The sequence below is a fragment of the Engystomops pustulosus genome, chromosome 3 (assembly GCF_040894005.1).
Source record: "Engystomops pustulosus chromosome 3, aEngPut4.maternal, whole genome shotgun sequence".
In the NCBI taxonomy this organism is placed as follows: domain Eukaryota; kingdom Metazoa; phylum Chordata; class Amphibia; order Anura; family Leptodactylidae; genus Engystomops; species Engystomops pustulosus.
In genome coordinates this window covers 100,355,767-100,644,124 of record NC_092413.1, presented here as the reverse complement: position 1 = coordinate 100,644,124, position 288,358 = coordinate 100,355,767, and the positions used below count along the sequence as shown (strand labels likewise).

General features: G+C 41.8%; 6 protein-coding genes across 10 annotated transcripts in view; 4 read left to right on the top strand and 2 right to left on the bottom strand.

Annotated features, from left to right (window-relative positions):
* NKAIN2 (sodium/potassium transporting ATPase interacting 2) overlaps positions 1-27,276 on the top strand; it is a 535,491-nt gene extending 508,215 nt beyond the window's left edge. The window contains exons 6-9 of one of the 3 annotated variants that reach the window (XR_011854158.1): positions 9,995-10,076; positions 13,076-13,118; positions 20,298-21,870; positions 22,129-27,276. Coding sequence is in view for 2 of the 3 variants with exons in the window: in XM_072141621.1 (XP_071997722.1) it covers positions 9,995-10,076; positions 13,076-13,094 (101 nt within the window). In the remaining variant the exon portion in view is untranslated. Of the gene's footprint in view, positions 1-9,994; positions 10,077-13,075; positions 13,119-20,297; positions 21,905-22,128 lie in introns of those variants that run through there. The other 2 variants (XM_072141621.1, XM_072141622.1) reach the window with 2 other exon arrangements.
* Positions 27,277-67,224: 39,948 nt separating this feature from the next.
* On the top strand, positions 67,225-121,831 carry RNF217 (ring finger protein 217). Of its 2 annotated transcripts, none has more exons than XM_072141618.1 (6): positions 67,225-68,016; positions 105,049-105,282; positions 106,940-107,104; positions 111,799-112,000; positions 112,544-112,615; positions 115,727-121,831. In XM_072141618.1, exons 1-6 carry the CDS (start codon positions 67,519-67,521, stop codon positions 115,798-115,800), a joined length of 1,245 nt encoding a protein of 414 aa, XP_071997719.1. In that variant the 5' UTR covers positions 67,225-67,518; the 3' UTR covers positions 115,801-121,831. The 2 variants fall into 2 exon arrangements, with proteins under 2 accessions (XP_071997719.1, XP_071997721.1); XM_072141620.1 differs by lacking the exon at positions 115,727-121,831 and adding an exon at positions 114,407-115,688.
* A 6,688-nt stretch (positions 121,832-128,519) lies between these two features.
* LOC140121691 (uncharacterized) lies at positions 128,520-175,676 on the top strand. The gene is made up of 10 exons (XM_072141617.1): positions 128,520-128,673; positions 128,881-128,978; positions 130,747-130,825; positions 134,576-134,690; positions 144,900-145,084; positions 148,622-148,776; positions 149,045-149,207; positions 153,683-153,841; positions 156,857-157,024; positions 175,284-175,676. Exons 2-10 carry the CDS (start codon positions 128,890-128,892, stop codon positions 175,479-175,481), a joined length of 1,311 nt encoding a protein of 436 aa, XP_071997718.1. The 5' UTR covers positions 128,520-128,673; positions 128,881-128,889; the 3' UTR covers positions 175,482-175,676.
* A 7,278-nt stretch (positions 175,677-182,954) lies between these two features.
* On the top strand, positions 182,955-268,935 carry TPD52L1 (TPD52 like 1). 2 transcript variants are annotated; one of them, XM_072141615.1, is made up of 8 exons: positions 182,955-183,107; positions 220,137-220,252; positions 230,662-230,810; positions 255,306-255,407; positions 256,454-256,468; positions 258,331-258,369; positions 259,736-259,796; positions 262,934-268,935. In XM_072141615.1, exons 1-8 carry the CDS (start codon positions 183,086-183,088, stop codon positions 263,060-263,062), a joined length of 633 nt encoding a protein of 210 aa, XP_071997716.1. In that variant the 5' UTR covers positions 182,955-183,085; the 3' UTR covers positions 263,063-268,935. The 2 variants fall into 2 exon arrangements, with proteins under 2 accessions (XP_071997716.1, XP_071997717.1); XM_072141616.1 differs by lacking the exons at positions 256,454-256,468; positions 258,331-258,369.
* Positions 268,936-271,395: 2,460 nt separating this feature from the next.
* The window catches only part of HDDC2 (HD domain containing 2), a 22,523-nt gene continuing 5,560 nt past the window's right edge, over positions 271,396-288,358 (bottom strand). Inside the window, exons 3-6 of the mRNA XM_072141614.1 lie at positions 286,533-286,635; positions 284,659-284,727; positions 271,794-271,932; positions 271,396-271,542 (exon numbers count right to left, since the gene is read on the bottom strand). Coding sequence (XP_071997715.1) covers positions 271,445-271,542; positions 271,794-271,932; positions 284,659-284,727; positions 286,533-286,635 — 409 coding nt within the window. The 3' untranslated portion in view covers positions 271,396-271,444. The remainder of the gene's footprint in view (positions 271,543-271,793; positions 271,933-284,658; positions 284,728-286,532; positions 286,636-288,358) is intronic.
* LOC140121688 (uncharacterized) lies at positions 271,940-284,716 on the bottom strand. Its single transcript, XM_072141613.1, has 4 exons — positions 284,655-284,716; positions 273,572-279,522; positions 273,189-273,284; positions 271,940-273,110 (listed from the first exon to the last, which is right to left on the bottom strand). Exons 2-4 carry the CDS (start codon positions 275,683-275,685, stop codon positions 273,059-273,061), a joined length of 2,262 nt encoding a protein of 753 aa, XP_071997714.1. The 5' UTR covers positions 275,686-279,522; positions 284,655-284,716; the 3' UTR covers positions 271,940-273,058.

The window sequence follows — 288,358 nt, the reverse complement described above, 5'->3', positions numbered from 1 at the left end:
TTTTAATTTCATTAAAATCCTCACTGTAAGTGGTAAAAGTAAGACTAGAACAAAAAATTGGACTCTGAACACAAAAAAGAAATAATGTCTGAACAATTTGTTTTTGCCCTGATTTATTTGCCCTACGGAATGCTATGTATAACATGCTTAGCATTACATGACTCTTAATGGGAAATGGTGTCAGATGATGTGGGTTTTCAATATGTGCTGAAAAAAATCCTCTCTCCTCTGATTAAATTGAGATCTAAAATATTTTCTCCAAATCTACATGAGATGTAAATGTAAGGTTTAGTAGTATGAAATCCGAAATGCCACATTGACAACCCCGCCAAACAAAGAGGAGGTTGTCAATGTAACAGCCATACCATCTAATAGAATTAAAGAAAGGATTGTCTCAAGTTAAAAGAAATTGTTCCTTCCACCAATACATATAAATTTTAGCCAGTAATGGGGAAAAACATGCCCCCATACTTGCTCCCTGAGTTTTTATATAGAAACTTCCATCAAAGGAGAAAAAGTTGTGATATAATCAAAAACACTCTAACTTCTGTAGAATAACTACTATAGGTATCTAAAAAATGATCAAGAGCTATACTGGAGTGCATGCTTACTATATCTGAGATGTCCAGGAATATTCTTAACTAAAGGTTGAAGTAGATTGTCAACCCATTGTCCCAATCTTTCATTTAAAGAGGCAATTCCTGCGACTATAGGATGCATTTGTGGAGAGAACTGCTCCTTATGTATTTTAGGTAAGGACTACAAAATTGGTACAAGTACGAGTTTAGTTCAATAAGTACTCGTGTTAGAAATGAAGACACCTTTTTTTCAAAAATGTTTTTTTTTTATTTTTAAACATAGTCCCCTTTTAGAAAGATAAACTTCTCCCAACATTCCTGCCATTTTTTTAACCCATCCCAAAAATTGGATTAGTCGAACTCTCCAAAATATGCCTCAGCGATAACTTTTTTCCTGCAAGCCATTTCTTAATGTTAGGGACAAAACACGTCTTACTCAAATGGCTGCCAAATCCAAACTAACCTATCAATCAGTCTGCAAAATGTTTTGCCATAGTTTTTGCCATTGTTTGAACGCCCTCTGTGGTCAAACACGGGGACTTATTGAACCGCCCTTGTATTCCTTCGTTTAACATCTAAAAGACCCAAACTAACATCCTCCAAACGGATTTCCAAATCTTCTTCAATAAACTTTGTAGTAGGATCACCTTTTAATGTTAAATAGATAGTGTCATCCTGTAACTGAAGGAGATATTAATTTATAAACCCAAATCCAAAATTACAATAGAACCTTCCTTGTCAGTGGAACGAATCACCAAATATTCATTATTTTTCAAAATAGAAATGGTGTGCTCCGAAGCAGTGAGATTAGAAAATTGTTGTATATTGGAAATCAATTTTTCTAACTGTACCATAACACTCCACTCGCTCTTGGAAAAGATCGTGCAAAGGATAAAAATAAGGATTTTTCATACTGTAAATGGGAACAGGTAATGGGGAATCAGAAGCTTCAACAAATGTACAGGCAGTTCCCGGGTTATGTACAAGATAGGTTCTGTAGATTTGTTCTTAAGTATGTGAGTCAGACCTGTATATTTTATCATTTTAACTACAGACAAAATTTTTTGGCAATTCTGTGACAATTGAAGCTAGGGGTCATCTATAAGTCAGCTGTTTTTAAGTTGGGGACCGCCTGTTGTTATGTTAAGATGTTACTTATTATATTGGTCCAAAAACGATAAGCAAACACTCTGGTCCTTTATACTGTCACTGTTTTCATTGAGGGTAGATTAACCATCATGAGTTGTTGAACTGGTATTGGATATACGAACATCAATAGAGATGGTCGAATTCACTTGAATGAAGTGGAATTCACTCCGAATTTCAGGGAAAATTCGATTCGTCACAAATCCGAAGTTTACAGTGATTCGGGGAACCGCGATACCGCGGTTTAAAACACTAACGAAAATAAGCTCCGGCATCAGCTCACCCTGAGCTGGTGCCCGGTATTTCCATCAGAAACCTGCCATTACAAGTGGTAGGTTTCCTTTAAGGTTCACTCATCACTTTGGAGGAGAATACATAGATTATTTGGATGTCACATTAACGGGCAACTAGGAGAAGATCCTAGTGTCACCTTTTCGTAAATCGGTAGCAGGGAATACAATTTTATTAGCCACGTCATGTCATCCCTGACATGTCATGGATAATATTCCCTTTGGAGAGCTGGTTCGTCTGCGCAGGAATAGCTCCACGTACTGTAAACTGTAATACTACCCATGTAGTGTATTTAATAGATTGTACGACATGTAAAAAACAATATGTACAATAAACTCTCTAAAAACATGGATAAAAAAACATCTTTCAGACATATAGACAAATAGGAAAATGTTAATTGACCTTAACCTAGAGAAAGTTTGTGAAGAGTTTATAGCTTTGAGTAGTTCTCCTCTGAAATCATGAGTTAATCCGTTTCCCTTTGTCTGAGATTTACCTGTATAATATGTGAAACTGAGTATATGAAAATAACTTATCAAGAATGTTGATATCCTTTGTTCTTACCTGTTTGGGATAATATTTTATCTTTCATAAGCTTTTATACAATGATATTAAGCCGCACTCATAAAGGGTCAGTCTTGTCACATGTTCATGACGTCACACTTAGGGAGCACGGTCTTTAAATAGATTCATGATCTTACATGAAAGTAGACCGATTAAACTTGCATAAACAAAACAAGTAGGTTGTTTTCCAGAGATGCCGTGTCATGTATATCTATGTACTTTGCCATGAAAAATGCTTTTATTGGAACGCAATCAATAGAGACTCTATTGGATAACACTCTCCTGAAGTGCTGGTTATCTTTCTAAAGTTTGTGATGCTTTTAGTTTATTCATTAAAATATGCCACTGACACATAGTAACGAATCTGCAGAAACCAAACAGCTTCAAAGACCTGAGGCTGTCATGGCAACTGATCAACGCTCCCGATGACGTCACGGGGAGCGGGGATCAAAACGAAAATGGCGGCACCCACGCACCGCTGTCTTGTAATTGCTGCCTGGATATGCAGTATGCAGCAAACCCCCCGTCAGCATCTCATTAACCACCTTTTAAGGGACAGCTACCAGTATGATAGATTGTAAAAAGCTAAGAGAAGAGCAGGTCCTGCTAAAGGGTGCACACACCAGGATGTCAGTGTGCTTGATTTACAATCCATGACCCGGGTGGTAGATTAACTTTCAATGCCCCCAGCATTTGCAATATGCAGAAAACCCCACGTCACCACCCTATTAACAGCTCTTTGCTGTACTATTGCCACCAAGGTTTAAATTGAAATCTGTCAAATATCATAGTGGCTGTATTTTAAACGCAGTGAGAGGAAGAATATATGGTTTTCAAATCACTTCTCCTACCATTATAAGAATTACTGAATCTAAACACCCAAAGTACCTTTACCCTCATCCTCGTGTTAATTAAGATGAACCAGGCATGGATCCCACGCGACTTGGTTGTGCCAGCGCCTGAGTGAGTGGTTAAAAACTCACTGTAATTAAAATTAAAATCCATCATAAACGACATTAGCTGTATTTAAAATTAAAATGTATGAAATACTGCATTAGCTGGATTCAAAATTGAATATTTTAAACACAGTGAGAGGAAAGTATTTGGTTTTCCCATTGGTCCTTCTACTTTTATAAGAATAACTGGATATGAACACCCAAGGCACCTTAAACCCTTATGCCACTTTGTTTTTTTGTTCAATTTTTGCTCCCCATGTTGAAATATCTATAACTTTTAACATTTTTCTGTGTACAGAGCTGAATGAGGGCTTATTTTCAGCGTAACAAATTGTACTTCTCAGTGATGTTGTTTATTATTCCATGCTATGTACTGGGAAGCAGCAAAAAATTGGCAAAATTGAGGAAATTGGCAAAATAACGCTTTTGCGTCACTTTCTTCTGGGTTCAGTTTTTATGACTTTCACTTTGCAATCCAAATGATATGTACACCTTATTCCTTGGTTCGGTATGATCACAGTTAGAACACATTTATGTAGGTTTTAATGTGTTTTAATACATTTTCAAATAATTAAATTATGTGTATGAAAAAAAAATTTGTTTTGCCATCTTCTGATGCTAATAACATTTTCACACTTTGGTGTGCAGAGTGAGATGTCATTTTGTGCGAGATAAGCTGACGTTTTCAGTGCTACCATTTTGATGAATGTGCAGCCTTTAAATCACTTTTTATAAAAAAAATTTATGTGATGTTGAACGGTGTCTGGGTGCACCACCGGGAATAACCATTTTAAGATTTTGACATGTTTGTGATTTTTAATGTTTATTTAGTTTTATATCAGTTCTAGGGAAAGGGGGATTATTTGAATTTTTAGGATTTTTATTTTTTTTACTTTTTTTTTTTAGACCCTCTAGGGTACTTTAACCCTAGATGGTCTGATCAGGCCTACTATATACTAAAATACTACTGTATTGCAGTTTATGGGGGGTTTTTTTACACAGAATTCATTACAATGTGCCACTGGCTATATACTAAGGGGCCGGCACTGGCTATATAATAAGGGGCATGTACTGGCTATATACTAAGAGGGCAGGCTGCTACACAGATTTTTCCCTAGTGCTGGCAGTCTCAAACAACCGATTTTTGACTCACAGGTCTGTAATTTCCAGGACGACTTTTTGACCCTTTTTTAAAATATTGGCACCACTTTTGCTATGTGCCAGTGCTGCGGAACAGAACCTGTCCTTAATGAATCTTCAAATATTAGATATAATGGTATATCACAATACATAATTCATTCAGTACCTAGTGATGTATGCTATCTGGGCCTGGTGTTGAGGCAGCGCAGTACCTCTTTCTGGGCTAACCAGCTGATGTTTAATGGCGGATTTACATTATTCGTCATCATGTCATTTCCCATGGAACTTTCCTGGGTAGAAGTTCCCTTCTACTATAACCTCCAAGTTATTCCTCAGAGGGCCCATGCTCTCTCTGTTTTCATTTTTTTTACTATTTATATATTTGTAAAATAATTTGGGATTATTTTTACTTTCAATGGCAATTTTTTTTTCAGTTACTATTTTTGTTGCCTGTTTTTACATGATTTTTTTATTCTTTGGAATCCTGTAATGCCTCATCATTACCTTTTTGTTTTAGTGACTTAAATGCCATATCTTTATCCTTTATTGCCCGCCTTACAGTACTACACATTGTCGTTTTTTGCGTTTATTTTTGAGAACATTGGGGCACATTTACTATGAAGAGGGCAAACTGCACTAAATGCAGTTTACCTGTGTATAGTGCAGGGTGCACTATAATCCAGATTCAGGATTTCTAGCATGCGTTCTAGAGAACAAAGGTTCTTTACTGTAAGAGCAGTGAGACTTTGGAACTCTCTGCCACAAGAGGTTGTTATGGCGGATTCTATGTACATGTTCAAGAGAGGCCTGGATGACTTTGTAGAGAGAGAAAATATAACGGGTTATAGGGAAAAAACATTTATTTAATTCTTAAAGGTTGGACTTGATGGACTTGCGTCTTTTTCCAGCCTTATATACTATGATACTATGAATCCGGTACCTCCTGCACTGCCCCGACAGAGTCCGACACTTTTTTTCTGCTGTATCTTTAACATGGGGTGTATGACACAATTCTGTCTAACTTTGCATAATAAATCTGATCACCGGAATGCCTGCTAATTTGTGTTGCATGAAGACTAGTGCAGCTGCGCCACAAAAGGGTTGTGTGTAACACAAATGTGGTGCAGACACTTCTTAAATATCTGTGCAAGCTGTTTGCATCAAAAGAACATGCAAGATCTGACATAAAAAGGTCTTCCCTTAGCTGTTGAAAATTTGCCCTATTAAAGTCCAGAGTTCCTGTTGTCCGTGTTCTGAAAGTCATAGTAAAGAATAATTTAAAGTAAATTCTGTTGTGGTCACTGTTAATTAGGTGATCCTCAACCTTCAATTTTGATACCCTGTAAGGTCTATTGGTCAAGATAAGGTCCTGGAGTGCTCCCCCTCTTGTTGTTTCTTGTACCAGTTGTGACCTTTTTTTGGTAAAAAAAAGCGTAAGAAGCTTAAAGAGGGACCATACAGCAGTATGTCAGTGTGCTTGATTTACATTCCTTGTTCCTGGTAGTAAAGGTCTTTTAATTAATAATTTCCCCACTATACAAACACCACACCCAAGAGTGATCATTATTATTAGTCAGATATTAGCTCTACTCTATTAATTGTTTTCTTAGCCTAGTAAAATCTAGCCAGAATAATGAATGTGTGATATAAAGAATATTTTATTGGAGATTTATCAAAAATGTCTGAGAGCAAAAATGGTTCTAGTTGCTCATCGCAACCCATTAGAGCTCATAATAGTTTATAAAATGAAAACTGACCTCTGCTTGGCTGCCATGAACAACTATAACATGTTTGATTTTAGACACTTTTGATAAACAGTCTATTGTGTCTGCCATGTTATGGAGCAAACAGAAAAATTGAGTAATGCAGGGGGCTGCATGATCTCATATGGTATTTTTGGTATATTTGTGGGGGTTGTAGAAAGGGATGTAGGTAGAGGCTCATGGGCTAGTACATATAGTACGAGAAGCTTATACACAAAGTTTTCAGCACATCTCTACATTGCACCTTTAAAACTACCACTTTCAATTATGGTGTAGTGTCCCACACAGGCACCTAAATAATATATAGAGTTGACTATACTGGGCCCCTGGTGTATATCACAAGTATATCATACCACTGTTGCTTAGTCATTGTAGCTAAATTATACTCACAATCATAGCCATATGAACAGTTTGGGAAATATTCAATGATGAAGACAAAGGCAAACCAATTCTAAGGTAGTACCTCAAATCTCTGAAACCAAAAAACTAGGAAAACCAGAGAAAAGACACCAATAGGACTACAGTTAATATAACAACAATCCCCTGGCACAGGATGTTTGCAGCGTTAAATTGTTTAAATTGAATCTGCCAAAGAAAGAGTATGTTACAGCAAAGAATGATGAAAGTAATTGATTAAGTGCACAATATTATAATAGAACCAACTTGTTAACAGAATGGCAGACCAGAATTTAAAGTAAAGTCTTGTAACAAACCACCAGGGTCAAAAGGTATCCTGTAAGATGAGGAGCGATGCCACAAAAGTGCAGTTATGGCAGAAGAGTCTTATTATGGACCATGGCCAGAACCTTTTTTATTAAAGATACCGTATATGCCGGCGTATAAGACGACTGGGCGTATAAGACGACCCCCAACTTCTGCCCTAAAAATATAGAATTTGGTATATACTCACTGTATAAGACTACCCCTCTCCCAAATGAAAAAAAGTCTGCTTAAAACTTTGCAAAACAAACAAGAGAGCAAGTGCCTGGTGATCATAACTGTAAGCTGCGATATTAATGAAGATCCGACATGCTTCTGTAAGTGCCACCTGTGACCCCCAGCTCTGTGACGCCGACCGCTGTGACAGGGCGGCTGCATTAGCATACAGCGCGCCGCCCCGTCACCGCGTACTAAGCCTCTTCTAATGACTGTGAGAGGCGGACTGCCGCGCATGCGCGGCGGTCCCAGGAAGCGGCTCTCTGCGCGCTGACGGGGAAAAAAAACACCTCACACAGTGCGGCCCCCGTATATCCGGCGTATAAGACGACCCCCCACTGTAGCCATTATTTTAAGGGGTTAAAAAGTAGTCTTATACGCCAGTATATACAGTATGTATTTTAATGTGTTTGTTGTGTGGCTATGAATTGATAACAATGATTTATAGGTGACTTCATTTAATTGGTTGTTTTTGTTGTTGATACAGTACAAGTACACCAAGTACAGTTGGTGATGGTATCACTCATTCTCTTTCTCTTTGACTCTAAGACCGGTTTCACCTTAGTCTGTGATCAGTCTGTGATCATGGACGTGAGAAGTGCCGAGTCAAATGCACAGTTCTTGTTTCCCAGATATGCAGGAGAGCCAACACTGTACTGTTGGCTCTGCTGCATTTTGTGGAAACAAGAACTTTGTGTATCATATGATCCGTGGAAAGGCACTTCTCACATGCATGATCACGGACTGATCATGGACTAATCTGTATGTTTCTATCCCAGAGTATATGAAATAACATTTTATCATTCCTACACTATGTAATTAGGTAAATGCTAGGGGCAAGTTCCAGTGATAATTTTGACAAGGCAAAGCGTATGAATTAATGATAAATGCTATATTGAATAGTAGTTTGTGGTAGTTCACACTGTAAACAAAGCCCTGGGTAATATAAATTATTTCCTCCAATGGGAAATAAACGCTTGATAGTCTAAAGTCTTTGGAAGGTTGGAAGCTTATTCTAGATCTCAAAAGAAAATTCATTTGAGCTGGCCTAGCGATATTACAGAATAATATTATGTGTTAAGAATTATTTGCAGTTGGTTGGCATATGTATCTGAAAATGAAGATAATTTGTAAATCTCAATGGAATATAAGGTTTATTTCAATAGGATGCAATTAGTTTCGTATCTGTCAATTCAGTAATGATAATTAATTTTAAGGTTAATTTCCTTTGATGCTTAAATCTTATTTAAAACATTTAGAAAAAGACATAAAATTAGGATGTTACAACCATGAGACATCGGGTGCTTTTGAGACTCTCTCTGTGTCTATTATCACGAGAAAATTAGGTCGGACATAATGTGGGAATTTTTGTTCATTATTCAATGTAATGGATGGAAGTCAGGAAAAAAATCAGCTGGAATTGGTGAGGTTGACGGCACAAGATTTGCATTTGCTTTGTTCACAGGATTAATTGCAAATGTATCCAACAAAAGAACTGGATTTATACATGAACAAGCTTGACATGGAAAGAAAATTGGATATGGATTGCTGCTTTCGCAACTAATGAAGTTTAATGTTAAAAGAATTCCCCACAGGCTGTGTTGTATTATAACCCACAAAAATAATGAAAGGAGGCATACGATCCGGCACTCCTATACTATGGTTAACTATGGCTGCAAGGGATTTTTGGGACGACTCTTGCAATAAATTGGACAAACAAACAGGGTACAGAGAGCAAGAGAAATACATTACACCCTAAGCGTGGCTATTTCCTTTATGTTTCTCACTTCTCTTTAACTAGAAGGATCCAAAAACAGAGAGCCTATTCAGATGAACAGTAGTGAGGTTTATGATATAATACTGCAATTACGGTATTCTTTCCAGAAGATGTAAAGTGTGAACAGCCCATTCAGGTGATGGTTTTGCAGATCATATGCTTCAAAGTTGATTTTCTGGATGATGCCACCACACAGGGCCATGAAAGAAACATCTAGAAGCTGCTCCACTGTTTGACAACATAGCGGCTTATTAGACCAATTTCTAATGACAGGTTTCCTTTAAAGGAAATATACCATAAGAATCACGGATGCTAAACCCCTAACACTTACATGTTCATCCAATGGAGTCAAGTGCTGTGTTTTTATATCCAGTTACACCTGCAATTTGTAGCACAAAGCATTTTAGAAAATATGTAAAAGGTGCTCATATTTTTTTTTCTATAATGCTGTTTTCTACGAATTATGGGTATTCTTGGATATTAAAAAAAACAGCACAGGAGAATCTGCTTCATTCACTCTACCGTAAGTGATTATTATAGTAGATTTCCTTTTATGTACAGTGACTCAGTGATTATCTCATAATGTACTTAACACATTCACTTTTATGCCTTTTATTAGCATTGCAGGCACTACATTGGATTGTTACTGTGATTTATCATTCTTGTAGTGTTTCCCCCATTTTTCAGCATGAATCATTCCTGTTCATTTCGGTAATTAGTATCTCGGCTGATTATTACCAGCCTGTCATATCTCCCTGGAAGTTCCGTAGTGATTGATGGAAGCATTCTACTGGAGGTCATATTGATAATGACGTTTTTTTCTTTTTTGTCATTTTATTGCAGTTGATTTTATAGGTGGCTTTGACTCTTATGGCTACCAGGGACCTCAGAAGACATCTCACTTACAGCTGCAGCCCATGTATATGTAAGTATTTCATTTCCACACATGCTGTGAGTGGCAGTTATTAAAAGGCTATTTCTGCAGAAGGATAAAAAATACAAATTAAACACATTCACATTTCCTCTGTACTGACCCCAGGCTACACTTTTCGATATTAAGCCAGATATTACTCTCCTCACTTTTCAGAGTAATGATTTTTGGAAATGGGATCGGCTTAAAATTAACTGCAGCCCCAATCTGTAATGGTTTCTTGTCTTAAATGTGGAAAATGATATATGACCACAGTTATTTTAACTTTCATCCTCAGATGGATATCAATATTTTTTACTGTATTACAGATGTTGCTTGTGTCACCAAACTATTATATAGAATGGCCTAGTATCAAGGAGCTTCATGTTCTCCACACATTAAGTGGACAGGAACATTGGGATATTGTAGAAAGACATTATATTATCAATCTTTTATACCCTTAGATAGTAGAAAAGTGAAAAATGACTTTTCTGAAAAGATCTTACAGTTTTGTAAAATCTTTTCAGTTCTATTTCTTATATAAATGCTCTTTTCATACAACAGAGCTCCTATGGTATTTTAAGTGGAGAACTGTACCTGTTATAGGAGCAGGTCACACACTTATTACAAGGCCATAATGGGAGAAGGTCTGGCCAGAGGATGGATCTTATACATAAGGGGCAATGAGACTTAATGAAACACCTGAATTAATTGACTACTTGCTGGGGCCCAATACTTTTGTCTTTATAGTGTATCTAATACTTCACAAACCAACTGACCATTCTTTCGTGTATGCAAGTCTTTGTCATTCCTACAGCTTTTGGCTATGACAATAGTGTTAAAATTGTTTTAGTTAATTGATTGTTTAATAGATTGTTTCACTTAATTGATTATGCCCATGACTCTTGATGCAAAACAGGGAAGAAGCTGTACCCTTTGGGCTTAAAAATGCCAAGATTATGACTTAAGTAAAATAATTAACCATCCCTATTTACAGATTGTCCATTTGGGAAACAAGAGCCCATTTTCCTCTATGCTTGTAATATAACTTTACCTCCCTTTACTTCACCTTTTACATTGGGCATATGAGGGCTCTTCGTTGTTCATTGACTCCCGGTGCGTTGGATCAGAATTTGATGGCAGAGCCAATCTTGGGCCACAGCTCTCTAGTGTAGTTTTATATCTCTCATGATTGTGGAGGCGAGGGATTGGCTCAGTTGTCACATGCACAGTGTATGGGACATTATTACGTCCAGAACTTGAGTAAACCTTTCAAATTTAAAGCTCATATGTTAGAAGCTAAGTTTAGAAGTTTGCTACACTTAAGTGGGACAACTTAAGATTCTTTGACATAAAATGTTATAATGAGAGGATTTATACTCACAGTCAGCAATATATTTGGCCCAGTTTCTAATTGTTTAAAGCTTTAACGATAGTACTGTCCCAACCACATCTGCATGCTGCTACAGCATGAGTTTCAGGCTGTAGCAGGCACTCATCAGTGGTCAGGACAGCCCATTTAAGCCCATTTAAGAGCTTTGATTTCATCCCAAAGGTATTTTAAGTAGTTGAGGTGATGAATCTGTATGTGGCAGTCAAGTGGGTGTTTAAATGTAATATACTATCAAAATCATGAATTATGCAATTACTCATAGGACCAGGCACTGTGACTGTGTTTATCTTCCTATATTTGTTATCCATGACCTCCTTCCTCGCAAACTCAAGTTACAAAATTATGCTAATTAGCCTTAGGGGCTACAATAGCTCTTCTGTAATCAGTATAATACTATGATTAGCATATTAATAAAAGTTTATTTTAGATGCAGTGTGATGGGGCTACCTACATACTACAGTGGGAGGCGGCATTGTGCTGGGTTACCTTTCAACTGAGGTGGTTGGCTGCAGTGTGCTGAGGCTACATATACACTGGAGGGGTTGGCTGCTGTGTGCTGGGGCTACCTATATACTGGGGGGAGGCTACAATGTGCTTGGGCTATCTATGTACTGGAGGGCTGCAGTGTGCTGGCTCCCTATATACTTGGGGGGCTACACTGTGCTGGCTCCTTATATAGTGAGGGGGGCTGTAGTGTGCTGGCTCCCTATATAATGGAAGGAGCTGCATTATACTGGCTCCCTATATACTGAAGGGGACGGCAGTGTGCTGGCTCCCTAAATACTAAGTGAGCTGTATTGTGCTGGCTCACTATATACTGCGGGGAGCTGCCATGTGCTGGATGCCTATAAACTGGGGTGGCTGCATTGTGCTTGGGCTACCTATAAACTTTGAGGGCTTGGCTGCAGTGTGCTGCGGCTACCTATATACTATGGGGTGGCTTGTGCTTGGGCTACCTTTAAATCCAGGGGAGGCTGCAGGGGGCACACTGTACATGTTAGAGGAGAAATGTCTAAGCTAACATAGTGGGATAGTGTGGCATATTCTACAATCCATATATAAATGCATGTCTAATATTTTTAATTAGAGAGGGGCTGTTTATGCTAAAAATTGGGGTGAATTATATACATTTTCATAACCTTGTGGGGGCAGATTTTTTGAGATTCACCCTGTACAACAACAAACTACCTAGAATTTTCCTAGCCATGGATACCATATAAAAGAAGATTACAACAGTCATGGTGACTGGATCCAATTTTAAGTGTTCCTGGGTTATCATGCTTGATTTTGATAGTAGGTTTCCTGCTGGTTTTGGATTACAAATATTAATACAAATAACAAATCAGATAGCTGTGAACACAACCTTACATTTCAATAATCTTTTTTTCAATTTGACTATGATGCTGTCCACACAGGGTTTAGTCTATGAAATATGGCCAACATGTCACATTGCATTTAGATGTGAATATGAAAAATAAAACACTTGTACCACAAAGACAGAAAGGGAGAACTGGGAGATTTCAGTCAATTATTATTTCATGTATCAAAGTATATATATAGTAAATTTATATGTGTGTATATTTTTACATTATGTATTGCCTTCTGTGTATCTTGTATTCAGGAACCATATAGATTATTGATGTATAAAAGGAGTATATAATCAGGTAAGCTATACTATATGTAACAACATGTATTTTTTTCTCATTTTAAATATTTTTATTTTTTTAAGTACTCTGCAAACACTAGATCAACACTGAAAACAAAATTTGCCATACTGTAATTTATAAGAGCTGAGGTTTAGGGTCCTTGCACACAAACTCTAAAAATGGTACTTGTTTTTAGAGTGTGTTATTCACAGTCCTCCATGGAAAATTCACCAGGACTGCCATACCTACAGCATTCTGCAGTACGAAGAATGATCTGAAAAACACCACAAAGACCCCTAAATATAAAGTGCTGCAGATGTTGATTTTAAAATTCATCCACTACTTTAAAAGGAAAAGGGTATTTAAAGGGGTATTCCCACAAAGACAGGTTTCTTAAATATACTCAGGATAACAAAATAGCACATTCTCCAATTCATTGTTATTAACAAAAATACAGCATTTCACAGATATAATTCCAATCTGTCTCTATCAGTCCTGATGTATACAATATTGATAGATCCGACCCTGGATCTTCTGAGTTTAGGGTTGGCATCCATATTGCTCTTCTGTCTGACACTGCGCGGAGCTGAGCTCCTCTCTGTTCTCTGCCTCTAGCCCCCACCCTTGCATTCCAAGACGAGCTCACACACACACTCACTTCCTGGCAGCAGCTTGTGAGGAGAGTAAAGCTACAGACAGATAAGATCTTTATCCTGTGGAGGCACAGCAGATCTGACAGTATGTGTTATAGGTGAGATATAGCAAAGTTGTGTATGTTATGGCTACGATAGTAGTCATGTGTTATATGCATCTCATGGATCTCATCATCCCTCATCATTGATCTGTCTCATCTCTTTTTCTATGTGTCAGATACTAATAGAATGTTCAGAAGCTAAATTAAAGTGTATATAAACCTGGACTCTCATAATTTAACTGCATCAGCATACAGCACATAGGGATTATAATGTGTCTGCTTACAGAGCGCACGCTCTTGAATTTTACACTTTTTATCAGAAGAGTAAAACAGCAATACAATTGTAAAGTAAGGGGTTAAAATCCCCTAGTGTAAACATCACTAGGGGATTACAATTTGAGAATTTTCTTAGGGGGCAAACACCTTTAAAGAACACCAAATATAAAAGGGTTAAAGCTATTTGGCTATCAAGCCCACATTACTAAGAATAGTAAGTACAGGCAGTCCCCGGGTTACGTACAAGATTGGAAATTTAAAATTGTTTGTTGTAATGGGACCAAGGATTATCAATAAAGCTTCATTACAGACACCTTACAGCTGACATTGCAGTCTGGGACTAAAGTACAGCATCCATAGAATCACAACAAAGGTCACATTGGTCAGGGGTTCCATCTTTAACTGGGGGTCGTCTGTAATTCGGGTGTCCTTAAGTGTCTGGACATGATATAGTCTATCTCAGGTCACTGTTTATTTGTTAATTGTTACTATGTTCTTCGTTATTGTCCCTCATTCTGTACATGGCATCAGAAAATTTAGCTTAAAACACAGCAATCTGCTTTAGTTGAAATGCATACAGAAATATGTAAGCACATGCTCAATCCAATAAAAATATTTTAAAATGTGGGAGAGTGGAGATGTACCTAATTTATTAAAAAATATGATAGTTCAACAATAACAAAAGTTATACATCTATACATTCGTATAAAGCTCACAATAAAAATAGAAAAAGCCACAGCACTCAGTGGGCGGTGACAGCGCTTCTTTTATTAACCAAACACAGAGATGTTTTTCGAAGTGTGGGAGGCAGGATATTAGGTAATTTACCAATATACATCTATTCAAAATTCCCACCACTTTCTTGATATGTAAAGTAAAGCCCCCTGGTTTAGAAATTTCTTTTACCACATTAACCAAACCAAACAGATTTTACTGTTCCAGGACTTTATGACAGTATTCATGAATTCTATTGCTGATAGAGCGATTTCTCATGGATAGATGTAGATAACATAATCCTGTGTTCACATGACCCTCTATCTGCATCCATTTTATGGTCAGAAATATCTGGTGGATGAAGTAGAAGAAAGGAGGCTTCACTTTACATATCAATAAAGCAGAGAACTATTAACCCCCTTAGTGTCCCACTATTAGCACTCTGCATCGAAGCTGAGCCGGGATCGGGAATCACGGGGTGTCAGTGGTAATCTACCGCTGACATCCTCGTGTAATACCTGCGGTCAGAGTGATCTCCGATTGCGGGTGTTAACACTTTAAATGCCTTGTTCAGTGCAACTGTGACATTAAAATAGCCGTAGGGAGATTCCCTGCTCGATCAGCACACTGTAGTGTATTTTGGGGGTGCCGATCGTTGCTATAGCAACCCCGGAGTCTGATCTAAGACCCTTAGGGCTGTCCATAGTAAATGCCTGTAAGTTGCCATCAGCCTATGCATCAGCATAAGTATAGTATGGTATCAATCAAACGATTGCTTGCTCGTCAAACAATCAAACGATTGCTTGCTCATGCCCCATAGTGAGACAAGTAAAGAAGTAAAAAAAAGTGAAAAAATAGTTTTTTTTTTAAAATAAACTAATAAATGAATCAAAAAGCCACCAAAGCCCTGCTATACATTTAACCTACTGCATTACAAATTATGGTTCAAATTTTCATCACAGGTTTAAGAAGAAAATATCTAGCATGTCCTGAAGAAAATCCACAATGTGTTTTTTTCTGCTGTAGTTTCAGTCCTGTGTGTCATCAGACAAGACTGCGGTGATGAATCTTTTAAATCCAAAGTTTGGCTCAAAAGCATTTTTCTTGTTTAAAAGAAAAAGGACATCTACCACCAGGATGAAGGATTGTAAATCAAGCCCCTGATGTGTGCCCCATCTGGCAGGATCTGTTCCTCTTTTAGCTTCTTATATCCTTGCTTTTAAGGAAAAAGGCTTTAAAAATCATGCAAATGAGCCTGAGGGCTCCAGGCTCCATAGGTGTTAAAGGAACCAGGAGCCCCTCGGGCTCATTTGCATAATTTTTCAGCCTTTTATTTCTTAAAAATTGAGGCATAAGAAGCTAAGAGACAAGCAGATCCTGCCTGGGGAGGCACACACTAGTATGTCAGTGTGACTGGTTTACAGTCCTTGATGATGATTGTAGATGTCTTTAACAATTATTATTGTTATTAACATTTTTGATGAATGAAAAAGGATGTTGAAACACTGTGGCCGACTGTTATATCTTGTTCAGTAAGAAATTATATATAACCTTATAAAAACTTATTATCTTTGGAGCTTTTATATGTATTTATTCTGTGTATTCTCTGTATCATGCCTGTGCATAGATATCATTATAGAAGAACTAAAAGTCTGATAAAGACACTAAAAACAAACAAGGAATATTTTATGTTAAAAGGGGCACTATTATAAAAGCTGTAAAACACCAGAAGAAATAGTATCATAGTATATGAAGAAAAGCTGGAAAAAGGCTGGATCCAAGGCCTGACAAAAAATACTCACCTCCTACTCATTTGTCTTCTGATTTGTGTGCAACTCTCAATGTTCTCCTAATGTACATGGAACCACCATGCACTTACTGATGGAAGAGTTCATTGGTTTCTTATGCTGCCACTTTCTGGAATATAGTAAAGGTCACCAATGAGAGTTGCAACCACTTGATGGAACACAGTGCTGGAATCGACACATAATATTTTTCTTATCTACCTATTCTAATGTCCATACATTGATGAGTGATGCATACTCTGATCTGTTTATGTCACGTATAGGGGCATTTCATCATTTTGGCACAGGGGGGCGCTGGAACAGTGGGATGTAAATTTGTGGTGCAAGAGATTGGTGACTTGGCGCGTGGACTAAAAGGTTTAGAGCTCCTTAGACTTGCTTTGAGCTGCTCGAACTTTGCGCCACAAAATGAGTCTGAAAAAAAAAGCAAAAGAAAACTGTTGGACTTACCAGCGGCACCAAAATTTTCTCACAAAAAAGGAACAAGACCAAAGGGTTGGAAAATACCAATATTGTGGAGCTGACATTTCATAAATTGAGGCCCAGAAAGGGTAACAGAAAACACAGACAGTTTTCAATTGGAAATGCGATAATAAATTACCCCCATAGTGTTTTTGTAGAAATTTCTTTATACACCAATATTGTATTTCAAATACTCTTAAGAATTGTCAGCTTTTAGCAAATAAATGTTATCTTTTATATAATGAAATGTTTTACAATTTTCAATTCCTCATAGTTTTCAAGATATCTGCTTGGTGTCATTGAATAGGAAGCTTTGCTGTTTTCTTGCAGTGTATAAAAATCTTTCCATGGTCATGTGACGTCACACAGGTGCATGGCTTGTAACAAGAAAGAGCTCAGTTTCTGTGCTTTGACTTCAACAAGCCGTGCACTGGTGTGAAACCACATGACTGTATTTTCAGGTTTCCTTGAATTATTTTGTTTCCTAATGCAACAATTATCAGCTACACTTTCTTAGAATTGTTTGGTTATTCCCTGAAAATCTGCAACATATAAAACCCAACTTTAATTTTATCCTCCCTTTACATTTCGTTTTCCACTTTTATTTATCTCCCCAAACTTACACATAAATCTATCTGTAATCCTCCTCCTCCTGTCACCAGCCTCCACCTTCCTTCTAGCCTCCTCCTGTCCCGCAGCAGCCTCCTCCTGTCCTGCAGCAGCCTCCTCCTTTCCCGTAGCCTCCTCCTGTTCTCCAGCAGCCTCCTCCTGTCTTCCTCCTGTAGCCACCAGCCCCCCTGCCTTCCTTCTGTAGCCTCCAGCCCCCCTGTTCTCCTCCTGTAGCCTCCAGCCCCCCCCTGTCTTACTCCTGTAGCCTCCAGCCACCCCTGTCTACCTCCTGTAGCCTCCAGCCCCCCTGACCTCCTCCAGTAGCCTCCAGCCCCCCTGTCCTCCCCTCCTGTAGCCTCCAGCCCCCTTGTCCTCCTCCTGTAGCCTCCAGCCCCCCGTCCTCCTCCTGTGCCCAAACCCCCCTGTCCTCCTCATGTGCCCCAGCCCCCCCTGTCCTCCTCCTGTAGCCTCCAACCCCCATGTCTTCCTCTTGCAGCCTCCAGCCCCCCTGTCTTCCTCGTGTAGCCTCCAGCCCCCCCCCTGTCTTCCTCCTGTAGCCTCCAGCCCCCCTGTCCACCTCCTGTGCCCCAACCCCCCCTGTCCTCCTCCTGTGCCCCAGCCCCCCTGTCCTCCTCCTGTAGCTTCCAGCCCCCCCCCCCCGTCTTCCTCCTGTAGCCACCAGCCCCCCTGTCTTCCTCCTGTATCCTCCAGCCCCCCCCCTGTCCTCCTCCTGTGCCCCAACCCCACCTGTCCTGCTCCTGGGCCCCAGCCCCCCTGTGCTCTATCCTCCTCCTGGCTCCTCTCCCTGTGGCCCCCCTGCCCCCTCAGGTTTTTACCTGCACTCATTCCATCTTCTCCCGGGCTGGAGTCTGAATGACTTGCAGAGGGGGCGTGGCCAGCTGGGGGCAGAGCTGCATCCTCACATGATTGGTGCAGACATCATGTGAGGAGGTAGCAGGGGCTCGTCCCGCCTCCTCCCGGCCCATATGCCTCGGCTGCTCTGCAGCTCTAAACTACAGGGTCTGGAGGAGGCGGGACAAAGCGGGGAAAGTGGGCGGGGCCTGGGACATCCTCTCCCCCGCCCGTTGCAGCGTGACAGAGCCCAAAAAACTTGACTGTCAGGCTGAAAACATTACGGTTGGGAGGTATGCATACCTGTTTGACAATTATTTATAAATCACTGGCACAGACGCTTTTTAACCCCTTCCCGACGCGCGCCGTACTAACCCCTTCCCGACGCGCGGCCGAGCCCTCTCCATAGCCGGTAAGTCTTTGCTGCATATTGCAGCAAAGGCTTACCGGTAACACCCGCGGTAACATCGCGGGTGTTTTCTCCGCGATCGCCGCCGCATGGGCGTCGCCATCTTGTTGTGGATCGCTGACGTCACGGGGAGCGGCGATCCGTCGCCATGGTAACCTCGGGTGTTCCGAACACCCGAGGCTACTTCGTTTTAACCCATGCATTACAATGTGCTAATTGCACATTATAATGCATGGGGAGTAAAATCCACATATGCTGCCATACTGTAGTATGGCAGTATATGATAGGATCGATCAGACTACCTAGGGTTAGAGTACCCTAGGGAGTCTGAAAAATAGTAAAAGTAAAAATAAAAAAAAGTAAAAAAATAAAAAATTATAATAAAAAAACCTAAAAATTCAAATCACCCCCCTTTCCCTAGAACTGATATAAAAATAAATAAACAGTAAAAATCATAAACACATTACATATCGCCGCGTCCGAAAATGCCCGATCTATCAAAATATGATAATGTTTTTTCACTATGTTTAACCCCGTAACGGAAAATAGCGTCCAAAGTCGAAAATGGCATTTTTTTGCCATTTTGAAAAATATAAAAAAATTAATAAAAAGTGATCAAAAGGTCGCACAGTCCCAAAAATTATAGTAATGAAAACGACATCAAAATTCGCAAAAAATGACACTATCCACAGCTCCGTACACCAAAGTATGAAAAAGTTATTGGCCCCAGAAGATGGCAAAATAAAAAAAAAATATTTTGTACAGGAGGTTTTAATTTTTTTAAATGTATGAAAACATTATAAAACCTATACAAATTTGGTATCCACGTGATCGTACCGACCCAAAGAATAAAGTAGACCTGTCATTTGGGACGCAGAGTGAAAGCTGTAAAATCCAAGCCCACAAGAAAACGTCACAAATGAGGTTTTTCACCATTTTCACTGCATTTGGAATTTTTTTCCCGCTTCCCAGTACACGCCAAAGAATATTAAATACCGTCACTATGAAGTGCAATTTGTTACGCAGAAAATAAGCCATAACACAGCTCTTTATGTGGAAAAATAAAAAAGTTATAGATTTTTGAAGTTGGTGAGTGAAAAATGGAAGTGAAAAAACTAAAAAAGGCCAAGTCGTTAAGGGGTTAAAGCCCCCAGTGTTTTCCTGGCCTTACAGAGAAATACAACACATTGGAAAGGTTTTTTGTTTTTTAAGAAAGCTTTCCTGGAATTGTAATTTCCTGTATGTATTTGCTCAAATAATAGCAATGTCAGGAGATTTTAGGTTGCTATTTATTATATACTCTATATTGAATACATATGTTGATAAGCAAAAACTGATGATTTTAGATGGTAACAACTGTTTCTGTTCTTTCCTAGGTCAAAATAACAAAGCACTGACCTGAAGTGTTCAGGAGCTCACCTATATGTTGCTCCATGAAGTCATTCCCTTGGATTGTAAAAAGAGGGCAGAAAGCATATGTGTTTATGGTTCCTATTCCCCAGATGAATTACCAAAATGAGCCTTGTTCTTGAAGTGCACAAGCGGATATATTTTGCCAGGCAGATCCCAAGAAGACAGAACACCCTGTTATGGCTGGTGCTTTGGTGCCCTCTTCTGGAACTCTCTTGGCTTCTCCTTCTTTTTGCACTCTTAGCTCTAGCTAGGCCACTTTTCTGTTCCAGTATGAGATTTGCACAGGCAGTTACTCTGTGAGAGAGAGGCCTAAATGTTGTAATCTAAGTGAACATCAAGTGATCAAAATAAAAAGTGCCATATAGCCCCCACCCTGAGTTTGAGGCAGTGGAACACATTTGTTTGCTTTGCAGGTGGACACAAGGGAACAGTATGTGCCTGTACTTTGCCTTAACCCAGCCACAATGTGATTATTAGAGAAGGACCCTCCATGCGAGATCTTGTCAAGGCTTGCTGACTTCCATCATCTCCAGTTACTTCTCTGTTCTGGGCATCTGACCACCTGAATGGACATCACACTTGATGTGATCTTTTTACCATCCTCCACACTGACCACAACTTTTTGATAGCCCTGGAAAAACAAGAAAAGAGTTGCCTTTGAGGTTATTTAAATAAAAATTTCCCATAGAACAGAACATATCTGTCACACAATTTGCACAGGTGCTTAGTCACTATAGTAATTTATGAAGTGGGTATAAAGTGCAATGATACATATATATGTATATATCTATAAGGCAATATAAATCCCAGTTACCATATTTGCATACTGCAATACGACCGTTCATAACCAGCTTCATAATACAAAGGATAATGAACGCTATAAAGCCATCAATCCTGTGATTTTGGAGCATTGTGATTGCCCTTAATGCATGATAGCCTAGCTCCCAAAGTCATATTTCATGGCAATTCTGAAGAATTCAAGCATTGCTGTGCAATGTTCCCCATAGTCTTTCAAATCAAAAGGATTCCAACGTATGGGATTTTAGTATTATTCCACATGAGTAGAAAGCATCGGAAAAAAAGCTGCTCTTTCGTCATTGTTTTTATCTTTGCCACTGTTGGTGTTTTCTATGTGACTCGTCTTTTACAAAATAAACATCTACAGATTTCTATAGAGGAAGACCAATTAAACATTTAGAATGAATATTTTATACCTAAGTTAAATGTAAAATATGGTATATAGAGTGCTTTTCCATAAGAATGCTTTTTTGTGAAAACTTGGAACTTTTTTGTGATGTCTGGGAAATTGGTTAGTGTATTAGAATACTTATTTTATTCGTAAATGTGTGACTATAAAAGAAAAGAGCTTTCAGGACATAACTATTCCATTGTAAAGTTTGTTATAGGATCTCTTTAACAATTTAACTCCATATAATCTGCAACACATAAGTGTGAATGGTGATGCTAAAGTCTTAATAAAAGGTTATTAATAAAAGGTAATAAATGTATTTGCTAGGTAAAACCCTTTTCCTCAGGGTGCGTTCACACGTTGCAGTTAAAACTGCATCGCAATCAGCTTTGAGGTGGTTTTAGGTGCAGTTTTGTCAATTGAACAGGTGAAAGACATGAACTGAACGAGTGAATGACATTTGTGGAGCAGGTTTACCCTTCAAAATCAAATTCACCCATTCAGTTCATGTCTTTCACCTGTTCAATTGACAAAACTGCACCTAAAACCACCTCAAAGCTGATTGCGATGCAGTTTTAACTGCGACGTGTGACCGCACCCTCAAGTCAAACAATCACCAGTAATTAAGGTCATTTATTCATCCTATAGGGATTTGCAATGTTCAATTACAAAAGAAGTTTGAGGGTGTGTTCACACGTTGCAGTTAAAACTGCATCGCAATTAGTTTTGGGGTGGTTTAGGTGGTATTACTTATTTTAACAAGTGAAAGACATCAAATCAACAGGTGAATGACATTTGTGGAACAGCTTTCAAAATCAAATTCACCCATTCAGTTCATGTCTTTCACCTGTGACATTGACAAAACTGCACCTAAAGCCACCTCAAAACTAATTGCGATGCAGTTTTAACTGCAACGTGTGAACGCACCCTGAGGGCAATGCTGAAATCATTAGCACCTGGGCATATGACTTGATGCGGTTCCCAAAGCACATGGCTGTAACCTTAGAAAAGTTGATAGCACCTTTTAAAGGCTCCCATAGCTGTGATTCGCCATTTTATGTTACTGTCTGACGGAGGCAGACACAGTTTATTCACAATATACTGCAATATGTGACTAATTTGTCATGCTTTGTGCAGCGCTGCATAATCTGCAGGCGCTATATAAATAAACAATTATTATTAATATGTGAGGTTTATGTGAAAAAAAATATGTCAAAATGAAATATTCAAATCACCCCTTTTTGCCAGAAAAACAAACAAACAGAAGAAATAATAAGCATGTTAGGCATCTAAAAATTGTAATAAAAAGTGATTTAAAAGTCATACAGTTCTCCAAATGGTATAATTGAAAACAACATCATATCCCGCACATAATGACACCTTACAGTCTGTATACAAAAGTATGAAAAAGTTACTAGTCTCAGAATATGGATGCACAACAACATTTTCAAAGGCATTAATATATAAAAAAAAACATATAAATTTGGTATATCTGTGAGTCAAAGAATAAAGGAGAGATGTCATCTGGACTGCACAAAATATTAAATGGTGCCACTAGAAGGCAGAATATGCCCTGTAGATAAATAGCTCTGTGCAAAAAAATATCAGAAACATATGACTGGAACGAGGAGAATGTGAAAACACCAAAAAGCTGTAGTTCTATAGCTATGGCAAATACAGGGGCTTTTCCCAAAAAAATTATTATACATTGTATGAAACAGTGGGCAAAAAATCTGGTGGATTCTTTCCCTTCATTGTGGAGTTATATACTTACTGGTGATAATTTGATTGAAGGAGAAGTTTCAGGCTAACTTCCTAGGCTTTTTATAAAGTTTAAATTTGGTTTAAAAAAAATATTATTTTACATTGTTGAACATTACTTTTTGTCATCAGATCACAGCTGTTTAAAGAAAGCCTGTCATGAGGAATAAAGTCCATGACCGCCACCATCCCATTATCCAGGACAGAGTCGCGTTTCCAATAATGTCCTTATATTTCCTCAAAGATTCAGCATTATGCAGAAAAAGAACATTGAAAACAGTATTCAGCTGTAAGGGTACCTGCACACGGTCAGGATTTGATCAGTATTTTGCATCAGTATTTATAGGCCAGGAATAGTCCAAAACATGTAATGGATACAAATCATTCAGCTATACCTCACAGGCAAGCTCACAAGCCTCACATCAACTATGAGGTAGCTTATGATAAAATACCTGTGGGACAATATTTGAGACCGATGGGGACATCATGAATCTTTTTCCCCCCTACTTCCCTCCCTCAACTCCTTACAAGTCATTTGAATACAGTGATGAAATATACTATTCTGCATAATGCTAAATCAGACAGAAAAAAAGACACGATTGTGACCAAATAATGGCAGTCCGTGGACCGAAATTTTCATGACAGGCTCCCTGTAAGGGTATCCAAAATTTCCGGTTGGGTTCTACATACAACAGAACTAAGAGGTCTTCCATTGTTCTGGTCTGGGGAGACCAGCTTCAGGATGGCTACCTGCCAAATATACTTAATACACATAGCTAAGCCTAAAGTGTATCTATAAACCATAAAAAACAGCATATGTTACTCTTGTTTTAGCTATACTTCTTTAAAAGAATTTTGGAAAAAAACATTCAGTTTAGTGGAACCTTTTTTGTGATGTTTAACATGTCTATATGTCTTGGATAAAAGACCTGTTTTAGCCACAAAGTTGTGCGCAAAAACTACATTATATCCTTTAAATGTAGATCCAACTTTAGCAAACATTGAGATCAGATTAAGCAAAGCTGTGCTTATGTATATGTTCAAAATGTCTTTTCTGCTTCGACTAATTATCAAATGCTGATTATGAGAAAACCTCCATTCATTGCCCAAGATTCTCGGGGCAGACAGTAGTGTATTATGTGTTGAAGAGCCAAGCTCCTCAAGACATTTGGTTACAATAGATTCCATGCAACAAAAACACTTTTTGTGGTGTTACTAGTTGACGTTAAAGGAATTGTCCAGGATTCAATATTTTTCAATTATCAGCAGAGGATGTTATAAAATAACAGGAAATCTACCATCAAAATCCATCATAATAAACCAGGGACATTTGCTCATATATCCAGACACTGTGACTGTGGTAATCTTCTTATATTTCTTATCCATGGCCTCCTTCCTGCTAAAATAAGCTTTTTATAATTATGCTAAAAGGCCATTCCCAGAGCCCCTCAGTGCTGCACCTTCAGAGGCTGTTACAATGAGCAGCACTTCCTGCTACTGTTAGTTTACACATGTTGAGGGAAGAGCGAGAGAGTAGGTAGTTGGGTTAGACATGTTCTGCTCCTTGTAACTGCCTGTGAATCTGCAGCATTGAGGGACTCAGCATGGTAAACCATAGATCCGTGCATTGTGATTTTATTTGTTATCCATGATATTCCTTCTAAAATCAACTTTAGAAATTATGCTTTTAAGCCTGAGGGCTGTCCTAGCCCTCTGTGATCTGTCTTTAAACTATTACACTGTCTTGTCCTCCCCCTACTCCCTCAGCACTGAGAATACATCAGGAAATGCTCACTGTTGAAGTGTTGATGGAGCAGGGGGAAGTGTGAGACAGTGTAACAGTTTGTAAAGCTAGATCACATAGCAGCTTGATTTAAGATTAAAGGCAGCCATGGATTACAAATATAAAAAGATTACCATAGTTACAGTGCCTGGATCTTTGAGTAAGTGTCCCAGGTTTCTCATGCTTTATTTTATGGTAGATTTCCTTTAAAGGGAACCTATCATTAGGGAGGTAATTTTTACCTGAAGAAAAGTTCCAATAGCTTATGGTGTGTTCATTTTAAAAATGCCTTTTTAAGCAATATGAATAAATTACAGCACCTGGCTCACTATCAGCATTATGTGGTGAGTCCTGGAAAAAGGGGACAGCAGGTTGATTTGTCTTCTCATCTATCCCTTCTTCTCACTTAGGAAACAGGGGACAGGCTACAGGATGGTGAAGGGAGAGCTGTGAGTGAGGAGGAACAAAGGAGAAATTGAGGAGAAGATGATTTGTGCCATTTGAAGTGGCCCCTCCCCCCACCCCCCGGGCTGACAAACACTGCTGTCGGGGAGCCAAGTAGTATAATCTTAAAAAGCCCTGGATTTATTCATATGGCTGACAAAGGCATTTTTTAACTAGGCTATTGGACAGGTAAAAATTACATCCTTGATGACAGGTCCCCTTTTAAGACTTCTACTTTCCCATGTCCTCCATATTAGTCCATCAGGGCACCTCCCATCACCACCGCCAATGCAACCGAATGTCAACGGCAAGTGATTGCTCTAATCTATCTCCGACCTCAGTGGTGTTTGGCTGTGACAAGAATTAGGCTATTGTAGATGTGACAGGAGGCTCTGCACAGGACCAGAGGGCAGGTCACGGGAAAGCATGCTTTTTGTGACCTATTTTTAACAGCTTACACTCATAGAAAATAAAATATTGAATCTTGAAAAACCTTATCATTATTGTGTAACAACTGTAGGCCACTAAATATCATCCAATTAGCTTATTTCCTTTAGAATAGGAACAATAGATGTACCTCAATGGTTCAAATCAATCAGTAGTGGTACAAAACATCTTCCTGCAACCCAGGCCAACACATAAACTTATAATTTCAATTGCAGCAGCCCCTTGACACCTTCTAGTTAACAGAAAGACTAAAATAAAATAAGGTCACGGATACATAATAAAGGAAGAAAGAACTAATGGCTGCCAAAAAGCTTTACTTTTGTATATTTTATAGTATAAAATGTATTTTGATTCCTTATGCGTTTTTCTTGCTATAAAATGTATAATTTACTGACTGAAAATATTTTTTCCATTGGTCAGAATGAAAATGGAAATAGAAAGGAAATTAATTATGGAGCACCATTATCCATTATCACAGGAGGCATACCAACCTTTTAATCTACTTCCCAAACATTGTTTGATTTTTTTTCTATATTGTTTTTAAGCATAAAGACCTAGGGGGGAATTTATTATGACTGGGCATATTGCGTGCTCCCCTCCCCCCTGAAAACACACACTGGCCCACACTTATATATGTGCAACTATCTGTTTGCACTTGTATTTATAAAAGTGCCAGTATTGTGTTGTGGTTGCACAATACAGAATAAATGGGCACCTAAAAGGGGGTGTTAGTGCTTAAGTGGACTTTGTGCCACATTTATTACTGACGTGTCCCACAATTCTGTAACATGAACAAAGTGCACCAAAAAATAATGGTGCACACTTTCACAGCAGTGCAGGGTGCACTGAAGTGGCAAATTGCATATTGTACAAACTGCACTAGTTTTGATAAATGTGGAACATAGTGTTGAATATAAAGCTCTTGGTACAGCGTGTGCACAATGCACCTGAATAAAGTCCATGTGCAGGCTTTGGTAATGTTGTAGGTCGAGAAGTCTATGCTCCAGGAATTGTGACTTTTCCATGGCTTGTGTGTAAGAAAATCATGGTACATGCATGATAAATTCCCCCTTTATGTGTGGAGTTTCCAAACAGCTACATGACACATGTTCACCTCAGTAAAATACACTTCTGCAATTATGTTCATCAAGAATCATGAAGACCACTTATCATGCAAGTAGTTTTCATGGTGCTTCTTGGGAACAGCAGATATATTGACTTATTTTATAAAACAACCATGCCAATCATTTGTAGTTCTTACTTAATAAAATTTTGTTATTGTTTCTATTCTATTTCTTTTCAAACACCCTTGAAGAAGTTATTTTGCCTTTTTTTGCATAACAGCTTGGTTGTATGACTTTAAAGGCAACCTGTCACCAGAGACCTCATTTTCAGTAAAGACAGGTTGTAGAAGCACATTACAGCTAGATTACAAATATGTCTTTCTTCCTTCTCTAAGCATTTGCATTACAACATAATTGCGTGTTGTAACTTACCTTGAACCCTGACAGAATCCTATGTGTAGTTCCAGGGGTTGGCTTCAGTTTGAATGCATTCCAAAAAAAACAACATGTGACTTGTGTGTGCTGCTTACTCACTCCTCAGCTCTCAGCCCCCACCTCAGCTCCTGTACAACTCCTCAATCCTGCTCCTTCACAGAGCTCACAGCATGGTGAGCTGACATCAGAAGCGGAGGGAGGATTTGTACAGGAGCACAAAGGTGGGGACTGAGAGCTGAGGAGTGAGCAGCACACACAAGTCAAGTGTTGTTTTTTGAAATGCAGCCCAACTAAAGCCAACCCCTGGGATTTAACAGATTATTCTGTCAGGATGCAAGGTAAGTTATATCACACATATAATGCAAATGCATATAAAAGGCAGAAAGGCATATTTGCAATGTAACTGTAATGGGTCTCTACAACCTATCTTTAGTGAAAATGAGGTCACTGGTGACAGGTTCCCTTTAAACAGAACTACTGGTCTCCCAGTTTTTGGTATGATTAAAATATAAAAATAGGAAAATATTAAAATAGCATGCAAATAGTAGTGTCTTCTATAAATGTTTGATGTGGGACTCCAGTCTTTTAGAAAAAAAATCCACATTACCCCTAAAATAGATATTAATGCTTTATTACTTCCAGTGTACCAGTATAATTGTGTAATGTAGGCAGCCAGCCACCATTAGAAACAAAAGAAAAAGTAAATCCAGGTATGGACAGGCCCATCAGAGTACCCTTTTGTGGACCTAATCACCGCTAACACAATGATAGGCCCCAGAAGACAAACCATTGTAACCCCAACCCCCCCCCCCCACACACACACACACACACTGTGTTTTGATGGCAGGTGGTGTGGGTCCGAGTCTGTAGTGATGTCTGTAGTGTCGCTACATTTTGCTCCAAATTGCAGGAAGAAGAAGTTTATTATTCTGCCTTCTCTACTCACAGAATAGCTTTGAAGTAGTGCTATGCAATAGCTACAGGAGCTGGTAATGCTTGCCGGGTCGGAAACTGTTAAAGGGGTTTTCCCATTAAATAAATAACATTGAATTAGAGAATGTGTTATTTTGTTATCCTGAGAATATTTAAGAATCTTGTCTTCGGGGGACTACCCCTTTAATCAGAGCTGATTGGTATTATCAGACCCAGTACAACTCTGATCAGACATCTGACATCTTGAAACAAAAATTATTTAACGTGTCACGAGAAAAACATTGCAAAATTTTTTTAGGAAGCACACAAAAGTGAAGATATGGCCCTTAAACCACTACATCTGAAATTCTCTAAACATAAAGGTCATTGAAGCCAGGGGTGCATCTGCCAATAGGTGGGGTGAATTCCCCACCTCGGGTGGCAGCCAATGGCTGCCAAGTCTGTAAATGTAATTTATAGGCAGAGTGGTGCAGCACATCACACCTGTGCGCACCACTCTTCAGGTCACAGGCCGTGATGCGTGTTGACACTACTGCTAGCAGGAGAGGAGATGCGGGGGCCTGAAGGTGAGTGCAAGGTTTATTATTTTGTTTCAGGTGTCAAGGCTGGTATATAGTGGAGACTGTGTATTTAGGGGGCTGTGTATATAGGGAAGGCTGTGTATACAGTGAGACTGTTTATATAGGAGAGGCTGTGTATAGGCTATGTATACAGGGGATGCTGTGTAAAAAGTGGGCTGTGTATACAGGGGTGAGCTGTGTATACAGGGGGAGGCTGTGTACTACTGGGGTGGCTACATTGGGGCACCATATATATATTGTGGATGCTGTATATACTATTATTTATTCGGGTCACTATATGAAGAATAATTTAAGGGGGGAATAGTGTGTTAAGTCATGTTGGGAGCATAATATATATTAGGAGCATGCTCCATTATGCTGTAAGTGGTATTTTTGGGCACCCAGTGTGGAGTTGTGCTTCATAGAGATGAAGACGTTTGACTATGAATTCAGCATAGAAAATCCATGGCCGGGAGAAATCATAAAGAAGTCCTCTTCCTGATGGAGCAGATCATCTAAGGTATTAGATTACTAAATGTCCCTAATGTCTGTGTCACTAACCGACTACTAGTGTGCAAGGTAGCAGCATTGAGTGTGGGGCAAAATTTTCAAGTTTCGTCCCAGCCAGCAAAAAAGCTAGAATTGGCCCTTGTTGAAGCACACTGTTGCAGTTGACTTCAATTCCTGCTCTGATTTATTGCATGCCCGCTCAGCTCCAATGGAGAAGTCATTATGGGGTTAAATGTTACTGGGATGTATTTCCTAGATGTTGGAGCTACAGTAGCTATTATTACAGTGTTGTGGCTGATACTGCATATTATGCCAGGGTTTTCCCAATGAAAAGTCTGCACCAAAATGCTTGAATGGGCCCTTACACTATTTTAAACAAATTAAATATATTCCCCTTACATCTGCATTACACTGGATTTTATACAGAAGGGACTTAATAAATTTACATGTCACCATTACATCACTTCTTATGAAAGTGTCAGTGCTAAATAGAAAATCACCAGGTCCTGACACTACTTTAGCTCTATTCCAGGTAGCATACAACTTTATTATCTGCTAACACTGGGAGGCTTCTGTTACAAAGCCAGCACTAATAGACTTGCTGTCATTTAAGAAATGTCTTTTGGTTTTGTTGGCTCAGCAGGAAATTGATGGAAGTGAGAAAGCTGTTTCTTGCCAATAGTTTTTCACATGCTTCGGAAACCTGAAATATATATTGAGCTTACAAAATGCTTTTAGTCTTTATTTTTGTTTTTATATTTAACCCTATTAAGGAGCATGCATGTGGTTACCATGGCTTCCATAGCTAGGATTGATTTGTAACACATTTGCTTTAACAAAAATGTAAAACTATCAAAACTCAGCAATACTAATATTCACAAACACAAAACATAGCTTTAGAAATATTACTTGATTTAAAGAAATATGACAGGGCTCTCTTTACAGCTAAAGTAGAACTTGTGGTCGAGAGATTCTTCAACAGGGTGTCTATGTCTAAGGCCGAATGGGCCACAAACAGGGGAACATTTGTAGGCCATTTTGGCTGAGTGGGAGAGCAATGCTTATCACTACCATCTCAGCTGGAGCTAAGAGGTCTCGCAGAAAATCAGGGCTGCAGAGGACCTACTCTCGGCCATCCAGCTAAGTCACGGTGCAGCAAGACATGGCGTGGTCACCAAAATGTGATAGCTGCATAATAGAAGTTAATGGCAGCAGTGAGTCAGCTGTTGTTTTGGCGGCTAGCTCAGAGCCGCCATTTACGGTCATGTGCATGTGGCCTAACAGTGAGAATATCGAGACACTGCAGCAACATTTTACTGATACCCTATCACCAAATATTTGTTATGATTAGCGGTAAATACAGTATGAATATGACTGGAATTTTTTAGACAGTCATGTGATCACCACTTGATTTGGCTGTAGTCGGTTGGTTGCAGTGCAGCCAGCATGGCTAGTGTTGTGGGGATGTGCAGGGATGACAGTTACACTTCATTACTATGGTAACAGAGCAAGAAAACCTGTTAAATCATCACTGAGAGCAGAGCATAAGAGGGAGGAGGAGTTCCTAAGAACTAAAGGATCATGGAACCTGTAGTTTCCAGTGGCGGCCATCTTAGTGATAACTCCACCTACTTTAGAGAGGCCATAAATTTTGTAAATCATAAAATCAAACTATTTAAGCTCATTTTTTGACGAATGACATTGAGTATTGTTGTACTCATTTATTTATATCATCATGGGATTTTGTGTCAGACGTTCATATTCCCGGAATACCCCTTTAAGACACTTGTCCCAATCCGACAAACTAGGAGAAGTGTTGTAAAAGTGGCTTCATGGGATAGGGGAGTGCACCAAAATGATTCTTACGCATCATATTTTAGGTGCAGTTTTGTGGCACCAACAACTAGCTAATAAGAGGTGAAAATTTAGACTAGACATGTTTAGCGCAACAATCCCCTCCGACAGCTTCCGCCTGCCCAAAACTAATTGAAACCAATGCTATATCAGGTGGGGGACAGGGGAGGGATGGGCGTGCCAGGCAGGTGGAAGTTGTTGGAGCAGATCGTGCCTGCCTCTGTAAATGAACAGGGGCAAGGAGCAGTGGGCGGTGACGTGGAACAGAGCACTGGAGGAGCTAAGCATAAGTTTTTGGGGTTTTTTCTACAGCATCCCCTCAGGCCGCCTATAAATTTTTATAAACTCTCAGACAATCCCTTTAGTTATAAAATGTGTTTTGTTCTAGACTGCTAGTAAAGCAGTCAAGACCAAAATGATTTTTTTATCTAAAGGTGTTATATGGCTACCTTCAAAGTCCATTTTATTCTAATATGAAATATGGATCTGTCATTGAAATTAATCTACCCTAAATACATACCTCAATAAAATCGACATGTAAAAAGCATTTCCGTAATCCCTAAATGGTTCCCCTCCATGGCTGCAATGTTAAATATCTTTTTTAAAAGGCACTTGATATGAGTCATATCCACGGAAATCAGAGTCCTGCAAAGTCAGCTTTTCCCCTTCCCTTCCTTGCCTCCCTCTGCCTGATAGACAGGTGCTTACTGCTGGCTGGGCTTTTGCTCATTTCAGATGTCCACTAAGATACACCAGTGGGTGGGGCTTAAATCTTAAACTGGGAAATAAGGATTCTGTAATGTTCAACTCTGCACATTTTCAGCGGCCGTGGCAGCACCAAAAGGGGGTCAGAGGGCGGTGTTAACCCTTTGGGTGATGCAGTGCTTCCTGATCTAAGTGACACATGGACCTGTTTCTGAGTAGAAAAATACATTCCTTAGGCTATAAACCATCTAATTACAGTAAGGGCTAGTTTACATTGTAGATATTGGGTCAGTTTTAAGGTGGACTGGTTTGTTAGTGCTTTGACTTGTCATTTGTTATCATACTCCGATGCTGGTGTGCCAGCATATGATAGCCCCACCGGCACTCAAAATATAGCAAGAGGCTTAATTCCTACCTATACGGTGAACACCAAAAACAAAAAAGTCAAAAGTCTATTACAGAACTGAAGTTTTTTTACAACCCCCCTACAAAAAAAGTTAATAAATATTCAGCAATAGGACACCCCAAAAAAGTATAGCTGAAAAATACATCTAATCCCAAAAAAATAAGCACTCACAAGGCAACATTAACGGAAAAACAAGTATTTTATAGCTCACAAAAGTGCATCCATGAACTAAGTAAACTGACACAATTGAACCATAGAATAGTAGAAACACAGCAACTCACCCCAACCGTCAATGAACCACTAGGAACTTCACTTGATGCATGGCAGCAATCCCAAGCCAGAAAAACGTCCACACACAATAAATAACAACTAGCTTATAAACGGGTCACAAACCTTCGAATATATAAAACCTCTTTATTGAATATAAAAATCAATATTGAACAATAGCGCAAAACGACCAAGGCCTTTCAACTCTAGTGAGTCTTAGTCATGGTCATTCTAAATTTCCGTCTATTTTGTTTTAATTATTATGAAGATCTCAAAGGGTTAACAATCTTCCTAAAAAAAAATTCTGAAATACTCTTGAAAATGTGGACATTGATGTTCAATTTGTTAGCTGCATGACATCAAAATAAAATATCCAGACATTTTAAAAACTATGACAACATAAAAAGACATATCGGAAATGTTATTTAGTAACTTAATTGGGTGGTACTATTATTCTGTCTGGAAAAAAAAGAAAATTTGTTATTTTGAAAATGTGTAATTTATTTTTATATAAATAAACACAAAACTTATCAGCCAAAATTTACCACCAACATGAAGTAAAAAAAAAAATCTTAAAATCACTTTGGTTAAAGTGTTCAAAAATTATAACCATATAAAGAGTATCAGATTACAAAATATGGGACTGAGCCTTAAAGCGTAACTATAAAGTTACTTGACAAAAAATAGTTATTGGCAACAATTCTATCTATACCTATATTATCCTTATTGCTTCTTCCTATCCTGAGATAAGCCCTATCTGTAAAATCAACAGCTTCTTCTGAAGTGGGCGGGGCATCATCTAAGGGCACTGAGGTTAGAGAACTGAGGGTACAATTAGCCCAGCCAATCAGGATACAGAATCAATGTTCCTGCTTGTACAGAGATCTAGTACAGAGCAAGACAGGGTAGACACAGAGCTGACAGCACAAAGGACCAAAGGACAAGATCTTTGCATCGTCATATACAGCATATATACATGTAGTATACAGCCAACCAGCCCCCATGTAGTATACAGCCAGCCCCATGTAGTATACAGCCAGCCCCACGTAGCATACAGCCAGCCCCCATGTAGCATACAGCCTGCCCCCATGTAGCATACAGCCAGCCCCACGTAGCATACAGCCAGCCCCCATGTAGCATATAGCCTGCCCCCACGTAGCATACAGCCTGCCCCCATGTAGCATACAGCCTGCCCCAATGTAGTATGCAGCCTGCCCCCAGTACTATACAGCCTGCCCCCAGTACTATACAGCCTGCCCCCAGTAGTATACAGCCTGCCCCCACTAGTATACAGCCTGCCCCCTTGCAGTATACAGCCTGCCCCCATCAGTATACAGCCTGCCCCCATGTAGCATACAGCCTGCCCCCATCAGTATACAGCCTGCCCCATGTAGCATACAGATAAAAAAATAAACTTAATACTCACCCTCCGGTGTCCCCGTTGTTCCTCCCGGCTCCCGGCGGCTTCCGATCCACATTGCAGCTCCCGGCGGCTTCTTCACTCTTCTATCTTCTCTGGCCAGGAGATCGCGCCGCCCATCGCACACTGTTATCAGTGTGACTTCATCAGCGGCGACAGTGCTGCATTACAGTGTGAGATGGCTGGGATATCGCATGGACGCGACTATGCCGGCTAGAGAAGATACAAGACAGAAGAGGAGACACGGGAGCCGCAGGGAGCCGAGACAGGGATCGGGAGCCGCGACGAACATCGCGGACACCAGAGGTTTTTTTTTTTTTTTTAGCATTGACTCGTGTATAAGCCGAGGCAAGGTTTTTCAGCACATTTTTTGTGCTGAAAAACTTGGCTTATACACGAGTATATATATACGGTATATATCCACAGAAGACCAGCTCTTTGAGAGGACCCCTCCCTAAAAGACAGTTTCTTTTATTAAATGTCTGATTTTATATTTTTCGCCATTATACTCTGGAAGCTGCCCCCTATTGGCAGTACACCCCTTTCCTGTGCAAAATGTTGGCACTGTTTATGTACTGTGCTGTGTGTAGGATCTGATTCATTAAAATTGAAGGGGAGCCTGAGCTCAGACTTTATTTGTGCATTCAAACTTCCACTTTTACATGCTGCCAGCAATAATAAGGAATGATATGGAGAGGTGTGGCATATTCTGATGCTTACTTGAAGAGCTGAGACAAGTAGCTTCTTTGTCATTGTTTATTTTATGCAAATTTTCTTTTTTTTTTTTTCTTCAGCGGGCTGCCAACTTGCTATAAAAATACAGCTTGTACAGATAATACAGCTTTGTTATTATTATTTCAATCACCAGGTTCTAAAATAAACAGAACCAAAACACCTTACAGCTGACCATTGCAGTCTGGGACTATAGTATATGTCATGAGTGACCCCGCAATCCATGTCTCCACTATGTGACGTACCTACCTCATCCCCGGATTCAGACTCACCTGTCCACGAGCCTGCTTCCCGCTGCGTCCGGCCGTGCGTCCCCGGTCTCTAGGGCATGCGTGTGCCGTCTCTTCTTGACTTAAAAGGCCAACGTCCTCCTAATTGGCGCTGGCATTTCTGGCTCGGATATATAATCCGACAGCTCCCAGCATCGCCTGCCGGATCTTCAAGTAATTATATCTGAAGTGAAAGCCCTCCTGTGTTTCTGAGTGTTCCAGCATTTCCAGGATTCCTCTGTGTGTCTATACTCCAGTATTCCTCCGTGTTCCTGAGTTTCCTGTGTTTCTGGTATTCCCATGGCATTCCTGTATCCCTGTGGTGTTCCTGTATCCCTGTGGCGTTCCTGTATGCCAGTGGCTGTCCTGTATCCCAGTGGTCATCCTGAGTCCTGCCATCCTGCCGAGGTCCTGCGGAGGTCCTGCCGTCCTGCCGAGGTCCTGCCGTTCCACTGAGGTCCTGCCGTTCCACTGAGGTCCTGCCGTTCCGCTGAGGTCCTGCTATTCCACTGAGGTCCTTCTATCCTGCCGAGGTCCTGCCATCCTGCCGAAGTCCTGCTATCCTGAGGATCCTGCCACCCTGAGGTCTGTTCCTGTGTCCAGCACTGTTGGTCCGTCCGTGTGGTTCCTGTGCCATCCTGTGGTTCCTGCTTCCCTACCTTCGCTGCCACTGTGGGCCTAGTTGCACCCGTGGAATGACCTGGTGGCACCACGCTGAAGCAAGACCATTCTGCTTTGCAGCGGGCTCTGGCGAAGACCAGGGGCCACTAAGACTCCAGTCCCGGGTTGTGGCTGGTACCATCAATCCCCGCAGTGGTCCAGAGGGTCCACAGACTCTTCCCATAGAGACTTGTTCTAACAAGTGTGACAGAAACGCATTCAGAGAGCCTCACCAGAGGTCACAGTGGGCAGAGAGGTCCATCTTTAACTAGGGGTCGCCTGTAAGTCGGGTCTCCTTAAGTAGGGGACCACTAGTATATTCTTACTTGTAACTCAGGGCAAAAGAGAAACGTGGCAGAAGAGGTTCGATATGTGCAAATAAATATGTTCTTTGGCGAAGGGCCTGTAACCCAGCCAATACTTCTGCTGTATGTAGATCAGTCTAATCTAGTTTTCATTTGGATTAGTTGGGGGTAGGGTGTAGCAGCAGAAACATTTGCCCTAGTTGCATGGTACTTTACTTTAACATAGCTCAGGAAAGTTAGATTCTTTTCTGGGAGCTAAAAATAAATTGCTTATACATTGAAGGGATTGGCCACTTTAACTCATGTTTTTTGTAATGTGTGTGTAAGTGTGTGGGGGGGGGGCATGATATCAGTTAATTTACCAATATACATCTATTAAAAATTCTGCAACACTTTCTATATATGTAAAGTGAAGCCTCAGGTTTTTTACCTCAACAGCCAGATATTCCAGTCTAAGGAGTTTTTTTCAGTTTTTTTGCAGTTCCCAGACATTTTTAATAAGATACAACTGCACCAATGTCAATGCTTTAGAAGTAACATTAAACTTAATAATAGTAATAATATTTTATTCACCGCAAACAGAAAATTAATATTACACATAAAACTCCAGAATTAATATAACAATAAATTAAACAAGAACAAATACTGAGAAGACACATCACTCATATATCATTTTAAATTCATAAAAATATTTATCTACTGAAACAATGTTTCATTTTATGGAAATTAGCCTTCCTTTCCTTGGTGGCAGCCATCTGGAACTTCAGTGGCCACGTTACTCTGATTAGTAGACCCCTCTTGCAAGCTCTGTTTAAAAAGGAAGCCACAACCCTACAACTTTAAAAAAAATTAGCACAAATAAGTGGTGCAGTCATCTTATAGTTGTTTCCTTTTGTTAGACATTTTCATAACACAACTGTATTGACATCAATGCTTTACAATTTGTATTACACTTGGATTGTCTTAAAATGCTCCAATAGTGAAGTGAAAAAAAAGAGGAAAATGGCTTGATATGTGTATTAAAATGTGCTATTTTAAGGACAGAATCCAGTGTAATTATAAAATCAGATTGGAAATGAGTATTTAAAAGTCTATGGGAACCTGTCATTAGGTGAAAATTTATGATCCTGATGACAGGTTCCCTTTAAAGTAGAAACAAAAATTGTAATGCCACATATATGGTAAATGGTGTTGAATTGGGTACTATAGAACAAAAGAAAGACTTGGGTATTCTAGTTATGAGCAAACTGACTTGCAGTACTCAATGTCAGGCTGTGGCTGCAAAAACAAATAAAATATCAGTGTATGTAAAAAGAGAGATATAAACCCATGATACCCATTTAGAAACCCCGGACCATTAGTATGGGATCCAGTTTTGGGCTCTACATGCCAAAAAGATATAGGTGGACTGGAAAGGGTTCAAAGATGATTGACCAGTTATTAAGTCAGTTGGAAGTTCTACCAATTCTGGAAAAAAGAGTTGATCTGATTTAGGCTGCATTCACACTACCGCAAGGGGGATGTATATACAGCCGACGTATATACGGCTGATATACGTCCCCTATAGACGGCAATGGGCGCGCGGCGCCCTACGTGAGCGGTACGGTGCCGCACGTGTGTATCGCTCCGTACCCCGTGAAATAATAGGACATGTCCTATCTTTTCAGGGCATACGGCGCTGTGCGCCATGTATCCCTATGGAGAGGGGTGGAGGTGAGCAGCGCTCTACCTCTCCTCCTCTCCCCGCGCGCTGCCGTGTGCCCGTTGTGCTACAGTACAGAAGGAACTGGTCGTGTGAATCCAGTCCTAGGTGTACACATATATGTGTTTTCAGTAAAAAGATCTACAGTAGGGTAGGGGTATACATCCCGCAGCCCGTGGCTTGTAAGTAACCCGCATAGTGTCGGGTTGCGGCCCACACCTGCTTTCTGGCTTAGACCAATAAGTGCGGCCATCAGTGATGGAACCAATCATTGGTGCATGGGGCCGAATAGCGGTGAGCACATAACAAGTGCTCATGGCTCCAGACTTCTTCAGCTGCTCTAAATCAGCAGGCAGAGGGAGGGCAAAGTGCACTATTGATGATAGATTTCCTTTACAAAATATAATTTGTCCTGTAAAAAGAAACCTTCTGCTGTTATTTTCATTATTCCCTAATATTAGGCTAGTAGGAAAACAAAAAAGACATTGGGCAGACACTATCAGGTTAAAATTATCATCTACATGCATTGGTTGTTGATAGGAGGTTATTCTTAGAAGGATGGTTGTGTATAACATGTTGCTTCAACATAACCTATGTTTTATATCTTTAATCATTTTAATAATCTTTTTCACACTTTTTTTCACATACTCAGGATTGGGGATCTCAACTTACCATCTTCTATCTGTTATACTTATATCTGTTATACTTGTATGGCTAGCCAACAACTGAGCAGTTTTCTGTTATAGAAGAGGCCACAGAAAGTTACAAAAACAGGTTCCAGGATATGTAGTCCATATTCTTACGTGAAAAGCTGTTTATTTGTTTTAAATCTCTATTCATTGGTTTTTTAACTTGTGTACAGCGAATATAAAAATACATAAAAGGTCGTTTTAAATCAACTGAAAGTCCTCAGTACGGGTTACATACCCAAGCACCGTAGGACTTCATATGCGCAAAAAGGAACAGAAAGCTGTTTAAATCCTGGATTCCTAGAGAAAAGACTGCACGCACTTGTAATCCACAGATGTCCAATGCTTCTTCCCCCTGGCATCAGGGAACTGATGGGATGACTTTATATACATTACAACACTGGATGATCACACTTTAGCCGACTTTAATGTAATGTGTCTGGCTAGCTTTAGATAGCAGATGATCACATCGAAAGCTCAGCAGCCATAAGCGTGGCTATATGCAATGTTTTCAAATGCTATTGTGTAAAACATGAAAAAGTTTATGTTTAGGTCTTTACAACACCCATGATTAAACTGCTGTAATAACTATGTATTATGTATACAGCGGGTACAGGAAGTATTCAGACCAGTTTAAATTTTTCACTCCTTGTTACATTGCAGCCAATTGGTAAAATGAACTGTACATTAGATGTTTTTTGCAAGAAAAACTGAAATATTACATGGTCATAAGTATTCACACCCTTTGCTCAGGTCCAGAGCACTCTGGAAGAGGTTTTCATCCATTATATCTCTGTACTTGTCCGCATTCATCATTCCTTCAATTGCAACCAGTCGTCTTGTCCTGCAGCTGAAAAACACCCCCATAGGATGATGCTGCCACCAACATATGCCACTATTGAGATTGTATTTGGCAGGTGATGAGCAGTCCCTGGTTTTCTCCACACATACCTCTTAGAATTAATACCAAAAAGTTCAATCTTATCTTATTTTTTAGTCTGGGAGTCCTTCATGTGTATGCGACTTTCTTATGTCTTGCACTGAGGTGAGGCTTCTGTCAGGCACATTCTGCCATAAAACCCCGACTGGTGGGGGCTGCAGTGATAGTTGACTTTGTGGAACTTTCTCCCATCTTCCTACTGCATCAATGGAGCTCAGCCACAGTGATCTTGGGGTTCTACATCACCTCTCTCACTAAAGCTCTTGTCCCACAATTGCTTAGCTTGGCTTGACGGTCAGGTTGAGGAAAAGTTGTGGTTGGCCCAAACTTCTTCCATTTAAGGATTATCAAGGCTAGTGTGGTCTTAGGAACCTTAAGTGTGGCACAATTTCTTTTGTAACCTCTGATGATTCTCTTGTGCTCTGACGTGCAGTGTAAGCTGTGAGTTGTGTGCCTTTCCTAATCAAACAAACCAAAATTGGAACCAAGAAAGTGTATTATAATAAGTAGCTGGCTATATGCTATAACAATAATAGATGGCCTTTCAAAAAGACAAAGATGCAACTAGGTGCATCATGGTGGATCTAGCAATGTATGTGGCCAGCACGGTGAAGCAGAGCAGCAGTCGTAATCTCAGGGAGCATCATGTGATCCCAGGGAAGCGAATGATGCCGTGTCGCACAGACGCACACAGGCGACAGAACATGCACACTGTACCTGAAGAATAACAGACGCCATCTTAAAAGTGGACAACCGTAAAAAAGCTAACAACATTCCAATAAATGACAGTCTTATTTAACTAAACTCTAAACAAGAGTGTATATTGCATGGGAATATATACTCACCGGCCACTTTATTAGGTACACCATGCTAGTAACGGGTTGGACCCCCTTTTGCCTTCAGAACTGCCTCAATTCTTCGTGGCATAGATTCAACAAGGTGCTGGAAGCATTCCTCAGATATTGACATGATGGCATCACACAGTTGCCGCAGATTTGTCGGCTGCACATCCATGATGCGAATCTCCCGTTCCACCACATCCCAAAGATGCTCTATTGGATTGAGATCTGGTGACTGTGGAGGCCATTTGAGTACAGTGAACTCATTGTCATGTTCAAGAAACCAGTCTGAGATGATTCCAGCTTTATGACATGGCGCATTATCCTGCTGAAAGTAGCCATCAGATGTTGGGTACATTGTGGTCATAAAGGGATGGACATGGTCAGCAACAATACTCAGGTAGGCTGTGGCGTTGCAATGATGCTCAATTGGTACCAAGGGGCCCAAAGAGTGCCAAGAAAATATTCCCCACACCATGACACCACCACCACCAGCCTGAACCGTTGATACAAGGCAGGATGGATCCATGCTTTCATGTTGTTGACGCCAAATTCTGACCCTACCATCCGAATGTCGCAGCAGAAATCGAGACTCATCAGACCAGGCAACGTTTTTCCAATCTTCTACTGTCCAATTTCGATGAGCTTGTGCAAATTGTAGCCTCAGTTTCCTGTTCTTAGCTGAAAGGAGTGGCACCCGGTGTGGTCTTCTGCTGCTGTAGTCCATCTGCCTCAAAGTTCGACGTACTGTGCGTTCAGAGATGCTCTTCTGCCTTGGTTGTAACGGGTGGCGTTTTGAGTCACTGTTGCCTTTCTATCAGCTCGAACCAGTCTGCCCATTCTCCTCTGACCTCTGGCATCAACAAGGCATTTCCGCCCACAGAACTGCCGCTCACTGGATGTTTTTTCTTTTTCGGACCATTCTCTGTAAACCCTAGAGATGGTTGTGCGTGAAAATCCCAGTAGATCAGCAGTTTCTGAAATACTCAGACCAGCCCTTCTGGCACCAACAGCCATGCCACGTTCAAAGGCACTCAAATCACCTTTCTTCCCCATACTGATGCTCGGTTTGAACTGCAGGAGATTGTCTTGACCATGTCTACATGCTTAAATGCACTGAGTTGCCGCCATGTGATTGGCTGATTAGAAATTAAGTGTTAACGAGCAGTTGGACAGGTGTACCTAATAAAGTGGCCGGTGAGTGTATGTTGAATGAAAAAGACGGGTGGCCACCCTGATTATGAAAAGAGCTTGATGAGTGAAAGGTGTCTCAAATATAGAACACTTGAAAAGAGACATAAGAAATTTGGACATAAAAAATAATAATATATGATGTACCAAATCAAGTGAGTTGGTGCACAATGAAGAAACATTAGAAATATGTATATAAAAAAAAAGTATACCATATCCGGAATTTGAGAATACTTAAATAAAACACATCACAATGTATAAAAAAATATTGGGGAACATTTACTTACCCGTCCACTAAAGTTCACCGAAAGTGCATTGTCCATCTATAATGCTCTCTGCCGTGCTCAGTCCGAATCAGTCAGATCGTTAGAATTTGTTAGGCTAAGATCATAATAATAATATTAATTCTTTATTTATATAGCGCACACAGATTATGCAGCGCTACACAAAGCATGTCAAATTGGTCCATAAATTATGGTCACCAAAATCAAATATCAAAGGCCATGATATCCGTATAAGACCAGATACAATAGCTGTGGGCAAAAGTCCTTAAAGCGGTATTCCCATCTGGGCATTCACATTTAATTCATCTGCCATATGTAAACATTTCTTCAATTTAGTCCTATTAAAAAGACAATGGGGGTCATTTACTAAGGGCCCGATTCGCATTTTCCCGACGTGTTACCCGAATATTTCCGATTTGAGCCGATATCCCCTGTATTGCCCCGGGATTTTGGCGCACGCGATCGGATTGTGGCGCATCGGCGCTGGCATGCACGCAACGGAAATCGGGGGGCGTGGCCGAGCAAAAACCAGACGGATTCGGAAAAACCGCCGCATTTAAAAAAAGAAATGTGTCGCTTGGGACGCGCTCACCTTCACTTGGCCCGGTGAACTCCAGCGCGTTCAGATGCTTTTCAGATGCAGCAGCGCCACCTGGTGGACGGCGGAGGAACTACCTTGATGAATCCCGGGCGGACCCGAATCCAGCGCAGAGAACGCGCCGCTGGATCGCGAATGGATCGGATAAGTAAATCTGCCCCAATTTCTCATAAATTCAGTCATTTTGTCCCGTAGAAATAAGATAGCTTCCTGGGATACGACCACTGTGCACTGTGGCAGCGGTGGCCAGACATGTGCTATTGAGTCCTGCCTAACCACCTGCATTCAGCGTTCATTACTACAGGAAATCTGTGGGTACGCAGAGAATCCTGGACCTTTCATATACAAAAACTTTCTGTTTCCTTGTGCAATCCCTCCAGCAGAGGTGGTCATATCCAAGGACACAGCCTTGTTTCTAAGCGACCATATAACTACAATTATGAGAATTTATCTTCACACAGGAAAATTTATTTTGATAACATATAATTGAAGATATGTGTATATATGGCAGATTAATGGAATTGAATGGAAATACTACTTTAAAGCCTCTCTCAGTCACTAAAGAAAGCGGTCACCAAATAATTGTAAGCAGGTCCCATGGCATATGATTTAAAATTCTAGATTATGACAAAAAAATGATATTTCAGTTTTTCTTGTTTAATAAATTAGTAAAAATATCTACATTCCTATTTTTCTGTTAAGATGGGGTGCAGATTGTACGTTAATGAACAAAAAAAGTTTTTTGATCTTACCAATTGGCTGCAGTGAAACAAAGAGTGAAAAATTTAAAGATGTCTGAATACTTTCCATGTATTTCTATGTATGTGATAGTGTCATGCTTTCATGGTTAAAGTCAGGCTCCAACAATTCTTATGTGCAATATTGTATGGGATTTAATGCATAGTGCATAGTACAACAGTGCCCTCTCCTGGCCAGATATTGGAAGCGCTCGCATTCAAATGAAAAATACATTTGAATGCGGATATTGAAAGTTACAAAACCATTACAAACCATTAGAAAATGAACTTGGCTTACTTCCTTTTTCCCTTTATATCAAATTTGTACAATCTCTTTTTTTTGTAAGGCTAGGAGAAAAACTTAAGGTAAGTGATTAGCAAAAAAAGTTTTATGATTACATAAATTTGTTTCCTGCATTTTCCAAAATAGAAGATATGCTCCCCTTTCCTTCTGTGCTGGAAGACAATCACATCCCTGCACACTCAATATTTTAAGAAATTATTTATGAGCTGGGATTGGAATCCCAAATTCCTGGTGCTTAAACAGCAAGGTAGTGCTGTCAAGAAGTGAAGTGTTTACAGCTGTAACACTAGATGCACATAAACATTCTTATTCTCAGCTGTTAAAGACATATGTTAACTATATTTTATTTCAGATTTAGAGCCAAACCTTGTTCCTTGCTACATAGGGGAGTCTACCAACTCTTAAAGGGAACCTGTAAGAAGAAATTGACCTACTAAACCATTACCAACATGTTGTCAAGCAGCTCAACACCTTCCAGATCATGTTTCTTTCATGGTACAGTGTGGAGGCATCATCCAGAAAATCATCTTTGAAGTGAGATGTAAATTGGTTGCATAAAGTCATGAAGGTGGAGACTTAAACACAGAAGTCAAGCTCTCCCTGCCTCAGAAAGCCCCCCTTCATTGTAAATGATGGTCCTGCACCCGGAGACATCACTAACCAGATCTCCAGAAGTCCAGTAAGTGATGCCAATCAAAGAGGAGAAGGCGTTTAGAGAAATGGAGAGATTAAATCAGTGATGAACCCTCTGCCTCCTTGACTTTATGTGACCAATTTACATTTCAATTCAAAGTAATCAACAAGATGTAAAGCTTGTAGACAACATACTGGTAGTGGTTTATTAGTACAATTTCTGATGCCAGGTTCCCTTTAAATCATCCCACTAAAAAACAGCATTGTGTAGGGCAGTCTATAAGCTTTCTCACCATGGAAGATTACTACAGGCTGTATTCATTATTACCACGGAACAGAGGCATTGTCGCAGGCAAGCAATTATTACTTAAGTGCCTTGTACCTGGTTAAATATGCATATGGGATTCCAAACAAAAACTGTATGCTGTTTTCTTAAGAGAAAATGAAATCACTCTTATCTACCAAGCAAAGAAGATAACATACAATCAAAAGATATATTGCATGTCAAGCTTTATTTTCCCTGTGGTGGCACTGCTGGTTCCTGCACAGATTACAGCTAAACACTGTTGTTCCTAGCAGTGGGACACCCTGTCATCAGCTGATTGTCAGGGGGCACATCAAAGAAAAAGAAATAATCCAAAGTACAAACATAACAGGTGTATCCATAAGTCAGAAAATCAGATTGCACATATTATATACAAAAATAATATGGTCAAGTGAGTTTGAGTCCTTTGGACTTGGCCTGTTAAATACCTATCTTTGAAACTAGGCTACAATGTTTTCCAGCATTTCAGGTTTTTAATGCTATGAGCTCAATGTGATTTACTTACTGTGGATGTTGTCTTTGTGACAACTTTTTAACTCCACACCATATGCTAACTGTACGTTGTGGTGTACAGTATATTTGTGTAGGTTGCCATACAGTATAATGTGGTGCTTGCACAGGCTCAGGGACTTCCCCTTTAATCTGGCACAAACTACTATAATTGCTTTTCTCCTTTAAAGCCTTTCTGTCAATCTTTCAGTCTCCAATATTTTTCTCCGTTTAATTCAGGCTCCAACTGTTGGGCCCTGACACCTGCATTATAGCATGGCCCTCTGTCCACATACGAGACCCCTGCCAGTAATAGTAATACCATTCACAGCATCCAAAAGCAGCTTTCCATGTACTATCACTCTGATTGAAACAGTGAATGACGTTTTTAACCCCTTCCCACTGATACCCTTTGTTGCTTTTGCATTTTAATTTTTTTCTACCCTCATTTAAAAATCCCAAATTCCATGTACAGAGCTGTGTGTGGGCATGAGTTTTCTGCATAACAAATTGCACTTCTTAGTGACGGTATTTAATATTCCATGACGTATACTGGGAAGCAGGAAAACATTTCCATATGCAGTGAAATTTACAAAAAAAATGCATTTCCATCATTTTTTTGCGGACTCTGCTTTTACATTTTTTACTGTTCGCTCACATCTCTTTATTCTTTGGGTTGGTACGATCATGGGGATATCATTTATGTAGGGTTCATTATGTTTTAATAGATTTAAAAGAATTTTGTATGAACAAAAATATTATGACACTAATAACTTTTTCATACTACAGTGTACAGAGCTATGAAAAGTGTATTAATCACTTTTTATTGAAAAAAAATGTATCTGTTGCAAAATGGCAAAAAAGTGACATTTCTGACAATTGGGCACTATTATTAGCTATAGGGTTTACCGCTGGAAATAATCTACCCTCATTTAAAAATCCCAACGTTTTTAAAATTCCATGTACAGAGCTGTGTGTGGGCATGAGTTTTCTGCATAACAAATTGCACTTCCTAGTGACGGTATTTAATATTCCATGACTTATACTGGGAAGCAGGAAAACATTTCCATATGCAGTGAAATTTACAAAAAAATGCATTTCCATGATTTTCTTGCGGACTCTGCTTTTACATTTTTTACTGTTCAAATCTCTTTATTCTTTGGGTTGGTACGAAAAGTGTATTAATCACTTTTTATTTTAAAAAAATGTATCTGTTGCAAAATGGTGAAAAAGGGACATTTCTGACACTTGGGCGCTATTTTTAGCTCCAGGGTTTACCGCTGGAAATAATCAATTTTAGGCTACATTCACACACATGTATGGGGGACGTATATACGGCCGACGTATATACGGCCGATATACGTCCCCCATACACTTCTATGGGCTCACGGCCCTGTACGGGAGCGGTACAGTGCAGCACACGTGCGGCACTGTACCGCTCCGTAGCCCGGGAAAAGATAGGACATGTCCTATCTTTTCCCGTGATACGGCGCCGTGCGCTGTATCTTCCTATGGAGAGGGGCGGGGGTGAGCAGCGCTCATCCCCTGCTTCTCTCCGCAGCGCCGATGTATGCCCGCCGTACTACAGTACGGCGGGCATACATCGTGTGAATGTAGCCTTGTACCTAACATGTTTATGTTTTTTTTTCATTTATATTAATCAGTTCTAGGGAAGGGGTTTTTTCTTTTTTTTTCCCCAGTTTTTAGCCCTAGTGGCCTTTAATTATCTACCACCTTCCCTATGCAAATTGTACCACAATATATAATTAGTAGCGCAGTATTATTTATTTAGGTGGTATGGTATATGTTGTAATATACCAAATTGTGGCAATGTGCTTTTAGATATATGCAGGGGACACAGCTGGTTAAGTTATGCAGTATTTTTAATATATGTGAGAGCAGAGTGGGGTCAGTTGTGATGTGGGGGCTAAATATATTGAAGTACAGTGTAGGACGTATCGGTTTTCCAGGTGACACTTATTAAAGTTCTAGTGTGAGACAACTCTCAACATGTGTAGTGTCAGTGAGACAAGTCTGCCTTGCATATGTGAAACAGCAACCTCAGAGTGTGGGATGTTTATTGTCATCAGTTATTATTAATATTGTCAACATTTTCTTATTGGTAACAACGGTGCTGAGCATTGGCACTTACAACCCTAACCAAAGCCAAGCCACTAGCAAAGAAATACCAGGGATAAACAATCCCCAACATGTCCTGATAAACATCATCACTGCAGCCACTGCTTACAAACCAAGAGCCACTGGAACCACTGGAAAAGAGGGAAGGAGAAAGGGATTACTCTACAATCATTCCCATGCCTAGAAATTCACGCTGACTACAGCAATATAGGTACTATTTCTAAGTAGTCATAGAATGAGCCTCCATAATTAACATCACTGGTGAGCCCCAGGCACCACAATTACATTATTATGTGAGGTGAGTGAAAAAAAGAAATTCAGTTTAAAGGAAATAATAATAATTCCTTTATTTGTAGCGCACACAGATTACGCAGGGCTGCACAGAGCTCGCCAAATCGTTCCCTGTCCCCAAAGGGGCTCACAATCTATTCAACCTACCAGTATGTTTTGGAGTGTGGGAGGAAACCGGAGGAAACTCGCACAAACACAGAGAGAACATACAAACTCTTTGCAGATGTTGACCCTGGGATTTGAACCAGTGCTGCAAGGCTGTAATGCTAATGCTAAGCCATCTGCCATAAAAGTCAAGCATGCTTAACCTGGAACGCTTACTCATGGATTCAAGCTCTCTGAATGTGGTAATCTTCTTATATTTGTCAGTCATTACCTCCTTTTTTTACTAACATTTTTTAATTTTGCTAATGAGTCACAAGTGCTCTGGCCATGTTACAGAAGCCCTATGTGCTCTAATTCACAGGCTGTTGTAACACTGCAGAAGCTTGTCTTAGTCTCAACCTACCCCCTGCACTTCTGTAATCTTGGCAGTAGTGAGCAGTAAGCAAACTTTGGGGGAAGTGCTGCTACAGAAAGTAATATTATCATTAGCATTATTATTTTTATCATGCCTGAATTTGATGGTAGATTTCCTTTAAAGAGAACTTGCCATTCAAATTTACCCACCCAAAATAAATACTACATTAAAAACTCTAAGCAAACACAACGAGGGATAGAAAGTCAGCTCACACTGATCACGTGGACTATAGCAACTGTGCAAATCATGAGCAGGGAACACCTCCAGATTGAGAGTACTGAGACACATAGGGAAACACACGAATCCAGCTTCCAAATGATTTCACGATGCAGCAGAGATGAAGGAAAAATGCATGGCTTTATACCATTATGTAAAGAAAACACAGTGCCAGGGAAGACAACGTGCAACCTAGTCAACCCGTTTCAGTTACATCATGTTGTCTTCCATGGCACTGTGTTTTTTTTTACTTGATGGACTAAAGCCTTGCTTTTTTTACTTCATCTCTGCTGCATAGTGAAAACATTTGGAAGCTGGATTTGTGTATCCCTACATTAAAACTTTTCATCAAAAAGCATTGCCCTTATCCCTAAATGGTTTCTTTGTTAATGTTAAAAGAGGCTGTAAAATGTTTGCATACTTATATCAACTCACCTGAGGTTATACCAATCACAGTGTCACGTGTGCCGGGGAGGACAAGCGGGAAGAGTCTCTGAGGGCAGAGTCTGTGGACACACTGGACCACCGCGGGGGTTGGTATGGAACACGCGGTGGCGGCCAAGGCAATGGATCCAGGAAACAGTCACAACTTGAGATGACAGCAAGAACGCAGAGGAGCACTGGAAATGCTGGTACAGAGTGAGGACACTGCTGGGCTGGGACCTTGTAAGGCATGGCAGAAACACAAGAAGGCAGAAGGTCATCGCTGGGCTGGAATCCACAGGACGGCACAGCAGGAGCACAGTTATACAGGAACGGACCACAGGATACGGACCACAGGATATGGACCACAGGACACGGACCACAGGATAAGGACCTCAGGATATGGACCACAGGATACGGACCACAGGATACGGACCACAGGACATGGACAACAGGAATGCGTCTGTAAACGCACAGAAACACGGAGGTGTCTGGGAACGCTCAGGAAACAGGACCACGGAAAACACAAAGGAACAGGACCTTGGGATACACACAGGAGGCTTTCACTTCAGTGGGTAGACTTGAAGATCCGGCCAGGAGTGAAGGAAACCCCAGGGTATGTATGGGAACCCCGTAAGTGAGCAGCACCAATGGGAAGGATACTGGCCCTTTAAGTTCAGGGAAGTGAGCGCGAGCGCGCCTTAGGAGTGGGAGCGCGCGGCCTGGAGGCAGGAGGCATGCGGCCTGCACATCGGGATCCGGAGCACAGACAGGATCCTGGAAAGGTGAGTGAGTGCAGGGGGATGGGGACCGGCAGGCAGCGAAGCACGGGTGTACCCGCGATCCGTGACATGGATCGCGGGAGCACCCGTGACACACAGTAAATGTTCTGCCCTTGATAGAAGAGCTAATCCACTGTTGCTTATTTATTATTCATGTTTTTCAACATTGTAGCATTATGGTAGATCCATTTTTAATTAAAATGTTTGCAAAATAACTTTGCAAATGTATATTTATAACTAGAGAAAAGGCCATGTGATGTCTCCCGTCATCTACCTCCTCCACTTATGCTATTTCTGATGAATTATCATAAGATTGCATATTCTTTACTTCTATGCAACAGCTGTTAATGTTTGCTTGCAACAGCTCATTTTCCGCTTGTCATTCAGAAGGCAAAACTCTGGTGGGTTCCTATGACTTTGGGAGTGTGACACATTCTTGTGACCAAAGCAATATCAGAAGATAACATAAGATTCTGTGAGTCATGCCCCAGTAGACTTGAGGAAATGTCCCTACTTAGTTATATTTTTTAGTTAGTAAGTTTGAAAAGACTATTTGTCCATCAAGTTCACCCAAATTCAACCAAGTTTTATAATATAAAAGCAAACAAATATACTCATCTTTGACATCCAAAGCTGGTATATGATATGCTGTTATGTGAACTCTGGAACTGGCCAATGTTCTCTCTAGAGCGGAAGAGAAAGACTTTTAAAAACCTTTAGCACTGAATATGTAGCATTTGCACAGAGCCTTGTGTACACAATTCTTATAGGAAATATATCAGCAGTTATACACTGGAGTGGTTGAATTGTACTAGTGCTGGAAGACAGCTTTTTTGGTGTCCGAGGCAGATAAGCAAATTGCATCACCACACTAGCCAGAATATCAAGTCAGAAGAGAAGATGTCTCTGGTCCCTCCCGTCTTTTCCTTGCCACCTGTTAAAGCAGCAGCTGATTCAGAGAACCGGAAAGTAGAAGGTAGACAATACGGTCCCTACTCTGCCATAGACATGGAAAGCACAGGACGTCAGCGACCTGGTGCAGCCAGCACAGTGACTTCACACACTGCACTGCATCTCCAGGACACTGACATCCAGAAAGAGGACAATGTTGGCACGCTTTGTGGAAGCAGGGAAGGGAAAGAAACGGACTGTATATAGTAATCACTGGGGGGGGGGGGGGCTGTAGAAAGTAATTACCTGGGGTGCTGTATACAATAATCACTGGGGGCTGTATATAGTAATTACCTGGTGGGGGGCGCTGTATATAGTAATTGCCTGGGAGGGGTCTGTATAAAGTACTCAATGGGGGACTGTATATAGTAATCAGTGAGGGATTGTATATAGTAATTATAGTAATTGCCTTGGGTGCAGTATACAGTGGTTGTGTATTAATAGCTGTATGTATTAATTACTAGAGGTTGTATATTTGTCATACCACAACATTTATCAAAGTAAAATGGTGGCACTGGAGAGCAGGAACATACCTAAAATGTAACTTTCTACTGTAAATATGCTGTGATTTGTCAGTCAGATTTGACTGACTACTAACAGCGCTCAATTGGTAGGCTTACATGGGCAGGAGGTTCTCTTGCTTATGTCAACCAACATTCATCATGATATCACCATGTCAGCCAACATGGTGATTTTAGAGGTGACCATTTTAACAATAATAACACCACATTTGTCATGTAGACATGTTGAGAGCATTTCCTGATTTTGATGAGTTCAAATTAAATATTTTATTAACTTAAAAACTAAATCAAACGGACCAACTTTTTTTTTTATAATAACTAGGAAGATTGACAACAAATCAGTGTTTGAGACACTTCTGGAGCTCTAATGAGCACTGGGATGTATATTTGTAAAAAGACTACAGCGCTTGTGTGAATCATGCAGTTCTTACAGGGTGCTGGGTGCTGTCACAAACCCCACCCTACCCAATGACTTTATATTTACCGTATAAACTTGTGTATAAGCCGAGTTTTTCAGCACAAAAAATGTGCTGAAAAACGTCCCCTCGGCTAATACATGAGTCACAAGTTAAAACACACTTAAAAAATACTTAAAAAATAATAAACTTATATACTCACCCTCCGGTGGCCCCGATCTGCAGCGCTGCTCCCCCGATGTCCGCGCGGGTCCTCTTCTGGCTTCCGCGCCCGTCTTCTGTCTTCTATACATCGCGCTGGGCGCCGCCATCGCTCTCTCCTTGGCGCGCGCCCAGCGCGATGTACAGAAGTCGGGCGCGGTAGCCAGAAGAGGATCCGCGCGGACAACGGGGGAGCAGCGCTGCAGATCGGGGCCACCGGAAGGTGAGTATATAAGTTTATTATTTTTTTTAATGCTGGGCTGTATACTACTGGGGGCAGGCTGGGCAGTGTTGTATTCTACTAGGGGCAGGCTGGGCAGTGCTGTGTACTACTGGGGGCAGGCTGGGCAGTGTTGTATATTACTGGGGCAGGCTGGGCAGTGCTGTATACTACTGGGGGCAGGCTGGGCAGTACTGTATACTACTGGAGGCAAGCTGGGCAGTGTTATATACTACTGGGGGCAGGCTGGGCAGTGATGTATACTATTGGGGGCAGGCTGGGCTGTGCTGTATATTACTGGGGACAGGCTGCATACTACTGGGGGCAAGCTGGGCAGTGCTGTATACTACTGGGGGCAGGCTGGGTAGTGCTGTATACTACTGGGGGCAGGCTGGGCAGTGTTGTATACTACTGGGGGCAGGCTGGGCAGTGCTGTATACTACTGGGGGCAGGCTGGGCAGTGCTGTATACTATTGGGGGCAAACTGGGCTGGGCTGTATACTACTGGGGCAGGCTGGGCTGTGCTGTGTACTACTGGGGGCAGGCTGTATACTACTGGGGCAGGCTGTATACTACAAGGGGCAAGCTGGGGTGGCTGTATACAACTGGGGGCAGGCTGGGATGTCTGTATCCTACTGGGGGCAGGCTGGGATGGCTGTATACTACTGGGGGCAGGCTGTATACTATAGGGGGCTGGCTCGCTATATACTGGGGCGGGGGTCTGTGACCAATCCATTTCCCACCCTTGGCTTATACTCGAGTCAATAGGTTTTCCCAGTTTTTGGTGGTAAAATTAGGGGTCTCGGCTTATACTCGGGTCAGCTTATACTCGAGTATATATGGTACCTATTGTAAGGATTAACCCCATAATGGTAAATTTACTGATTAGGTGTACAGATTCATATGACTAGAGAATATGTCCAGTGTCATGCTTTAACCGGTTCACGACTGAATACACGGCGGGCAGCGGGTCCCGGTGGATGGAGAGGGCTCACGAGCTGAGCCCTCTCCATTGCTGGTAAGTCTTTGCTGCACGTTGCACCCATCGCACATTGTAATGAATGAGGAGGAAATTCCCCATATACTGCCATACTGTAGTATGGCAGTATATGATAGGATAGTACAGACAACCTAAGGTTAAAGTACCCTATGGAGTCTGAAAAACAGTAAAAATAAAAATAAAAAAAAGTTAAAAAAAGATATATAATAAAAAAAAATAAAAATCCCCCCTCTTTCCCTAGAACTGATATAAATATAAATAAACAGTAAAAATCATAAACACATTAGGTATCGCCGCATCTGAAAATGCCTGATCTATCGAAATATAATAACGTTTTTTCACTGCATTTAACCCCGTAACGTAAAATAGATCTTAAAGTCAAAAATGGAACTTTTTTGCCATTTTGTAAAATATTTAAAAACTCTATAAAAAGTGATCAAAAGGCTGTATAGTACTTAACATGGTACCATTGAAAACATTATCAAATGTTGCAAAGAATGACATTACCCACAGCTTCGTACAACAAAGTATAAAAAAATTATTAGTGCCAGAAGATGGCAAAATCAAAAAAAATTTTGTACAGGAGGTTTTAATTTTTGTAAATGTATGAAAACATTATAAATCCTATACAAATTTGGTATCCCCGTGATCATACTGACCCAAAGAATAAAGTAGACATGTAATTTGGGGCGCACAGTGAAATCTGTAAAATCCAAGCCCACAAGAACACGGCACCAAAGCCTTTTTTTTCCAATATCACTGCATTTGGATTTTTTTTCTTGCTTCCCAGTACATGGCATGGAATATTAAATACCACCATTTTGAAATGAAAATAAGCCATAACACAGCTCTGTACATGGAAAAATAAAAAAGTTATAGATTTTTGAAGGTAGGGAGTGAAAAATGAAAACGTAAAAACGAAAAAGGGCTGTGGCGTTAAGGGGTTTATAGCTACCACCCACTGAGCCAGAGTTCCTCTTTGTAGTGTTAGATAACAATCTACCTAGCTCCATTAGGCTCATTGGGATGAGGAGGAAGTGGGGGATTTGAGTAATATAAGACCTCCCTCCCCCTGCCATATTTATCACAACCTGAGCTGGATCACTCATTCAGAGCAGCTGGGGTGTGGTGCAGCAATTGATTATTCTGCCTGGCACGGAGAACAGTGATTACATCATCCTCTGGTACAGTGCATAACTGATGTCAGAGGAAAGGCGCCAAGCCACAGAAGCGACACAGCTTCATTATCATAATTTTATAATTGTTTTTTCATCGAAACCACTCACCTCAGGGATTAAACAAGATATGATTCTGCTTCAGTGTACAGCCTTCTTAAGTGTGATCAATGTTTGATTCATAATGCATCAAACTGCAGATTTTCTTTAATGAACAAAATTGTTTTCAGCTAAACACATAAGCCCGCTACTGATGCATTTCAAACACAATTCAAGGTAAAAATTGAGGGTGCATCCACACATTCAGTTTTTCAGATGCAGTTTTTGAAGCCAAAAGCAGGTGTGGATCATAATGGGAGAGACAAATAATTGAAAAGTTCTACTCCTCCTCCTCCTCCTTTTACTCCATTCCTGGTTTGGGCATCAAAAACTGCATCTGAAAACCTGAACGTTTAACTGCACTGAGGATGTGTTCACCATTTTGGCTGAATTGTGTTTTGAGATGCAACTCTATAAGAATGGTGAGGGTTTGGCCCGATCGCATATGCATTTCCACTGAAACACTGTGAGCTCCAGGTGTTTTGATTGTTTATATGCCAAACATTTGTTGCTTATTAACAAAACGCAATTCAGACAACCAGGAAGCAAAACACAACACAAATGACTGGGTATGCATGCAAATCAATCTGGCCCTACCCTTCCCTAAAAAATAAAACTTAACAAGAAAGGTACCTATGCCATGATAGAATAAGGCAGTGCCAGGTATTTCATTGCATAACACAAAACAAGTAATGTGCTATAATTACAGAAGCTATATGGATACCAGCTATGTTATAATGTCAGCTCCCTAAAAAGAATGTGTTATAATGTAGCAGCATTTAAAGGAAATCTATATTCAAAATGAAGCATGATAAATCGGGGACACTTACTCATAGATCCAGGCACTATGACTGTCGTAAACTTCTAATATCCGTTAGCCATCGCCTCCTTCCTTCTAAAATCAACTTTTAAAAGTATGCTGAGGAGCAGTCCATGCACATGCACATTCACAGGCTGTTCCAGTGTGCAAGGAGCACTTCCCACCACCCACTGTGTGCTCAAACATCCTCTACTGCAGTGAGATTCCATCAAAGAGAGAGAGGGGGAAAGTGCTTCGGTAGGTGAGACAGTGTAACAGCCTGTGATACTGCAGAATGGAGGGGCTCTGTTGTCCTTAAAGGGGTATTCTCTTGTGGGCATTCACATTCAGTTTCATTAATCTGCCTTAGATAAACATTTCTTCAATTGGATGTTATTAAAAAAAATTTTCCTATGTGAAGATAATTTCTCATAAACATAGCCATGTTGTCCCTTAGAAATGAGATAGCTTCCTCGGATACGACCACCTCACACTCTGGTAGCGGTGGCCAGACATGTGCTATTGAGTCCTGCCGGACCATTAGGATTCAGCAATCATTACCACAGGACGGCTGTGGGACCTGCTGTAACTCCCGGACATTTCATATACAAAAACTTTTTGTTCCTTTGTGCAATCCCTCCAGCAGACGTGGCCGTATCCGGGGAAGCTATCTCGTTTCTAAGGGACCTTATCACTACATTTATGGGAAATTATCTTCACACAGGAACATTTTTTTAATAACATCTAATTGACTAAATGTTTATATATGGCAGATTAATGAATCTGGATGTAAATGCCCAGACGAGAATACCCCTTTAAGGACGCAGCCATTTTATAGCTTAAGGCTCAGCCCCATTTTTTGTATTCTGACTTGCGTCGCTTTATATGGTTATAACTTTTGAACACTTTTACTTATCAAAGCTATGAGATTGTTTTTTCCTCACATGTTGTACTTTATTTTAGTGGTAAATTTTGGCTGATAAGTTTTGCATTGATTTACAAAAAGAGAAAAAATGATGAATTTTTTTGAAAAATTTGCCATTTTCGATATTCAAATTAATCATTGCATTTTCAGGCAGATAGATTTACCAGCTAAATCAGTTGCTGAATAACATTTCCCATATGTCTACTTTACATTTTCATAATTTTTGGAATGTCTGGATGATTTATTTTGATGTCAAACAGCTTACAAATCAAATTTATCGATTTTCTGTTTTTTTCAGAATTGACTATTGGGATAAATACTGTTTTGAATGAAGTTTTACACATTTAACATTAAAACCCCCTATATAATGAACGTATTTTCATATCTGCACCCCTCAAAATATCAGAAACAGCTTTTAGGAAGATTGTTAACCCCTTGAGATCTTAATAGTAATTGAATCAAAATGAAATTTAGAATGGTCAAATTGTGTCAGTTATACGTTCATTTGACCCTAAAATTTACACACTTCCAAAAGACAAAAAGAGAAAACACATCTTACAATTTGTTCGGCAATTCCTCACGAGTACAGAGACCCCCCACATGTGGCCGTTACTTGTTGTATGGGCGCACAGTGAGACGCAGAAGGGAAGGAGGGACCTGCATTTTGGGGTTGGTATCCCCTATTGCTGATACTATAGGAACTCTTTTTGAGGGCAGGAGTAGAAAAGCATCAATACTGTACTGGATTTTTTTTTAGTATTCACCGTATAGCCTAAAAATCATGTTATCTTTATTCTATGGCTCAATACGATTATGGGGATACCATACATGAATATTTTTTTCTTACGTTTTACTAAATTTGTCAGATAAAACCCTAATGTGGGAAAAGTGGCATCACATTTTAAATTTTTTGGCTATGGAGCTGGTTGATGGCTTGTTTTTTTTGTGGGACATGTTGTACTTTGCAACAGCATCATCCTGGAGTACATATGTTTTTTTGGGATAGTATAGTTATAGGTAAAAATCATAATTTTTGGCAGGTTTTTAACAGTTTTTTTTAATGGCATTCATCATGTGGGTTCCATAATTATTTACTATTATTTGACGGGTTGTTACGGACGCGGTGATAATATATATGTGTGGTTTGTGTAATGATTTAGACTTTTTATTGGGTTATATGTCTCTTTATATGTTTTGGGGCTTATGGGCATTTTTATTGATTTATTAGTTTATTTTTTATTGAATAACATTTTTTTAACTTATTACTATTTCCACCATGGGACAGGAACAGGCAATCATCTGATTGCTTGTTCATGATAATACTCTGCAATAATCATGTATTGCAGGGTATAAGCAGTGCCAGCCTATGCACATGCAGGGCTGGTTCTAGACAAAGTGGGGCCCTGGACAAAACTGAATTTCGGGCCCCAAAATAAAACTATTTTATGACAAGTCACAGTCAGTAAGAGGCTCCCTTTAGTATGGTAAAACAAAATGTAATATGGGAGAATTTTATAGGAGATAGATGTTAGGGAGAATGAAGGGCAGCACGGTGGCTCAGTGGTTAGCAGTGCAGTCCAGCCTTGCAGCGCTGGTCAATATCTGCAAAGAGTTTGTATGTTCTCTGGGTATTTTTGTGGGTTTCCTCCGGGTTCTCCGGTTTCCTAGCACACCAAAAACTTACTGGAATGTTGATTAGGTTGTGAGCCCCATGGGGACAGGGACTGATTTGGCAAGTTCTGTGCAGCACTGCGTAATCTGTGTGCGCTATATAAATAAAGGTATTATTAATTATAATTATTATGATAGAAGATAAATATTAAAGATGATAGAGATTTCTAGATGCAGAACTATACATTAGATTATATATATACAGTAGATTGATATAGATAGATATATAGAGATAAATACAGTAGAAGAGAAATAGAAGATTGATTGAAAAATAGATAAAATGGTCAGATATATGAGATAGATGAATAGACAGATAGATATATAGACAGGATATAGATGATAAGCATCTTCATCCAAGCGGCATTAACCCTTTAACTGCCAGGCATTTCTGGATATTTTGTCGCGTTATTGGCCAGAGCAATTTTTAGAATTTTGATGTTTACAAATCAAATCGAAATTACAGCAAAAATTATTAAAGTAAACCCAAATATTTACCATCATATCTCTTTAATGTAATAGATGGACATGTGTAGAGTTCACAAATGCTTCATATTGACATGTTCACATAAATAAATCATCATAATCAATAAAACTAAAATAACTAAATATCTGCTTTTCAGCTAAAAATTTTAAGACAGTCACAACCTGCAAAATATATTAAGAAAACAGATTAAAAAGTAAAGGCACCCGTAAAACCTATATAATTTTGAAAGCAGACAACCAGGCGATGCATTTAGCAATTAAAATTTGACCATCCTCATGTAACTTTGTGACAAACACAAATTATTAAACCAAAAGTGCATTGAAAATGCCTTGATAACGTATGTTTTTACATAAAATTCACAAAGTGGAGGTTTACGCACAAATAGGGATTTAAAAATAATAATACAAAGTGAGCAGGGCACAACATCAAGAATTTACACTCCCAAAAATGCTAAAACTAAAACCATTACATATTTGGTTGCTATCCACACAAAATAAAAAGCTCCTATTTGGTCAAAGTCAATTTTTTCCAGAAATCACCATGTAAACAAGAATAACTTTTAAATTCATACACACTACCACCTTCATGCAACTTTGCAGCAAACAGCAATAAAATGCAACAATTACATGAAAATTCATAATTTCATCTACACTATGTACAAATCCAAATGCTTATATAAAGAAAACATACTTTCCTAAACAGCAAGATGTGAGGAGATCATACATACCCACATGTGTATATTCACCAAAATATGCAGCAAAGGGAACGGTAAATCCAGAGGGGACACCAAACTATTTTTGCAGAAAATTGCACTGATCTTCATACAGATTTATCATTGTACTCTCACCTCACACTATAGTAAACCAAATAAATAATTATATATTCATAAACCGAGCTAATGAGATAATAAAGTCACTTTTAGATGTGAGCCGTTGTATTAGCCGCACAATAACAGAACCCTTCATGCTTCATAAGAATTTGAGTGAAAACGTCATAACATAGGTGTAAATAATGGAGGATGGTGTGAAATAAAAACTTTATTCCTGAACATGTGTGTCTTTGGTGTTACATATAACTTAATGGATATGTTCTGGGTCGCGGTGTTAATATGTAGCGACATAAGGCGAAGAGGATCATCGTATCAGTCAATTTTAGCAAAAAAAAAACCACCACAAAATAAAAGGCAATAAGAGAGAAAGTGTGTTCTTAGATAGTTCTGGATAGGGAAGGGTTAAAAACATGAATATTAGTTGATATTATTCCTTCTCAAAATGTAGTAACATGTAAAGTGAATATTTCCATTATCTGTGAGGTGCAGCAGCTCCTGTGTGCAGCCAATTCTTCCTGTAGCCTGATGGCTAATAATCTGATGGGGGGCTATATCTCTGGCTCTGTGAAACAGAACAAAATCTGTGTTTCTAAGTGTCAGGAAAATGGAGATATTAACTGTTATATATAAAAATCACACCTGAAATTCTCACTTTAAAGGGTAGGTGGATGTATGGGACGTGAGGATAGCCCTTTTTTGAAATAATCCTCACATCCTCGCTATCTATTTAAACCTTTAATATCCTAATAAGTAAATTTTCTCAAGCGATTACTGGGGCATGGAGTAGCCGGACATGAGGCTACACATCGCCGCTACTCCCCAGTAGCCTCTTTTCTCCTCCTACCCTGACATCTTCGGCACGCAGCTCCTCGTAACTCTGCGCCCTTGTCCGAGAAGCCGGAGTTCTGCGCATGTGCAGTAGCTCCGGCTTCAGAGCAGTGGCCGAGCAGCCGCACTCACAACCCAATCAACTAATAACACCTTCAGATAGCGCTCCCGGGTCACTAGCGCCAGCACTGGGCATACCCGGGCAAGTGCTGGGGCCCAGAGCTGCTGGTGGGCCCACATAAGGCTGTTTATGGGAGTGAGGGGGACTGTATCTAATGAATTCATAGGGGGTTAGGGGAGTTATGATGAACTAGGGAATATTTTCAGGAACAGGAGACTGCTGTAGTTAGTGAATTTTTAATGCTACCATGTGAGTTCACTGCAAAGCGGCCTACTGAGGCTCTGTTGCCCAGGGGTCTACTGAAACCTGGAGCCAACCCTGTGGGTGCGCGTGTTCACATGTTGCACTTTGGTTGCGTTTTTATTGCATTTAAAACGCATTACAACAGCTGAGGGGTGGTGATTTGCCTTATTATATTACTATTTACATTTGCTAACACACGGTTAACACACGTGTTAACAAAACACACATGTTAACACATTGTTAACATCACATTTACAGTGTGTTTTGTAAACACAAATGTTAACAGTAATGTAATAAGGCAAATCACCTCTCCTCAGCTGTTGTAATACGTTTTAACCAGTTCGCGCCCGCCCAACGTGTATTCACGGCGGAGGTCGGATCGCGCTGCATGGAGAGGGCTCACGGGCTGAGCCCTCTCCATAGCCGGTAAGTCTTTGCTGCATATTGCAGATAAGGCTTACCGGTAACACCCGCGATCGGTGCTAGCACCGATCGCGGGTGTTTTCACAGCGATGGCTGCCGGCAAAGCTGCCGGCAGCCTCAAAAAGATAGCGCCGCCATCTTACCTGGGATCGCCGCTCCCCGTGACGTCATCGGGGGGCGGCGATCCGTCTCCATGGTAGCCTCGGGTCTTCCTAAGACCCGAGGCTATTTCCTTTTAACCCCTTCATTACAATGTGCTGATAGCACATTGTAATGAATGAGGAGGAAAATCCCCATATACTGCCATACTGTAGTATGGCAGTATATGATAGGATCGATCAGACAACCTAGGGTTAAAGTACCCTAGGGAGTCTGAAAAATAGTAAAAATAAAAATTAAAAAAAGTAAAAAAAAAAAATTATAATAAAAAACCCTAAAATTTCAAATCACCCCCCTTTCCCTAGAACTGACATAAATATAAATAAACAGTAAAAATCATAAACACATTAGGTATTGACACGTCCAAAAATGCCCGATCTATCAAAATATAATAACGGTTTTTCAATGCGTTTAACCCCGTAACGGAAAATAGAGCCCAAAGTCGAAAATGCCACTTTGCCATTTTGAAAAATATAAAAAAATCTATGAAAAGTGATCAAAAGGTCGTACAGTCTTAAAAATGATATCATTGAAAATATTATCAAATTTTGCAAAAAATGACATCACCCACAGCTCAGTACATCAAAGTATAAAAAAGTTATTAGCACCAGAAGTTGGCAAAATAAAAAAAATTATTTTTGTACAGGAGGTTTTAATTTTTGCAAATGTATGAAAACATTATAAAACCTATACAAATTTGGTATCCACTTAATCGTACCGACCCAAAGAATAAAGTAGACATGTCATTTGGGGCGCTCAGTGAAAGATGTAATATCCAAGCCCACAAGAAAATGGCGCAAATGCGTTTTTTCACCATTTTCACTGCATTTGGAATTTTTTTCCCGCTTCCGGGTACATGGCATGGAATATTCAATACCATCACTATGAAGTGCAATTTGTTACGCAGAAAACAAGCCATTACACAGCTCTTTACCTGTAAAAATAAAAAATTTATAGATTTTTGAAGGTGGGGAGTGAAAAATGGACATGAAAAAACAGGAAAGGGCCCGGTCCTTAACCAGTTAAAACGCAATGCCCTGAGGGCGCCTTCCCATGTGGTGTTTTACTCACATTTTTAAATGCATCCAAAACGAAAGTGGTAGGGGTTTTGGACAAAACACACATGCGTTTGTAATGAAACGCAAGTGGGAGTGGGGTCTGCCTGAAACGCATGCGTTTCGTGGAAAGGGGCCCTGAGAGTTGTCTCGTACAGTAGAAGCTGTGCCAGGGTGGTGCCATGTGCCGTTTTTGTTGCTTTTTTAACCTCATCGAAAATGCAAGGGAATATGCCAGACCTCCTCCCACTTGCACACACATTAGTTTAATTTTTGAAAATATATTAAAACACAATGAAACCTATATAGATTTTGTATCACCGCGATCCTACCGAACCAAAGAATAAAGCAGAGGTGTTATTTGAAGCGCAGAGTGAGAGTTGTAAAAACTGAGCTCACAAGAACGTGATGCACATGCCCTTTTTTTTTAATTTTTCCACATTTGGATTTTTTTCCATGAAATAATAAATAACATCACGGGAAAGTAAAATTTGTTATGCACAAAATAAAAATGAAAAAATTATGGATTTTTGAAGGTGGAGAGGGAAATGAGTGGAAAAACCCTGCGTCCTTAAGGGGTTAAAGGTGCACCACAAAAAAGTTGATGAACTCTGTTGGGTCAGTGCGGGGAAGCAACAGATTCTTGATTTCAATTCCCAGGTCAACATCTGCAAAGAGTTTGTATGTTCTCTCCGTGTTTGTGTGGTTTTCCTCCAGGTCCTCCAGTTTCCTCACACACTCCAAAAACATATTGGTATGTTGCTTAGATTGTGAGCCCTATGGGAACAGGGATCGATTTGGCAAGTACTGTGCAGCAATGCGTAATCCGTGTGCACTATATAAATAAAGGAATTATTTAATATTATTAGCGGAGCGGACGGGAGTGGGCCGGCGCGGGGCATTACTGTCCCTGCGCACTCGCTGCTGCCGGCGACTTTTCATACGTGAAAAGTCACCGGCTGCGTTTTTTTCTATGTCTGGCGTAGGATAAACGCTGCGCTGCTGGCAGTCCGATACATCAAGAGGCAAAAGCCTCTTGATGTATCGGGCTGCGAATTTGCAGCGGCGGGGCTATCATACGCTGGCGCACGAGTGCCAGCGTGTGATAAATATCCCCCTTAGTGCAGTTTCCGACATTCTTAGTAAATGTGCGCCAATAATTTTTAAAACGTTTTTAATGGCATTCTCATGGCACATGTACAATGTCAATGTGCACTATGCTGCTCTTCCACCAGCATGCAGGGACTCCTTGCATCCTTTCATTACTTTGTTGCATTGAGTCCAGTCCCTTTCACTGTAATAAACTGAACATAACTGAAGACACATAAGTTACTATCTGTTTTTAACATTTATTATGACAAATCTTCAATCCATATCTCATGTCTATCAATCTATTTCTTCTATCTATCTCTTCTATCTCTCTCTCTATCTAACAAGAGTGTATGCTAGCACCCGAAGATCCTGCCACACTATCTATCTAAAAAAACCTGATATAATAACTAATGGAAAAAAAAGATACTTTTTCAATCTGTCTCCCATTGACTTCAATGTAAATAACATCTGTCATGCTTTTTTTTTATGAACAAAAATGCATCCATAATGGATAACATAAGATTTACATTGATACATTAAACTTCCATTCTTTACGTTTTTTAACTGAGGTAAGGAACTGAGGTTTGAACAAAAGTGTGAACTTAGCTTTTTAGTTTTGCAGGATGTCTGAACAGGTATATTAACCTCTTTCTGTCTAAGCCATTTTAGACCTTTAGGCCTGATTTTTAACATTTGCCCTGTGTCATTATAGGAGGTTATAACTTAGTGACGCTTTAACTTAACCAGGCGATTTTGAGACTGTTTTATCGTCACACATTGTACAGGCAGTCCCCGGGTTACGTACAAGATAGGGACTGTAGGTTTGTTCTTAAGTTGAATTTGTATGTAAGTCGGAACTGCATATTTTCTCATTGTAATCCCAGCCAGAACTTTTTTGGTCTCTGTGACAATTGGATTTAAAAAATGTTGGGTTGTGGTAAGAATCAATATTAACACTAAAGCTTCATTGCAGACACATTTGATAACTGTTACAGCTGATTATTGTAGCCTAGGACTAAAGTACAATAAATTACCAATATCCAGAGGTCCGTTTGTAACTAGGGGTCGTATGTAAGTCGAGTGTCCTTAAGTAGGGGACCGCCTGTACTTCAAAGTAATAGAAAAATTTTGATGATATCTTTTGTGTTTAGTTATGAAAAAAATTGAAATTATTCAATTATTATTATTATTCATTTTCATAGCACCCAAGTAACTTTATAACTAACATTTCCAGAATGTCTGCTTTATATCGGCACAGGGTTTTATGCATCCTCTCTCTTTTCTAGGTTGTTAGGAGGTTCAGAATTTTGGGTGCAATTTTTCTCATTTTTATGAAAATCGCCAAAACCCTTATGTAGAGGCACCTTCTCAGCTTTAACTAACTTTCAGAGGCCTAAACAGCAGTAAAAGCCCATAAATGATGCCATTTTACAAACTATGCCCCTCAATGTGTAAAAAATCTACTTTAAGAAGTATGTTAACCCTTTAGATGCTTCAAAGGGGTTAAAACAAAATGGAGGTGTAATTTACAAGCGGCAAAAATTAAACCGTTACAAAGTATTAAATGACAAAAAACTCCACAAAGTTTGATACCCAATTTCTCCCGAGTATGAGGATGCCCCATATGTGGTGGTGACTGCTGTATGGGCGCACGGCCGGCATAGAAGGGAAGCTGCGCCATTCAGAACAGATCTGCAATGTCACATTTTACAGCCTATAAATTGTTTATTTTTATTCATTTGGACATATGGGAGATTTTTTTTTGTGGATGAGATCCACTTTTCAGGCACATAATTTACGGGGGGGGGGGCTCAATAGCTAATAATCAGATTTTATTAACTCTTTCTTGGTGGTGGTTAAAAAAATCATTAATTCTTCGGCTGGCTTTACCCATACCATAGAAATAATGTGTTATCTTTATTCTCTGGGTCATCACGATTACGGCGATACGCCATTTATATTGCTTTTTTATGGTTAACTTGTTTTGCAGAATATAGAACTCATTTTTTGAGAAACTTGCTTGCTTTTGTACCGCCATGTAACAATGGGCATAACATTTATATTTTTTTGTTTACAGAGCTGGTTTAGAGCTTACAAGCTGTACTTTTTCTTGGTATCATGTTGGGGTAAATGTTACTTTTTGATTACTTTTTATGCGCTTTTTATGAGGTCAGATGTGAAAATTTCATAATTTTTACACATTTTTTTGTGTTTTTTTTTACGTCGTTCACGGTACGGTTTCAGTGATAATATTATTTTATTGTACGGGTTGTAACGGACGTTGTGATGCCAATATGTTGTGTTTTTTTGGTGATTTTTCACTTTTTTATGTTTTATTGGATTATTGCATGGGATGGGACCTTAAGGGACTTTTATTCTTTTTTAATAATTTTTTTTTATTGCACTTTTTTTTTTTTTTTTTTTTACTTTTTTTAACTGTTTTATTTTGTCCCAGGGTGGGACATGAACAAGTGATTTGATTTGATCCCTTGTTCATTGTAATATACCGCAATACTAAAGTGTGCGTAAGCACGATCCTAACAGGCTTCTAGTGAAGGCAGCCCTGGAGTCCTTATTTGGCCTCATGGTTGCCATGGCAATGATCGGCACCTCCGTGCCATCGGCACCCACGGAGGGTGCCGATCGTCGGGGTGATTCACCATAGACGCTGCGGTCACAATGACCGCGGCGTCTATAGGGTTAAACAGCTACCGCGTACCGCAGGGATCCCGCGGCGATCACCCAAGCTCAGCTTCTGAGCCCGGGTGATCGCCATGACGCGATACTACGTCAAGGTGCGGGAACGACCCCCATTCTATGACGTAGTATCACGTCAAGGTGCAGAAAGGGGTTAATAGCAAAGTATTTTCCGCTTTGTTATGAATACATTTTTTAAAAAAAGATACCTTGCTTTCTGTTAGTTTCTGTTTTGCAATATTTTATATATTTTTTTTATTTCTCTGCTTTAGTCACTAAAGGTGGCACCGAAACTCTGGAGCGTGTGTAGGAAAAAGCATATGGAAAACTGAAGGAACAAACTGATACAACTCAAGACCATATGTATTACACTGAAAACAATGTAAAAGAAGCCTTTGACTGATGACACAAGTAATGCTTTAGTTGCGATTTTATAAATGTATGCGTTTTTAAAAACGCAATGCTTGATGTGTGCTAAATGCAAGCAGCTGTGTCTCTTGGAATTTGTAAAAACAAAGTCATCTTGTTCTCCCAGCTGTTTGTGCATGTAATCACATGCGTTTCAAAACGCAGACCACAAAAACAAACATGTTACCACTGCCTACATCCTTTGTATGACCCAGGTGCGCCATTGCCGCCACCGTCTAAGCCTGGGTCGAAAAGAAGGGCATGGGAGCAATGAGGAGCTGGCTGCAGGGAGCGCTGTTAAGTGAATATTCAAATTTTTATTTTTTTTGCTGTGACTACCTATCTACTTGGGGGCATGTGCTGTGGCTACCTATCTACTGGGAGTATGTGCTGGGGTTACCTATCTACTGGGTGTATGTGCTGTGGCTACCTATATTGTGCTGTGGCTACCTATCTATATACTGGGCACATTTACTATGGCTATCTATCTACTTGGGGGCATGTGCTATGGCTACCTATCTACTGGGAGTATGTGCTGTGGCTACCCATCTACTGGGGGGTATGTGCTGGGGCTACCTATATACTGGGAGGCATGTGCTGTGACTACCTATCTCGTGGAAAGCATGTGCTGTGGCTACCTATTTACTGGGAGTGCGTGCTTTAGCTACCTATCTACTGGGGGTATGTGCTGGGACTACCTATCTACTGGGAGGCATGTGGTGGGTGTCAGGATTTGGAGTAGTGAACTCCCTGGACCACCGCAGACAATGATGTAAGCAGACACCTGGGACTGAAATCTAAGTGGCACCCGGTCTTCACCAGAGCCCACTGCAAAGCAGGATGGTCTTGCTGCAGTGTGGTACCACCAGGTCGTTCCACAGGCGCGAGCCAAGGGCGAGGTACAAGATCACTAGGCAGTCTTGTGGTCAGGAATTGCAGACGGCCAAGGCAGGCGGCAATGATGCGGGGTTGGGGATGGAGCAAGAGATCAGGGCTGGCAGCGAAGGAGTAGAATCAGGAACAGGTCTTAGGAAGGAAACACTGTGGAAAGCTTCCTCATAGGCAAGAAGAACTAAGAACCAGCAGGGAATGCTGGGGGCCGCCGGTCTTTAGGAACCAGGGAAGTGGGCAGTGCCAATCAGCGGTGCACTGGCCCTTTAAATCTGTGAGTGCCAGCGCGCGCTGGCCAGCCGGGAAGGGAGCCGGGAAGTGGTAAATTGAGTGAGCTCGGAAAGGGACGCCGCCACGTAGAGGGACACGGGTGTGCCTGCGATCCAAGACCTAGATCGTAGGGGCACCCGTGACATTGGGACTACCTATCTACTGGGGGACGTGCATATGGTACGGCTCTTACGGAATAACATTTTAAAATATGTGGTGTTCATGGCTCTCTCAGCCAAAAATGTTCCTGACCGCTGGCCTAGCTGTATGAAATAGTAAATGTACACGGTTCTGGGCACACATAGCACAGTACATGCAGCGCCTAGCTATATATAATAGTAAATGTACACAGTGCTGAGCACACATAGCAGAGTACATGAAGCGTCTATGGGGCACTAGCAGAGGCTTGAAGAGGAGTCAGAGAATTAGGGACAGTCCTGGCACACGAGTACTAGGTGGAATACGGTAGCAGAGCTTGGCTAGACTGCACGGGGACGAATGCGATGCTCCTGTGTCCGCTGCGGGCTACTAGGGGCACTACGGTAACAGCTGTGAGAGTGGCGGAGCAGGAAAGATGCAGGCTGGCCCCGCCCCCCGCGCTGGGAGCTGTGCGCTGCTATGCACTCCCGGGGCCGCGCGCCGCACTCTACAGGGGACGGGAGCACCGCTCTGGAGTGATAACTTCAGCTCCGTGCATGGGGCTACTGACGGCGGGAAAGAGACTCCGAGGAGCAGTGTCGGCTCGGCCGGATCAGTGGCTCGCCCCTTACACGAGGGGGAGGCGAGAGGCCCCTGCACGGACCCGGAAGCACAAGTGAAGTACGCGGAGTGCCTGCTGTAGAGGGAGCCTGGCGCCGGGAATGGGGGATCAGCATGAGGAGGCACCTCACAGCCAGGACATGCAGCACACCGCCAGCAGTGACCAGGAGCAGGAGGACGACGATGAGGAGGAGGACGGGGGCAGGCTGGAGGAGCCCCGGCCCGAGGAGCCTGTCCCCGGGAGGTTCCTCAGCTCTGTGGCTCACAAGCCCAGGAAGAGATGCGGCGTGCTGTGCACCGTCTACTGCGTGGAGAGTGACTTATCGGGGGAGCTGGTGCCCCCGGCGGAGCACGAGCTGCAGCGCCCCCTTGCGGACGTCACCCCTCGGAGCTCCCTGCGGGGGGCTGGTGAGCTGCCACTGAGCCCGGCCAGCCTGGAGCTGGAGCTCTCCCCCTTCCTGATCAGCAGCCTCGCCGATGGCGGCCACAAGGTGATGATGAGCTGCCGGGTGTGCCTGGAGGACAAGTCCATCAAGCCTCTGCCCTGCTGCAAGAAAGGGGTGTGCGAGGAGTGCCTGAAGCGCTACCTGAGCTCCCAGGTAAGAGCCATGGTCACCCGCAGCGGTGCTGATATTACTACTACTCTCCCTATACATGTCCTGTCCCATCAATGGGATGGATTGTATATAATCTGCTCAGTATTTCCCCAAAAACATACCGGTTGTACCAAATGTGTAACTGCAAATTCTGCACAGATTTCATCCACATTGAAACTCTGTAGATTACAGCTGAGGTGCAGTGTAGAGCCTGCCATGCTACGGATCGCAGATAATAGGGTACCAGAGGTCGTACCCCTATGATCAGGCACCTACCCCCAAATTCCTTTGTGGTCACCCAGCTTTTTTAGACTGCTGCATGGCACATCTCCCTTAAAGTCAACCATGAGGTTATGTTTACCAGGACTTTACGAAATTCCAAGTTTAGAGAAATTGTTAAACTGGTAGGCCAAATGTGAAATGTCTACCTTGAGCTGTTGGGATATTTGGGAAGAAGGAAAGCCTGCCCCCTGCACCTCTGACCTCTGTGACCTGGGCACTTCCTGTGTGGACGGCAGCTTGTTTTCTAAGAAGGAAGATAAAGCAATCTCTAGCACACAGGGTGGTATAAGATAACGTCAGAAAGGATGTTGGCATTTATTATCCTCATCTTCAAAGAGTGCGTCCATAAAGTTATAATGGCGCGTTCAGCAGCTGTCCGTGAGTTAACCATGAGCCAATTAATTAATATCTTCTATTAAAATGAGGTACAGCGTTTTGTCAGGAGTTAAATTCTCTCTTTACATGTTCTGGTGTCCGGATCCTTGTTTCTGCTGTATAACCCACAGTTCTTCCATCACAAGATGCCATCTCTAGATAGGACAGCCTGGCAAACAAATTGTGTAGAATCGCCACCCGTATGTTATCTATAACCTTTAATGATCTAAGACAATAAAGCTGCTCCTTACACTTAGTGCTTGCTAAGCAGAAGTGTTTTTTAAAAACTTCAGCATCTCAGCACACTGCCTGACAGCCTGATCTTATCTCAGCTCCAGAGTGTACACAGACCTGAAGAAGAGCTCAACTTGAAGTGTGAAACGTGTAGTCTTAGTTGTGCATCATTTTTATCTTCCCAATAAACAAACAGAAAGAGTTTTCTGTTGTATGACTAGAGCAAGGAGTGTGTTACGTAGCAAAAAATAAGCCCTCAACCAGATCTTACAACAGAAAAATACAGAAGTTATGGCCCTGAAAAGTTGTCGATAGTAGAAAAAAAAAGTGATTTCCTCCAATATTGGTTTTGCTCAGTAAAATTGAGCAAAGATAAAAACTATATAAATGAGGTATCACCGCAATCATAGTGAACCAGAGAATAAAGATAAAAAAATATTTTTACATCAGTAAATCTGATGGTAGATGTCCCAAATCTATAGCAGAGGAGCTTCACTCCTGAGCATGAACATAAAGTGCAGCACACCTTCATTGCAACTAAAAGGGGCGTAATGGGTGCCCAAGCCATGCAGCCTGTCAAGCCATGAGTTGCGATCCGCGCGCTGCTGACAATTGGAGTCCAATGAGCACTTCCATAGCGGATGTAACATTACTGATGGAAGTGTTCATTGGTGCAAGAGGCTGGGTAGCGGTGAGTGCAGCTAAGAATCTCTCACTGCTTCCAGGTCCTCTCGTGCGGGCACCTCTTGATACAGGTTGTATATGTCTAGGTCAGGACCCAGAGCAGAACGCCTGCAGGAGAGGACCCAGGAGTGGCAAGTACTTGTTAGCTATATTGTACTGATCCCAGGTGCTCTCCTACTCCTAGCAAACCTGTGGTTCAGGTCCTATTGCTGGCACAAGAAGGATAAAGAAGTAGATCCAGGAAAGGATTTTCCTGCTTTGTGGTCTCCAGTATTAATAGTTTTCTTCTCTAGGGGTCTTCAGTATTTTAAGCCTGCTCTGTGGGTCTCCAGTACTATTTTTATAATTTCTGCTGTGGCATTTTGTGCTGCACTGTGGTTGTTGGTGCTGGTTACTGATACAGCTATACAGCTCCTTAAAGGAAACCTACCACTTGTAGTGGCAGGTTTCTGATGGAAATACCGGGCACCAGCTCAGGGTGAGCTGGTGCCGGAGCTTATTTTCGTTAGTGTTTTAAACCGCGCTATCGCGGTTTAAAACACTTTTTAAACTTTATAGCCGGCGCAGGCAGGTACGCGCTCGGCGCTTACCATGCGCGCGGCTCTCATTCACTTCCTATGTAGCCGCCCGCACGGTAAGCGCTGAGCGCGTATCTGCCTGCGCCGGCTATAAAGTTTAAAAAGTGTTTTTAAACCGCGATACCGCGGTTTAAAACACTAGCGAAAATAAGCTCCAGCACCAGCTCACCCTGAGCTGGTGCTCGGTATTGCCATCGGAAACCTGCCACTACAATTGGTAGGTTTCCTTTAAAGTTGAGCAGTATGGCCTTTAGGCAAACGTTTAGTGGCCCATCTTTGGCCTACATCCTTTAGAATAGAACAGTAAAAGGAAATTTCACTTTTTTTTTTTTTTAATAATTTATCATACTTGGATTTAGTCCACTTTGTCATACTCCGAATCCGCGTCCCTGATTGTGTTTCCCATATTCTGATTTAGAAAGTAGAGGAGGATCTCCTTGATAACTCTAATTAGAAAGCATCAGCAATATCTTCTCAATCTTTATTTTTGTTCTATCCATTCATGTTGTGTTAATTGAAAGCTCACTTACCATTAAATGTACAGCAGTAATTCTTATAGAGAAACTGATTCTTCCCTCTTTGAATGCATGGTGTCATTTTGCACTCTTCTTGCTTTTTCTAGTTATGTATTTGTATGGAAATCCCAGTAAAAACAATTGAGTTCTATTTATATTCAGTTCTTTCCTCATGAGCGAATGTTTCTGATTGTATAGTTGTTATACTGGTATAGTTGCTTGACCGGTATTGTTCTCTTAATGTGTATACTGTGACTGTATTTCTGCTCTGACATCTCACCTAGCCAAGACCTTTGCACTCCACAAGGGGCAACAACTTAGAAAACACTGGAACAGAGTTATAAAACGTGTCCTAAGGTTAGACAGTTCAGAGTTGGACTATACAGTCTTATTCTGCACCAGATTCATATAAGTGTCTAATGCTGGACGATAAATCTGTCCTAGTATAAGACTGTCTAGTCGTACTCTGCACCTCCTTTTACTTGGCTAACTTTACACCACAAAATTAGGACACAATTCTGTTGGGTCAACAGTGTTTCTAGCGCACTTTTTTTTTTTCCTTTGGTGCGAGGGCGCTCCCCTTTCTTATGCCACACCCCTTTTGTGAAGCTAGTCGTAGGAGAGCCAGAAAACTGTCTAAAACCCTTTATAAATGTGGGGAAGACTATAACAGAAGTCATGGACAGATTAATAAATCTCCCCCATTGTCTGCATGTAGAACTGAGCTGCAAGTAAAATATTCCTAAGTCATGTCAACACTTAAATCATTTGACTGTATAGTGTTGTCTTGGAATCTGTATGACATAGCAATGATTTAATAAATTCTGCCACCAAATTCATGCAAACTTTCTGTCTTCAGAAAGAACTTCAGAAGTTCACAAGAACTTGAAGGGGACGTATATGTCCCACCACAGATGGCAGTAGGCGCACGGAGTGATACGGTGTGGCACTGTACCGCTCCACACACAGGGAAAAGAACATGCCCTATCTTTCCTGTGTCTTTCCTCTATGGAGAGGAGTCACGCCTCCTCATCTCCCGCATGCAGCAGATTTGGCACAGCAGATTTTCCCTGATTAAACTTGATGGCATATTCTCCTGTCTAATAGTAAGTAACTAGGAAAGTCTACACTGGACAGCTGTAGAGTCTCACAACGTTTCCCAATAGGCCGATTGTCAGCTTGTGGGGTCGTTGGTTGCAATGAATACTTGGAAGTAACTGGAGGCATTAAACCAGAAGGAAAGGGTAAATGAAGAGTTGTAGTTGAAGCATGGCGCTCACCAGGTTATAACTTCAAAGCTTTATTGATGCATCAGGGTAAAAACAACTGAAGCAGCTGAAACAAGGGGTCGTTTCGGGCTTTATCTGGCCTCCTAGATATTCTCCTAAGTTTGTCTACTTGTTTTTGCTCATTTTCAGGCCGCACAAAAACCACAACCTCCGTGGTCCATTGTGACCTGTATGTCATCACCCTATGAGGTCCAGTCATGCTTCAATGACAGTAGCAAAGATTATATTTCTTGGACCCCACTAATCCTAAGAGCTTGTTCCTGTGTGGGGCATGCATGACTTTTGATGAAGGAAAAGGGACTTTAGACTCCCATGCTATTGATCTTGCACATATATCCTTGTAAGTGGGGAAACTCCTTCACGCTCTGCGCCGGCTATGTGAACAGGGCTCACGGTGAGCCCTCTTCATACAGAGGTGGGGGTTTGCTGCACATTGCAGCAAATACCCACGATCGATGCTAGCACTCATTGTGAGTATTAACTCTTCCGATGGATCTGCCGGCAGCATTTAAAAGAAAGCAGCCCTTGAACGCCGCCATCTTTTTTATGATCATCTCTCCATGTGATGTTATTGGGGAGCAGCGATCCGTTGCCATGATGGCCTCAGGTCTCCGTCAGACCCGAAACTGCATGGGCCAGTGGCTCATTGTAATAAATGTTATGTAAAAAATATACAAAAAAAAAAATCTATCTCCGGTGAGCCCCATAATGGAAAATAGCGCCCAAATGTCAAACAATACTTTTATACCATTTTACAACACATAAAATATGTAATAAAAAGTGATTAAAAGGTCGTACAATCCCCAATAAATGATAGCAATGAAGATGTCAGCTCATTTCCCAAAATATTACACCTCACACAGCTGTGTACACCAAAGTATGAAAAAGTTATTAGCGTCAGAAGATGGCGGAACAATTTTTTTTTTCATACTTGTTTTCATTTTTGAAAATTTATTAAAACACAATAAACCTCTATAAATTTGATATCACTGTGAATGTACTGAACCAAAGAATAAATCAGAGGTCTAAATTGGAGCTCAGAGTGAAATGCGTACAAACTGAACCCACAAGAAAATGACTGCCAATTTCACCACATTTGGAATATTTCCAGCTTCCCAGTACGTGGCATGGAATAACGTCACTGAGAAGTAAAATTTCTTTAGCAGAAAATAAGCCCTCACACAGGTCTGTACATGGAAAAATGAAAAAGTTATGGATTTTTGAAGGGGGAGAGCGAAAATTTGTGAAAAAACCCTGCGTCTTTAAGGGGTTAATATGAAGCGTCCCCTTTTTACAGCTACTTTACTGGTATGCGGGTTTCTGCATGATTTTCTCAGGGCTTTATGTCTCTCTTCCTTGTGTGATTTTATTGTAGCATGAAATGGTTATAACCCAATGGTCCCATCAGTGCAAAGATGACAGCAGACCTGACAGCAGTTTTATCTGGAGGTAATAAAGATAAGTAATTGGTGATTCAGTAACTCAACTTACAGAAAAGTTGAAAGCTATATACCATAGTTAGTTACAGAATATTTACATAATGGCTCAGGATACCCCATAATTCCAATTTCAGCTAGGAACTATGGTAATATGGGATTATCAAATCGGCAACCAGACTGATACTATCATGCTACCAGTATAATCTGGAATCAGAGTGGTGTACAAGCAGCAAGATAAGTTCTATGATTTAGTTGTTAACCAAACATTAAAGTGTAGGCCATTTTACAAAAGACAAACGCACACATATTCCATATTTGTCACAAAGCAAGTATAACCGCAGTCCTTACAAATCAATGTGCAGGTATGCGTCAATCAAAGAGGATGGCTCTCACCGCTTTTGTACTGGCGGAAGGGATCATCCTAAAAAGATTAGATGTTGGCACAGTATGGACTGTGGTCTCCATATAATTATTAACCAGCGGATCCCTACGCAGAGCTGTCTTGGATCAATGCTCTGACTCACAATACGTGACATGTTTACTATAGAAGTGCTCTGGTACATACATAACACACGTCTATTCTCCACTGCAAAACAGATGGAAAACAGGGCACAGGTAGATAAGAATAAAGTCTAGATGGTCAGTGTCCATTTGCTGGCCTCAGAAGACAATAGACCAGACTACATGTAGAATTCTTTTACTTGCGGCCTCATGCTGAATTTCCTGTAACTTTTAGCTCATATAGTGTATGGATGAATGATGTGGCTGAATTTCCAGTTTTCCATGCAAATCATTGTCGTATTTTCATGGCAAGACAAACCGCAAACATAGATAATAAATGTCCAGCACCTAGTTTTTTGGCCTTATGCTTACAAACGTCAGTCTTATCCATGCAGAACGGTGTTCTTCAGGAACTTCTTAATGGGATACATTTACGACCACTGAGGGCTGAGCCTTCTCTATACAAGGTGGATGTTTGCTCCATGTTGCCCATGGTAACGCCCGTAATCGGTGTGAAAAATAAGTTACAAAAAACTAAATTTAAAAAAAAAAAAAATCCAAACCACCACTTTAGAACTATTATAAAACAAAGCCTTAAAAATCATAAACTTTTAGGTATTGCTGCATCCTGAAATGTCTATAAAACGGAAAATAGTGTCCAAAGTGGAAAATGACACTTTTTCACTGTTTTACTAGAAATTAAAATAGTAATTAAATGTGATCAAAATGCTAGACAGTCATCAAAATGGTAGCATTGAAAACATCTCAGATTGCAAAAAACACCACACACAGCTCTGTACACTAAAGTATGCAAAAGCTTTTAGCGCTGCAAAAGGTTTTATTCTTTTTCCAGGTTTTAATTTTTGTAAAATGTATGAAAACAATATTAAACCTATATAAATTTAGTATCCATATAATTGTACTGACACAAAGAATATAGGAGACACGTCTTTTGGGACGCACAGTGAAAGATGTAAGCCCAAAAATGGCGAAATTGCATTTTTTTCCCCACCAATGTCACCGCATTTTGTAAATTTTTATTTATTTATTTTTTTCCCCCTGGTTCCCAGTACAGAGCACGGAATATTTAATACCATCACTATGATGTGAAATTTACGCCGAAAAGAAGCCTTTAACACTAAACTAAAAACAAAAAACTGTATATACTCAATTATTAGCCGACCCGAGTATAAGCCAAGGCCCCTTATTTAACAATGATAAAATAAAAATGTAAGCTGGCACTGCAATAGATGGACATATCTTTTATATTTAGTAAAATCAATCTAAAAATACATAAAATACAAAAACAATGAACTCATGCAGGGCCCTTGCATAAAGTGATAAATAGTAGCTTATATCACATGAGATGATATTGAATCTGCTTCATCTGCTTCCGTATATAAAAATTCAGGAACTATTAGTAATTCAACAATTGTTGGTAATAGGTCCACCGGTATAATAGTAATTAGCAATGTCCATACATAGTCCATATATAATCTAAAATGGTCCTCAAATATTATAAATCGGAGCCTATATATTGGATTTATAATCAAATGCTGTAAACTGTAATCTATGTATTAGGAATCCAATGTTTACTCACGGTTTCAGACCTAAAAATAATGGAGTCCACTCAAAGCACATGCAACTCCGGCGTCCTGGAGTACTAATGAAAAAGCCAGCTGATCGCTTAGTTGTGCGCATGCGTAGTTTGATTCACAGGCGAATCTCAAGTCTCACACCTTTGCCGTGGTTGTTGGTACACAGCATTCAATCCATAATTTTACCAACAAAAACTAGGGAAAACCTATTAATTTGAGTGTAAGCCTAGGGTGCGAAATGCATTGGTCACAGCCCTCCCCCCTTTAGTATATAGCTGGCCCCATTTTGCCTAGCACATAAAACAATAAACTTACATACTCAGGCGGTCCCCAATACTCAGCGTGGCTTCCTGATGCTCCCATCCCTGTGGCTCCTCTTCTCTCTGCTGTATTAGCCGGGAGAGACGCGGCCATTCGCTCTGCCGGCCCCTGGCCAGCAGAGGGCATAGCTAATGCAATAGAGAGAAGAGGAGCTACGGGGACAGGAGCATCGAGGAGCGACGCCGAGCATCTGCAGCACCGGAAGGTAAATGTGTGTGTGGTGTTGTGTGTGTGTTTTTTTTTTTTTTTTTAAGACTTGTGTATAAGCTGAGATGGGGGTTTTCAGTAATTTTTTTCGGTATAGCTTTTTGATGGTGGGGAGTGAAAAATGGAAATGTAAAAGCAAAAAAAGATTGTGGTAATGGTGTGTGGACGCCATCTTGGATGCATCGTAGCTCCCCTGGTAGGTACATAAACTAAAGTATGTAAACGTTGGAAAAGGGCGAGAACTAAGATGAATATCAGTATATACTCGAGTATAAGCCTAGTTTTTCAGCACAAAAAAAATTTGCTAAAACCCAAACTCTGCTTATACTCGAGTAAAAAAGATGTATCAAAACGAATCTTTCCAGATTCCCCCACTGCTGGCTATATACTAGGCAGGGGGCAGGCTAGATACTGGGGATATGGGGTGGCAGGCTATATACTGGGGGGCAGGTGCTGGCTATATACTATGGGGCAGGGTCTAGGGAGGCTGTGACCAATGCATTTCCCACTCTTGGCTTATACTCGAGTCAATAGGTTTATCCAGGTTTTTGAGGTAAAATTAAGGGCCTCGGCTTATACTCGAGTATATACAGGGTAATTAAAGAGGTTTGAAAAAAAAACATTTTATATAATCTTTATGAAAACAATTTTTGCATACAAGAGGTTTAAAAAAAAATAAATTAAAATGTATCTATTGAAACCTGTATACATTTTGGCATCCCAGTGATCGTACCAACCTTTAGCATAAAGGTTAGGTCATTTAGACTATACATGGAATAGTCCATGCTGACATTAGAAAGTACAGTTTGTTTTGTTTTTGTTTATGCAGGAAACAATCCCTTATCTTTTGTGCCACTGCTGAGTTGGGCCAGACTTTCAGGTTTATAGCCATTCTTCAGACATTCTGTAATCCCGTGTGGAATCCTGTATTTCTTGCTGGCTTTGTCTATTATCCTGGAGTACTGTGGTACCACTTTGTTCAACTCCTTCCTTTAGGAGGCTTATCTTTTATTTTAACGGGAACCTGTCACCATATTTTCACAAATACAGTTAGTGACGGTTTGCCATAGAGCTATATTAACTAACTACCTTACTATTTTCCTTACATCCCCATAAATCAACTTTGTTATATTCCCTGGCATCGGAGCGGATTGTCCTGCTCGGGAATAAATGTTGATGGTCCTGGGATGTTTGATGTTTGCTGCCACCTGATCTTGTTGTCTTTTAAGGGAGGGATGAGCAAGTTAAACTGCCTCAACCTGCCATTGTGGTACTAAAATATCTGTGCTCATCTATGGGTGTATCACAGCAAAAAAAAAAACCTGTTTTCTCATTAGATTACATAAGCATCTTTAATGTATTAAGCCTACAAAGCCACTTATAGTCACTGCAATCCTTTCCAACAAAATGATCTAATCCTTTATTATAAAAGACCTTTTCAGAGAATCTCTGAAAACCTGTGATCAGGCAGGAGTAACACAAAAATAACACCTGCTGAACCTAGAGTCATGACAGTCTTGGAATCTGCTGCAGCCAATCTTTGGCCTCAGTGGGGGGTCCTGTGACCATATATTTTAGGTCTGCAATGAAGAGCCAGTTATTGGGGGCAATGAGACTTAAATCCACATCGGGTCCACATCGACTTATTTGGGTACAATACAACTTAACCCCTGATTTATTTATTTTTTTCTTACACTGTTAAACATATTCGTTGCCATTTGGACAAATATTCCATGTACAGTCCAACCTTACCAGACTCCCCACAATGTCATGCACATGTATCACATGTGACCCTGCAGAAAACACTATATGCTAGTGATACACAGATGAAATGTATACTGTACCTTTCTAATCTAACCTGTCACCAGGTACCTAATTTTCACTAAAGACAGGCTACAGAAGCCCATTACAGCTGCATTGCAAATATGTATTTCTGCTTTCTCTAAGCATTTGCATTACAATATCATTGTGTGTTATAACATGCCTTGCATTCTGATAGAATCCTCTGTGTAGTCCTAGGGGTTAGACTTTGGTTTGGATGCATTTCAAAAAAACTTGTGACTTGTTTGTTCTCCTCACTCCTCAGCTCTCATCCCCCACCTTTGTTCTCCTGTACGGGAGCCTGCCACCAAATGCATCTAGTGACAGGTTTCCATAGAGCCCTGTTGGCTAAAAGAAAGGTGTCAGTAAGTTAAAGAATTGTTTCCCTCGCATCCCCATAAATCAACTTTTGCTATATTTCATGGCATCAGCGGGGGTGTGACATGCTTGTCCGGCCCCTCCCATCTATTCCTCCTCATGCTCCATATCTCTTCTAAGTATCCAGCACTATATGCCATGTGACCAGGATGATGTTAAATCTGTAACATCTGTGTATATATGATAACATGCATGCCTCCATGGAGGCTGCTGTGATTTTGTTATCAGATACATACATGGGGGTGGTGTTGCAGATATAACTAGACCTTAGATGACATTACCCTGGTCACATGACATGAAGTGGCCAATGGTCTAATGGAGCTCTCCCTCAATGTTCAACTGCAGCATGATTTTTGAAGGTGCAGTAGAAGTATATTCAGAAGTCACTGATATGAGAGTTGCTTGTTGTTTCTGATCACACTCCATTGAATAACTAATTGCTTTTCAAGATTTAAAAAAGACGCAATCAGAACCTTCCCCAATCTCAAAGTGCAATAAATTAGAAATATGTCCTTCTATTGAAATACTGTAACCTGTTATAAACCTGCATTAAGAAATTATGTGGCCAAATGTCAAGGGACCGCTGCTTGCTAACACAGAGGCCACATTAACACCTGTATAAGCATCATGGACACCTAAAAATACATATACTTTTCCGTGTACTTAAAGTGGAGGATGGCAGCCACTGGGGAGTGGAGTCTGAGGAGCTGTGCGATTATATGGAGACTGAAGATGAACCGATAGTTCCTCCCAAATTCTGCCCCAGAATGATGTACTCGGGGAAAGGTGAGTGGAAGTACACAGCACTGCAACAACTCTGCATGTCATGCCTCTTGACTGTAGAGGCTGCACATCTAGGAGGCTGTGGTTCACCTGCAGTTAGGAGGGATCAGCCATGGGCTGGGGGCAAGTGGTGGGCACTACAATGTAGATAACATATCATTTTTATTTTTCCCAATGTACATTTGTTTTGTAAAAATCTAAACTGTCAAGGTAAATCTTGGGTTGTGCACTTTCATGGTACTAGAAAACTCTCTGCAAACATATGATCATTATTGACATATAGATTTCTACTTTTTTTTTTTTTTTTTTTTTTTTTTTTACATTTTGCCACAATGCATGGTATACAAATAACCGCCATGGGGGCACTGATTTATTAAAAAGTATTGCTGAATAGATCAGTCAGATTACACATTTCAATTTAACCCTTAAATTTGTCCTTTATTAATCATTCAGATTAGGTGTAGATGTTTTATATTTGCCCTTTATTTCATTTTATTTGCACACACATTTCTTCAGGAGCTGTGGTTTAAAACTGCTGGCTTCAGCGGCCTAGCCAATGGTTATTTCATCAGACATTTCCTACACTATTTATGACTGGATTTATAATACTTGCAGCTACTTTAGGCCTCCTGCACACAGCTTCATTATGGATCTACAGTATGTTAAAGACTCTTATTGCAGCATTCTGTACATTTAGATCTGTAATATACCACCAATTATCTTCCTTTGGTACAAAGAATTACTGCACTGTTTCGTTTGTTGCACCCAATGGCTCCCTATCCTTTTAAAGGGGTTTTCTATTCTGAAAAGCCCTTAAGGACCAGAGGGAAGTATTAGGGGAAAAAATACTGCTAGGCCAAAAACATTGACCTTCATGGCAAACTCTGCAGTCAATTAGTAAGCCCCATGATGTGAAACAAAGGAACCCCACTAAGCAAGTCCTATAAGAGGCCCTGGTGGCACCTGCCCCTATTAGGGGTTGCCAGAATCCCTGGAGAACTCCTCTAACGGCTTTTAAAGAAGACCTGTCACCAAAATTTTACCACCTTGACTAACAATGCCTACAGATAAAGGGTTGCAAGTACTCCCCATATAGCCTAAAATTAGCCATAATTATAGCCATTTTTCTGATATGCAAATTAGCTTGTGTCTGCTGGCTCTGACTCTTTGATCTCCCAGATTGCCAGTGAACTCACGCTCCCTTATTTTGACTGACAGCTCTGTGTCTCTTCAAATCACTACTTTTGCCTCCTTGTACTAAGGGGCTGTCTGCTAATATTCAAATACAGACATATAAACTACTATTAACTTATAGGAGATATTGTGTCAATTTTTTTACACAATGCCTTGTGTTACTCTGGTCACATGACATGAATGTAACATCACTGCAGTCCTTTACCCTTCCAACAATGTATCACAAAGTATACATGAAAGTTTGAGCAAAGATGTAAGCTATATATGAAAAATATAGTCTATTGATCATAGTAAACACATAATTAGTAAACAGTCCATAGGCACATGGCAAAGGAACAATTTAAAAACAGAAGAGCAATGCATGAAAGTGATAAGTAGTTATAAATAAACAGACATAAGTAAAGGGTAGGGCAATAGAGTGCAATAGGTATGAGGATCCAGCAGAGGTAAATCACATATCATGGATACAACAATGGCAAACTGTACACCATGTATGTGAGTGATCTCATAAAATCACAGCATGGAGGTTGGAGAGGAGTAGAAGTCCATGGAGGCTGCTGTGACTTCATGTGCTTATATACATTCATGGGGTACAGTTTGCTATTGTTAAGAGGTGATGTCACCCTGGCCGCATGACCTAAACTGCTAAATAGTTAAGAGGCATGAGGAGGAGTAGATGGGAGGCGCTGGCCGAGCAGGACACGCTCCTTCTGATGCCCGGTGATGTAAGATGAAAGGTGATTTGTGTGGATGAAAGCGACATAATTTTTAGCTAAAAGAAGGGTGTCAGTTGAAAGGGCTCTATAGGAACCTGCCGCTAGCTGTATCTGTGCAAATGTGGTGACAGGTTCCCTTTTAAGACCACACAAAGTAGATGATGGTTGTGAATTGTAAAACCGCATTAGTGCATAAAAAACCTATTCTGAAAGCAATTGCAAAACTATTTTTATATAATGAAATAAGGTATAATGTCCATATGTGGATTGACAAATGCCATGTTTCCACATATTCCCATTCTAGTGTCTGGTGGAAGTGGAATTTCCCAACAGGTGCTAGAGGACTGAAGTGTCTGGAAGGGATTGGTGGGATCAGTATGGTGGATCCATCCCACACATTTTTATTAAAAGGGTTTTCCAAAGTGATCACAGATGTATAGAATAGACTTTCAATCCAACAGGTTAGATACATGACACTTGGTACCCCCTCTGATTAGCTGTATAACGAGCACAGACTCTGTTCTGTGTACAGTGCTGTGCTTTGTAGCTAGTGGAAAGATCACAGCGCTCATCTGAGATTCATTCAACCTTCTCATTTTAAATTAAAATACAATTCAATGATCAAATTCACAAAACACAGAATATAAACAAACTGAAACCTCTTTCTATTCTCAGGACAGAGGTTGGAAGTAAATAAACAGATGAGATAACAGGAAAACCTAGGGTATCCAAATTCAGAAGAGGTCAAGGGGTCATAAACCACCTGGTGCTTTTGTTCCTGTTCCAGGATCAACTTCTAGTGAATGTCCATAGCACATTTGGAAGCATGGATGTAAGCAATGGCCATCTAGCACAACAATTCAGCATCCCTTCGTATTTTTCAACTGTTAACTTTGTTCACACTGTGTCCTGTTTTTGTAATTTGCCCATTTAAGAACAAAATGATGTATAAAGCTTCATTACTCTTTATGAGAAAAGCAAACCTGCAGTACATCCAAGATGAAGTAATCTGTCGGAATATGTTACAAAACAGATCATCTTAAAAAAAAAATTAATAAAATATATAGGGGTTAATTCTTTGACTACGGTATATATTGTGACCATTGGTACCATAAAGGGAACTAAATTGAGTACTAATTCATCCTCTAGCCACACAGTCCTCTCTTAATCATTCTTTGTGGTACTTACTGTGTTTATCTGTGTTTATATTTTACCAATAGTTTAACATCTACAAAACTGATGGCCCTTCCAGTATTTCCCACATCTTTTTGGGCTAAGAACCTGATTTGTGTGAATGTGTCTTTGTTTAAATATTGAGGTACTTTTGAGGTCTACATGTTTGGTTTCGACTTCCCTGTCCCATAAGCATATGTTTAAAAGTACATATTTATGCAAGGCTGCAGAGGAGCCCTTCTATTAATGGTGAAACAATTCATTTTGTAGCCATTTAATGTGATTCTAGCCAGACATTTCAGTGGTGTTGTCTGTGTTTAGGGGCATTATCCCTATTTCTGTTTTTTGTGTATCCATATAACAATGAAACAAACCAAATTACATTTCATTTTTTTAACCCCTAAGGGACTCGGCCTCTTTTGGCCTTAAGGACGCGGCCCCATTTTTCAAATCTGGCCTGTGTCACTATAAGTGCTTATGGCTTTGGGACGCTATAAGATATCCAGGGGATTTTGAGATTGTTTTCTCGTGACACATTGTACTTCAAATTAGTTTAAAGGAAACCTACCATTTAGAATGGCAGGGGTAAGCTGTAAGTACCGAGCACCAGCTCAGGGTGAGCTGGTGCCGGTACTTACTTTCGTTAGTGTTATAAACCGCGGTATCGCAGTTTTAACACTTTTTAAACTCTAGACCAGAACAGGCTTTGGCGCTGCGTGCGATACCGCGGTTTATAACACTAACGAAAGTAAGTACCGGCACCAGCTCACCCTGAGCTGGTGCTCGGTACTTACAGCTTACCCCTGCCATTCTAAATGGTAGGTTTCCTTTAAAGATTTGGATGAAGGTTAGAAAAATTGCAGCTCCCCAAACACAAGGGTGGTCTGGCACTGCCAAATGCATGTGTGTATTATTTAGCAGCCCAGTGTCAGCATATGAGTGGCTGGGCCAGGGAGGAAAGGGTGACTGACTGCCCGAAAAACGTTGTTGCACTTGGGAGGTGACATGGGTCCGCTAGCGGCCCTGGAAGCAAGGAGGTTTCAGGGGATGGCTAGGGCTAGACCGACGATGGGGTTGCTGCAAAAGGTGTGGAAAGTATACAAAGGTTTGCTGGGAGTAGAAAACTATACTAAATACACGCCTCTGTGGGATAACCGTGTCTTAGGGGAAGTATTTATGCTGGAGGATATGCAAAGGTGGGGTAGCAAAGGGTTGCGCTATTTATATCAGCTGTACTCTGATGGGGTATTGAAGTTTTTCCAGCAATTAAGGGAGGATTTTGAATTGCCGCAGTCCTGGTTTTTTCAATACTTGCGGTTGAGACGTGCTTTACAGACACAGGCCCAATTCGGTTCATTGGAAATCAGCTCTATGGGAGCGTTGGAAGGTGTAGTCAAGGCCCAAGGGACTAAAGGGGTAATCTCCCTGTTGTATGGTTTCCTTCTCTCCAAAGTATTGGTGGATCCTATGGTCGAGACTAAAAGGAGGTGGGAGGAGGAAGTTGCGGAACTATCGTAGGAAGAGTGAGTGGAGGCAACGGGTTCTCCTAGTGTCTTATCCATGAATGTTGCACAAAGAAGGTCTGTTATTTTTACTGCACAGAGTAAATAGGACGCCATATGTCCTATGGAAAATGGGATTGAGGGAGGATGCAAGGTGTCCCCGGTGTCAAGAAGAGAGGGCAGACGGATGGCATATGTTTTGGTCGTGTGCAGCATTAGAGAGCTTGTGGAAGGAGGCAGAGGATTTGATGGATCGGATATATAACATAAGGCTTCCTCATGATCCTAAGGTTGGTCTATTGAGCTGTATGGATGGACAACAGGGCACTCAGAATGAACGCTTGGCTGTGGCAAAATTTCTTTACCAAGTCAGGGAAAGTATAGCTAGGCACTGGTTAGATGCGGATCCTCCAGGGTTGGGAGAGGTGATAAATATGACAAACAAATCTACACAGATGGAAATGAAGGTTTACCAGAAAAGGGGTAATCTTTTTTTGAGAAACAGTGGCTTGACTTGGTGGAATTTCCAGGATTGGCAACTGAGGAATTGCGGAGAGGTTGGTCCAGGTTAAATTTGAGGAGTATACTGGGGCAGTAAGAGTTATCCTAGTATATTGATGGCTGTATTGGATGTGTGATGAATAGATGGCTTAAAGAGAACCCGTCATGCAAAATAACCCCCTAAACTAAATATATTTTCATAAACTGCCATTAGAGAGCATTGCCTCTATCCCTTCATTGTCCCTCTACATGCCTGTAAACCTAAGCAATGAGGTCCTAAAGCTGTATGCAAATGACCTGTGAAATGTCCAATGAAGCATTAGCATATTCAAGCTGTCCACCTTATTCATGAGTGGGAGGCACAGCCACACCCCCAGTGCTTGACTGACAGCCTGTATAATGGTGTGAGGCTATATAATGATGTGCTTCCTGGTGCTGGCGGCCACGCCCCCTGCAGCCTGTGAGTGTGTATAGGAGAGATACAGCAGCTCCAGGCAGCCATGTTACAGCAGAACATGTCAGATTCATGTGTAGCTGATGTCTGTGTCTCTGTGTATTAGGAGGATGCAGCATGTCAGCAGATGCAGCACATACACGAACTAAACATTACTAAACATTACACACAGACATGAGCAGGGGGAGGAGAGGGGAGGGGTAACGGGTGACATCACTGCCTCTGACCATGTGACCAGCCTCATTTATATGATAAAGAATAGATGATTTTACAATGAATAATGTATGAAATAACTAGATAAAGGCTGGGATGGGATCCTTGTGAGCTGCTCCAACAGGTAGAGGTGACAGGACAAGTGACACAGACCTGATGACAGGTGTCCTATAAGGGAGAGATGGCAGACCAAAGAGTTGTTGGGTGGGGGGGAGGTGATTTGGGAAATGTTCTACATGTTTATACTGAATATACACTCACCGACCACTTTATTAGGTACACCTGTCCAACTGCTCGTTAACAATTAATTTCTAATCAGCCAATCACATGGCGGCAACTCGGTGCATTTAGGCATGTAGACATGGTCAAGACAATCTCCTGCAGTTCAAACCGAGCATCAGTATGGGGAAGAAAGGTGATTTGAGTGCCTTTGAACGTGGCATGGTTGTTGGTGCCAGAAGGACTGGTCCGAGTATTTCGGAAACTGCTGATCTACTGGGATTTTCACGCACAACCATCTCTAGGGTTTACAGAGAATGGTCTGAAAAAGAAAAAACATCCAGTGAGCGGCAGTTCTGTGGGCGGAAATGTCTTGTTGATGCCAGAGGTCAGAGGAGAATGGGCAGACTGGTTCGAGCTGATAGAAAGGCAACAGTGACTCAAATCTCCACCCGTTACAACCAAGATAGGCAGAAGAGCATCTCTGAACGCACAGTACGTCAAACTTTGAGGCAGATGGGCTACAGCAGCAGAAGACCACACTCGGTGCCACTCCTTTCAGCTAAGAACAGGAAACTGAGGCTACAATTTGCACAAGCTCATCGAAATTGGACAGTAGAAGATTGGAAAAACGTTGCCTGGTCTGATGAGTCTCAATTTCTGCTGCGACATTCCTGCCTTGTATCAATGGTTCAGGCTGGTGGTGGTGGTGTCATGGTGTGGGGAATATTTTCTTAGCACTCTTTGGGCCCCTTGGTACCAATTGAGCATCGTTGCAACGCCACAGCCTACCTGAGTTTTGTTGCTGACCATGTCCATCCCTTTATGACCACAATGTACCCAACATCTGATGGCTACTTTCAGCAGGATAATGCGCCATGTCATAAAGCTGGAATCATCTCAGACTGGTTTCTTGAACATGACAATGAGTTCACTGTACTCAAATGGCCTCCACAGTCACCAGATCTCAATCCAATAGAGCATCTTTGGGATGTGGTGGAACGGGAGATTCGCATCATGGATGTGCAGCTGACAAATCTGCGGCAATTGTGTGATGCCATCATGTCAATATGGACCAAAATCTCTGAGGAATGCTTCCAGCACCTTGTTGAATCTATGCCACGAAGAATTGAGGGAGTTCTGAAGGCAAAAGGGGGTCCAACCCGTTACTAGCATGGTGTACCTAATAAAGTGGCCGGTGAGTGTACATTTGTATTAATGTGCACTGACTAATGGCAATTTTTGTATTGTGCATATTTCTGCTATAAGTAAAAGCAATAAAAATTTCTGATTTAAAAAAAAATTTTTGGATGAAATCTTTTGCGTTTACAGTAGTTATGAAAAAAACCTAAATTTGGCAAAAATTTGGAAAAATTCTTTATTTTCAACGTTCTAAATTCTCTACTTTTGATGCAGATAGTCATAGCACTTAAATTCATAACTTACATTTCCCAAATGTCTGCTTTATGTTGGCATGGTTTTTTAAGATTCCACATATTTTACTAGAATGTTATAAGGCTCAGAATTTAGGTACCATTTTTCACAGCTGTGATAGACAGCTGACAGCCGCTGCTTCTGGTGCCGGCTCCGTTCGTGAGCCGGTGCAGGAAGTTATACTACATCCCGGTGCGCTCGGCATGTAGCCCCGGGGACGCAGTATAACGTCGTGGTGCGCCTAGGGGTTAAAGGATTTATTAAGAGCTAGGATTTTCTATTTTTTTATTTTGTGATTGTAGGCTTAGGCATAACATAACTTTTACAATATAATTCAGTGCATGGGTTCTGTGTATTTTATGTCTTTTTGAAGCTTCTCCTAACCATTTGGTAGGAGTGTCTCCAAAGACGTTGTTTGGAGCAGATCTAATTGGGATCTGTGGGATGCCCTCAGGAATCTGTGGGTTGCATTTACCAACTGCTTGTATGTCTAAGCAGCAGGATAAATAGGTGACCATTGATGGACCTGACAAGTGTAACATTTCAGTCCTGGCCATGTGAGAATTTTATCAGTCTGTGATTGTTTGGTCGTGTGCTTTTGACAAAGAAGTTCTTTGCAGCGCCACAGCCCCAGAAGCTGCTTTCATTAGAACAAAAGGTGATCTGTAGCGTACAGTACTCTCGCTTCATTGCCCTTAATATTTGCCATTCAGTGCTAGTGACTGGGATATAATCTGGTTAAAGCATATTAAGCACTTTGTTACGTGGGAATCCTCTGCTGTGGTGTTCTAGTCTTTATCTCAACTTATTCCTGGCATACTGAGTAACATTGGTACTTTTTAAGGAAGACCTCACCATGTGTCTACATAGTTTTGTATCAATTTACTTGTATGGTCTCTTTATTTCTGTAGATATTTGGGATATTTATGTGTAAAATATTTTTTTTGAGGTGGTGAAGCTTGTAAAAAAAAAAAAATATCCCAATGATTTGGTTCTATAGCTTTACAGTAAACATGCTTACTCTTCAGTTTGTCTCCTCCATCTGGCTGGTGTATGGAATGTATGTTAGAAGTTATTGTTAATACAATATTAAAAAAAATAAATAAATAAAAAAACCATGGTTGGTAAATGATTTTTTTTTCCCCATAGCAACCTGTGACGGCATAGATATTATATCTTATTGTGGTTTTTCGCCCCTTCCTCAAGACGCTGCATAGATTAACCAGGCTTTTGAATAATTAGGCGGAACTTCCAACTCGGAACTCTGACTTTAACTACACAGTCCGGTTTTCCTGGTCCTTCTAGCAGTGCTGAGTTAAATGTGGCTATTCCTTCCCAGTGGATTATTCCTCTGATGTGTAGCAGAGGAGCTTCACTACCTAGCATGTAAAGCGTAGCACTCATTCATCTCAACCTAAGGCCTAGATCCGGGGTGCAGGTAACATACTGCCTGTAAAGCTTTGAGTTGTGGCCAGCACCCTGCTGACAGTCCATACCTGTTGGTGCATGTGGCTGGGCATAAGTGAATGCAGCCTAGAAGTTCTTGCTGCTTGCAGTCCTCTGCATTCTGTGTCCTGGCTCCTGATGCTGCTTGAATGCACTGGTGTCAGGATGCAGAGTATGCATCGGGAGTCGAAGAGGTACCAGGAGTGCTAAGGGTTTTACTGTAACTGGGTCCTGATGCTAACGCATACAGCAAGCATCAGGAGTCAGGACAGAAAATAAAAGGATTTATTTATTTTATGTATGGTCTTGGGGTTCTCTCCAGTATTATCTGCTCTGAATGCAGTATTTGGTTTCTGGGGTGGTGTTTATTGCTGTACCGTGGTATTTATAATTTCTGGGGTGGGATTTTGTGCTGTACTGTGGTGCTCTTGCTTGGTTCAACTTGGGTGCTGGTTATTGCTTCGGCCACATGAAGTTGAGCAGTATAAAAAAAAAAAACGGGCCTTGGACTAATTAATTAATGTTGCTCACATCTGGCCTAAATCGTTGAATTGGGTATAGAACAGACATTTAAAAGGAAATATATAATATATGTTTGTGGATGTTAGTCGGTCCATTTTATTGCGATTCCAGCTACCCCAAAATTGCCATCCACGCCATGACTCTGACACCACAGTCCTGAAATTAATATTATGTTATCTGTATACACTTTACTAGCAATTGTGATCCAATGTACTATATTACCATTAGAATACTGAATGTGTCCTCTGTTTACCTGTGGCAAAATGTAAATAAGATTTATCATCAAGTTTCTGAGGCAACCAATCAGAGCTCAGCTTAAATTTTATAAACAGCTGTGGGAAAATGAAAGCTGAGCTCTGGTTGCTATGGGCAACAAGAACAGTTCTGTTGTAAGAGACTTATGATACATCTCCCCATTTGTGTACAGGCAGACCCTGACTTGCGACGTTCCGAGATACGCACAACCCATAGATACGAACGGGACTCTCGGCGCCTTGCGCATTGCACCTCTGTACTGAAGCGCGGACACGGAGATGCCTGGGTTCTGGTAACTAAGGATGCGATCTCACACTTCCTAAGTTACAAGTCAGTGGGCGGAGGGCTTCTAGGCAGTCCACAGGAAGCAGGACGATCTGAGAGCCGGAGCTTGCTGGAGATGCCGCTGATTAGGTAACTAAAAATGCAATCTCAGTCAGTGGGCGGAGGGCTTCTAGGCAGTCCACAGGAAGCAGGACGATCTGAGAGCCGGAGCTTGCTGGAGATGCCGCTGATTAGGTAACTAAAAATGCAATCTCAGTCAGTGGGCGGAGGGCTTCTAGGCAGTCCACAGGAAGCAGAAAGATCTGAGAGCCGGAGCTTGCTGGAGATGCCACGGATTAGGTAACTAAGGATGCGATCTCACGCTTCCTTAGTTACAAGTCAGTGGGCGGAGGGCTTCTAGGCAGTCCACAGCCGGAGCTTGCAGGTAACTACTTCCCGTACTTGCTGCATAGATCAGCAACCCGTATGCGATCCCCGGCATCAGCCTGTGTTGTTTTAAACACTGTACAGCATTTAATTTTGCCTCCTCCTTGGGCAGAGAGCGAAAAGAGGGAGCAGGTCATGGAGATGCCGGGGATAGCATACAGATGCAGTAAGTACATGCCGGCAGTATCAGAGGTTTCAGGTAACTAAGAATGCATTAGCTTCCTTAGTTACCAGTCAGTGAGTGGAGGGCTTGCACAGGAAGAACTGCAAGCCAGTGGTTGCGGGTAACTAAGAAGGGTGAGATCGCACCAGCTAATGCTTCCTTAGTTACCAGCAACCCGTGGGCTGTTATACAGCGATTTGCAAATATAACAGTTCTGACTTGCATACAAATTTAACTTAAGTACAAGCCTCCGGTCCCTATCTTGTACGTAACCTGGGGACTGCTCTATATGTATATAAACACGGCGCTATCCAATTTCACTGCGCTTTTATCATATTTATTATGTTATGTTTGTGTCAAGAAGAACCTTCTCTAAACTTGGGCTCATCAATCAGTCTGGTTTACAGCATCCCTGTCAATGCATTCAGTTCCTGTACTTGTATGATTGTCCATGTACAGAGGATTCTTAAGAGGAGCCATAATTATTCACATGCTCAATTACTGCTGATGTAAAATGCTAACATATCTATCTTATGAGTGGTGCAGAGTAAACAATGGGAATGATGTGCTCCCTCCCAATGTTGGGTAGAAAATAGGAGTGATTGAATTCCTGTGTATGATCCCAGCCTATAAAGGAGTATATGTGTGGTCACTGATAGGTTGGACTACACACCTAGTTTAACAGTTGGTAAACATTTTGCACTTTTAACACTGATTAAGGCCCCATGCACACAAATGTATATGGCAGCCACATGTTAGCCATATGAACGGCAGCTAGCATACAGCCCCCATGGAAGTGAATTGTGCATGGTATGATGAGCACAACACATATCGCCGTAAAAAAAGGTAGAGCATGTGCTATCTTTTGCCGGAAATAAGGTGTGGCTGCACGTCTCTTCACCTCTCTCATTCTCCAGCCAACATAGCATACGTTTGTGTGCATTAAAAAGAATCTGTCATTGAAATTTACCCATCCCAAATGAATAATTCATTAAAACCTATGATTAACCCCTTAACGCTCTGCGCCGTAGCTCTACGGCGCAGAGGTATAAGGGATGTATGAACAGGGCTCACGGGCTGAGTCCTCTTCATACAGAGGTGGGGGTTTTTGCATTTTGCACAAACCCCCCACCGCTAATAACCGCGGTCGGTGCTTGCACCGATTGCGGCTATTAACCCTCTAAACGCCGCCGGCGGCGTTTAAAAGACGGCGGCGCGCGGGCGCCGCCATCTTTTTTTCGATCGCCACGCCCCCGAACGTCATCTGGGGGCGGCGATCGGTTACCATGGTAGCCTCGGGTCTTCTTTTGACACGAGGCTACATGGTTTATGCAGGTTCGTTACAATGAGCCAGTGGCTCATTGTAATGTATGACCTGCAAAAATGCCATATATTGCAATACTGTAGTATTGCAGTATATGGTAGGAGCGATCTGACCATCTAGGGTTAATGTACCCTTGATGGTCTAAAAAATAGTGAAAAAAAAAAGAAAAAAAAAAGTTTAAAAAATAAAAAAAATTAATAAAATATTAAAAGTTCAAATCACCCCCCTTTCCCTAGAACGGATATAAAACATAACAAACAGTAAAAATCACAGACATATTAGGTATCGCCGCGTCCCAAAATGCCCAATCTATCGAAATATAAAAACGGTTACGGCCGGCGGTGACCTCCGAGACGGGAAATGGCGCCCAAATGTCCGAAATGCGACTTTTACACCTTTTTACATAACATAAATAATGAAATAAAAAATGATCAAAATGTCGCCCAAACCTCAAAATGGTAGCAATGAAAACGTCGCCTCATTTCGCAAAAAATTACCCCTCACACATCTCGGTGCGCCAAAGTATGAAAAAGTTATTAGCGTCAGAAGATGGCAAAATTTTTTTTTTCTTTTTTGTACACATTCGTTTAATTTGTATGTATTAAAATGTATTAAAACACAATAAAACCTATATAAATTTGGTATCACCGCGATCGTACCGAACCAAAGAATAAAGTAGGCATGTTATTTGGAGCGAAGAGTGAAAGTCGTAAAAACTGAGCCCACAAGAACATGACGCACGTGCGTTTTTTTTTCAATTTTTCCACATTTGGAATTTTTTTTCAGCTTCGCAGTACACGGCATGTTAAAATAAATAACATTGCGGGAAAGTAAAATTTGTTACGCACAAAATAAGCCCTCACACAGGTCTGTACACGTAAAAATGAAAAAGTTATGGATTTTTGAAGTTGGAGAGCGAGAAATCAGCCGAAAAACCCTGCGTCCTTAAGGGGTTAAAAACATTGCCTTTGTCCCTTAATGGTATCTTCCCATGGCTACAATGTTAAAAAAATCAATTAGAAAATTTGGGTGATGTGAGTCCAATGAGGTCCTGCACATCATTGGGCACTTAGTCATGTGGTCAGGGTGATGTCATCTAAGGTCCTGTTATATCTACAACTTCTACCCCATGTTTGTATCTTATCACAAGAAATCACAGCATGCCTCCATGGACATCTACACTACTTCCCCATGCCTCCATGGATTAAATGTGATAAGATACATATAAGGGGTAGATGTTGCAGATGTAACAGGTCCTTAGATGACATCACCCCGGTCACATGAAATGAAGTGCTAAATACATAGAGGCATTGTTTTTTTTTACTTGTGAGTTATTTATTGAGTTATAATTGCACCTAAAAATTCCAAAAAAGGACCCCTAGGGTGTTTGCTCTTACTATATACTGCTTGCTTTTTATACCATTTAGAACCTCATGTTATGGCAACTGATCATTGTCCCCATAAACTCTAAAATTGCATCGCGGTCTCACCAATCTGATATTGAGGACCTATGCATTGGAAATATTATCAATGTTTTTTTTTTTTAAATAAAATGAAATGCTTTCCCGCTTGTAAGAAGATGTCCCTTGTGTTGGTTTCTGTGAAAAGAGTTAAAAGAACCAGGAGTTCTTATATTAAAGGGGTTGTCCGAGTTTTGATTAAAAAAAATATATATGTGGCCGGGAGCGGGCTGACTAAAATAAAATGTAAACAAACATGGCCGCCGGAGCAGCGCTGGTCTCAGTTCCGGCCGGACCCGACAACCTTCCGGCCCCCATACACAATGCTGTGTATAGAGACGGATAGGCGTACCCGGCCACGGCCGGCCGGAAGCTGAATGCAGCGCTGCTCCGACGGCCATGTTTGTTTACATGGCGCCCGGACTGGAGCGACAGCAGCGCTGGATACCGGAGGGCACCGGGAGGTAAGTACAGCTTTATTATTTTAGTCAGCCCGCACCCGGCCACATATATATATTTTTTTTAAAACTCTGACAACCCCTTTAATAGAAAACATTTTTCCCTCTTTTTAATTGGTGTAAAAATGAGAATTCTCACCAGCTTCGTAACATGGTTTGCTTGGCACAAATCAAGGCTGGATTCCCAAGTAGCACTTGTTTAGAATGGAAACAGATTGCTTAATTCTAACTTGAGTGTTTACTAGCATGTAAACTAACGAAAACAAGGAAATGGTTTTAAATAGCTATCTAATTGGCAGTCTGTGGGTACACTCCTCTGTACCCATCCCGTCTGGATGAGTCATTAATTAACATGGCATGTTTTGGCACATAGGGTTTTTCAGTCTCGAGAAGCCATTTAGTTGCTGTCACACAGTCTTGATATTGTAAGTATTTAAGAAAACTTAACTTAAAGCTCCAACAGTGAAGCATACATTAAAAAGGAAAGTCTAGCTTCTTCAGACCTCCCCCATGTCTTTCCTAAAGTTCATCAAAAATAATGGCAAACTTATTATGACACCCCTTAACGCCCCTTTAATTCTTAAAAAATTTTTTTCCATTTTTCACTCCCCCAAAAATCTAACTTTTTTATTTTTTCATGTAAAAAAGCAATGTGAAGGCTTATTTTCTGTGTAACAAATTGCATTATATAGTGACAGTATTAAATATTCCATGCCATGTACTGGGAAGCGGGGGGAAAAAAAATTCCAGATGCAGTGAAATCAGTGAAAAAATGCATTTTCACCATTTTCTTGTGGGCTTGGATTTTACGGCTTTCATGGTGTGCCCCAAATAACACGTCTACTTTATTCTTTGGGTCGGTACGATCACAGGGTTACCAAAGTTATATAGGTTTAATAATGTTTTCATACATTTACAAAAATTAAAACTTCCTTTATGAAAAAAGTAGTTTTGCCGTGTTCTGGTTCTAATAACGTTCATACTTCAGTGTACAGAGTTGTGTGTGCTGTCATTTTTTTTCAAGATGAAATTACCTTTTCGATGCTACTATTTTGAGATTTTTTTCTGACCTTTTTGATCGTGTTTTTTTTTTTTTTTTTAATAAAAATATTTTTAAGTTGCAAAATGGTGAAAAAGTGGCATTTTCGACTTCGGGTGGAATTTTCCATTAGGGGGTTAAACTATGGAAATAACAGTTATTGTATTATCATATGCCACATCATCTATTACGATGTGCAAATCGCCAACATGGCGCTGCCTGCTTTTTAATGGCGCCAGCGATTAAAGTGTTAGTAGTCATCTCTTGTTTACTGCATCTGCAGCAAACCAAGCTGGCTCAGTAATGTTTTATCTGTTTTCGTGTTGCATAGAAAAATGATGTTCACTTTACCAATCCATTGCGATGGCATGTCAGCAATGAATGCTGTGACTACTGGCTTATGTACATCATTCTATAGGTTTTTTTCTTAAGTTGAATTTGTATGCAAGTTGGAACAGGTATATTCTGTAAGTGTATCTCCAGACAAATTGTCAATTTGATTTAGGCTCCATTCACATGGCCCCATTCCGTGGATAGGGCCTAACTTGCCTTCGTGGGAAAACCCCTTTAACAATAAAGCTTTTATAGTGGACTCCTTACAATTGACCATTGTAGCCTGGGGCTAAAGTTCAGTAAAGTACCTGCATCCATAACCAAAGGTCCATTTGTAAAAGTCAGTTGTTCTTATGTTGGGGATAAACCTTTGATAGGCTGCAGTATTTGTGTCACATTGTATAAAGTTGTTAGGGTATTGCCTTGAAACTTGTAATTTCATTGGTGGTTGGGGATTCGGGCACCTGCAGTGGCTTTAAAAAAAAACAAAACATGCAACTAGGATGTATTGTGTGAAGCCTTGTTCCACCAGGAAATCATGTAACATTGCATTTTTTTTTAATAAAGTGATCCTACTAGATGTTTGCAAAAATAGCACTTGGCTGAGCAATTAAAAAAAAGTCTAAAAATACTTCTACTTTACACATTTCTCTTCTCCCACATAAGTGGAAGGGATTCCTATTTATGGTAAATTGCTGGCACACCTAGAGCTTCACTCCACTTTGGACTGTCAAAGGCGACACCTAAATACCATGTGTTCAGTTATTGCTGCCCTGCCTGGCAACTAATGGGATATTTATCATTCCATGTCATCACAATGATGTAGATGGACCTACCTGATCATTGGAATTGGTTTCCTACAGAATTCACAGTAATGTGTTCTAGACATGTGTGCAATACATATAAAGTAATATGAAGTATTACTGAATAATATCTGGCACAGCAAGAAATATTGATGCTGTTTTTTTCACATAACAGGTTTATATAAGAAATTTTTTTGCAGAAATGAACTCTCCATTTAGCCAACCAAGGCAAAAAGTGCCTCTTGACCTCCTTTGGACTGGTATGAATTTGTATAATTTTTGGTGCATTTTCTGCCTCAAATATGACAGGTTACTCATTTCTCAGTGGGAAAAAAAGCCGAAGAAAACCTGCCAATATACATCTGCATTTTGTGGGGGACATAAATATATATTTTTTTCTACTTACAAGAAGCCACCCCCACACTACTCTTGTGAATGGCAATTGGTGAGAAATTTCCTTTTTTCTTGTAAAAAATTAACCGTAGAAATTGTGAGGGGAAAAAACAAACCAGTGTCTAGTGAATTTTACATTTTTCTTGTTAGAACTATAATCCGGTTAGTACTCTAGAAACTCCCATAATCTTCTACCAGTATTGTTCCAGTATATCAACTGTACAGGATATTTTCCAGCTCTGTTGGGAATATATTGTTATAGCGTCTTCTACTGTGAAGCGTCTCCCTAATTTAAAGTGCTCTATGAAGATTTATAGTCCTGATCTGTCAGGGCTGAGGTAAATACAAGATCCCCAGAGTGCAGGAAATGCCACATTTTCTTCATCATTCGGCTCTTGCTATGGAAGGAAAGTGACCTGACTCACTTCATAGACTCTTAATTATGTTGGTTTTCTGTTAATCCATTATTAATTGTATCGGATATCAATTGTCTAGGCTAATGTGGGAAAACCTCAAAGCCATTAGTGGGTGGGGTGTGGCTTCTGTCTTGCGTATCGGTCTCTATCTTGCCATCTGCTTCCAGGGTTATGAAGGGTGCACACTTCACTTTGCGGTTTCTTAGATGACACAGCATTTTACAGGTGCAGAGCTCAGGAGTCAAATTCACAGCACAAGCATTTATTTCTCAGGCCCTGCATCTTCAGCAATGTATGATATAAAAATGGGACAATGTAAATATTATTCACATTCTCAGCAGCAAAATGGCAAGGTGGAAGTCAAGTAAATGGCAAAAATTTTACCTTTTTAACACGAGGGCCGGCAATACGGACATTTTTTTTGGAACATTAACCTTCTCCCACATGTAGATCTACATCCAAATTGTTTCCCATGCAGCCAGGGTGTAAATCTAATCTAATCTTTCTATCACTCTGTACAGCTTAGGGATGTGGCAGGTTAAGGTGGCAAATTATTGGTCAAAGTCTCCTGCAGTCTGAAGAACTTAAAGGGGTTTTCCCACGAAAGAAAATTCTCACATTTCTATCCCGTAGTTATGTTAACCCAATAAAGATCATTTTAACCCTTTACAATTTTACTCATTTTATTGCTGTTTTAGCTCCTCTCTCTCCCTTGGCTGCTCAGGTGTGCCAAGGTGTGGACCTCTCTAAGCAGACACATTATGATCCATCTAGTTTTGTGGGGTGACAGTGTGTTTAGATTATTAGGGTACAAGGTGTATATATACACACTTTCATCTGGCTTCTGACATTGTACTAACACACTGACACATAGGAGCGATGAGACAGATCAGAGATGAGATGAATGATTCCTATTACAGAGGCTGACAGACTTTTACACAGTTGCACTGTGAGCTCTGCTACAGCTCAGAGATATGTGCCTGCCTCCCCCTGCCCTCAGATCACTTATCTCCTAGTAGGATGTGTATGAGCTCTGTGCAGGGGGTGTGGCTACAGGCACAGAGCAGAAATCTCATCTTCACGATCTCATTCACAAAACCAAGATGGCGGCCCGACCCGAAGTCAGAAGTTACAGGGTTGTATCTAGGGGCAACTGAAATTGTGTACACCAGGACTTATGTCTGTGAAATGCTGCATTTTTGTTAATAACAGTAAATTGGAGAATGTATTATTTTGTTATCCTGAGTATATTTAAGAAATTTGTCTTTGTGGGAATACCCCTTTTAAATGATCAGCTTCTTGTCACAGTAAACAAAATACAGACAGGTAATGTGTCAATACAATTCGATGTAATATTAACCACAAAGATCCACAAGTAGTTTTAAGAAAAGGAAAGTTTTTAAGAAAATATACAAATTCTTTACTATTTTTGCCAAGTTCCCTATCATAAAACTTAAAAAACTTAATATACTAGCTTTGTGTGGATGCCAAATAATAATTTGCAAAAGTATGTAATGAAAAAAACCTTTAATCTTGCCACGTGTCCCACCATAACGTAAAATTTTGCTGTGGTCATTTGGGCATAAGAAGACCTTGGCCCTGAACGGTTAACCGATCTTAACAGCCTATCGATCCTTCCTTAAAATACAAGCAATCGGTATTATCTCAGCTTATCACATTTTTTTATCTAATGATGGCATGACTTGTAATATCTGTGACTAGATGGTGAATGAATTACCGTACAGTGGTAAACACTGCCGAATAGTAAAGGGATCTGGCTGCATTGTTTTCTTCCATGATCTATGTACATAATGCTCCTTTATGTATAAAAGTTTCCGTCGATTAAAAAAAAATTTCAAAATAATTACTCTTCCATGGCAACTTGCTCATCCTTCCAATTTTGAATATGACTTTAAAAAAAAAAGTCTGTGACCTTGTTGCATCTCGCCCGTGTGTTCACAATGGGTTATATCCATAAAAGAGTTCATTTACTCAATTATTTCTGTAGCCTTTTCATGTAGGATCTGATGTCATGCAGTACAAAAAATGCTGTAGAACAACTGTTGTCTTTCACCTTTTACACAGAATAACCTGGGTGTATTCATCAGTGGTGTGTGCATTGTGCAGATCTGCTTCACGTTGATTTACATGCAAAGCACATGGGGGAGATGTAACTTATGCTGGCGCTCTGTGCGTAGGCCCTGCCACTGTGGCGGGATACATCATGATTTACCCGCTGGCGGGCAAAACTAATCCAGGTCTGACTGGCATAGTTTTGCATAAAATCTTGCAAACATTCATCAATGTATAGACCAAAAACGCTGTATAGACAAAAAATTTAGCGTTATACCACGTGTAAAATGGTGATGCAAATATTATAGGGTTTTTATTTTCTCCACATTGCATTTTAATAATTTTGTAAAATAAAACCCCAGTCAAAATATATATATTTGATAAAGCTGTAATCATACTGACCCATAGAATAACAATACCATGTTACTTGGGTTATTCAGGGAACACACAAAAAAATCTGAATTTGTGTTTTTCTACAACCTTCCTTCACAAAAAAGTTACCGTAATACAGTTTCAGCAATAGGGAATAGCCACCTTGAAAAAAATCTCATCCAACAAAAAATAAGTCATCACATGGCAACTTTAACGGAAAAACAAACATTTTGTAGCTCTCAAAAGTACGTCCGTGAACCAACTAAAAATCACAAAATTCTGTAGGGCAAAACTGGCTAATACATGGCCCTCCTTCCTCTGTGCACCTCGCTGTGCACCCATACATGTAACGTCCATATGTCGGGTGTCTTCAAACTTGGCAGGGGGATGGTTTAACAAATCTTAAGATGGGTTTTTGTGAACGTGTACATTTTACGGTTAATTGAGATATTGCTGACAAAATCGAACCAAATTTATTTTTAAAAAAGAATGTATCAGCCAACATTTACCACTAACGTGAAGTACGTGTGACGATCTCAAAATCACTTTTAGTTAGTGTTCAGAAGTTTTATAACCCTTTAATGCGCAAGTCAGATTACAAAGGCGTTTCTCTAGTCGATGCTAGTTGGGCACTATCCACAGGATAGGCCCTAACTTACTGATCGTGGGGGCCTCGGTGATGGGACCCCCACAGATCATGACGCAACCAGAGATGACCGGAGTAGCCAGTTGCATATGCATGCGCTACCCTATTCATTTCTATATAGCTCTCTGAGTTCAGCTATCTGTCGGTATGCATGACCTTCTCCTGTATTCTCGTGGTGCGACAGGGGTACATCAGACCCCCATAGCTGCATCCTAAAGGGGTTAAAGGGTTATCGCCATTGTGTGAAGATGTGGGTTATTGTTAGGATATGCTATTGCTTTCTGGTCATTTAGGGTCCAATTATGGCCTTGTTTCTGTGAAATGAGTTTTTCCTGCATGGTGGTGCCATCACATTCTAGGGTTCCTATACATATATGTATGTTCAGAATTAGCCAGCACCTGGTTATCATTCTTGGTTGTATTGGTAAAGAGAAGCTTTATGCCAAGCCTAAAAAAATGTAAATGTAAATTTAATTGTTTGGGTGACGGCTTCTGATCTGGGCTTGGATGACTGGCTTCCTTCACAAGGTTGGTTAAACTGAATAAATATAATTTTCTGTGTACTGAAGCTTCTTGTGTACATGAACCATTTAATAGCTCCAATTTAAACATGTGAACATCACTATTAGCAATTAATGTCAGCCGAGTAGTTGTTGAGACCTCCTGCATAAATAAATATTATAGCTGGCAGCTCCCCAGAGTAGCCCTGCATGAGAACCCTCCTAATTGGCAGTCAGTGAAAGTGACCCGCTGGCTTATTAATAAGCTCTTCACGGCTTCCCCTGGCTTAGCATCAGACATGTTTTTAACTTTACATCCAGATACATGCTCACACCATCATTTGACTCCAAAATGGGAAAATATTGTGGGTTTCAAGGATATGTGGGTTTGTAGAGTTCCCTGGAAGGCTTATAAGATTAAGTGCATTCACTATTCAAAATAAATGGCGGTCAGTATTTTCCTCTCTACGCCTACCATTAAAAACGACTTGATCACCTACTTCTTTCCAATGCATACATTAGATTGTTGGGGGTAGAAGTTGTTACTTTTCTTATTCAATTCTATGTGTTGGCGTTTCAGACACATTCATGCCAGCGTGATTTCATTTTTATTAATTTCTAAGGGGAACTGTCCCTATCGACCCCCTCACCCGCCACCCCTTCCCTATACACAGTACCTTTTTTAGATGTCTTTATACATGTTCCACTGATTCTCTTATCCATTGGATTAGAGGTATTGTTTGTCTAATAAAAAATATTGATGTCCTCTGTTCCAGTCATGGATGCAGGAAGCTGCAGCATACAGTCAACCTACCCAGCCCCCTCACTGATGCTGACACTGAGTGGGGTGAGGAAGAAGGTTGATTTCTCTTCACAAAGCCAGCATCTCTCTCAACACCAACCTCCCCGAGGGAAGTAGTTAATGATGTAGCAGAACAAAGTCCCACACATCCACAGTCTATCTTCCCTGCCACACCCCATCCATAGGAATTTTCTTCACCCTCGCAGAGCTCTCTTTCTCTCTAGCTTCCAGCAAGGCACTGTGTAGCATTTTAAACCCTTGAACCTTGCAGGGGAAAGAAAATAAAACTGTATATGTCTGTAGTAAGTATATTGGCAGACAGTCCTTAATCGCAGTTACACACTGGCTTTTATAATCATTGTGGGTTAAAAAAAAAAAAATAATAATAATAATTTTATGAAGTATTTTATTTTGGGTGGGTTATTTGGATGACCGGTTCTTTTTTAAGGAGTGCAGAGACTGCTCTGAACTAATTCTTAAACATAAGTCCACCAATACACCTTTTCACTGACTACCAAAGTTCTTCATAGCATCCCTCTGATCCATTTTTCTCCACAAATCGGTAGGTCTTGGGATGTAGGATAACTTTGCTATCCTCCTCCATTTATCCTGTGACAGCAGAAGCCTCATCTCCGCAGTGATTATTTTTGTGAAACCATTGATTGTGTACACAAGAAACGCTACAGAGAAGTCTCTTTTCTAGGGCAAGTAACTGTATCCAAATTTTTAACAAGTTTCCATATTTTTCATAAATAAATGCACAACTCCTCAACCAGGATTTAATACACACCTAAAGTAAGAGGTGTCACAAAATAAAACATCTAAATACCTTGGTTCAGTTTAAAGAGGACCTGTCACCCTGAAAAACTGCAGTAGGAGCTGCTTACTAAAGTCACCGGCAGCCTGTGGAGTGAGCGGTCCTGGGAAGAGGCAGCGCTTTGGACCAGAGAGCGGTCTGGCATTTGTAATGTACAGCGCAGCAGTGTTCAGAGGTTTCCGATAACACTATCATTGTAACACTGCCGCGTTTGTTTTAGCACTAGCAGCTACTTACTTTAGTAAGCAGCTCCTAGTGCCGTTTTTCAGGGTGATAGGTCCTATTTAAATGCTATAAAGTTATTAACACGTATAGACGCTTGTCAGATTTGAAAATTCTTCATAGTGAGCCGCATCCTTTAGGGTCACTTCACGTTACTCCATGATCATGGCCGTGACGAGTGCTGTGCCACGGACTGATCCCTATGGTGGGGGTTGAAGTCTCTTGATATATGATGTATGGAGTTCTTATTTCCCGGATATGTAGCAGCCAACAGTTGATGGTCTCCTTGTTCTGCCCCGTCTGTCAGTGCCATGCCTCTGTTTCAATAATATTTGATTCAATAACTTACAGCATTAGATTCAATTCGACTATATCTGGTGCACCGCAGTGGTTGGGTGAGTGTGCTGTGTGTCTGTACACAAACGGGCACTGCGCTGTCAGGAGACAGCGCAGGACAAAGTGAGCATTGGCAAAGGTTGTACAAGTTCATTTTTGTTTTCTAAGTCCCTCCTGGCCATTTTATAGATTTCCTATAGTTATAGGAATGAGACAGAATTTAGCCTTTTGTGTAATTGCTTTGGATTAGCCACAGATTTCAGCCTATCCATTGCACAGGGTTAATTTCACAGTGAAATTGTTCTCAAAATTTGCTAGTTATGTTATATGGTACAGATTTTCTGCACGCTTATGCTCAACAGGTATGTCTCTGTTTCTGTATCCTAGGGGTGTCCATTGTATCACTGTAGTCAAGAAGTTAAAAAAAATGATGAAAAGGACCTAGGCAGTGTAACTGTAGGGGCCATTTTCACCTGTACATTTTGGCTTTGTACTTTGCTTCCATTGCCAGGAGATATCATAACAGTAATTAATGATGGCTATCATTGCACCCACCTGTCAACACTCCTTTGGCTGTTACTACCATGCTCAAACAGATTAAGAGCTTGTAATAGCTTGTTTTCCACCAGGGCTCTTGTTTCTTAGAGTACATCTGAAATGTCCAACCAGTAACAAAAGCTCTCACTATCATTTTTTCATGAGATGAACTTATAAGGGTATGTTCACATGCCAGAATTGGACAGCCTCCCAAAGGTGTATTTTACCTGCATGCCTTATAGTGGATTATATAAAAGCCAAGAAATCTCCCTACAAACAAAAAATGGTTATCTATTGATATCGTTGAGAAGTATATTTTGCCAAATCCACCTTGTGATCTAATATTAAAAATACACAACCCGCGGTATTACTGTGTCACCAGATAGACCACCCTGAGTAACAATGCCTGCTGATAAAGGGTTACAAAAGTCCTCCCCATATCACCTAAAATTAGCTGCCTGCGGGGCACTCCATAATTAGACATTTTTCTGATTATGATAATTAGCTTTGGTTACTTGTCTGGTCTGTGTGACTCCAGTCTCTCCCAGGCTGGCAGTGAACCACGCCGCGTTATTTTGACGGTCAGTTCTGTCTCTTCAAATCCCTGCTCTGCCTCCTTGTACTTAGGTACATTCTGTTAATATTCAACTACAGACATATAAAGCGCCGCCATCTTGCCGCGGATCGTCGCTCCCCGATGACGTCACGGGGAGCGGCGATCCATTGCCATGGTAGCCTCGGGTGTTCCGAATACCCAAGGCTACTTCGTTTTAACCCATTCATTACAATGTGCTATCAGCGCATTGTAATGAATGATGAGTAAAATCCCCATATACTGCCATATGGCAGTTTGGCAGTATATGGTAGGATCGATTAGAAAACCTAGGGTTAAAGTACCCTAGGGAGTCTGAAAAATAGTAAAAGTAAAAATAAAAAAAAGTTTAAAAAAAACATTATAATAAAAAAGCCTAAAAACCCCCCTTTTCCTAGAACTGATATAAATAAACAGTAAAAATCATAAACACATTAGATATCGCCGCGTCCAATCTATCAAAATATGTTTTTTAACCCTGTTAACGGAAAATAGCGTCCATTTTGAAAAATATAAAAAAAATAATAAAAAGTGATCAAAAGGTCGCACAGTCCCAAAAATTAAAGCAATGAAAACACCATCAAAATTCACAAAAAAGGCACTACCCACAGCTCCGTACACCAAAGTATGAAAAGGTTATTGGTGCCAGAATATGGCAAAATTAAAAAAAAAAAATTTGTACAGGAGGTTTTAATTTTTTTAAATGTATGTAGACATATCATTTGGGACGCAGAGTGAAAGCTGTAAAAATCCAAGCCCACAAGAAAACGTTGCAAATGTGTTTTTTCACCATTTTCACTGCATTTGGAATATATTTCCTGCTTCCCAGTACATGCCATGGAATATTAAATACTGTGACTATGAAGTGCAATTTGTTACGCAGAAAATAAGCCATCACACAGCTCTTTATGAGGAAAAATAAAAAAGTTATAGATTTCTGAAGGTGGTGAGTGAAAAATGGCAGTGAAAAAACTAAAAAAGGTCAAGTCGTTAAGGGGTTAATACAGATCTAATACCGTTCAAGCTGTCATGTAAAGCCCTACAGAATCTGTGTGTAAGACTTTCTTATTAATATTGACTAATGCTGACTGATGTACAGCAGCAGTTGTGTAACAATAGATTCTCTCACCATTCTGTCTGTACTTAAGAGTGTAGCCACTGATTTAGACGCATCATAGAATTTTTTACTACATTTACATCTGATAACTAAGCTCCTAAAGCTGCTGCTTCGTGTCAGGTTGTACAGAGGATGGTATTACCGTCTGTCAACAGAACAGCTAAACCGATTGAACTCTGAGATCAGTGGGTCATAAGTTACCTGTCTAGATCTTGCCAGTGGTTACCGGGAAAGAAGTTAAAGCAGCACTATAGTATAAAAGCTGGGTATTCTACAGGGAAGTCTGTTAATCATTACTCCACTCTTTCTATCCTATTCAGCGGCCATAGCCATGCATCCATCCGTGCCTCCAGGTGTTTGTTTTATTACAAGTCCTAAAAGAGTGTTCCAAGTTTAGAAAATAATATGCTAGGCTAATGATAGGTGCAATAAAATATTTTTTAAAAATACTCCCCTAATAAAACCCTCTCCCTTTCATCTAATTGTCTTGGGTAGTAGGGATTTTACCTTGTCCCTCTGGCTGCTTTTGTGCCTTTGTTTGTATGGATTGCCATGGCAATCCATATCTGGATGGTAAAGAGGAGTTGGGGGTGGGTGGATCTTGTTGGGAGAGGTGTGCACTTCCGATCAGTAGTCTGCTAGGTGCAGGAGAATATCATTCCTGACTATTGCCAGCAGCATGAAAAACCTATTCCGGGCCTTAAGTGGTGATTCTGAGGACATACTGCAGGTCATCTGGATGATGCTACAGGATGGGAGAAGGTCTCTGCATACTGCCAAATGGTATGAAGCAGAGCTGTTTGTTTGAAACCCCTTGTAGCAGATCTCTTTGCACACAAAGGTCTCCTGACAGAGGTCAGCTGCCATGGAGTATAATGGCAAAAAAATAAATAAATAAAAATGGTGGTTTTAATTAAGAAAACATGGTACTGTTGATGTTACCATGTGTTTATCTTTTTATTCCTATGTAGTTTTTTTATGCTGCAGGTGGACATGTTTTAATTAAATCTTTTGTGCTACGGTAGATTACTGTATCATTTCTTACTATGATGCAGAGCTCATGTGCTCTGTGCTGTCAGCTGTTTTCCCTTGTTATGCACTATATCTCTATACAAGCAGTAGTGGTAATTCTGTGTCCTGATTGGCTGGGCTGCTTGTGCACGTTCATGTGAGTGCCCTCTGGCCTCAGTGCCCCAACCAGGAAGTCCTGCCCACTTCAGGAGAAACTGAGATATTAATAAATATTATGGGGTGTGTTATTAATCTTCCTTTGTCGTTGACTTTAAGGTACAGCTTGGACAAGTGGAGATAAAATGCCCAATAACCGAGTGCAATAAACACCTGGACGAATCCACCATTTTGTTTAACCTGCCACATGATGACATCATCAAGTACAAATACTTCCTGGAACTTAGCCGTATAGACTCCAGCACCAAGCCCTGTCCACAGTGCAAGCACTTTACAACCTTCAAGAGGAAGATCCACATTCCAACTCTAAGCAAATCTGAAAACAAGTTCAAAGTAAGCCAACTACTTGCACTTTTGTGATCTTGCATTAGATCCATAGGGTGGGGTATAATTTGCTAATCAGTGAGGATCTGACAGCTGCAACCCTCACACTATAAACTCTGTGTAGCCAAATAGACATGGACAGGTTTATCAGCATACTTTCAAAGGTGTTTCCTATGATATCAGATTGTATTTGAAGCAAATCTACCTTGGTGATGCGTAGGCTCCTTAAGTTTAAAGCTATATTTACATTTTGATATAAATCAGTCAGAAGCTTTTTATTTATTTATTTTGGGGGAGGGGGGGTTACCAGAGCACCGACGGGCTCGGGGGTGGGCACCTTCCACCTTCTGACTCCTCTGGTACTACCCCAACTAATATATAACCTCACCCAGTCTTCTCGTGTCTCCTTTACTAGTCTGCTACTCAATTTTTTTTCTGTTCTATATTAAATTGTGATTTTGATACTTCCATGTTACACCTTGCTTTGTGCCTTCTTAGAGACTTTTGTATGCAACCAAATCTCCCCCTCTCAATTATGGCATCTAACAGGTTAAGAGACTATAATCCAGGCCATTAATTTTCAGTTTTGGACAACCCTATTAATGACCCATCAACACTGAAACAGTAGGGCATTTAGCAATTTTCTCATTTTGGTGACATTGTGTAGATGCGGCATCTCGCATGCATTAGACAAGGAAACGTTGTTACAGTCAAGACAACCTGCATTGAAAATAAAGGTGATAATATGAATAGCCCAGCACGTTCTTCTGGAGGGTAAACCAAGCTTGTTTTGAATGTGCTCCTATATTAAACATAAGTGACTGAATTCCCTTTGGGATTACCAGCGGATCACATTCCTTTTTAGCATACCAATCTATTGACTAAACTGTTGCTTACCAAAAGGTTTTAATATGTAGAGCAGTTACATAAGACACAAATTGCCACAATTCATTAGGCAGCAATATTCCAAACTGCGTTATCCCTGACCTGTTTTACTTTACAATGATATTCAAGATATATTATGTAAGCAGATAATGCTTATAAGCAGTGTAATTGGTTTCAGTATGTGCTCAAACTACATTGTGATCTGCTGAGAATATTCTACACAACAGATTGTAGTGGGGTTAGATCCTATTGTCTACAAAATATTTAGGTATGTTTTATAGGATATCACTTTCCTTTAAATGATGCATTAAGTGAGAACCTGCAAAAGAAAACCATACAGGCTTTATGCACTAACCTATCCAGGAATTCTGCCTTACACTTGAGTTTTTGCTTTGAGAGAGCTGTACTTTTTATATTCACTGTACTTTTCACAGGCAAATGACAAAATTAAATATATTTGCATTTAACTCTTGTGCGCTAAACAGATATGATGCAGTTCTGTTCAGCAGGTGTGAACCTTCTGTATTTGCCTGACAAAAAGGCCAACTTACTAACATTAAAGACCTGTCCATAGGATTAGCCATCAATATCACTTTGTTGGGGGGGGTTGGCAGCTATAATAAAAATGCTATGCTGGCTAAGCTGTCTGCATTGATTGCTGCACCCAATGCAGTCACAGTTGGCTGCTCACTCGGGGTCCACGGTGTGAAACCCACTGCAAACAACATAGTGATGGACACAATGACTCCTTGGAAATAAAGTTGTATTTTTCTGCTTTCAGATTCAGTGTCCGTCTTGCCAATTTGTATGGTGTTTTAAGTGCCATTCTCCCTGGCATGAAGGAGTTAACTGCAGGGAGTACAAGAAGGGGGACAAGCTTTTGCGCCACTGGGCCAATGAGATTGAGTATGGGCAAAGGAATGCCCAGAAGTGTCCCAGATGCAAGGTGAGTTTTTGAATGGGAGATGTTGATTTGTTTCACAATGTGGTGGTAGAAAGCTTCACATTTTTCCAGCATGGCTTTCAGGCCTATATCCCTACAAATGTTGCCTGGCCATTAGTAATTGACGCTCCATTGCAGCAGAAGCAAGCTTAGCAACTTCATATAACCAGGACAATCTTTCACAAAGAAATGCCAAAGAAACGCAGCCATCTCACATTACAATAATTGCCCATGACTGGAGAACACTTCCCACCTGTGAGATGTTACCAGTCTATTGTACGGCTTGCTGTGTGCCCTCCATATGTGGTCCGCTACATTTTGAAGGACAAGGTTGACAATAGCCAGGCCATATGAGGTTGAAGCTTTTGTTTCAGCAACACCTCTGAGCTGACACAAGTCAAGTAAGTTTAGTGTTTCACATTCCCTGAGGCCAGACTGCTCAATGGCCATCTGATGGCACCCCCATTCACTAATCCTGTGCAACCTGAATACACTTGGGTAGAAACACAACGTTATCAGTTCCTGACAATGTTTGGAGTGGGTTGGGAAGGAGTTTTGTTTTTAGAAGCAACAGAAGGCAACTGTCACTTGGTTTCTGCAGTTTTATTAAGACAGGTTGTGTTATAACCAGTCCAAAACAAACTCCCCAGACTTGCCCATTACCTACATTCTGGTCGCTGCTTATACCTGAAGATGATGGCTCTTGGGGTTAAGTGTTATGTAAACTAAAAAGCAGTATTAGTGTAGGTATAAATACATTTAAAAAAAAAAACAAAAACCTGGTAAGGAGTACAGATGGTCCCCTACTTAAGGACACCTACTTAAAAACACCCGACTTACAGATGGCCACTAGTTACAGACGGACCCCTCTGCCCACTGTGACCTCTGGTGAAGCTCTCAGGATACTTCACTTTAGTCCCAGGCTGCAATGATCAGCTGTAAGGTGTCTGATTATAAAATTATAATATAATTATAAAATATACAGTTCCGAATTACATACAAAATCACGTACAATCACGTACAAACCCAAGGAACCTATCTTGTATGTAACTTGGGGACTCCATGTACATGTGATCCTATGCCAGTGATGCCAAACCTTTTAGACACCGAGTGCCCAAACTACAACCAAAACCCACATATTTTTCTCGAAATGCCGATGCAAAAATTTAAGTAGTAACTTATTACTCCCTGCTCTGTTACGTTTAAATTGTATAGGTACCCGAGGACACCAATACAGTAGAAAGAAGGAAAAGAAGTTTGGATTATGATTGTAGCTTCACTCTAGGGTCCTGGGCTGCCTGGGACTGCAAGAGGCCCTGAGTCCTGTCTGGAAAACTCTGCACTGGGGTGATGGCGCTGGTGCCCATAGAGAGGGCTCTGAGTGCCACCTCTGGCACCCGTGCCATAGGTTCGCCACCACTGTCCTATGCCATCCTTGGATAAGCAACCCAGAACCATTTTTAACACTTGGAAAACTTTATATACTGATGGGATAAAAGGATGGGTTTTTTTTTCTCATCAGATATACTTTTCAAATAATGCAGCGTTGGGTGCAGCGGGACCAGCTAACGGTAACTTGGCATAATATAGGAGTACTCCACTCTAGAGGAAACATAGGGTTGAATTTTTTATTTCTCTCTCCATCACTTTGTTTTTTTCTGATGGGGCTTGCAAAATGCTGCAGAATTTCCTTTGAGATAATCCTCATCCTATCCACTTTGCGTGGCATTGGTGTTACACTTTCTGCTTATTTGGTACCTGGTTGATATTGTGCTCATCTATAGGTGACCTTATTTATGGCTTTACCATAGGGTCTTTAAAGGGGCTGTCCGAGTTCTTGAAAAAAAGCTAAAAGTGGCCGGGACAGGGCTGCTTAAAAAAAATAAAGTCCTACTTACCTTCCGGTGCCCTCCGGTATCCAGCGCTGCTGTCACTCCGGTCCGGGCGCCATGTAAACAAACATGGCCGCCGGAGCAGTGCTGGACTGAGTTCCGGCCGGACCCGACAACCTTCCGGCCCCCATACACAATGCTGTGTATAGGGACGGATAGGCGTGCCCGGCCACGGCCGGACGGAAGCTGAATCCAGCCCTGCTCCGGCGGCCATGTTTGTTTACATGGCGCCCGGACCGGAGTGACAGCAGCGCTGGATACCGGAGGGCACCGGAAGGTAAGTAGGACTTTATTTTTTTTAAGCAGCCCTGTCCCGGCCACTTTTAGCTTTTTTTCAAGAACTCTGACAACCCCTTTAATGTATGTGAGGTACATATTTTCTGTTTTCTAGACTAGATCCATGGCTGCACTATATTCTCTCCACCATCTCACAATATGCACATCAGTTTAGACATTATTTCCCTTATTGTACCCTAGGGCCAGGGAAGCTAGAAGTTTATATTCCCATTTTTATTTTTTTGAAACATTTGATACTTTGCCAGTAAATTTTCCCTGTCACCTTCACAAGTGTAATCCGGATTAGTGTAGGGATTACAGCAGTGGGTGGGATAAGCAGTGGGATAATGGAATACCCTGTATAGTGGAACAGTTGGAGATTGCGATCAGATCAAGTATTTGTGACGGGTGATTAAACATCCTGTCTATATTACCAAGCTCTTTAGCTGACTGCTCCAGTGGGGTATGAAAGTGCTGAATGTCTGCAATACTCTACATTGTATTTAACAGAATACTTTTAGAATGTGTTTGTCATTTCACAAGTAATATTGATTGCTATGTCTGAGATGACTGTGCATGTATATTTTGAAATGGAAGATGTAAATGATCATGTAAAAAATCACTTGGCCTGGTATTATTAAATGATCCACCATCTGTAAATCTCTCATAATCTTTGATCGGCTGCTCATTACACTAGGTCATTGGTTACTGTGGACTATTGTAATATTAACAATTGATCTTTCCCGTTTGCACGTGACATGGCCACCTAATATAGCCTTTTTGCATAAGAAAAACATGTAAAGGCGCTCTAGAACTAGTAACATAATAATTACATGCTGCTATCCCGCCCCTACATTACTGTTGCTTTGGAACCTCCTTCCTGGCTGCCTTTCCATGACAGGAAACCTACCATTGCAGATTTACCTAATAAGTTGGGTCCAGTGGTAGGTTGCTGCTCTAGTCCTCACCCCATACTTATATTAAATTCTGTATAAGTAATGGAAATGGTTATCTTTGATTTCAAATTTGCACTGTAAGCTAATGTGGCGTGTTGTAACCATGCCGTGCAGCGGGAGTAAAGGCTACTCTACGCCCCAGTAGCCTGTGATGATTCTGCATACTAGCTTTGCAAAGCCGCCAGCCACCCTCATCTTTGCATGCGTGGCTCTGCATAGATTGCCTTGTGGCCGGAGTTAGTGCGCATGCACAGATGTCAGTCTTCACAAACAAGTGCGCAGCAGCAGGAGGAAGCACACTGAAGACAAACTTGTAGGCAGGATTGTCATGGGCCACTGGGGCGCCAAGTAGCCTTAACTTATCCATGGCGCAGCTCCTCCATAACTTAGTAGCCTCCATTGCTAATTTGCATTAATCAAAGATGACGATTTTCATTAATTATGCAGAATTTGATGGTTAAACAAAATAACTATGGGGGTGACAATTGGAGCAGCAACCTACCATCGGGTCTACCTTATTAAGTTCTCTTTAAATTAAACCTTGTGTCTGGGAAATTTGGCACCCTAATGTTACCGACTACAGGTCCGTAAGAAGCTTTTGGTTTAAGGTTCCAAATCGACATGCATGACATAACTTTTTTTTTTTTTATATATACCTGCCTAGATGCGAGCATGACTTGCATCTGAAGATCCCAAGACCTCCTTTCGCATTGCTTCAATGAAACCCAAGGTGTACTATGCTTGCTTCACTTGGCACAACACGTAGGCGTAGGGGATTTCTGGAACAAAGGGGGGGGGGTGTATAAATCTTTGTGTTTTTGAGACACTAAAGCACTGTTCCAGAAGGACTTGTGGCTGGTTTAGTATCCCAAATTTTCCTGACTGGCTCCACTTCAACTAGTAGCCTTTGCTAGGAGATTCCCAGAAAATGAAGTACTGTGAGCATTAGTAGTAGAGCAGTGAGAAGCTGAAAATGGTGGCTTATTATATATAGCACCTTTACCTAAATAAATGTTTGTAATAAATAAGTTAATTTGATACTCTGGTGTGATTTAGATAACAGGAAGATCTTGTATCAGCTTCAGATACATTCTAGCTCTTCTGCTGAAGCTACAAGTTGTGTAAACATGGGCATGAATTATTTTCCATTACACAACCTTATGACTGAGGTTTAAATTTTTCTATAAAATATCTCTTGGCACTTTTTTTGTTCTGTATGTGTAAATACACACACACATACAGGTTGCATATTGCTAGACATAAATGGGACATAAGCCCCCTCTGCTGGCCTCCAGGTGTATTTCAGCATTGTTTTTCTGTACTTTATCTGTAATATTCTTTTACCAAATAACCTGCAAGGGATTTCTGCCATTGGCTTGCATGTTTTTAGAACAGAAGTGGTACCTTACTCTTGCATGTAATTGATGGGATCACCATTGCTGTGATATGTTACAGCAGAAGGACATCAGAACAGAAGATGTACGAGCTAACACAATTGTACCCTGATAACTCAATGGAATTCCATTTTATATGACCTAAGCCTTCAACTTTGACTGTTTCCCATTTTTTCTAGGTCCACATTCAGAGGACAGAAGGTTGTGATCATATGACCTGTTCTCAGTGCAACACTAATTTCTGCTACCGTTGTGGGGAGAGATACCGTCAGCTGCGATTCTTTGGTGATCACACGTCAAACCTCAGTATATTTGGATGCAAATACCGCTACCTCCCCGAGAAACCGCATGTAAGGAGATTAGTGCGAGGCTCTGTTTGTGGTGAGTGCATGATTTCCTAGGCATGTAATTCGCATGGCAAGACTATGTACATTTCTTAAAGATGGCCTTAAGGTCTAAGAAGATCCAAATCCTAAAGATCTTGGGATGAGGATTAAGACATCCTGGCCTCTAGGGGGCAACATTGGTTGCAGAAGAGAATATGACACTTGGTATTGTGGCGTCATTACTCCACTGTACTCCAAACTGCTTTCACCCAACAGCAAGAAATATTTTTCCAAATGAAATGGTCCTTGAGATGTTGTAGTGATATGTCTCATGTTGTATTTATTTTGTGGTATAGGTACGTGACATGAACTATGTATTCATGCTATGGTTACAGTAGAGCTACCTGTATGTCTTTATTGCACTTTGTGTAATGTTGTAAGAACTTCATTAGGGGATGAGATTTAAGAATCCCTTGTGTGAAATAAGATTTCCTACTACTACATACATATATGAAATCTTAAAATCCCATAATAATGTAATCCTAATAAATTGAAGATCTATAATATTTGTCACATGCTCATCTCCCTTCTTTTTCAGCTGGTAAGCTGCTCGTGGCACCCTTGCTCCTAGTCATTGGCCTGGCTTTGGGAGCTATTGCAGTTGTAATAGGTAAGAATCTATAGAGAGCACAACGTAAAGTGTGAATTATTGATTTACACTTCATTAGATGTAGAAATGTTAAGTTATCGTCATACATTCTCTTTGGGTTTTGTGTAAACTAAAATCTAGGTTATGAACTGTAGAGGAATATTTTAATGGCCAGTTCGTGTGGTGTGTTTCTATAAAAATCAATAGGAGCATTGCATTCACCCAATTTGCACACGGTGCCCAATACTTTCCAGTTTGGAGGAGTTAATAAGTGTTTCAGTTTTATGTCTGAAGATGGCATGCAGCTACAAGTGTTTTGCTGTACAAGATTTCTTTAGCATAAGTGACTCTCTTATAAGTGGTTTCTTGGTCTACATCGCACAGCAATCTGAATAAACACTGATATTAACCCCTTAAAGACCGCACTATCGGGAATCAACGTGGGTCATTAAGGGTACTTCTTCTGACACAACGCCTTTCTACGGCGGCGCGTCATAAGATTTTGGGACAACGGGTTTAGCTGGTGCCGGTGTCAAGCTGTGATATTGGAGCCCAGACCCGGCACCGCTAAAACTCTGATGGAAAAATTATATATTACGGGAAGTTTTTCGTGACCAAACACCATCACAAAAAATGTTCTAAAAAGTTATTTAAAAAAGTTACGTTCCCTAATATGATAAGACTGAAAAGAACAACTCTTTACGCAAAAAATAAGCCCTCAATCAGATAAAAATACAGAAGTTATGGCCCTGAAAATTTGTCAATAGTAAAAACAATGCGATTTTCTCCAATATTGGTTTTGCTCAGTAAAATTGAGCAAAGATAAGAAAACCTATATAAATGAGGTATCACCGCAATCTTAGTTAACCAGAGAATAAAGCTAAAATAACTTTTTATCATAACAATAATTTGCTTAAATGGGAATACCCCTTTAAGTTTCCAATACATGCCAAGCAGAGCAGGTTTTATGAATGTTGTAAGACTTTCTGGTTTGTTACTTAGCGGTGTGCTCCAATGTTTAGTATACAAGGGATCCCTTAACATATGTCCCATGCTCCAACAGTATGCACAAGTTAAAGTGGCAATATATATATGATAGCGAGTGGTATTTGCCATCAGCATTTTAGTATAAACGGACTGCACAAACCCACACAAATCAAGGTAGGACGTTTATTGAATTTAGAGAATTTTTGAAATTCTCTTTTGATCTCTGGTAATATAAGTTTCTAGCATCATAACCAAATGCCATTCCCAACAGTTATGTTCACACAATACTAGAGGCACCCGATTCAACAGCAGCATACAATTCTCCCTTAATATTCTAAAACAAACTGAATCTTAAATATTGCATTTTCCTTTATATGGGTGGATTATCCCTTAGAATAATTACAATATTTTCTCCCACAACAGACATGCTGCTATTTTCAGCTTTGCCCGCTGGCAGCTGAACACATGTAGCAGTCTGGTCTCTTCGGACATAATCTGGGACACCTGCTGTGCATCCTGCTGCAGACTGTATACAACCCCATACAGATGGAGGATAGATATAAATCCTGCTTTTTATGTATTTAATGTTTAAAATCCAGGATATACCTCATGTGACATCCAAAACCCCTTTGTTCGTTGAAGAGCTAAACAAATATATCCCCTTAAATATCCAGGGCTAATGATTTACTGCTTATTTCTATTCAATTACTCTTATAGCCCTTTACAGCATACAATGTATATGGGAGGGTAGATGGAGACATGTAGAGAGGGAGGAGTGCAGTGAGGTTATTATGCCTTGTAAATTCCAAACAGATTTCTTTTCAGGCTGCTTTTAGAAGGAGGGAACAGTCTGACACATTTTGGAGAGGGATCACCAGTGGAAAGGAGAAGCGGTGACTGCAGGAGAGAGATTGTGGTGGTTTCTCACACTTATGAAGCGTGTAACACAGCAGAGGTCATGACTTGAGTAGGCAGAAGAGATGGCCTAGTCAAATCTAAAGGTTGTATGCGTTTTCAAGCAGCACATTCTTCCTAAGCATTCCCACTAAGGATCTACTTGTACAAACTATGGGAGGGCACTTCTACCTACACGAAAGTGCCTGACTGTATACCCAAGGTTGTCTGCCAAAAATAGGAGACTACTGGGAGATTATGGGCCTCTACAAAGAGCATGTGATTACTACACCAGCATTACTCTGTTTAGACATGTATAGGAAGAAAATACCACAGCATACAGGATTCATAGCAAGACAGAAAGGGCCTTCCATGATCCTCAACCGGTCAGAGACTAAACAAAGGGAAATCAAATATTTTCCATTGGGGCGATTTGTTGGCCTTACACCTTATGGCCAAAAAAGATGCCTGTAAAGCATAGAACATACAAGACCATAACTGAAAACTATTAAAATTATGGCAATAAAAAAGATAAATAAAAAGATGACTATGTATAACTTCAGATGTGAGGATTGCCTTCTCCAGACTGCATGTTTCAATGACTTCCACAAGAGAATTGCATCAGGGCTCTTACAAGTCACTTCAGAATTGTCCAGTGCTAGCCATCCTTGCATGTTTTTAGCTGGGGGCTTGGACATTATCTCATAGTCTTGAAAAAAAACTTTTGATTATGTTCAACCGCACGTAGTAAAGAGAACAGCAAATTGTGTACAGATGGTCTTTACACTACACTTTATGTTTATCATTTTCGTTGTAATCTTCTGAGAAAACTCTCTCCTGAACTTTCTTTTTTCCAGGTTCAGTATGATACACTCCTTGATGCTGCACATGGCTCCCTGACCAAGGGTCATTGGACACATTGATATTAGCTCCTTCTTATGAATCACTTTAAAACAAAATTATGCCTGATATAAAATGAACTTGACAAACAGCATTTAAGTGTTTTCAAAAATGTAAACCTGTCTGATCACTTAGAGGCTGTCCTGAAATATTATGTTATAATTTATATGTGGACTTTTTAAGAGCAAGGCTCTACCCCATCTAGGATACAGAGTAGAACTGCTCTCTCCAGGACTAACTTACTTTTATCATGATATTGGGCAGGTACTATAAGAGAGCTGTTTGACTAATGCTAATGTTTCCCCCCTTTTTTTTTTGTTAATGTGTTTCTGTTTTTATTCTTTTCCCTAGGGTTATTTGGACTGCCTATCTATTGCCTTTGTAAAAAGAAACGGAAAAGAACACGGACTGGTATGCCGTGGTGAGAGTGGAGGACTTCCTGAAGCTTGAAAAAGTCCTGCGGGGGCCAAACAATACTGTGTACCTAAGAACATCATCACCTTTATGTCTCCTGATTGTGGAACTCAGAAAGTAGACCATCTTTAATATTCTGCTTTCTAAACAGCCCCCACAGGCAGACCCTGATGCCACCTGCTAACGGTGCACTCCTAGCTGGATATGCCCAGAATTGCTGCTTTTTTATTTGTGATATTTGTATTTTTATTTTTGAACATTTATTTGAATTGCCATTCCCTTCATAGACGTGTAGACTAGATAAATTTTTTTTTTTTGTTAGACAATCAAAGTAATTGTTCGGATCAGAACTTGAAGGCTTGAGCCGCCTTCTCTTGAATTCTGTTTGGAAAGTCCTACCTAGCCCAGCACAGTGTGAAGACGTATTGAAGGCTGCAGACAAGAACTCTTATACTCTATGTATTACACATGCAATGTGTATAAGGAAGACGTGGTGATTAAGAATTCTGAAATGTTGGGATTACAAGCTTGCTGGGAGACCCACTTATGATTTTTTCTTTTTTCATGCTTTAACCACATTTCCCTCCCCCCTCCTTCCTTCAGTGTTTATCCACAAATAGTTAAGCTTCATAGCTCCTGTTAAGGCAATTTATTTTTTTTTGTCCTTTGACACCTCCAGAGGGAATACATTGCAGTGCTTGTGTATTCACTGAGTCATTGAAAAATTCTATTTCTTCCTACTTTTCTTATGGTGAGGACTCAGAGCCCATGAATTTTTTGTTATAACATGAATGTAGAGTATTGTTAGCTGCTCACGTTCATCTATACATGCAATTGTCTGGCACAAAGTGGCATGTCTTCTAGCTGCCTTTAGAGTTTTGATTTCAATCTCTTTGGTAGTATGCAAATAACACTGCATTGAGAAGAAATGTCAAGTACAGTTCCTCTTCAGCAACAAATATCTCTAATAAGTCAGCCACTGCTAAGGTAGTGAAAAATGTACATTGTGTTGTCAGCTTTGGCAAGTTTACGTGAGGGTTACTGTGAGGACCAATCCTTTGTAGGTAGAAACAATGTTATATTGGACAGCTTGCTATGTAAGGTGCTTGGGCTGAAACTTTGGCTGAAGTCGATACTGATCTCTAGATGTATTTGCCTTAGGGCAGCAAATAACTGGCTCAACCATTACTGCACAGGTCAAGCTTAGAGCTCCCCATCATGATATATTTGGTTTAATGAATCTGTGAGTCTGTAGCGTTCCCTTCCTAGGCTTTCTCTAAATGTTTACAAACCCTTTAAATGTTTAATTAAAAAAATTATAAAGCAGGTCTACACAGGATAGAATTTGGATTTTACTATCAAAATTGCATAGTGAAATCCATAGAAAAATGCATAATCTGATGAGATTGATGAGATTTTACTACATCTCTCCCTAGCCATTACAGAATTTTTTACCATGGTCCTCCAGCTCACCAATTACAGTGTAGTAAACCATCTACTGGGGTAGCCTTGGCAGGGAATTGCTTAGATGGTCACATAGTGATTTTGTCTTTCTTTTAAAGAGTAAATCTACGTATGTAAGTCTTGGTTGAATTTGCAGCAGTCTCGTACAGAAGGGGAGCAGCAATTGGGAAAGCATAAACTTGTCCACCCATGTGCATTGTAATAGCCGTACCTAATACATATGTAATACAACTGCAACTGTCTAAGGAGGGATTTAACAATAAGTACTTCTTAGACTTTTGTGCCACAGCAAAGTGGAAGGGAAATTTGAAGACCATTTCTGTTAGTAGGATCAATAAAGTCAATGTTTTACAGGAGACCCTCCTAGCTTGCCAAGAACAAAATGCCAAAATAAACGACAGTGTTTTTCTTTTGCCAATGAACGCCTTTTATTTTAAACCCCAAAATATTAACTTTTTACACAAGACCATGTGTTTTACTTTCAGTTATTTCGGGCAAATTTTCTCTGAAATGTTCTGACTTCAGTACTAGATGACTGCTTTTTGTGTCTTTGGCCAATCCTATATTTGTTTTCTGTTTTTCCCAGAATAGATAAAAGCCATATTACACAGTCCTGTGATGCTTCTCTTCCCAGATGGTTTCTGTGCAGGTCTCTACTTCATGGCCCCATCTAAATCTACTAGCCAATGGACTCCTAAGATTTTGATCAAAAGTTATATTCTGCAGGGTCATTGGATAGCAATTTTATTGTGACTGGTCAATGTTTTTAACGGATAAACGTGTATCTTCATAGTGTGGCCATTTGACCGCACTTTTAGAAAGTAACCCCATGTGCACATCTGCTTTATGGTCCCATGTAGAGAATATTATTTACTTGGGATGTTGGAAGATTGTTCTAATGATGTATCAAGAAATTTTCAAATGATTTCCATGAGATCCAATGTCAAGGCTTGTGCTCCCTGAACAGCTAGTACATATATACATAAAAATGTACAGCTAGTTTCAACAGCTAGTACATGTCCCAAAGTCTTTCTATGGCTCCACAAACATGGTTGTAATTTCCACGGCCCACTGTGTGAGCCGAACTGCCTGAGGTCATAAATTACGGAACAGGTCCTATTCCTGCCAATTTGCGCCTCTAGAAGTCATATTCTATTGTCACTGTGAATGGACTTCACTTGCTGCAATCGATGGACCATAAGCCCATTGTTTTTGGCCTGTAAAAAGCGAATATTTTTATGTGCGGCTGCTCACCTTTGAGTTATGAAAACATCGTAGAACATCTATTGTTATAAACTATAGATTGAGGATCTGTGAAAAAACGAGATTGATGTAAATTGGCTTTACACACGCACTGTGGCTGGAAATGCATTTTGGTAATGTAACTGGGGTTCATAGACCGTATTTGTTGCTGTAAGAGGACTTGTGCAGTTTCCTTACAATATCTTCAAAATTAGTAATGAAAAATTCTCTCAATTCCTGTATCAGATTTCACTTTCAGGAAAAGAATTTGTGCAAAACGTCAATGAGGTCGCACATTTGTGAAGACTACTATGTTGTCAATGCCATTTGAAAGTCATTTTGCCAAATGTATGTGGTAAATGTCATTTTGCTTTACTCGTTTTTGCCTTTAAGGATGTTCAGGCTGTTTTAGCGCCCTGTCCAGCGTCTCAGTCCTAGTCAGAAGCCATAAATGCTGTTGTGTATGAATTGTACTGAAATAAGAGCCTTGGAAAAATGGGGCCAAGACTGTATTGAAGTATCTAGGAGGATCATTTGTCATTGCCTTATTGTTTCCTGACATGTTTTCCCAGCTCCTCAGTGAGATTGTGCTCTAGTGAAGGTGTATGTGTCTTCTGGTAAGCCATGCACTCACTGCCGTGAAATGTGTTGCACTGATACATTTCATATCTATGTAATTTTCCTTTTCCTATGTGTTTCCAGTGTGTATTCTAAAAAATAACATTTTGTGCGTTTGTTGTACTGAATCATCAAACATTCACTTCAGCCATCATGCGTACCATTAATGTGCACTGCTGGTTCGGAAGTATCCAGGCTAATGTACCAGGAAATTGCATTACCTTAATACACTTTCATTAGCTACAATGTAACAACTGCAAACAAGAGATTGGAGCAAGGATCATGGCGGTAGTAGTAACATCTTATTTCTGGCAGCCTACACCAGGACAGCTGCAGGGAATGTAGTTTCACCACAGCGGGTTCCAGACTGACCTCAGTGATTTTGATGTAGAGTTAAAAGGGATGTCCGAAAGTCATTATAGTATAATAATATTATAGTAGCATTAAAGTGATGTAGAAAAAATATGTACACAATGTATGTTTTTTTTCCTCACAGAAATGAAATAATGCGGAAAATTAACAATCAAACCATTTTTCTACATTAAAGTCTATGGGCTTATGAAAATCTGCAAGCAAACTTGTTTTGCATACAAAACGTGCATAAAAAGCTGATTGCATGACAATCTGCAGTGTGTGCAGTTATTTTGCCAGGAAGGGGGTAAAACTTCTTTAAGAAATGACCTTTTGCAGGCATATGGCATTTTACTGCCATGAAAGCTATGCTGAGAATTCTGGATAAGGAATATGAAAATAAGTTTTCCAGGATGAGGAAAGGAAAAATATGCCGCTTGTTCTACCTTAAAGAATGCAGATCCCTATAAATCAATGATCGACTTTCAGGAACCAAATCGATCAGTATATCCCAGACTTTGCTGGCTAGATGAGAGGCCACAAACGACCTCATTTTAGGCATGTAAGCTACCAACCAGCATTGTTGATCTTGGGCTACGTTCTCATCTTTGTTGGGCCGCTTTCATCATTCCCTTCCGTCACTAATGAGGCAAAAAAATAGCACAGCAGCCACACTGCTCATGATGGAATGAAAATTGAAGATGTTCTGTTTTGTTGCATTCTATAATGGAAGAGCATTACAATAAGCCCCAATGAAAAGGTCCTTACTTTTTAATGTGCTTGGACAGCCCTTTTAATACTTTAACATTTTTAGCCCCTATATGGAATATAATTTGTAGCTTACATCTCTTGTCTACAGAGTAAAGTAATATGAAATGTTATATATTGGACCAGTGGCACCCAGAAGTGTGACCTTACCCTAGTATTCAGAACCAGAGGCTTTAGTGCGCCGCTATAGAGCACTGTGCGAGTTTTCCATTGTTTCCTAGAAAGTAATGTTAGATTTCTAGTAAACACTGAAAAGGTTTTGGAAATTTACTAGGCTCCAATTTAAGTGACAACAAGTAGACATGTTTATCACCTTTTAAGCTAAGTTCACACAGCAGAACTATAGCCACACATATTAAAAACTAAAAAAAATATCCATAGATTATATTGGACTGGCGGAGAGCTCCACTCTGTGTAGTGGTCACTACAGGTTACTAGAGATCATCTCCCATTCTTTTAAGGGTAGTAAAGCTGCAGTGCCTTTGGTTCAGGTCATTCATATTTTTAACCCTATATCAGGAACAAACTGATTGTGGGTTCTACAGTTACATTAGTTCAGTAGATCTGCTGGTGATTAACTTATAATTTGTGGTTGTATTACAGAAAAACGGCCATTCTGTACCAAATGAAGATTTTGGAGTGGTAGTCATTCGGTATTTCTTTTTTCTTGTTTGTTTTGTGGTGGGCATCTGAATGTGCAGCCATAAATTTGAGAAGTTTTCTCTGAATAAGGATGACCAACTATTTTAGTTTGCTACTCTGCAAGGGTAGGGAAATTTGCCTCGGGTATGGATGATGCGTAACGTAACAAAGTGTGTTTATTATAGCGGAGTACAGATCACTTCCGTTGTTTTCATGTCTCCTTTGCTTGCCTATAAGTAATTTTTTTTGTTTGTTGTTTTTTTTTTTTGGTTTAGTCTTTATTTTATTCTCAATGAAATGTCAATGGTTTCACTCTTATCGACAGTAGTTTATTTTGCAAAATACTGAGGATATTATAGCCTTTTCCATGTAATGTTTGTTCTGAGACTGTAAAGTAGGATTTGTGCATAGAAAGTGATTTGGTTCTGTCGGTTCCTCTCTAACCTGTTACTATACTTTAGCATTATGGGGTAAATGGGTGACTGTGTCTCTTGTACTGTAATTTAATATTTATGTTTGGCATTATACACACCATCATTTTAATGTAACTTATTTAATGAAAATGTACAAGCTGCACTTTAAGAAATAAGTTGTAATTGCACATAACTTAAACATGGCTTCTAGGTGAAGATAAACATTGGTTCCATAGGCTTCCATTTGGTGCTGTGTCAGAGTATGGAGGTGTATATACTCCTAGTATGTGCATATACACAATGGTTGCATACTTGTTTAATATACTTTAGTGCCTTATTTCCTGAATCAATTGTTTTCCTGTTAGTTATGGCAGTGCCCAGAACGTTCTAGTTTTCTGTCTGATATAGAAGTTTGATTACATATGATACAAGTTTGCTGTAGGTAAAAAAATAACACACCATCTAAACTTAAAGCTATGTGACTTGTCATTGGAAAAAACAGATGGGCCGGGTAATGTTTGAGAAATAAAGAATTTTTATACTCTGTGTGCCTTGTGTGTTATTATGTTAGAACTGAATCATTGGAATGTATGTACAGAAATGTATCTGGAAAATTATCTTTTACGCAGCTACATTTATTTTAATAACCTCTAACTGAAGAAATGTATTTATATGGTAGATTAATGAAATTAAATGTCAATGCGAAGACCCCTCTGAAACCATCTCATCCCCCTGAACACTGAATGGTGGAAGGCTGCTACAGCATGTTTTATGGTTAACCCTTTGCCACCATAGCCACCTTCTGTAAATGGCCCCCTATTCTCAGAATGTGCCTGATCACTTTAAGTAGTTATAATTTTGGAACACTAACATATACAGGTGGTTTTTATGTTTCTCTTTTCATGACACTTTGTACTTCAAATTTGTTGAAAAATTTAGGTAAAACAGATATTTGGCAAAACTTTTGAAAAAAATCTCCCATTTCATTCTAAATTCTCTGCTTTCCAGCCATATAGTGATGCCTGCAATATAATTTGAGACGGTGGAAACGGATACCGACTGTCTGCTTTATGTTGCAATGGTTTTTATATGCATCCTGTTATTTATTTTCTTGGATGTTATGCGAGTTAGAACTTTTGGGTGTCATTGTGTACTTTTTCATGAAAATCGCCAAACCTTGTGTTTTAGGCGCCTGCTCAGCTTTCAAGTGACTGAGATAGGGGTTATTCATGGGGTTTTAATACTACTAATATATTAACTACAACCCTCAACTTATGTAAAACAATGTTTAGAAAGTGTGTTAACCCTTTAGGTGTTTCAATATGTGCAATGTTACCCCACCAGGGCGTAACCCCAGTGTGTGGGCAGCTGGATTCCCAGGGACCAGAGTAGCTGGCGCCAGTGCGGCTTAGTGCCAATATGTGTCACGGTGGCCTGGTCCACAGGAACAGAAGAGGGGGGGGTAGATGGTGAATGAACGGCCTGTGATGTTGGCAGCGGACCAGGGATCACACGGGGCACTAAAAAACTTAGCAAAACTCAATTTCTATAATAGCATACAGTCCAGAACACCAGCAGAAAACGGACTGTAAATTGCTTCTTCCTGCAGGTGTTGTATTGGTTAGCTGTGACGAGGAATCCGTTGTGGAGTAGGAATTTAATCCCTCAGCCTTGATCCAGTGGTCAGTAGGCTGGAAACAAGAGCCAGGTTGGCTTTGCTGCTTCTGCAGCAAGAGGTGAACAGTGCTCACAAGACAAAGGCAAAAAAGCAACAATGGGTCGGACTGGGGTACATCAGAGCCCCCATTCTTGTGATCTGTGGGGGACGTGTGACTGAGACACACTAAAATCACCAAGTAAGGCCCTATCGTGTGGATACCATCAAAATCCATCATGATAAACCAGGAACACTTACTCAGATTGCCACTGTTGTGGTGCCCAATCTTATATTTGTTATCTGAGCCCCCATTCCTTCTAAAATAAACTTTTACAATGATGCTAATAAGTCTTGTTTTGTTTTTTTTTCCAGTGCCCCTTTAGTGATGTCTTTTCGCTTGTTACAATGAACAGAACATGACTCGCTCTCTCCCTTCTCCCTCTGCCTGTTTAATCTAGCAGCAGAAGGAAGCGCAGGGGGAGACCTGCTCTGCTCATTGTAACAGCCTGTGCAAAGACTTTACTGAGGAGCTCTGTAAACCAACCACCAACACATTCGCAATGGATTATATAAACCAAAAAATGCAAAGTTTGATAAATAATTACACCCAAGTATGCTAATAGTTATGTGGTGGTGAACTGTTAAATGAGCACAGGGCATAGAAAGGAAGTAACATCCATAGCAGATTTGCATTGTCAATTTGTACAGGCTACATTTTTTTTTTTTTTTTTTTCTTCTTTTGTTAATGTGGACATATGTGGTTTATATTTTTTGGGGATCAGAAACATTTTACAAAAATAATTCTTGGTTACGATTTTTAGCTTTTCTTAACCCCTTAACGACTTGGCCTTTTTTAGTTTTTTCACTTCCATTTTTCACACCCCACCTTCAAAAATCTATAACTTTTTTATTTTTCCACATAAAGAGCTCTGTTATGGCTTATTTTCTGCGTAACAAATTGCACTTCGTAGTGACGGTATTTAATGTTCCATGGCGCGTACTGGGAAGCGGGAAAAAAATTCCAAATGCAGTGAAAATGGTGAAAAAACACATTTGCGACGTTTTCTTGTGGGCTTTGATTTTACAGCTTTCACTGTGTGCCCCAAAAGACAGGTCTACTTTATTCTTTGGGTTGCTACGATCACAGGGATACCACATTTGTACAGGTTTTATAATGTTTTCATACATTTAAAAAAATTAAAACCTCCTGTACAAAATTTTTTTTTTTGATTTTGTCATCTTCTGGCGCTAATAACTTTTTCATACTTTGGTGTAAGAAGCTGTGGGTGGTATCATTTTTTGCGACTTTTGATGGCGTTTTCATTGCTATCATTGTTAGGACTGTGCGACCTTTTGATCACTTTTTATTAATTTTTTTATATTTTCCAAAATGGAAAAAAAATGTCATTTTTGACTTTGGACGCTATTTTCCGTTACGGGGTTAAACGCAGTGAAAAACCGTTATTATATTTTGATAGATCGGACATTTTCGGACGCGGTGATACCTAATGTGTCTATGATTTTTACTGTTTATTAATATTAATATCAGTTCTAGGGAAAGGGGGGTGATTTGAATTTTTAGGTTTTTTTAATATAATTTTTTTTAACTTTTTTTTACTTTTACTTTAACTATTTTTCAGACTCCCTAGGGTACTTTAACCCTAGGTTGTCTGATCGATCCTACCATATACTGCCATACTGCAATATGGCAGTATATGGGGATTTTACTCCTCATTCATTACAATGTGCTGATAGCACATTGTAATGAATAGGTTAAAACGAGACAGCTTCGGGCCTTCGTGAGGCCCGATGCTGTCATGGCAACGGATCACCGCTCCCCGTGACGTCATCGGGGAGCGAAGATCCGCGCCAAGATGGCGGCGCCCATGCGGCGCCATCTTTTTGAAGCCTCCGGCAGCATTGCCGGAGGTGATCGCGGTGAAAGCACCCGCGATCGGTGCTAGCACCGATCGCGGGTGTTACCGGTAAGCCTTTGCTGCAATATGCAGCAAAGACTTACCGGCTATGGAGAGGGCTCGGCCCGCGAGCCCTCTCCATGCACCGGGGCCCGGCGCGCGCCGTACTAGTACGGCGCGCGTCGGGAAGGGGTTAAACTGGGGGGGGGGGGGGGAGGGTAGGGTGATGTGTATATATCTTATTTTCCCTGAAAATAAGGCCTAGTACAATTTTCAAGCTTGGAAATATTAGTTCTCTCCTGAAAATAAGACCTAGAGGCAGTCATTGCTACAGCTCCCCCCCTCCCCCACGCTATACAGTAGTATTAGAAGATAATTTAGATACAAGAATACATTTAGAATTCATAGGATACAATCACTGACTGTTGCATTTCAAATGTGCTACGAGGAGCTACCCAGACAAAAGGGCTAATTGAAGGAAAGCGCTTACTCTTTAAATAAAAAAATCTTGCCTTTTGTTCATAAATGCCGGGATTGTTAAATGTACATTGACAGATTATAGTACATGAAAATATAGACACAACACTTCCTAGATGGAATTCAGATGTTTATGCTGAAGACATGACTACGGTATATTACCGTACATACTCGAGTATAAGCCATGACCCCTAATTTTAACACAAAAAACTGGAAAAACCTGTTAACTTGAGTATAAGCTGATGGAAAATGCATTGGTCAACACCCCCCAGCATAAAGCCTGCCAGCCCCGCCTGCCCCCAATATGATGCCTGGAGTTTAAAAAAAAAACTAAAAGTCCCGTGAGTTTAGTGTGCAGCTGAAGTCACAATGCCTGCAACAAACTGCGCTGACACAGAGCCGATGCCGGGGCTGCGATGTATGTTGATGGGAACTGTATGTAACTTAATTGGAATTGTATATACACTCACCGGCCACTTTATTAGGTACACCATGCTAGTAACGGGTTGGACCCCCTTTTGCCTTCAGAACTGCCTCAATTCTTCGTGGTATAGATTCAACAATACCATTTGGTCCATATTGACATGATGGCATCACACAGTTGCCGCAGATTTGTCGGCTGCACATCCATGATGCGAATCTCCCGTTCCACCACATCCCAAAGATGCTCTATTGCATTGAGATCTGGTGACTGTGGAGGCCATTTGAGTACAGTGAACTCATTGTCATGTTCAAGAAACCAGTCTGAGATGATTCCAGCTTTATGGCATGGCGCATTATCCTGCTGAAAGTAGCCATCAGATGCTGGGTACATTGTGATCATAAAGGGATGGACATGGTCAGCAACAATACTCAAATGGCTGTGGTGTTGCAACGATACTCAATTGGTACCAAGGGGCCCAAAGAGTGCCAAGAAAATATTCCCCACACCATGACACCACCACCACCAGCCTGAACCGTTGATACAAGGCAGGATGGATCCATGCTTTCAAGTTGTTGACGCCAAATTCTGACCCTACCATCCGAATGTCGCAGCAGAAATCGAGACTCATCAGACCAGGCAACGTTTTTCCAATCTTCTACTGTCCAATTTCGATGAGCTTGTGCAAATTGTAGCCTCAGTTTCCTGTTCTTAGCTGAAAGGAGTGGCACCCGGTGCTGTAACCCATCTGCCTCAAAGTTCAACGTACTGTGCGTTCAGAGATGCTCTTCTGCCTACCTTGGTTGTAACGGGTGGTGATTTGAGTCACTGTTGCCTTTCTATCAGCTCGAACCAGTCTGCCCATTCTCCTCTGACCTCTGGCATCAACAAGGCATTTCCGCCCACAGAACTGCCGCTCACTGGATGTTTTTTCTTTTTCGGACCATTCTCTGTAAACCCTAGAGATGGTTGTACGTGAAAATCCCAGTAGATCAGCAGTTTCTGAAATACTCAGACCAGCCCTTCTGGCACCAACAACCATGCCACGTTCAAAGGCACTCAAATCACCTTTCTTACCCATTCTGATGCTCGGTTTGAACTGCAGGAGATTGTCTTGACCATGTCTACATGCCTAAATGCACTGAGTTGCCACCATGTGATTGGCTGATTAGAAATTAAGTGTTAATGAGCAGTTGGACAGGTGTACCTAATAAAGTGGCAGGTGAGTGTAGATTAGTACATTTCAGTGGGGCTGTATATACGTTCATTAGGGGTATATTCATTTTGTCAAGGTAGAACTCTAAAAAAAAATAAAGAGCTGCATATAAATTTGTACATTAGATTTAGGGTGTGTATATATTAAGATTAGAGTGCCACTGTATATAAAATATAAGGGGTTCTGTTAATGAATAACAGGGGGTATATTATAGGATCCATGATGCATTTGTTATTTTGACACACATGCATTTTGTAAGTAGCAACATTTTTTGCTTTATTAATATTTAGTAATGTTAAAAGGTAAAACACATGTTATTTCTAACATTAAAAATTATGCATTTGGTGATGTGCTTTGTAAAATATATCTGTTCTAGGCTTTAAAACACATTGTAATTGCCTTTTGTGAACACAGCCATAGGGGGGGGGCTCTATATTAGGGGGTACTGGGGGATATATATAATACGTGTGTATGTAATAAGTAGGGGTGCTGTATGTTATCAGTTTAAGGAGGTCCAGTATATATAATAACTGAGGGTGTTGTAAATAAAATAATTTATTCTAGGGGAATACAGGCAGTCCTCGGGTTACGTACAAGATAGGGTCTGTAGGTATGTTCTTAAGTTGAGTTTGTATGTAAGTCAGAACTGTATATTTTATTATTGTAACCCCGGTCAAAATTTTTTTGACAATAAATCTTAATTACAGACACATTGGATAACTGTTACAGCTGTTTATTGTAGCATAGGACTAAAGTACAGCAAATTCCTAAAATCCAGAGGTCCGTTTGTAACTAGGGGTCGTATGTAAGTCAGGTGTTCTTAAGTAGGGGACTGCCTGTACATGCAGGATAATAAATTTATGAAGCCCTGTACAATACTATTATTTATTCATGGGGGAATCGAGTAATATAATGCATTAGGACCCAACATTAGATGTCCTATATGTGGGGGACATATATTATTTAAGACCACAGGGTTGACTGGTGTAGTATGGAGATGTGTTTTGCGTGGAGCTGAAGACATCTGCTGGCGAAATTGAACAGTGATAAATTACAGCTGTGAGAAGAAATGGTGAAGTCATCTATAAGGTCCTAGATGCTCCTTCTGCCTGTGTCACAGATAATTTTATTATTAGTCTTTTTTTTTTTTAGTAATGCTGTCAGTATTTTGTGATCAGGTTGTAGATGCTTTTAAGCAGGCTGAAAATAGCAGGGGATCAGGGGTACTTTTTTTTGAGGGGGGGGGGGCGGCATTTCAGTTTTTGACTTGGGCAACAAAAAGGTTAGAATTGGTCCTGTGTGCGGGTCCAATGATGCTTCCGATTTATTCTACAGACTGTTATGGAGGGGGACATTAATATGAGGGGGTGCTGAAGGGCAGTAAGGGGGAAATTATACTACTGTACTGCATATGTTATCCTTCTTCCTCTGCTAGGAAGTATGTTCTGGCACCCATTATGTAACATAGCAATGTTTCACCCCCTCCATGAGAGCATTATCAAGCTTTAGAAAGATCATGTAAAACTTTGACTAATATCTTGGAGATCACTTCACAGATGCTGCACCTACTTCTTCCTGGCTCTCTCCTCCCTCCATTACACAGGAAGTGAGTGCATCCCGGCAACCAGCACAGCGTCCTCCCTCACCCAGGAAACTCAGTCACCAGGGCTGCACCGAGAGGAGAGGCCACTGTGTGCTGGTAGTGTATGGCGTGTGATAATGGAGGGGCTCCCGCCGATGCTTCTTTATACTAATATGCTAGAATAATGGGTATTACCTCAGGTAAAAGGTGTGCCAGTACACGGATCTGTCACTAGAGGGCAGGCGTGCTACACCAAATCCCCTGCATGTAGTAGATATATGAATTGTACTGAATGGTCTTATTCAAATTGTTTGTATGTTTTAGGAAGGAAATATGGACACTGCTAAATTCAAAGTGGAAGGAGAATATATCAAGAACCTGCAGCAGCAGATATACTTCCTGGAACTTGAGGCTAACTTTCTATATCCTTCAAGCAATGCGGGCAGTGTAACCTGTTATAGTACACATTTTTGCATATGTTTTAGTGGTAATGGCTCATATATTGTGTTATATGCCCTTTAGACACATGTATGGTGTCATAAGTCCCATTCATGCAAAACAAAGCACATAAAACACAAGAGATATAAGTGTAGCTGGGAAATAAAACCCCCGTTAACAAAACATCGCAACAGTAAATAGTTTGAATAAAGGGCGGGACAACTGCTTGAATGTTGTTTGAAGACTGGCACAGATCCTACGCCGACAGTCATTTATATAGGTGAGTGCCCAGGTTCTTTGACCAATCAAAAAGATGCCTACAATACTTAACCTGGAAACGCTATTATGATTTGGCCAGCTCTTGACCAATCACAGCTAACGTGCCTATCACCAGGCAAATAAAATTAAGCGGGAAGTACAAACATAGGCCATATGAATTCTCCAGTCCCGTATTTACAGGCCGTATTAGCCTGTGTTTACATAACGTTTTTCATCCGTATGTAACCCGTATTTTATACATCCCCATAGACTTCTAGGGCATACGAAACTGAAATACGGGAGAAAATAGGACATGCTCTATATTTTTATACGGCTAGTATATGGTACGGTACACTACGGTGTCTAAAACGGCAATATAAATTTTTGGACGTATTGTCCATTGAAATGAATGTAGCTGTATGTAACCCGTAAAAAAAACGGTACGGATAAGGACGTCTTCATACGGCCATGTGAATGTAGCCTAAGAAATCACCTCAGAAATGCAAATTACTTCACCTGATCCTAAGCCAAGTGCATAATGCAATACCAACAGGCCCATACATCTCCATAATAAATGAATCTATAGGGACTATGACACCAAGTGTCCCCTTACACAGTTAGTTCCAGGGGACCCCTTCATGAGGTGGTATTCCTATCACATTACTCTCGTATATAAGTTTTTTCGAAGAAATATATATATTTACTCAGTACAAATGTTATAAAATAATAAAAGGTTCTACTTCTGGATTCCTGTCCCCGGCGCAGCTTCAGGGTACATTCACACAGCGGTATGCCCGCCGTGCCCCTCCTCCCTCCATAGAGAATAGCGGCGCACGGCCGCACACACGCCGAAAGATAGAGCATGCTCTATCTTTTTGCGGTGTGCGGGCCGGATCGGTGCCACACATGTGTGGCACTGCATCTGCGCCATGCCGCTATTGCCGTCTATGGGGATGTACATGTGGCCGCAAATTTGCGGCTGCATGTACGTCCCTGCAGATGGCCATGTGAATGTGCCCTCAGTCTGTAATATCTGGCCACCATGCGGACTCATGAGATTCACAGACCAAGCACATTCCTGTGTTTTTAGTCTTGTTCTGGTGCTCTTTGCTGCGTCTTATGTTCAGGTTTGGCAGAAGGTGATAGTTGTGGGTGAAACCAGTAGTAGTAGTTGAAATGTTGCAGTTCCACAACGAAAATCACATTTCAAAGCAAATTTTACTAAATGCATGCAATATTAATCATATCTGTTATGATCGATTTTTTTTTTTTTAACATCCGATACATGGTAGACAGATTAAACTGATATGAAATGCAGTTAGCTCAGACGATTGATCAGATGCATCGAGTAGGAAACAGGAGTTAGGTCCACAAAAGACAGTTTGAATAATCTTCTCTAGACTGGAGTCACCACTGTATAAATAAAATATCAAATATGACACAAGTCATGTTTATTCATATCAATTCAGTAGATCCTTAATTCCAGATTCTCACTCGTGAGCGTAATAAAAAGGCTACAGAACTCCAGCCCAAGCTTGCATTGGAAGCAGATAATTTATACAGAAAGCTTCTGGTAAGAGACATGCTCTCTCCTGGACATGTTATTAAGACCAAAGTTAACAAAATATAAATTGGTTTTATATATAAGTTTGGACACCTTCTCATTCAAAGAGTTTTCTGTATTTTCATGACTATAAAAATTGTGGATTAACACTGAAGGCACCAAAACTATGAATTAACACATGTGGAAATATATACTTAACAAAAAAAGTGTGAAATAGCTGAAAATATGCCACCTTTTGCTTTAATTACTGCTCTGCACACTCTTGCCATTCTCTTGATGAGCTTCAAGAGGTAGTCACCTGAAAAGGTCTTCACATCACAGGTGCCCTGTCAGGTTGAATAAGTGGGATTTCTTGCCTTGTAAATGGGGTTGGGACCACCAGTTGTGTTGTGCAGAGGTCAAGTGGATACACAGCTGATAGTTCTGAATAGACTGTTAGAATTTGTATTATGGCTAGGAAAAAACAACTAAGTAAAGAAAAACGAGTGGCCATCATTATTTAAGAAATGAGGGTCAGTCAGTCCGAAAAATTGGGAAAACTTTAAAACTGTCCCCCAGTGCAGTTGCAAAAACCAAGTTATACAAAGAAACTGGCTCACATGAGGACCACCCCAGGAAAGGAAAACCTATAGTCACCTCTGCTTCGGAGGATAAGTTCATCAGCCTCTGAAATCGTAGGCTAACAGCAGCTCAGATTAGAGACCAAGTCAATGCTACACAGAGTTCTAGCAGCAGACACATCTCGACAACAACTGTTAAGTGGAGACTGTGTGCAGCAGCTTACATGGTAAAATAGCTGCTAGGAAACCTAAGCTAAGGACAGGCAACAAGCAGAAGAGACTTGTTTGGGTTAAAGAACACAAGGAATGGACATCAGACCAGTGGAAATCTGTGCTTTGGTCTGATGAGTCCACTTTGTGCAACACAGGAAAGGTGAACAAATGGACTCTACATGCTTGGTTCCCACCATGAAGCATGGGGAGGAGGTGTGATGGTGCGGGGGTGCTTTGCTGGTGATACGGGGATTTAATGAAAATTGAGGTTATACTGAACCAGCATGGTAACCATAGCGGCATGCTATTCCATTTTTGAGTTGGGACCATCATTTATTTTTCAACAGGACAATGACCCCAAACACACCTCCAGGCTGTGTAAGAGCTATTTCAGGTGACTACCTCTTGAAGATCATCAAGAGAATGGCAAGAATGTGCAAAGCAGTAATAAAAGAAAAAGGTGTATACTTGTTTCACACTTTTTTGTTAAGTATATAATTCCACATGTGTTAATTCATAGTTTTGATGCCTTCAGTGTGAATCTACAATTTTTATAGTCTTGAAAATAAAGAAAAGTCTTTGAGCGAGAAGGTGTCCAAACTTTTGGTCTGTACTGATATATATATCATATCATGTATCATATAATGTACCATCAGTGGTTTAAAACCATAGGTACTACATGATTTTGTGGGAACCACAGGGAATGACAATGGTGGCAAACAAATGGCACAGATGCCAGAGGTGACACTTAGAACCCTCTTAGTCAGCACTTGGGCCATCACTCAAGCACTGGGTTAGCCAGACAGATAGACAACTGCTCTCTCCTGGACATGGTATTAAGGCCAAAGTTAACAAAATATAAATTGGTTATATACACTCACCGGCCACTTTATTAGGTACACCATGCTAGTAACGGGTTGGACCCCCTTTTGCCTTCAGAACTGCCTCAATTCTTCATGGCATAGATTCAACAAGGTGCTGGAAGCATTCCTCAGAGATTTTGGTCCATATTGACATGATGGCATCACACAGTTGCCGCAGATTTGTCGGCTGCACATCCATGATGCGAATCTCCCGTTCCACCACATCCCAAAGATGCTCTATTGGATTGAGATCTGGTGACTGTGGAGGCCATTTGAGTACAGTGACCTCATTGTCATGTTCAAGAAACCAGTCTGAGATGATTCCAGCTTTATGACATGGCGCATTATCCTGCTGAAAGTAGCCATCAGATGTTGGGTACATTGTGGTCATAAAGGGATGGACATGGTCAGCAACAATACTCAGGTAGGCTGTGGCGTTGCAACAAAGCTCAATTGGTACCAAGGGACCCAAAGAGTGCCAAGAAAATATTCCCCACACCATGACACCACCACCAGCCTGAACCGTTGATACAAGGCAGGATGGATCCATGCTTTCATGTTGTTGATGCCAAATTCTGACCCTACCATCCGAATGTCACAGGAGAAATCGAGACTCATCAGACCAGGCAACGTTTTTCCAATCTTCTACTGTCCAATTTCGATGAGCTTGTGCAAATTGTAGCCTCAGTTTCCTGTTCTTAGCTGAAAGGAGTGGCACCCGGTGTGGTCTTCTGCTGCTGTAGCCCATCTGCCTCAAAGTTCCACGTACTGTGCGTTCAGAGATGCTCTTCTGCCTACCTTGGTTGTAACGGGTGGCGATTTGAGTCACTGTTGCCTTTCTATCAGCTCGAACCAGTCTGCCCATTCTCCTCTAACCTCTGGCATCAACAAGGCATTTCCGCCCACAGAACTGCCGATCACTGGATGTTTTTTTTTTTTCGGACCATTCTCTGTAAACCCTAGAGATGGTTGTGCGTGAAAATCCCAGTAGATCAGCAGTTTCTGAAATACTCAGACCAGCCCTTCTGGCACCAACAACCATGCCACGTTCAAAGGCACTCAAATCACCTTTCTTCCCCATACTGATGCTCGGTTTGAACTGCAGGAGATTGTACTGACCATGTCTACATGCCTAAATGCACTGAGTTGCCGCCATGTGATTGGCTGATTAGAAATTAAGTGTTAACGAGCAGTTGGACAGGTGTAACTAATAAAGTGGCCGGTGAGTGTATAATGGAATATAGATGGGAATCAAGGCTTCCTCCTGCAGACCCAGAAAGGTCAAGATGTGCTGTGCTGAGCGCTATATAAAGCAACACATTCTGGGCTGCCTGAGTCTACAGGAAGAGCGAAGAGGTGTGAACAAGCCAATCATTAAAGCTATTGGAACACCTGCTCTGACTCCCTCGATTCTTCCTATTCGGAGGGGGCCCTGGAGGGAAGCTGTGAATCTAATCTGCATGCAGAGCAGGAAGTAACAATTTATTAATAAGCTATTGTTTAAATTGCCTTTACCTATAAATAAGTGCTATTTGAGTTGTATTTTTGCCACTTGGTCTCTGAAAGGTTTGCCATCACTGTTCTATGGGATTCTCTTCTGAAAGAAGCTGCGGCACAGTGTATGATCATGGCGAGGGGGTTAATTTATTTCAATAATGGGATCACAGCTAAAGATGTGACCATTGATTACAGAAGTGCTGCCGGCTATGTGCAATTGTATCCCAGCACATACAAGAGACCAGAACACCGTGGTCCCAGCCACATATTACTGTGTACCATGTAAACACTAGGCACAACACAGCACCTCCAAAGCTAAAGTTAAAGGTTCCCTTTGGGTCCAAACATCACAGAAGCCTCAGCCCATCCAGGAACCCTAAATTCATGGCACCCTGAAATTTGCTAACTTTGGGGACCCTTTTATAAAATCGGGGGGTCTGCCTCTACTGTCTGCTAAATTTATCCAGTGGTCCTGAATACATTATTAATTTAATGTATATTAATCAGAGATCTCTTCATCTAAAATGAAGAGATCACGTAAAGTATACCCAAATATTACAAACCATGATGATAGGAACCAGGTTTTACATAAGGATAATGACCACTATGTGTTTTATGCTACTCAGGATCTTCGTTCAGAATGGGAGGGTCTGCTACTGGAAGTGAAGCGCAAAGATGCCCATATACTCATGTTACAGCGAGATCAAGAGTCTCTCAGAGGACAGATCAAACAGGCTGAAGGTTTTATTATAGTTCTCTAAACTGTTTTTTTTTTAATTTTAAGTGCAATATGCAAAATTTTTAAGCCCAACTTTTAACAATTGAGTGATGGCTGGAGACAACTACAATGCGTGTATTTGTTGGTGCTTTCTTAAAAGGTTGAATTGTCAGATGTCACTTGCAAATGAAGATTGCAAGCAAAGAACAAACATACATGTTCTAATTGCAAAAAAAATCATCAAAATTCATTTAGTTTTATCTTTAACCTATTATTATGAAACAAGCCAAAATGTTGCACTTTTACAAACACATTGCAAGTGCATCTGGAGAAAGTATTCCCTGAACATATGTGCATTCTGGGTGCGGTCACACGTTGCAGTTAGAACTGCATCGCAATCAGTTTTGAGTTAGTTTTAGGTGCAGTTTTTACCAGGTAAAATACATGAACTGAAAGAGTGATTTGATTTTAAAGCGGAAACCTGTTCAACAAATGTCATTCACCAGTCTTCCCTATCACAAATCCTCCTTTCTCTGTGATGTATCAGGTGCCAGTCTACTGCACAACAGAGGCTGGAGGTAAAGCTGCAGCCCACTGCTGTCATTAATACAACAGGCTCCAATATTTTATTGTATGTGTTTGTTTGCAGGATGAGTGGCTGCTAATCAAAGTAGGAGGATTGTATGTAGTCTAGATGTCTCAAGTGCCTTAACATTATGTGTATCCTTCATCGAGAAATTCTGCATAGTTTGTAAATAAACAGGCTGCTAAGTGCCTGTTAGTTACAATGTTACTTCTAGGTTTGCTATGGCAAATCTATCTACAGGATTGAAGACAGCTCTGTCTCTCCTCTTTTCTCCTGTTGTTTAAACAGCTGATTTTAAAGGAAATCTAACCTTAAAATCCATTATGATAAACCAGGGACACTTACTCATAGATCCAGGCACCGTGACTGTGGTAATCTTCTTATATTTGATATCCATGGCCTCTTTCCTTCTAAACACAACTTTCAAAATTATGCTAATGAGCTGCAGCTCAGATGAGCTATTGTATTGCCCTCCAGAGCCCTTCTGGTTCATCAGTATAATTTTAAAAGTTGGGTTTAGAAGGAAGGAGGCCATGGATAACAAATATAAGAAGATTACCACAGTCACAGTGCCTGGCTGTATGAGTAAGTGTCCCTGGCATATCATGCTTGTTTTTGACGGTAGATTTCCTTTAACCAGTTCGCGACCGCCCGGCGTGTATTCACGGCGGCGATCGAGTCACGCTGCATGGAGAGGGCTCACGGGCTGAGCCCTCTCCATAGCCGGTAAGTCTTTGCTGCATATTGCAGCAAAGGCTTGCCGGCAGCCTCAAAAAGATAGCGGCGCATGGGCGCCGCCATCTTACCTGGCGATCCGTCTCCATGGTAGCCTCGGGTCTTCCGAAGACCTGAGGCTATTTCGTTTTAACCCATTCATTACAATGTGCTGATAGCACATTGTAATGAATGAGGAGGAAAATCCCCATATACTGCCATACTGTAGTATGGCAGTATATGATAGGATCGTCAGACAACCTAGGGTTAAAGTACCCTAGGGAGTCTGAAAAATAGTAAAAATAAAAATAAAAAAAAGTTTGAAAAAAAAAATTATAATAAAAAAACCTAAAATTTCAAATCACCGTCCTTTCCCTAGAACTGACATAAATATAAATAAACAGTAAAAAACATAAACACATTAGGTATCGACGCGTCCGAAAATGCCCGATCTATCAAAATATGATAACGGTTTTTCAATGCGTTTAACCCCGTAACGGAAAATAGCGCCCAAAGTCGAAAATGGCACTTTTTTGCCATTTTGAAAAATATAAAAAAAATCTATAAAAAGTGATCAAAAGGTCGTACAGTCCTAAAAATAATGTCATTGAAAATATTATCAAATTTTAAAAAAAATGACACCACCCACAGCTCCGTACACCAAAGTATAAAAAAGTTATTAGCGCCAGAAGTTGGCAAAATCAAAAAAATAATTTTTGTACAGGAGGTTTTAATTTTTGTAAATGTATGAAAACATTATAAAACCTATACAAATTTGGTATCCCCTTAATCGTACCGACCCAAAGAATAAAGTAGACATGTCATTTGGGGCGCTCAGTGAAAGACGTAATATCCAAGCCCACAAGAAAATGGCGCAAATGCGTTTTTTCACCATTTTCACTGCAATTTTTTTCCCGCTTCTGAGTACATGGCATGGAATATTTAATAACATCATTATGAAGTGCAATTTGTTCCGCAGAAAACAAGCCATCACACAGCTCTTTACGTGTAAAAATAAAAAAGTTATAGATTTTTGAAGGTGGGGAGTGAAAAATGGACATGAAAAAACAGGAAAGGGCCCGGTCCTTAACCGGTTAACATCAAAGGGCTGATTGTAAAATCCCAAGTCTTGATAAATTTCCTCCAATGTTTTTCTTGTTTCAAACTGAAAGTCCTATAAATGTCATTATTAGAGATGAGCGAACATGCTCGTCCGAGCTTGATGCTCGGTCGAGCATTAGGGTACTCGAAACTGCTCGTTGCTCGGACGAATACTTCGCCCGCTCGAGAAAATGGCAGCTCCCGCCGTTTTGCTTTTTGGCGGCCAGAAACAGAGCCAATCACAAGCCAGGAGACTCTGCACTCCACCCAGCATGACGTGGTACCCTTACACGTCGATAGCAGTGGTTGGCTGGCCAGATCAGGTGACCCTGGGATAGACTAGCCGCTGCCCGCGCTGCTCGGATCATTCTGTGTCTGGATGCCGCTAGGGAGAGAGCTGCTGCTGGTCAGGGAAAGCGTTAGGGTGTTCTATTAGCTTACTGTTAGGCAGGAGTGATTCTCAAAGAACCCAACAGCCCTTCTTAGGGCTACAATAACGTTCTACTTTTTTTATTTTAATTTGCATCTAGTACCATTTTGTGAGGAATTAGCAGGGGGACTTGCTACCGTTGTGTTTAGCTCTTAGTGGCACACATATCCATAGCAAAGACCGAAGTGGGAAAATTTAGTAGGGGTTGGATTTCAATTAGGCACTAACTCAGTGTCATCTCATCTGGCATAGTAGTGTGCTTTGATACTTGGCTAGAAAATAGCCATAGGAGAATACAAAGAGCTTACTTACGCATACAGTAGCGTTCTATATATTTGATTTCTGGTTGATCTGCTGGTGGCTGTACTTTCTGCAGTGCATGTACTAGCCAATTCTGAGCAATTTGTAGTGAGACTTGCGACCGCTGTGTTCTGCGCTTAGTGACGCACATATCCATAGCAAAGACCGAAGTGGGAAAATTTAGTAGGGGTTGGATTTCAATTAGGCACTAACTCAGTGTCATCTCATCTGGCATAGTAGTGTGCTTTGATACTTGGCTAGAAAATAGCCATAGCAATAGGATAGCATTGTTTGGTTTTAAAAACTCAAAAAAAAACAAAAAACACAAAAAAAAAAAAAAAACACAAAAAAAAACAAAAAAAAGTAAAAAAAAAAATAAAGTTATAACTCTCATTTTAAAAATGTTTAACCCGAGGGCTAGGGGTAGAGGACGAGGGCGGGGACGTGGGCGTCCAACTACTGCAGGGGTCAGAGGCCGTGGTCCTGGGCGGGGTGAGACACCACCTGCTGATGAGGGAGCAGGGGAACGCCGCAGAGCTACACTCCCTAGGTTCATGTCTGAAGTTACTGGGACTCGTGGTAGAGCACTGTTGAGGCCAGAACAGTGCGAACAGGTGATGTCGTGGATTGCTGACAATGCTTCGAGCAATTTGTCCACCACCAGTCAGTCTTCCACGCAGTCCACCCATGTCACCGAAATCGCCACTCCTCCAGCTCCTGCACCTCAGCCTCCTCCCCCCCAGTCTGCCCCCTCCCAGGAAAATTTGGCATTTGAACCGGCATACTCTGAGGAACTGTTTTCTGGACCCTTCCCACAGTCACAAACCACTTGTCCGGTTGCTGCTGAGCAATTTTCCGATGCCCAGGTTTTCCAACAGTCACAGTCTGTGGGTGATGATGACCTTCTTGACGTAGTGGAAGTGTGTAAAGAGGTGTCCGACGATGAGGAGACACGGTTGTCAGACAGTGGGGAAGTTGTTGTCAGGGCAGGAAGTCCGAGGGGGGAGCAGACTGAGGGATCGGAGGATGATGAGGTGACAGACCCAAGCTGGGTTGAGAGGCCGGGTGAACACAGTGCTTCTGAGACGGAGGAGAGTCCTCGACCAGAACAGGTTGGAAGAGGCAGTGGTGGGGCCAGACGGAGAGGCAGGGCCAGAGCTGGTGCATCAGCGCCAAATGTGTCAACTAGTGAAGCTCCCGTGGCGAGGGCTCCTGCGGCGAGGGCTAGATCTTCAGAAGTCTGGAGGTTCTTTAAGGAAACACCGGATGACCGACGGACTGTGGTGTGCAACATTTGCCAAACCAGGCTCAGCAGGGGTTCCACCACTACTAGCTTAACTACCACCAGTATGCGCAGGCATATGAATGCTAAACACCCCACTCAGTGGCAACAAGCCCGTTCACCTCCGGCCGTGCACACCACTGCTCCTTCCCCTGTGTCAGCTGCTAGTCAGCCCCCTGCCCAGGACCCTGCCACAAAAACCCCATCATCGCCTCCACGATCCTCCACAGCATCCACCAGCGTTCAGCTCTCCATACCCCAGACGCTGGAGCGGAAACGCAAATATAGTGCAACCCACCCGCACGCCCAAGCCCTTAATGTGCACATCTCCAGATTGCTTAGCCTGGAGATGCTGCCCTATAGGCTAGTAGAGACCGAGGCCTTTCGCAACCTCATGGCGGCGGCCGCCCCTCGGTATTCGGTCCCCAGCCGCCACTACTTTTCCCGATGTGCCGTCCCAGCCCTGCACCAGCACGTGTCAGACAACATCATCCGTGCCCTGACCAACGCCGTTTCTGACAAGGTCCACCTGACCACGGACACGTGGACGAGTGCTGCCGGGCAGGGCCACTATATATCGCTGACGGCACATTGGGTTAACTTGGTGGAGGCTGGGACCGAGTCTGACACTGGGGCTGCTCATATACTGCCGACGCCGAGGATTGCGGGGCCTACCTCGGTCCAGGTGTTTCAGGCCTACTATGCCTCCTCCTCCTCCCACCCCTCCTCCACCTCCTCCTCCGAACTACCATCCGTGGGCACGGCGCCATCAGTCGGTAGCTCTAGGCACAGCAGCAGTGCCGTCGCTAAGCGACAGCAGGCGGTGCTCAAACTGCTGAGCCTAGGCGACAAAAGGCACACCGCCCAAGAGCTATTACAGGGCATCACGGCGCAGACTGATCTGTGGCTGGCACCGCTGAACCTCAAGCCGGGAATGGTTGTGTGTGACAACGGCCGTAACCTGGTGGCGGCTCTGCAACTCGGCAGACTGACACATGTGCCATGCCTGGCCCATGTGTTAAATCTGATAGTTCAGCGTTTCCTCAAGACATACCCCAATCTGTCTGATTTGCTCACAAAGGTGCGCCGCATCTGTGCGCATTTCAGGAAGTCCAGCCCAGATGCTGCCACTCTCAGGGCAGCGCAGCGCCGCCTCCAACTGCCCGCTCACCGACTGTTGTGCGACGTGCCCACGAGGTGGAATTCAACACTGACCATGTTATCCAGAGTTTACCAGCAGCGCAGAGCGATTGTAGACTGCCAGATGTCAACTTCCACCAGAACTGGTAGTCAGGTCAGTCAGCTTCCTCAAGTCTACAATGAGGAGTGGACGTGGATGTCTGATATCTGTCAGGTGCTGAGTAACTTTGAGGAGTCAACACAGATGGTCAGTGGCGATGCCGCCATCATCAGCCTCACCATCCCGCTGCTTGGCCTGTTGAAAAACTCTCTGGTCAGCATGAAGTCGGAAGCTTTGCGCTCGTCACAAGAGACAGGGGAAGAATATTCCCTTGTTGATAGCCAAAGCACCCTCAGGTCTGTTTCTCAGCGCATATCGGAGGAGGTGGAGGTGGAGGAGGATGAGGAGGAAGAGGAGGAGAATGTTGGTGAGACACAAGAGGGGACCATTGTTGAGTCCTTTACTGTTCAGCGTGTATGGGCAGAAGAAGAGGAGTTGGAGGAGGAGGAAATGGACAGTCAGGCCAGTGAGGGGAGTGAATTCTTACGCGTTGGTACTCTGGCGCATATGGCAGATTTCATGCTAGGCTGCCTATCCCGTGACCCTCGCGTTCAAAGAATTTATTCCACCGATTACTGGGTGTTCACTCTCCTGGACCCACGGTACAAGCAAAATCTTTCCACTCTCATCCCTGCAGAGGAAAGGAGTGTGAGAATGCATGAATACCAGCAGGCCCTGGTGCACAAGCTGAAACAGTATTTCCCTTCTGACAGCGCTAGCGGCAGAGTGCGTAGTTCTGCGAGACAAGTAGCGAGGGAGAGTAGGCGAGCAGGCAGCTTGTCCAGCACTGGCAAGGGTACGCTTTACAAGGCTTTTGCCAGCTTTATGTCACCCCAGCAAGACACTGTCACCTGTCCCCAGTCTCGGCAGAGTAGGGCTGATCTTTACAGAAAGATGGTGAGGGAGTACGTAGCTGACCATACCATCGTCCTAAATGATCACACAGCTCCCTACAACTACTGGGTTTCAAAGCTGGACATGTGGCACGAACTGGCGCTGTACGCCTTGGAGGTTCTTGCCTGCCCTGCCGCTAGCGTCTTGTCCGAGCGGGTTTTCAGTGCAGCTGGTGGCATCATCACCGATAAGCGTACACGCCTGTCGACTGACAGCGCTGACAGGCTGACGCTTATTAAAATGAATAAAGGCTGGATTTCTCAGAATTTCCAATCTCCACCAGGTGAAGGAAGCTCAACCTGAATAATTGATCCACTCCTCCTCCTCCTCATTTTCCTCCTTCTCCTCCTCTTTGTACAGTAAAGCAGAGGAAAATGGCTATTTTTTGACAGGGCCCACTGGCTCTTGCTATAGTACTTCATGCATTTAATTTTTCTGGAGGGCCACCTACCCGGTCCTCTGTTTGAAACAATTTTTGTGAGTGCCACATACAGGCACTCAATCTATTCCATTTTACTGCAGGGCCACCTACCTGCTCCTCTGGTTTGAAACATTTTTGGGACTGCCACATACAGGCACTCAATCTATTCCATTTTACTGGAGGGCCACCTACCTGCTCCTCTGGTTTGAAAAATTTTTGGGACTGCCACATACAGGCACTCAATCTATTCCATTTTACTGCAGGGCCACCTACCTGCTCCTCTGGTTTGAAACATTTTTGGGACTGCCACATACAGGCACTCAATCTATTCCATTTTACTGGAGGGCCACCTACCTGCTCCTCTGGTTTGAAAAATGTTTGGGACTGCCACATACAGGCACTATCCAAATTAAATTGTCTCCATAGCAGCCTCCACACGTTGTCTCCATTGCTACCTCCAAAAGTCGTCCATATAGCTGCCTCCATACATCGTCCCTTTATCAAACGAGGTGTGTCAGGCAGAAATTTGGGTTGTTTTCATGGATTCCACATCAAAGTTGTTAACTTTGTCGCCACCCTGCTGTGTTATCCACAAAATATACTGGCAAACTTTTACCATTTAGGGATATTATTTCAGCGCTTCTTGCGCATCTGTTTACATTCCCCTCACCCGGCATATCCTAAACTTATAAGAACGCTACTACACTTGATCTTATACAAAAGGTTCTTAGAAGTGCTGTTTGGGGAGTAGCCTAGAGACAGGGGCTTGAATTGGCGAAAGCTCGCCTGGCAGCGGAGCGCCAGCTCCATGCGCATCATGCGCTTCTTGCGCATCTGTTTACATTCCCCTCACCCGGCATATCCTAAACTTATAAGAACGCTACTACACTTGATCTTATACAAAAGGTTCTTAGAAGTGCTGTTTGGGGAGTAGCCTAGAGACAGGGGCTTGAATTGGCGAAAGCTCGCCTGGCAGCGGAGCGCCAGCTCCATGCGCATCATGCGCTTCTTGCGCATCTGTTTACATTCCCCTCACCCGGCATATCCTAAACTTATAAGAACGCTACTACACTTGATCTTATACAAAAGGTTCTTAGAAGTGCTGTTTGGGGAGTAGCCTAGAGACAGGGGCTTGAATTGGCGAAAGCTCGCCTGGCAGCGGAGCGCCAGCTCCATGCGCATCATGCGCTTCTTGCGCATCTGTTTACATTCCCCTCACCCGCCATATCCCAAACTTATAAGAACGCTACTACACTTAACTTGGTGCAGGCTGGGACCGAGTCTGACCCTGGGGCTGGTCATATACTGCCGACGCAGAGAATTGCGGGGCCTACCTCGGTCCAGGTCTCAAAGGCCTACTATACCTCCTCCCACCCCTCCTCCACCTCCTCCTCCTCCGAATTACCATCCGTGGGCATGGCGCCATCAGTCGGTAGCTCTAGGCACAGCAGCAGTGCCGTCGCTAAGCGACAGCAGGCGGTGCTGAAACTGCTGAGCCTAGGCGATAAAAGGCACACCGCCCAAGAGCTATTACAGGGCATTCCACATCAAAGTTGTTAACTTTGTCGCCACCCTGCTGTGTAATCCACAAAATATACTTGCAAACTTTTACCATTTAGGGATATTATTTCAGCGCTTCTTGCGCATCTGTTTACATTCCCCTCACCCGCCATATCCTAAACTTATAAGAACGCTACTACACTTGATCTTATACAAAAGGTTCTTAGAAGTGCTGTTTGGGGAGTAGCCTAGAGACAGGGGCTTGGATTGGCAAAAGCTCGCCTGGCTGCAGAGCGCCAGCTCCATCCCAAGATCCAACTAACATAGTTGCAGCACCTTTAATCTACTACTAGTTCACTGCCTCCATAATAATAATAATAATAATCTTTATTTATATAGCGTCATCATATTCTGTAGCGCTTTACAAATCATAGGAAACAAATACAAATGTAATGTAACAGAGCACAACATTTGTATGGAACAACAGGAGTGAGGTCCCTGCTCGCCAGAGCTTACGGTTTATGAAGATGATGGGGTAACACGAGGTAAAAGAATATTTAATGGTCAAGCCATTCTTCTTAGGGAATAGAAAAAAATATAATAAATGGAATTGCTGTCGCTTGAACCACTCAGCCGTCATCTTATATACCAGGTCCAGGGTGAATGGGACTGCAGAGAAGTCTGGTGCCTGTTGGTTGCTGGATAACAGATGGGAGGACGACACAGGACGGGTTAGTAGAAGAGTTAAAACTTCATGCAGTTAATGAGTGTTATAGGCTTGCCTAAAGAAATGGGTTTTAAGAGCACGTTTGAAACTTTGGAGGTTAGGTATTAGTCTGATAGTCCAGGGCAGAGCATTCCATAGAATTGGTGCAGCTCTAGAGAAGTCTTGGAGACGCGAGTGGGAGGTCCGCACTAGGGTAGAGGTTAATCTAAGATCACTGGCGGATCTAAGAGCACGGGTTGGGCGATAGACTGAGATAAGAGAGGAGAGGTAGGGGGGTGCAGCATTATACAGAGCTTTATGGATGAGGGTTATTATTATTTTAAACTGTATTCGAAAGGAGACTGGCAGCCAGTGCAGCGACTGGCATGAACTGTAAGCATACATGGTCCCCTTATCAAACGAGCTGTGTCAGGCAGAATTTTGGGTTGTTTTCATGGCTTCCATGTTAACTTTGTCGCCACCCTGCTGTGTAATCCACAAAATATACTGGCAAACTTTTATCATGTACCGATATTATTTGAGCGCTTCTTGCTCACCTCCTTTGGTTCCTCTCTGACACCCATTGGTTTGAAGCCTGAGTCCAATTAGGGTATGTCGCCATGCCACTCTCTAGCCTGCTGCCGCTGCCTCTGCCTCTGCATGCCGTCCCCTATAGTGTCAGGGTCAATTATTGGATGTTTTACATGCTATCTAGCTTCATTCTGTCACTCTGTCATGGCCATGCTGTTGCCCATAATTTCGGCATAATGGTGCGATTAAGCAGCCTCAGAGGCATCCATGCATGCTGCCCCTGCTGTTTCCTGTCCATTTCCGTGGTGTTTCCATCCTTTTCTGAGGTTCCCAGGTGTTTGGCCAAGCTTCCCTGTGCAGAGCCTTGGTCCCCTTGAAAAATGCTCGAGTCTCCCATTGACTTCAATGGGGTTCGTTATTCGAGACGAGCACTCGAGCATCGGGAAAAGTTCGTCTCGAATAACGAGTACCCGAGCATTTTAGTGTTCGCTCATCTCTAGTCATTATCTTTCTGATATTTACTGTAGATTCCTATTCTAAAGAAAAGCAGCAATTGATTGAGGATATAGTTCAACTAAAGAAAGGGAAGGAGCTCTCGGATCGACATTTGTCTCAGAAGGAGATGGAGATACTACTTAACAAGCAGGAGTTAGAATGTGAGATGGTCCATATAACCAACAATGACCAGAAAATACTTACATTACAGACACAGGTATGTCATACCAAGTATCATCTGCACTTCCAGAACACATGCACACCCTACATATTTATGGGAGCTCAACACAGAAAATGATTATTGAGGCATATTCAGTTATGAAGGGCTTTCGACATGTCTTTCCATTATTTATAGTTTACTTTTTTTCGTCTATTAGTAACAGAGGGATGACAAAAGATGTGTAAAGGTCTATGGGGAACGGAATGCCTTATGCTCTACTTCAATATTTATCTATAGGTACACTTTTATATAGCACTGATGAGTACTGGTCATAATTGAAATATTGAACTTGTGATCACTTATACCATACACTGTACTACAACTGTTTTGCAGTATATGGTAAGATTATTATATCACTATTAGGCACCTTGCCCATAAACCACGTTGAAAATCACACGACTTTGCTCAGTGCGAGTTTCAACAGATTTTGGTGTTCAGTTTTTCTTGCGGATGCAATGCTGCAATGCAATCTTGTGCAAGTGTAATGCGATTTTGATCTGTTTTTCTTGTGTTTCAAAAAAAAACATAAGACGCAAAATTATTCTTAAAGGGTCCTTGACCATACAATCATTTGGTGTGATGCTTGTGTGAAGCATATATGTTAGCAAAAGACAACAAACATTATGTGAACCGTTTTTTAATTTTGGAAAACACATAAATTATCCACTTGTGGACATAAAGGCAAAGTTTAAAATTTTCAAACTGGCTGCTTAAAAAAATTGCTAATAAACTTAGAAAAATATAAAGTGCAAAATGGTACATACAATACACAACTGCAGAATCACATTTAATGAAACTGAGATACAGGGGTAGAAGGAGAATCAGAAGGGCGGGATATAGTTCAGATAGTGGTGGGGGACCAATATGGGACATGTGTCGGTCCTAGAAAAGATGTTGCAGTGGTTATCTATATTCTATTGGCCCATGCATAAACCTGGCAGGAGGTGCTGGTAGCATCTTTTCTGATCATCAACTGTAATGCATAGGCCAAAAAACATACTTAGTTCAGTCAATGCATTCCAAACCACCCTAAAAAAACAACCAAAAATACTTGCTCAGTTTGGTACCCGCAAACTTTTGTCCCAGTCAGAAGGAAGAAAAATTTCCGTCCATGGTTGCTTCTTTTTATTTCGGTCATGGTAGTCATTGACCTTGATGTCCCAGAGGTCAGGATGCACATGGACCATTGCAATCAATTTCTCCACGTCCAGGGTCATGGCAAACCCTCAAAATTTCCAAGAATTGCAAAAGGAATGCCAGAGCAAATGGTGCCAAAATGTGGCTCAAGAAGCCTAAATCCACTTTCTTGTTTGGTTTCACAGAGGTGATCGGTCAACATAATTCATATTTTTTATGAAATCTGAGTGCAATGCGATTATTTTTTTCAGGCACCTGGAGACGCAAATGGGCGTTTTTTTCCCCCCCGGACTCGGATCAAAACAGGACACTCTCTACTTTTGATTCATCGCAATGGAGACGCCCTGTGGGAAAAAAATTGGTTATGTGTTTAGATTGATTAAACACTTACACTATGGGGCACATTTACTAAGGGCTTTGCGCCAGTTTTCTGACGGACTTTGCACATTCTTTTAGGTGTAAACTGCTTGCACAGTTATTTAAGTAGTGTCTGCGCCACTATTATGTTGCACCCTTTTGTAACACAGCTGCAATAGCCACCATGCGACACAAATTAGGGGGTATTCTGGGGCTCAGTCGGACCGTGCATCAGATTTAACATGCAAAGTCTATTGCAGACCCTATATTAAAGGTGCACTGCAAAAAAATTGGTGAACTCTGTCAGACCAGTACATGGAAGCGTGGCGCTCGTTCTTAATGAATCTGTCGCACCCAGCATTATACACAGACAGAGCACTTTTAGTGCAGTTTCCCACATTCTTAGTAAATGTGCCCCTATGTGTCAGAGTTCAATGCGATGACGGATCTCATTGGATTTGCACAAGAAAAAAGCTTATGGGCAAGGGACTTTAAGCGAGGGCTGGGACGAGGCATTTTGGTGCCCTCGGCAGACAAGCACACATGCACCAAGGGCAATTCATAATTTATTTAGATAGCAGAGCATTTAGGTATATATATATAGCCCTGCACATCCCCCCCCCCAGTATATAGGTAGCCTCAGCACATGCCCCCCATTATATATGTAGCACCAGGCTCTCAGCAAATGCTCAGCTGTATATAGGTAGCCCCCACACATGCCCCAGCAATATATAGGTAGCCCCCACACATGCCCCATCAGTATATGGGTAGCCCCCACACATGACCAGCAATATATAGGGAGCCCACACACATGCCCCAGCAGTATATATGACATAGCCCCCACACATGCCCCAGTATGTAGATAACCCTCACAAATGCTCCAGTAGTATATAGGTTGCCTCCATGCATTCCCCAGCAGTATATAGGTTGCCTCCATGCATTCCCCAGCATTATATAGGTAGCCCCCACACATGCCCCAGCAGTATACATGCAGGACAGCCAAAATAAATTTTAAATAATTAATTCTCACCAACCTGCGCTCCCTACAACTGGCTCAGGGTTCCCAAGATTTTCTGGCGCAGACGCTGACGTCATTACATAGGCGATGGTGTCTGGGTCATATAGATGAGTCCTCTTTCAGACCCAGGTGCCATCGCATAAGCAACAGTGTTGGTACCTGGGTTGGACAAAGGGTGCATGCAGCGCACAGAGAGTGGGAGGCGACAGTAGCACCCTAGGTGATCGCCTAACATTCGCCTATCCCTCGTCCCAGACCTGATTTAAACAAAATCTACCATCAAAATCTAGCATGATGAATCAAGGACACTTACTCATAGATTATAGAGAAGGAAGTGCTCACTGCACAAGTGGTGCGGGAGTATAGAGAAGGTGAGACAGCAACAGTCTATAAGCCAGATCACAGAGGGGCTAGGTTAGCATAATTTTAAAAGTTGATTTTGGAAGGATGGAGGCCATGGATAAGAATACATAGTCATGGTGTCTTGATCTATGAGTAGGTGGCCTTGGTTTATCATGATGGATTTTAATGGCAGATTTCCTTAAAGACATCACAGACTTACAGTCTATGAGATAATAATGGTATAGCTCTTGTAATCTCCCTACAGGAGAGCCATTCTGATAACTAAAGTGAAAATACTCTCTTAGATTTCATTATATGGTAGTTTTGGAGGGACATGGTAGTTTTTTAGAGATTCTGAGGGGCAACCTCACAAACGTGATTGTATTTTGGAATCTAAACCCCTCAAGAAGTGTATTAAAAAGTATAAAGAACTCTTTGATCATTTATGGAATATGTGCATTTTGAAGGAGAACCCATTTACATACTACTTGAATTACATGTAACAGAAGGTTGTTAACGAAGATATTCCCTTTTTAGACATTTACTGCTTGTCCTAACATACCACATTTGACATGACATTTTTTTATTGCAGATTAGAGTCTTGCCAGTTTCATCGTGTAAATATTTGGTGTACTTTTTGTAAGTTGGTGTAAGTTTGTCTTTTCCCTTATTCTGAGCAGCTGAAGCAAAGAATAGAGCAACAAAAAGAGATGGAAAAACAACTGACACAGAAGAGAATGGAGCTGCTGAAGGTGAATGCAGCTAGGCATGAAATGGAGGAGAAACTGATCAAACACACAGCAGTGACTCAGAATCAGCTCACACTAGACTTAAGGTACACAGAATTATGGATAATCTACAGCAGAGGTGGCTAAAGGCTTGCTGTACATGCCTACTTTTTTACGGTATATCCTTCTAGTCCTTTCTAGCGGGTTTATTTTTGTATTGAGAGATTGTTTATCCCAAATGACCACTCCCATAAAGATCTACACCCGTCCAGATAATGGTGGCTATTAATCTGCACACAAGTTTTCTGTAAATGAAACTGTTATGTTGCATGAAAGTAGAATATGTGTAAAACATCACACTATTTGGTTTTGCAGAAATGAAATAAGTTTCCTACATCAACAAATTCGAGAGAAAGATCTGCTGTCTGAACAGGAGCGAGTCCTGAGACAAAAAATGATAAGTGACAGTGCAGAGCTGACCACTGAAAACAATGGATTGCAAGCTCAACTGCTAGAACTTACCAAACAACTGGAAATAGTAAGAATTATTCTTGTTTTAAATGAAATCAGTGAAGATTGGGTTTCTCACATAACACACAATACTACCCAGTTCTGTTTTCATCTCTTGGGGGACATTTATCAGACGCAGGCTTATGATAAATATTGCATCTTATATAAAAAAAAATAATAATTTCCAGAGGAAATAGTTAAGTAAATGTTCAATTTTTGAAGAGAAAAAGAGTTGGCTTTGTATAGTGCTCTTATTTGCATCTCTGATGTAAATTAAGTAATGTGGAAATCCACAATAAATAAGCACTGTCTTTTTTTTACGTTTTTCACATGAATTTGTGTTATATATGTGTTTGTGATTTGGATTATTATTTGGTGTTTTAGCCTCTTTTTTCCACTCTGATAGCAAATTCTGGAAAAATTGGCATGAAATCAGCAAATTACAAAACTTTTTTGCAAACTTCATGCAGATTTTCACAAGTGTAGATAAACTTAAAATGCACAGGTAAAAATGCAAGTTTTAGCAGAGAAATAACATGTCCATTCATTTTCTGCATTTTGGCGAATGCAGGAGCAGTAGGTAGTGCTCCACTTGTTGATCTACACCCGACCAATAAAGGTTGTGCACTCCTGATTTAGGAGAATAGCTAGGGAAGTGCATAGGGACTGTCCTCCCTATATAGGACTAATGAGATCCCTTCTATTATTAGGGGCACCTCTCTCTAGTGTATAAAAAGGTACCAAAATATGATAATGCTTAAAGGGGCATGTCCTAATGAACAGGTTTTACAAATCACAATCATTTTAGTGACACTGTAATACAAAGGGAAAATCCACACGGAAAATATTATAGCTACGTGTTCAGTTAGCCTTAAGCACACAAAAGTAGAACTTTGCAGATTGTAAATGTTTTGCTTCTTCCCCTTATGTTCTATGCTTTAGATAATATCAAACCAGATAGAAAGACAACAATTCAATTCCCTTCTTTGTCGTTTACAAAAATCACAAGCAGGCAACATGCACAATCGCATAGTGGTGACATAAAGAGGGTATTCTGTGACATGGAAATTTACAGCAATAAAATTTTATCATAGTGATGATGTTTTCAATATGGAACTGACAAGGATGATTCCAGCATCAGATTTCATAGTTAGTTAAAGGGTTATTTTTTTTTAAGGGCAAACATTTAGGAGGATTTGGAGCTCTAGATCCTTATTCACCAATGGTGCAGTGTTGCATAATTTCATATGATCCCAGAATCCTCTAATACTAACCAAAAGATTACTGATGTTTTCAGCACATGCACATTTCCCCAATTAATTGGGGCTTCTCAATTTCCATGTAAGTTAAACTTTAGTCCAGTCCCAGCTGACTTATTTGAATAAGTATCAACTACAGTGTTATAGATAGATAATGGATCTTCCTGGTGATGGTCTTCACCACAACTACAGTTTTTTTCTTTCTTTTTTTTAATAAAGCCAGTGCTCTAAAGTCAGTTGTTGTTATTGGTTTAGAAAATGCAACTATTGCTCCATTCTTGTCACACTCTGAACTCCCCCAATTTACAATGCCCCTATTTACCCTCCTTATTTCACCCTCTAATCATATAATCACCTTTCTCTGATCACCTGCAACAATTCCCTTTCACCTCTGCTCAGAGCTGCATGCGGCAGAGGAGAAAAGAAGAGGGGGCCTCTGCCATATATTATTGATGTACCGCATTATATACAGGCAGTCCCTGGGTTAAGTACAAGATATGTTCTGTAGATATATTCAGGTATTGTGATATAGAGAGTAGCAAAAACTTGGTATCTTTTAAAATTTTCCAAATCACCTCTGCTGCAAGTTTCCTAGAAAATAGCAGTGTAGCATGATGCTCTTTCAGGTCAGAAATACAATCCAGATGTATTTCTTCTTGCTCAGGAACATTACATTGGTAAGCTGTCCTTCTTTCACTCATTGCTCGGGCACATCATTATATAGGAGGGGCAGATACACTTAGGTGTTCCTAGCATTCTCTGCTTCTCGACTCCCACTCACATTGACCTCACAAGTTGCCAGGCAACAGATGCAGGTTTAGAATATGAAATATTTGATGAATTTGGCTGACTCATGGTTGTCTGCATATTTTACTGCTCTATGTCAGCTATGGAATTACAAAGTTTTAACATTTTTACTTGAATCAATACCTGTGATTCTTTTTTTAGAATTTGCTTTTAATACATGTGATTCTAAATTCATGAATGTATATATGAGCCAAAGTTATAGATCAGGGGTGCACAACCTCTATCAGTCTGAGGCACCACATTATCATACCACTCAACTTCAAGGAGCATCACTACCATAGTAACAGAACCTTGGATGTTCCAAAAACCACAGTACAGCACAAATACCACCCAAGAAACCAAATACTGCATTTGTACAGTAACTACTACAGACCCCAGAGCAGACTAAAAATACAGTACACAAAACAGACAATAATTCTTGAGATCCCCCTTCTCACAGCATAATGTATAATACTGGAGACCCCACTGCGGACCCATACAGGAGAACCCAGAACAGACCTATAATACGTGTGGCCCCTGGAGCAGACCTGTAATACTGAAGACCCTGGAAACAGACGTATAATAGCGGGTAGACCCAGAGCATACGCATAATAGTGAAGACCCCTGGAGCAGACGTATAATAGTAGAGACCCCTGGAGCAGACGTATAATAGTAGAGACCCCTGGAGCAGACTTACAATAGTAGAGACCCCTGGAGCAGACGTATAATACTAGAGACCCCCGGAGCAGACGTATAATACTAGAGACCCCCTGAGTAAACCCTTAAAAGTGAAGACTACCAGAGCAGACCTTTATATGTGCAAACTCCCAGAGCAGACGTATAATACTACAGACCACCTGGGTAAACCCTTAAAAGTGAAGACTACCAGAGCAGACCTTTATATGTGTAAACTCCCAGAGCAGACGTTTTAAAATAGAGAATTCCAGAGCAAACATTACTAATGGAGGCCCCCAGAGCAGATATTTATACTGGAGATCCCAAGAGCAGATAATAGTGGAGACCACAGAGCAAAAGTATAATGATAAAACCCCAGAGCAGATGTATAATAATGAACCGCCCAGAGCAAGTGTATTATACTGGAGACCCCCTGGGCAGACGTATAGTACTGGAGACCCCCAGAGAAAACTTTTAATAGTGCGAGCAACCAAAGAAGACCTTTAATAGTAGAGACCACCAGAGACAAAAAAATAAAAACACTCGCCTCTCCAAGCTCCTATTCATTTTCCGACTTCACTGCTCAGGGTCCTGGCGTTGGTTCTTTGTACCAGTTTTATGACCCAACGCAGTACAGGGCACGAGCGGGGAGTACAAATCAGCTGTCATGTACTCACACCTTGGGTCTCCTTTTGATGTGGGTGTTGCAATGCCTTGGGTCGGCACATAGAGCCAGCATCAGAAGCCAGGGCAGAGCAGAAGATACTAGCAGTGGTGAGCTGCCATAATTGATGGCAGCGTTCATTGGCCTCAGCAGGCTGCAGTGTGCTAGCTGCAACCTGAGGCTCTCTGGGCTGCATTTTGGCTACAGGTTATGCAGCCCTGTTATAGATCAAAATACTTTTTACTCATCCAAAGATATAGTAAAATTAATTATTTGCATTCTGCTGTTGTATATAGACAACAAAGGCTACATTCTGCCCTCCATTTTAAGGATGCTCCCCAAATACACTACTTTATGCTCATACATTGGCAGCAGCCAGTGATTTCTGCTGCTGATGTTCCGGGTGTCTCCCATAGTGTACGGAGCTAGTGTACCCATTGTGTACTGAGCATGTATTGTTTTTCCCAGGAGGAAGCGGGATGATACAGTGGGTGTACTTTATCAATACATTTTGCTTGGTGGGTGTGCCATATATAGTTGGCAGAAAGAGGTCAAAAGGATACCTCCATCTGCTAGTACAAGTGTATGTGCACATTTCTTCTACCTGGCTATAGGGATTTTCACAGATGCCTTACTCAACCACCTTTTCACATTTCACTGTTTTTACACTGATCAGATTTTTGTCAGTGAAAAATATAGCACAGATTTCTAAATGTTTTCCATGGAAAAGCGGTAAAAAAACCCCAGACCTGTAAATGAGCCCTTGCTAAGTTGCAATGTGTTAAACTCAAGACCAGGGGTAAATCTACACATTGCTCATATGTTAAATCAAAGTCTTTGACCCATTTTCCCAGTGGTAAAGTAATAGGGGTCTCCAATTACATGTCCTTCTATACATTGATCGGTGTGTGTATAGGGACATTATTTCCACCAACAAAACATAAAAGTATGCCTAAGTCAGATGTTCAGACAGTTCCGTAAGCACAGACAGGCATTTTATGTTCATAACAAAACCAGTGACCTACCTCATGGACAGAGCAAAAGGCACCAGAAATCACAACTATCTGCAATTTAGTTTTAATAGGATTGAAATTAAAAGAACTGCATGGATTATTTCAGCAAAAAGCACTGAAGGAAGACAACTATACTCACAGTTCTACTAGTGTGGCTCAACTTCTAAGTGTCAAAGACAATGAGGAACAACTTGCCAAGCAGGTCCAAATACAGAAAGCACTTCTTGAAAAGGAGAAGGAGCATTTCAAGGATTTGATTGGGCAGGTAAGTTTATCTCATGAAAGACATTGCGGGCAGCTGGTCATTTAGATTTGTTCTTAGGTTGAATTTATATATCGGAACAGATATATTGTGATTTTAATGTTTTTTCTGTGTATGTAATGCTGTAAAATAAAGTTATTTTGCATATAATCATATTAATATATATTACATTACATCAACATGTCTTTATCATAGTACAATGCATGACCATCTATCATTGTCTATCTTTTAGATAACGTATATACTCGAGTATAAGCCGACCCGAGTATAAGCCGAGACCCCTAATTTTACCAACAAAAACAGCCTGCCAGCTGCCATGTAGTATTTAGCAGCCCCTAGTAGTATACAGCAGCCCCTAGTAGTATACAGCAAGCCCCTAGTAGTATACAGCAAGCCCCTAGTACTGTACATCAGCCACCAGTAGTATACAGCAGCCCCTAGTAGTATACAGCAAGCCCCTAGTAGTATACAGCAAGCCCCTAGTACTGTACATCAGCCACCAGTAGTATACAGCAGCCCCTAGTAGTATACAGCAGCCCCTAGTAGTATACAGCAAGCCCCTAGTAGTATACAGCAAGCCCCTAGTAGTATACAGCAGCCCCTAGTAGTACACAGCAGCCCCTAGTAGTATACAGCAGCCCCTAGTAGTATACAGCAAGCCCCTAGTAGTATACAGCAAGCCCCTAGTAGTATACAGCAAGCCCCTAGTAGTATACAGCAAGCCCCTAGTAGTATACAGCAAACCCCTAGTAGTATACAGCAGCCTGCCTCCACGGACCTTAAAAAAAATAAACTTAAATACTCACCCTCCGATGTCGGCGCCGCTTACCAATGTCAGCGCGTGCCGTCTTCTTTCTTCTCCGCGGCTCCTATTCATTCTTCCAGCATGGACGCGGCCATCTTTTCTTCTAGCAGGCGCATACTATGACGCGGCCACTGCTGACGTCATAGTATGCGCGGCCATGAAGAAAACATGGCCGCGTCAATGCCTGAAGAAAGAAGAGAGAAGACAGGACGTGCTGACATCGGGGACATCGGTAAGCCGCGCCGACATCGGGGAGCCGCGCTGATGTCGGAGGGTGAGTATTTAAGTTTATTTTTTTTAACTGGGTAATTTTTTTTTTATAATAGACTCGTGTATAACCCGGGGGGACGTTTTTTTAGCACATTTTTTGCGCTGAAAAACTCGGCTTATACACGAGTATATACGGTACATTCATGGAGCTGAAATCCACAGTAATGATTCAAAAAAGCACCAGTTTTGAGTTGGCCTAAAAGTTTTCTGCAGGCAGATGTGGACTAATAGTTTTACTTCAAAACTTCAAATTCAAACAACCATAGATAATATATAGAAGAACAGGATAAAAATGCATGATAAATCAGACACATTAACGTACCTATCAATTAGTCAATAATCTTGAACCAATGTGTACAGTACAGTACTTTCCCAGTTTTAAGTCAAATGTACTTATACATTTGAAGAAAGGTCTAGGTGATAAGGTATGCAGGAAAATCCCACTATACAAGAATACTGGCCGGCATCATAAGGGGAATCGTCGAACTGCAGTCCTGAACCCGGCCACTAGATACACCTATCTACTGGGGCATGTACTGCGGCTACCTATTTACTGGGGGTCATGTACTGTGGCTACCTATCTACTCAGGGGGCATGTGCTGTGGCTACCTATCTACTGAGGGGGGCATGTGCTGTTGCTACCTATCTGCTGAGGGGGCATGTGCTGTGGCTACCTATTAACTGTGGGGGGCATGTGCTGTGGCTACCTATCTACTAAGGGGGCATGTGCTGTGGCTACCTATCTACTGAGGGGCCATGTGCTGTAGCTACCTATCTATTGAGAGGGCATGTGCTGTGGCTCCCTATCTGCTGGGGGGGATGTGCGTTGTCTACCTATCTACTGGGGCATGTGGGGTGGCTACCTATCTACTAAGGGGGCATGTGCTGTGGCTACCTATTTACTGAGGGGCCATGTGCTGTGGCTACATATTTACTGAGGGGCCATGTGCTGTGGCTACATATCTACTGAGGGGGCATGTGCTGTATCTACCTATCTACTCAGAGGGCATGTGCTGTGGCTACCTATCTACTGGGGAGCATGTGCTGTGGCTACCTATCTACTGGGGGGGGGCATGTTCTGTGGCTACCCATCTACTGGGGGCATGTGCTGTGGCTACCTATCTACTTAATGCATTTTGTGATTTATGTTATATGAAAACATCCTTAATTAATGAATTAAGGGTTGCTGTATGTAATCAGTTCAGGGGGACGCACATCAGCCTGGCCACAGATAAATATGTGATTCCCTTGGTGTTCTCCGGAGCAAGGTGGGCCCTTTGTCCTCCATATAATGGTTACATGGAACAATAGACTTACTGCACTAGATAGAGGTAGGCAGTGTACTGTTCTTAAAATAAATCTACCACTAACTATAAGCCAAATTAGACAGAAAATACTCAACTGTGCAGTACTCTTTTTCATCTTGATCCCAACGCTTGTCTTCTTTAATGTTGACATGCCAGGATCCTCTGAAAAAAAGAGTTATAAAAAATATTGTGGAGTGCGATGTCCGGCGCTAATTATTCATGCCTCAGTTTCATTTGGCTTATAGTTACTGGTTGATTTCTTTTCAGTTGTCTAACCATACAAAATGATAAAAAAAAGATTATATAACAAACTACCCAATTTATGTAACATCAGGGAACCCATTTTCCAATGATCTTGCAGCATTTGCTTCTGTGCAAGTTTGTTCAGCTGGCTCACAAATATGGGTCTCTTGTCCATGGCAAGAGCCTGTCAGCAGGCTACTGTTCATACCATGTAAGAAAAGTTTTTAACATTTGTAAATGTTGATCAAGTAACATTTGCATGTTCATGTTCAGTGTGCACCCTATTGACTCTTGGCCCCAGGCAGCCTTGTCTGACACTGCATACCCATTTCCTCTACACGGAATGCATTACAGGCTGCTAAATCTTGCTATTACCATTTGGTGTTTTATTAGATGGACCTGCTGCTTAGTCGGAATGATCTTCAGGATTTAAGAACTACTACCATAAGCAGTCAGATTGCTGAGATGCAAGCCATGTTAGCCAAAGAAGAGAACATTAACACAGAATTAAGGAGAGACAAGACATTGCTAGTTGACCATATATCTTCCTTGCAAACGCAGGTAATTAACTCAGAAAGAAGTAATTTTGTTGTTTTATGTCCCTGTATTGGGACATTGCAAGGTACTGTTCCAAGGGTGTTCTATACACAGATGTAAGGTTGGCATGTGGAGTGTGATTAAAAAGATCTGTGAAATTATAATCTATGTCATTTTTAGGGACTTCTCTTGGACAAATTTACAAGCAGATGAAAGAGTTCCAAATATTGAGTATCTACAACAGCTATACAGACCTATTATTTCTTGCTTAGAGGGGTATTCCAGGAATAAGCATAATTCATAAACAAATTGGTACTTAAAATATAAACTAATATGTAATTAGTTGTTATGTAAAATTTTGATAATTTTGCTTAGCAGAAAAATGCTACTCACATACACTGTAATGAAGAATTAAACTGCTACTGGCCCTTTAATCAGTCCGTAGATTTTCTCTGCGCGGAGCAGACACAGGACAGAAGATGGCCGCTGGTCACATGTCCACATCACCTACCTGGACAGGTCATGTAATCATCACTAAGTTTGGATGTAGTATGGCCAGTGTTGGGGTGAGACGTCATCTCAGTGAGTTAATGTGCAGTGATATCAGTTACATATCATTACTATGGTAACAGTAAAGGACCATCTGTTACATCATTATTGGGGCCTAGCATAAGTGGGAGGAGGAGTTGCTGTGAACTAAAGGATCAATGTATTTCCCATGGCAGCCATCTTAATGATAACTCCGCCTACTTTAGAAAGCCCGGGTCTGCCAAGATTCACTAAGGTCGTGCGCCCGATATCCAGCAGTTGTTGCTCCTGCGCCGAGGTCCACCGGGAATCACCTTCTTCTTCCCGGTGGATGTGAGTGCTTGATCTTGTGACACAATTCTTTTTTCACTTCTGCGGTTTTTCCAAATCCGTCGGGTTGTGTGACGGCCACGCCCTCCAATTTCTGTTGCGTGAAAGCCGGCGCGGATGCGCCAGAATCCCGGGGCAATTCGCCGCAAAATGGAAATATTCGGGAAACCCAACGAAAGTGCGGCATTCGGACACTTAGTAAATGTGCCCCATTGAGTTTTGTTGTATTTATTTATTTATTTATACCATTATGGGTTTTTTATCAGACTTTCATATTCCCAGAATACCCCTAGACTAGTGAATGTATTTTAGCAAGAAATGGGGCACTGATAAGAGTATGGCTGCAAAATTGTACCATGTATCATGGAGACAACATAACTATAACAGCTATTAAAACTCGTTTGTTGGAAATCCAAAGCATTTTAGGAGAATTGTCAGTGTAGCAAAAGTGTAAATGAAATTGTAAAAAATGTGTTAATAAAATTAAAATGCATATATAACTTATGTACACAAGATAATTGCAATTAATACTTAAACATAGGTAGGGCTGTATTGACATTCTAAAGGAACCGAACCCTACAACTCCCCTTATACTTGTCAATTATCATTATAATTATCTCATATCTCTTATTGCTGGGCTGCAATTTGACTTGCAACCTGGAACGAGTCTTGCAACTTAAAACCTGGAACAATGGCAATTGGAGTCATGTTTTCATTTTCGAAATACAGAGCAAAATAAAGGTACTTAATAAAACCACCATACTGAAACTGAATAATATTAGCATAACACGGCTCAATAACACCATCCATTCTGTTGCCGATTAATGATGTTGTTTGTATAATTGAGTTACACAATTCTGGACTTTCTGTATCAATTCCTCACAGTTTATTAAATCTCTGCTTGCATTGTTTTCTCTCTGTGGATAAAATGAGGGAGATTTATGAAAAGTCAGTGAATGGACCATTGCAGATTCAGACTCCACAGTCACATTCTGCGACAGGTAAATCCTGCTGGATGATGTATCTGGAGTACCTCAGAACTGTGGAGTCTTACTGTGGACTAGCTATTAGTTGATCTATTTACGTAAGACTGAATTTCCTCGCCACCCTGGGTTAAGCCGTGTCACTTTTCCCGGAGGCTACACCCTCATTAAATGTGGCACACAGCATTTCATTGGGGGATTTCTCAAGACTTTCTCCGGTGTTGACAGGTTGGTGAATCTCCCCCAATCTGTCCATGATTATGTGATGTCACACAGGTGCACTTGTTCACATTACTCTCTGCTATACTAACGAGCCTGTATCACATGACCAGGAATACATCTTTGGATGCTTTGAAATGAAAATGATCACATTGTAGGAACTATATACTTAAAGGGGTATTCCAGGAATAAGCATAATTCATATGCAAATGGGTACTAAAAATATAAGCTAATGTATAATTAGTTGTTATTTAAATTTTAGCTCGCCTTAGCAGAAAATGCTGGTGACATACACTGTAATGAAGAATTAAAATGCTACCGGCCCTTTAATCAGTCTGTTAATTTCCTCCACGCGGTCCGTCGCAGAACAGAAGATGGCCGCTGGTCACATGTCCACATCACATGTCCTGCACCTGCCTGGGCAGGTCATGTGATCACCACTACATTTGGCTGTAGTCGGTTGGTTGCAGTGCATCCAGTATGGCCAGTGTTTTGTTGATGGCAGTTACACATCATTACTATGGTAACAGAGCAAGAAAACCTGTTAGATCATCACTGGGAGTAGAACATAAGAGGGAGGAGGAGTTACTGAGAACTAAAGGATCAAAGGATTTTCCAGTGGTGGCCATCTTGGTGATAACTCCACCTACTTTAGAGAGGCCATAAACTTTGTAAATCATAAAATCAAACTATTTTAGCTCAGTTTTGTGACTAATGACATTGAGTATTGTTGTATTCATTTATTTATATCATCATGGGTTTTTGTGTCAGACGTTCATATTCCCAGAATACCCCTTTAATATAAATACTTATTTGTTTCCCAAACGTACTAGTTGGCATAGGCCATATATAGGCCATATGAAGATTTGTTTCTTCCTATGGTTTCATACTGCAATTTATAGTTGGGCTTCATGGTATTTTTTTTTATTGGTATTTTTCTTGAACTAGAAACTTTTCAGCTTTGCTGTTTTGACATGATGTTAATTAATTTAAAAATTGAGATTTTTAAATCATTTTAACTAAATGGATGGTGCTAGATCACCAATGACAGATAAAGTACATTGTGTTCTAGCAAATTTAACTTTCTATATACTATAGGGCAGTGGTGGCGAACCTATGGCACTGGTGCCAGAGGTGGCACTCGGAGCACTCCTTCTGGGCACCCAGGCCATCACCCCAGAACGGAGTTTCCAGGCAGGACTCAAAGCCACCTCCTGCAGTCCTTGGCCACCCAGGATGTGCTGTGATCAGTGCTATTTTAAATCTACACATCCTTAGCTGCCTGGGACTACAGGAGGAGCATGGAGGTGCAGACAAGGCTGCGTTATTATTGGAGCTCCTGCTCTGGGCCTCCGCAATTCTTCCTGCTCAGGGGACTCTGGAAGCTACAATAATAGTCAGAATTTCTCCTCTTTCTCTTAATTGTATTGGAGTCCTCAGGATGCCAATACAATTAAAAGCCGTTGCAAAACAGGTAGCAAAATGTCACTTCTTAAATTGCCATGTTGGCACTTTGCATTTAAATAAGTGGGTTTGGTTGTAGTTTGGGCACTCAGTCCCTAAAAGGTTTGCCAACACTGCTATAGGGTGTTGCCATAAGTGGGTGTGCATCCTTGACAAGGGCATAACATAAGTTAGATCAAATTTCTTTTACATTCTATATTGTATTTTAAGCCAGCTGCTAGATGTTGTAAATATGCACCAGATTTATTATTAGCATCATCATCCACTGTCATAAATCTGGTGCATCATAAACAGAAGGTATTTAACCATACCTGTGTGTGTTGTTGGCAGCCTCAAGACAAGTGGATTCATAGATCAGAATTGTAGCTGGATGTGGGTTACTGGAGGTAGGAGAAGACAACTTGTGCTACTGCACAGGGGCCAAGTAGGTGAGGGGTACACTGTCCTCGTAAAGCACATTTCCACTGTCTTTCTTGATGGCTAACAAATACTAGCAGGTTGTTAGATAGATATAAGTATAATGTATACAAAAAACAAAGTAGCAGCTCACCACACCATGACCTTCCTCGATGATGCACAAAGGTTTAGCTGGGAAAGTGGATCTGAGAGCCAAGAGTCTGGGTGGGCATATTGCTTCCCAGCTTCCCACCTATAAGTGCCTTATTATTTCTTACTGTTTGGACTGTGACTGACCTCCACCCAACCAGAATGCTCACTGCTTTTTTATCTGGTTCAGTGAAGTCAGAAGGTGGCCTTCAGTGCCCAAAATAGTTTTCTAAGAAGAAAATGTGCAAATGAGTTTTCCAGGATTAAATAAGGAAAACTTTACCTCTTAGGTACCTTGTAACCCCGTAAAATCAAGCATGACTTTTTCAGAAAGCCCAATGACATGATGTTCGACAATACCCGAACCGGTATCACTATTATATATATATTCCTTATGGAAAGGAGAAGATACAACATAAATACAGTGCACATCCAAAATAAGTGAATATAATACAGAATCATGAAATAACAACATAACTTTATTACATTTGTCAAAATAAAAGACAAACAAAGTGTAAAAGACAGGCCTCTCAAAAGGGAAAAGAGGAAAAAACACTTAAAGTCATGTAATAAACAGAGGGAAGAATGGAGTAGCAGTCATCAACCATGACATGACCTGGCTGAAAAATTGCTGTATGGATAAAAGTTATAAATTGATAAAGAGGGAAGAAAACGGGGGAGAAAGCAAATTCCCTATGGACAGTGCACATATGTAATTTACTATCAATGCCTGAAACAAAACAAAATAAGAAGCCATACATCACTTGTGGCAAGGAAGTTATAAATGATAAAAGGGTCACAGTTTAGCTAGATTCGTCAGGGGCCATGGTACGCCAGGTCGCCCTTTGTCAGAGCAATCATTGGGGAGATGGTCTTCCAAGTGCATTTTGGAGGACGGCCTGGCTTGCAAGCTGTAACCAGCTATCCACAAAGGAAGCTACAAACATGAAGTGCACATGATGCGCCAATTCTTCCTGCAGCCAGTTGGCCGTAACTTTATTGGCACAGCACATAGAGAAGTCCCCTCTTCCTGTGCGTGTGCCCACAGTCACCTCCATGCAACTGCTATTGCTACTTCCCTGAATTAGTGAACATGTGGGAGACACAGGAACTCTATTCTTATGATGGGCGCAGCCATCCTCCCTTTACTCATCTTGTAGTCACTATTTTGCCATAAAATTTCCTTCCACTAGATGGCAAAAAAGACTATTTGATATGAGAAAAATAAACTACATTTTATGTGGCAATTTGTAGCTTGTTACTAAATAATTAAAGGATCCTCATCTCTTTGTAATTTTATGTATCTATGTGTAGCACGTTGTCAACATTTCAGAAAGCTGATTAAAAAAGCAGCACTTCTTCATTATTTTTCATGAAGGAGAAATTTTTCAATTCTGCAGTCGGTTTTGCTGTGACGTCAATTAACTGAAGTCTGTAATTTTCAAATCTTTTAAAGTGCACGGATGCTGCAAGTCTCCATTGACTTATGAATCATATTGTAAATACAAACTACACAAAAGATGAAAGTGAACAGACAACGAGTTCATAGAGTTTTAGAAATCTTTCACAATTTTATTGGAAACTAAAAGTGTAAAAGTTTAATCTCTAAAAAACATACTAGATTTAATAACCGCATCATACACCCATCAAATAATTAGGTAAAGAGTCTATCTGCAGTTTTTACCAGTGTTAGGTGGTAGTTTGGAGATCAATTTAAATCATTTTTATTAGTTTTTAAATATCTACATGACAAAAAGAAAACAAAAATTAACCCCAAGCCCTCCCCCCACCAGGTCCATAGAAACAAAGATATACAGCAATCATAGTATTAATGTCCGCCACCCAGGGCGGGGAAGTAAATCAGATACATTGGGGGTCATTTACTAAAGCCCGATTCGCGTTTTCCCGACGTGTTACCCGAATATTTCCGATTTGCGCCGATTTTCCCTGTATTGCCCCGGGATTTTGGCGCACGCGATCGGATTTTGGCGCATCAGGGGGGCGTGGCCCCCCGAAATGGGGGGGCGTGGCCGAACGAAAACCCGACGTATTTGGAAAAACCGCCGCATTTAAAACAAAAAATCTGTCGCGAAGCTTGCACTTACCTTCAATCAGCCCGAGCCAGTGAACTCCAGCGCGTTCCAATGCGGTAAATCCCAGCCGGACCCGAATCCAGCGCAGCTGGATCGCGAATGGACCAGGTAAGTAAATCTGCCCCATTGAATTAGAGACATATGCACACATTCCCAATCAGGTATATACATCAGCCCATCAAGTAGTAAATATTTTAATCTCTTAAAAGTACTGCAGATTGGGGTGCCCCATCATTGTACCTCAAAGGCACGTTTCAATTTGGGGATCCACAAGGGAGAGTTATACAGGGTATAAAGTAGCTGCGGCATCACCACCATTTTAATTCGATTCACTGATGGGGTGATACTATCACTATCTCTGTCTTAATCTTGTGAAGTAAACACGAAAGGTTAAGCTCCTTAAAATCTCCAAAACAAGTGGATACCTGAATACCCAAGTATCAAAAGGAAGACCACACGGAGATGGTAGAGACTCGTCGCCAAAGCCCTATACAATGGGTCCACAGGAAGAAAAGCTGATTTATGCCACACTGACGTATGGAGGACGTATATACGGCCGACGTATATACGGCCGATATACGTCCTCCATAGACGTCAATGGGCGCACGGCGCCCTACGGGAGCGGTACGGTGCAGCACACGTGCGGCACCGTACAGCTTCGTACCCCGAAAAAGATAGGACCTGTCCTATCTTTCTCTGTAGTACGGCGCCGTGCGCCATTACTTACTATGGAGAGGGGCGGGGGTGAGCTGCGCTCACCTCCTCCTCCTCTCCCCGTGCACTGCCGTTTACCGCTACGGTACGGTATGGGCGGGCAACGGCAGTGTGAATATAGCCTTACATAGTAAGTTCCCCACAACATAACTAAGACGTGGTGGCTCACAAGCTGGACATATGCCATTTCGGCCAAGTCCAGAACAAACTGACAGCTGGGCTCCTACCGTGCTCTGTGTTAACTCCAGTTGCAGCAGTTTAACACCTTGGATGCTTCAGTCTATAAAACATATTGTGAAGATATTGGGATTAAATAATTGTAGCTGGAGTTGGAGCACTGGGAGGAGAGTAAACTTCACACCTAAGGGCAGTAACATTTGAGATTGGTTTTAGTGAACAATATCTAGGAGTACACCTTAATGGGTCACGCTGAGGACCCAACACCAATTGAGGATATAATCGGATATGTCTTGCTGCGTCTCCTGGGGACCATCTCCAATAATGTGAGTATACTGCACATATAAATATATACCAGCAATGACTCTACCAAACACATGAACACTAGCAATAAATTTAACAAATATAAATAAATATATATAAATAAATAAATATATATAAATATTTACTGATAATGAATATAGTGCACATATCCACACAACCTCCACACTACTTACCGTATAATGTTCCCTGTATATCAACTATATTCCATACTCCATATTCCAAATTAAATTTAGCCCTCACACTGAAACCTACCACTACCCCTGTATATATAGCATATATATATATATATATATATATATATATATATATATATATATTACTATTGACTGAGAGAAAAAAAATAGATTTTTTGTAAATGCATCAAAATTTTATTAGTAAAAAAAAATTCAAAAATATACAGGGATGTAATGATTGTGGTCACAGGATGTGTGAATGGGCCCAGCCCTTGGCGGGTCCAAGACAAGGGATAACCAATCCATTCTATGTGGAGTGTAAATATTATGTATGTATATTCTGAAATATTACTTGAGGGATGGGGCCGGAAGCAAGGGTTTAGGTATATGGTGGCCCCGATTCTAAGTTTGCATTGGAGCCTACTGGGGTCTTGTTACACCATTGCAGATTTGCTTCTTTATTAAGTATGTATAGAAAGAGTTAATCAGTAGGATATGTGAAACTCTAAATTGTGCTACATTATCAAAAACTACAATTTGCCTGGCAAAAAACAATAGCCAATATACACTCACCGGCCACTTTATTAGGTACACCTATCCAACTGCTCGTTAACACTTAATTTCTAATCAGCCAATCACATGGCGGCAACTCAGTGCATTTAGGCATGTAGACATGGTCAAGACATTCTCCTGCAGTTCAAACCGAGCATCAGTATGGGGAAGAAAGGTGATTTGAGTGCCTTTGAACGTGGCATGGTTGTTGGTGCCAGAAGGGCTGGTCTGAGTATTTCAGAAACTGCTGATCTACTGGGATTTTCACGCACAACCATCTCTAGGGTTTACAGAGAATGGTCCGAAAAAGAAAAAACATCCAGTGAGCGGCAGTTCTGTGGGCGGAAATGCCTTGTTGATGCCAGAGGTCAGAGGAGAATGGGCAGACTGGTTTGAGCTGATAGAAAGGCAACAGTGACTCAAATCGCCACCCGTTACAACCAAGGTAGGCAGAAGAGCATCTCTGAACGCACAGTACGTCGAACTTTGAGGCAGATGGGCTACAGCAGCAGAAGACCACACCGGGTGCCACTCTTTTCAGCTAAGAACAGGAAACTGAGGATACAATTTGCACAAGCTCATCGAAATTGGACAGTAGAAGATTGGAAAAACGCTGCCTGGCCTGATGAGTCTCAATTTCTGCTGTGACATTCGGATGGTAGGGTCAGAATTTGGCATAAACAACATGAAAGCATGGATCCATCCTGCCTTGTATCAACAGTTCAGGCTGGTGGTGGTGGTGTCATGGTGTGGGGAATATTTTCTTGGCACTCTTTGGGCCCCTTGGTACCAATTGAGCATCGTTGCAATGCCACAGCCTACCTGAGTATTGTTGCTGACCATGTCCATCCCTTTATGACCACAATGTACCCAACATCTGATGGCTACTTTCAGCAGGATAATGCACCATGTCATAAAGCTGGAATCATCTCAGACTGGTTTCTTGAACATGACAATGAGTTCACTGTACTCAAATGGCCTCCACAGTCACCAGATCTCAATCCAATAGAGCATCTTTGGGATGTGGTGGAACGGGAGATTCGCATCATGGATGTGCAGCCGACAAATCTGCAGCAACTGTGTGATGCCATCATGTCAATATGGACCAAAATCTCTGAGGAATGCTTCCAGCACCTTGTTGAATCTAAGCCACAAAGAATTGAGGCAGTTCTGAAGGCAAAAGGGGGTCCAACCCGTTACTAGCATGGTGTACCTAATAAAGTGGCCGGTGAGTGTATCTATAGTGGAAAAATAAAAAACGCACTAACAAAAGACAGCTTGGTCATTAAGGGTTTGGCCATAAATCAGTGACACGCAGCTCCTGTGGACTACAGAGAAACTAGACTTACTAGGATAGGTATGATGTAGATGACTCTATTAGGCTGTATGCACACTTTGCAGCAAACAATATGTAGGTCCCCACAATCAAAAATCTATAACTTTTTTTTTTACACGTAAAGAGCTCAGTGATGGCTTCTTTTCTGCGTAACAAATTGCACTTCATAGTGATGGTATTTATTATTCCATGTTGTGTACTGGGAAGCAGGAAAAAAATTCCAAATGCAGTGAAATTGGTAAAAAAACGCATTTGCATCGTTTTCTTGTAGGCTTGGAATTGACGGCTTTCACTGTGCGCCACAAATGACATGTCTTCTTTATTCTTTGGGTCGGTGTGATCATGGGGATAACAAATTTGTATAGGTTTTTTTAATGCTTTTACAATACAATACATTTACAAAAACTAAAAACTTGTGTACATTTTTTTTTATTTTGCCAACTTCTGGCACTAATAACTTTTTTATACTTTGGTGTACAGAGCTGTGTGTTCTACCATTCTTTAGGACCGTACGACCTTTTGATCACTTTTTATTGATTTTATTTATATTTTTCAAAATGGCAAAAACGTGCACTTTTTTACTTTGGGCGCTATTTTCCGTTACGGGGTTAAACACAGTGAAAAAACACTATTATATTTTGATAGATCGGCATTTTTGGATGCGACGATACCTAATATGTTTGTGATTTTTACTGTTTATTTATATTTACATCAGTTATACACAGTTATTGTCGCACATTCTAATCATTGAATTGAAATGAGACAGCCTCGGGTCTTCGGAAGACCCGAGGCTGTCATGGCAACAGATCGCCACTCTCCGATGATGTCAACTTTTTTAAGCCACGGGCAAAAAGATGCTAGCGCCAATTGTGGGTGTTAGTAAGTCAGTAAGTCATTGCTGCATATAGCACCAAAGACTTACTGACTATGGAGAGGGCTCAGCCCGTGAGCCCTCTCCATGCACCCGAAGCCGACCCATGACATGCTATTATGTCACGGGTCGTTAAGGGGATAAATGGAACCTGTCACCAAATTTGCACTTATACAGCCAGTGACAGGTTCCTATAGAGCCCTAGTAACTGACACTCTTCTATTAGCTAAAAATTGTTTCACTTACATCCATATAAATCAACATTTATTTTATATTACCTGGCATCAGAGGGGGTCTGTCCTGCTCATCCGTACCCTCCTATCTAATACTCCCCATGCCTTATGCCTCCTTACTGGTCACAGTTTATGTCATATGACCAGAGTGACATCATCTCAGGTAAATATTTTCCCAAGGCTTGAAGTGTGCCAGTTTTTCACCTTTTTGACCCTATTAGGGTTTTATACTTACCCTAGTAAAGTTTTTCATTAGTTGACAACCCCTTTAAAAGAGGTGCATTAGTAAGAGGTTAAAAAATAAATGTAGTTCTTTGTATAAAGCAATGTAATACAAATTTTCACTACTATTTCCAGGTTTTTGGTGTAAACTTGTAGCAAATATTATTGGATTGGGGATATTGTGACTTTTTTAACAATGTACCTCACTTAGACTTATACCCTTCCGAGGTTAAAGTTGCTAGTGGAAGACCGTGCAATGTTAAATTTATGATGTACTACTTTTTAAAATTTAGCTTCAAACCCACTCAAGTACCCTGCAGTGAAATTTTCCCATAAAAAGTCACAAGCTAACTGCAACACTTTATAAGCAGGCTAAGCCACTATGATAAATCTGAATTGCAGCAGACCCCTAAGACTAAGGTCTCATTCAAATGGTCGCACTGGGGGTCCCCATAGATTTCAATGGCTCCCGGTTATGGCGCAGTGAGCATGCACTGCATCACCACAACGTGACCGTGTTGGGTGCTCTTCTGCCTATGAAGGCAGGAGGGGTGACCTCCTCCTTCCAACTTTCGGCAAGCAAATGGCCGTGTGAAGGAGCCCTTAGTCTATAAACTGTCCACAGGAATGGTGCACCAGCCTAATAGTAGTTGCAAGCTGGGATATTTGAGGTGGAGCTGTGTCCAAATTGTGCAAGCTGCAGCTCTGGGGTTAGAGTCTCCCGACTCAGTTTCTGGGAGCAGTACTGAAGGTGTGGTGCACCTTCTTTCTGCACTCTGACTAAGACCAGCTCAAACAGACCAAAGACCTAAGACCATGTGCTCCCACTGCACAGGAGTTTTATACCTCTCCAATTACACTCCAGCTAACACCAATTTAACAGTTGCCTTTCTAAGCAAAAACTACAGCTGCAACTTACACTAAGTTCCCCTAGCATTATCTTCTGGGTGAGTTGTGCAGGCTCACCAAACAGATCCTGACATGGAGAGGGCACTATTTGCAACTACCCCCTTGTCTATGCATTGACAGGGGTGTTGCATACCCCCTTGGTAATTGAAAGAGCTGCCCACAGCTATGGACCGGATGGGAGTGTAGGCTAAAGCTGGCCAGCAGCATACAGCTTCCAGATGGTCCATGCACACTACAGCATGTAGAGGTGCATGTAATAAAGTGCACTTTAGGGTAAGTGCTCGCTATGTGCAGTGTAGGGTAGACAAACTGCCCACGGTCCTGGCTACAGGCACCTGGGTGGGTGTCGGACTAAGTACAGAAATGAGGACTGTACAGATGGTAGCTAACGACCTTAAACCAACTGTTTTCTAAGGAAAGGTGTGGTTTCATGTCCTGTAATCCACTCCTTGCACCAAGGCCTGAAATTCATCTGAAGACACGTCACCTAGGTGGCATAATAATTAACATATATGGTACGTATAGTACACATGGTATACCTGCCGTCTGACGGTCTTACCCTAGTATGCGACATCTAGGTGTTACTACTTAGACACCCCTGGTCCCCTAAAGACCCACTGTTTACAGGGGCCACACAAGTACTGAGCTCAGGTTTTAGGCGCAAGCATGCGGTCAAAATTTGACTAAATGACGGTCCACCACAATTTTGTCTTTGAAGCTGCAAAGCCTAACAAAAGGTTAAATGCAAACTGACATACAGCAATTTGGTTACTATAGTTGTGCAAACATATTCCCATTGGCTTAAACAGCCCAATGGGCACAATGCTTGGAACATTACATAACGTTACTGTAAACAGAATGTCCATTTTCTGTAAAAGAAAGGCATTCAATAGGCACTACACAATGTCTCTTTCCTGTATGGAAGGCATCAAGTGCAATAAATTGACTTTTTCCTTGAAGTAACCGACTATAAGCGCTTGTAAACAGAGTTCATCCTCTGGGCACAGTCCTTGGTGAAGGAAAAAGTTGGAGAAATTGTAAAAAGGGTCTCCTCTTGAGATGAGGGACATAGTCCTTCGAAGAGTAGGGAGCTCTGCGCCAGCAGAGAGGGGTGCTTTCATAGCACAACTGGGGAATAGATCAAGCATATTCTCTTGACTTGTAAACAAATAAAGAGTCTCAGGCTAGTCTCTGGCTCCGCAGGGATAATGGGCGCAGCTCAACTAGGAGAAAAATCAAAAAGAGTCATATGTACATCCTGATATGTATGTCCCTCAGGGAGTTACTCACATTCAGAGTCAGTAGAAATCGGTTCCAGATCCTTGATGGGGCTGCAGCCGGCTGGGGACACCCTGTGGTGGTTTCAGGAACTGCAAATCCCCATACCAAGCACCGTGACAACAGCGTGCCCCCGGTGGGAGATGTTGCATCACCTTCATAATAACCATGTAGATACAGTGTAATGTGTATTATAAAGGTGAGTATGACTGTGCTGTAAGTGTGTAATTTACACCAGGCAGTCACAGGATGCACCAGATTTATCAGTGTCACATGCTGTGTGTTTGATAGATACTTCCGATCATTTCTTTTTGTACCTTACTTTATGATTTGGACACAAGCTTTTTCTTCACTAGTCTGTGATGTCAGCTATTAAAGGAAACCTACCATTTGATTTGATGCATTATGAAGCAAACATACCTTGAGAATGCTGTAGCTACACTGATGCAGGGTCAAATCTTGGTTAATCCCTGAGCTGAGTGGTTTTAATGAAAAAACTATTAACATTCAGGAACTTGGGAAAGCTGGGTTAGGCTGGCTGCCTAGATAAAAATATTACATGGAGCTTGTAATTACAATTGGAGGTTAGTCAAGACATGACTAATCAACCTGAGCCGGATCACTCATACACGGCAGCTGGGGGATGGTGCAGCAATTGATCATTCTGCCTTCAGGCACATCCCAGCAATTACATCATCCTGTGAACCAGTGAATAACTAATGTGCTAAGAGATGCACTGAAGTAGCTATAGAAGCGACATATCATGATGTTATATCTGTTTTATCAACAAAACCACTCAGCACAGGGATTAAACTAGATCTGATCCTGCATCAGTGTAGCTACAGCATTATCCAGGTATGTTTGCTTTATAATGCATCAAATCAAACGGTAGATTTACTTTAAATTCAAGTCCAGGGAAAATGTGCATTCTAATGGTAGGACTGTAGTGAAGCTCCATCATGCAGGGCCAACACTAGATAGAGACAGGTGCTTAAAGGAAACCTACCACTTACAAGTGGTAGGTTTAGACACATATACATGGCACCAGCTCAGGGTGAGCTGGTGCCAGAGCATATTTTTGTTAGGGGAACAAAGCCCCTATCGCCGTTTTATAAGTTATATTAACTTATAACTCGGCGCACCGCACTTGGGCACGGCGCACCATGCGCGTGCCCATGCGTACACCGGATTCTAATGTGCTGGAGAGCCGGTGATGTCACCGATCTCTCCGGCACACGCGTGCCTGCGCAACTTAGCATGGGGAAACGGGCCGTGCTAAGTTGCGCAGGCACGCATGTGCCGGAGAGATCGGTGACGTCACCGGCTCTCCAGCACGTTAGAATCTGGTGTACGCATGGGCACACGCATGGTGCGCCGTGCCCAAGTGCGGTGCGCCGAGTTATAAGTTAATATAACTTATAAAACGGCGATAGGTGCTTTGTTCCCCTAACAAAAATATGCTCTGGCACCAGCTCACCCTGAGCTGGTGCCATGTATATGTGTCTAAACCTACCACTTTTAAGTGGTAGGTTTCCTTTAAAGGGAACCTATCACCAGGGACCTCATTTTCACTAAAGACAGGTTACAGTAGCCCATTACTCATGCAGTGGAAATATGCCTTTCTTCCTTCAGAGAAAAAAGTGTTGCCACTGTAATTTTTTATAAAAAATTCAAGAGTATAAAATAAACTGAATATACAGTAAAAAGCAGAAATACATTTTTATACTGTTTAGGCTCCTTTCCACGTTCTAAAATTACCTCATTGGATAACATTCAATCTCCACCCAAGAATTGATGTTACTTAATATAGGTGCAGATTAAGTCCCCCAAATTCAGATGTGTGTGATATACAGAATCTATGCTATTGCTTGCACTCAAATAGTTTTCATTTGAAATTTTTTACTCCTTAGATTGCAGTTAAAAAATAAAAGAAACTATTTCAAAAGATAAACATACCCAGTGTTGGTCTACAGTATTTCTAAAGACTGCTTCACAAAGTAATGGGTCAGGGAAGAAACCATTCTCCTTATGGACAGTTTGCCATTAACGGCCACCTCTGTAAGTGTACAGAGGTTTAAAAGCCATGCATGTGCAACATCCCCCATAATTGATATGGTTTGTATAAGGAAAAGTTATATCATTTTCCAATATACTTTCTGTAACAATTCAATGTGGTTTTTTAGATCTCTGCTTGCTGCCCCGCAACCAATCAGCAACCTGATGATGTTATGGGGGATGCAGTAATACTGCTGTGCCAACATGAAGCTGCTGTTTATGTGAAATGATCAGCTTAGACAACTAACAAGTTAACTGTCAATTACTGTTCACAGCATCGACTGAAGCAGTTTGATGCAGGTGTCTGCTGTATAATCATGAGTCATGTTATGAGTAAGGGCACAGGAGAGGTCTGAGACGCTTTGACTTGTGGTTTGACCATGTGGATGTGTTATACCACTAATAAAAAGTTACAAATGTTCTTAGAAATCATCAAAAAAAAATTTCAGTTATTGAGTTCTTCCAGTGAGGAGATCCGTGCTAATGTCTTGGGTTCTGCGGAGGTGTGAGTTGGACATATATTTGCCATGTGACATAATACAGCAGATACCTGGCCTGTATGGGGCGGGAACAGCCTATGAGCCTTCTCCATATAGCCACTCTTTATGACATGGGCAGTCCTTAAGCAGTTAAAGGATGTCCATTTAGGGAGACTGCACTCAGTGGGAGGGATTTAATTACCATGTCTGTTTTCTTGTAGTACTTTTTGAGACTTTGTCTCACTCAAGACTAAATTGAAAAAAAAATAGTAGTAAAAGAAAGCAGACAACATGGTGATAAATCCCCTTCCCCCAGGATGATCAGTCTGGGATTACAGTCTTGTGTAACGGGCTGAAAACACAGCAGGAACGGGATTCCTTCCATCATATGAATCAATGATGCTAGGAGTCTCTGCTTTCTAAACAGCAGTGCTGATACCGTAATTGATCACAGTGTTAGTGATTCTGTGTAGAGGGGGAAGCAGAGTGTCCATGCATCATATATCAATATGATGCAAGGAATCCTGTCCCTGCAATGTAGTCCTGGTGCATGGCCTGTGATCACGGACAATGATTGCTGAATTAGAAATAATGCCTAATTGTAACTTTCTTTGACAGTATTATATGTTCACAAAGGGGAGAAATTATCATTGGAGTAATATCAGTTTTCTGGCATACAATTCTCTCACTACTGCTTATTTGCACAGAAATGTGCAATCTTTTTGCAACATATGACAACCTACTCCAGTTTTCACTTTAGCTTACTTACTCCAGATGTATCAAGTGAGTCTAGATGTGGTAGACAGACTTAAGAACTTTTCAAAAACTTGCAAATTTACTCCAGTGCCCTCCTAGGGTAGGAAATACTTAAGAATTAGTTCAGCAAAAATGTGTGTCTTTTTTTTGTGACTTTTCACCAAAAACTGTTAAATCCATTTCAGACATTAACACCTTAAATGCCACATTTAACAACAAGTCAATGTCATTATGATAGATTTGGCTTACAAAAGCTCCTAAGACAACGTAAGGAAAGAGTTTCAAGATGAGGAAACGGAATGCAGCACCATCTCCAAAGTTCCATCCATTGGTGCTAGCCAATGGCTGCACAATGTAATGTGTAAAACCTGACTTCAACCCGCAACCTCATTTAGCCAATGGCCACTTGGGGTTAGCAAGGATTTTAAGGTGCTAGTGAATCCAGAACTGGACTGTAAGGTGTGTCTTTACCCTCTAAATATTGTAATATCTTAAAGTGTTAATGTTACAAGAGATGGATACATTTCCACATATGTGTACTGATGAGCTTTGCTATGGGTAGGTCATCCATATGAGATTAAGAGTCCAACACTTAAGTCCCCCAACGATCACCTGATTCCACTGCTGAAGCTGCATTACTTGATTGGTAGTTTAGGATTTTGGTTGGAATTTTTTACATTTTTATGAAAACCGAAAAAACATATATTTTGCTTAGTCCTAAATAATAGAGGCCTAAATAATAGTAACACCCATCATAGAAACTACACACTTCAACTTATGAAAACAACTTTTACAACTGTAATTTTTTTAGACAGAAATTAAACATTTGCAATGGATTAAATGACAAAAAGCTCCTCAAAGTTTCATACCCAATTTCTCCCAAGTATGCCAATACCCAATATGTGTTGGTAAACTGCAGGTATACAGTAGGGAAAAGAATGAAAGAAGCGCCATTCAGAAAATATTTGCATAGTCACATTGCACAGGCTATAAAATTGTAACTTTTTTTGTCATGTGGACATATAGGGGTTTGTTTGTTTTTTGCGAGATGAGATCCACCCACTTTTCAGTACATCATTTTGGGGCATTTGTAGATAATGGATACGATTTTATTAACTCTTTCTTGGTGGAAGATAAGATAATTATCAATGCTTGTTTAGGTTTTTTATTAGTTTGCTGTTTATAGCATCATAAAAATAATATATTATGTTTATTCTATGGGTCACTACGATTATGGTGATGCCCCATTTGTTAGATTTATTTTACTAAACACTGTACTCATATAGTGAGAAATTGATAGATCTTTTCTTGATAGATCTGTTTTGGCTTGGTTTTTGCAGGGCGATTTGTACTTTTTATTGGTATTATGTCTGGGTACATGTTACTTTTTGATCACTTTTAATCATCCTTTTATGAAGATGGATATGAAAATCTCATAATTTTTGTGTGTTTTTACATTTTTGGCGTTCAGCAACAATTTTATTGTACAGGATGTTACAGACGTGGCTTTACTAAATATGTAGTGTATTTATTGAGATTTTCACTGTTTATATGTGGTTTTTACATTAGGGGGCATTAGGAGACTTATTCTTTTTGTAATTTTTATTTTTGTAATGATTTGTACTTTTTTTTTCTTTACTTTTTCTACTGTTTTATTTTGCTCCAATGTGGGATTGGAAGTGATGGTTTGATTAATTGTTCATTGTAATATACTCCTATGTTGATGTATTACAATATATTACATAAGTTGGCATTCTGCATGATTAGGTGCAGTTACTACCCATACAGAAGTATGTTTACAGAAGGGTTTAATCTACTGGAAGTTAACAATAAAGCTCCCTACTGAATGACAGCAAGTAAAGATATAGAAAACAGTGATGAATTCATAAGTAAAGTATATTGGAAAATCGTATTACTTTTCAACATACTAACAAAAACATTTACTTGATAAGCTTGAACAACCACTTGAAGATTATCTGTCACGTTTTACATATTTTTACTAACTTATTTTTAACATTCCATTAATTACTGTATTTTTTAGATCTCTAAAAAGGATACTGAACTGCTACATGTTTCTTTAAAAATTGACAATTTGGACAAGCTTCTAGCAACTGTTCAATCTGAGCATTCTATGCAGCGCTCTCTGCAGTCGGTAAAGTGGAAGGAAATCTCTGACCTGGCAAAGTCCATGAAGAAACTCTCACAATCATTGCCTGGACCACAGCTTGACACTAATTGAGTAAATAGTCAATCAATGAATGATTTTTCTTGTAATAATAACAAGCCTCAGGTTATTATCAATAGCAGCTCCAAGTTTGAATATTCCTCTACTTCACAAGTGCACTTCGTATTCTTTTTCCCTATACCCCGTTATCGGTTTTGAATATTTCTAATAGAACAGACATAAATAAATAATCTGTAATTATATGCTCAATGTTATGGTTATGTGTTAACTGTTCCAGTATGGTTGCTACATTCTTACATTTAGTAGCCACCTGGACAATGTCTCTGACTACACTCTTTTCACTTTACAAAATATTGAGAATCTAAAGCAAATTGTATGATTATTATATAAAAAAATGTCCCCACATCCTAGAGCACGTGCGTGCCGGCTCTGTAAAATTTAAAGGGCCAGTGCGATGCTAATTGGCGTCAGCTGCTTCCCTGTTAAATAGCCAGCCTCTTCCTATGACCCCTGCCAGATCTTCGTGCCTTGTGCCTTAGAAAAAGCTTCTTCCCTATTTCCTGTGCGTTTATAGTGATTTCCTGTTGTGAACTCTATTCTGTTCCTGACTTCGCACCTGTGCTGCCTGTCCCGACCTTCCGCTATGTCCCCGACTCTATCTCTGCCTCATGACTCTGTACCTCGCCTTGCCCTCCACCGCGGATAAAGTCACACCTGTGGAGCAACTTGGTGGTACCACGCCACAGCAAGTCCAACATGCTTTGTGGCGGGCTCTGGTGAAAACTGGGTGCCACTTAGACTCCACGCCCAGGTGTCAGCTTACGTCATCGTCCGTGATGTTACAGTGGGTCCACTACCCCTGGAGCCTGACAAAGAACAGAAAATATTAGCAAAAAAATTAATAAGGAAAATATATATTACAATGCATATAGCATGCCACAAATTCCCAGCCTGTTCATTTTCACTCTACATCAGGGGTGCACAAACTTTTTTTGGCCTCAGGACCACAGTGTCCTTCAGTTGAACTTCGAAGGGTTTTCTAGCGTACCTCTACTAAAGAATAACCAACTACCACAATACAGCAAAAAAATTCAGAAAATGAATAATAATACATATCTAGACAAGATAATAAATAATAATACATAAATAATAAAGACCCTAGAATAGACAAAGAACAATAATACAGATTAATGTAGCCCACAGATCAGACAATTAATATAGACCAAACAATGAATACACATTTAGACCCTAAGACAAACAATTAATAATAACAATGAAGACCCCAGTTCAGATAATAATAGACCCCAAACCAGGCAATAAAAATGAACACCACAATAATGATGGAGAACCCAGGGCAAATCAATATAGCAATGGAGACCTCACATTAATCAAAGATGATAATAATGAACCCAAGATCAAATGAAAATAATAATAGTGACCCCAGATCAGACAAAAAGAAAGGGATAAAACAGACTACCCAGTGCAAACATAAAAATACTAAGACAAAAATTAATATCACAGACCCTCAATGCAGACAAAAAAAAAAACAATGGAGACTCCAATATAGAAGATGCATAATAATTAAGACCTGCAGTGCTACCAAAAAAGTACCCATCGGCCTAACTTCTCCATGGTTTTCTCCTGCTGAGAGCGTTCACACCTATTAGCTCTTCTACTATTGTGTGGAAAGAGGTTGCGGACCATAGGTTGTGGTCCCCTATACTACATGAGGGTCATTGGTTAAAAAGAAAAGTTGTTAATTAAAAATACATTGACCAAAACGGACAACAATTTCTGCTTTTTGAAATTGAATAATGGATAATATGCCTGCTCTTTTCTAAAACTGGACAAGAAGCTTGACTCATCGAGGGTCATTTATCATAGGCAGGACTCTGTGTACACAGCATATAATAATGACCTTACTCACCTGCCGCAGCAGATACATCAGCAAGCCAGACTTAGCATAGTTTTGCATTAAAACCTGCAAAATTCAGCAGTGATTGTTTGCAGGCTTAGTGAGTGTGCAAAAACACCCTGTATCATCCCACAATGCCAGTGACCATGGCCCCTCCATGCCCCTCCCACACTCACGAGGCGTGAAGGTGGCGTAGTCACAAGAATAATCACAATTTCTTGAAGTGTGCAACAAACTGTGATTATATTGATGCTTCTATACCACAAAACTGAAGACACCATAGACACTTACGGTTAAAAAAACGTCATGTAAGGGGGGCCTTGAGCTGCTTTGACATGAACATATGTTTTTTTCAGTCAAGGATTCCAGTACCATATTTTGCCATCGCATCTGTCCGTATCGTTTGGACTGGCAAATGATTTTACTAGCTTGCTCATCCCAACGTGTGCTGCAATGTACTGCTCCCGTACAGCGCCGTGAGGCGATTGAAGTGTATTGGGGATGTACACTCACCGGCCACTTTATTAGGTCCACCTGTTCAACTGCTCGTTAACACTTAATTTCTAATCAGCCAATCACATGGCGGCAACTCAGTGCATTTAGGCATGTAGACATGGTCAAGACAATCTCCTGCAGTTCAAACCGAGCATCAGTATGAGGAAGAAAGGTGATTTGAGTGCCTTTGAACGTGGCATGGTTGTTGGTGCCAGAAGGGCTGGTCTGAGTATTTCAGAAACTGCTGATCTACTGGGATTTTCACGCACAACCATCTCTAGGGTTTACAGAGAATGGTCCTAAAAAGAAAAAACATCCAGTGAGTGGCAGTTCTGTGGGCGGAAATGCCTTGTTGGTGCCAGAGGTCAGAGGAGAATGGGCAGACTGGTTCGAGCTGATAGAAAGGCAACAGTGACTCAAATCGCCACCCGTTACAACCAAGGTAGGCAGAAGAGCATCTCTGAACGCACAGTACGTCGAACTTTGAGGCAGATGGGCTACAGCAGCAGAAGACCACACCAGGTGCCACTCCTTTCAGCTAAGAAAAGGAAACTGAGGCTACAATTTGCACAAGCTCATCCAAATTGGACAGTAGAAGATTGGAAAAAACGTTGCCTGGTCTGATGAGTCTCGATTTCTGCTGCAACATTCGGTTGGTAGGGTCAGAATTTGGCGTCAACAACATAAAAGCATGGATCCATGCTGCCTTGTATCAACAGTTCAGGCTGGTGGTGGTGGTGTCATGGTGTGGGGAATATTTTCTTGGCACTCTTTGGGCCCATTGGTACCAATTGAGCATCGTTGCAACGCCACAGCCTACCTGAGTATTGTTGCTGACCATGTCCATCCCTTTATGACCACAATGTACCCAATATCTGATGGCTTCTTTCAGCAGGATAATGCGCCATGTCATAAAGCTGGAATCATCTCAGACTGGTTTCTTGAACATGACAATGAGTTCACTGTACTCAAATGGCCTCCACAGTCACCAGATCTCAATCCAATAGAGCATCTTTGGGATGTGGTGGAACGGGAGATTCGCATCATGGATGTGCAGCCGACAAATCTGCGGCAACTGTGTGATGCCATCATGTCAATATGGACCAAAACCTTGTTGAATCTATGCCACGAAGAATTGAGGCAGTTCTGAAGGCAAAAGGGGGTCCAACTCGTTACTAGCATGGTGTACATTATAAAGTGGCCGGTGAGTGTATATGCCGTATATACGTCCCCTATACCTTTGTGTGAATGTAGCCTTAGATTGTTGAGTGTTCTTAGATTCTCTTAGCATCATGAAGCCCATGCTCACCAGCATGAAACACATACATACTGTACAAATTTTATTGGACTCGGCATTTAAGGTGCTTGCCTTTCATTTACAAACACCCAATTACATATGCATTTCCATAGAAACGTATGCAATCAGTAACCAGCACCCGGTGTCTTGCATTGTTTTCCAAGAAGCTACACTGTAAAGTGTATAAGGACACATAGATGTGCCACATTCACTAAGCTGCTTGTATCAAAATCATTGCCTTTCTATAAACTGCTCCTCATGCAGCATTGCATAGCTATGCAGAAGTCACAGTGCGTCACTTGTGTCCTTGAACCCTTCTCTAGCCGAAAAGGATATTATTTATTAATGCATATTAATGATATTAGTATATGTGTGGAGGCAGATAGAGTAGCAAATGACTAGAACGAGGAGGACAGGTTGCCATAGTTACCAGAATGCCTGGAAGTACAGCAATCATAATCCTCTGTACCTGTTTGTCAGACTGCATGATTTTCATCGAGCCTGCATGAGATACAAACAGCAATATTCAGAATATAAAAACTGCATTGTACAATCCTGATAGAATGTACATGAGAGTGTACAGGGCGATCTGTAAATATCTGGCAACATACGAAACACATCCCTGGTAGTTTCATCAATTAACTATAGATCTAAAAATAGATCTTTGTTAAATGAACACCATCTTGTTTTTTTACGAAAGATTTTATCTTTGCTTTCTGTAGCAAATCTTTGCTTTGATTCATGCTACCTGGCCATCACTTACACGCTGATACTTACAATGTATGTGTACCATATCTGGGCAGTGTTGGCGGCTCAACATGTACAGTAAAATGAATATATTCATAAAACATATTGTTGTTAGAAACAAGAAGGCATGTGTCCAATCCATAAGCCATGTGTGTGTTGTAAAAAGGGAATATAATAGGGAGATGCTTTTATGATTAAATATTATTATGATTATACAGTATGCAGGATTAACCTTATGAATGTATTGCGTTGACTTTTAAGAGACAATGGGGCTCATTTACTAAAGGCCCGCGGACCACACAAACGTTGGATATTCTGACGATTTCAGATTTGTGCCGCATTTAAAAGGGTATTGTGTCGCATGAGATTGAATTTTGGTGCCGGCTTTCATGCTGCACAAATCAGGGGGGCAGGCCGTCGGACGATTCGATGGATTCGGACAAATTGCGGGATTTAACTTAAAAAGTGTGTCGCAAGCCAAGCACCGGGAGGAAGATGGTGAACTCTGTTGGACCTCAGCGGGGAAGTGACACAATCAGCAAGTCGGGCGCACGATATAAGTGAATCGCGGCACAGTGCATTGTCGGATCTCCTCCGGACCGGGTAAGTAAATGTGCCCCAATGATTTTAGTTCAGTGTTCCTTCGAATATTAAAATGAGAAAGTAAAATATCTGAAAATGCTATTCTGACTGTGAAAACACAAAAGTAACCATATGAATCCAGAACGTTATCCTTAACATGAAATAATGCACAGTATAGTTCCACCAGATAAAATGGGGGGGAATTTATCATACGCCGACGCACAATGATAAAGGCCACCCCCCCTCCATCCTTGTGGATAGATCAAAAGGTTTAGGTCCCTTGTTGTAACCATCTCACAGCCACACTGACGGGCAAAACTATAACAGGTCCATCCTGACGTGGCTTTGTATAAAAACCTGTGAACATTTTAGAAATTGCACAGGCACGGGGTAGAAACGCCCCCATACCAGCCCACTCCTTCAGCGGCCGCGCCCCTCCAATGTGCATAGAGTCATTATTTCAGAGCCTTTACCCCAGAAAACAGTCATAGATAAATGTCCCCCTATGTATTTATTTACAAAAACCAACATCACAAAGAGTCTTCACTGCACTCTCTAATAAATGACATAAAATCTGATGACATCAGGGGTATATTATTATTATACCTTTACACTTATTGTCATAAGTAAGTAAACCACAATGTAACTTCCTGATAATTTACATAAGGACCAACTGAAGTTTGATCCCATCCTTTAGTGATTGACTTATATCAATGTATTTGCTTTCCCATGACCCTTTCCTTCCTTCTATACGTCTTCATATTTTCTCTGCCGTCTCCTTTTCCTCTTTCTTGCACAATACCTTTAACATGATGGCCAGATATATACTTTACATGTATTCATGTCAATGTTGATTATTTTTAGGTTTTACAGTAGTGCTCAGGTTTTACATTTAGTTTTCCTTTTTTATTTGGTTTTTGCCTAGTTACTGTTTGAAAGCCCATTGGATATTTATACCCAATTATGAAAATAATCTACTGTACTACATCGATTTTACCTACTAGTTCCACTTCTTATAAGCCTTCTGCTACTATATACTACTTCTGTGCCTTCTAGTTGCTCTCTGCGAAGTCGTGATAAGCTCTATATTTAGCTGCCTTTTGTGTTGGCACTGCATTTACTTTCTTTGTATTTAAATTAAACTGCATTGTTCCTCAACACAAATTTAGGTATTTGTTATTTTCAGCTTCTCAAGTGCTGAACCAATGTCCTCAAGCATATTTTCTGTAAAGACCACCATATTGAGCACCGCACCATACATTATAGGCAGTCATCTCAGAGAGTTTGTTTTGTGCATAGATTATAGACCTTTATTACATTACAGTCACTATACATTCACTACAAGCTTTACAAGTAGGTTCCCTCTGCGTATTTCCTTCTACAACACGTCAATTTTCCATTGACGTTTCTGTAAATAATATTTGTGTAAACATTACATTTGTGACTAGATAGACTAGTCGGAGCACCTCATTTAGAAGCAGTAAAAATTGTATTTGTAGGCAGTTCCTTTCTGACAAGTATTGATTGACATGTAGTGCTCTATCTTGCTTAAAAGGGAATCTGACAGCAGCTGTGACCATTCGAAGATGCAGAAAGTGGTAGCAGCCCTGGAGATCTGTGTAGTCATACCTTTGTGAACGTTTTTAGTGACAGGATTGGGAAAAGTGAAGTCAAAATCCAGCTCTGCCACTCTGGCAAGGACTCTCTAGCTGGGTCTTTCTACTCTGTGCAGTGCTGCTGATCCACTGACCCTTCACATTGCTAGCATTAGGAGCAGTATGAAGATACTTACAGCAGTCACTTACAGGAAAGTAAGACTGAAAGACCCACCCAGAGCACTTGCAGGAGCTGCAGACCAGAATTGAAAATTCACTTTTAATAGCCGTGCTGCTACTTACAACACCCACAAAGGTAGGGTTATACCTCTCTCCAGTTCCTACACTTAGAACTGTCTGCATTTTATTATGGTCAAAACAGATTATGAATTCCTTTTAACAAGAGGTTCTTCAGCAGCTGCACAAAGATATAGACTGTAAACTCCCTTACAGACTCACTTATGAGACCAGATTTTAGGCATATTGGCCATAATGTTTGAGTAAGCCAAGAAAGAGATAGTACTTTGCATTGTACTCCTAGCTACTGAGAAACATCATCATCACATTATGTGGATTATTCATATTAATATTATACTATTTTAGCTTCTGTGTGTACACTATGCTACGTTATAGAACAAGTTGCAAAGACTTGTATGAATACCTTCAGTTTGTGGCCAAAAGCTTTCATACCATTAATGGTTTCCTTGTGACTTTAAATATTGTCAGTATGTAAACTAGCCAATTCAGTAACGCCCTTTCGCATCTTCACACCATCAGACATATAAGGGTGACTTTGCCTTAAGCTGGAGTTAGTTACTTTCCTACTTGTCCAGGTAGCACTCAGAGGGTGTGTGTTATGGGATGATGTCAGGAGAGAGGTGGAGTAGATGAGGAAGGAGTGGGAGGGAGAGTGCTGACAGCTTACTGTAGCTATTCACTGCCTAGTACTAAGATACAATAGCAAGCCTCAGCCCTGGTTTCTATGTGTGCTTCCTCACATACGGCTTGAGGCACATACAAAGCCAGCATGGAAAACAAGCGACAGCCAGGTCAGTCAGTGTCATTTCTTTATGTATTGTCTGACACCTGGCATGTGTGCTAATAATATTCTCTTATCACTGCTTCCTTTACAAGTGACTAGAGGCAGCACAATATTGTCACACCTTCTCCGCAACACATCTCGCAGTTTGTCACATTTAATGCGCCAACTAGGGCTAAGTGATTTTTTATGGTTCCACATTTCTCAGCTGTGGGTAATGAAGTTCACTGCTTGCTCCTTCACACCGGAGTAAATGATGTAAAGTCTGCTATTACTTCACAGATGTGACAGCTGCCTGGAGGATAAGAGCCAGAAAATCATGAGTATATCTTGCCATTCCATGCGGAATACAAACAATTTACGTTTCTATTCTCTATATCTCTTCTAATCTACATTATATGTCTGTATCCAAGACTGGATATCGGTTATCTACTATATATATTGTATCTACTGTCTAAACCACATATTATCTGGAGAATTTATCTATCTATCTATCTATCTATCTATCTATCTATCTATCTATCTATCTATCTATCTATCTATCTATCTATCCAATCTGGCTTTCTAATCTATCCTGTCTAATCTATCTCATATCTATCAATCCTATCTAATCTGTCTAATCTAAACTATCTATTCTATCTAATCTGTCTAATCTATCTATCTCCAAGTATGAATCTGCCTATAAAGTACATATTTATGAATCTGCCTATATAATACATATTTATATTCCCCACCCAAAATCTCTCAACTATCCATTTATATATTTTATGTACAGTAGAACCTTGGATTACAAGTAATTTTGTCTGCAAACATTTTGCTAGAAAGACTGTACCTCCTTCTATCTAACACAATATTGAAGAAGTAGAAAAAAAGTGGGCTAGATGTTGTACTACACATGGCTAAATATATTTGGGGTGTGCAACAAATTGTCTGCATATCAGTGATTTCCTATGGGAAAACTTGCTTTGATATCAACTGAGTTTCAATTATTTCCTATGGGAAAACTTGCTTTGATATTCAAGTAATTTGGATTACAAGCATGTTCCATTAATGAATTATGCTTGTAATCCAAGGTTCCACTGTATATATTTATATTGCCCACCCAATATACTTATAAACATTATGTAATCTATCTATCAACCATATTGCTATCATCCATCCGATATTTATCTACCCACCTTCCATCATTCATATATCTAATTTCTTTTTATTTGCCTATTTTTTTAAGTTTCTAATGGGATTTTATTTAACTTTTTTTGTCCTTCTTTCTATGGCACAGAAACACCATATTATATCTACTGTTGCTGTATGGTAAACTTATTCACAGATGATATACCTAAGTTGTGAAATATTTTAGTTTAGTTTTCATACATCAGAAACTATGGTAGCAGACAGAGTTAATACACTTCTTCCATTTTGCCGGTGGATAGAATGTAAGTGTGAGTGGCAGTATTTATTATCTGATTACCTCTAGTCCCTGATTTTTTAGGTCACAGAACTGCATAAATATGCAAAATACAATTGATGTGAGGCAATATTCAGTGCAGCATTAATTGTAGCTCACAAATCTGATTCTGAGTTTGGAGATAGCACAGTTGTTTTCCGGCAGGGATTCCAGCTTAGACTCTTACCAGAAAATTCAGTCTCTTCTGTATATTTGTATATGCGTCGCTGTGATTATAAGAAAAAAAAATTGGTCAATTAAATTCTAAAATGCACTAGGTTATACTTAGACTTAGATTACATGCCATCATTCTGCTCAGTATCTTATATCAGTATCCAAAAGCCAAACCCCAAGAGAGTTCAAAACATTAAAGGGGTTGGCCAAGGCCAAAGGTGTGGGTGGTAGGATATTAGGTAATTTACCAATATACATATTAAAAGTTCAGCTCTTATCTCATAAGCTAGACATTCCTGACCATAAAATGGCCACAAAAAGAGGTTCATATGATCTCTTTCTATCCATGAACAATCACCATGCCACGACCTTGATTATATATTTATGGAAACTATCATAAGGTCCTTGGATGGCGATTGTTCATATAGGATCACATGACCCTTCATCTTCGGCCATTTTATGGTCAAGAATGTCTGGCAAAAGACAGGAGGCTTTACTTTACATATAAAGAAAGTGGTACAGAACTTTTAATAGATATATATTGGTAAATTACCTAATCTTTTGCCTCCCACACTTGCACACATATTACAAATAACATTATGTAAAATGGCCATCCCCTTTAACCCTTTCACAACCCATGACGTGCTTTCACGACCCGTGACAGCTGCGAGTGCATGGAGAAGGCTCATGGGCTGAACCCTCTCCATTGCCGTTGAGTCTTTGCTGCATATTGCAATCGGTGATAGCACCCATCATGGGTGTTAACCCGCACATCACCGCCGGCAAAGCTGGCGGCGGCTTCAAAAAGATTGTTGGAGATAGTCTCTCTCCATGACGTCATCAGGGAGCGGCAATCGGTTGCCATGACAACCTTGGGTCTTTGGAAGATCCGAGGCTGTCTGGATTTAACCCATTCATTGCTATGTGCTAATTGCACATTGTAATGTATGAGGATGAAAATCACCATATACTGCCATACTGTAGTATGGCAGTATATGATAGGAGCAATCAGACAACCAATGGTTAAAGTACCCTAGGGAGTCTGAAAAATAGTAAAAGTAAAAATAAAAAAAGGGAAAAAAAAAATTATAAAAAAGCCCCTAAAAATTCAAATCACACCCCTTCCCTAGAACTGATATAAATATAAATAAACAGTAAAAATTATAAACACATTAGGATTTGCGGCATCCAAAAATGCCAGATCTATCAAAATACAATAACTGTTTTTCACTGCGTTTAGCGCTGTAACGGAAAATAGTGGCAAAAGTTGAAAATGGAATTTGTTTGCCATTTTGAAAAATATAAAAAATTCAATAAAAAGTGATCAGAAGGTAGTACAGCCCTAAAAATGCTAGCATTGAAAACTTCATCATAAGTCACAAAAAATGACACCACCTATAGCCCCTACACCAAAATATGAAAAAGATATTAGTGCCAGAAGTTGGCAAATTCTGAAAAAACTTTGTGCAGGAGGTTTTAATTTTTTGGAAATGTATGAAAACATTAAAAAACAATATAAATTTGGTATCCCCGTAATCACAACAACCCAAAGAATAAAGTAGACATGTCATTTGTGGTGCACAGTGAAAGCCGTAAAATCCATTCCCACAAGAAAACGGCACAAATGCATATTTTTCACCAATTTCACTGCATTTGGAATTTTTTTCCTGCTTCCCAGTACACGGCATGGAAGAATAAATACCATCACTATGAAGTCCAGTTTGTTATGCTGTCACACAGCTCTTTATGTATTAAAAAAAAAGTTTTGATTGTGGGGAGTGAAAAATAGAAATAAAAAAACAAAAAAAGGGCCAGGTCCTTAAAGGGTTAAGGAAGTGCAAATCATTTATCATCATTTTTCTGTGAACTGGTTCTACACCTGTTTTTACCTTACAAGTTGAAATACAGACTAATATTGCCATATAAAATCATCCATCGTACTAATAAAAGTCCTATCCTAGGGCATGTCAGTGTAACAGGTAAAAAAAAATGTATCTGTCCATTTACATGTGTATACAGGTAGTCTTCGACTGTGGGACACCCAACTTACAGGCAACTCCTTGTTACAGACTGACCACTGGATTCTGATAATTTACTGTACTTTAGCCCAAGGATGCAATAATCAACTGTAATAGTTATCATATGTAAATGCAATGAAGCTTTATTGTTAATCTTTGCTCCCATGGCAACCCAAAATTTGAAAATCCTATTGTCACTCATGTCGAAAGATTTTTTTTAGAGATACAATTACAAAATATACTGTTCTAGCATACAAAACCTATCTCATACGTAACCCATGGAATGCCTGTATAGTTGTCAGGTAAACCTATGTGTAACCTCCATGGTTATAGAATACAAACAAACCAGATCTCAAAATCCTATATTTAACATACAGTAATTACTACTCAGTGGAAAAAGTTGCAAAACTAATGAAAAAGTACACAACAGAAAATGGATGCAAGGATGGGTGGTTGTGGGTGGGGTGGAGTAAGATGTTGGTATATCCTAGATATTCTTTCTGGCATTTTAAGGAAGGCAGCTGTACTAAAAGGGGGTTTATGTATCCACAACTCCTTTGTGCAGTCAGTTAATTTCACTATAACCCATGCAAGGACTAGAGCAGACTATAGCTAGTACACAGGCGTCGGTTGGGAACACCCCCACACCAGCCTACTCTATAGCCAGACATGGCCCACTATTCACGTAGAAGTCTTGCAACATTCTAAAGCCTTGTAAGTCTTGTCTTTTATATTTTGCACACTTATTAAATGTGTATATAAAATTACGATCAAATAACAATCTAAGTAATTGTTTGAACACTACAACATGTAGGAGTTTTTGATACTGAGTTGGATTATCCATTGTCTAGGAGGTTGTAAAGTAGAATTATGATTAAGGTTAGGGATTTTTACCAAATTGCCATATGTCATTCTCCCTTTCAAATCAAACATAACTGTGCCCATATACATTGGAGATAACAATGTATGATCAAAATTAAAAAGTAGGCACCCCTCCCTTGATATTCCTCTACTTGTGTAAAATGGACTGACTCCAAAAATATATACCATAATAAATTGTTTCAATTAGTTAGCTGCAGTATGTGCTGAATATTTTTTTTCATCGGAATTTGAGGAAATTATGGAATGTCCTAGAAATGTCTGTTCCTGATATAAGGATGTAGGCTTTTAGTTGAGATGAATGTGGCTGCACTTTTTGCTTATGCTTGCTTAGTGAAGCTCCATCCCTACAGATCACAGGAAAGGAAATGTCTGCACTTATCTTGAGCGTTTGGATCAGGGTTCTCAATGGGAACATCTCACTAAGGCTACATTCACACTGCCATATGGGGGACCGATATACGTCCCCCATAGACGGCAATGGGCGCACGGCGCCCAACGGGAGCGGTACGGTGCGGCACACGTACCCCGTAGAAAGATAGGACATGTCCTATCGTTCTCTGTAGTACGGCGCCATGCACCATATGTTCCTATGGAGAGGGGCAGGGGTGAGCTGTGTTACCTCCTCCTCCCCTCCCGCGCGCCGCCGTTGCCCGCCATGCTATGGTACGGCGGGCAACAGCCGTCTGAATGTAGCCTAAGTGTTTCACATCATAATGCTGCACGCTCTAGCAGTGCTATGTTAGAAAACAGTTTTCCCCTCATATTCTATGTATATTGTATAAAATCCGTGAGAGCAGCTTAACTCTACAAACATGAATTCAGAGGAAAAGCAAACTAAAACATCAAGCAGTATACAGAGACAACATACACTGGACAATGCTGCCTTAATCCATTTTTCATGATCATTCCAGCAGTTCTACAACTGTTGTTCTAAGCTTGTATTCCAATAAATATTTTTTGTTGTACCTAAATAACTTGTTTATTGTATCATCATGGTTATAGAAAGCCCTATTACTGGAAATGTTTTACTTGAACATGCCTCATGTATGTGGGAGTTGGAGTTTAGGAGTCAGAGGTTTGGCTTACCGACTCTACAGCCATGGATTTTGGTCTACTCTTCTTCCAGTTCTGTGACTATTGTGAGTTTTTTTAACCAATACCTTGTTTCAATGTTTTTTGTATCAAGGAAGTACTTTACCAGTTTTGAAGTGTGACAGGAGGCATTGTCTTGCATGAAAATTGAAGAATGCAAGGAAGGTGCCATGTATTGTTGAAGAAGGTTCTGATACACCCTTGCATTCACTCTGACAAGTAGATGTAATAAGAGGTTCGACTCCTGCTGCAGAAAACATTCCACAAACCATGACACTTCCTCCACCACCTTACAATGACTTCTTTACACACTTTTAATTCAATCTTTCCCCAGTTTGTCAATGAACATAATGGGGCACATTTACTTACCCGTGTGGGGGAGTTTCCAAAAGTGCTTTGTCCAACGACAATGCACTGTGCCATGATTCACTTATATTGTGTGCCCAATATCCTGCATCTGTCGCATCCCCGCTCAAGTCCGCTGGAGTTCACCATATTCTAACCGTTGTATATAAGTGCATTGCTGGTGACACTATTTTAATCTTAAATCCTGCGCTCAATCCGAATCAGTCAGGTCGTCTGACGGCCCCCCACCCATTTCTGTTGCGTGAAAGCCAGCGCCGCTGCGCCAAAATCCGATTGCGTGCGACACAATCCCCTTCTAAATACCTGTCCCAGTGGTGCAAATCCCGATTACCACGAACAGTCCAATGGAAATGCGATCCGCAGACCCTTAGTAAATAAACCCCAATGTCTTCCATCAGAAAACTTGCTTTCATCAGTAAAATGAACTGTGGACCACTTCTCCTCTGTCCACTGAACATGCTCCTCAGAAAAGGTGAGTCTTGCCTCTTGGTTCTTTCTGCTAAGGAGAGGCTTGGTCACTGCAGAGTGGGCTTTCAGTCCAAATGCTCTTAAACATTGAGACACTGGGGCATATTTATCAGGACCTCTGCGCCACGTCAGTAGCTTATTGCTAGCACTTGCGATTATTTGCCCCAATCCGCCACCTTTAGGCCAGTGGGGCTTGAAGCGGCGTGAAGGGTGGGGGGGGCGCCGTCGGTCGGGAGTGGGCCGGCGTGGGGCATTACTCTCTACCTCTGTCCAGTTTACAATTCGGTTGTCTGAAACAGTAGACAATCAGTAAAATTTCACAGTTATGATCTCAATGACCGCATATTGATAACTTATCATATGGTAAAAATAGTTTTTTTCAATAACTGAATACCCATTTAAGGTTGCTATAGCACAGCATTATATTATCTGATATCAGTGCTTGCAACACTTGGGGCTCGGATTTAGTGCCCTTTTCTTGTGGGACCTGTTTTTGCAGCTTTAACGGACACTTTTTTTGGACTCTGCAATTATGGGGTTACATTTTGTACGAAAAAAAAACCCTCTTAATTTTGCCACATTCTGTCGCTAATAACTTTTTTAGTTAGCTGAACTGTACTGTAGTATATGGTTGATTGACTGATGATCTGTTAGAGTATGCCACTGACACATTAGAACAGATCATGAGAAATGACATAGCCTGGAGCTCATACAGACTCAATTCTGTCATGTTGACAAATTGTCGCTCCCTGATGATGTCACAGGAAGCGAAAACAACAGCCAAAATGGTGGAGCAGTTGCATTGCTAGCTGTTACATGCACCTAAAGGGTAAACACCTGCGGATCAGTGCAGTCTGTATGGAGAAGGCTCACACTTCATGATTCATGATACACAGCATGAATCTGCAGCTCAGATAAGCAATGTTTTGGGAGAGGGAGGGGACAGCAGAACAGGACTAAGGATCCCTCATCTCTAATTCCTGCTGTGTACTTCCCCCATGGTCAGCAGCTAATGGGACAGTATAAATGTATATCTCAGTACATAAACGTGTGTATGTGTGTAAGAGTGTATAAATGTGTGAGTATATAAATATGTATATTTTCTAGGGGGAAGAGGGTGCCATTTAGAAATCTTATATCTACGTACTAAATCACATTGAACTATTGATAGAATTTGATGAAATGTCCCAATATTTTTCAGTTGGTTATACCATATATGATGAGCAAATTGAATTCTATCTGAATTTCACTGCATGAATCCAAATTTCCGGGCGATTTATGGTAACAAAGTTTGGAGTTTCAGCTCCCAGGGAGATGTCGCCAGGCGTTGCCCTTCATGGATACCATGGCCGATGGATCAGGGTTCTAGGGGGCATCTTTTTTGTGAGAGCCTCCCTATCTTGTCACAAATTCTGACCCCCACTAGACCATGCCAGAAAGGGCTCCAGGTCATTGACGGCTTCTACAACCTCCTGGTCTCGCCATGGAGCCTCAAACGTTTCCCATTTCAGGGAGCTAAATACATATGAATACTACACTATTCAGTTTTTAAAATAATAGTTTCTACAGCATGTATAATTATCTTTATAACTCACACATACTTCATATTTAAAAACAAATGATGCCCATATTGTACTGCTCGCCCTTTTCTTTCCAAAGTTATGACATTTTCTGTACTGAAAGTGTACAGTCAACCAGAGGTGAAGTGGGTGGATACTAATGTCTGCCTGTCTATGACCACAGATGGAGGAACTGATACGAAACAGGGGGCTTTGTATACCTCACTATTCTGTGCTGGAGAAATCTGTATCCACAGTCCTGAACACATAAAGCTCTGTGACATACACAGAGAGCTCTGTCACAACACCTCCTTTTCTGTGAGCAGGGAGCAGCAGACCTTCCCTTCCAATGAAACAGTGGAGTTTGTTTATAGGACAGACTCCAGTGCTTATCAGGAGAGGAAGCAGCTACTGCAGAAATGAGATGATCTGAGGGGTATAGAAAATAAACTGCTGGATATAGGTAACAAAGATAATAGGCAAAGTTGTTTTACATCCCAAGAGCTATTGATTTATGGCTAAAAAAACTTTACAGTTCCTCTTTAAGTTTGTGTCTGTAACATTTAAAAATGAGACAAGTTTCAAATGGTATATATATACTTTTGTAACACAATATTTTCGGGTCTTTATGCAGCTTCTTCTGCTCTATAACATTCTGTCTGCAGATCACAGAGCATTTTCATAGTGATGCCACACATGCAGCACACATACATTTTATTAAGATACTAGCTATATACACATTACATACATTCTGTGCATCATGTCACTCATATGACATGTCAATCACACATAACACAAGATGTACATGTCAGTCATACATAACAAATATATAATACAAGTGGTAGGTACTCACATTAGATACATGGGGGCACATTTACTTATCTGTCCTGACTAGAGATGAGCGAACATACTCGTCCGAGCTTGATGCTCGATCGAGCATTAGCGTACTCGTAACTGCTCGTTGCTCGGACGAGTATTTCGCCCGCTCGAGAAAATGGCAGCTCCCGCCGTTTTGCTTTTTGGCGGCCAGAAACAGAGCCAATCACAAGCCAGGAGACTCTGCACTCCACCCAGCATGACGTGGTACCCTTACACGTAGATAGCAGTGGTTGGCTGGCCAGATCAGGTGACCCTGGGATAGACTAGCCGCTGCCCGCGCTGCTCGGATCATTCTCTGTCTGGATGCCGCTAGGGAGAGAGCTGCTGCTGGTCAGGGAAAGCGTTAGGGTGTTCTATTAGCTTACTGTTAGGCAGGAGTGATTTTACAACAACCCAACAGCCCTTCTTAGGGCTACAATAACGTTATACTTTTTTTTTTTATTTGCTTGTGGCTGGGCTTGCTGGCACTAGTAGTGCAGCTAGTACCATATTGTGAGGAATTAGCAGGGGGACTTGCTACCGTTGTGTTTAGCTTTTAGTGACACACATATCCACCTCAAACACCAAAGTGGGACAATTTATTAGGGGTTGTATTTCAATTAGGCACAGTCTGCCATTTCCTTTTTTATTTTACGTTTATTTTTTTCATAACTCAGCGTCATCTCATCTGGCATAGTAGTGTGCTTTAATACTTGGCTAGAAAATAGCCATAGGAGAATCCAAACGTCTTACTTACGCCTACAGTAGCGTTATATATATTTGATTTCTGGTTGATCTGCTGGTGGCTGTAGTTGCTGCAGTGCATCTACTAGGAAATTGTGAGCAATTTGTAGTGAGACTTGCGACCACTGTGTTTTGCGCTTAGTGACGCACATATCCATCGCAAAGACCGAAGTGGGAAAATTTATTAGGGCCCGGGGTTGTATTTCAATTAGGCACAGTCTGCCATTTCCTTTTGTATTTTACGTTTATTTTTTTCATAACTCAGCGTCATCTCATCTGGCATAGTAGTGTGCTTTCATACTTGGCTAGAAAATAGCCATAGCAATAGGATAGCATCGTTTGGTTTTAAAAACTAAAAAACACACACAAAAAAAAAACACAAAAAAAAGTTAAAAAAAAAATTAAAGTTATAACTCTCATTTTCAAAATGTTTAACCCGAGGGCTAGGGGTAGAGGACGAGGGCGGGGACGTGGGCGTCCAACTACTGCAGGGGTCAGAGGCCATGGTCCTGGGCGGGGTGAGACACCACCTGCTTATGAGGGAGCAGGGGAACGCCGCAGAGCTACACTCCCTAGGTTCATGTCTGAAGTTACTGGGACTCGTGGTAGAGCACTGTTGAGGCCAGAACAGTGCGAACAGGTGATGTCGTGGATTGCCGACAATGCTTCGAGCAATTTGTCCACCAGTCAGTCTTCCACGCAATCCACCCATGTCACCGAAATCGGCACTCCTCCAGCTCCTGCACCTCAGCCTCCTCCCCCCCAGTCTGCCCCCTCCCAGCAAAATTTGCCATTTGAACCGGCATACTCTGAGGAACTGTTTTCTGGACCCTTCCCACAGTCACAAACCACTTGTCCGGTTGCTGATGAGCAATTTTCCGATGCCCAGGTTTTCCACCAGTTGCAGTCTGTGGGTGATGATGACCTTGTTGACGTACTGGAAGAAGTGTGTAAAGAGGTGTCCGACGATGAGGAGACACGGTTGTCAGACAGTGGGGAAGTTGTTGTCAGGGCAGGAAGTCCGAGGGGGGAGCAGACTGAGGGATCGGAGGATGATGAGGTGACAGACCCAAGCTGGGTTGAGAGGCCGGGTGAACACAGTGCTTCTGAGACGGTGGAGAGTCCTCGACCAGAACAGGTTGGAAGAGGCAGTGGTGGGGCCAGACGGAGAGGCAGGGCCAGAGCTGGTGCATCAGCGCCAAATGTGTCAACTAGTGAAGCTCCCGTGGCGAGGGCTCCTGCGGCGAGGGCTAGATTTTCAGAAGTCTGGAGGTTCTTTAAGGAAACACCGGATGACCGACGGACTGTGGTGTGCCACATTTGCCAAACCAGGATCAGCAGGGGTTCCACCACTACTAGCTTAACTACCACCAGTATGCGCAGGCATATGAATGCTAAACACCCCACTCATTGGCAACAAGCGCGTTCACCTCCGGCCGTGCACACCACTGCTCCTTCCCCTGTGTCAGCTGATAGTCAGCCCCCTGCCCAGGACCCTGCCACAAAAACCCCATCGTCGCCTCCACGATCCTCCACAGCATCCACCAGCGTTCAGCTCTCCATACCCCAGACGCTGGAGCGGAAACGCAAATATAGTGCAACCCACCCGCACGCCCAAGCCCTTAATGTGCACATCTCCAGATTGCTAAGCCTGGAGATGCTGCCCTATAGGCTAGTAGAGACCGAGGCCTTTCGCAGCCTCATGGCGGCGGCCGCCCCTCGGTATTCGGTCCCCAGCCGCCACTACTTTTCCCGATGTGCCGTCCCAGCCCTGCACCAGCACGTGTCAGACAACATAATCCGTGCCCTGACCAACGCCGTTTCTGACAAGGTCCACCTGGCCACGGACACGTGGACGAGTGCTGCCGGGCAGGGCCACTATATATCTCTGACGGCACATTGGGTTAACTTGGTGGAGGCTGGGACCGAGTCTGACCCTGCGGCTGGTCATATACTGCCGACGCCGAGGATTGCGGGGCCTACCTCGGTCCAGGTGTTTCAGGCCTACTATGCCTCCTCCTCCTCCCACCCCTCCTCCACCTCCTCCTCCGAACGACCATCCGTGGGCATGGCGCCATCAGTTGGTAGCTCTAGGCACAGCAGCAGTGCCGTGGCTAAGCGACAGCAGGCGGTGCTGAAACTGCTGAGCCTAGGCGATAAAAGGCACACCGCCCAAGAACTATTACAGGGCATCACGGCGCAGACTGATCTGTGGCTGGCACCGCTGAACCTGAAGCCAGGCATGGTTGTGTGTGACAACGGCCGTAACCTGGTGGCGATTGTCTGATTTGCTCACGAAGGTGCGCCGCATCTGTGCGCATTTCAGGAAGTCCAGCACAGATGCTGCCACTCTCAGGGCAGCGCAGCGCCGCCTCCAACTGCCCGCTCACCGACTGTTGTGCGACGTGCCCACGAGGTGGAATTCAACACTGACCATGTTATCCAGAGTTTACCAGCAGCGCCGAGCGATTGTAGACTGCCAGATGTCAACTTCCACCAGAACTGGTAGTCAGGTCAGTCAGCTTCCTCAAGTCTACAATGAGGAGTGGACGTGGATGTCTGATATCTGTCAGGTGCTGAGTAACTTTGAGGAGTCAACACAGATGGTCAGTGGCGATGCCGCCATCATCAGCCTCACCATCCCGCTGCTTGGCCTGTTGAAAAACTCTCTGGTCAGCATGAAGTCGGAAGCTTTGCGCTCCTCACAAGAGAAGGGGGAAGAAGATTCCCTTGTTGATAGCCAAAGCACCCTTAGGTCTGTTTCTCAGCGCATATCGGAGGAGGTGGAGGAGGATGAGGAGGAAGAGGAGGAGAATGTTGGCGAGACACAAGAGGGGACCATTGTTGAGTCCTTCACTGTTGAGCGTGTATGGGCAGAAGAAGAGGAGTTGGAGGAGTTGGAGGAGGAGGAAATGGACAGTCAGGCCAGTGAGGGGAGTGAATTCTTACGCGTTGGTACTCTGGCGCATATGGCAGATTTCATGCTAGGCTGCCTATCCCGTGACCCTCGCGTTCAAAGAATTTATTCCAGCACCGATTACTGGGTGTTCACTCTCCTGGACCCACGGTACAAGCAAAATCTTTCCACTCTCATCCCTGGAGAGGAAAGGAGTGTGAGAATGCATGAATACCAGCAGGCCCTGGTGCACAAGCTGAAACAGTATTTCCCTTCTGACAGCGCTAGCGGCAGAGTGCGTAGTTCTGCGGGACAAGTAGCGAGGGAGAGTAGGCGAGCAGGCAGCTTGTCCAGCACTGGCAAGGGTACGCTTTACAAGGCTTTTGCCAGCTTTATGTCACCCCAGCAAGACACTGTCACCTGTCCCCAGTCTCGGCAGAGTAGGGCTGATCTTTACAGAAAGATGGTGAGGGAGTACGTAGCTGACCATACCATCGTCCTAAATGATCACACAGCTCCCTACAACTACTGGGTTTCAAAGCTGGACATGTGGCACGAACTGGCGCTGTACGCCTTGGAGGTTCTTGCCTGCCCTGGCGCTAGCGTCTTGTCTGAGCGGGTTTTCAGTGCAGCTGGTGGCATCATCACCGATAAGCGTACACGCCTGTCGACTGACAGCGCTGACAGGCTGACGCTTATCAAGATAAATAAAGCCTGGATTTCTCCTAATTTCCAATCTCCACCAGGTGAAGGAAGCTCAACCTGAATAATTTATCCACTCCTCCTCCTCCTCATTTTCCTCCTTCTCCTCCTCTTTGTACAGTAAAGCAGAGGAAACTGGCTATTTTATGACAGGGCCCACTGGCTCTAGCTATAGTACTTTATGCATTTAATTTTTATGGAGGGCCACCGACCCGGTCCTCTGTTTTAAACAATTTTTGGGAGTGCCACATACAGGCACTCAATCTATTCCATTTTTCTGGAGGGCCACCTACCTGCTCCTCTGGTTTGAAAACTTTTTTGGACTGCCACATACAGGCACTCAATCTATTCCATTTTTCTGGAGGGCCACCTACCTGCTCCTCTGGTTTGAAAACTTTTTTGGACTGCCACATACAGGCACTCAATCTATTCCATTTTTATGGAGGGCCACCTACCTGCTCCTCTGGTTTAAAAACTTTTTTGGACTGCCACATACAGGCACTCAATCTATTCCATTTTTATGGAGGGCCACCTACCTCCTCCTCTGGTTTGAAAACTTTTTTGGACTGCCACATACAGGCACTCAATCTATTCCATTTTTATGGAGGGCCACCTACCTGCTCCTCTGGTTTGAAAACTTTTTTGGACTGCCACATACAGGCACTCAATCTATTCCATTTTTATGGAGGGCCCCTACCTCCTCCTCTGGTTTGAAAACTTTTTTGGACTGCCACATACAGGCACTCAATCTATTCCATTTTTATGGAGGGCCACCTACCTGCTCCTCTGGTTTGAAAACTTTTTTGGACTGCCACATACAGGCACTATCCAAATTGAATTGTCTCCATAGCAGCCTCCACACGTTGTCTCCATTGCTACCTCCAAAAGTCGTCCATATAGCTGCCTCCATACATCGTCCCTTTATCAAACGAGGTGTGTCAGGCCGAAATTTGGGTTGTTTTCATGGATTCCACATCAAAGTTGTTAACTTTGTCGCCACCCTGCTGTGTTATCCATAAAATACACTGGCAAACTTTTACCATTTACGGATATTATTTCAGCGCTTCTTGCGCATCTGTTTACATTCCCCTCACCCGCCATATCCTAAACTTATAAGAACGCTACTACACTTGATCTTATACAAAAGGTTCTTAGAAGTGCTGTTTGGGGAGTAGCCTAGAGACAGGGGCTTGGATTGGCGAAAGCTCGCCTGGCAGCGGAGCGCCAGCTCCATGCCAAGATCCAACTAACATAGTTTTAACTGCAGCACCTTTAATCTACTACTAGTTCACTGCCTCCATACATGGTCCCCTTATCAAACGAGCTGTGTCAGGCAGAATTTTGGATTGTTTTCATGGCTTCCATGTTAACTTTGTCGCCACCCTGCTGTGTAATCCTCAAAATATACTGGCAAAATTTTACCATTTACGGATATTATTTCAGCGCTTCTTGCGCATCTGTTTACGTTCCCCTCACCCGCCATATTCCCAACTTATAAGAACGCTACTACACTTAACTTGGTGCAGGCTGGGACCGAGTCTGACCCTGGGGCTGGTCATATACTGCCGACGCAGAGGATTGCGGGGCCTACCTCGGTCCAGGTGTTTCAGGCCTACTATGCCTCCTCCTCCTCCCACCCCTCCTCCACCTCCTCCGAATTACCATCCGTGGGCATGGCGCCATCAGTCGGTAGCTCTAGGCACAGCAGCAATGCCGTCGCTAAGCGACAGCAGGCGGTGCTCAAACTGCTGAGCCTAGGTGATAAAAGGCACACCGCCCAAGAGCTATTACAGGGCATTCCACATCAAACTTGTTAACTTTGTCGCCACCGTGCTGTGTAAGCCACAAAATATACTGGCAAACTTTTTTCATTTACGGATATTATTTCAGCGCTTCTTGCGCATCTGTTTACATTCCCCTCACCCGCCATATCCCAAACTTATAAGAACGCTACTACACTTGATCTTATACAAAAGGTTCTTAGAAGTGCTGTTTGGGGAGTAGCCTAGAGACAGGGGCTTGGATTGGCGAAAGCTCGCCTGGCAGCGGAGCGCCAGCTCCATGCCAAGATCCAACTAACATAGTTTTAACTACAGCACCTTTAATCTACTACTAGTTCACTGCCTCCATACATGGTCCCCTTATCAAACGAGCTGTGTCAGGCAGAATTTTGGATTGTTTTCATGGCTTCCATGTTAACTTTGTCGCCACCCTGCTGTGTAATCCTCAAAATATACTGGCAAACTTTTACCATTTACGGATATTATTTCAGCGCTTCTTGCGCATCTGTTTACATTCCCCTCACCCGCCATATCCCAAACTTATAAGAACGCTACTACACTTGATCTTATACAAAAGGTTCTTAGAAGTGCTGTTTGGGGAGTAGCCTAGAGACAGGGGCTTGGATTGGCGAAAGCTCGCCTGGCAGCGGAGTGCCAGCTCCATGCCAAGATCCAACTAACATAGTTTTAACTGCAGCACCTTTAATCTACTACTAGTTCACTGCCTCCATACATGGTCCCCTTATCAAACGAGCTGTGTCAGGCAGAATTTTGGGTTGTTTTCATGGCTTCCACATCAAACTTGTTAACTTTGTCGCCACCCTGCTGTGTAATCCACAAAATATACTGGCAAACTTTTATCATGTACCGATATTATTTGAGCGCTTCTTGCTCACCTCCTTTGGTTCCTCTCTGCCACCCATTGGTTGGAAGCCTGAGTCCATTTAGGGTATGTCGCCATGCCACTCTCTAGCCTGCCGCTGCTGCCGCTGCCTCTGCATGCCGTCCCCTATAGTGTCAGGGTCAATTATTGGATGTTTTAGATGCTATCTAGCTTCATTCTGTCACTCTGACATGGCCATGCTGTTGCCCATAATTTTGGCATAATGGTGCGATTAAGCAGCCTCAGAGGCATCCATGCATGCTGCCCCTGCTGTTTCCTGTCCATTTCCGTGGTGTTTCCATCCTTTTCTGAGGTTCCCAGGTGTTTGGCCAAGCTTCCCTGTGCAGAGCCTTGGTCCCCTTGAAAAATGCTCGAGTCTCCCATTGACTTCAATGGGGCTCGTTACTCGAAACGAGCACTCGAGCATCGGGAAAAGTTCGTCTCGAATAACGAGTACCCGAGCATTTTAGTGCTCGCTCATCTCTAGTCCTGACGCGTTCCCCGAAAGTGTTTTGTCCAACCTGCCGTGATCCAATATCCTGCATGTCTCGCTTCCCCACTCAGGTCCGCTGGAGTTCACCTTCTTCTTCCTGGTGTATATAAGTGCATTGCCTTGCGACACAATTTGAATCTTTAATCCTGCGCTCAGTCCGATGGCACGCTCCCCCCCCTCCCCCCGATTCCTGTTGCATGTAAGCCAGCGCAGCTGCACCACAATCCGATTGTGTGCAACACAATCCCAGCACAAATCCTTGTTAAATCCCTGTCAAAGTTGCACAAATCCTGAAACCGCCAAAAAGTCCGATGAAAGTGCGATCCGCAACTCTTAGTAAATAAGCCCCACGTTGTACAAATAATAGTAGTATGTTGCCAAACAGCTGAACACATTGCAGATTGGTCGTATAAAGTCGAGGAGGAGATTTTAACACTGAAGTCAAGTTCTCTCTTCTTCCTCAGAAAGCCCCTTCACTGTAATTGACGGTCTTACATCCAAAGACATCACTAACCAGATCTCCTGAAGTCCGATGCACAATGTCACAGAGGAGGAGGTGATCAGAGCTACTCACTTTCACTTCAGTGTTAAACTCTCCTTCTCCATGACTTTACACATCCTATTTACAGCTCACTTAAAGTTGATTTTCTGGATAATGCCACCACACAGGGCCATGAAAGAAACAAAAACTGGAAGTTGTTAAACTGCCTGACAATATACTAATAGTGGTGTATTAGGCCAATTTCTGATGACAGGTTCCTTTAATACATACTATATACATGTCACAGTGTCAATTGTTTAATCCCTTCACCAATTTGTGATGGATCTTTACTTTGTGATGTCATTAAAGGGGTATGGAGAGGGCTCAAGGGCTCACGTCTCTCCATACAAGGTGGGTATTTGCTGTATTATACATGTGATCAGTGCTGGAATTCGATTTGAACTTCATGAAAAATTTGATTTTGCACAAACCCAAATTTCCTGGTGAATTGCTAAAACGAAATAACATGCTGCTGAAAGAAAAAGTAAAAAACCTAAAAACATAAACATGACATGCAGATAGCCAGCCCCGGTGATATCACAGTCTTCTTTAAAGGCTATTCCTGCAGAGAGTCTGCAGCTCTTAAGGAAAAACAGTGACATATTTTTGGGGACAGTAATGTATAGGCAGGATGCCTTTGATAGTTTGGGGATGCCAATACATGTTGATTGCTGCTGCTGCCTTGTATGGACTGCTGCTGGCTTTAACCCTTAATTTATAGCTGCCATCTGCCTGGTTACTGGGGCTGTGGTTAGTCAATACTTCACATCTTCCACCCGCATTTAGTGAGAATGGAGTACATAACATTCAGGAACGGTTCCAGGTTTCAGTAGGCCCCTGGGCAACAGAGCCTAAGTCAGCCACTTTGCAGTAAAATATAGAGACCCCACATATCTTAACTATAATAATTTAACTATATACAGCACCCCTTTGATTCATTATACACAGGCCCCTATCACCAAATACTGCCAGGATGCTGGAGACTTAGAATTGGCAGTGTGGGCCCCCCTAGAAGCCCTGGGCCCTGGCACTTTCCCGGGTTTGCTTGGTGCTGTCGCCGACCCTGATCACATAGACAGATTTATGAACAAAGTATGCCAAAAAGAAGAATAGGTTATAACTTGCTAGAAACTTTTCTAAATTGTGCAATAGAAAGTACTCGGTTTCACAAAGTGCAATGTTAGACAGATTTATCAATGAGAAAAAGCAAGAACTGTCGTAGAAAACTGTTGCAAACTAAACGAACTGAAAGGCGGTGCGAAGTGCAATTAGACGGCCTTAAACAACACTAGATTTTTCATCCAGTTTAAGCCTTTTGATAAAAACTGCCTGGGCTAACTGTGTACTTTCTTACTACAATTTTGTTACAATGGCTCACACTTACCTGTCATGTTTTTCGGGTCACTACTCACTATCCACTTAATTTTGGTTAAAATATGCTGGTCTGTGTTTAATTTGTACATAATATCTTGCACTTGCCTATTTTGTTTTTGGGGTCACTATTCCCTTTATTTTATTTTAAATACTCTACCGTGCCTGTCTACTACATAAATAATCTCTCTTTACTGGGAGGTCCGTAACTATTGGCTTCTAGAGGTACTGTAACTGATTCACTACCAAGTGGACTAAAGCGAAAATTAGGGATGGAACCACAAATACACAGTCCCAGTGCTCAATGTATGACAAATTCATTCAGATAGAAAATTTGGCAAATCCTTGAAATTATTTTTTTTTTAAATGTGCTCATCTCTATTCATATCTGTAGCATTTCATTTTATCATGTATACTTGTTACCATATTTTTCACATTTTGCAATACATAGAGTAGATTAAAAAAAAAAGAAACCATACAAGTTAATTGAATGTGGAATATGTTGTGGATTTGTAGATATGTTTCCAGCATACTAAAAGTATTATATTGTGTGATTTAGATGCATGCAAATACAGCTGTAAAACATACTTCTCTAGCAGTCAACCACCTTGACAAGTTCACCACATTATCCTGACCAAATATCCTCTAAACAGGTTTTTGGTTCCATCATACAGGAAACATAGTGGCTTTTTGATATTTGTTTTTGAGAGGACCTCTCTTCTAAAACATTTTTAATGCAAAAGTTATTGAAAAGTTTCCTTGGGGTAAGACATTCCGATCCTTTACTTCTGACTCATAAGAGCAGTACGTGTACTTGTTTGTACTGTGTGTGTGTCCATTGCCAAATTAAATAAAGCTGTATAAGGTTCAGTGTGTAGGACAATGGAAAAGCAAATCAATGTTCAGTAATTTAACACCAATCGCAGATGTTAAGGAACAACAACCATCAGTCTACTGATGGTAGATGTGTCCTACTAAGAAGTTCCTGAGGAACTTTAGCACCTGCGGATACGTTACATATGAAGTGGTGGGAGGGCAGGCCAAAGTTAACCTGCAGTACATACAGGCAACACATACACACTTGTAATATTGGTAGGTATACGTTTCACTGAGATCGCAAAAATCAAAAAAGGGACCTGCCTGACTGGAAACGTTTAAAAGACAAAACTAATTTTATTTTTATTAGGTATCATTAAAACATGTAGGACTAGTCCTGTAGAGTGTGTAAATAATTTTACTTTTCAGGCATTGGCCCTCATTGTTGGACTAGTACAGTGGTCTTATCTTCAGGACAGCCCTGTGGTGGGAATTGTGATCAATTACTGATTCAACTTGTAGTCCGTCGCGTCCAGGATCAGGATTACCCACCTTATCCGGGTTCCTGGGTCTGTGTGGCGCTCGGGACTCCTCTCACCCATGTGTCGCATCACACCGCGTCACGGGAGTGCATCACATGGTGTCACATGAACAGTCACATGATCGGTGGATAACTCCCGTGCTTCTGCAGGAGATGAATTTCTTGATGGAGAATGTTTTATCTGTGTTAGAACTATGAAACCTGGATCCTTCTCGGATGTATCTCCAGTTCTGACACCTTTTACAAATTCATCTCCTGCAGAAGCACGGGAGTTATCTACCTACTTACCTGTAGTTGCTCCATCCAATATGTCGGGAAAACAATCCGTGAATTGAGGACAAGGATAGGAGAGCACATCAGAGATATTATAAATAAACAAGATACCCCGATTGCGAGACATGTTTGGGAATATCACCAAGGACGCCCGGAAGTAATTAGTAACTAGAGGCGGCGACTATGACAAAATGGTGTGCCAAAGAGAATCCCGTTGGATATTCACCTTGGGCACAGTGAAACCAGGAGGTTTAAATGATTATGTCCCATATGCCTGTTTTATATAGGAGTTTTTCCTCCATTACTGCCGAACTGCCACATTACGTCAAGATTGTGATATTCAAACTATACATGCTAAATAACATATTTTATATGAGTGACCATAAATTATGCCCCTTATGTCTGCTGTATATATAGGAGTTTTCTTCCTTCACTGCTGAACTGTCACACCATGTCAACATTGCGATACCCAAATTATACAGCCTTATTAATACAGTATATATGAGTGATTCTAAACTGGTATTGCTGCACTGATTACCATGAAATATTAAATATCATATATCCAGCTAGGCGATTTGTCTAGCCCCTGAGAATCTTCACATAGCACCTCGTGCCATCTCGTTCTACATAACCCCACTTTTTACCTGCCATGAACGAGAAATCCTGCATTGTTTTTCGTCTCCATAGAAACTGACACATGATCCACCGATCATGTGACTACTCATGTGACACCATGTGACGCACTCCCGTGACGCGGTGTGATGCGACAGATCGGTGAGAGGAGTCCCGAGCGTCACACAGACCCAGGAACCCGGATAAGGTGGCTAATCCTGATCCTGGACGCGACGGAGTACAAGTTGAATCAGTAATTGATCAACTTGGCGCCGGGTTTTACATACGCCCCCCGATGGTTCCCGGGAAGGGGCAGAGTTAACCACTTATAACCCCCAGCATGTAGCGGCCGCGTGACGGCCTGCTACAATGCCGCGGGGGGAATGCTAGGGATGTGACAAAATACCTAACAGTACCATCCTACAATGCACCTCTGAGGACGCATCCTAATGCAAATGATGGGATGCAGAAACGCATTAGGTGTACTAACAATATATATATTTAAACTAGGCCATTGTTAACCACTAGCGCCTATATACAGGTCTACTGAAGCTACTACAAGCACTTTACAATAGACCACTTGTGGCTCGCATAATCAGGACAGTGCAATATAATTCCCACAACAGGGCTGTCCTGAAGATAGGACCACTGTACTAGTCCAACAATGCTGGCCAATGCCTGAAAAGTAAAATTATTTACACACTCTACAGGACTAGTCCTACATGTTTTAATGATACCTAATAAAAATAAAATTAGTTTTGTCTTTTAAACGTCAGGCAGGACCCTTTTTTGATTAGTACATACAGGCAAGCAGCAGCAGGATGTAAATGCCACGACATGAGCACTGTCAATATCGTCACTCATAATCTTTATTCTCGTCTCATAACTGCTGTCTGCCCCCCCCTTTTCCATTAAACACATGACACAAGCATTGGATATATTTGGCCACAGCAGCCATTTTGTTTACAAGCAACATATAACAACATTTTCATAACAATATAAATTCCACACACCCCCCTTAAATATCCTAGCAATATCCTTGCTCTTCCCCCCCCCCCCAGTAGGAGGTCCTTGGAGCTCCAAATAAATGGCCAGTCTGCCCCCCACTTCTCAATTACCCCCAACCGCTACCCCGGGTTCGAGGGCATCCATCTCTCCTGCAGATGGTTTCTGAGAAACCCCTCTTGCAACCACTCCCCGAGACACCACCCAGGAGGAGCACAAAACTGCTAGATGGCAGTAACAAACTTCATTTTGTTGGGGAAAAATCTATCCCTACTTTCTCCTCCCCTCTCCAATTCCACCAACTCCAATGACCTTCCTCCTCTCCCTTCCGCTGCCGTGACAAGTTACTAAACTACCCAAAAACACCCCCCCATCTATGGGCGAGCGGGCCTCTTAGATTTTGTCTACCTAATATGGCGATTTGACTACTAACTTCCACCAGCTAGGCTCCCCCCTTAGCGACCGTTCCCTTATTCCAGGCCCTGCCATGCCCCCGACTCCCCCGACTCCCAAGTGCCTTTAGCCAGGGACCCTTGTATTAAGACCCCCGCCGCTCGTAGACAATTTCCCACAGGAACGCTGGGCATGGTATCCCTTACGGCTCTGCGTGCGGCACCACTGCCCGAAACTGCTCCAGCTGGAAACGAGCTAAAGAGTCAGCAATATCATTCTCAATCCCTGGAATAACCTCAATAACCGGACTACAAGAGTGGACGATGGCAACATACTATTGATCGCCCCTACAACTCCCACATTGTCACAATGGAATCTCACCTTCCGGTTGCAAAAACGCTCCCCCCAAATCTCCACCGCTACCACTGTTGGTAAAAGCTTGAGCAGTGGCAGGTTCTTAATCAGGCCGTCATGCACCAAGGCCTCTGGCCAGCACTCTGCACACCACTGCCCACCGCAGTATGCCCCAAACCCCACCGAGCCGGCCTCGTATGTAAACAGTTCCCAGTCAAAACTCTCCACCACCTCTCACAGGATCAACGACCGCCCATTGTAATTCTGCATAAACCCATCCCACACCGCCAGGGTCTCCTGCAACTCACAACCCAAACGCACAAAATGATGAGGTACTGAAACTCCATCGCCGTTGCTGCCGCCAGCCTGCGACAAAATGCCCTTCCCATTGGCAGAATGTGACATGCAACTTCCCCAGTAAAGTCTGTAATTCCCGCAACTTCTTATGCCTACTCGCTTTTCGCACTTCCTCTCTTAAAGCCCCCAACTTCACTTCCGGCAACCGACACTCCATCTGCAAAGTGTCTATTGGGATCCCCAGAAAATCCTAACAAGTTCTGGGACCTTCTGTCTTCTCCTCCGCCAAAGGAACCCTAAACTTCTCCGCCACCCAATGCACTGTACTCACATAACAACACCTCACATACCCCATACATAGCCGGACCCATACAGTCGTCCAAGTAGTGAATTACAGACTGAACTTCGGCTACATCCCACACCACCAATTCCAAGAATGAACTAAATGCCTCCAAGTATGAGCACAACAGTAAGCACCCCATCAGGAAACAACGATCCACAAAAACGGCTCCTTGCCAACAACAACCCAACAAATGCAAACTGTCTGGGTGCACCGGTAACAACCTAAACGCCAATTCAATTTCCGTTTTGTCCAGCATCGCCCTTTCTGCCGCATCGGATGATGTATACCCCACTGAGCATAGTTCCATCCATACATAGCTATCCCATTGTTGACTGATAACCCCTTGGGACAAATGGTGTATCAGCCAGAACTTGTAAGTTCCTTCTTGGGCACTACTCCCAGTGGGGACACCACCAAACCTGGGATTGGGATTACAGGGAAGGGGCCCGCCATCCTACCCAATGCTACGTCCTTTTTTAACTTTTCCAACACTACCTCAGGGAACTGGTATGCCGATTTCAAATTCTTTGTGGTAAATGGTACCGCATGAATCGGTTTAGGTATAACAAATCCCACCAAGAACCCAAAACGCAACAACTCCGCTTTTTCCCGATCAGGGTATCTACTTAGATGCGGAAACATCGCTTGAAGCCTCACCGGTGTCCGCCCCATGGCCAACTCACCCACCTCACCTCCCTTTTCCTTTTCTGAAGCATAGGACAACCCATGCGACAACCCCCCACACCCTGAGCATGCCTGACGAAATTTACAAGATGCTCCATATTTCCATTGCCCATCATTAAACTGCCAGCAGACGCCCGCTTTTCAACTGGCACTCGAGCCATCCCATTGATGTCCTGCCCGGTCGGATACCCTGGCCGACTGGCCAAATTTGGCTGGCCCCATCACCTTAAGCCACATATTTGTTCTTTTCAGATCCCTTTCTTCTTTAAGTGCAACCCCAGCGGACCCTCAAAACACACATACAGTATACTTCCCCTTTTGCCCCGTCATCCAATCCAGCCGCACCCTCTCCTCCTTTTCTTTTTAGGTTTGAACTTCCACCCCCGCATCCACACAGCTGTTGTGAAACCCTGCATAAGGGACCCTTGCCGAAGTCGGAAACATCCCCCCACTCAGTGTATCGCTCCACATAAGCAACTCCTTCACCGTCCCTACCAGCGCACGCAATTCTTCCACCTGTTCCCCCCTGCTATCCTCTCTGTACCAACATTAACCCCTACCATAGTCCCCATGCCAACATCCCTCCGGACACAGAAGACCTCTCACCTTGCTGATGTGGGAGCTGTGATCCCAGCAGCAGACATCCTGGCATCCAGATGCTTCCCGCTATCACCATCCCTCACTCGTCCAGCCATCTCAACTGAACTGGCTCCGCTTGTAGTGCTCAAGCAGCCGCAGCATGTTCTGCTTCCTCCACTGGATGCCACACCCGCTCCAGCCACCAGGTGCCGCTGTTCAGCCTGGATTTCCATCATAGGCGGCCGGGACCCGTCCAGCAGACACCGCCCAGCAGCCTGGCTCTGCTGGCGGGCAGTCCCAAATACCTCACTACTGCACTATCCGACTCCGGTATTGACCCATAGCGCTGCACAGCGGAGGGTCCCTTGAGGGGCTCTGGACCCGACGTTGCACCCTTGGGGTCTCTTCTGGGCTCAGTCTGGCTGCCGGTTACTCTCAGATTTTGTTTACCTAAAATGGCGATTTGGCTACTTCTTCTTGGGCCCTTATTACTCTCCTCTTAGTGACTCCCACCACCTAGGCTCCCCCCTTAGCGACTGATCCCTTATTCCAGGCCCTGTCTTGCTGGCCTCCCCCTACTCTATACGTGTCCGGCCTTCTCTTAAATGTGAACACATGCCACACACTTTAAGCAGTAGCTCCCACAAGTTTGTTTAGTTGGCCAGAAGTCTTGGCACCAGCAGGTTCAACACATGCATGCGGGATGGGCAGTTTCAAGGTTATTTGTTGTACAGGTCCCCCCAAAATCTCCCAAAATGCCCCCCCCCCCAAATAACAGCCCACAACAAATTAAATAATTAATAATTATAAATTAATTATTAATATTAGACATACATTTATTTATGGATTATAGTGTATTCAGCACTATTCCACTAAGTTATCTATCTTACAGTCTTCACTTTAATTAAAATGTACAGTGTCTTTCAAATTATAATATGGTACAAGTCATGAATTATTATAATAGCAATTGCCATGTACAGTATATAGGTATCTAGCGCACTGCACCCACCAGTAAATAGGTATACAGCATGCTCCAGCCCCCCAGTATACAGGTATCCAGCACACTGCCCCCAGTATATAGGAATCCAGCACATAACATCCCCCCCCTGAGTAAGGTATATATATACAGCACACTGCAGCCCCCCAGTATATAGGTAGCCAGCACACTGCAGCCCCCCACAGTATATAGGTAGCCAGTACACTGCAGTACCCCCAAGTATATAGGTAGCCATCTTGCAATTCTATGGGGATAACTCATGACCACATTGTCAAATTTCTTTTACTACTTTATGCTACTCAATAAGGTCCATCAGTTATTGATATGTTTTTTTCATTCTTGTTTTTTTCATTCTTTCATCTCTGACATAAATTTGGCCAATAAACTTAATAGTTAAAGGAATTACTAATGGTAGATGATTAATACTCACTACCTCACCCACTGTGCATTAGACTTCTTTTCTTATTAGCCAGAACAGACACATTAATAAGCAATTGTAATTGTTAACGGAAACCAACCACACAAAAAACATAAAAAACCTACAAATACTCACCTCAGCTCCTGCTCATCTTGATCCCAATGTGTCATGGTTAGCAACGGACAGCAACACCTAGAAAACAAACGTATAAACTGCAGCACGGAGAGCGAAGACTAGGGTCCGGTGCTCCGGGTTGCTAATTAGGAGTGCCCCCCATGTAGTAGAAAGAAAACGCGGCACTCACCGGCTTCTTTGTGGAAACAATTCTATATTTCATGTAGGGTGCCTAAAGGTACCTTTAGGCTTGAAATGGCCCCGTCGCCACAGCATGCACCCTCCCTGTACCTGTCACCCTACATGCAATTAAAAAACGTTTCCACAAAGAAACCGGTGAGTGCTATTTATTCCTGGATTTTCTGATGAGCACCGCAGGCTGTGTGGACTGTAGTTTTGTGCCAAGTTCATTGTGCCTCCGTATGTAGCTGTCCTGTAAGACATTGCCGTCTATGGACTGTGCCAACCCTATGCAATTGCTCTTGGAGTGGACTTGCCCCTGCACCAAGGGAGGTGAATTCACGCCTATCACTTGATGTCACCTCGCTCTTCCCTGTTCCCAGCATGGGAGAGGGATGTGCGGGTGAATGCATAATTAATAGCCCAGAGTGCTGGATATTTTGTCCCCGTGCTCCGTGCTGCTAATTATAAGTCTCTTTTTCTAGGTGATCCCAGCATGTCAAGACTAGCAATGGACAGTCCGGGATCAAGATGTAGAGAAGCAGAGTTGAATATTTGTAAATTTTTAAATGTTTTTTTGGTAGTTGATTTCCTTTAAGTAATTGTAAATCTCATGCATGCACATTAGCAGTGCGTGCGAGATTTGGAGTCATTAGCTCTCTACAACCTCTGTAGGTAGGACAACAATTGACCAGGGGCTTGAATAAATTAAATTCCAGTGGTGCCCAGAGGTGCTCTGCAGAGCACCTCAGACTAATTTCCTTATTATACAAAAGTGGTTTTCTTAATACGGTGTCAGTTTTGGCTAATAAGGAAAGAAGATTACTACACAGAGGGACAGGACGGGGAGGTGGTCCTTTAATTCATCATCCACACTGCCATATTATATATCCATGTTGTATGGATGTATCAAAAAAGGCTCAGAGCTGGCTATGGACCTATAATGTACATTCAGAATCTTTGATAAAAATATTGAACCCTGTTCACATACAGTTCATAGTATTTTACATCTAAGCATCCAATCATTGCTATTTACTTGTATATTGCTTTCTATGTGGATTTAGTCAGCATACCATTATTACTAATTATCTATGACTAATCTCCAGAAATCCTTATGTGCTTGTTATTGTAGCTCATTGTTCATTCCTCAGCATTGTGTTCAGTGTATATGTGGCATGTTGTCTAATACAGTTCAAGTGTTTTCTTCCTTGGTAAGTGACATTTTAGCAGAGCAATGGATGGCAGCGCTGATTCCAGGTGGTGAATTGCTAGAGATCAGCCGCCTACTCTGAGTCTTATGAAAAAACATAGCGAGTAGGTGTCAGTGTTCTCATTAATTTCTCTGCATGCTTGCAATATTATAACTGCTTGTGAAGACAGAATGAACTGCAAGACTTCACACAGATTTATAGAAACTAATACCGTACATGAAAAAAATGCCTATTGGAAATCAGTTACCTGAATTGCTTTGCGTGTGAAGCTGATTACATACACTGACTTAAAATGCCCTTTGTCTTGGCAAAATATGTATTGGTTTGGCAGGTACTGGCAAAGACACATTATATGACAATAGCAGATAAGGAAGTTATCTTTTGCAGTGAAAAAGTGTTTGCACCCCTCTCCCTGACTATAGTATTCAGTTGACATTATTTTCTAACAAATCCCTGCTCAGCAAGTCATTCCTTAGATAGCTGAAAGGGAAAATAACAGACAGGGAGAGAAACAATTTTGTTTGCAAGCAATGCTCAAAGAAAACTATAGCCAGGGATGGAGCAGAAATAATTAACACTCACTGCTCAGAGTTGTGTAAACAAACACAGAAAAAGACAAAAGAAACCCACTGTCCACCTGGAATGTGATCATTTTGAAGCCTGTTTCTTTAAAAATTAAGCAGAATTTCATAATGAAGTATATAACACTACCCCGACACAATGACAAATGACAGTTAATCTTTAAACAGTTACTGACTTTTCAAACAAACTTAGCAAAAATCGAGAGGACAATTTAATGCATGAAACTCTAGTTCGATGAAAAAGTTACTTTCCTCATGATCCTTTATTCACTATAAAATTGACTTTCACTCTGAAATCACACACATTTAGAAAACAAGGAAATTCAATATTCAAAATATTGCATTGTGGGGAATAGGGTGGGGTACAGGGTCATGTGGAACAGGATGAAGGGGAACATGGGGTTTGGTGGTTATTATAGTCCAGTACCATATGTCTCTAAGTCTATGGCAGGCAATGACATATTGGGGCTCATTTACTAAGGGTCCGAACGCCGCACTTTCGTCGGGTTTCCCAAATATTTCTCTTTTGCCCTGAATTGCCCTGGGTTTTTGGGGCACGGGACCGGATTATAGCCCATCGGCGCTGGCTTGCATGCGACAGAAATCGGGGGGCGTGGCCGTCGGACAACCGACGGATTTGGACAAACCACGGAATTTAAAAAAGGAAATGTGTCGCAAGATCAAGCACTCACATGCACAGGGAAGAAGCAGGTGAACTCCGGCGGACCTCGGCGCAACAGCGACACATGCAGGAACTAGGACGCACAATCTTTGTGAATCGTCCCGGACCCAAATCCTCGTCGGACAATGCACCGCGGAAAAGTAAATCTGCCCCATTGTGCGGCTATGGCTAACTTATATTGGCTACATTTCTATCAGATATGCTCATAAATGTCTAACTGATGAAAATCCCATATCTGAGATTCCAATTTATGTAAAAAATGTGGAACGCCCTCTCCTGTGCCTACGTAAAAGTGTCTTGTGTATTCTATGTCAGTGCTTCATGGGTTCAAGTCCCAGGTCAACATCTGCAAAGAGTTTGTATGTTCTCTTTGTGTTTGCGTGGGTTTCCTCCAGTTTCCTCCCACACTCCAAAACATATTGGTAGGTTGATTAGATTGTGAGCCCCATTGGGGAAAGGGGCTGAGTTGGCAAACTCTGTGCAGCACTGCATAATCTGTGTGCACTATATAAATGAAGGAATTATTGATTTTTTAAATTTGGCTTATAAATCGTTGCAAATAAATCTGATCCAGTAGATTATAAATTACAATTTTATTTGTATATTTTTGGACAACCAAGTACTGAGTAGCAAGTAATCTGAGAATAAATCTTCCTTTGCTCCTTTCTACTAACATATAATGGAATGTTTATGTATACAAGAACAATGTGTGTGGCACTGTTCATATAATTAATTTCATCAAAGATGAAAAGCTCTCAATTTAATCTTTTAATAATCCACCTTAAATTCCCCTCTGAAACGACTTGTAAGTAATGTATGAGAAACAAGTAAGCTATAGCTTTGTATTGTGTTGTCCCCTCTAGCAGGTGAGTTTTATGCCAGGCATCCAGCTGCTGAGCATTCACTAGAACTTGTGAAACTAAAGTATCAGAGCAGTTGGAATGTGTGTAGGAGGCAGCGCTTTACAATTTAGAGATTTATTGTAGGGCATCAGGAAAATTGACTATTTTTAAGCTGCTATGGGGCAAAAATCTTGTGTTCTTTTACTCAGCTAGAAGCAGGCAATTTGCATATGATAGGCTACCATGAACAGTTTTCAGATGAAGACAAAGAACATTAGGAATTAGATAACAGAGCACTAAAATCAATCAAAGTTTGCAGAGAAGTGTTTTCAATTAAAATAAAGACTCCTAAAGTTTGACAGAATTACATGGTAAAGAGTCTATTTCTTGGGGTACATTCACACGGCCATATGGGGGGTATGTATATGTGGCCACAAATTTGCAGCCATATATACGCCCCCATAGACAGCAATGGCGGCCCGACGGCGGTTCTGCGCTGCACACAGGGCAAAGATGGAGCATGCTCTATCTTTCCCCATGTGTGGGGCCGTGTCTGCGCTTTTCTCTATGGGGGGAGGGGTCTTCTCCTCTCCTGCGCAAAGCAGTATGCCCACCCGGCTGCAGATGGGCGCGCATACCGCTGTGTGAATGTACCCTTAGTGCTTTTAGCTCATTTGTAGGAAACTTTGAACTTCTATACATTGACAATTCCCACTTAAAATACACTTTGTATTTCTCGTTTTGTTGTGTTATTTATGTATTTTTTTTAATTTCTGTGTCGGGCACCATCTTTAAAGGAAACCTACCACTTAAAAGTGGTAGGTTTATACACATATACATGGCACCAGCTCAGTGTGAGCTGGTGCCAGAGCATATTTTTGTTAAGGGAACAAAGCCCCTATGTTAGAATTATAAGTTATATTAACTTATAACTCGGCGCACCGCACTTGGGCTCGGCGCACCATGCGCGCGCCCGTGTGTGCGCCGGATTGTGAAGTGTAGGAGAGCCGGTGATGTCACCGAGCTCTCCGGCACACGCGCGCCTGCGCAACTTAGCACGGGGAAACAGGCCGTGCTATGTTGCGCAGGCGCACGTGTGCCGGAGAGCTCGGTGACGTCACCGGCTCTCCTGCACTTCAGAATCCGCCGCACGCACGGGCGGAATGACAGGTGCCTTCTGGAAAGTTGTTTACCACTTTAGAACCTTTCAGCTATATCATATTATGGAGACTCAATGTAAGTCTAAGGGAGAATGTCTTCTCATTGTTTGGGCTGAAATAGCAGGTACATAAAGAGAACAGTCCCAGTTACTAGTGGAGGAGGAGGAGAATGCAGCCAGTCTAACAACCAGAAAAAGCTGAGACGGGGATACCCTTCCATTGACCCAGGGCTCCTAGCCTTTGAGCAGGGTACAAGCCTTCTGAGAAAGAGAAGAGCAGCTAACCCAGGCCTTTCCTTAGCGTAGAACACTTTTTCTGTCAGGGAGGAGATTACAGGAGTCAGCCCTATGCTCTGCTTGTATTGCTTTGTACCTGAATTTCTTCACTTAAAAAAGCAACTGTTCTATTCTGACTCTCTAGATTTATTACCCATTCGGGAGGAACACTCCCCTTCCAGAGAGAGCAGCAATATGTAGTGACACCTCAATGGTCCCTGACAGACCCAGCATAGCCTTGGGTCCACCCATAGCTTTTTATCTTTCAAAGGTTTGTCCAGGATAAGGATAGTATTGGCTTCTTTAAGAAACCATGGGTTGTTTCTGGAATTGCATCCCTGCTTCATTGAGGTGAATAGGATAGATCTGCAAAACCACACACAACCTGGGGACAGGTGTGACAATGTTTGTGGAACAAAACTGAAATGTGTTTAATTTAAGTTTAATATCAGACTTGTTTAAAAAATGTTTACATGTTTAAAATTAATTATACTGCCATTGTGAGACAATTTTCAAAGTTTATTTACCAGCCTCAGCAAATCTTTAAGAAGTATGTATTGGTGACAAATGCTCTGGTGAAGATATGGAGCCATTTCTTAATACTATGGAGGGGGGATTTAATAGTAGTTGTGTCAGTTTTCTGTCATACAAATGCCTTACAATTCTCTCAATTGCCGACTTGAGCAAAAAGTTGAGACTTTTTTGTGCTACATTTAAGAACTTATTCTACACTTCATTTTACATAACTTATGTGAGATCTATCAAGTACAGACACATTTATGCTAATTTAAATGCTAATTGACTCTGGGCCCCCCATGGCATAGGAAATATATAGGAATCGGAAAAATGTCAACTTTTTTTTCATCACCAAAAAGTCTAAATTCAATGCAAACATTAACACACAACAGTTCTACTCTCAGGCACTTCTGATAAATCTCCCCCAGGACTGTATTAGGGGGATCATTAAACAGGGATTTCATAAATCTGGTTCTTTTTGGATAGAAACAAGTGAATATTCAGGAGAAAAAAAAACTGCATTCACAGAAAAATCTGATTTGGACTTCTTACAGTGAAAATAGGTTTTTCTTGATGGATTGCTAAATTTATATAATTGCTAAAGGCAGTGAAAATGTGGATAACAAGGCTTGTATCATATCAGTATCAGAGGTGATATAGAACTAAAACTAAATCTGAACTAGAGCATCAGTTATAAATCAATACTAAAGTGGCTTTCCAGTATTCTATACTATAAGCCTGTGGGAGTATTCTACTCTAACCTCACCATTCTGAAATTGATGACCTATGTTATCGAACAAGTAGAGGTGCAGGCTGACAATCAGGAGTAAAGTTAAAGGGGGTTGGCTCCTATTAGCAAACTTTACTAGACCTTTACAGTCCAAAAGTGAGAAGCCCAGACACACTTTCCAGTTATCACCTGTGCCTTAGACCTGATACGGTTTAAATGTATCCTTTTCCTTTCTGGCAGCAGGAACAGCTACCAATTCATAAAGATGAAGGAATCCAGCAGTTTTCTTTCAAAAAAAAATCACTCCATCTTTATTTCTTCATTATATTAGAATTACAGAGTCAAGTATTCCATAGTCATACCAGCCACACATTTCAAGTTCTTGCACACCCTTTATCTTGGCTCAAAGTTTGTGCCGTACTGCCTTTAAACAGATGCAGGGGGCGAGGAGCTGCGCGCCGAAGATTACATGGTAGGCGGAGGAACGAGGCTATTGGGGTGTGGAGTAGCCGCGACTAGTAGCCTTATGTCCGGCTATTCCACACCCCAGTAGCCACTTAAAAAAATTTGCATATACAGGCATTAAAGTTTACTAAAGGATAGCCAGGATGTGAGGATTAGCCCAAAAAGGGCTATCCTCGCGTCCCATTCATCAACCTACCACTCGTTCTACCTTTATAGGTAGAATCGTGGTGGTAGGTTCCCTTTAAGAAGTGAATGCTCCACATTTTTGTTGCACGCAACTGTTTTGTGGCACGGCTAGACTGTTCTTCACACAACTAAAATTTCTGCACTGAAAGGGGTGTTCGGTGCTCAGTCTGACCCTGTGCCAGATTTAACATCCAATGTCAGACAGAATTGTGTCGTACGGCTTCACAGAAGGTGCATATTCTGTCACAAGGGATAGACAGGAGGCCACCCCCATTCCCTACAGATAGCGTGGATCAGATCTAAGAGGTTAGGTACTTACTCTTCTGCAATTTATATAGCAGGTGAGCTATAAGTACTTTAATGATTTAAGAATAATATTTGGGGAAAATTGATAAAATTACCGTAAAGGCAGTAAAATGTCAACATAAAGAGTCCTAGTTATGACTTTATATTCTGTATTTTACACACTAGGAACCTCTATGACTAATTACATGACTCCTTGAAAGTACTATTGTGGGTGGTTGATGTAAAGTATATAACACTTCAATACACTTTACTACACACTTCCATTAGCTTTCAAAAAGTAATAAGAAAAATCCCACTACTCCATGGTGTCCGCCATAGTGTACAACAGCTGGAAGAAAAGTAAATACAGTAGGTATGTGATAAATCTGAGCAATAGGAAAGTCTTTGGATTTATAATTCAGCTCACCTGGTGATGCGAGGTGCTTACAGCACATCCAAATAAGAAAGATCCCAAAGAATGAACCAGCTAAATCCACTTGGATTTATTGATAACATCTTCCTAAAACCACAACCCCTAACAACGCAACGACATAGAGAGTGGGACCACCTTTTTTGAAAAAAAAAAAAAAGGTGACAGCTGTTTAATATGGATAACATTAACCCTTTTTATTTAAAGAAATCAATGTTTTATTTTTACATACTTGTAAAAGTGCTTTTCTCAGTGGCTTAAAGGAAACCTGTCACCACATTTTCACAAATACAGTTAGTGCCAGGTTCCCATAGACTTCTATTAACTCACTAACACCCTTCTTTTAGCTAAATATAGCTTCCCTTACATCACCATTTATCAACTTTATCTTATATTACCTGGCATTAGAGGGGCGTGTCCTGCCCAGCCCGCCTCTCCAATTTATACCTCCCCATGTCCCAAGCCTCTACAACAATATCAAAAGTATTTTTAAATAACGGTTATCCTTTAACATTTAGGAACATTAACAGTACCCATTAAAGGGAATCTGTCACCACATTTTTTACAAATACAGGTAGTGGCAGGTTCCTATAGAGCCCTAGTAACTATCTGGCACACTGTTTTTAGCTAACAATCGTTTCCTTCAGATCCCCATAAAATCAGCGTTATAATCTTGCCTGGTATCTATGCATCTTTGGAGCAAGTCGAGGGGGCGTGGCGTGATGTCATGTGACCAGGGTGACATCATCAAAGGTCCTTAAGCTACTTAAAATTAGCAAACTTGTACATATCTGACCACATAAAACAATCACAGCAGCTTCTACTCCTCGCCTTGCTGTACCCCTTGTACATATCTGACCACATAAAACAATCACAGCAGCTTCTACTCCTCGCCTTGCTGTACCCCTTGTACATATCTGACCACATAAAACAATCACAGCGACTTCTACTCCTCTCCATGCAGGATGCTGTGATTTCATGAGATATATGCTTGGTGTACAATTTCTAATGGTACAAAAGCTATAGGACCTGCGATGATGTCACCCTGGTCACATGATATTACAGCTGCATACAGAGAGGATGGAGAGGAGCTGCTGGATTCAGCCCAAGGAGGCCACGCCCACCTCGACTGGCTATAGACACGGTTAGATACCAGGTAAAACTATAAAGTTGAAAATATGGGAATCTAAGGGGGACAATTTTTAGCTTAAAAGAAAGTTGTCAGCTGGTTTTTGCAATGGCAGCCAGGAGTTTCCATTTTCACTTCTGCCTCTTAAGTAAAATACTCCATGTTACAGGAAGGAAATACTTTCTGACTTTAAATATTTCAATAAATACATTTATGTAAATACATTGCTGGATCAATGTCCCATTTTTAAGAAGCTACTACCCATAAGTGCAATTGAACTTTTCAAAGAATCAACAATCATTAAGATCTTATTGCTGTTCCATGGTTTCACTGTTCTTACATTGTAGAAAAACGATGATAACAGTGAAAGCTTCTGTCCAGTATGTGTGGAGGATGTTCCCTTCTTGTCTAGACCAGGGTACAAAACATTACTAGAAAGATCTCTGTAAACATTTAAAAAACTTTGCATCCCTGTATTGATACTGACACCTGTAACATTTTTATACTTCGCTTTAGGGCGCTGTGTAAGGGCGGATTCACTCCATTGTGTGTTTCTGTTTTGCTTCCGTTGTTTGTACACACCGTTTTTTTTACCACATCCATTATGCTTCAGTTCTTCGATTTTTTTATGTCCACAAAAAAACTTGAAGGTTTAACATTGGTTAAAAAACTAACACTGGTTCACCAAAATCACCAGTGGAAAAACGGATATGTCATCTTTGTGGACCCATAAATGTCTATTTCCTTCTATGTTCTGCATGCGTGGAAAAAAAACTGAAATGTGAAAACACCCATAGAAAATAACAAAATAACCATGCAGTGTGAAAGAGCCCTAAGGTGTCATTTTTTTTTCTGGACAAAGCTGACGTTTACATTAATACTATTTTTAGAACTGTACAGCCTTTTGCTAACATTTATTACATGTTTTTAATAGAAAAGTGTTGATTTAGGCATGTGGGTGTTTTTTCTGTCAAAGCGTTCTCTGTATGGGAAAATTACTTTTATGTATTGATAAATTGTGCATTTTTGAATGCATAACAGAATGCATAACGTTTTATTTATTTATTTGTTCTAGAGAAAAGGGGGAATTATTAAAATTTTTACTTCTTTCTATTGTAAATAATTTTACCTTAAAAAAAAAAAAAACTCAAATACTGTTTAGGTCATACTAAGGCCCCTTCCACACTTGCGTTGCATATCACGTCAGAGTTTGATCAGGGTGCGATCAGTGTTTGGTCAGTGAAAAACGCACATTTTGCATCAGAGTGCAATCAGTTTTCAGTCAGAGTTTTTTCAGTGTCTCAGTTTTTCACGCGCGTTTTTGATGCAATTTCAATACAATTTCAATGCGTTTTTCACGCGCAGGTAATGCGCATGAAAGGACTCAGGACTGAGCTCTATCTTTTATATGGCAATTGATGCGTGAAAAACACATTGCACTTGCATTGCACTTGCAAGTGTCTCAGAGTGCAATGCGTTTTTGATGCATCTCCATAGACTTGTATGGTGCGTTTTTCACGTGCGTGACTTGCAAAAGTAGAGCATGTCGAGATTTAAACGCGCGTTAAAAAAAACGCGCGTGTGCGTGAAAAAAAATGCAAGTCTGAAAAGACCCATTGATTACAATGGGTCAGAGTGCAATGCAAGTTCTGCGCGTCAAAAGCACACGCAGAAAACGCGCGTGAAAAACGCAAGTGTGAAAGGGGCCTAAGGGTATTTAAGCAATACCACTGTCAGGACCGGCTCCAGGTTTCAGTAGGTCCCTTGGCGACTGAGTCTCAATAGGCCCCTTAGCAGTGAACTCACATGGTGGCATTAAAAATTCAGAAACAAAAACAGTCTCCTGTTCCTTTGTTTCTCATACTAAACATCTCCATCATGGTTATTTTATATAAGCCTCCCTAACACCCTATGGATTCATCAGATACAGCCCCCCTAACACTTGTGGATTCCTTATGTACAACCTTTTATTGGACCCCCAGCAGCCCTGGGCCCCAGGACCTGCCCAGGTGGGCCCAGTGTGGCCCTGACCAGTGTATTTAAGTATATTGTGAATGTGCTGCTCTACAATTGCCTCCTGTAGACTGTATGAATGAAGGCCGAATGACAGCCATGACAGTCTCTCAGATGCAATGGGTAAGCAGTGGACGGCATGAAATATTTTGCTGTCTATGCATCCCCACTGTTAAGGCGCTGCTGTTGGGGTTTGACTGGAAGTTAAAGGAGTTCTAACAGCACAAACTAGGATTTTAAGCCAAGCACACTAACATGCAAGTGTGTGCAACTCTGACAGGACACACTCTACTTTAAGCTTCTTATGCCCTTGTTTTTAAGGGGGAAAATAGGCTTTAAATTATGTAAATGAGCCTAAGGGGCTCCTGGTTACATTTAAGCCTATGAAGCATCTCAGGCAAAAAAAGGAAAAGAAGAACAGATGCTGTCAGGGGGGACACACACCAGAATGTCAGTGTGCTTGGTTTACAATCCTTCATCCTGGTGGTAGATGTCCTTTATCGTCAGGTGTCTGCAGTATAATACAACAGGGTTCCACCTTTTTGGAGAGGGCACAGCACGTACTGTATAAAGTCGTCATGCAATAGGGAGGTGGTTAAACATGTAATCCATATTGACTGGTTTCTGATAATAGCATTATGGTTTCTTCTTTACAGATCTCTTGGATACTCAGCCTTTGCAGGAAACAGATGAGGAACTTACAGCTGAAATTGACTATACAGAAATAATATCTGAAGAAGAAAAGGAAGAGCTAAAAAATGAACTGACCAAGGTATTCCCTAATTTCTCCATCTGCATTTATTATTCTTTTTAAGTACGTAGGAGCAGAGAAAATTTTATTTGTACCACAATAGTTCAATGAAATATTCCCAAACATGTCTGATTAATAGAAAGATAAATGAAGGCTACTCCTTTCATTTAATGCCAAGTAAATACATGTATTTTCTCATCTGTACATCAGTTAGCACAAAGCCAGCAAATGTAACAGCCAGCACATTAAGATTTTGGACTGTTTTTGGCAAACTAAACTATGTGATTGGCAAAGGTCCCGTCAGTGCTGTAAATGTAGCAGCATGAAAATACCAGTGTGTTGGGCTGTGTTCACATGATGCATTTGTATTGCATTTTAAAACACATTGCAATTGATTGGAGAGTAAAACACCACGAAAGCATATGCACACACGCAAGTATCACCATGATCTGAATAGTAAAAGGTGTTTGGCCATAAAAGAAAGTTTCTAAATCTTAATCTCCTGGTGATCCTAACATGATAAAGATAACTTGTAATCACTTACTTTGCAATTCTCATCAGTTTTAGCGGTTTATGATCCTATCTCTGCATCAGCTGCCCAGCCTAAGATTCAGATCTGTGACCGTGGACTAAATAAGCAGTTACATGGTGCAGAACAGACTCTTCCTCTAAGCAGATTTCTCTGTCTGCAGTGTACACACAGCACTGCTATGTGACATCTAACCACACACACAGCACTACTATGTCACCTCTAACCACACACGCACACCACTATGTCACCTCTTACCACACACACACACACCACTGCTATGTCACATCTAACCACACACACAGCACTACTATGTCACCTCTAACCACACACACACACCACTATGTCACCTCTTACCACACACACACACCACTGCTATGTCACCTCTTACCACACACACACATACCACTATGTCACATCTCTGCATCAGCTGCCCAGCCTAAGATTCAGATCTGTTACCGTGGACTAAATAAGCAGTTACATGGTGCAGAACAGACTCACACATAGCAATGATGTCACATCTAACACACACACACCACTGCTATGTCCCATCTAACCACACACATAGTACTGATGTAACATCTAACCACACACATACCACTGCTACGTCACATCTAACCACACACATAGCACTGATGTAACATCTAACCACACACATACCACTGCTATGTCACATCTAACCACACACACAGCACTGATGTAACATCTAACCACACACATACCACTGCTACGTCACATCTAACCACACACATAGCACTGATGTAACATCTAACCACACACATACCACTGCTACGTCACATCTAACAAGACACACAGCACTGATATAACATCTAACCACACACATACCACTGCTACGTCACATCTAACCACACACATAGCACTGATGTAACATCTAACCACACACACACACCACTGCTGTGTCACATCTAACCACACACATAGCACTGATGTAACATCTAACCACACACATACCACTGCTATGTCACATCTAACCACACACACAGCACTGATGTAACATCTAACCACACACATACCACTGCTACGTCACATCTAACCACACACATAGCACTGATGTAACATCTAACCACACACATACCACTGCTACGTCACATCTAACCACACACATACCACTGCTACGTCACATCTAACCACACACATACCACTGCTACGTCACATCTAATAACACACATAGCACTGATATAACATCTAACCACACACACCACTGCTACGTCACATCTAACCACACACACACACCACTGCTGTGTCACATCTAACCACACACATAGCACTGATGTAACATCTAACCACACACATACCACTGCTGTGTCACATCTAACCACACACACAGCACTGATGTAACACCTAACCACACACATACCACTGCTAGGTCACATCTAACCACACACACAGCACTGATGTAACATCTAACCACACACACCACTGCTACGTCACATCTAACCACACACATATCACTGCTACGTCACATCTAACCACACACATAGCACTGATGTAACATCTAACCACACACATACCACTGCTACGTCACATCTAATAACACACATAGCACTGATGTAACATCTAATCACACACACCACTGCTACGTCACATCTAACCACACACACAGCACTGATGTAACATCTAACCACACACACACACACCACTGCTGTGTCACATCTAACCACACACATAGCACTGATGTAACATCTAACCACACACATACCACTGCTATGTCACATCTAACCACACACAGAGCACTGATGTAACACCTAACCACACACATACCACTGCTACGTCACATCTAACCACACACACAGCACTGATGTAACATCTAACCACACACACCACTGCTACGTCACATCTAACCACACACACAGCACTGATATAACATCTAACCACACACATACCACTGCTACGTCACATCTAACCACACACACAGCACTGATATAACATCTAACCACACACATACCACTGCTACGTCACATCTAACCACACACATAGCACTGATGTAACATCTAACCACACACACACACCACTGCTGTGTCACATCCAACCACACACATAGCACTGATGTAACATCTAACCACACACATACCACTGCTATGTCACATCTAACCACACACACAGCACTGATGTAACATCTAACCACACACATACCACTGCTACGTCACATCTAACCACACACACAGCACTGATGTAACATCTAACCACACACATACCACTGCTACGTCACATCTAACCACACACATAGCACTGATATAACATCTAACCAAACTCATATTACTGCTACGTCACATCTAATAACACACACAGCACTGATGTAACATCTAACCACACACACACACCACTGCTATGTCACATCTAACCACACACACAGCACTGATGTAACATCTAACCACACACATACCACTGCTACGTCACATCTAACCACACACACAGCACTGATGTAACATCTAACCACACACATACCACTGCTACGTCACATCTAACCACACACATAGCACTGATATAACATCTAACCAAACACATATTACTGCTACGTCACATCTAATAACACACACAGCACTGATGTAACATCTAACCACACACACACACCACTGCTATGTCACATCTAACCACACACATCACTGCTATTTCACATTTAACCACACACACAGCACTGCTATGTCCCATCTAACCACACACATCACTGCTATTTCACATTTAACCACACATATCACTGCTATGTCACATCTAACCACAGACGGTATTTATTGTTAACAATTACCTTCTTTTCCCCTTTCCCTATTTATGTCATGAGATGGAAGTAAGATCCCTTTTAACAAACTCAGCTCTGGTGCCTCCACTAATCGATCAAACACACACTCAGGACTGCTATGTCTTGTTTGGAGAGCTGCTCTCCTCTTCACACTACTGCACAGGGAGTTCCTCTGGCTCTAGTGATCTCTACCTCCTCCTCCCCTTGCTCCTGCAGTACAGTACAGTGTTCATGTGAGAGGTGCAACACCCTCGCCAATGCAATGGCGAGGTAGTGCTTGCGAATACGTCCCACCTGTAGGTAACACCACATTACACTACATGGTCCTTATAGGATCAAGGGGAAATTGCAGTGGTTAATCCTGCCTGGCAAGGCAGATGTTAATATGTGATGTAATTTCTATCATCCAATGTCTGTGTTACATCCTGTCTTTGTGCACTGAGAGGTAATTGGAGGAGCAGCCACCACCTGACCAAAGGAAGGTAATAAAACCCCCTAGCCTGGAATGTTCTAGAGGAGAAAGAGAGAAATCTCTCTCAGGAGAGAGACCGGTCCTAGTCAGGCCCTCTGGGTCTGCAGGACGCAAGCAGAGAGTAGTTAGCTGAGCAGCAGCTCAGAGTCTCTAGCACACCAGACCAGCGCAGGAAGAGCCTAGCCCCTGCCTGAAGTGGAAGATAAGACTAGAGGTAGTGTAGTGAGGAAAGGGGTATCATCCTACCTTCAAGGGTGATACCTGAAGAGATCCAGGACCGAGCTGAAGCCTCCTCTAAGGACACAGCTGCCTCCCAGCCTGCCCTATACATCCAGGCTGGTGAACTACATCCTGTGGCTCCCTCCAAATACCTCTCCAGTACTCCACCTGTTAAAGACACGTTGTCTGCAGTTCCTGCCGGTTGCAATAAACGAACTGTAAGTTGTTTTCTTCAACCTCTGTCTCCGTCTGGTCCCTGCTGCTACAACTACCCTCATCACCGGCACCCTGTCCATCACCCAGAGACTCTCACTCGGGACATTAAGGGGTTGCCCCAGGGAGATCCGCTATAGCAGCCGCTCCCTCATCTTTTCTTGCCAACACCACCCTGCCGGAGACCTGCCAGGCTGTAGGACAGCCCTCCGGATCCCCTGTACCAAGCACCGTGACAATAGCGTGCTTTGGCCGCAACCGCCAGCCACTCCGGTACCGCGGGCCCCGGCTGTCTCCAGGCCTCACCTCAAGGGCTAGGCCCCGGTGGGGGATGTTGCAAGTGGCGTCCACGAACAGGATATATACTTCTGTGCCTTATCCTGGCACTAAAGACTGTACTTTATTAAGAAAAAGACTGTGCTGCCTAACCCTGCTGCCATCCGGGTTAGGCCCAAGTAATTGTGTGTTTCTGGATTGAACTGTGTTAATGCTGCCACGTGCTGTCGAGCGCCGCTCCAGCACTCAAGAGGTTAATCCTTGCAAGAACTGTGTCAGCTCTGCTACATCCGGCGCTGCCGCGCCTGAAGAATTTACCTCAGAAACTGTGGCGCAGCAAGTAATTCCAGCCCGCCAAAACTTTCACTGGCGGGAAACCCAGAGACATCGCTAAGCTCCGCCCCCTGCGCGTATGGCGCGAATCCTGCCTCAGCGCGCTGTGGCGCAGCAGAAAATTCAGCCCGCCACAACTCCTGGCGGGAAAGACTCAAGCTCCGCCCTCTGGCGCGAAACTCTCCGGCGCTGCAACGCCAGAGAGAGCCCACGAGGTACCTCAGAGTCAGCGCAGCCGCCATCCAGCATCAAAGAGGTTAATCGGCCATCTTGGATTTCTCCACGTGCTGTCTCCTGTCCTGCCGACATGCCGCACAGCCTCCGAGATGAAGAACCAAGTGTCGCATGGCTTGCCCACGAGCCTCGGGCCCCTTCCTTTGCTGCACCGCTTACTGCTGTCTCCCGTACGCAGTCTCCAATGGCGGATTCTCCACAGCGGCTGCCTCCTCCGATTCCGGACCTCCAGAGGACCACCGCGGATGTGAGTACCATGGCCCCCAGGGCCTATATCACAGTGACTGTTACTATATCTCCCTTAGCCCCGGCTGGGGTACAGTCCGGCCTCCCTGCAGAGGGTCAACATCTCCCCATAGGAGGCCCGGCTACAAAAGGGACTCTCTTAAAGGGGCCTGACCCCTTATCTAATGCTGCTGACCGTCCTGCGGAGTATCCAGGACCACCTGCTAAGAGGCCCAGGCTGTCCGGTGAGAACGCCCTGCTAGCTACAGAGGTTACCACCGCCAGCGCAACAGCGCCGCCAAGAGCTACAGGTCAGTCCAGGAACAACAATCCTTCAGCTGTCAGCAGTGAAGTTACAGCTCCTGCGGTCATCATCATGCGCTCCACAGCGCCCCCAGCTACAGAAGGTCAGCCAGAGAAGTGCCTGCCTCCTTCCTTTGCTGAGATGCCTGCCGCCGCAGATGACCTCCCTGCTGTTCCAGCTCCAGCTTCTGGGTGTTCCAGGTCAGCAGTTCCAGTGTCTACCACCAGATGTCTTCAGGTGACAGATCTCAACACTGCTTTCTTCACCCAGGCTGATGATGTCCATGCTGCAGTTCCTGCTTCCATGCCTCCAGCCATTGCTCTTGAGCAGCAAGATTAACCCCTGAAGGGCTGTAGCCCTCTCCAGGTACTATGTCCTTTGTACATATTGGGGCAAATTTACTTACCCGGTCCATTCGCGTTCCAGCGGCGGCTTCTCCGCTCTGGATTCGGGTCCGGCCGGGATTTAATAAGGTAGTTCTTCCGCCGTCCACCAGGTGGCGCTGCTGCGCTGAAAGTAAACTCATCGCGCCGGAATGCACCGAGCTGGACCAGGTGAAGGTAAGCGGTCCTTATGCGACACATTTTCGGTTTTTAAATGCGGCGGTTTTTCCGAATACGTCGGGTTTTCGTTCGGCCACGCCCCCCGATTTCCGTCGCGCGCATGCCAGCGCCGATGCGCCACAATCCGATCGCGTGCGCCAAAATCCCGGGGCAATTTAAGTACAAGCGGCGCAAAACGGAAATATTCGGGTAACACGTCGGGAAAACGCGAATCGGGCCCTTAATAAATGACCCCCATTGTGTGTATTTACCTCCACTTTCCCTAAAGAGCCAGAGACTGTCCTGAGACTCTTACCCTTATTTATCTCAGTCAAGAGATTATACACTGTCATGTGCTATGATAGCACCCTTCCTCTGCCACAGCAGAGATTTCTTCAAAGGACTCTGTCCCTCTCCAAATAGAGGAGACCCTTTGTTTCTTCAGTGCACTTTTCCCCACATCAAGGGCTGTACCCAGAAGATGGACTTTGTCAGTAGAGACCTTCTGTGAGACTTTTGCCAGATACTCCAGGGAAAAGTTGCTATGTCTATTGACTACTATTTTGCACTTAATGCCTTCCTTTTAGGTATGGACATTCTGCATGCACTTTTTATGCCTTTCCTTTGCAGGGAATGAGACATTTGCTACCATGCTACTCTGAGTAGCCTATCTATCTGTAACGTTATGTTATAAGATGTGTACCCATTGGGCTGCTAAGCCAATGTGAGTTTACAAAAATATTTGCACCCTGTCAATATATGCCAGTAGTATGCATTAACCCTTTCATAGGCTTTTCAGGTTGTAGTGTGGCTGTGTCGGACCGTCTTTTTGTGTGAAACACTGACCGCTACCTGATCCCTCAAACTGAGGTTTGCACATGGGGGTAGTCCGTAAACTGCGGGTCCTACGGGGACCGGGGGTGTTACAGAGATAGCACCTGGATGCCACCCATACATGGGTAAGGTTGTCAGTCAGGAGGTACTCATGTCGCATATGCTCATGCAATGCAGATAGACACCTTATATAATTGCCGCCAGGGAAGAAGCGTTGATCAAACAAATATACAGGCCTTGGTGCAAGGAGTGGATTACAGGACATGACACCACACCTTTCCTACTGTACAGGTCGGTTTAATGGCGTCAGCGACCAACTGTCATACAGCTATATTTTTGTCTTAGTCCGACACCAACCCAGGTGCCTGTCTCCAGGACCATGGGCGGTTTGTCCCTACACCTCACACAGCCTGCACTTCCCAGAAGTGCCCTTAGCCCCCACTGTGCTCCAAACCATCTGTAGTCGAGCCGAGGGCGGCTCTTTCAATTGCCCCCGGGGTATGCAACACCCTCGCCGATGCAATGGCGAGGTAGTGCTTGCGAATACGTCCCACCTGTAGGTAACACCACATTACACTACATGGTCCTTATAGGATCAAGGGGAAATTGCAGTGGTTAATCCTGCCTGGCAAGGCAGATGTTAATATGTGATGTAATTTCTATCATCCAATGTCTGTGTTACATCCTGTCTTTGTGCACTGAGAGGTAATTGGAGGAGCAGCCACCACCTGACCAAAGGAAGGTAATAAAACCCCCTAGCCTGGAATGTTCTAGAGGAGAAAGAGAGAAATCTCTCTCAGGAGAGAGACCGGTCCTAGTCAGGCCCTCTGGGTCTGCAGGACGCAAGCAGAGAGTAGTTAGCTGAGCAGCAGCTCAGAGTCTCTAGCACACCAGACCAGCGCAGGAAGAGCCTAGCCCCTGCCTGAAGTGGAAGATAAGACTAGAGGTAGTGTAGTGAGGAAAGGGGTATCATCCTACCTTCAAGGGTGATACCTGAAGAGATCCAGGACCGAGCTGAAGCCTCCTCTAAGGACACAGCTGCCTCCCAGCCTGCCCTATACATCCAGGCTGGTGAACTACATCCTGTGGCTCCCTCCAAATACCTCTCCAGTACTCCACCTGTTAAAGACACGTTGTCTGCAGTTCCTGCCGGTTGCAATAAACGAACTGTAAGTTGTTTTCTTCAACCTCTGTCTCCGTCTGGTCCCTGCTGCTACAACTACCCTCATCACCGGCACCCTGTCCATCACCCAGAGACTCTCACTCGGGACATTAAGGGGTTGCCCCAGGGAGATCCGCTATAGCAGCCGCTCCCTCATCTTTTCTTGCCAACACCACCCTGCCGGAGACCTGCCAGGCTGTAGGACAGCCCTCCGGATCCCCCGTACCAAGCACCGTGACAATAGCGTGCTTTGGCCGCAACCGCCAGCCACTCCGGTACCGCGGGCCCCGGCTGTCTCCAGGCCTCACCTCAAGGGCTAGGCCCCGGTGGGGGATGTTGCAGAGGCATCCGAGGAGACAGGAAGACCCGCCCAACCATGGTCAGGACTGATTTTATGACCGTAACAAAACACACAATAAATAATGAAAGGTTGGAGTTATATCTGTGAAATAATGTATCTTTGTTAATAACAATGAATTAGCGAATAATGTGGATTGAATTTATAGATGTGTTGGAGGGTGCCCAAACTTCAACCCAAAACCCACTTATTTATTGCAATATTCCAACACAAAAATTTAAAGGAAATCTACCATCAAAATCAAACATGAAAAACCAGGGAAACTTATTCATAGATCCAGGCAATGTGACATTGGTAATCTTCTTATATTTGTTGTCCATGGCCTCCTTCTAAAATGAACTTTTAAAATTGTACTAATGAGCCTGAGGGGCTACCCTAGCCCCTGTGTGATCTGGCTTTACAGACCGTTATACTGTCTCAGTATAACAGGGCAGTGCTTCTGGACAGTGTAACACCCTGTGAAGATGTAGATCGAAAAGCCTTTGGTAAAAGTTGATTTTAGAAGGAAGGAGGCCATGGCTAACAAATATAAGAAGATTACCACAGTCACAGTGCTGGATCTATGAGTAAGTGTCCCTGGTTTATTATGCTTGACTTTGAAGGTAGATTTCTTTAAAGCAGTAACTTATTGCTCTCGGCTCTGCTACAGCCTTCAATGAAGTCAGCATCAGTACTGTTAAAAGGAGTGAAAATGTGGATTATCATTGGAGCTTCTCATCAAGGCCTCCGAAGGAAGAATCCACAGGGCCACAACCTTTTTTCTAAGGCCACAACCCTTTTCCAAAGGCCAAGCCACCTGAAGGCTGTTAGACTAGTTGGAAAAATGTCAAAAGGTCTAAGGGCGCGGTCACACTGGACATTTTGGCTGCGTTTGCAAACACAGACCAAACTGCACCCACCGGGGCGGTCAGCGGCGTTTTTATGGAAACGCCTGCAATCTGGAACAAGCTGCCGGTGTCTTGCATTACTTTAATGCAAAACACCGGCGGCTTGGTGCAAAGACAGCCAAAACGTCCCTTGTGATTGCTCCCTAAAAGTTAATTTTTTTTCACTCAAATGTGGCCCGATCCCATGGGCTGCACAGTGCAGTGGATGGGAGTCCTTAGAAATATGTTACAAGGACGTCCCATCTGCCAGCTGAACAGCGTTGCCGGAAATACTGTACTGTACTGTAAGGGTTCCGGCACAGCTGTTCGGCTGGCAAAGGAAACGTCCATGCATTATATTTCTATATAATGAAGGGACGCTCGTCCACTGCACTATGTGCAATCCATGGGATGGGGATGGGCTGCACAATGGAGGTGTTATTCATTATGTAAAGGACAGGGCTGGATGGTATACAAATAAATATAACAGATGCAGTTGTGGCCCATAAATATTTGCATAAATATTATATATTTATAATGCATATATATTATTAAAGACAATGACCCACATTTATTAAAGCCCCTGCCCCACTTTTATGTCTGACTTTGCAGGTTCTTTTCAGTGCACACTGCTTGCACATGTATTTATAAAGTGTGTTGCGGCTGCACTGTACCCTACACCACCCAAAATTCTGCACTAAAAGGGGCGTTCTGGTGCACAGTTGGACCCCCACATTTATGATGAAATGTGTCACACTCTCTTTGTTAAAGGTGCACCAAAAAAAGTTGTCACACTCAGTCAGAGCAGTGCAGGGGGCGCCAGATCCGTGAAGAATGGGCGCCACAGATCATGAATCTGGCGCACCTGCACGTACTCCACAGGAAAAGTGGACCTAGTGCAGTTTTAGTGTTTTAGATAAATGTGGGCCAATATATGTACAGTACTTATTTTAAAAAAAATAAGGGAATATAGATGAAAGAACAGGACAAGTACAGGAAATACTGTGGGCTTCATCTAAACATTATCAACACAGCAAAAATGACACAAAGCCCTTGAATACCATTGTGTTCCAGCTACTCTTGATTTTGCCTTCTTCTGTTTGTATAGTTGGAAGATGAAATTGTTACTCTACGTCAAGTGTTAGCTGCCAAAGAGAAGCACCTGGCGGAGATAAAGCATAAGCTGGGAGTCAGCATGATGAATGAGCTAAAGCAGAACTTCAGTCGCAGCTGGCATGATGTGCAAACCCATTCTGCGTAAGTGTCTAGCTCTGAATCTATATAACCTCAATAACTGTCATCACCTCAGTGTTTACTACTTACACATGTGTGGTTTTTTCATTGCTATTCATAAGAAGAGATAACACGATGTGCCATTGAGTGGAGGGCAGCAATTGCAGCTAGCCAGCCTGCCATCTTCTAAATAACCCTACAAGGAAATACAGTTTTCTAGAGACACCTTTCCTGCCTTCTGTGACCATAATAATTGTAATTATTATGCAAATGAGCATCTCGGGGTCTGGATGTGTCTGCTAGGGGAACTGCCCCTTTGACTGAAATTGCCAGTAGAAAGTAGTAGAAAGAATCTGAAAAAGATAACTGATAAAGCAACAAACGAGGCCAAGTCTTTAATGCACAAAGTGGCTCATTTGCATGGTGAAACAAATTTCCTTTGAGGGCACGGTTACACAGTGCGTTTTGGTTGCGTTTTCATTGCGTTTTGAAACACAATACAACAGCTGAGATTAGGTCATTTGCCTGATTACATTACTATTAAGATTTGCGCTTACAAAACACATGTGTTAACAAAGCACAAACATAAACACATTGTTAACTCATGTGTTAACATTGCATTTACACTGCATTTTGTATACGCAAATGCTAACAGTAATGTAATTAGGTAAATTACCTCATCTGAGCTGTTGTAATGAGTTTAAAAGGGGTATACTATGTGCATTAAAGGGGTATTCTCGTCTGGGCATTCACATTCAATTTCTTTAAAGGGAACCTGGAGACCCATTTTTAGCACTCCCCCAGTCCCCACAGGGCATAGTACATACACTGCCAAAGTGTTTTTTTTATTAAAAATTGGTTTTACAGAAAAAAAGATATGTTATATTGTACCTTTCATTAGAATCTGCTGTGTGACTAGGCAGTTGCCAAATGGGAGGGTCTGGAAAGGAGCAGTTCCCCCCCCCCCACCCTTGGGGAACAGCTACTCCATGTGATCTTTTCAAATATATGAAAACACCCATCACTGGGCTTAGCGCCGCCCCCTGGTCCTCTACAGCCAATCCTGAGTGTGGGGAGTTATTCATATATTTGAAATGGTCACATGTTTCCCAACAGTGGGGGGGGGGGACTGCTCCTTTCCAGCCCCTCCCATTTGGCAACTGCCTAGTCACACAGCAGATGCTAATGAAAGGTACAATATAACATATCTTTTTTTCTATAAAACCTATTTTTTATACAAAAACACTTTGGCAGCGTTTGTACTATGCTCTGTGGGGACTTGGGGAGTGCTAAAAATGGGTATCCTGGTGACAGGTTCCCTTTAAGCTGCCGTACATAAAGATTTCTTCAATTAGATGTTATTAAAAAAATGTTCCTGTGTGAAGATAATTTCCCATAAATGTAGTCATTTGGGCCCTGAGGCCTTATGATCTGCTTTAACATTGTGCTAATGTAAACGCATTGATTACACAAAGTAAATGTTTGATGTTAACATTGTGTTTCATGAACACTGTTAACACAATGTTAACAAAGAGTTGAAGCAAAACAATTCGCTATTGAATTTTGTTTGAAAACGCTTTTTGCAGATGACGTGTGCAAATCCTCAGGACAAAAGAATCTGTGGACATTTGTCTGTGTAATGACGTCATTGGCGGGTGGACTTTCACTCACCCATCACCCATGTGTAGTGGCTGTAAACATTCTCATTTCACGATGTGCATGAACACTAAACTAGCTCTGAAGAGCTTGAGAAAGCGGTGTGTAAGGTGTGACAATGGCTGTGGTTTGTTCATCCTTCCCCCTGCTCCCACTTTCCCTGGCTGTCTCCCTGTCATCAAGAAGAAATTAAATAAAGCTTGGAAGAATTAGAATGCAAGCAAAACACAAAAAATAAGATTGTTTTTTAGAAGTTATTTCTCCATAATTAGTAATCACATAAATAAAACCTTGGGTAATTGCCTTGAAAATCACCTCTGCAAATCATTGAAGCTTGTAAACTGCTAATTGATTGAGAGAATGAGCATGGAGTATTGGGAAGCCACAGCTGGTTATTCCTGCCTGTGTTGTAAAAAACCTGTGTGCACTCAGCACTGGCATTCAGGAGGAATCACGTCTACAATGAAGAAAAAGAATGGATCACTGGGTTATAGCTACTAAGAGGTTGGTCCAAGATTGAAATAGTAAAGACATTTATGGAACTGGATAAGGCCAGCATTGTGTGTTGCTTACCAACAATTCAATGCGAATGAACTAGAGGTAAATATGAGTAGGTGTAAAACATAGGTATTATTTCTTTTGTAGGTTTTCTTTATATTTTAATAGTGTACCAATTTGCTAAAGATTTTAATTAGTTGAAACAAATTAGAAACTTGACTGACCAATCAGTAAACAAGGAAAAGAAAGTCATCGAGGAGTAAGGGCTCTTTCATTTTAGCGATATTTTTCACATCAGTTCAGTTCCATGGGTGCCTAACAAAGCAGTGCCTAACAGGGAGAAAACGGATGCATCATGGAGACAAAACAAAAGAAAAACAGAGACAAAACGCCATGAATACGCACCTGAAGCTGAGCACCAACTGCAATGTGAAAGAGCCCTATAACCTATCCTTACTGTGTCCCACAACATAGTGGGGGACATTAACTTAAAGTGTCGGTGTCTGCATTGGCTTTGTTACCGACCTGCTCTCGGAAAGAAGATACACATTTAATATTGTGGAGCTGTGCAGAGACATTTCTGGCGCCGAGACCATTTTCTGTCCCTGGGACCAAAATCTGTCCCGAGCACCAGAAATGTGTCCAACAGTCCCTGCTAGACCAGTTTTCTTTTGGTCTACTTTCCGCCAGTTTACAGCGCCCAAAAAGGGCTGCGACACATATTAATTGTGTCTGAGTTTCCACTCTGCCAAAGCCACGCCCCTTTTCGGAGAAGAGTCGGAGCAGACGGAAAAAGTCATTTTTTCTGTCCCCAACAGCTAATAAATAGGTAGGAGAGCAGAAGATGCGGTGAAAGCGCCACAAAACTGGCGGAAACACCATAGTAAATGTCCCCCAATGTCTTGCATCTGCCTCTTTCTCACTGGTCCTGTTTTTTGTATCTTACTGTAGTACAGTTCCCTTCACATTGTTCCTACAGTATATGTCAGGCTCCAGGGGTAGTGGACCCACTGGACTACCACGGACGAAGATGTAAGCCGACACCTGGGAGCGGACACTAAGTGGTACCCGGTTTTCACCAGAGCCCGCCGCAAAAGGGGTTGGACTTGCTGCAGCGTGGTACCACCAGGTCGGGGATGTAGCGGCAGATCAGGACAAGCAGCACAGGAGCGAAGTCAGGAACGTAATCAAGGTCACAACAGTTTTAATTCACAAGGCAAAGAATACAGCTCTCTCTCAGGCATAGACCACAAAGATCAGGCAGGAGTCACAGAAAGGGGCTGGAAATTTATCAGAGCAGGCGGCTGGCCAGCACCAATTGTAGGCATGATGGCCCTTAAAATATTAGGTAGCGCCGCGCCCTAGGACATGGGGACGCGCGCGCCGAAGCGTGGGGACTGACGCTGGAGCCAGGGAAGGTAGGTTACAGTGCAGGATGGCTGGGGAGGCACAGGGGTGCACCTGCGACTTGGGTTATAGGTCGCAAGAGCACCCGTGCCCGTGAAAGTATACATACATAGTCCTGCAAACAATGATCCCCAGGTAAGCTCTTCAGCTGCACATGGCTTTTACTGCTGATTAGAGATGAGCGAGCACTAAAATGCTCGGGTACTCGTTATTCGAGACGAACTTTTCCCGATGCTCGAGTGCTCGTCTCGAATAACGAGCCCCATTGAAGTCAATGGGAGACTCGAGCATTTTTCAAGGGGACCAAGGCTCTGCATAGGGAAGCTTGGCCAAACACCTGGGAACCTCAGAAAAGGATGGAAACACCACGGAAATGGACAGGAAACAGCAGGGGCAGCATGCATGGATGCCTCTGAGGCTGCTTAATTGCACCATTATGCAAAAATTATGGGCAACAGCATGGCCATGACAGAGTGACCGAATGAGGCTAGATAGCATCTAAAACATCCAATAATTGACCCTGACACTATAGGGGACGGCATGCAGAGGCAGCGGCAGCAGTGGCAGGCTAGAGAGTCTCATAGCGACATACCCTAAATGGACTCAGGTTTCACCAAAGGAGGTGAAATGATTTCCTATGTGAACAAAAGGTTGACGGTATATTTAGTCGATAACACAGCATGGTGGCGACATAGTGGCCAAGTTCCATAACGTATCTGTTGAAACACCCGAAAAATGAGTCTGACACAGCTCTTTTGATAAGGGGACGACATGTGGGGGCAGCCATGGAGACGACTTCCATGATTAAGAGCAACAGTATGGGGCATTCATATTGCGCTGCTATGATTGCAACTTCAGGTCTCCAGCATGGCGGCGACAGATGGGCCGAGTTCCACTATGTATCTGGTGAAACACCTGAAAATTCTGCCTGACACAGCTCGTTTGATAAGGGGACGATGTATGGAGGCAGTGAACTGGTAGTAGATTAAAGGTGCTGCAGTTAAAACTATGTTAGTTGGATCTTGAGATGGAGCTGGCGCTCCGCTGCCAGGCGAGCTTTCGCCAATCCAATCCCCTGTCTCTAGGCTACTCCCCAAACAGCACTTCTAAGAACCTTTTGTATAAGATCAAGTGTAGTAGCGTTCTTATAAGTTTAGGATATGGCGGGTGAGAGGAATGTAAACAGATGCGCAAGAAGCGCTGAAATAATATCGGTAAATGATAAAAGTTTGCCAGTATATTTTGTGGATTACACAGCAGGGTGGCGACAAAGTTAACAAGTTTGATGTGGAAGCCATGAAAACAACCCAAAATTCTGCCTGACACAGCTCGTTTGATAAGGGGACGATGTATGGAGGCAGTGAACTAGTAGTAGATTAAAGGTGCTGCAGTTAAAACTATGTTAGTTGGATCTTGAGATGGAGCTGGGGCTCCGCTGCCAGGCGAGCTTTCGCCAATCCAAGCCCCTGTCTCTAGGCTACTCCCCAAACAGCACTTCTAAGAACCTTTTGTATAAGATCAAGTGTAGTAGCGTTCTTATAAGTTTAGGAAATGGCGGGTGAGGGGAATGTAAACAGATGTGCAAGAAGCGCTGAAAAAATATCGGTAAATGATAAAAGTTTGCCAGTATATTTTGTGGATTACACAGCAGGGTGGCGACAAAGTTAACAAGTTTGATGTGGAAGCCATGAAAAATTCTGCCTGACACAGTTCGTGTGATAAGGAGACCATGTATGGAGGCAGCTATATGGACGACTTTTGGAGGCAGCTATGGCGATGACGTGTGGAGGTAGCAATGGAGACAACGTGTGGAGCCAGCTAAAAAGACGACATGTGGAGGCTGCTATGGAGACAATTTAATTTGGATAGTGCCTGTATGTGGCAGTCCAAAAAAGTTTTCAAACCAGAGGAGCAGGTAGGTGGTCCTCCCGAAAAATTAAATAGATTGAGTGCCTGTATGTGGCACTCCCAAAAATTGCTTAAAACAGAGGACCGGGTAGGTGGACCTCCAGAAAAATTAAATACATAGAGTACTATAGCTAGAGCCAGTTGGCCCTGGCAAAAAATAGCCAGTTTCCTATGCTTTAGTGTACAGGAGAAGGAGGACAATGAGGAGGAGGAGTGCATACATTATTCAGGTTGAGCTTCTTTCACCTGGTGGAGAATGAAAATCCGGAGAAATCCAGGCTTTATTCATCTTGATAAGCGTCAGCCTGTCAGCGCTGTCAGTCAACAGGCCTGTACGCTTATCGGTGATGATGCCACCAGCTGCACTGAAAACCCGCTCGGACAACACGCTAGCGGCAGGGCAGGCAAGAACCTCCAAGGCGTACAGCGCCAGTTCGTGCCACATGTCCAGCTTTGAAACCCAGTAGTTGTAGGGAGCTGTGTGATCATTTAGGACGATGGTATGGTCAGCTACGTACTCCCTCACCATCTTTCTGTAAAGATCAGCCCTACTCTGCCGAGACTGGGGACAGGTGACAGTGTCTTGCTGGGGTGACATAAAACTGGCAAAGGCCTTGTAAAGCGTACCCCTGCCAGTGCTGGAAAAGCTGCCTGCTCGCCTACTCTCCCTCGCTACTTGTCCCGCAGAAGTACGCCCTCTGCCGCTAGCGCTGTCAGAAGGGAAATACTGTTTCAGCTTATGCACCAGGGCCTGCTGGTATTCATGCATTCTCACACTCCTTTCCTCTCCAGGGATGAGAGTGGAAAGATTTTGCTTGTACCGTGGGTCCAGGAGAGTGAATACCCAGTAATCGGTGCTGGAATAAATTCTTTGAACGCGAGGGTCACGGGATAGGCAGCCTAGCATGAAATCTGCCATATGCGCCAGAGTCCCAACGCGCAAGAATTCACTCCCCTCACTGGCCTGACTGCCCATTTCCTCCTCCTCCAACTCCTCTTCTTCTGCCCATACACGCTGAACAGTGAAGGACTGAACAATGGTCCCCTCTTCTGTCTCGCCAACATTCTCCTCCTCATCCTCCTCCAATATGCGCTGAGTAACAGACCTAAGGGTGCTTTGGCTATCAACAAGGGAATCTTCTTCCCCCGTCTCTTGTGACGAGCGCAAAGCTTCCGACTTCATGCTGACCAGAGAGTTTTTCAACAGGCCAAGCAGCGGGATGGTGAGGCTGATGATGGCGGCATCGCCACTGACCATCTGTGTTGACTCCTCAAAGTTACTCAGCACCTGACAGATATCAGACATCCACGTCCACTCCTCATTGTAGACTTGAGGAAGCTGACTGACCTGACTACCAGTTCTGGTGGAAGTTGACATCTGGCAGTCTACAATCGCACTGCGCTGCTGGTAAACTCTGGATAACATGGTTAATGTTGAATTCCACCTCGTGGGCATGTCGCACAACAGTCGGTGAGCGGGCAGTTGGAGGCGGCGCTGCGTTGCCCTGAGAGTGGCAGCATCTGTGCTGGACTTCCTGAAATGCTGAATGCGGCGCACCTTCGTGAGCAAATCAGACAGATTGGGGTATGTCTTGAGGAAACGCTGAACTATGAGATTTAACACATGGGCCAGGCATGGCACATGTGTCAGTCTGCCGAGTTGCAGAGCCGCCACCAGGTTACGGCCGTTGTCAAACACAACCATGCCTGGCTTCAGGTTCAGCGGTGCCAGCCACAGATCAGTCTGCGCCGTGATGCCCTGTAATAGTTCTTAGGCGCTGTGCCTTTAATCGCCTAGGCTCAGCAGTTTGAGCACCACCTGCTGTCGCTTAGCGACGGCACTGCTGCTGTGCCTAGAGCTACCGACTGATGGCGCCATGCCCACGGATGGTAATTCGGGGGAGGAGGTGGAGGAGGGGTGGGAGGAGGAGGAGGCATAGTAGGCCTTTGAGACCTGGACCGAGGTAGGCCCCGCAATCCTCGGCGTCGGCAGTATATGACCAGCCCCCGGGTCAGACTCGGTCCCAGCCTCCACCAAGTTAACCCAATGTGCCGTCAGCGATATATAGTGGCCCGGCCCGGCAGCACTCGTCCACGTGTCCGTGGTCAGGTGGACCTTGTCAGAAACGGCGTTGGTCAGGGCACGGATGATGTTCTCTGACACATGCTTGTGCAGGGCTGGGACGGCACATCGGGAAAAGTAGTGGCGGCTGGGGACCGAATACCGAGGGGCGGCCGCCGCCATGAGGTTTCGAAAGGCCTCGGTCTCTACCAGCCTATAGGACAGCATCTCCAGGCTAAGCAACTTGGAGATGTGGACGTTGAGGGCTTGGGCGTGTGGGTGGGTTCCGCTATACTTCCTTTTGCGCTCCAGCGTCTGGGGTATGGAGAGCTGAACGCTGGTGGATGCTGTGGAGGATCGTGGAGGCGAAGATGGGGTTTTCGCACGGGAGGTGTTTGGGCCGTGGTCCTGGGCAGGGGGCTGACTAGCAGATGACACAGGGGAAGGAGCAGTGGTGTGCCCGGCCGGAGGTGAACGGGCTTGGTGCCATTGAGTGGGGTGTTTAGCATTCATATGCCTGCGCATACTGGTGGTAATTAAGCTAGTAGTGGTGGAACCCCTGCTGATTCTGGTTTGGCAAAGGTTGCACACCACAGTCCGTCGGTCATCCGGTGTTTCTTTAAAGAACCTCCAGACTTCTGAAAATCTTGCCCTCGCCATGGGAGCTTGATTACGGGCAACATTTGGCGCTGATGCACCAGCTCTGGCCCTGCCTCTCCGTCTGGCCCCACCACTGCCTCTTCCAACCTGTTCTGCTATAGGACTCGCCTCCGACTCAGAAGCACTGTGTTCACCCGGCCTATCAACCCAGCTTGGGTCTGTCACCTCATCATCCTCCGATCCCTCAGTCTGCTCCCCCTGACTTCCTGCACTGACAACAACTTCACCACTGTCTGACAACCGTGTCTCCTCATCGTCCGACACCTCTTTACACACTTCTTCCACTACGTCAATAATGTCATCATCACCCACAGACTGCGACCGGTGGAAAACCTGGGCATCGGAAAATTGCTCAGCAGCAACCGGACAAATGGTTTGTGACTGTGGGAAGGGTCCAGAAAACAGTTCCTCAGAGTATGCCGGTTCAAATGCCAAATTTTGCTGGGAGGGGGCAGACTGGGGGGAAGGAGGCTGAGGTGGAGGAGCTGGAGGAGTGCTGATTTCGGTGACATGGGTGGACTGCGTGGAAGACTGGTGGACAAATGGCTAGAAGCATTGTCCGCAATCCACGACATCACCTCTTCGCACTGTTCTGGCCTCAACAGTGCTCTACCACGAGTCCCAGTAACTTGAGACATGATGAACCTAGGGAGTGTAGCTCTGCGGCGTTCCCCTGCTCCCTCATCAGCAGGTGGTGTCTCACCCCGCCCAAGACCACGGCCTCTGACCCCTGCAGTAGTTGGACGCCCACGTCCACGCCCTCGTCCTCTACCCCTAGCCCTCGGGTTAAACATTTTCAAAATTAAAGTGTAAACTTCAAATTTTTTTTTTTTTGTGTTTTTTTTTTTAAAACAAAACGATGCTATCCTATTGCTATGGCTAGTTTCTAACCTACACTGACAGCACACAACTGGATTTTGTGCTGTGCCAGATGACTTTGAGTTATAAGAGAAATAAACGTAAAAAATAAATAAATCAGCAGACTGTGCCTAATTCAAATCAAACCCCTAATAAATTGTCCCACTTCGGTGTTAAGGTGGATGTGTGTGTCACTAAGAGCTAAACACAACGGTCGCAGGTCTCCCTGCAAATTCCTCACAATATGTTACTAGCTGCACTACTAATGCCAGCAAGCCCAGCCACAAGCAAACCAAAAAAAAAAGGAAAATATAACGCTATTGTAGGCCTAAATAAGCCGTTGGGGTTCTCCTATGGCTATTTTCTAGCCCACACTCAAAGCACACTGCTTTGGCAGATTAATGTGAGTTCTAAAAAGAAATAAACATAAAAAAAAAAAAATCAGCAGACTCGGCGTAATTCAAATCAAACCCCTAATAAATTGTCCCACTTCGGTGTTTGAGGTGGATATGTGTGTCACTAAGAGCTAAACACAACGGTCGCAAGTCCCCCTGCAAATTCCTCACAATATGGTACTAGCTGCACTACTAATGCCAGCAAGCCCAGCCACAAGCAAACCAAAAAAAAAAGGAAAATATAACGCTATTGTATTCTATTGAGGTGGATATGTGTGTCACTAAGAGCTAAACACAAGTCTCCCTGCAAATTCCTCACAATATGGTACTAGCTGCACTACTAATAGCAGCAAGCCCAGCCACAAGCAAACCAAAAAAAAGGAAAATAAAACGTTATAGCCTAAGAAGGGCTGTTGGGTTCTTTGAGAATCACTCCTGCCTAACAGTAAGCTAATAGAACACCCTAACGCTTTCCCTGACCAGCAGCAGCTCTCTCCCTAGCGGCATCCAGACAGAGAATGATCCGAGCAGCGCGGGCAGCGGCTAGTCTATCCCAGGGTCACCTGATCTGGCCAGCCAACCACTGCTATCGACGCGTAAGGGTACCACGTCATGCTGGGTGGAGTGCAGAGTCTCCTGGCTTGTGATTGGCTCTGTTTCTGGCCGCCAAAAAGCAAAACAGCGGGAGATGCCATTTTCTCGAGCGGGCGAAGTATTCGTTCGAGCAATGAGCAGTTTCGCGTACGCTAATGCTTGAACGAGCATCAAGCTCGGACGAGTATGTTCGCTCATCTCTACTGCTGATATAATGAAGTAGGTTTGTATAGGGCATGTAAATATACATTTACATACCCTGTCTCTGTGTAGAATAATGTAATGACTCTTGTAGTAGTGTGACATGGCTATGCTCTCTAGTCATTCCTCAGGGGATTATTCCATATAAAAAAAATAAAAATCTGTCCCTGGCAGGTGAAATGTATGGCTACTTTCTGTCAGGATGGTGTTCTCAGCTTCTTCCAGCATATTTCAACTGTGCATATTGGGTATACAGGAGAGTGTGGAAACATACTATAGTGGAAGAGATTATCTCACAATACTCTGTATCAATGTGCCATGATCTAATAGTTTCACTGTAGTGACATGCGCCGACCTTGTGTGAGGTAACAGTACAGGATCCTAATTACATATACAGGCGGGTCCCCTACTTAAGAACACCCGACTTACAGACGACCCCCAGTTACAAACGGACCTCTGGATATTGGTAATTTACTGTACTTTATCCTTAGGCTACAATAAACAGCTCTAACAGTTATCACAGGTGTCTGTAATGAAGCTTTATTGATAATCCCAGTTCTTATGACAATCCAACATTTTTAAAATCCAATTGTCACAGAGACCAAAAAAATTCTGTCTGGGGCTACAATTATAAAATATACAGTTCCGACTTACATACAAATTCAACTTAAGAACAAACCTACAGACCCTATCTTGTACGTAACCAGGGGACTGCCTGTACTTGCAATATACTGTATGGTGATTGCTACATCTTTTTGAAAAGGTTCCAATAAGTAAAATTATCAACTTGATGACTGGCATTTGTAGCACATCCTAAAGATTGGTCATCAATGTCAGTGGGGTTACTGCCGAACTAATCTGTGGGGGTGTTGAACCCCCACCAATCAAATATTGAGGACCTATTCTATGTCATCATCCATTTTAGCTTGGAGAACCCCTCCTATATATCCAGTGGGCAGTTGTGCTGTGGACCATTTTTGGCATAGGCCCCCATGGCCTACTATAAAGAGAAAACATTCCCCCAGAGTACCATGAATCAGAGTCTACCTGATCTAAGTTCTAAAAAACCATGGTCAATAGAGTTTTCAGCATTTAAGAGTTTGAGCTACCATCATATATTGGAAACCCTGCAGAGATTGGTTGAGGGGTGCTTTTGTCTTTACATGACATGGTTTATTAAAGGCCATTTGTATGACTAAAAATTGTCATTAAACAAATTATCAAAAATAATTATATTCCCCAATAAAAACATCAAGTCCCCCCCCCCTTCTCACAAAAAAAAAAACTTTAAAGTTCATTGACATAAAAATAGGTAAATTGATGGGGCTTGGAAAGCAGTTGTGTACATAAACATACTAGAAAAAATATACTTATCAAGCAGTAAAACTTCAAACACAGGGAATAAATGCTTCATGTTATTTAAACCTCATTGTGAATAACATAAAAAGCATAAAATACAACTTGCATTTTCCCCATACAATTCCAAAAAGCCTTTATAAAATTTAATCAATGTACCTTAGAATGATACCATTAAACACTACAACTTGATCCACAAAAAACAAGCCCTCATACAGTTACATTCAGTGTTATAGGTCATTAAAGGCTAATACATAACATGTTAACCTGTCGGACCCCTCGTCGCTCCGTCAGACTAATGGAGCAAATGGCCGCACATGACCGTTCTGCTCCATTAATCTCTATGGAGATGATGGAAATTGCCGTCAGCTCCATAGAGATTGATGTAACAGAGCGGTCATGTGCGGACGTCTGCTCTATTAGTCTGACGGAGCAACGAGGGGTCCGAAGGAGACCCCACTGATGAGCAAGTTAGGCCCTATCCCGTTGACAGGGCCTAACTTCTGTTCATGGGAAAACAGCTTTAATGTAATGGTGGGACTAATGATTCTCATGATGTTCATTCTATCTAGAGATCCAGTAAACATCTTTGGTATGTGCTATGATGTCAGAGGCACTTCTTTCATCAAGACTTAAAAAAAAGAGTATTGTTCTTAAGTGAGCAGCTGTAGGTCCATGTTTTACACCACTCCCAGAGATCCTTCTTTTTCATCCTTTAAGAGTACATAATCATTCAGAGTGCAGCCCTTACTCCATCAATATTTTATGTTATGTCATCAGTAATAAAAGTTGTGTATTTCCCTCTTTATCGCATATTAAGGTGGACATTCCAGATCGTGCTGATAAACTGTGACCAATGAGGCTTATTTGAATAGCATTTAGTAAATTTCATGGATTACCCAATTACCTTTAGACCTGACTGATTCTGGGTCACTATGACATCCTGGTTTTTATCTTATTTGTAGACAAATTGTGGCATTACATTTTGAGTAATTATTTGAGAATGCAATATGTATTTATAAAGGAATTCTACCACTTAATTTAACCTCTACAAAGCACCACCAGTACTTTGTAGAGGTTAAAAAGCTTAATGCCTGCATATTTAACAAATATAATAGCTGGGTGATTCTTTGTTAAAAATTTTTTTAAAAAGACGTGAAAAAAGTGTTAAATTTTCTTTAAGATACATGGGAGATTTGTTCACTAAAAATGTGAACCCTCCGATAATGCTAGCAGACACTGCCGCACTGTACAATAAAAAAGGCAGTCTGAGGTGCTGCTTTTCCCCCGGACCACCCCTCCCACTCCATAGGCCGGAGGTGACTGCCAGGCTTCATGCGTCACCGCCTCCTAGTCCCGCCCCCTCATGAATATGACAGACCGCTGTGAGCTTGGCCCAGCGTTCCTATCGTACAGCGCGGCAGTGTCTGCTAGCTTTATCAAAGGTTTCTGACAGCGCTAGCAGTGTAACACTCCTACATCTATTGTAGCACTCGGAGCTGCTACTTTAGTAAGCAGGTCCTAGTGCCTTTTTTATGGGTGATGGGTCCTCTTTAAGGGCCTTCATCCATGAAATTCTTGTACATCTGTTCCTGTGCTCAATACACATGTACACAAGAGCCATTTCGGGACCTCCAAATGTCCTGAAACAGGACACATCCTCCATTTCCCAAGAAGCTTGATTCTAGTACTATAGATAAGAAGTGAAATCCAGACTTATAGGGGATATAACATTCTTACAGCCCAGGGCCCATAGCCGTCTTAATCCTCCCTGCATGTCTCACATGAAATAAGCCCCAACAGGTAGCATCATTGTGCAAAATGTACAAATCTTAAAAAGTTATATATGAATTTAGCATCTCCAAAATATTACTGAGAGAAGTTATACTAAAGTATAAAGTTATCTATATGGCATGTTGAACACTCTCAATTTAAAATATAAAAAATGTACCCCAAATTTAAAACTCAATCCACAAAAATTGATCCATACAGTTATGATAACTGAAAACCGATTTACATTTGACTGCCCATGCAAACATAATTTTGACATCAGTTTACTAGCTGCACCAGCCTATCTAAACTTTATCTTCAGAATTTCAACCATAGGCAGTAAAAAAAAAAGGCCCCCTCTCCACTCCGAAGCATAAAAAGTGTCATGGGTACTCTCGTGACCCAGAGCGCGGGTCGCGGGCTCACCTTGCCCCTCAGTGCCCACTACCACCACTCACCTTTCCCCGTTCCAGATTCCCGTCCACGGTCTTTGCGCGTGCTGGCTTCAGGAAATTTAAAGGGACAGCGCACTGTTAATTGCCACTGGCCATTTTGCCAGAAGGCTATTTCAACCTGCCTCTTCCATCACACCATGCCGGATCTTCATGCCTTCCCGTTTCCCGTTGTGACCCCGGTTCGGTTCCTGACTACGCTCCTCTGCCGCCTGCCTTGACCTATTTCTACGTCCCCGACTCTGATCCTGTGCTGCACGTCCTGACCTCCTGCCTGTCCCCTTGGCTGCCACCGTGGACAAGTCACGCACGTGGAACGACCTGTTGGTACCAAACAGCAGCAAGTCCAAACCGCCTTGCCGCGGGCTGTGGAGAAAACCGGGTCCCAGGTGTCAGCTTGTGTCATCGTTTGCGGTGTTTCAGAGGATCCACTACCTCTGAGCTTTACAACAAGTTTCAGTCAGACCTAGATAAATACCTATGGGGGAAGTTGCCGGCTGGTTGAAAAAGTGCAAACAAGTACCCACAACTAAACCCATAGGCAGGTTAAATGCTGCAGTATTTAACGGGTTAAACACCCGCAATCGGAGCCCACTCCGACCGCGGGTATTACACTGGGTTGTCTGCTGTTAGTTACAAACGGTACCCCGTGTATTCCAGTACCGATTCAGCTCAGATCTCGAGTTGAATCGGCATCAGCGCTGCATCCAATATAGATATAGGACATATATGTCTCATTGCATAAAAACTGAAAAAATTGAGTTTAAAAAGACGTTTTGAAATGTGAAATAATGACAAAGTCCTTAGAAATCTTGGCCAGGCCGGTTGATTAAGAGTTTAATAAAAAGGAGTGCATGATGGAGGTCTCTGTTTTAGCTAAGCAACTTCTTCAGTACAGGCCAATAACAAGCAAATATTTTACTATGTAAAAAGCACCTTGGAAACTTTCATTTGGAGTGAAAGACTGATAGCCCTAGTATGTTCAATGAGTTAATAGCTCAATTTTACTAATTTTGACATTAAGTTAAACAATGTATTTGACCCCAGGTCTACAACATGGTAGCATAATAGAATAGGATTTTTAATAATGTTGGTTTTCCATGTAATTTTTTATATTTAATATAGAGAAAAGTAGAAAAGGGGTTGTCTAGTCACAACAAGCTATTTCCTATCGATAGGATAGGGGATAATTTGCTGTTCTGTAGGGGTCCCCGTGATTGGCCCCCATGGATCATGAAAACGGAGGTCTGTGGTTCTCCATTGTACCCAAAACAATACAGCGATAGGCCAGACATCCATGGTGCCGCTTCATTCAGTGTCTTTGGGACTGATAAAAATATCTTGGTTTATTTGGGGTTCAACTAACCCTGTTCTCATGATCCATGGGGGTCCTTCCATATGTAGGTAGAAGAAAACTTAAAACTTCACTTTACTGGCTCAAAGTATAAAAAGTAAAAAATCTGTTATTTTAACTAATGTCTACTATAGGAAATGTGCCACCAATTATTTTTTCCCTTCTTAAAGAGGAATGTGCGCCATTTTTTTCCACTTATTAAAGAGGAATGTGCCTCCATTTTTTCCCTATCCCTTTCTTTATTGAAGTGAAATTCTTAAAGTCTAATTAATTATTCTAGATTGTAAAATTTTCATTCTATTCTCTGTGCATGAAAAAGCAAGATGCCATTTTCCTGAGCTTTGGTGATATACTTTACAGAAGCCTTATGACTATAGACCAGGGGTCGGGAACCTATGGCTCGCGAGCCAGATATGGCTCTTTTGATGGCCGCATCTGGCTCGCAGCCGGGGCTCCTATCCAGGGGCTTAACTACAGCCACAGCAACTGCTAATATGCCTGCCAAGACCAGGCTGCTGTGCCCCCGGCTGTAGTTATGCCCCTGGATGTATTCTGCAGAGCAGCGCAGGGTCCGCGGGGTTAATTCAGGGGCGGCACCTCCGTCTCCTTCCCTGCAGCAGTCTCCTCCATGTGTGAGAGGGAGGGGAGGAGACTGTCTGCCTGCAGCCAATCCCGGGGCTGGATGTAGCAGCTCGGGAGATTCAGACAGAGGAGACCAGAGAGCTGCATACTCCGGAGACATGAAGGAGAAGGAGTCAGCAGCCGGGGATCAGCCAGAGATAAGTGCTCCCTCCCCCAGTGTCTCCTCACACTCTGCCTTAACCCCTTAGTGTCCTGTGTGCAGCTATGAAGCTCTCCTGAGAGCTTCATAGCTGCATCATCCTCACATATCTTCCCCCACCACTGCATTTCTACATTAATGTGAGGTTAAGCAGCAGCTTAGACACATGTTGGCATCTGTATAGGGATGTTCTGCAGCGGTTGGCGTCTGTATAGGGATGTTCTGCATTGGTTGGCGTCTGTATAGGGATGTTCTGCATTGGTTGGCGCCTGTATAAGGATGTTCTGCAGCGGTTGGCGTCTGTATAAGGATGTTCTGCAGCGGTTGGCGTCTGTATAAGGATGTTCTGCAGCGGTTGGCGTCTGTATGGGGATGTTCTGCAGCGGTTGGCGTCTGTATAGGGATGTTCTGCATTGGTTGGCGTCTGTATAGGGATGTTCTGCATTGGTTGGCGTCTGTATAGGGATGTTCTGCATTGGTTGGCGTCTGTATAGGGATGTTTTGCAGCGGTTGGCGTCTGTATAGGGATGTTCTGCATTGATTGGCGTCTGTATAAGGATGTTTTGCCTTGGTTGGCGTCTGTATAAGGATGTTCTGCATTGGTTGGCGTCTGTATAAGGATGTTCTGCAGCGGTTGGCGTCTGTATAAGGATGTTCTGCAGCGGTTGGCTCGTGTATGGGGATGTTCTGCTGCGGTTGGCGTCTGTATGGGGATGTTCTGCATTGGTTGGCGTCTGTATAGGGATGTTCTGCATTGGTTGGCGTCTGTATAGGGATGTTCTGCATTGGTTGGCGTCTGTATAAGGATGTTCTGCATTGGTTGGCGTCTGTATAGGGATGTTCTGCAGCAGTTGGCGTCTGTATAGGGATGTTCTGCATTGGTTGGCGTCTGTATAGGGATGTTCTGCTGCGGTTGGCGTCTGTATAGGGATGTTCTGCATTGGTTGGCGTCTGTATAGGGATGTTCTGCATTGGTTGGCGTCTGTATAAGGATGTTCTGCATTGGTTGGCGTCTGTATAGGGATGTTCTGCAGCAGTTGGCGTCTGTATAGGGATGTTCTGCATTGGTTGGCGTCTGTATAGGGATGTTCTGCTGCGGTTGGCGTCTGTATAGGGATGTTCTGCTGCGGTTGGCGTCTGTATAGGGATGTTCTGCTGCGGTTGGCGTCTGTATAGGGATGTTCTGCAGCAGTTGGCGTCTGTATAGGGATGTTCTGCAGCAGTTGGCGTCTGTATAAGGATGTTCTGTAGCGGTTGGCGTCTGTATGGGGATGTTCTGTAGCAGTTGGCGTCTGTATAAGGATGTTCTGCATTGGTTGGCGTTTGTATAGGGATGTTCTGCAGCGGTTGGCGTTTGTATAGGGATGTTCTGCAGCGGTTGGCGTCTGTATGGGGATGTTCTGCATTGGTTGGCGTCTGTATGGGGATGTTCTGCATTGGTTGGCGTCTGTATGGGGATGTTCTGCATTGGTTGGCGTCTGTATAAGGATGTTCTGCAGCAGTTGGCGTCTGTATAAGGATGTTCTGCAGCGGTTGGCGTCTGTATAGGGATGTTCTGCAGCGGTTGGCGTCTGTATAGGGATGTTCTGCTGCGGTTGGCGTCTGTATAGGGATGTTCTGCAGCGGTTGGCGTCTGTATAGGGATGTTTGCATTGGTTGGCGTCTGTATAAGGATGTTCTGCATTGGTTGGCGTCTGTATAGGGATGTTCTGCATTGGTTGTCGTCTGTGTAGGGATGTTCTGCATTGGTTGGCGTCTGTATAGGGATGTTCTGCAGCGGTTGGCGTCTGTATAGGGATGTTCTGCATTGGTTGGCGTCTGTATAAGGATGTTCTGCATTGGTTGGCGTCTGTATAGGGATGTTCTGCATTGGTTGGCGTCTGTATAGGGATGTTCTGCATTGGTTGGCGTCTGTATAGGGATGTTCTGCATTGGTTGGCGTCTGTATAGGGATGTTCTGCATTGGTTGGCGTCTGTATAGGGATGTTCTGCATTGGTTGGCGTCTGTATAAGGATGTTCTGCATTGGTTGGCGTCTGTATAGGGATGTTCTGCATTGGTTGGCGTCTGTATAGGGATGTTCTGCATTGGTTGGCGTCTGTATAGGGATGTTCTGCAGCGGTTGGCGTCTGCATAGGGATGTTCTGCATTGGTTGGCGTCTGTATAGGGATGTTCTGCATTGGTTGGCGTCTGTATAAGGATGTTCTGCATTGGTTGGCGTCTGTATAAGGATGTTCTGCATTGGTTGGCGTCTGTATAGGGATGTTCTGCATTGGTTGGCTAATGTATGGGGATGTTCTGCTGCGGTTGGCGTCTGTATAGGGATGTTCTGCAGCGGTTGGCGTCTGTATAGGGATGTTCTGCATTGGTTGGCTAATGTATGGGGATGTTCTGCTGCGTTGGCTCATGTATAGGGATGTTCTGCAGCAGTTGGCTCATGTATGGGGATGTTCTGCTGCGGTTGGCTCATGTATGGGGATGTTCTGCTGCGGTTGGCTCATGTATAGGGATGTTCTGCAGCAGTTGGCTCATGTATGGGGATGTTCTGCAGCGGTTGGCGTCTGTATTGGAACAAGCTCGAATGTAAATTATCTATTTTTTATTTTACAGGGAATTACAATTGTTTTGGTCCAGTGGAAGTTTAGTACGGGGGGAGAGGAACACTCCTTGCTGTACTAATGACTGCTGGAGCCATTGTTCTGTCAGTGTCCCTTTAAGCATATTGTACGGCTCTCACAGAATTATATTTTAAAATATATGGGGCTTATGGCTCTCTCAGCCAAAAAGGTTCCTGACCCCTGCTATAGACAGTCTGGAGTGGATTCCTTCGAAGTTAATTTAGAGATTGACTGATTTGGAAACGCCTGTGTAGCACTGCGGAATCTGTGTTGGCTAAATAAATAAAGGAATTATTATTAGTATTGTCTGGACATGGGCTGTGCAGATGCAGTTAAGCTATGACATCATCTATTGTAGCATTCTGTTGTAGAATGTATGGCCACTATACAAGAGACAAAGCCTTTTGTTTCTGGTTCCATCCAATAAATCAGAACAGCTGATCAATTTTAGGTCCAGTGACTGTAGTTGCTATTTGTGGCTACAATTCATGTTACAAATATCAAAGAGTCCTACTACTTACTGTAAATATCTATAAGTCTGAGAGTTATTTTAAGGTATAAAAGAGCTTCAGTGCCGGGATAAATACTGTTTTTATTGTCAATCCAAGATCTGTGCCTGGAGCTGTCAGACTAACTGCTTTGGAGCATATAGGATATGCCATTAACAGTGATGAACAGTAATGACACTGACAAAAGCTGAACATGCCGTTCTGGCACTAGATGTATTCTGGGACTGTCATAATGCATCAGTATTTTAATTTTACATTGCACTCGGGGCCAAAGACAAAGAAATCCATTTTCATCTGAACAGTTTTTCTCCTGTTAAATGATAGCTCTGGGCCTTCTCTTACCCCGCACATTACATAGGGTCCTATATATTCCATTAGAAAATAACAAAGCTAACAAAATGCTTTTTATGTTTTTAAGACATTTAGTTAATTCAGCTACGCACATCTAATATTTAGACAGTGGTAATTCTATGTCAAAAAGGTATCAAAAAATATCATTCAGACAGGTTTATGTTGTGTACCATGACTGCTGGTAAAATATCATAGGTTAACCTTTTCCTCCTTGGCTGGTGAATATATACACAGAGGTGATTTGGTCAGTATGTCCTGAACTCAGTACAGCTGAACTGAATATAACATCTGGCATGTAATGGGTTGGTGCTGGTAAATCCAGACAACACATGAACCAGGTTTATTCAAAGTCATCCAACTACAACTCTAAGAATTATTACACCTAAAGCCTGAAAACACAGACATTGGCGCACATTTACTAAAAACAGAGTGTGTGTGCAGAGCGAGACAGATTCATGAATTGTGGCACACGTTATTCATGAATCTGGCACTCCCTGCACTGTCCCAACAGAGTGCACCAATTTTTTTTTGGTGCACCTTTAACATGGGGCATGTCACAAACTTCTGTCGGACTATGCACCGAAACTCCCATTTCTGTAGCATGAAGAATAGTGCAGCTGCACCACAAAAGGGTGGCATGTGCCACATATATGGTGTGGGGACTTAAATACACGTGTAAGCAGAATGTACAAGTCCGACAGAAAACTGGCACAAAATATATTTCTATGCTGTATTTTTTGGACTATAAGACACACCCCTGATTTAGTCGTCCAAAAAAAGGAAAATATATTTTACACCAATTAAAAATTCCCTGTTTGTCACACACACAAGCACCGCACACACAGCCCTGCTACATCCATACACACACAAACACGCTCAGCATTGCTACACACGCAAACAAACACGCTTAGGCCCATTATACACACACAGGAACACACTCAGTACTGCTATGCACATACAGGAAAACAGTCAGCACTGCTATACAAATACACACAATCATACTTGACACTGCTATACACACACAAACATACTTCGCTCTGTTAAATACACACACAAACATACTTGGCACTGCTATACACATCCACACACAAACATACTCATCACTACTATACACACACACACACACAGGGCGATCAACGTCTTTCTGAGTGGATTTTTTATTGCTATACATGCCTCAATAAAGAAAATTTGTAGACCGTGGACCCTGGCTGGACCGTCAATTGCTTGCCATACACACATACACACCTTTTCTTCTTACCAACCTCTGCCCAAGATTCTTCTTTGGATATATCCTCTGGTAGCATGAGAGGGGTTAAAGACCATGCAGTGATGCAGGAAGCATCAGTCACATGCTTCTTACGTACAGGTATATGTTCCAAGAAACAAACATACATATTATACAATTACTGTAAAAGAGACGTGTGTATAGGTCTGCATTGGGATTTATTAAGGTCTGACTTTGTCAGGGATGTCAACCAACCACAGAGCTGCTATTATTTTGTTAAATTAAAGCTGTATTAAGATGGGGTGCAGACTTCAAAAAAGGTCAGTTTTTCCTTTTAATGTTTCCATAAATATTCCACAATTTTCCAAAAATGTGGAGTGTTTCTGAACAGGTTATTCAGAGAATAACTAGGAATTTTATGACAGAAGAAGTTGTAGTAAAATACAAACAGGAAGCATGATCCTTCCTATGTGCACGTCATCTGTCTGTCATATGTGATGTAGACTATATGGAAATGACACAGGCTACCTTGCAGATATTAGATGCCTTGAGCAAAAATCAATGTCATTTATGAGAAATACATTTTTGACTGGGTATGAAAGCTAATGCCCAGGGTGTGTTTGCTTGTAGTTATTGTTTTGTGTCTGGGGCAGTATTTTGGCAATAGTTAAATTGTACTGTATGTATTGGTACAGGGTAAACAAGAATACACTCCCTGCAGCATTGTTTGGATTTTAAAATAATTGCTCCAAGGAATGTGCCAAGACCACATACTTGTAACCTGAAAGCACTTGAGCTGCTCTTCACCAGAAAAACATGTAGGTACATCATTTCAAAAGGCATGCAATTTCAACAAGAGGTTGACCACTCTAGAACATACAATTCAACAGAGAATTCTAAATGATTAGAAGGGGGTTCTTATTTCCATCATATATTAGCTGCATGGTAGAGTCGGAGTCAGGCCATGTGTCAAGCTGATAGCACTTTGTAATGAATGGGTTAAAACAAGATAGCCTCGGGTCTTTGGAAGACCTGAGGCTGTCATAGCGATGGATCACCGCTCCCCGATGAGGCACCAATCACGGGTCTTACCGGTAAGCCTTTGCTGCAGTATGCAGCAAAGACTTACCGGTTATGGAGAGGGCTCGGCCCGCGAGCCCTCTCCATGCACGGAGACCCGGCTTGCGCCGTACTAGTACTGCGCAAGTCAGGAAGGGGTTAACGCAGATAGCCCAGTCATTTCCATGCTTCATTACTTGCACGCTTTTGTCCGGAGAGGACTCTACTGTCTATTCCAACCCCCTACAAAAGTGTGTATGTGTTCTTTAATGTGGCATAACAATAGGAATATGCCTACTTAAGGAGATTGCAGGTGTGGACCAATTTGGCAACTCTGTGCAGCGCTGTATAATCTGTGTGAGCTATATAAAGGAATTATTAATTTAATTATTATCAACCAGTTCTCTTAACTGCACTGAAGCAATGACTTATATTACAGTTGTCTGCAGTTGGTGTCTTATCCTTCTGTAAGAAACAAGGTAGTTTGGCTATTACTCAAGTCATAACACAAAAATTAGTAGTCATGCATTGATCTACAGGAATATACAATTGTGAATCCAACAATTCATAGTAATACAGATTTAGATTCATCAGTACACAACTCCTAATGTTAATTTGGGACTAATCCACACTATCGGTGTTATAGATCTCCATATGTTCCACATAAAGGGATATCCCACACTTGGGTATATAGAGACTACTGGAGCAGTGAGACTGATTTGTTCTAACTCCAACCTACATTATGTGGAGTAGAACATTAGGTGTTGAGTACTGACCAATCTAAGGCTACATTCACACGGCCGTGTGGGGGATGTATATACAATCCCATATAAACGGCAATGGCCTCACAGTGCCATACGGGAGCAGTATGGTGCAGCACACGTGCGCCACTGTACCGTTCCATAGCCGGGAGAAAGATAGGACATGTTCCATCTATCCCCGTAATATGGCGCCACACGCCATACATCACTATGGAGGGGGGGGTTTAGGTGTGAGCAGCTACGGTACAGCGGGCACACGTGTGAATGTTACCTAAATCTTTATTTATTTTTAGGGAGCTGCTTTCCTAAATGTAGAACTGGAGGCATAGTTCTTCTTTGCCCATCTACTCTGACAATATCGTAGATGGACATTTACAAATCCCTTACTTTGGTGTAAAATCTATTCTGTGCCTTATGTATGATCAGGTCTTTTTACTTGTGATATAGGTTCAGTTTTTCCTATCCTGGCAGGCACAAATTTTGGCTTCTTTCTGAGACTTGTTCTTGCAAATGTGTCAAGTCCACATGGACACAGGCCATGTGAGGGGTTATTTACAGGAGAGGACACTTCTCTTCATTTGGGATTTGAGGCCGTGTCCTGCATTTTTAAGCACTCTAGTCACACCCCAGGGAAATGAGGACATACGAGGCTGCAGTCACACGTGGTGTTAAGGGTGCGGTCACACGTTGCATTTTGAAAGCTGAGGAGAGGTGATTTGCCTAATTACATGAATGTTAATAATTGTGTTTACAAAACACACATGTTAACGCAGTGTTAACACATGCATTAATGCAAACATTATTTGTTTACAAAATGCAATGTAAACACAATGTAATTAGGCAAATCACCTCTCCTCAGCTGATGTAATAAGTTTCAAAGCGCAACCAAAATGCCATGTGTGACCGCACCCTTAGAAATAACCAATAAATTTAAAATAGAATGTAAATGCAAACATTTATGACGGACAAAGGTGTACTAGAAAAAAAAGACAGCAGAAGTCGCAGTAAAAAAATCAGCAAAATTTAACTAGCAGAAAGACGACAGCATAGTTATTACTGCTGTGGGTTTAGAATCTGTAGGATGTCAATAACTGCTGCAAATACTTATGTGCATTGTATAAGTTGCATTCTGCACTAAGCCCCAATGTCACAAAACCTAGACATGTTTTAACTTACTGTAGATTGTGGTATTATTAGTTAAAGATGATATTCATATTCAGCTGGACAGTCCTGTATGTCCAGTTATGTCTGGCAGTAGTCATGTCCTGCATTTAAACTATATCTGCCACCGCCAGTACTGGGCATACCAGGAAAAATACTGGGGGGGCCCCCCACATAAGGCTATACATAAGAGCCTAAGGATGTGAGAGGGTGTGTATCAAATAAATACATAGGGGTGAGGGGGTCTTTATATAAAATAACCATGAGGGGGCTGTTTGGTATAATAAACTAGGGAACAGGTTTGTGTTTTTAGTTTGTGAATTGTTAATGCTGCCACGTGAGTTCGATGCAAAGGGGCCCACTAAGGCTCTCTCACCCAGGGGTCTAACTGAAATCTGGAGCCGACCCTGGCAACTACTAGTTGCTGCAGTGGTGAAGCAGGGAGCTATCCGTTCATTACTCCAACATAGTGCCAGTGCTGTGTGCTCTGAAACTGGCTGCTGGCTTCAGATCTGCAAGTTATGTCTCTTTTGTTGGCCTCAGACTCAGGAGGTAGGTGATGAAATATAGCTGATAAAGTCAGACTGTTTGGGGACACAACCATTTCACAAAAGAAATAACATCCAGTTGTTAATTTATTGAAAAGATTCTAGTAGGAACATGAAAAATGCTTTACAACTATTATTACGGATCCTCTTTTTACAAATATTGGTTGCATGTGAAAAATGAAATCCAATATCTAAAATCCATAGAACAATACTCTACTATAAATGGGATGTCATATCTAAATGTACACTATCAACTACCAGTGAGAAAGTCTGGTTTATTGAGAATTACATGATTATTGAGAACATCTATTAATGTAGTTTTACTGTAATTATAGGTACAAGAAAACGCAAGAAACCCTAAGCCAAGCTGGGATGAAAGCTTCTGCTGCAATAACAAATGTGGGAAGTGCTATTGGCAAGAAGCTTGGAGATATGAGGTACTTGCACTACTGTAGCCGAAACATTTTATTCAAGTAAGAAAGAATTAAAAGAATATTCAATGATAGGTGCTTGGGCATTTAAAGGAAATCTATCACTAAATTTAACATCTACATAGCACCACCAGTTCTTTGAGGAGGTTAGGTTCCTTGCTCCAGACATACTTTACTTATCTACATAAGCCGGCTCTTTTGTTTTAAAAAATTGTATCATTATGTAAATGTGGGAGAAGTGTTTTGGGGGCGTCACCAGAACCCCTCCTGGCTCTGGCATCACAAACCCTGCAGCACTTCTACCATACCTTCTCCTCCAGTCCACCTTTCCTGCCACTCAAAGCGTCAGCCACAGTGAATAGAGCATAGGACACGTGTATGTGTCACCCAAGAGCTGGGTGACAGCATCTGGAGGAGGCAGAAGACATGGTAGAGGTGCTGCGAAGTACATGATGCCAAAGCCAGGAGGGGCTCTTGTACTTCAGCATATCTAGATAATTAAGGTATGGCTGCAGCGAGGATCATAACCTTTACAAACTGTGGTGGTGCTTTGCAGAGTTAAATTTAGTGATAGATTTCCAGCATGCCACATTGGGTTTGATGAATTTTACTTTGTTATTTCAAAAGGAATGCATTAAAGCTCCCCATGACAGCATGATCCCTTGTTACTGATCAATAGGGTTACCATTCCTGAAAGGCCTGTCACTCAGCTTATAAAGGGACTACTTATCTGAGGGGTACATGATACATACAACACTTCTACAACACTTCCACAATTCTTTTTGGTAAACTGATTATCCCCTTTAACCATTGATCTTACCTTTTCTTACCTCACTCGAATTGCAAAGGAGTGACATGAAATAAATAATGTAAAGTAGCTGCAAAATCCAGAGTTTAAAATACGTTCTTCCACCAGTGTTCATGAAACATTTCCAACTTTTGTTTGCTTGAAGAGTTAAGCGTGATTGTGCTGGAAGGCTGCTTGCATTAAGTGTATGTCCTTTTGTACTATAGCTCATATCTCTTATATGCTCTTTATTCCTCTGCTGCAGATCGCACTCTATTAGGTAAGAAGTTACAATAGGAATCTCTACTGTCAGAAATGTAAATGGTAACACATATTAATACCATTTGGGACCTGTTATTTTGTAAATGTAAATACTCTATTCTCTTTCCTCAATAGCAATGCAAAAGTATAACATTTATGCTAGAGGAAACAATTAGTTGTAGACCTTATTTCTACAGGAGAACTAAGATGCAAGCTTTTCTTTCTATTCAAACAATGCTTATGGATTACATCCACTGCTACCATCAGGGATTGCAAGGCCCCATACAGACAACTATTTTGTCCATCCTAGCGCCCTTTCCAGTACTGTACATTTTTAGTTCCAAGTACATTTTTTACACACACTAAAACAATATTAAGCAGCTTCAATACAGTTTACATACAGGCAGAAGTGGTGACTAATAACTTACATGTGACAAATGTGCCCCTTCAGGTACAGACCTTCATGACAACTTCCCCAAGCCATGACTTATAGCTGCTGAATTTACCGATCCACACAATGCCACTAAAAATACCACAGTCACTTAAAGTACTATGTCTCCTGGATAACAACAATGTCTCACAACATGCTTGTAAATAATATGTACTCCAGCATGTTGTGCCCCCGGCATATATCAGTTACACCCCTAACAACAAATGACAATGCTGTGCCCCCAGAATATGTATATACACTGTGACCTCTCCATAATTTATTAGATAATATGCAATTTGAATACATTATATAGATCCCCTGATATATACTGTGGGTTCTGAATGAACAAGTATTTATATGCTGTTCTCTGTACAATGAGCACTGAATTATGTTATAAACAGCGATCCTTCATTTGTTTACATGACCTATTTATTAGATTTACCTATTTAAGAGATTCTGCTATAAACAGTTCCTAACCCCCTCCCCCTCTAGGTAACTGTATCTCAGAAATATTTTATGCAGTGCCCCCTAATTAATTATTATGCCCTGCCTAATGAATGGTTAATGCAATAACCCATTATTATTTTATAAAACAGAGTCCCAAAAAGACTCTTCAGTATGATTTTAAAAAAGTAAGTGGATATTAAACACTGAGTGAGATTTGACATATGCTGGCGCTCCCTGCACCTGCATATGATGGAGCCCTGCCACCATAGCAGACACGTGTCCATCAGGCGGCTGTGCTGGCAGACTACAAAACTACAATAGGTACCACGTGGTGTAATCATTCAGCAGTGAATATACGCAGATTAGTGCACAGACAGGGGCATGAACGCCCTGTGCCAGGCCCACTCTGCTGGCACCACCCCCCTTTGCCTAGTAAAGAATTTATTGAAGTGCACCCTGTGTCCGGGACAGCATTGCCAAGAAATTTTGCACATAATAGTGTTAAAAAGAAAAATCTACATAATATTTATTACAACCAGTATTTTCTCGTCTTACAATATAATACCCTCTACCAGGACTACACTACCTTTTCTGGTGAAGGGTAGCAACATCGGCCTTCAATGCCTCGATAAAGAGCTGCAAGCCCTTTTAAAGGTGCTTAAAAATAGCCAATGATGTAGCAGCATTTAAACTTCACTATCTACATATTTGTTTCGAGTTAGTAAAAGCCACAATGTGCCCCTCCATAAAAATGCCAGGCTGATTCCTGGTGGTAGCATAGTTTGGCATCCTTGAAGGATGCAGGTTGTAAATACCTTTAAATATTACACAATTCCATAACATTTCTTTGTCCAATTTATATTGAGTCAATAGAAGACCTGTCTAATATTTATTGCACACCTATATAAACTGTCCTAGTTTATCTACATGCTGCATGTTTCAATATGTAAAATTTACAAAAGTGCATCTTGTCTTTTTCTACCCCCAATGCCTTCCCATGGCAGCTATTCAATCCGTCACTCTATAAGTATGCCAGCTATGAGGTAATTACATTATCATTTGCTCTATGTTCATTGTATCCAATTTGTGCTGTAGACGCAACTAAGAATGAAACATATTCCTTTCTCTGAATCTGCCTGTTCATTGATCTGGAAAGTGAGATGCCAGGAAAACACAACAGGGTTACAGAAGCGCTGATCATATAATTGTGCCTGTAAATTAGAATATATTGCAATACTAGGTCTGCCATTTGTGATCTGGCATCAGCGATTTGGTTTTGATGTATAGGTAATCCTCAATACAAGTCTGCCACAATCTTCATAGAAAATAATAACAACTCAGCGCAAAAAAGCAAAGTGAATGAAGGAACGTTTATGCTACACAAGACTGCTTCAGTGATAACAGAAATACATGTTAATAAGCACATTCACCTCCACAGCTTGTGACAACATAATTGTAATCTATAAGTTTATTTCCGGCTGTATCTTAAAAACAATGGAACCGCTTTATACTTGGCAATGAAAGAAAAAGTCACATAGACTAAATTGGTTTAACCTTGTAGGATGTCTGTTCCAGCATAACCCGATGAAAATTGATTTGGGCATTCATTTTACATGACCATCGGAGATTAGACACACATCTTTTCCTCCACTGATAGGACTACCCACTGGGCTTTCAAACCAAAAACAGAAATCATGATAAATAAATATTCTGAATCATTTTCTAGAAAACTATATGGCACTTTGGCCCCTCTTGTTTTATAACATTCCTGCAGGAAATACTGGTTTTCTTTAATAATGCATAAGTAATAAGTAATTGGAATCACAATAGTAGAATGTGGGTCTTTGAGCCACCCAGAGAAAATGAAGTACAGATGACGGTTCACATTTAATTGCACTGTAATGTTTATTGCTGTCAATGCACATGTAAGACATGTTAACCGTAATGTTAAATATTTGTTTGGAAATTAAGCTGAATGCAAATTGTTTTATAAGAGCCTAGAGCATTCATGCACCCAACCAGTATGACCCGGATATGAGTGGGTGCACATATTCAATGAGTGGTCTTAAATTTATAGAAAACAAACTACTGTGCATTGTAAGGCATCATCTGTAAAATTAATCATTATCAACATGCTATGATATGGGTAAATCTGTCAGTGGCAAAAGCCACAGAATCTGCACATTCTTGGCCCGTTTGCCCCATGCACAAAAGGGCCATGGGACAAAAGGGTTGATCAAAACTTCTAAGAGGTTGGTAGCGTTTCCAAGCATGTCGTGTGCCAGCTGTGACGTTTATAGAGTCTGATGCTTAACACAGCAGTCGTAATACTTTTTCCCCTGCATGCTTACAAAATTGCAGTTTTGATAAGAAAATAATTCCTTTTTTTTTCCTATTTTCTATACCCAGGAATTCTCCTACATTCAAGTCCTTTGAAGAGCGTGTGGAGAATACAGTGACGACACTGAAGGTAACAGAACTGCATCACTGTTCTATGTCTGTACAGCAGAATGACCTTTATAAGTCTGAATTATACCACATACATGGCATAAATCTAAGTAACTGGCGTTAACAAATGTTTAATACCAGAAGTGACAAGTTCCATCTGCAAATAAAATACTACTATCTGATGTAAGGACTTTACATTAATATTGTACAATAATTAAAGCATTAAACAGATTCCTGTAAAATAAAGAGAAATATTTGGGCACTACTCTAGATTACGCATCTCAAGACAGGTCAGTTGAAAAAAATATGAAAAGATCAGTAGTGCGCTAGTATGTATCACGTCAATCCATGATCCATAATTTTTTTGCTCATTTATGTACACGCTGAATCTCATCTTTACAGAAAATGTAGACTTTTTGCTAATTTGCTTAAAACAAGAAAAACTGGTCATAAGTATTCAGACGCTTTGCTCCAAACGTCTTCCATTTACGGATTTTGGAGGCCACTGTGCTCTTAGGAACCTTAAATACTGCAGAAATTCTTTTGTAATTTTTTCCAGATCTGTGCCACAATTCTGTCTCTGAGTTCTTTAGGCTGTTCCTTAGACCTCATGATTCTTAAGTGTTATGACATGCACTGTGAGCGGAGAGGTCTTATATAGACAGATGTGTGCTTTTCCTAATCAATTCTAATCAGTGTAATTTAACACAGCTGGACTCCAATAAGGGAGCAGAACTATCTCAAGGAATCAGAAGGAAATGGACAGCATGTGAGTTAAATCTGAGTGTCACAGCAAGTGGTCTCAATACTTAAGATCATGTCATATTTCAGTTTTTTTGTTTAATAAATTAGCAAAAATAGCTACATTTCAGATATTTTCTGTCAAGATGGGGTGCAAAGTGTACGTTAATAAGCAAAAAAAAAAACTTTTTTGATGTTACTAACCGGCAATGAAACATTTAAGAGGGGTCTGAACACTTTTCATAGCCACTGTAAATGTCGATAGCTATTAGGGGATAGGAGCAGGAGGATTTCGGGACAACCACATTAGACAACTGTTTCTCGATTGGTGCTTTCTCTTAGTGCTGCTATATTTCTTATTCTTACAATGAATTAAACAGATTCCATTCTAAATATACTAGACCATATAATGTAACATTCTCTTGGTGGCTTAGAAACCATAATGAATCCCATAATGATTGTGTCCAAAAAGTTGAAATAGTATAGTTTTTCATTAGATCATTAAAGGGAATCTGTCATCACAAAGGGCATTTTTCAGTGATGACAAGTTCCAAAAGCCCATCTTATGCTCATTACAAATCTGGTTTTGTTTAGTCTCGGGACTCTTTATAAACCTTTACGATAGGGGAACCCTATTAAGGAAAGGTATTGCTGTGATTAGCTAATCGCCAGGGGTTCCAGGTATTGAGCCCCACCAATCACCTATTTGTGACCTATCAAGTGGATAAGTGACCCAGTCAAGTTATCAGTAGTTATAGGAGAGCAAACCAATAGCAAGTGGAGTGAGAGCTGTCAAACTGTATTGAAACCTGTAGATGTCAGTCCATTACATCATCCAGACCTTTAATCCAACATCTATTTTTAAGAACTCAAGAAAATACATTATGTAAACCCTGTTAGCTGTTAGGTACAGACTGTAAAATACTTCAGCTTCTGACAGATGGTGTAAATGTAATACAAGTAGTACCCAATGTGAACACAGTAGCCATTTCCACGTTGCCTAGGAAACATTTTCCAGTGCAATATGGAATTAGGTTTAAACAATGCCTCTTTGCACAATAAATCTTTACGTCTGCTGCGAAATGTGGTGGAAAGATTCAATTTTGTGTTGTTAGCATTTGACAACCAGACGGAATCAACATTTTTTTTCCAGCTCATTGCAATCATCACAGACGAGAAAACTTGTAGTCAAAACATGGGAACTAGCAATGTAAGCCATTAGTCCCTAAGGAGATATGTATGGTATATTCCCAGGATATTCATGAATGCCTGGAAACCAGGAGTCCCCTTACCCACTGTCTGCAATAGAGAAGTACAAAAACATGCATGCCATTACTCATTCAAGTCTAATAGCAAAGCTGTAGAATAGCTGAGGCTGTTTGCCAGGTTATTTTCAGCTGTGCCATAGACTTGAACAGAGGACAACGTGCACATGAGGCTACATTACTATCACCACAAGGTGAGGGTTAGGGAACCAGTGTTTTCAAAACAGCCATTGGATCCAGAAAGGAGACCACATGTATCAGGTATTCATGACATATCCTGCTCACATTTCATACCTACCCAAAAATATCCCGTTATGCACGCAGACCCATTTTGTAAACCTGGAATATTTAACCTAACCTAACCTTACATACAGCGGAGGGCACTTATGCTTACTTCCTCCGGCAACCCCTTCTCCCGTGGGGTGGTTCCTGTGCCGACTGATGCCGTGAACCTGCAATGAACTGAAACTAATGCAGTAGCAGGCGCGCGGCTGAAGTCAGGCCTCTAAACAATACAGGAAATAACATATCTCCATTAAATCTCCATTTTGTTTTTTCACATTAAATCAACCAACACGTCAACTGCACAAGTCAATCAATTTTAGTGCGTTGGAGTCAAAGGTCAATGGTCACTTGACATCTGTCATCAGGGGTTTGAAAAGATGGCTTTACTTGGTTCTCATGTGACTAGCATGTTTATTATTGCACTGTACGAGTCAAAGTCTAGTGAAATGTGTAGTGAATATCCATGGACTTGGCAGGGCTGTGGTCCATGGACATGACTTTGGAAAAACATGCATTTTGCTACAAGTACTGATCAATTGTCTAACAGGTGTCTCTTTGCTTGATTGATTTGCTTGTATTGTGAGCTAATGTTTGACTTTTCAGTAGCCTTTATCTATGTGGGGGATAAGAGATTAGCAATGTGTTGTAATGTACACTCCATGTCTCCTATTAAAAAGTTTTTAGGATTTCAGTGTTTAATCTGGTAAATAAGATTTTGTTTTACATGTGTTGCTTTGTACATGTGTGTTATTGTAGCACCCCCACTATATTATTACTGTACAAGCCTCTTTTGTTACAATACAAATTTATGAATTATTGTGGTCACCTACTTTATAACCCTACTCATGTTTTCCCGATATTATTATAGGCTAAAGTAGGAGCTACAAATCAAACTCAAGGGAGCTTTGAAGAGGTTCTGAGTTCTACTGCTCATGCCACTGCCCAGAGTTCTCTGGCTGGAAGCCTTCTGCCTGAAGCGGAGGAAGAGTTACAGTGATGGGGCCTTCTGGAAAGTGATAGCTGCTCAGTCATAACACAAGGCCTCATGCAGGATAACATGTCATGAAACCGTTTGTCACACAGCAAGTGTTTTTGTTTTATTACAGTTGAGGTATTGGTGTATGCTTTGTTTTGTTATGAACCAAATTTACACATCAAACCCAAGAGCTGCTATCCAGTCAAAAAGTAATTGCCCTTTCCAGATGTCACCTGTTATTGCGTATTTGTCACAGTAAATGGTTTCTGATATGCAAGTATTCTGGTAAACAGAATTTAGTAGTACATAAAGGAAACCTGACTAACACAGTTGTTGAAAAATATATTTTTTTTAATCAAAAATATCCACAAGTAATAAATTCAATTGAATACATTTATGCGTTCATTGCAGATTACTCTTAAGAATTAGGAGATACCCAAATCTTTTAGTATTACAAAATTATATCACCCTGAGAAACTATACAAGACTATTTCCCCCCTCCCCCCCCCCCAAATTTTTTATTTGCTGTACTTCAGTTCTGCTTTCTTGTAGAGTAAAGAATAGATTTTAAGCATGCTTAAAGGGGTTATCCAGACCTTTAATTTTTTCAAACAAAAAGTAAATATTCTGATGGCTCTAATTTTATATTATGTCCTTATTGTAATGGAAGTCACCACTTCATGTAATGATTTCTTGTTGATTTGAAGTTTATATACACTACAGCAGCCACTCTAGACAAGCGAAACAGCAATATAATGCAGGACAATAGCAAGGAGCAGAATTTATAGTTATATAAAACCTGACGCAATACTGGATCAGTGCCCGCAGGCGTTACTTTAACGGACCATGCAACTGATCCATTAACAAGTAGAGCATTTCCTAGATCAAACAAAGGCTGTGCACAACGTAGTATCAAATGCAGTTAGGATTTATTGAGAGTACAGTAGTGTACAGTGACGTTTCGGCCCCCTGGGCCTTTGTCAAACACACTTATAGTGTAAGTAAAGATAAGACCGCATCTTTACTTACACTATAAGTGTATTTGTCAATGGCCCACAGGGCTGAAATGTCACTATACACTACTGTACTCACAATAAATTCCTAATTGCATTTGATACTGCGTTGTGCACAGCATTTATTGTCCACCAAGTCTACGGGGTAGGATCCCTAGTCCGTTGCACCCTTCACATCAAGAGGTGCTTACCATCTATCTACCTATAGATTAAACAGATGCCAGACTGATGGAAATTGGCCATGAAAAATACAGAGGTTTCTCATGGCCAACTTTGCAACGTTCATGTGCAGGTAGTCTAAGGCTATATCACTTGTCATGATAAACTATAGTCTGAGTGATCAGCATAAAAGGGTTAACATAAGGACACCTTCTTCTGCATATTCCACACAGTCCATTAAAAAGACGATTGTGTGAATGGATTCATTAATAGGTATAGCAGTCAGTGTAGCTGTATGATAAACCACACAGCCATGTGAATGATCTGCTTACTAGTTGCATACAAGTGTAATAATTGGTAGTTATTTGTTTTCAATATAGTTTACCATAACCAATATATAATCATATTGGACATCTGAAAGGGGACAATACTTGTTCACATGATTTTTATGTACGCAATTAGAGATCATTAAAAAAATTACTTTCCCTCTTATGTAGGAATTTACAATGATTCATCAATGCGCTGCAGTTAGTATGGTGAGTCAGTTCACTAATTACCAACAGAAATGAAGCCTCCTAATTAAAATACAATATTTATTCAATTCATATACTAGAAACCAACAACATGGGCAGTGACTTATATGGACTAACCATTTCTGAATTAGGCATGGTTACATAGCTTAACCTAAAAATCAAAAAACTAACTGGGTCATGGTTATTTATATTTAATTGTTATTTACTACCCATCCTTAGAATTATTTTAGGTTTCCTCCATTCCTTTCCTAACATTTATCAGCCATGTTATGCACATTAAAGGAAATCTAGCATCAAAATCAAGCATGAAAAAGCCAGGGACACTTACTCATAGATCCAGGCACCGTGACTGTGGTAATCTTGTTATAAAATGCACTTTGATGATTATGCTAATGAGCCAGGCTGTTAGACGCCTTACCCTCCCCTCTGCTCCCTCAGTACTTCCCTCCCCTCTGTCTAATGTGATCAAACAAAGTCTCAGCACTTTTGAATGGGAGGGGTGGGGGTGGGGCTCCCTGCAAACTGTAGCATGCTGTGAAGTAAGCGCAGGGATGGGCTCTGGTAACACACCCAGAAGCCCTTCAGGTTAATTAGCATAATTTTAAAATTTTATTTTAGAAGTAGGCCATGGAAAACACATAAGAAGATCACCGCAGATGCAGTTCCTGGATCTATGGGTAAGTGCCCTGGTTTATCATGATGGATTTTTATGGTAGATTTAAAGCATTACATAGAACGATGATGGTGAAAATCCCTCTTCCACCTAGTCTGGACAGCTGACTTAAGTTCAGAACTTTCATAGGCTGAATTAGGTAATTTAAAACCAGTCTGTAAATAAATGTAGTTGGCTTTTAGTCAATGGCACATGACCATTTGAAAGCAGACTAATACAGTACCATTCATTCTCAATACACACTGTTGAAATTTTCTTTTATCTTTTTTCTAAATTCCTAAATGAATAGTACATGTAAGAATAGTAAACCTTGTTTACTTTATTAAACACAAAAAGTGTCTGACCTGTTTTTTCTCTCCTTTCTGCCTGTATTTTTAGTCTGAATAAATTTTCCTTCCTCACTCCAAAAGACAGCAAGGATAATTGGCTACATAAAGTTTATTATAATCATCTGCACTAATCTAGAATTTTCAATGTACATTTCATACACAAGGGAAATCCACCCTGTATACAGGTACCTACCCTTCAAGTCATAAGTATAATTTGTTGGTGTTTGCATCACATTAAAGTACTTCAGATAAGGGTTGCAATTTGTGGGTGTTTTTCAGCTATACAGCATATATTAAAGTCTAGGTTAAACATCTGATCTTTGGTGTAAATCTTTTGTGGGTGAAAATCTGCCTTGCAATTGACATCTTTTACACTGTGAATAGTAATTATTTTACTTTATTATGTACATTGTGTTCAGATGTAGAAGTTTTAATAGAGTACAACCTAAAATACAACAAATATATCATTAAAACATTTTTTTTTTTTAGAACCACAATCTATGTGAACATCAATATGAACAATATCAAAGTCCTTTGATCTTGTATTATTCTGTGATTAATACAAATAATGGAGGCCGAGGTGGTATGAACAATTGTTATGGTCTCCACAGTAAATGGGTCTTACTATAATTTACAACAGAAACAAATAGTAGTTTATCAGGAATGTCATTTTAGAAAAATGCCTTTGTTAGCATTCTGAATCATTTCAGTAGTTTACATAAGTATAATTCACATTACCTTGCTCCCTGCCAGCATCGTGTAGTTAGTCCCAGGAGGGGGACTCCACACTTCCTGTAATGTGCATTGAGCAGGTAGTAGAGGGAAGGGGATGGTGTCGGGTAGAAGAATGCATGAGGAGACAGAACCAAATTTTAGCAGGCCTGCAACAGATGGTTGCTTTTGAGACAGCAAAAATGCTATGTCTGATGGCTGCATTCAGTATCCTGATCACAGCTCGGCTCGATTGATAGAAGTTTGTGATTGCTCAGGCTTCAGGTAGGTCGGCAGTCAGGCTGGTAAATGCAGTCCTTAAAGTGGTATGTCCACGGAGACAATATTCTTAAATATACTCAGGATAGCAAAATAACATTCTCTAATTCACAGTGTACAAAAATACAGCATTTCACAGATATAATTCCAACCTGCCACTATCAGTCAGGTTGTTTACAATTTTTGTTGCCCCCGGATCTGACCATAAATCTTCCGACTATGGTCAAATTCTTCTCATGAATAGCTTCTCTTGCCTGCACACTGCAGTGTTCTCTACCTCCTGCACCTCCCTCCTGCATTACAAGACCAGCTCAGACACAGGCACTTCCTGCCAGCAAGCTCTATACTCTTCTAGCTAAGGACAAGATAAAGTCTGTATAGTAGAGCTGACTGTGTGTTTTATTGATAAGGCGAGGGAGCAGAGATGAGTGTCATTGGGGTACATGTATCATAGTTTTCCTGCTGCCACTTTTTCAAGTTTCCTGAAGTTGGCATACTTAATTATTGCAATGTATCTTGAGTTTTTTCCCATTGTGATACATGTGATGAGTTGCTGTTTAGACTCACTTTTGCGACTTTTTGTGGCGTACGACTAGGAGTTGGCAATAAAAGTTATACATGTCCCCCAGTTTTATATCATGGATCTCATCATTTCTGATCTCTCTTTTTCTATGCTAGTAGAATTTTCAGAGGCAAAATAAAAGTGTGGGTAAACCTGTACCCTGATAATCTAAGCACATTGTCAGCACACAGAGTAATCATGAAGTGTCTGCTTAGAGAGTGCACGCCCCCACACTCCGGAATTTTGCACTGACCATCACTGAGTGATAGGAGCTAAAACAGCAATAAAACTGAGTAAGGAGGTAAAAATAATAGTTTTTGTGTAAACATCACTAGGGGATTAAAAGTTGAGAAGTTTCTTTCATGGGCAAACCCCTTTAAGTTGCCACCCCTAGTTTTGGCTCTCAATAACCAAAGGAAATGACCGAAGAGATGTGAAATTGCCCAAACACAGAAATAGGAATTACATGCCTTAACTTCTAGTATGGTGTGATTCTTTGCTGGTCACACATGCTTAGTGCTCTTAATCTCTAATCTCTTCAAGTCCTGAATTAATATTAGATAATGTTGAGCACCCTATGTACTCTTTTTATGAACATTTCACCCGCTCCATTCTTATACAGTCGTGTGTAGGAGCATTCTGTGCTGCTGGGAAATGGACTATGGCCAGGAGTTTTTCAAGCTGAAAAAATATGCAATTAGACCACTTTTCAACAATTCTGTCTGCAATTGGTGTTGTAGTAAAGATAGTTTGACCCTTTTTTTTTTTATAACAGATTATGCAGCCATGTGAGTGCACCCTTATAGTGCAAATCTTCTAACCACAGCAAGGGTATAATATGCAATGCATAAATGCAAATACAGTACACAACGCCTCACGGACACCAAGAACTCATATCCAGAGGATATCCCAGCATAGACATTGGATTTGGTAATAAAGATTAAATCACATGTACAGTACTGAAGAAGAAATCCTCAATACATGACAATTTGTTTCACTGATGACTGGACTGGGACCAACAGTACAAATAAAAGCAATATAAAGCAATAGAGAAACCACTATGCTTAACCCATATGACATGTTTAGAAATAGTTTCAAGTATCATTCAGACATCTAGAAATTTGTGAAATGTCATTTTACACTACAAATTATGAAAAATGCAACCAAGTTTTCATACTATCAAATAGTTGTTCTATACTGAATTTCTAAGCAAATTTGTATTTCAAGGAATAAGCCTCTCAAATCTGCCAACCAATGTGATATTGTATTCTATAAATCACATTGTTACATTGTTATTTTCTTTACATGGCTCTTAATAGGATGTTTATGTGCCAAAAAGCAAAAATGTGACACTATAATGTACAGTTCTTAAAACATAAATAGCTTGGCATTTACAACTAGGTGCATATACTGTACATGGAAATGGTATAACTGATCTTTTGAAACTCTTTGTATACAAGTTACTTGAATCTGATCCAAGTTGTTTTTGCTTGATCAAACCATGTGACATTTGGTATGCTGATGTTGTGTTAGTGTGGATACAAAGAACATTTTATAAAATAGGCAAGCAAATTACTATGTCCATAGTTTTATGTATACAAAATTAATATTCTTATTAAAGATTTCCTGGTTTCATTGTGTGTCATGTTTATTTTTCTTACATTTATGATGGGTTCTCATCATTGCAGAGCAAAGGTTCAAGCTTATTCAATGAACTTTGAAGCAATGTTTACATCCGTGGAAAAAGCCACAACAATGGATACAAATGGTACAATGTGATATACGTTCTCCAGTTCAGCTCCACTGCCCAGAAAGCAGGAGGAGGAATAAACAATGGCAGCAGCTAGTGCTTTGGTGCTGATGTGGTTTCGGGTGTCGCCAAAGAGACTTAGTTGTGCCTATAGGCAGTTACATCAGTGGGGACACAAAAAAAAAAATCAATTACAGAATTGATGGGTTTTTTTACAACTCCTCACTTACAAAAAAAGTTAATACATTTTCAGCAATAGAGCATAGCCACCCCAAAATAGTACCACTGAAAATTGCATCTCATCCCTAAAAATAATTAGCCCTTGCATGGCAACATTAGTGGAAAAATATATATTTTATAGCTAAAAAAAGTGCACTATGAACCATCTAAAAACCACTGCCAATGCTATAAGGCAGTGGTGGCGAACCTATGGCACCGGTGCCAGAGGTGGCACTCAGAGCCCTTTCTGTGGGCACCCAGGCCTTTACACCAACACATAGTATGCCAGATACAACTCGTGGCTTTCTCCTGCGGTCCAAGACAGCCCAGAACGTGCCATGCTCAGCGCTATTTTAAAGCAACATCCTTGGCTGCTAGGACTACAGGAGGAGCTAGAAGGGGTGGATAGAGATGCATTGTCATTTGAGTACCTGCTCTAGGTCTTCTCACTCTTCCTCTTCAGGGCACCCTGGAGGAAACCTACAATCTAAATTTCTCCATCATCTTTCTATTGTATTGGTGAACTCAGGACACCAGATTAAAATCTGTGATACAGCAGGGATCAATAAGTATAAGTTACTGCTTAAATTGTCATGATGGCACTTTACGACATACAAGTGGGTTTTGGTTGTGGTTTGGGAACTCTGTCTCCAAAAGGTTTGCCATCACTGCTATAAGGCAAAGCTGGCTAATGCATGGCCCTCTTTCCCTCCTGTGCCTCTCCGTAAGCCCTACAACAAGTAATGTCCACATGTGGGGCATCTCCATACTTTGGAGAAATTGGATACATTTTAAAATGGGATCTCTCTTTTTATCTTTTGTTAATGTGTAAATTTTAGGGCTAAATGAACGTGTCATGACAAATTCGGATCATTCTAAAATTCACTTCCATTTTGTTTTAATTACTATGAAGAATTCAAGGGGTTAATCTTCCAAAAAGCCGTTTCTGAGCGTTTGAGGGATGCAGGGTTGAAAATGGGTTGATATATAGGGGGTTTCTAATAATATACATTTCAAATTTCATTAAAAACAATATGATCCCCAAAAAAGTCAATTCGGAAATCTCCTTGAAAATACGGAAAACCGATGTTTGATTTGAAAGCTGTGTGACATAAAAATAAATTATCCAGACATTTCAAAAATTCAGAAAAACATAAAGCAGACATTTGGGAAAGGTTATTCAGCAACTAATTTCATAATTCTTAAAACAAAATTTTATAAATTAACAAAAAAAAAAAAAATAAGAAACAAACTCAAAAATTGTAACCATTATAAAGCCACGCAAGTCAGAATACAAAAAAATAGGCCTGAGCCTTAAGCTATAAACTGGCTACCTCCTGAAGGGGTTAATGTAGACTCTCCCCCCCCCCATTTTGACAGAAAACTACAAATGTAGATATTTTTGCTAATTTATCAAACAAGAAAAACTGAAATAGTGGAAAGGGAACCTACCACCACGATTCTACCTATAAAGATAGATTGGGTGGTAGGTGGATCTATAGGACGTGAGAATAGCCCTTTTTAGAGCTAATCCTCACAACCCCACTATCTTTTAGAAAAATTTATTGCCCTAATATGTACATTTTGTAAAGCAGCTACTAGGGCGTGGAGTAGCCGGACATGAGGCTGCACGTCACGGCTACTCCATGCCCCAGTAGCCTCTTTACTCCACCTACCCGGAGATCTTTCGGCACGCAGCTCCTCGTTAGCTGCCTGTCCTTGACCGTAAAGCTGGAGTTCTGCGCATGCGCAGTAACTCCGGTCCCAGAGCTGTCGCATCTCAGCCATGGGCCCGTGTTGAGACTTTCAATATAAAGTTAGTTTCACCACTCCCACATGACACCTAGTGAATAACCGTTACAAAAGTATAATTCGAAATACACCAGAGTGTAAAAAACAAAAGGAAGGGAATAGGAGCAGTGCAGTCCTGGTATAGGGAAAGAAAATTACTAGTACGTAATTACCTATTACCCCTTCATGACATCTCCACCGGAGAGACTAAAATAGAAGAGCACTGTTTAGGGTGCTCTTGGCGCCGTGTCTATCCTGAGGCTGTGTCTTGTATTAAAGTTATACCCACTTTCTAAAACAAAAAAAAAACAAAAAAAAAAAAAGACACACAGATATAAAAACGAAAGATAAATAGTTTATTTTTACCAGGTAATAAAACATATTTTACAGCTGAGAACTACTTCCTTCTGAGGCCATGTTGGACTGTCTTTCTTCATAAATTGCAGAAACCAACTTGACAACTTCTGGATGTTTAAATTTTCCTACAAAATAAAAGTAAAGTTTTCTGTAAGCCAATGTTCTACAGATCATCAATATAAGATTGAGGTGTTCCAACACCTGGGACCTTCACTTATCAGACTGCAGAATTGGGATATTGATGGATAGGCCATCAATATCTGACCGTTGGGGGGGGGGGGGGGGGGGATACACAGACCCCGTACAGGGCAACCACTTGACCTCCTACTACAACTGCAGATCATCTCATTTCATATAAGTTGAAGCCACTGGCTACCTGCAGTTGAATCATAAAAGTCTTGAAGTCTTCCTGGCCTCTTTTCCAGCTCTTCATACTCGAGAGCCTGGAGGATCATTTCGCACTGGTCTAGTTCTTTCACAAACTTGGCTTCATCACTGGACTGATGCTCATACTCCTGCAAAGCACAAATGGTTTTACTGTATTTGCTTAAGCATCCAGATTCCAAGAGTGGTCTGAGATGTAGTTTTTGCATTTCTGTGAAGAGTTAGAGCTTTTATTTCCAGTCACAAGAAAACAGTTTTTTGGTGTTTTATTCTATTATTATTAATTTACATGCAGTTTTCCATATGGCATAAATATCAAGTCACCTTTATTTTTGGCTGAGTATGATTCCAATTGTATACAATAAATTAACTGTATGCATCTTTTTGTTTTTGCTATTTTTACAAACTGAAAAAATTGCCATCTGTTTCAAGTTGTAACTTGAGTTTTTTTTAGAGGAAAGGATTTTTCAGGTTTTTAGATTTAATGATGAGCTGTAATTTTCATGCGAATGTTTAATCTTCACTACTTGTACTTAGTGGCCAGAGTCTGTTAGAACATCTAGCAAGTCATGCATCAACAGAAAAGGGAGGGGGGTCACAGTTCTGCTGCTACCAATACACAAAATTGTGAATTAGATTACTCACCGGTAATTCTATTTCCGTTAGTCCACCATGACGGCCCAACCTGGAGGATGCCCCTTGACCTCTGCAGGGACAGGAAGAAGAGAGGTTAAATGCTCCCCCCCTTGCATCCTCCCGCCAGTGATTACAAAATAACCATGCTGAGGAAGATACAACCAGATTTATTTAGTATGTTTGCTCCACATACAAAGGAAAATTATCTGGAAATAATAATACAAAGAAAGGAAGAAATCCAGCTGGGGGGGAAAATATATAGGCCGTCATGGTGGACTAACGGAAATAGAATTACCGGTGAGTAATCTAATTCACAATTTCCGCTTCGTCCCCCATGACGGCCCAACCTGGAGACTTACAAAATTAGTAAGCTTTTTTAGGGAGGGATTACAGCCTGTAACACCTTGCGTCCAAAAGATAGATCTTTTGACAAGTGCAAGTCCAGCCTATAATGCTTGGAGAATGTAGTGGATGAAGACCACGTTGCAGCTCTGCAAATCTGATCTAGTGACGCTCCTCTTCTTTCCGCCCAAGATGTGGACATAGCCCTGGTCGAGTGAGCTCGGATTCCTGCTGGTATCGGGCTTTTCTGTAGGTCGTAACATGAGGCAATTGCCAGTCTCAGCCATCTTGCAATAGTCGCCTTCGACGCCTTCCTCCCCTTATTTTTCCCCTGGAATTGGATGAAAAGGTTAGAGTCAATACGCCAGGCCTCTGTAATTTGTAGGTATTTTAGGACAGAACGTCTTACATCCAAAGAACTCCATTCGCGTTCTCTTGCCGAAGAAGGGTTCTCACAGAAGGAGGGTAGGATAATCTCCTGATTCCTATGAAAGTCGGAAACCACCTTGGGAACAAAATTTGGATCCAACATCAACACAATTCTATCATCTAGAATTTTCATGTAGGGTTCCCTAATCGATATAGCCTGAAGTTCACCTAACCTTCTAGCAGAAGTGATGGCTATCAGGAAAACTGTCTTAAGTGTCAGGTTTTTAAACACTGGAGGAATCAATAGGTTCAAATGGTTCCTTCATTAAGGCATTCAAAACTAGAGTTAAGTCCCATGCTGATGATTTTTTAACAGTCTGAGGCTTTAACCTAGAGGCAGCTTTAATAAATCTTTTGACCCACCTGTGCTCGATGAGAGGCTGGTCGAAGAAGGCACTAAGCGCCGACACCTGGACCTTCAGGGTGCTGGTAGACAAACCCAACTCCAAACCCTTTTGAAGAAATTCAAGCACCTGCAAAATATTAAGGTTAGCTTGGGAAGGTGGACTGTCCTTACAGAAGGAACAGAACCTCTTCCATATCTTATGATAGATGGCAAAGGTGACTGGTTTTCTACTTGCCTTCAGGGTCTTGATGACTTCAGATGAGAGTCCCTGAGAGCTTAAGAAGCTGGATTCAGGATCCAGGCAGACAGCTGTAATTTCCCTGGGTTTGGATGATGGATTGGACCCTGATGTAGTAGGTCCTCTGATAGCGGAAGAATGACTGGATTCTCTGGTGACATCTTCTTCAAGAGTGGGTACCAGCTTTTCTTCGGCCAGTTCGGGCAGATGAAGATGGCTCTGGTATTTTCCTGAAATATTTTCCTCAGGACCCTGGCGATCAGGGGAATTGGGGGGAAGGCGTAGACTAGTGGAATGTCCCAGGGGTGAGAGAAGGCGTCCAGCCGTTCCCTGTTCTCCCCTTTTTCCAGAGAAAAATAATGCAGGCATTTGGTATTCTCCCTTGTTGCGAACAAGTCCACTAGAGGATAACCCCACAAAGATGTTAGCCGCTGGAAGATCTCCTCCTTGAGGCTCCACTCGTTTGGTAGGATCTTTCTTCTGCTTAGAAAGTCCGCCCTTGAATTCTCCGTGCCTTTTAGATGAGTGGCAGATATTGACAGAGTGTGTTGTTCTGCCCACAAAAATATTTTCCGAGCTAGGGTACTCAGGAGAGGAGACCTGGTTCCTCCTTGTCTTTTTATGTAGGAGACCGTAGTTGTATTGTCTGATAGAATTAGGAGGTGTTGGTGGGCAAGAAGAGGAGTGTTCGCGCTGAGTGCTTCCCATACTGCTTGCAACTCTCGGAAATTTGAGGACCTTCTTGTAATCTCCTCTGTCCAGGTACCCTGGGAAATTTGCTGAGGCATCACTGCCCCCCAGCCCCTCTGGCTCGCGTCTGTCTGGATTGGGATGTAAGGGCTGTTTGACCAGAAGATCCCTTTCCTCAGATTTCCGTCTTCCAACCACCATAGCAGGTCCTCCTTGACGGCAGGTGGGATTGGGATTTTCCTGTCCAGATCCTCCTGTTTTCTGTTCCAGGATCTTAAGATCCATCCCTGGAGTATTCTGGAATGGGCCTGACACCAGGCTACCGAGGAGATGCAGGCTGTTAGAGAGCCCAGAATCTTCATAGCTTCTCTGATAGAGATCACTGATTTTCTCCTGAACCTTGTTATCAGATCCTTGATGTGGTCTCCCTTGTCCTGTGGAAGGAACGACATTTGGTAAACTGAGTTCAGGTTTACACCCAGGAATTTCCTCACAGTAGCTGGGGAAAGTTCTGACTTCTGGTAGTTTACTATCCATCCCAGTCTTTTTAAGGTTTCTAGGGTGAGATCTCTGGAGAAGAGTAAGCTCCCCCTGTCTTGGCCAACAATGAGTAGGTCGTCTAGGTACGGGACGATCAGTACGTCCTGTAGTCTGAGAGACGCCACCACCTCTGCCATCACCTTTGTAAAGGTCCTTGGTGCAGATGATATTCCGAAGGGGAGTGCACAGAATTGAAAGTGTAGTGTAGCACCCTCTGGAGACAAGACAGAAAACCTTAAAAACCTTTGTGAGAAATGGTGTATAGGGATGTGATAATATGCATCCTTTAAGTCTATAGTGCACATTAATGCATCTTGGTGAATAATGTGTGTGGCTGATCTTACCGACTCCATCCTGAATTTCCGGTAGACGATAAACTCGTTGAGACCTCTCAGGTTGATGATTAGTCGGTTTGTGCCGTTCGGTTTCTTTACCAAAAAAAGAGAAGAGTAAAAACCGGATTTCTCTTGATCCTGTGGAACAGGTATAATCACTCCAGAAGACAAAAGAGAAGTTACTTCTTGCCATATTAAACTGTGGGATGTAAGTGACATGGAAGGTGAAGGTGGCATATATTTCGTAGGGGGAAGTCTGAGGAATTCGATGTTGTAACCATGCAGTAATATATCTAAGACCCAGGGATTTGAAGTGACCTTTGTCCATTCTCCTCTGAATCTTAGCAACCTTCCCCCTACTATGGCATCATTGTTTTTTGTTTCTATTAGGGTCTGTTGGGGTGGAGAACAGAAACCCTCTCCCTTTACCTCCTTTCGGGTAGCTCCAGCGTCCCCTTTTCCCTTTATCCTTGTAGGAATCCCTTTTGAAGTCTCGAAAGGGCTGCTTCTTGGGTATCGATCTCTCAGGAAAGCCCTTTTTCTTATCTGATGCTCTCTCAAGTATAGCATCCAACTCTGGGCCAAACACAAACTCCCCTGAGAAGGGAAGACTGCACAGTTTTGCCTTGGATCTGATGTCCCCGTTCCACTGTTTTAGCCACAGCGCCCGTCGGGTAGAGTTAGTAAGTGCTCCCTCCTTTGAAGCGAAACGAATTCCCTCGGCAGCAGAATCTGCGAGGAAGGCTGTAGCAGATTTCAGCAAAGGAAAGTTCTCCAAGATTGTTGATCTCGGAGTCCCTTCCTTGATGTGGGATTCCAACTCATTCAGCCAGTACAGCAAGTTCCTTGCGACTGAGGTGGAAGCCAAGTTAGTTTTCAGACTGAGCATGGAGGTCTCCCAGGCCTTTCTCAACAGGGAGTCAGACTTCCTGTCCATAGGGTCCTTTAATTGGGCCGCGTCCTCAAAAGGAAGGTCGGTCTTCTTTACTATTTTGGTAACTTGCACATCCATCTTTGGACAAGTGTCCCATACTTTAGACTCCTCGGGCTCAAAAACAAGTCTCTTTTTAAAGTTTTTGGACACGATAACCCTTTTTTCTGGCTCTTGCCACTCCTCAGAAACCAGCTCCTTTAACGTGTCATTCAGGGGAAACACCCTCTGGCGTTTTGCCTTCAATCCCCCAAATAGTTCCTCCTCCTTAGATCTAGGGGGAAGAATCTCCTCGATTTCCAAGGTCTGTCTAATTGCTTTTAAGAAACCATCGAGTTCCTCGAACTGAAACAGATGACGTGAATCTTCTGTTTTTTGTGAGTCCGCAGGATCATCTTCTTCTACGTATGAGCATGAGGGAGCTTCAGAATCATCCCCCCCCTCAGATATAGAAGAATCCGGCTCCACTCTAGGTTTTTTACACGGTGGAGGCCTGGACGTAGCAGCGGCCACTGAAGAGCTTATTTTCTCCTCGATAAACCCCTTTAATTCGTCTAAGAAGGATGTCTTTTCCTCTCTCATAAAATTGTCGATGCAAGACTTGCAAATCGGCTTTTTGTAAGAGTCGGACATAGAGTGGGCACACATGTTGCACTTTCTAAGCCGGCTTTTCTCGGGTTTTTCAGACCTGCTCGTCTTATCCCCTTTATCCTCCTTGCCTTTCGTTTTAGACCCTTGGTCTTTCTCCTGAAAGGGCAAGCGGAGGATAATAAATGACCCGCTATTTTACACACAGTAAAAAACCCAAACCTGCACAAAATCCCACTTACAGAAACCGGAGGATGCAGGAAGGTAGGGTCTGCCTCGTCAGCCATCATAAAAGCCGTGGAAGCGCACAGGAAAATTCAGAAATACACAGCACAGGAAACCAGCACCGCAGCGTCACACACAGATCTTAGACCTGAGATCAGCGTGACTACCTGCTCCAGGTGACCTTAAATACCTTAATGGGGAGCCCATCCCCCTGTAGACTTCGCCTGCGCCGTGCTCCCGTTCCCAGGGATGCATTGCGGTCCTGTGAGCCGCCACTTCCGGTCGCGACCGGAAGTCGTCATCGGACCTCGAGGACGCCGGGAATTGTAGTTTTTTCGGCCGCCGCGCGCTCACACACGGATCGCGGAGCGGCGGCCAGGACGAACGGACTGGAAGGGCGGCGAAAGGGAGGACACAAGGCCGACCGAACGCCCCAGCCCGCCGGGATTTAGCCAGCCAGGACTACCCGTAAGTTTTACTTCGTCCCCCCCCCCCCTGGAGGAGAGAGGGCACCTCTCTTGTCCTGCCTCGGCAGGGACAGGAAGAACACTGGCGGGAGGATGCAAGGGGGGGAGCATTTAACCTCTCTTCTTCCTGTCCCTGCAGAGGTCAAGGGGCATCCTCCAGGTTGGGCCGTCATGGGGGACGAAGCGGAAATGTATGGCTACACAGTTCTCATGGCTGCTACATAACAGTGATTGCAGCTTTGTATAGTCAAAACATCTGAAAGATTCCCTTTAAACTTAAATGAAATTTACCATTTTTTTTATGCATTATGAACCAAACATAGCTTAAGAATGCTTTAGCTACAATGATGCAGAATCATATCTTGTTCAATCCCTGAACTGAGTGTTTATGCTGAAAAAACAATTATAAAATTATAATGAGGCTCTGGCGCTCTTGTGGCTGCTCGGCGCTTCTCCTCTTACCCTAATTAAGCAGTGCTTCAGAGAAAGTTGTACTCACTCCTCTGGTTTCCTCCGGTAGGTTGATGACATTGTGGCAAGCACTGTGCAGCGCTGCATAATCTGTGTGTGTGTGTGCGTGCTAAATGATAGAAAGGGTTAACCATGATTATTGTAAAGAGGTATTCTTAATTTATATACTTGGCTACTTCTACTCTCACTGTCTAACAGTTTTCATAAAATATTGGGAATACATAGAACCTGGGAATCTCTTTCAGGAAGCCTTGCAGAGCATTACTCTGGAAATCCCTGATCTGTCCCTGGTAGAAGTATTGCCGCTACTCTGTCAGGAACTTTTTCTAGTTACTTCTAACCAAGCATATTGGGTTTTTAGGCCAGTGGAAAAGCCTAACAGAAGAGATGAGCTCATAGCACTATGTATCACTATGCCAGACAGATCCATCTGGACAATGAGCTCTACTACTGCACATGTCTGACCAGTATTACCTCACTGGATGGAAATGCAGAGCTTCTGTGTGAGGCAGGGGGGCGATATCAGGTGACAGCATCATTTTGTTTTCTTAAAGGGCATATACCACTGGGGTAAAAGACTGAGAGGCTCCCAGCTCCATTAACACCTATGAAGCCTGGAGCCACTCAGCCTCATTTGCATACAGTCCATCATCCTAGTGGTAGATGTCCTTTAAGGCCCTTTCAGGACTGGTTATTGGGGAGTTAAAGGGATCTTCTCCTTTTCACTCCCTACAGACCAATTGACATCAACATTAAAGCATGATAAACCATGGACACTTACCCATAGATCCAGACACCGTGACTGTGGTAATCTTTAAAGTTTTTTATTCACTGCCTCCTTCCTTCTGAAGTGAACTTTTACCAGAGCCCCGTCATGCTGAAGCTTCACAGGCTGTTACACTGTGCAGAAGCACTCCCCCTCCCACTGTGTGAGATTACAATAAGAAGAGGGAGGGCTTAAGAGCAGAGGGAGCAGGAGGCAGGGGCCAATGTGCTAATGCGCCGTGTAAAAACGTGCAGCTACAGCACAAAGGGGCTCTGGAAAAGTTTGATTTTGGAAAGAAGTAGGCAATGGATAACGGATATAACAAGATTACCACAGAAACGGTGCCTGGATCTATGAGTAAGTGCCCCTGGTTAATCATGATGGATTTTGGATGGTAGATTTCCTTTAAATGGGATGTTATGTATGGGCTGTTTTTTGTTGAATTGTTCTAAAGTACAAATGCTTCTGAAATCTTTGTCTATAAAATACTGTTTATAATCCATACTTGAGGCATAGTTCCACTGCTGTAAGAATAGAAAAGCTTGGATTAGATTCCTTCTCAACACGCAGGGCAGTTTTATGAATCCAAACTTAAAAGAAGAGTGAATCACCTTGGAAACCATGACATGTTCTACGGAATCAAAAGCAGATTAAGCTGCGCAGAGGAACGGGGACGTCTTTGTTCTCCTGACAGTCACAGGTAGCTAACTAATCGAGCTGGAAGAGCATGTATACACATAACACTTACAATGTCAAGCACAGAAGAGCATAAAAATAGAAATGGCCAAGCAACGTAGGCAGTCATATATATGCTGAGAAACGCTGTGTGACTATCTGCCAGGCTCAGGATGTCATACTGTTTAAGCTAGTGAGGCAAAAAAATATTTTTTTTTTCTCTTTAATAGCAAACTTTATTCAGTACGTAAACCCTAATCTCTGTTGCATAAAAAATTAATAAAACAAAATACCCCAAAATATTCCCACTGAACAGGAGCCATAGATATCTCGCATATGCAAATCCAAAATTATAAGGAATTCCTCCTAGCTTTCTCCATCTGTGCTATGAATCAGATTTTGTTTAGCAACAAAGGTAAAAGAAGATTCTGAATGTGACCATATATACACAAATATCTCATCCCTGTGGAGAGCATGTAATACATGGGAGTGAGCACAGAATTGTACAATCACATATATTTGTCTTTTAGGCATAATGACCCAATGAAGATTCTCATAGACTGTAAGCTTTGCTTCCGATGGAATTTGATGGTGCCATATAAAAATGATTACCATTATTCAGTAGCTCATACAAGATGTAGGCTAATGTGACATTATATAGAAGCTAACATGCAGGTTACATCACAATAATATTGTGGCTTCTTAGGTTTCCAACTGAGCCAATGTGGTTTTTACCATTCACTAGGGAAGTTATTTTGGCGGATACCCCTCTCTCTTACATTAGAATACAACGTTATGGTCCCGCTGTCTGGATAGAATCTGCAAAAGAATACATGACAATCTACAAGATACAAACATGTGCTGACACCTAGTGGCCATAGGCTACAGTACAGACTATGCTCTACAGAAAAAAACTGGAATTCATTAACTCCCATTTTCAAGTTGAAGACAACCTATCATTAGCACCCCCCACCCCACCAAATCACACACAGTACCTATGAGAGGTCCTTATACACATTTCACTGATGCCAGCATTCTACTAAGGCTGCATTCACATGTGTCGTTTACACTGTCTTTTGATATGCAATACAACAGCCGAGGAGAGGAGAATTACATTGCCTAATGCGGTTAACGTTTCTGCTTACAAAATGCAATGCAATTCATGTATTACATCACGTCAACATTTGTATCAACATTGCGGTTTGTAAATACAAATGTTAAAAGCGATGTAATTAGGCAAATCTCCCCTCTCAGCTGTCTATTGCGTTTTAAAAACGCCATGTAAACGCCACTTGGGAATGCAGCCTCTAAAAGACTTTTATCTTCTGTTTCAGTCATGGAGGCGGGGAGCAGCAGTATTCAGTCTAGCAGCTCAAGGTTGCTGACACTTACCCTGTCCCCCTCATCAATAAGAGTGGCATGCGACTCCCTGAAGAAAATTCCTGAGGGTGGGGTGAGGAAGAAGGTTGATTTTTTTTCACAGCATCACTCTCAGCCCCCACCTTCCTGAGGGAGTGGTTGAGAATGTAGCAGAACCGAGTCACACACATCCACTGTCTTTCTATCACCGAATCCCCGCCCCCTTCAGGAATTATCTTCAGCAAGTCATATTTTATAGGGGTTAAAACAAAAATTGTAATATTTTTTGACAATACATTCATTTTGGGTGGAAAATTAAACATTTGAAATGGATTCAATGAAAAAAAGCTCCACAAAGTGTGATTTCTCCCGAGTACACCAACACCCCATAGACAGTGGTGACTGCTGTATGGGCGCACGGTCGGTCATAGAATGGAATGAGGAGCCATCCAGAGCAGATTTACATTGTTAAATTATACAGGCTATAATTTTTTTTCTTTTTTTAATGTAACCCTATAGGGGCTTATTTTTTTGCCACTTGAGATGCACTTTTCTGGTACCTAATTTTGGGGCATCTATAGCTAATTGGTGAGATTTTATTAACTCTTAATCATAAATATTTAGGAAGATTTTTTTTTGTTTTTTTTTTTGGCCGTTTACCATACCATAAAAATAGTATATTTTTATTATATGGGTTGCCATGATTACGAAAATACCTCCATATTGATTTTTTAAATTTATTTTTACTGAATAAAAAGTAATTTGGCGAAAATATTAATTTTAGCATCACCATCTTTTTATATGGATAACTTTTCAAATTTTTGGCTGACAAATCTGATTAAGGGCTTATTTTTTGCGAGAAGAGTTGTTTAAAAGGTATTAATTAATAATTATCTTTTACCGGAAAGTTTTTTGCATCCCGCTCCCCCCCACCCCGGCATTTACCATGCAGGTCCAGTACCGATTCTGTTTTATTATACAGAATGTTCTGGTCATGTCAATACCAAATATGTGGGGTTTTTTTGCGTATTTGTGTTTTTTATACTTGTTTGTATTGGAAAGTGACATTTCAGGGGCTTTTATGTACTTATTTTTTTATTTATTCTTATGTTTAAACTTAACTTTTTTTTTTTCCTTATGCAAACTTGAACCAGCGATGCTCTGATCACTGCTTCAAGTCTAATGTACTGCTCTACAATACCAATTCATTGTAGAGCAGTGTAAACTGGTTGAGCATGCTGAGGCAGGCGCAGACAGTTTAGAGTCGGACCCAGTCGGGGCTGCCCAGAAGTGGATCGGATCCTCTGGTAAGCGGCACCAGGGATCAGATCCATAGGATGAAGACCCTTACATGCCGCGTTCACCGGCTCCTATCGAGAGTGTTAGAGCACGGTTTCAGCTGTAATATACAGTTGACAGGTGCTGCTTATAGTGCCAGCTCCGTTCGTGAGCTGCTGCCAGAAGCAGGATGTTATAGAACGTCCCCGTGCAGGAAGTATTTTCCCGCAGGGACGTACCATGACGTCTAGGTGCGAGTAGGGGGTTAAATGAGTTCTGTAGAAGTGGAAAGTATGATCTTAGCCAGTCCTTTGTTATCCAGGTCCTCCTTCCCTCTAAAATAAACCTTTAAAATTATGCTAATGAGGGAGAAGGGTTCAGAGCATTAAAACAGTTGTCTTATTCTACTCACACAACAGAGAATTTTAACCCCACAATGTGCCACAACACGTTTTCTTAAAATAATGGCGAGCCTGCAAAACACTGTAATTTAAAATAAAAAACTTCAAGTAGCAAGGTGTATTAAAAGCACACCAATGAAAATACACTAAATAATTATTCTGCTGCTTCCTCCATTCATCTCCTTTCCTTCCATCTCATTACAATTAAAACTGTAAAATAGTGAATAACGAAATTTTTCTGTGTCCTAAGATCTAAGCACTCTACTCTCAGAGAGGGTTGTATGAAGAAGCAGAACAGTTACGTATAATGGATCCACTGGTTATAATTTTACCCTTCCTGAGAGGTTTCTTGTGTGAAACCTTGGTAATGAGGCAACTACAGGCAGTCCCCGGGTTACATACAAGATAGGGTCTGTAGGTTTGTTCTTAAGTTGAATTTGTATGTAAGTCGGAACTGTGTATTTTAGCATTGTAATCCCAGCCAGAACTTTTTTGGTCTCTGTGACAATTGGATTTTAAAAATGTTGGGTTGTCATAAGAATCAGGATTAACAATAAAGCTTCATTACAGACGCCTCTGATATCTGTTATAGCTGTTTATTATAGCCTAGGACTAAAGTACAATAAATTATCAATATCCAGAGGTCCGTTTGTAACTAGGGGTCGTATGTAAGTCGAGTGTTCTTAAGTAGGGGACCGCCTGTATAAGGTTGATGCCACACGTCCCGTTTTTGAGCATGCGTTTTCAGTCCTATTAAGACAAACAGGTTCAAAGCAGCCAAACGAATTGGTAAACAGTAAAAAACGGATGTGTTTTAAAAAAAGAGTTTTTAAACGGACTGAAAACGCATGCTTTAAAATCGTCCAAAAAAGGGACGTGTGGCATCACCCTTAAAGGTCATCAGTTGAACCAGCCAGCGTCATAGCTAGATTTCTTATTACTGAGGGACCTCAGCTGGCGTCATAACTTAGGTGTTTTACACTTCTCTTTCTATATGTTTTCAATAACTTTTTTAATGTATTACCGTATTTTTCGGCCTATAAGGCGCACCGGAGTATAAGGCGCACCTCTAATAAATGCCTGCTAAGACATCTAGGTTCATATATAAGGCGCACTGGAGTATAAGGCGCAGGATCAAGTGCAGTACCTAAAAATGACCAGCAGGTGGCAGACCTGTGCACAGTTCAAGTCAGCTGCACTTCCCGGGAAACTTGTCTGCAGCGCGTCAGAGAGCTCCCATCTCAGAGGTATGGGCTGCCGGGGGTTAATGCAGGGTGGTGCAGCAGGGGTTAAGCCCCTTCTCCTTCCCTCCTCAGCCAGGGTGTTATTCCTGTGGGGTTCCCTGTGGCTCCTCCTATGGGGGATTGGTTACTGATGATGATGATTGCCTCGTGGTCGGCACTATGGCAGCTCCGGTTTCTCCGTGCTAGCGGAGGGCAGGATGGGCACAATGTTAGTTGTGGTGCCAGGGCACTTCAGGAGCTAGGGACCCTGTATACTGTGTGGGAAGGCGCAGGACATTTCTGGGGATGGAGCTATTAAACACTGGTAAATGTACAGTACATCTTGTCTGTAGTACATTTCTGTATAAGTTCATATATAAGGCGCACCGGCCTATAAGGCGCACCTTTGATTTCTGAGAAAATTAAAGGATTTTTGGTGCGCCTTATAGTCCAAAAAATACGGTATCTCTCATAATTAGATTTCAAGATTTGCAATAATAAACAAAGGGCCCGTGTGTCTCTGGTATGAAGTCCACTCACACGCCAATGACAGTAAGAAAGGGCTGCTGGCGTCAGAAATAGGACCGCAACCATGGAAGAATTTATAAAAAAATAAATGGGGATATGTGCTAGCTGTTGTACAAGGGCTAAGACATCCAAAAATAGAGTTCATATGCATGAACCCTACCACATAATTTATGGACAGCTATGTTTTGATTTCTTTGTTAGTGTGGATTGGATGGCTTGTTACAGACATATGTAGTGAATTTCATTTCAATACCATGTTTACAAATATATTTACTAAGAAAATTCTAAACTCTAACACCAATAATCCATTTACAAATAACATATTGATTTGATGAAATTCCGGAACAAAGCATGCAGGGAACAGAGAAAAAAGATTTCTTCACACCTACTTCCCACAGTTCATACACCTCCTTCTTCATATCATCTGGTAACATATTCGACAAATAATTCATAGCATCCTAAAAGGGAGAAGAACTCAATAAATTATGTATTTTTACACACATCCACAAACTTCTATAGTTAGTTACGTGTCTTGTCTGTGATCATCACACAACCAGGACAAGCTTTAAAATGCAAATAAAAAACTGGATACACCTTGTTAAAACTGTGGCTCCATAGAGACTTTTGTATTGCAACACTAAAATAATGGATTGACATGTCTGAATTCTTGCTATATTGTCACAAAATCGAAATAGCAAATAAGTTTTAACTTTCAGTATCAACAAGACAAGACAAGCATTGTCTGTATCTCTTGTACCTAACCCAGCTTGCCATGTTGTGAAGCATCTGCTTATCAAAGCAGTACAACCTGGCAGGCCCAGTAGTACTAGCAAGCCAGAGCTGCAGCTTAGCTTCAGACCATATGGTACAAACCTTTATTCACTCAACTTGCATGACACATAATTCTGTTATTTAACCCATTATTGACCAAATCTGCCCAAACCTGTCACTAAGTGGTTATATACAAAAGAGAAAATTGCGATCCAGCACTGGACCTGGACGTTATAATACTTCCCGCACGGGGACGTGCTACAACATCCCGCTTCTGGCACCAGCTCAAAAAATATACAATAAAAATTTAAGCCCCTAAAATGTCACTTTCCCATAAAACCACTTAAAGAGAACCCGTCATGCAAAATAACCCCCCTAAACTAAATATATTTTCATAAACTGCCATTAGAGAGCATTGCCTCTATCCCTTCATTGTCCCTCTACATGCCTGTAAACCTAAGCAATGAGGTCCTAAAGCTGTATGCAAATGACCTGTGAAATGTCCAATGAAGCATTAGCATATTCAAGCTGTCCACTCTATTCATGAGTGGGAGGCACAGCCACACCCCCAGTGCTTGACTGACAGCCTGTATAATGATGTGAGGCTGTATAATGATCTGCTTCCTGGTGCTGGTGGCCACACCCCCTGCAGCCTGTGTGTGTGTGTATAGGAGAGATACAGCAGCTCCAGGCATCCATGTTACAGCAGAACATGTCAGATTCATGTGTGGCTCATGTCTGTGTCTCTCACCTGTATATTAGGAGGATGCAGCATGTCAGCAGATGCAGCACACACCAGCAATGCTTTACTATACATTACACACAGACATGAGCAGCGGGAGGAGAGGGGAGGGGTAACAGGGGTGACATCACTGCCTCTGACCATGTGACCAGCCTCATTTACATGATAAAGAATAGATGATTTTACAATGATTAATGTATGAAATAACTAGATAAAGGCTGGGATGGGATCCTTGTGAGCTGCTCCAACAGGTAGTGGTGACAGGACTAGTGACACGGACCTGATGACAAGTACCCTTTAAGTGTTATTTATTTGGCATTGCCACGTCTGTAACAATCTGTATAATAAAACAGAATCGTTACAGGACCTGCACGGTAAACATCTGGGAAAAAAAAAAAACGTTCTAAAAAAAGATAATTTTTAAAACTTAAAAGCTTAAAATAAGCCCTTAACCAGATTTGACAGCCGAAAAAAAAGTTGTGATACTAAAATTGACGTTGGTCCCTGTTCCCTTGTGATGTCCATCTTGAATTTCAATTTCACACCTCACCATTCCAGTTTGTGATGGTTGTGGTCACTGAATAGGCACAGTGGTCAAGCAAGTGCCGAGACCTCCAGCTCAACTGAGAGAAGATGAAGTGGACGTCCCATCACAAGGACAAGTCGCGGGAAGTAGCTTTTTTTTCTAGTCCCACCCAGAATGGAAAACCATTTTAATCTAAATTTAATCAACATGTCAGAAGTGCTTACCTTTTCTTGTCTGTGTTTTTCTTCCTTGGAAACGTTGTCAGCAGGAGCTATGTCCCCCACGATGCACTCAGCCATGTCATGCACCAGAGCAAGCTTTATACACCTAAAGGCAGAAATGCCAGAGAAAGTTAAAGGGGTATTCACGTCTAGGCATTCACATTCAGTTTCACTAATCTTCCATATATAAACATTTCTTCAATTGGATGTTATTAAAAAAAATGTTCCTGTGTGAAGATAATTTCTCATTAATGTTGCCATGTTGTCCCTTAGAAACGAGATAGCTTCCTCGGTTACGACCACCTCACATTTGGGCAGCAGTGGCCAGACATGCGCTATAGAGTCCTGCCTGACCTCCTGGATTCAGCAATCATTACCACAGGACGGATGCAGGACCTGCAGTAACTCACGGACATTTCATATACAAAAACTTTTTGTTTATTTGTGAAATCCATCCAGCAGAGGTGGCCGTATCCGAGGAAGCCATCTCGTTTCTAAGGGACAATATCACTACATTTATGAGAAATTATCTTCACACAGGAACATTTTTTTTAATAACATCCAATTGAAGAAATGTTTAAATATGGAATATTTATCAAACTGAATGTGAATGCCCAGACGAGAATACCCCTTTAAGAAACATCCTCCAGCTGTAGCGTGACAACAAAAATACAGTAATATAAAAGTAAAAATTACACCAGAAAACATCTTTATCCACACATGCTACAGTACACTGGTCATAAGTTTTCTTTTTTTTCCTTTTCACTAGAGAAGGATCACATTTTCTGACAGCAGTTCATTAATATGTGCAGTGGGTTTACATAAGGGAACTCTATGGATGCATGTGATATTAATAAACACATACACAAAAACCAAAAGCAAGAGGCTACAATTATAGGACAGCAATACTTTAGCCCAACAATGGGCCAAATTTTTAAAAAAATGTACAGAGCTGTGTGAGGGCTTGTTTTCTGTGTACTTCATAGTGTCTGTATTTAAAGGAAATCCACCATTTGTTTTCATGCATTGTGAACCAAACTTGAGAATGCCGTAGAGACACTGATGCAGAAACATACCTTTTTTTAATCCCTGATCCGAGTGGTTTTGCTCAAAAAAATTATTATAAAATTCAGGACCTTGGGATAGCTGGGTTGCATGCTGCCTGCCGTTCATAAACACATTACACAGAGCTTCCTGAACTGTCCAGACAGGACTAATCAACCTGAGCTGGTTGACTCATATACAGCAGTTGGGGGATGGTGCAGCCATTTATTACTTTTGCCTGTCAGGGACAACACAGTGATTATTACATCATTCTCTGGAGCAGTCCATAGTGTAAGAGGAGAAGTGCCAAGCAGCCACAGGAGCAACAGAGCCTAATTATCATAATTTTATATATGTTTTTTCAGAAAAACCACTCAATTCAGGGATTAAAAAAAGCTACGTTTCTACATCAGTGTAGTTACAGCAATCTCAAGGTATGTTTGGTTCACAATTCATGAAAACAAATGGTAGATTTCCTTTAACCCCTTCACGCTCTGTGGCGGATATATGAAGAGGGCTCATGGGCTGAGCCCACTTCATACAGAGATTGGCTTTGCTGCATATCGCAGCAAAGACACATCGCTTTCACACGCAGTCGGTGCTTGCACCGATCGCGGGTGTTAACCTCTTCTTTGCCACCGGCAAAGTCGCTGGCGGCACTGAAAGCATGGGGGCGCATGTTTTCATGTTCTTCCAAACATCATCGGGTTTGGGGGTGGGGGCGATCGGTTGCCATGACAGCCCCGGTTCTTCATCTGACCCGAGGCTGAATGCTTCTGCATATT

Excerpts from the sequence above, each read along its gene's own strand:
- TPD52L1 (XM_072141615.1), top strand. The coding sequence starts at position 183,086 with ATGGAAAACAAGCGACAGCCAG. Across the intron at positions 230,811-255,305 it reads GATGTGCAAACCCATTCTGC|GTACAAGAAAACGCAAGAAA; the intron begins GTAAGTGTCTAG and ends CTGTAATTATAG. Across the intron at positions 259,797-262,933 it reads ATACAGTGACGACACTGAAG|GCTAAAGTAGGAGCTACAAA; the intron begins GTAACAGAACTG and ends ATATTATTATAG.
- LOC140121688 (XM_072141613.1), bottom strand. The coding sequence starts at position 275,685 with ATGGACAAAGGTCACTTCAAATCCCTGGGTCTTAGATATATTACTGCA. Across the intron at positions 273,285-273,571 it reads CAGCCTCTCATCGAGCACAG|GTGGTTTCCGACTTTCATAG; the intron begins GTGGGTCAAAAG and ends TTTGTTCCCAAG. Across the intron at positions 273,111-273,188 it reads GCGAATGGAGTTCTTTGGAT|GGGAAAAATAAGGGGAGGAA; the intron begins GTAAGACGTTCT and ends ATCCAATTCCAG.
- LOC140121691 (XM_072141617.1), top strand. The coding sequence starts at position 128,890 with ATGGACACTGCTAAATTCAAAGTGGAAGGAGAATATATCAAGAACCTG. Across the intron at positions 128,979-130,746 it reads GAACTTGAGGCTAACTTTCT|TCGTGAGCGTAATAAAAAGG; the intron begins ATATCCTTCAAG and ends CCAGATTCTCAC. Across the intron at positions 130,826-134,575 it reads ATTTATACAGAAAGCTTCTG|GATCTTCGTTCAGAATGGGA; the intron begins GTAAGAGACATG and ends TATGCTACTCAG.
- RNF217 (XM_072141618.1), top strand. The coding sequence starts at position 67,519 with ATGGGGGATCAGCATGAGGAGGCACCTCACAGCCAGGACATGCAGCAC. Across the intron at positions 105,283-106,939 it reads AATCTGAAAACAAGTTCAAA|ATTCAGTGTCCGTCTTGCCA; the intron begins GTAAGCCAACTA and ends TTCTGCTTTCAG. Across the intron at positions 112,001-112,543 it reads AGTGCGAGGCTCTGTTTGTG|CTGGTAAGCTGCTCGTGGCA; the intron begins GTGAGTGCATGA and ends CTTCTTTTTCAG.